General features: G+C 34.5%; 2 pseudogenes; both read left to right on the forward strand.

Moving 5' to 3' along the window:
- The first annotated feature begins 21,883 nt into the window (after positions 1 to 21,883).
- Positions 21,884 to 67,266, forward strand: LOC149540782 (arogenate dehydrogenase 2, chloroplastic-like; annotated as a pseudogene).
- Positions 67,267 to 73,352: 6,086 nt separating this feature from the next.
- LOC149540783 (COP9 signalosome complex subunit 1 pseudogene) lies at positions 73,353 to 183,801 on the forward strand (annotated as a pseudogene).
- Positions 183,802 to 288,358: the final 104,557 nt, after the last annotated feature.

A 288,358-nucleotide genomic window follows, 5' to 3' on the forward strand; every position in this document is an offset into this window, starting at 1 on the left:
GTGTGTAGAAGATTCCTATGTTGTAGACAACATGTGCTTAAAGAGGTGTGGACCCATGTGATGTCATCATGACAACTCACAAGAGTGCACATACTCCTAGGTGACTATTAAAGAAATAATAATAAAATTCATTAACCTAAGTAAAATTAAGAAGGTGTAAATAGTAAATACTTATTTACACCAACACCCCCCTTAAGTGTAACTTAGGGGAATGCACTCAAGCTTATGACTACTAGGATGCAATACAAGATGGGTCCCGACTACTAGGCCATTTTAGGTACCCATGTACAAATGAAATGTAAATGCAAATGCACATCTCCCATAAAGCAAGGAAAGAGGGAAAACCATGTGAGAGAAAACCCTCCCCCAAAAAGAGAAATGAAAGAGGATGCATGGATGGATGGAGTAATCAAGATACCCCCATTACGACATACATCAATGTATATACAAGAGAAAATGGAGAAGGACAAAACCTCCTATGAGGAAAAAGTCCCCTCAAAAAGCAGAAGAAGGAGACGAGGTAGTCCCCCCCTTAAAAGTAGTGTGCTGAGCAGTGAAGAATGCCCCTATGTAGAAGCTAATCCATGACTTCTAGATGATGTTCCTCCCCTTTGGAAGAAACAAAGGCAAGGGTACCTGTGAGATGCATCCCTTGTATGGAGAAGAAATCTCTATGATGACCAGTGTCACTGAAACTTGTTCAAATGTCCCTATGTCAATATTGATGATGGCTTCCTCCAAAACTACTGAAGAGAAGAATAGATCAAACAAGGAAGGATATAGAACCTCCTTCAGGAAACCAATAGTCTTCTCAAATGTGAGAGGGACCTCCTGTAGATGCTGTAAGGAAGAATCAACAATCACGCCAATCTAGAAGGATTGATCATGTAGAGAATGGAGTTGGGGGTTAGAGTGGGCCCTCGCAAAAATCGTAGAAGACTCCTCAGCAAAGAGAAGTGAAAAATCATCATAAAAGTCTTCCATGTTTGCTGTGTGTGACTCCAAGAATAGAACTACAATGTCTAGGAAGAAATCATCACCTAGAAGACTATGAGCACCTTAGAATGATGAAGTACATGAATATGAGTACATGAACCAGTCAAAATGAATAAAGTAGACTTCTAATTTTCACTGTTGCAACTATTGCTTGAGGCGTAAGACTAAAACTAAGCAATATGATGTAGAAAAGGCCCTAGTTCTAAAAGTGAGATTTTTCTCCACACAACCCTAGTATCTAACTTTAGATCTAGAAAGTAGATGAAAAAATATGCCCTTTCAAAAAAAATAACTTGAAAAGGAGTCTAGATGAGCCTATATGAATCGTTTCAAGTTGTAAAATGTAGGATTATGTAGGTATAGTCACTAAAAGATGAAAATTATGACAAATCATTGCACCAAAACTAGAAAATAACACCACCACTAAAAAATTCAAGAAATTCTATGTAATTTCAAAAAAAATTGAACCTAAATCAGAGTCCAGATGTTTGAGATATGAGATCATGAAGTCAGGCTGCCAAATTGAAATGCAATTTGGAGAGAGGTCTAGGAAAAATTGGAAGTTTAAATTTGATGGTCAAATGGCCATCTCAATAGTTGTAAAATGCCCTATTTTAATGGTTAGATGGCTGTCAATTTTAAGATAGTGAAATGATGATGTCAGCAAAAATCCACCTATCTTGATGATGTGTTTGCTGACTGTGTCCATATGGTCAGATGATGTGGTGATTCATACAATGATGTGTCATAAAAGTATAGTGAGATGGCACTGTGCAAGACCAATTTCCATGTGGCAGGCATGACAGTACTGACTAATGTGTCTATTGGCCATGTGTCAATGCGTTGAATCTGAGGTGGTGCTATTGGGCAATCTGGTCAAAAATCTATGTATGGGTGGGAAAAGTTTGGATTTTGTATGGATATTGAAAACCATAGGTTGTCAATACCATGGGTGGAAAACCACATGCTGAAAACCTTGCTGGAAACCACTATTATTGTTAGAATCTAGAATACCATGCCGGAAAGGCGAGCAGACATAGTAATATATATGTCTGAAATCTCCAATGAAAGCAACAGAAAAACATTAAACCCTACTTATATATCTTGCTAGAGATCTGCAAATGTGTTTTGGGAGACCAGAGTCTATGATTTTCCACCGACAAAGGGACTAATTAGTCCCACATTCACAATGTGAATATTTTGTAGGTCTTTAAAAGACCTTGACTGTAGTTAAACAAACAAATGAGTGGTCTGCTGGTATTTGGTATGCACTTTGTAGCCTCGGTGGGAGTGATGCCACCCGTAAATATTAAAAAAGATACTCACTGAATGAGTTGATCTGTGCGATACCTGATAAAAATGGTTTTCCAAAATCTACTTGTGTGAACCTGCAAGGCCTGGATCTGATAGCTCGATACTTGTAAAAAAAATTTCTCTGTCGGTTAGGGGCAAAATATTTTTGACCAATAATGACAAAATTATTAGAGAAATTAAAATACTGAAAAGACCATACTCGTAGTGCAAATTAGGACCTTCGAGATTCGGTTTGCAAAATTTTTTTACCTCACGATCAACTATGGCCGAATATAGGTGTATTTATAGCCAATTTTCACTAAATCAAAATTCTATATGTAATGGTGAGGTTAGATTTGATGCTGGACACTCCCAATTTCTATTATACTCTAGAGTCAGGCCGCGATAATGAAGCAAAATGAAGGTGTCAAACGGCTTGCGAAGAGGAATTCTCCAAGAGGTCTGATACCATGTAAGAATCTACCTTAGAGAAAGATTCACACAAGATCGTAAAACTCAACACAAGCACAAATTTAGACCAAAGAGTATGATCAAAATGAGAATATATTATCTCAATGATGTTCAATATGTACAAACACACTAGGAGTTCCTGTATATAAAGGCATCTCAGGAAGCACCTAGAAACAACTAGGAGATAAGATAAGGATTGACAACTAAGCACCTTATCCAACATTCTAGATGAATGGATAGAAATGATGAAGTGTCATGTGTGTAGAAGATTCCTATGTTGTAGACAACATGTGCTTAAAGAGGTGCGAACCCATGTGATGTCATCATGACAACTCACAAGAGTGCATATACTCCTAGGTGACTAATAAATAAATAATAATAAAATGAATTTACCTAAGTAAAATTAAGTAAGTATAAATAGTAAATACTTATTTATACCAATAGACCTTAAGAAAGAGTACAACATCTTCTTTTATAGTATATGCATAACTTAGATAGCTTCCACCCTAAGACAAAATTCAACCACTGCATTCAAATTTACAGAGAATAATTACTGCAAAAAATGGAAAAGATTTGATAATAGTACAAATCTAGACATGAGAAGATCACTTGTCCACCAAAAAATCTTTGGGAGGACAAGAACAATGGCCATTAACCTTCTAACTAAGTAGATGGATCAACAGGTAGTTATGGAGTATTATTTTGCATTTATCAGGCTTGGGGAATGATGAAAGTGGTTATAAGAGATTGAAAAGATCATATCTATCATCAAAGAGTTGCTTCCTCAGTCATAAACTTGCCAAATTAGATGAAAAACATAGGTCAACTATATTCAATTGTCATTCTGTACATTTCTTGCTACCAGATTGGTTGGGAGTTCCTCTTTATCTAGCTTGGTGGGTGAACTCTTTAAATGTTTTGGTGAATACTAAACTAATGATCCTATGAGGAACACTTATGGTCAAAACATTTTATATCACCTTTTGTTCATAACCCTAACTTTTACAATCTTATGATCAGTAATACCTCATAGCATCAAGCCCATCCTTCATTCTCTTTATGATCCTTTAATAGTAATAAGATCCTATGATCTCATTATAGAATGGGCACCCTAAACACACTTGGCATAAGGCCATGGTACCATTATTATCCCCTTGTGATGTCATGGGCATGGTTGATTTGACCTTTATGATCTTACAATCATAGTCCATTTTGATACTAGTAGTTGTGGAAATAACCCTTGCAATCCTATGATCATAATTTGACTATCTTTTGTCATGACCTTAGGAGGCATTCTTTCTTGTGCTTGTGACTGTATGAATCTAAAATCATACAACCAACCTTTCCCTTCACAACATCAACAACTTGGGAAGTCAACCTCATGATCCTACAATCATTGACCCTTATGGCATTGGGGCACATCCTTGTCACACCTATGATCTTGTGATCATTTACTATTGTAACATTAGGCTAGACCTTTCTTTGGCTTATGATCTCTCAACTATCTACAATGTCATGACAACCTGGTCATTTAACCAATAGGAGCCTAACAACATCTTATCACTGCTTGATTTTCCCAACAATCCTATGATACATGAGCTATCATAAGATTAGGACCATACCATCTTGTCAGACTCTAAAATTTAAAATATAATATGAAATTGAATCTTGTGACCATTGGGTGGGTTTAAATGTTTTGAAATCAATCCTTGGAAGGAGGGAACTTTTTGCCAATAATAATAGCTTGGTGAATATGTCTACAATATATTCTTTTGTATTCACATACTCCAATTTTACTTCCTTGTCTTGCACCAATTCTCTCAAGAAATGATACTTAATTGTAATGTACTTGGTTTTGGTATACATCACAATATTCTTGGAAATGTTAATTGCATTGGCCTTATCACAAAAAATAATGAATGGATCCTTGATCTCTTCCTTCATACCTACTAGCAAGTGTTTGAACCAAATAATATTTTAACAGTTGATTACTATAACATATTCTACTTCTACTATTGAATGAGAGATACAATTCTTCTTCTTTCTTGTCCAAGATACTAGCCTCTTTCCAAGAAAGAATGCTCCATTATTAGTGCTCTTTCTATCATCAATGTTTCTTGCCCAATCAACATCAGTGAATGCTTTAAATTCAAATTTTCCTCTTTTATTATACCACAATCCATAATCTTCAATACCCTTTAGATACCTCATGATTCTTTTTATTTCCATCATGTTCTTTTCTTTTGGATTAGTAGAAATCTTACCACCATTCCAACTGCTAATGCTACATTAGGTCTTGTATGCACCACATACTGAAGTTTACCAATAATTGATCTATATGTAGTCTGTCTACCTCTTTTGAATCATAATCTTTGGAAAGCTTATGTCTAGTAGACATACATAGTCCAACTGGTCTATAATCTTCCATTCCAAACTTCTTCAATATCTCCTTGATGTACTTTGATTGAGCAATATATATACCATCCTTTTTCTATTGGATCTGTAGGCCAACAAATAATTTGATTTCTCCAAACATTGACATCTAAAATTCATTAATCATTTCCTTTGAAAAAGATTTTCATAATTCATCATTTCTAGTAAATAATTTATCATCCATAAAAAATTATGCCAACACAATCTTCTTATCTAGTCCTTCTTTGATGTATAGGTTGCTTTTATCATTAGTTCTTCAAAAACCAATCTTTATGAGATTCTTATACAATCTCTCATACCAGGCTATTGGGGCTTGTTTGAGACCATACAAATCTGTCTGTGGTCTTTAAACTATGTACCTTTTGCTAGGATAAACAAAACCTTTTGGTTTATCAATATATACTTCCTCTTCTAAGATTCCATTCAGGAATCTAATTTTACATCCATCTAATGTACTTGTAATCCTTTGTGTATAGCATATGCAAGGAATGTTCTAACACCTTCAAGTCTAGCAACTAGAGAAAAAGTTTATCCATAGTTAATACCTTCCTCTTGAGCATAACCCTTGGAAACTAGCCTTGCCTTGTTCCTTGAGACTTCTCCATTCTCATTCAACTTATTTATGAATACCCATTTTGTGCCAATTACATTTTTATCCTTGGGTCTAAGAATAAGCATCCAAGTCTTATTCCTTTCTATTTGATCAATTTCTTCATTCACAACTTTAATCCAACTTTCATTTTCTAATGTATCTTTAACTATTTTAGGTTCAAATTTAGTAAGAAAATATGTACCTTTTAGTTTATTCCTTGTCATTGTACCAACTAACCTCTAATGATTTTATTAGGTGCATGATTCCTTATAATATATCCAACTAGTCTAGGCTCCTTCTTCTTGGATTCACTAGGTTCACTATGATCTTATAAATCATGATTGGGTCCCACTGAATTTGTCTTGAGTCTGTTAGACTGTGACTTGGTTTTTACTTGATGAAACTTGGTATTTTGACTATGAATTAGTTCCTTCTGATGACTTAGGTTGCACTTGCTACAACTCGGGCTAAACTAGAGATTTTGGGAACTTGGGTGGTGAATAATGTTGACTTCCAATTTTTTAATTTTAAGGTACATTATTAGGCTCATAGTAAACAAAGTTTCTATAGTATTCAAGTTCTCTTCTACTTTGTTCTTCACTCTTTTCTACAAACTAATTAATCTTCACATATGTACTTTCTATAACTTTATGAGTAGATAGATTCAAACATTTGTATGCTTTACTCCTATCAAAATATCCAATGAATATGCCTTAACCACTTTTCACATCAAATTTTCCTTTTCTTGACTCCTTTAGAATATAAAATTTACTTCAAAATACTTTGAAGTAACACACATTAGGTTTATAGCCATATCATAATTCAAAAGGTGTTTGATTTGAATCTTTTTTCAACTAAACTTAGTTGAAGGTATGAATTATAGTGCTGATTTCTTCCTTCCATTATTTGAGAGCAATGTTCTTTTTTATCATCAGGGCCCTTGCACATACCATGATTGATCTATTTCTTCTTTTAACTATGACATTCCAATGAGGTGTACCAAGTGCAAATAACCTATCTTTTAATTCCTCTTTCATTGTAGAATTCATTAGAAATGAATTATCCTCCTCTATCATGTTTTTTTTCTTCTTTTCTTTCTCTGTTTGGATAGCTTGTAGTAATGTGATCAACCTCTTTACAAGAAAAGAAGACCAAAGGAATTTTACCTTTGTACTTTCCTTTGCCCTTAGGAAATCTTCTTGCAATTAATGCTTTAATGACTTCAAGATCTTCATCAGAACCATCTTTATCCTCACTATTAGATCGCCTTTTAGATTGCATCTTTCTTTTTAAGTGATAGCTTGACTTGAAATTAGACCCAAGGTTGCTAGATTTAGGAACATAATTGTCATACTTGTCTAACTCAAATGCTGTCAACCTTCCCATTACTGTATCTAATGTTATATCATTCTTTGGATTGCATCTCATCTCTTGAATTTCTAAAACTCTAATTATATATATAGGAAGAAGTGTTTTGAGAAACTTACTTACCACTATCTCATCTTCTACGTTTCCTCTTGAGGCTTTGATTGCACACACTGGCTTTGATTCTATCACTATATTTTACAATATTCTCATCTTCTCTCATCCTCATTTGATCAAATTGTCCTATGAACCTTTCTACCTTGGATCTTCTAACATTATCATCTGCTCCATAGATGGATTTCATCTAGATCCACATCTCATAAGCAGTATTGTAGTTTGATTTCATCAAATTTAGCATAGTTGAGAGTTAAAGCAATATCAATCATCATGAAGTTATGATTCTTCTTTTCTGTAATTTATTCAATAGTCCTAGTTCTAGTAGGTACAACATACTTGGTGTTGAGATAGTTTAGACCTGAATCACCAATTTTTTACAAATAAAATTTCATAAGTTCTTGCCATGCATTGAAGTTATCTCTATTAAGATTAGGAATCTCCCTTCTATAAGACATCTCAATCTTTAGCGTAGGTCATTAAAACCTTCTCTACAAGCACCAAAAGCTCCAATACAAATTGTTGGAAATATAAGAGGAGTAATTGAGAGGGGAGGGGTAAATCAGTTACCAAAAAATAAATTCTAAATCCCTTAGATGTCAATGCAAACAAAACCAAACTCTACTAAAATTGAAAATACTGCTATAACTTGGTTAGTACTGAATCACTCAACAAACACTAAGAATTATTGTAACTTAGTAAGCAATGAAATATTACTTTTAAGACTGTTTAATGTGATTAAGGTTAATTAGCTTAGTTGCAAAAACATAAAACTAATAACATGAACACATATGACACCATGATTTAACATGGAAACCCAATTTGGAAAAAACCACCAAGTGTAACTAGTTACTATTTTTAACTCTTTTGAAGTGAGCATTGTTAGGAGACAATCTTTTTAAAAGGTTATAGAAAACACTATTAGGTGTGATCCTATTAAAGGATTTAATCACCCTATTAGAAGTGGCCTTGGTAGAGGTCTTAGACACTTCAATTAGAAATGCCACCTTGTTAGAAGATTTGGAAAATAGATGTTAGGATAACTCTATTAAGAGATTTGATACAATGCTACAATTGTTAGAGAGTAACAATGATATGACCTGATTGCTGATGCAACTATATTGCTGATCTTAGATCTTTGTTCTAGCTCAAATACTTGATCCTCCTTGATCAAAATGTTAAATGTAGCTTGGTAAACTTAGGATACTCTTCCAATTTGCTTCCTTGGTTTATCTTTTCATTCCCATACCTCTCTCTTTCAAATCCATATCTTGACCTTGTATCTTTTTCCTTGTCAAGTTAGCTTGAATATACCTTCAAATATTCAATATTCATCCCTTAATTTGGCTATACTTTCCAAATAAATCCATCAAACTAAATATGATGATTCAATAAAGTCCTTCATTAATTGACCCATCTCAGTCAACACTAATTTAGAAAAGACTTTATTTATACTTCCTTTGGTAACTGAGTGAGTTTTGTGATGTGAATATCAGGATTTAACTGTGTGATTTTGAGTCAAACTCGATGACCCATGTTTCATGAGTAGTGATTCAACATGAATCCATCTCTCATGAGAATAAATGGAACACTTAGCACTCATTGGATCTAGGTGATGCTCAGAGGGGTGAAGCACTGGGACTTCCCGGGAGGTCACCCATCCCAGTACTACTCCAGCCTGAGTGCGCTTAACTATGGAGTTTCCTCCACAGTTAAACCCAAAGCTTGCAACCCCATTTGCAAAACCTTCACCAAGTGTTGTGCCTTATGAACCATTCATTAGAAAGCCGCTTAAGCTCATCAATTGATAAGTAGGAGATGATTTCCATAGCTAGTCAAATTGTGATGTGAATATCAGGATTTAACTGTGTGATTTTGAGTCAAACTCGATGACCTATGTTTCATGAGTAGTGATTCAACATGAATCCGTCTCTCATGAGAATAAATGGAACACTTAGCACTCATTGGATCTAGGTGATGCTCACAGGGGTGAAGCACTGGGACTTCCCGGGAGGTCACCCATCCCAGTACTACTCCAGCCTGAGCGCGCTTAACTACAGAGTTTCCTCCACAGTTAAACCCAAAGCTTGTAACCCCATTTGCAAAACCTTCACCAAGTGTTGTGCCTTATGAACCATTCATTAGAAAGCCCCTTAAGCTCATCAATTGATAAGTAGGAGATGATTTCCACAGCTAGTCAAATTGTGATGTGAATATCAGGATTTAACCGTGTGATTTTGAGTCAAACTCGATGACCCATGTTTCATGAGTAGTGATTCAACATGAATCCGTCTCTCATGAGAATAAATGGAACACTTAGCACTCATTGGATCTAGGTGATGCTCACAGGGGTGAAGCACCGGGACTTCCCGGGAGGTCACCCATCCCAGTACTACTCCAGCCTGAGCGCGCTTAACTGTAGAGTTTCCTCCACAGTTAAACCCAAAGCTTGCAACCCCATTTGCAAAACCTTCACCAAGTGTTGTGTCTTATGAACCATTCATTAGAAAGCCCCTTAAGCTCATCAATTGATAAGTAGGAGATGATTTCCACAGCTAGTCAAATTGTGATGTGAATATTAGGATTTAACTGTGTAATTTTGAGTCAAACTTGATGACCCATGTTTCATGAGTAGTGATTCAACATGAATCCATCTCTCATGAGAATAAATGGAACACTTAGCACTCATTGGATCTAGGTGATGCTCACAGGGGTGAAGCACCGGGACTTCCCAGGAGGTCACCCATCCCAGTACTACTCCAGCCTGAGCGCGCTTAACTACAGAGTTTCCTCCACAGTTAAACCCAAAGCTTGCAACTCACCAAGTGTTGTGTCTTATGAACCATTCATTAGAAAGCCCCTTAAGCTCATCAATTGATAAGTAGGAGATGATTTCCACAGCTAGTCAAATTGTGATGTGAATATCAGGATTTAACCGTGTGATTTTGAGTCAAACTCGATGACCCATGTTTCATGAGTAGTGATTCAACATGAATTCGTCTCTCATGAGAATAAATGGAACACTTAGCACTCATTGGATCTAGGTGATGCTCACAAGGGTGAAGCACCAGGACTTCTCGGGAGGTCACCCATCCCAGTACTACTCCAGCCTGAGCGCACTTAACTACAGAGTTTCCTCCACAGTTAAACCCAAAGCTTGCAACCCCATTTGCAAAACCTTCACCAAGTGTTGTGCCTTATGAACCATTCATTAGAAAGCCCCTTAAGCTCATCAATTGATAAGTAGGAGATGATTTCCACAGCTAGTCAAATTGTGATGTGAATATCAGGATTTAATTGTGTGATTTTGAGTCAAACTCGATGACCCATGTTTCATGAGTAGTGATTCAACATGAATCCATATCTCATGAGAATAAACGGAACACTTAGCACTCATTGGATCTAGGTGATGCTCACAGGGGTGAAGCACCGAGACTTCCCAGGAGGTCACCCATCCCAGTACTACTCCAGCCTGAGCGCGCTTAACTACGGAGTTTCCTCCACAGTTAAACCCAAAGCTTGCAACCCCATTTGCAAAACCTTCACCAAGTGTTGTGCCTTATGAACCATTCATTAGAAAGCCCCTTAAGCTCATCAATTGATAAGTAGGAGATGATTTCCACAGCTAGTCAAATTGTGATGTGAATATCAGGATTTAACTGTGTGATTTTGAGTCAAACTCGATGACCCATGTTTCATGAGTAGTGATTCAACATGAATCCGTCTCTCATGAGAATAAATGGAACAATTAGCACTCATTGGATCTAGGTGATGCTCACAGGGGTGAAGCACCGAGACTTCCCGGGAGGTCACCCATCCCAGTACTACTCCAGCCTAAGCGCGCTTAACTACAGAGTTTCCTCCACAGTTAAACCCAAAGCTTGCAACCCCATTTGCAAAACCTTCACCAGGTGTTATGCCTTATGAAACATTCATTAGAAAGCCCCTTAAGCTCATCAATTGATAAGTAGGAGATGATTTCCACAGCTAGTCAAATTGTGATGTGAATATCAGGATTTAACTGTGTGATTTTGAGTCAAACTCGATGACCCATGTTTCATGAGTAGTGATTCAACATGAATCCGTCTCTCATGAGAATAAATGGAACACTTAGCACTCATTGGATCTAGGTGATGCTCACAGGGGTGAAGCACCGGGACTTTTCGGGAGGTCACCCATCCCAGTACTACTCCAGCCTGAGCGCGCTTAACTACAGAGTTTCCTCCATAGTTAAACCCAAAGCTTGCAACCCCATTTACAAAACCTTCACCAAGTGTTGTGCCTTATGAACCATTCATTAGAAAGCCCCTTAAGCCTGAGTGAGTTTTATTAACACTACATCCCAAACTAAATTCATTTGGTAACTAAGTGAGCCCAGTTAACATTGGTTCCATGCCAACTTCTCTTTGGTGCCTGAGTGAACTTAGTAGATACTATCTTCCTGATGCAGGAGCATCCTGGGTTGTCTTATTATCCTACTCATTTTATTCATCCTACAGTTGGTGCCGAGTTACTTTCTTCATGTACAGAGCATTCCTTCATGTATCGAGTGTTTCTTCATGTGCCGAGCATTCCTTCATGTGCAGAGTGTTTCTTCATATGTTGAGCATTTCTTCATGTGCCGAACATTCCTTCATGTGCCAAGTGTTTCTTCATGTGCCAAGCATTTCTTCATGTGCCAAACATTCCTTCATGTGCCAAGTGTTTCTTCATGTGCCAAGTATTTCTTCATGTGTCAAGTTAGTTGGTGCTGAGTTACTTAGTTGATTTCGAGCGATGCCGAGTGCTAGTTTCCTAGTGGGTGCTGAGTTATCTAGTGGGTGCTAAGTTATCTGTGTCTGGTTCCTATTTGGGCTAACTTGGCTCACATTTAATTTTGGTATAGGTAGTTATATTTTCTAAGAGCCGACTCGTGGCTTCTCTATGTTCTAGAATATTTTGTAAGTCATTTTGGCAAGTATAAATAGAGTGTTTAGGCTTAAGAGTTAAGTAAGATTTTGAGAGAGTTTAGAAAGAATAGAGTATGAGTCTGGAAATGCAAATTTGAAGCTAGATCGTGGATCTAGAAGTTGTATTCTATATCTAGCCATAACCCGAAATGCCTTACAGCTAGGCATGTATGCTATTTATTTGATGACTTAAATAAAGATATTTTGTTCTCCCTCCTTGGTGTTATGTTTGTGTTGTGTTTTCCACTGTGTTAACTCTTGTAGGGTGGTTTGGATAGCTGGGTGAGTCATTGGCCCTAGTTATTCGCCCTTTTGCCTATGTCAGTTGGTATTAGAGCTTGAGGTTCATCCTTATGGAGATTGGATCATGTAGAACCTTGATTTGGATTTGGCTGTAGGGTGGCAGATCTACAGATTTGACCTATGACTTGCAAAGGGATATGATCTTGCAGGAACTTGATTTGTGAAGATGGTTTGTGGTAGAGGAAATAATGTTGATAATTCTATATTGGATCAGTTGAGACAAATTGTAGCTAGATTAGGTGCTATGGAGATAGCCCAAAGGAGAGGAGCACATCTTGATGGTGTAAGTGATGATGAAGCAGCAACACCAAACCCTAATCAAGAACCTGAAGAAGACCAAGATGAAGCAAGATTGTTGAGAGTATTTTCTAGAGAGAATTCAAAGCCTACTGTAGAAGTTGTTCCTTATGATGGAAAATTGGACACCAATTCTGTGTTGGATTAGATCTCTAATATGGAGAAGTTCTTTGAGTATGAAAACACTCTTGATAATAGAAAGTTGAAGATTGCAGTCACTAGGTTGAAAGGTCATGCATCACTATGGTGGGAGCACTTGCAAACTGATAGACAAATGAGAGAAAAGAAGAAGATCTGAACTTGGCTAAAGATGGTGAACAAGGTAAAGAAAAAATTCCTTCCTGTTGATTACCAAGTTAGCTTGTTGAGAAAGATGCAAAATTTGAAGTGAAAAGACATGACTGTGAAAGAGTATAATGAGGAATTCTATAGACTGGATATTAGATCTAGACATGTGGATGGTAATGTTGAGAAAATTGCAAGGTACATTAATGGATTGAGATCTAGAATACAAGATGAAATAAGTTTTGTGAAGTTGGGAAGTGTAGAAGAAGCATACCAGTATGCCTTGAAGGCTAAAGAGATCTTGACAAATAAGGATGAACAAAGATAGAGAGGTAGAGGTAGTAGATTCCAGAGAGGCAGAGGTAGATCTTATGGAGAAAGTGGCAGATCTGACAGTTCTATGTAGGATAAAGGCAAATCTAAATGGAAGAATGATGAAAAAGGCAATATTGAATGGAAAAGTGGTAATTCTTACCAAGGAGGCACTAATTCTTATCGAGGAAGAGGTAATTCTTATTCTAGAGCTAGATTTCATGGTAATTGTTTTAGATGTGGCAAAGAAGGGCATATATCCTTTGAATGTAGATCTTCTGAAGGTGGGCAAAATAATAGAAATGCTATGATTCAAGAAGATGATGAGGGTTCACCAAGTGGACCTGAGGCTGGAGAAAATTTGATGGTGAGAAGAACCTTATGTAATAAGGAAGGTGATGAGGAACCTATTTAAAGGAGAAGTCTTTTCAAGAAAAGATGTAAGATGGCTAGAAAATGTTGTAAAGTGATCATTGATAGTGAAAGTTCTACAAGTCTGGCATCAGAAGAGCTAGTTACAAAGTTACAGTTGCAGAGGCTAAAACATCCCAAACCTTGTCATGTTTCATGGATCAAAGATGAACATAAGATATTGGTAGGTGAGCAATGCCTTGTGAAGTTCAAAATTGGACATTAATTTGATGAAGTTTTGTGTGATATTATGCCCATGGATTGTAGTCATATTTTGTTGGGTAGACCTTGGCAATATGATAGATATGTTGTACATGATGGAAGATTGAATCAATATACTCTTTGGGTAAATGGGAAGAAACAAACATTGTTGCCTTTGATCAAAAGTCTAGATGAGGTTAATTGTACTGCTATAAAAATTTGCATGGTTAATGGGAAACAATTTGAAAAAGAAGTGAAGAAGAATTAGGTTTGTTTTGCTATAATTCCAAGAAAATAGAGTTTCATCAATGAAGATCAAGTACCAGGAGAAATTGCAGAGTTGCTGAATGAGTATAAAGGTATTATTGCTGAAGATATTCTTGATGGTTTACCTCCTATAAGAAGTATTAGTCATTGTATGGATCTGATCCCTTGAGCTAGTTTGCCAAACAAAGCACCATATAGATTGACACCTATAGAGAATGAAGAACTTAATAGACAAGTGCATGAGTTGTTGTAGAAAGGTTTGATCAGAAAAAGCTTGAGTCCATGTACTGTACCTACTATATTGGCACCTAAAAAGAATGGAGAATGGAGAATGTGTATTGATTCTAGAGCAATTAACAAGATAACAGTGAAATATAGGTTTCCTATGCTGAGGATGGATGACATAAGGGATTGTTTGAGTGGAGCAAACTATTTTACCAAGATTGATTTGAAGAGTGGCTATCATCAGATTAGAATCAGAGAAGGTGATGAATGGAAGACTGCTTTCAAGACAAAAGATGGTTTGTATGAATGGTTGGTTATGCCTTTTGGTTTGACTAATGCACCTAGTACTTTCATTAGGTTGATGAATGAAGTTTTGAAAAGATTCTTGGGTGAATTTGTGATTGTTTATTTGGATGATATTTTGATATTCAACAAGACTAAGGAAGAACATCTTGAGCATATTTGACAAGTATTGCAGAGGTTGAAAGAGGAAAAGTTGTTGATCAATCTGAAAAAGTGTTCTTTTATGCAAGAGGAGATTGTGTATCTAGGATTTGTGATTTTAGTTGATAGATTGAGGATGGATCCTAAGAAGGTTAAAGCAATTTTGGAATGGCCTACACCTAGGAATGTGAGTGAGGTAAGATCATTTCATGGTTTGGCTAGTTTTTATAGAAAGTTTATAAAGAATTTTAGTGCTATTTGTAATGCTATGACTGAAACAATGAGGGGAGATAAAAAGGAATTCAAGTGGACACATGGAGTTGATAAGAGTTTTGAGACTTTGAAACAAAAGGTTGCTGAATTACCTGTATTGGCTTTACCTGATTTCAACAAAGTATTTCAAGTTGAATGTGATGCAAGTGGTAATGCAATAGGAGCTGTATTAAGTCAAGATGGTAAGCCTGTTGCTTTTTTTAGTGAAAATTTGAATGATGCTAAAAGGAAATATTCTATGTATGATCAAGAATTTTATGGCATTGTTAAAGCATTGAAGAAATGGAGACATTATTTGATGCCTAAGGAGTTTGTGTTGTATACTAATCATAAAGCTTTACAATACTTGGGAAGTCAACATAAATTGAATCAATGACATATGAAGTGGGTTGAGTATTTGCAGAGTTTTACATTTGTGATCAAGCATAAGAGTGGAGTTGCTAACAAAGTTGCTGATGCATTGAGTAGAAGACATTCTTTGTTGATTGAAATGAAAGTTGAAGTTCTCCATTTTGATGAGATGAAAGAGTTATATGATGCTGATCTTGATTTTTTTGAGGCATGGAGAGAGTGCAGAGCACCAAATCTAACAGATCACATAAGTAAGTATGATGAGTATTTCATTCAAGAAGGTATGTTGTACAAAGGTATTCAATTGTGTATTCCTAGAAGTTCTATGAGGTTGAATATGATTAAAGAAAAGCATAGTGGTGGATTAGCTGGACATTTTGGAATTGATAAGACATTGAGTTTTCTGAAAGAGAAGTATTATTAGCCACAAATGTATAAGGATGTTCAAAAATTTATAAAGAGTTGTGGAGTTTGTCAAGTCGCAAAGGGAGTGAGTCAAAATACTACTTTGTATACACCTATTACTATTCCTGAGAAACCTTGGATTGACATCAGTATGGATTTTGTTCTTGGATTGCCTAAAATAGTGAAAGGGTATGATTTCATATTTGTTGTAGTGGATAGATTTTCTAAGATGGCTCATTTTATACCATGTAAGAAGACATTAGATGTTGAGCATGTTGCTAAACTTTTCTTTAAAGAGATTGTGAGATTGCATGGAATACCAAGAAGCATTATTTTAGAAAGAGACAGTAAGTTTGTTGGTTATTTTTGGAAGACTTTGTGGAAGAAGATGGGTACTGAATTGAAGTTTAGTTCTACATTCCATCCACAAATAGATAGATAGTCAGAGGTTGTGAATACAAGCTTGGGTAATTTGTTGAGATGTTTAGTTGGGAATAAGCCAAGTAATTGGGAGATGGTATTGGCACAAGCTAAATTTGCATATAACAATTTCGTGAATAGGAGTACAGGGAAGACACCTTTTGAGATTGTTACCAAAATGCATCCTAGAGGTATATCAAATTTGAAAGATGTTGCTGGTGAAGAAAATGAAAGTGCTGTAAGAGAAGAATTTGTTGATTTCATGGAATCATTACATAAGGAAGTGAAGTTGAGGCTGGAACAAAGTAATCAGAAGTATAAGGAGAATGCTGATCAGTCTCGAAGATGATTTTCAAGTTGTAGATGAGGTGATGGTTCATCTTGTAAGAAATGATAATGTTGAGCAAGGAACGAGAAACAATCCAAGTAAGTTAAGTGTGAAACAATGTTACCATAAGATAAGCAACTCCAAGAGCATACACCAAGATGGTTCAACAATGGAGACAAGGATTTATAAGGGGAAAGAAAAGAAAACCCCTTGTGAGTATTATGAATGAAGGCAAATGCCTAGAGAAGAGAGAGAGAGAGTGTTGGAGCAAAAGTAGCTCAATACAATAACATCAAGTGCTTAGAGTGGTGTTGTAGTTGTTGTGAAGAAAGAAGGAGGAGCATATCTTATATAGAGATGAGAGAGGAGTTGCATTTGTAACTCCCATTTCTATGAATGCCACATTCATAATAGGTGTGTGCAAAGTGTCACAATCCTCTTAAGGAGGATAAACTAAATAAAGAAATAAACAAGAGTTGTCCTTACATGTGGAATAAAGGACAAACAATGACATGTCCTCCACATGTGTACAAGTGGACAAACTACATGTAGGGACCCTTGGAATATCCCAATTAAAATATATCCAAGGAAAGATTAACCTTTCTAACACCCCCCCTTAATCTTTACTTGGGGAGTTTACTTCAACGGGTTGTAAACCCAAATTTTTACAATGGAACTGAAATCTCTCTTTAGAAAGTGGTTTGGTTAAAATATCAGCCACTTGATCTTCTCCTTTACAATAAAGAAGAATAATTTGATTGTCTTCAACTTGTTCTCGAATGAAGTGATGTTGAAGTGAAATATGTTTGGTGCGGGCATGATACACTGGATTCTTTGCCAAGGCAATAGCACTTTGATTGTCACAATGTATAGGTGTAGGTAATTGTTGAGGTAGACCCAAATCATCAAGAAGTCTTCGAATCCACAAAGCTTCCTTAGCTACATTGGTACAACCTTTGTATTCAGCTTTAGTTGAGCATAGGGAAATAGAGTGTTCCTTTTTGCTTTTCCAAGAAATTGGACCTGAACCAACAAAGAAAAAATAACCACAAGTGGATTTCCCATCATTGGGATCTCCACCTAGATCAGAATCAGTATAGCCATGTAAAATAAATTCAGAGTTTGGATCATAAAATAAGCCTATATTAATAGTTCCTTTAATATACCTTAAGATGCGTTTAGCAACTTGAAAATGAGTTTGTTGAGGTTTAGACATAAAGCGAGAAACTAATCCAACACTATAAGCAATATCAGGTCTAGTAAGAGTTAAATAATTTAAACTTTCTACTAACTATCTATACAAAGTTTCATCAACAAAAGGAGTATTCATATCATTCATTAATTTAGTTCCTAATTCACATGGAATTGAAACATGGTTAGAGTTATTCATCTTAAATTTTTCTAAAAGATCATAAGCATACTTGCTTTGAGAAACAAAGATACCATTAGGAGTTTGAAAAATTTGCATACCTAAGAAGTAATGTAAGATACCTAAGTCTGTCATTTGAAATTTTTGTTTAAGTTGGAATTTAATATCAGAAATCAAAATGTCTAAACTAGAAGTGAGAATTAAATCATCTACATAAACAATAACAATGATAATATCATCGTTAGTATGTTTAATATACAAATTAGGATCATTTTTGCTTCTAGTAAAACCTTGAGAAATGAAGAAAGAATTAATTTTAGAATACCATTCTCTAGGTGATTGTTTAAGACCATAAATAGATTTGTTCAATTTGCAAACTAGATTTTCACTACCTTTCTTAACAAATCCAGGAGGTTGAGCCATATAGATTTCTTCATGTAACTCACCATTTAAGAAGGCACTTTTAACATCCATTTGATGAATGGGCCAATTCATTTTAGATGCTAAAGCAAGAACTAATTTGATAGTAGGCATTTTAGCAACAGGTGCAAAGGTTTCATTATAGTCTAAGCCTTCAATTTGGGAAAAACCTCTAGCAACTAGTCTAGCTTTAAATTTACTAATTTCATTATTAGTATTCAATTTTGTTTTATATAACCATTTACACGAAACTAGATTTTTTCTAGGAGGTAATGTGACTAAGTCCCAAGTGTGATTAGCAAGTAACGAATCATATTCCTCTTGCATGGCTTTCTGCCAATGAGGTTGAGAGTTAGCTTGATCAAAGGACTTAGGATCATTAGAATTCATAATAGTAGTCATCAAAGCATAATTACAATAATTAATCCTTCTATGTTTAATTCCACCAGATTTGGAAATATAATCATCAGCTTCATTGATGAGGTTTTGAGCCCATTTAGGTTTATGTTTAGTTGTAATGGAGTTATCACTAGAGGAAGAATTATGAGTAAGAAAAGTATCATTAGTATCTATTTGAGTATCATGAGATGTAGGAGCAGAAATAATCGGTGGTACTTGATTAAGAGAAAGAGTAGGGTTAAGAGAAGGAGGTTGGTCCTCCACCAGCACAATTTTAGTGCCACTGAATTCTTCATCCGTTGTAGTAGAGCAATCATGAATGCCATTTTCTGCAATGCAAACATCTCTAGCAACTTGAACTTTGTTAGTAGTGGAATCATAAACACGATAACCCTTAGTGTTTTCATCATAGCCAACAAACATATAAGGAGATGACTTAGCATCTAATTTATGCCTTTTCTATTTAGGTGTATGAACATAAGCAATAGAACCAAATATCCGTAAATGATGTAAATTCGGTTTCCTACCAGACCAAGCCTCTTCTGGAGTGATAGCCTTGAGAGCTTTGGTAGGAGTCCGATTAAGAATATAAGTTGCACAAAACATGGCTTCAGCCCAAAATTTATAATGCAAATTCTTAGCATGCAACATGCTTCTAGCCATTTCAACAATGGTCCGATGCTTTCTTTCCGCTACACCATTTTGTTGTGGTGTATAAGGAATAGTAATCTCGTGCTTAATTCCACATGATTTCAAATAAGAATGAAAAGCATTATTCACATATTCCTTCCCATTATCAGTTCTAAGAATTTTAAGTTTATACCCAGATTGCCTTTCAACATATAACTGAAATTCAATAAATATATCAAGAACTTGATCCTTGCTATGCAAAAAATAGATCCAAGTTCGTCTAGAAAAATCATCAACAAAGGTAAGTGCATACCGAGAACCTTGGATGGAGGTATTCTCCATGGGGCCCAAAAGATCACTATGGACAAGATGCAACTTATGAGTTACTCGCCATGATTTTCCACTTGGAAAGGGCTCCCTATGCATCTTACCACTCATACAACCTGTACAGGCAATCTTGGAAGGAATAATGTGAGGCAAGCCATCAACCATATTATGCTTTTGCATGAAAGTAATATAATCAGAATTTAAATGACCAAGTCTTTCATGCCATATATTGAAATCAATAGAAGTATGTAAAGAATATCATGAACTAGAAAATTCATGGAATTTAAACAAATTGTCATTATCCATTTTAGCATGAGCAATCACTTTGAGAGTTTGAGGATCTATGATATAACATGTATCTTTGTAGAATTCTACTTTATAGTTCTGACATAACTGTGAAATAGAAAGTAGATTAGTTTTCAAGTCAGGTACATATAAAACATAATGTAATTTACCATTAGGAATAGTAACATCACCTAGTCCTTCAACTTTACAAGTCTAATTATTAGCTAACTGAGTAGGAATGTTAGCAATATCAGGTTGTAAAGAATCAAAAATTTCTTTATGAGAAGTGACATGTTGTGAAGCACCGCTATCAACAATCCATTCTAAAGGTCTACAAAGATTAAAGCTACAAGTAAAAGCATGACGAGGATTAGAACTAGTCGAATTACCTTTTTTATGGTTTGAGGTTTGATGATTGCTACTATGATTCATAGGTTTTTTATCATTTTGTTTTTTAAAACAATTATTGACAAGGTGACCGTCTTTGCCACAATAAGAACAATGAGGTTTGGAATTGAAATGGTTCCTTTGATTATTAGTATTACGAGTATTATTAGGATGATTGGTATTATTATTATATTTGGGATAAAATTTATTGTTTGTGTTATTTGAATTTGAATTAGATTGTTTATAATTATTATTATTGGAACGAAAATTATTAGTTGAATTTCTAGACACAAATGCATGTTCAGTTGATTTGAGGGTACCAAATTGAATTAGCTTAGCTTCTTCCTGTCTTAATAAAGTTTGAAAAATAACATAAGTTAACTGAGAAGTTAAAGTAGGAATAGCAAGCTGTGCATGAATATTAGTTATAAACTGTTGAAACTGTCTAGGAAGACATTTTTTAAGAATAAGATGAATTAAACGAATGTCCTCTAATTGAACACCTAAAGCCATAATTTGACTTTTAAGAGAATCAAATTTTAAGAGGAATTCATCCATACCTTTAAAATCTGCATACCTGAGATCTTCGAGTTGATCTTGCAATTGTATTTTGCGGTATTCATCGCCACTGTCATACTTGGTTTTCAAGATGGACCATGCATCATGAGTTTTAGAACAGTGAGCAATTAAGACATATAAATCTAGAATAATAGAAATACCAATGAACCCTAAAGCTTCTTCGTTTTTAGCTTTCCAAGTATCTTTCTCGTCTTGAGTAGCCGCTGAACCGGGCTCAAGAGAAGGGTCAGTGGCTATTTCGAAGAGATGTTTAAAACGAAAAATAAATGAGATATGAGTTTTCCAAGAATGATAATTAGAATAATTAAGTTTGATTTCTGGAATTAATGTTGAAAATTAGATTAATTCCCTTAATTTGAAAATCAGATTAATTGAAAAAAAATGTTGTTAAATGAGAGAAAAAAAATTTAATTTGATTAATTGAAAAAATTGTTTATTTTTTTGTTTATAAGATTAAGAATATTTTTTATTTTAATTTCAACTATTTGTGTGAGAGAAAATTAAAAAATTGATTTGTTAAACAAATAAAAACATTAATATAAAACAGGTTTTATTAGTTTGATTTAAAATAAAATTTGAAAAAGGTGGACAAAGAGGGGGAAAATTTTAAAAAATTAGAAGGGGGAGCGGAGCTCGTTGGTGGCTGCCGCGTGGCCAAAGGAGTGGCCGTGGTCGGTGGTTAAAAAAATTTTAAAAAAAACTTGGCGGAGGAGGATGCGGGCACTGCAGGCAGCGGTTTCCGCGTGTTCGGGATGCGGGCCGCGAAAAGGTTTACGCGCGGAGTTATGGGGATGGCGGAAGCGGTGGTCAGGGGTTATTGTGCGCAGAGTTGCAGAGGTGGGGCAGACATGCAGAGGGCGGCGGTGCGCAGCGGCGCAACCGGTTCGCAGCGTCGATCGGGTGTCGTGCGACGGTTGCGCGCGGCGGCATTTGGGGATAAAGCGAACTTCTTTGTTCGATCCAAATCTTGTGCCCTGCGACCAGATCTCAGCTTCCCACTGACGGTGGCATTTGTGCGCGGCGGCACGGGGTCTGTACCGTCGGAGGTGTTTGCGCGCGACGGCGCGGGGGTGGCGCGCGGGTGGCGCGGCCGCCCAACAAAATGCAACAATTATATTTTTATAAAATGAAGCTTTTCACTATTTGTATAAAAACACAATATAGTGAAATATTTATTTTTTAAGAGTAAAATTTTTTTTTTTATAAATGAAGTAAGAAAAAGTAGAGAGTTTTGTAAAGTTAGAAAGCTTTACTAATGTAATATTTTTTTGTTTTGGCGGCATGCCGTCCAAAACAAACCAAAAAAAATTGAAATTTACTAAGAAAACCCTTTGGCAGCAAGCCTTCCAAAGAGGGTTAGTAAAAAAATATGAAGCTTTACAAGAAAACCCTTTGGCGGCAAGCCTTCCAAAGAGGGTTAGTAAAAAATATGAAGCTTTACATGAAAACCCTTTGGCGGCAAGCCTTCCAAAGAGGGTTAGTAAAAAATATGAAGCTTTACAAGAAAACCCTTTGGCGGCAAGCCTTCCAAAGAGGGTTAGTAAAAAAAATATGAAGCTTGCATGCACAAGATTAGTTAAAAAGAGCTAAAATCACAACACAAACTTCTTCTCTCAATAACGTCTCCAAATAAGGTGTGCTCCAATGAATGGCAACCTTCACCACAAAACTTAAAACAAGGATTAGATAACCAAGCTCTGATACCATGTAAGAAATGATAATGTTGAGCAAGGAACTAGAAACAATCTAAGTAAGTTAAGTGTGAAACAATGTTACCATAAGATAAGCAACTCCAAGAGCATACACCAAGATGGTTCAACAATGGAGACAAGGATTTATAAGGGGAAAGAAAAGAAAACCCCTTGTGAGTATTATGAATGAAGGCAAATGCCTAGAGAAGAGAGAGAGAGAGTGTTGGAGCAAAAGTAGCTCAATACAATAACATCAAGTGCTTAGAGTGGTGTTGTAGTTGTTGTGAAGAAAGAAGGAGGAGCATCTCTTATATAGAGATGAGAGAGGAGTTGCATTTGTAACTCCCATTTCTATGAATGCCACATTCATAATAGGTGTGTGCAAAGTGTCACAATCCTCTTAAGGAGGATAAACTAAATAAAGAAATAAACAAGAGTTGTCCTTACATGTGGAATAAAGGACAAACAATGACATGTCCTCCACATGTGTACAAGTGGACAAACTACATGTAGGGACCCTTGGAATATCCCAATTAAAATATATCCAAGGAAAGATTAACCTTTCTAACACATCTAAAGAAAGGAAGATTCCTAGTTGGAACATACAATAAGTTGAAGATGAAGAAATTTGGACCTTGTAAGATCTTAAAGAAGTTTGATAGTGGTAATACTTATGAAGTTGAGTTACTTGATGAGATAGATATATCTCCTATATTGAATATTTCTGATTTATATAAGTATCATGAGTTAGAAGATGAAGTTGTTATACCAGATGATTATCCTTAGAAATAGATTGAGGAAGTTGAATAGATATTGGATCAGAGAGTTGGCAAGAGTACAAGAGGAAAAGATTACTATGAATATTTGGTGAAGTGGAACAATAAACCTATTGAAGATGCTTCATGGATTTCTTAGTTTGAGTTGTATTCAGCTCAAGTTTGAACATCTCAATGATTCAAGAGAATCATTTCTTTCAACCCCGGTTGTCTGATGTAGGAGCATCTTGGGTTGCCTTATTACCCTATCATTTTATTCATCCTACAGTTGGTGCTGAGTTACTTAGTTGGTGTCGAGTTACTTTCTTCATGTGCCGAGTATTCCTTCATGTACCAAGTGTTTCTTCATGTGCCGAGTGTTTATTCATGTGTCGAGCATTCCTTCATGTGTCGAGTGTTTCTTCATGTGCTGAGTGTTTCTTCATGTGTCGAGTTACTTAGTTGGTGCTGAGTTACTTAGTTGATGCTGAGTGCCAGTTTTTAGTTCATGCCAAGTGCCAGTTTTCTAGTGGGTGCCGAGTTATCTAATGGGTGCTAAGTTATCTATGTCTAGTTCCTATTTGGGCTGACTTGGCTCACATTTAATTTTGGTATAGGTAGTTATATTTGCTGAGAGCCAACTCGTGGCTTCTCTATGTTCTAGAATGTTTTGTAAGTCATTTTGGCAAGTATAAATAGAGTGTTTAGGCTTAAGAGTTAAGTAAGATTTTGGGAGAGTTTAGAAAGAATAGAGTATGAGTTTGGAAATGCGAATTTGAAGCTGGATTGTGGATCTGGAAGTTGTATTTTGTATCTGGCCATAACCCAGAAGGCCTTACAGTTGGGCATGTATGCTATTTACTTGATGAATTAAATAAAGATATCTTGTTCTCCCTCCTTGGTGCTGTGTTTGTGTTGTGTTTTTTTCTATGTTAACTCTTGTAGGGTGGTTTGGATAGTTGGGTGAGCCTTTGGCCCTAGTTATTCACCCTTTTGCCTGTGTCACTTCCTAATTTTTTTTTTTTTTGCTTGAGTGAAAGTCAACACATACTATCTCTAAACTTGGTTTACTCTAGAATTATCAACAGACACTAGAAACTATCTTCATCACCCGAGTGAGCTCGACAAAAAATGACTAGCAAAGATTTGACATTTTGTGTAATAGACACTGGCTAGCAAAGACTTGACATTTTGTGTAACTTAAACAAATCAATTTTCCACAATCCATCATGTATAGAAAAATTTTATGGAAGATATTGTACTAGAGTTTTTGTGTCAATTTTTTGGATCACACTTTGTGATCCCTCATTAGGACAAAAGAGAGCTAAAGGATAAGTAAGAATAGATTGCAGACCATGGTGGGGGTGAAAGGGTCAAAAAGAAGGGGGATGACCAAGGGTTCAAAAATCAAGGCCAAGGAGGGAGGAGAGGACAAAAATGATAGAGAAAATAGATCTAAAGTACCAAAGACAATATACATTTGAAAAATTGTTTTCAACAATCTCATAGGGAAATATCCTTGAAAAATTCACAATGAAAAATAAAAACTACACTACAATAATGTTGTTGGGGAATAATCTCATAATGTTCTTTTATTAATAGTCAGAAGATGCTCTAAAGAATTCTTTCTTATGTTAAGTCACAAAATCAAGACAATACTACAATATTCAAGAAATTGTGAGATCACATTGTTAAAAAATGATGAGCTTTGAAATTACGAAATCAAACAAGTGAAACTATGTTTGATGTGGAATCAGAAAGCTAACATTTGATACTTAGGAAAATTGTCAAATTGGTCAAGCATGATTATTTCACTTCTAAAATTGCAAAATTAGAACCTCTATTTTACCACTTGTCTAATACTCTAAATTTTTGGATCTTTGTTATCTTACAAATTTCTCTTATTTGAAACAACAAAAAAGCATTAAATCAAAACTCTACCTATTCCAAATATTTGAAAATGAGAAATGGCTTATTTTGAAGAATATTTTTTTTGAATGTCCAGCATAGGGAACATGAAGAAGAAGCCAAAGACTTGGTGCAAGAAAAATAACTTCTCACCAGGACCCTTTCAAACATGAGAGTTGGGAAAGTGGACATGACCTATAGGTATATGATAGATGACATAGGCTACTACATAGTCCTCTTGAGTAGCATCATGGGGCTCTTGATGGAAAGACATTTGGAAACTTGGAGGGTCCACTTTATAGAGACTATTAAGAAGAGGGGCCTATAGATTGACTGGGGCACCATTATTAACAAATCCATGTATGATAAAATTATCTCAATGAAATTAGACACCCAATTCCACATGACCTCCTATGTGGTCTAGTTTTTGGTAGCTTGGAAAAAAATATATCTAGGATTAGAAAAGAGGGGATATCCTATGTGGTGTACCCCTAGCTAGTACGAAAGAAGATTCTTGATAAGTGCCTAGAATATAGAATGGTAAATGATACTTTTATTTTCACCATAATCTAGTTCTTAAAAGGGGATTATTCCAAGAGAATATCAGTGGAGGCTACCTCCGCAATAAAATATATGGGTGCATACTTTATTTAGTTCAACACAATAACAAATTATCAAGTAGGTGGGACCCTTTTGTACCTGAAGAATCTTCCACCGTATTTGTTGGATATACTTATATTTTTGGAGATTGCCAGACAATTGGCTTGAACCTATGATTATGTACATAAGATACACAAGAAGACATGGGTATGGCCCATCACATAGGGCCCTTTGAGGTGAAGAGAAAAAAAGACATTGCCACCTACAAAATTGAATGAGACCAATACCCTTAAGATGATTATCTGATGCCCCACCCATACTTTAACAACATTGGGATGATCCAAAATTTTGTGGGAAAGGAGTTAATTCTTGATGTAACTATTAAAGATCATTGGAACAACTATGTAGATGACTATGATGTTCGAATCAAGAACTATAGTAGGATGAGTTTGTCACCAATAGAAAGGGCACTCAACTTGATTATACCCTTAAAGGTATGGGATAAAGAAAGATCTAATGTACTAGACCCCCTTGTTGGTGTAAATAAGTACTTACTATTTATACTTACTTAAGTTTACTTAGGTTAATGCGTATATTTTATTATTTATTACTCACCTAGGAGTATGCGTACTCTTGTGAGTTGTCATGTTGACAACACAAGAGTTTGCACTCTAATTATGCACATGTTGTCTATACTTAGGATTAGCACATTATTTGAGCACATAGTGTCTACAACATTCTAGACAACTCATCATGCTTATCTTCTTATTCTGGAAGATATTTTCTTAGTTGTCATGCTGATCTCCTAGTTCCTTCTAGACACATTTTAGATGCATCTTAGAGGCCTTTATATATAGGCTCTCCTAGTGTGTATGTACATTCTTATATTCTTCTGATAATAGTGAGCATTATCATATTGATCATACTCTTTGGTCTACTATGTGCTTGTGCTTGTGCTTCTTGATCATTGGTGAATTTTTCTCTGAGGTAAATTCTTACATGGTATCAGAGCTTGGGGAGATTATCATCACTAGTCGTTTGATACCATAGTTTCTTTCACACCTGGACCTAAATCTGAAGAATCTACAAAAATTAGGAGCATCTAGAGCTAGATCTAGCCTCACCATTACATTCAAAATGTCGATTCGGTGAGGATTGACTATAAATTTGCCTATGCTAGGCTAAAGTTGATTGTGAGGCAATTTGTTTTTTTGCAAACTGGCACCCTCAGATATGATATAATTTGATCTACAAATTTATTTCATATCTCAATTTAATTTTCTCTCTACAATTTATTTTTTGAATTGGGTATTTTCAGATTTTGTTTCCCAGTTAGGAATTTTTTTTTTTTGCAGAATTGGGCTATCAGATCCTAGCCCTACAATTTGGGTGAATATATTTCCATGGGCTATGTACAAAATTTAGGTAACTTTTCAGTCAAGGTCAACATCATAAACTGATAGCATGAATTATTGGTGAGTACACCAATCCACTAGTAGGTAGCTCACTCATCGGCGAGCTCTCTTTTGGTTTATAGCAAGTAGGAGTTTATTTTTAAATAGCACTTGAAGTGCTCACCCCATGCATGTAGGATTTTATTTGTAAAAAATGGCATCATCAAAAAGGATTTTGGCTGCACTATCAAAGTCTAGCACTTGAATTTTTTTTACCAGCAGCAATTGATAAAATTTTTTTGGCACATGCAAAGTCTTGCATGGAAAATATAAATTCTTGCTCGCTGTTTCTCTTTGGCATCACAGTTAAGAGTTTTTTTGGCTATGTGACAAATCTCTAATCCAATGCAGTACTTTTGGTCACATGCTTTTACATTTCAAAAAACCTCCGACAGTCACTACAACTCATTTATGTAGCAATAACTCCCAGACATGTGGTTAGATACCCACCTCCACATGACTAAATTCAATGACAACACGTGGACAAAGTCTGTGTCAGTCAGCATAGCTGTACTCCCTACTATCAACAATGTCAGATCCAACATCAACCCTAAATAGTTAGCACCATATCAAACACATAGGCAGACACATATTTTTTACCATACCTATCCATACATTTTGGTAGTACAATTCCATACTGATGACATCATCACAGGCTTGGAGGATGCTGATGTCATCATTTTACATGCCTAAATTTGATGGCCATTTGACCATCATTCCAAGAAAAACTTGAACTATTGTCATGGCTGTATGACTGTCAAATTTAACCCCATCTTTTGCTGATGCAACCGCTCTCTAGATTGATTTTGGTTTTTGCAGTCTGACTTTGGGAGCCCATATCTTAGTCATCCAGACACCAAATTGGGTGCAATTTTTTTAAATTTTGGCTAGAATTTCTCAAAATTTGTAGTGGTACAACTTTTTTCTAGTTTTGGTGCATGAATTTGTTAGAAATTGCATCTTTTGGTGACTAAACCTATCTAATCCTACATTTTGCAACTTTAATTGCTCAGTATGGGTACATCTGGACTTGAAATCAGGTTCTTTTTTTTTTAAAGTGCATTATTTTTTGTCTACTTTCTAGATCTGCAACTATATTGTAGGGTTTTTTTGGACAAAAGTGTCACTTTCACAAATAGGGCATTTATTTTCTTTGTATTGCTTTAGAATTGTAGCTCATTGTAAAGTTCCAGAATTTTAATCTTTCAAGAAATTGTAACAAGCAAAATGAAAAGTCCAAGAAGGCCAAAATTGTCAAGTGGCCATTATAATCACACTACTTATAAAGTGCCAAAAGCATCTCTTTTGGGGGAGGGGGTTCTTGATTTAGTGAAAAGAGGGGATGTTCTTGGTGTTGTGTTTCTTCTTTTCTGCATCATGGAGAATTTTAAGTTTCCTAAATTACTCCACATAACTATGCTACATGGTCCATGAAAATGTGGTATCATTTAGTGCACAATGAAGTTTCTCAATATGTAGATGGTACCCATCCTAAACCAATAGGTGCTAATGTATTAGCAAGTGAAATTTTAGATTGGGTGACTATGGATAGGAAAGCCCTAGGTGATATATGTTTGGGGGTTGATGAAAAGATCATGTATCAAATCAAGAAGTCGTCTACATCCAAGGAAGCTTGGGATACCCTTAAGAACCTATATGATAAAGTGTTTGGAGAGGATATTTTCAAAATTGAAGATGAGCTTATCTCCTTAGATCCTAAGTCATTTTATTCTTTACAAGATTTCATCATCAAGGTGAATGAACTAAGGACAAAGCTTACTGATTGTGGAAATCCTATCAAAGATGACAGGTTGATCTATATGATTCATAATAAGCTACCATTAGAGTATTTCACATTTGTTTCTTCTTATAAAAACTCAAAGACTACATTAGGGTCTACCTATTAGAAAGTCTCCTTTGATCGCTATGCTATACTATTGGATGATGAAGAAAAGAAGTTGAAATCAATGGGGATTCTCTCTTCACCTAAGTCTAAAGCATTGATGGCCAATAATGAGGGTTTTTCAAATTCAACTAGTCAGTCTTCGAACAAAGGAAAGGGTAAGAATCAGAAGTGGAAGAAGAACAAATTAGAGGATGTAGAAAAGACAACACCACAATCTAATCAATAAGGCAAGCCTTCCTCAAATTCCAACAAGAAGGGGGACCGTAATAAGGAGATGAAAAAGTGTGCCTATTGTAAGAAATCGGGTCATGAAGAACATGAGTGTTATCTTAAAAAGATTGATGAGTTGAACAACATCATGAATAAACATAATGTTCCATTACCTAATTTTTATAAGGATAAATGGTCCTCTTCAGATTCAAAGGGAAAAGGGAAGTACTCATGGCTAATTAAAATTTTTCTAAGGAATGGATACTTGATTTAGGTGCCTCATATCACATGGGTTCTTCAAGAGAGGATTTTTATTCATTGAACTAGTCAAAGGTACCACACATCTTCATAGGAGATAATACCAAAATGGAAGGTTAAGGAAAAGGAAATATTTAAATAGAAAATGGAGAGTTCCAAGATTTTCTCTATATTCCAAACCTAAGTTCTACTCTCCTTTCAATCTAATAAATCACTCACCTTAGAGATGGACATAGAGTTGAGTTCCTTCTAGACTCAGTACAAGTGCATAGTCTAAAATATGACTCCTTGGTTGTAGTGGGTAAATTGAATGATGACAAAAGGTTTTACTCTTTCTCCCATTTTGTGCCCAAGTCTTCTTGAAAGGCATTCTTATCACAATCCAATTCCAACATCAAATTATGGCATGAGCAATATGGACATCTTTTCTTCTACTACCTTTAGAAACTTAGTACAAGTAGAATGGTCAAAGGTCTACCCCAAATCAACTTTTCCCATGGTGAATGTTCAATAGTTATAGTGGATATGCATCAAAACAGAAGTTACAAAAAGGGAAGTCTTCAATAGAACCAATTGTTCTACAAATGGTTCACATGGTATTAGCAAGACCTTTTGGTGTTACAATAGTCAGCCAGGGTCGCTACATACTTGATTTCATTGATGAATTTTCTAGATACACTTCGGTCTATATTCTACATCATAAGAATGAAGTGTTGGACATGTTTCTAGCCTTCAAGACTCATGTAGAATAGAAATCCTAGAAATCCATCAAAGTTCTCCACATGGATAATGAGAGCAGATATGTGAATAGAAGACTAAAAGACTTTTGTAGACTCAAGGGCATTAATCTTCATAATCCAACACCATTCAATCTCATAAGATAGATGTTGCAAATTTGAGGATTCACACTCTTAAGTCTATGGCAAGTTGCATGATAAAGGCCAAGTCTCTAGATCCATCATTAGAAGTCGAAGCAATCTTTAGTGCCACTCACATTCTTAATCAATCTCCACATCTAGCCTTAGATGGAAAGACTCCTTTTGAGGCATGGTGTGGTAGAAAACCAAATGTGACACACTTTAGAGTCTTTGGTTGTCTTGCATGGGAAAACATATCTTTCAATGGATGCAAGGCACACTCATTAGCCTTGTACTTTCATTGGTTATGAAGATAGTGTGAAGGCATATAGACTAATGGATCCCAAGACACATTAGATTTTTATGGAGAAGGATGTGTACTTTGAGGAAAATTCACCCAGCTTGTCCTCTAATCCTCTCCGCACATCATATCATGTGGAAACTAATCGTGACACTAGTGATTGTGCCTCAAGACACATGGGGTTCTATTGAAAATTAGAGCAAGAGGTCACTCCATCAGTATTCTCCACATGCATATATTGCCATGGTGATAGGTCTAGCATAGAAGGGTACATCTAGTCTTCTAGGTCTAGTTTTAGTGACAAATTTGGGGAATAGTATTGATGATCTTCCTCTTCCTGATGCAACAACACCTTCTTTAGTTGTAACAAGGGCCCTATTTGACCCTCTTGTTCATTCTCTACATGATCAATCATCACAAGTTGAACTGAGTGTGGATGCTTATGATCAATAGTTGTAGAAGGCTTCTTCATCAGTTGCAGAGATAGATAGCTCTTTGAGATAGGTTCTTCAACTAGTGGAGTAGGTTTCAGAGACATCACTTATCCATGAGATTCTTTCCATGCACAAAAGAAGTGTCTCATTTGTACCTTTGGCATTGTTTCTTCGTAAGGGGAGGAACACTATTCTATAGTATTAGATCAACTTATTCATCAGAGCAGTCATTGGTTGACATTCTTCTTTGGGCAGAGCCTTTCCTATTTCTCTTCCTCTTCTTATCATTCTCTTATGTATATACTAGATGTGTGTTGTAATGGGGGGTTCTTGATTGATCCATCCATCCATACATCATGTGTGTTTCATCTTTCTTTTTTGGGGGAGGGTTTTTCCCATGAGGTTTTCCCTCTTTCTCCACTTTATGAGAGATTTGCATTTGCATTATGTACATGGGTACCGAACATGGCCTAGTAGCTGAGACCAATTTTGCATTTCATCTTAGATCATGTAAGCTTAAGGGCATTCCCCTAAGTTGCACTTGGGGGGGGGAGGGGGATGTTGGGGTGTGTTGGTGTAAATAAGAATTTACTATTTACACTTTTTAAAGTTTACTTAGGTTAATACATATATTTTATTATTTATTACTCACCTAGTAGTATGCGTACTCTTGTGAGTTGTCATGTTGACAACATAGGATTTTGCACTCTAATTATGCACATGTTGTCTACACTTAGGAGTTAGTACATTATTTGTGCAAATGGTGTTTACAACACTCTAGACACCTCATCATGCTTTTCTTCTTACTGTGGAAGATATGTGCTTAGTTGTCATGCTTATCTCCTACTTCCTTCTAGACACATTCTAGATGCATCTTAGAGGTCTTTATATATAGGCTCTCCTAGTGTGTATGTACATGCTTATATGCTTCTGATAATAGTGAGAATTATTATATTGATCATACTCTTTGGTCTACTGTGTGCTTGTGCTTGTGCTCCTTTATCTTGGGTTAATTTTACTCTAAGGCAAATTATTACACCCCTTTACAATAGGGATAGGATCTTTGAGCACCCCATAATGAATGAAAAGATTGGTAGATGAGAGAATGATGAGATCCAACATCATGTAAGGCATTTTATTTAGCTTACAAAAGACTAGATTAAGATGACTTTCTACTAGGAGCTAGTACCCAATGTGCTAACTCTTTTGACACCTACGAGGACCAAGAAAGAAAAAGGGACCAAGGTCATAGTCTCCATCTACTCAAAGAACTCCTAGGTTAGGATGGATGTAATGCCCTACTTGAAGATCCTTGGAACAAGGATTCAATACAAGCCAATATTTTTTTAAAACAAGTATGGATGTACATGACACACAGCATATGAGGATCACAAGGATGGCAATGGAAGACAACCACAATCTTGGGAAGCAATGAATCTCCAAACCCTACTACCAATTTAACACACACAAATGGAAACAAAGACCAAATATGATAATTGAACAAAGAATCTTAGATCTGTCAAAACATGGAAAATTAAGCAAACCCAAAGGGTACTTAAAAGAAAAAATTGCATTTCTCAAAAACTAGTATAGATGCCTCCTATTTTTCATGCGAGGACAAGAAATGACATAATTTTTCCTAAGGAAGTACAATGCACCACATGAGAATCCACCTTTCATGCAAGGACATGCACCAAACAGTGCAAGGAAGTACTTGGCTTAGTATACCAAACACCCATAACTAGTGTGGAGTTTCACATAAGGAAGTATTAAGAACTACATAAGAAAACTCAGCATGCCATGTGTAATTTTGCATTCTAATGTGAGAAAGTAAAATTTTGTGCAAGAATACAAATTTGCAAGCCAAAAAAAATTAAGGTAAAAAGGTAGGAAATGAATTTCATCCACATTGGGGAGTACCAGATCCACAAATCAAGGTTTAGACACTCAAATAACTTAGCTACAAGATGAAAACTACATCTTACCATTTGAAACATAGTATTAAAAGAACATAATCAAAGAAAAATCATAATGTACATAAGCAAAATCATAATGTACAAGAATAAAAAAAACTCATGCATGATTCCTCCCAATCATAATAGCATCATGAGACCTTGAAGTTCCTAGCCATCCCCTGTGCATTACATCCCAAACTTTTGACTAGATTTTTGGAGCTATCTTATGAGGACATCACTACTAAAACATATTGCATCATAAGAATAAGGAAACTTATCATGGTAAAAAGTAAAGCATTAGATATTCCAACTAATCAAACTCATCATCAAATCATATGCTAAACATCATAATAATAGAATGCATCAAATAAAATAACATCATCTAAACATGATATCTAATCATTCCAATGAAAGCATAAATCACAAGATAACATAGTCCAAAACCCAAAGTACTAAGTGAAACAACAAGCAATGGTAATATTGGGATAATAGACCTCTGTACACCAATTCTTAGTAGTGCTGAAGGTAGTAATGCCTCCCAACCACATGGAACTTGTAGATCCACTCCTAAAATGCCGATGGAGATAATGATCTAAAAACAAACACAAAAAAAGAAAATGTCCATGGCTAACACTCATGCTAGACAATAATGATGATTGAAACCAAGAATATGAGAGAATGCAAGTACAATAGGTCCTAGTCAGATAGCTTATGGGTAACTATGTAGGGACTCTAGTAGAGAGGTGGTGAACATGCTAACAAACCATACCCTTTAGTACTCTCTTGGGAGGCTAACATGTTGTCTCCTCAACTAAACTACAAGGACTATGAATCATTGACCATACCCCTTGACATGAATTTATTATCTTATTTAATTTTTTATTAATTAATTAAGATATCACTAATTAGAAACTCTTTAATGCCGACTTGGCCTAGGAAACCATGGTTGCAAGAGAAGCTCCTCCACCTACCTTACCTTACATACCCATACTCATCACACGATGAGTGCCCATAGGAATATGTATTTCCAACCCAACCCCACATGAACATAACTCCACCAAAATAGAAATGGGAGATCGGGGCTCACAAGTCACTTGAAAATGCACAAGTACATGCTCATGTGTGGTGCACCACCATCACATAGATCAAACACAATGGCTGGATGAGAACATAATGCAAAGAAACCGCTCAACCAAAAATAGACTTGGGAGGAAAGATGTGAAACACATCCTAATGCAACATAAAGTGAAACACTAATCTGATGTAGATCCCTTAGATGATCCAAGTCCATATCAATAACATGCCAAGAAAACCTAAGAAAATTGGATGACACAAAAATTGAGGTAAAAAATCCAAAGCTCAAAAACATGAAAAATAAAACCCATTTGGTCTTTACACACAAAAGCCATGAAAATCAAACAAAATTTAAATTCAGACACTATATGTAAAAATGTCCAGCATAACGGTGCAAAACCCAAACCTTCATCTCAAAAATAATGAAAATGTTCATACCTGACTAACTGGGTAGAACCAACAAACAGAAATAGAGAGGAACACTAGTTCTCAGCCTCCTAACAAACAACTACTAGAAACATAACTAGAAACTGAGCTAAAACATGAAAATGGGAGAGCCCTACTTGACAAAAAAAGGGGCAGATATAGGAAACAACACAATAAAATAAATAACCTATAGAAGATGCAAAATCACAACACAATAAGGTCTCCCTGAGGTGGATCCAACAAGACTAACTTCATGACAATCCCACACTCATAGCTCTTACAAAAAACAAAAATGTAATCCTTAGGAAGAGGATTTGGAAAAAGCTCTAAAATTCTCAATTTTCAAAAGTGAGAAGTGAGGAATTAATTTCCTCTTTCAATACTTATTTATTTTTTGAGTGAATAATCAATTAGGTCAAATAAAAAGAAGGACTAGTTAGACCCTGAATCAACCCCAAAAAAAAAAGGCTATTGCTTGTAATAGGAATTCATCTATAGAAAAGCTACCAAAAATTAAAAATCAAAACAATTAAAGCCCAAAAACCCAAAAACCATAGAATTTCCTCAACAAGCTTCATGACAATGCAAACCTCTAAATGCACAGATACACTCATGAGTCTAGTCACATAATGAAAATGATTTTGGATCTAATAAAATGACTAGAAGGTTTAATTAAATAATTAAATAAAATACATTGACCATACAAGGATGACATTGGTAAAACATGAACAACTAAATCACTATCTCCAGGTGCCATTACTAGGGATATAAGTCCTCCACACTAAAACACATGATCAAGTGTAATTACATATAATAACATAGCGAAAACAATAAATGAATTAAATACCCTATTTAACCATTTATTCAATTCTACTAAAATAATCCATTTACATCACTCACATTCGCATAAAGCATAGTGAAGAAAAAATGAGTAAATAACCATAGCATTAAATCCAACACAACAAACATAATTAGAGATATGTCCAAATAATATATAACCATGTATCATCCTAAAATATGCTATCATCTCAAAATGGAATCAACATGCAAACATGATCAATTGCACAACATAGCAGTCTAGCATCTATGATAGTAAATTCAAAGTATATCATTCGACCATCAAGTCATCTCAAAATATAAATAACATGAGTACAAGTATCTCTCAGATCAAAATAAACAAGCTATAGCTATAAACATGAGAGACACTATAATCAAGATTGTATACAACAATAAGCAAGAGGTGGCCTACTTATGCAGTGATAGGGTAAAGGGGAAGAAGAAACAAAAGTTTACAGAGGAAGATGAGGCTTAGCCTAAAGAGGCCCCAATACAAAATGAGGCATCCCCATTAGTGTCAAAGAAGGCTAGAACTAAAATGGTAGTGGTGTGGGTGATGAGGTTGAAACCAAGGAAGAAAAGTACTCCTTCACCGTAGATTATAGAGACCATACATGAGGAAGAGAATGAAGAGTAGGAGGGGTGGACATAGTCCATAAAAGGGGATAGTTAAGATGTGTTTGATCTTTTAGAGTTTGATTTCATGTTTGTAGGGAAAAATTTGGAGGGAGGGGTAGTAAAATATACAATGCATTACAAATCATTGGGAAAGGATTCGAATCAACTACCTCCACTACCACAAGGTCCATTAGGCATACCTCCTCAACCTTTGATGAATCTTTCATCATAGAATCCTCCACTAGAGCAAGATGACACTAAAATTCCTCCTTTGATCATAGAGTCAGCTATCCAAATAGTAGAAGGGGATAAGATTGTGAAACTACATATGGATGAAGTTTTAGAGGAAGGGAGATTTTTTGGAGAAAGAGAGAAGATACCACCAATGGCAAAGTTAGAGCCTTTCCTCCAAGAAACACAACAACCACCCCAATAGTGAAATGACTATGAGTAAAAAATACCCCAAAGAGAAGAGATAAGGGTAAAGGATGAATTCTAGACATGACCTTGTCATTTGGTCCATATGTGTCTCCTATGGGTACTACTTTGACATGGCTGAATTGAGAAGTATTGACTCATTGGAGTAGGTATGTTGAATATAGCAAAGATGATGGATTGAGAGCATTGATCAAGGTAGGAAGATCACCAAATCTATCCAAAAAAATCCTAAGCATGTGACCTTTATCATGAAGGATAAAAATGATGATTTTATAATGCATATTAACATCCCTCCTCCACTACAAAATATATAATAAATCACTACCAAAGATTACTAAATGCAAGATGTGGTATTGGGGAAGGCCATGAAAGACACAACTAATGTTTTGACTAGCACTAGACTCACGCAAGTATTTCAATACTTGGATTAGGATAAAGTAGAAATTTTGAAATTGAGGAAATAGAATGATCTATTATAAGAGTAAATAAATGAGATAGTATGTCCTATTGATGCTGATCATCTTAAGACCACCTTAGCAGCTACCCTCAAGAAATAAGCTCTAGCCCTAACATAAAGTGATTCATTTTTGGATGCATGAAAGAGATGATGTCATAGTTTTGAGGTTAGGGGTGTGTATATAATTGAGGAAAATATTAACCTACAACACATTATACTTAAGAATCATGATAGGTTAGTTACTATGGTTGACCAAGATTTTGGGTTAATGGATAGAGTGGCCACTTGGACCAATGACTTGGAAGCATTACATACCAATAAGGGTCAGAGACACTATATGTTTTTAGATATATATAATGAAAAGTTATTAGCTAAAATAGATGATTGGATATAAAAGATAAAACTAGCCATAGGGTCATGATCAAAGTTTATGATGATATTAAGGATACGAGGAAGAGGAATCTCAACCATTTTTTGGAAGCAAACAAATATTACAGCACCACTAAATTGGATATTTTTGGAGGCTATTCTAGGTTGCAATTTTGCTTAGCTCAAATGGTTGTGTGCCAATTTTGAGAAATATTTGAAGCAATGTCCTCTGAAGATGATATTAGACACATCTTTATGATTGAGGAGACACTAAAAGAGTTGGACTCCAAGCTAGAAGATTTTGCAAAAATTAGGCAAGAGGTTAGTGAGTACCACCAAGAAGTAAGGACTAAATATGAGTCTTTATATTTTCTAGATACTTAAGAGATTAAGGCCATTATTTAAATGTTGAAAGCAAAACATCTAGACATAATTTTGGTAGAAGGGCTAGAAAGCCCAAATGCTAGAAAATGAGATTTTGAGGCTTAGACAAATTTTGCCAATGTTGGTCCTATCACCTATAAAGGTGCATAGGTGTACTAGGTGTGTAGTTTTTACAGTGTACACGTGTGTTGATAGTTTTGGGATAGTTGTGCTAGCATCAACAATTAATTACCAGTTTCATTTTTTAGTTTTAAAAGTACTAAAAATATATTTTAGTGGTAGTTTAACTAGTAGAGACACATAGTGAAGCTCAAGATTGTATCTAAAGAAGTTTTAGAGACTCCTAAATAATCCCAAGTCTTCTCTTCTTCTTATTTGGGAGTTTCTAAGTCATATAAAGGTTCATGAACCATGTAATTAATAAAATAAAGAATGCAGGCCTACTTAGCATGTAGTTAGGAGTATGTTTGTACCTAATTTTCTTAAAATTATGTTTTTAGCATGCTTTTTGCAAGGAAAGATACCAAGATCCAAAAATTTCATTAAGGATGGGGTTTTATATAATAGATAGATGTAATATTTATTCAATGTCAATATTTTGATTCAATAAATACTATTGGTGCTCTCACTTTGTGTGTAGTGTTTCTTGCTAGAATGTGTGTTTCATTTATGAATTTTATGTTCATGGGTAGCAGTGGAGCTAATGGTTTTATTGTTTTTTGGTTCTTGTATTATTTATTAGTTCTGGTGTTTGTCATATTTTCTACAATTTCCTCTATTATGGAAAATTGGAGAAAGGTGTTGGAAACTACAATTGAAATAATTGTTATGTTGTCATTGATGTCAAACCTTATTGGTGAGACATTTTTCTATTTGATCTAAGTGTCATATCTATATAATTGATGAAGAGAATTTTAGAAGTTGGTCATAATAAAAATATCTAGAGGAAAGGTTGAGTTATGAAGTGGAAACTATAAATTTACACTTGATTAGTTGGACTTTGACAAGATAAAGTAATTGTCTAAATCATGTTTCAAGTAGAGAAGACAATTACACTAAAGCCTTGAAGAAGAGATCAAAGATAGACCAAATGCATAGGCATGACCAAGAAAAAAAGTATAAGATTAAGGAACTTTAAGTATATGCTGAGTGATGCTAGTATCGACTGAGCCACAATAAGTTGTGACAAAAAATAGTGTTGAACGAGCATTAATATTGACCTAGTGAGAATATATGTGCTAAGAAAGAAATCTAGTTACAACCAAGCAACCTAGTAATGACCAAGTGTTGTAACATAGTGTTGGTCAATGAACAACATTTTGACAATTTATGAGAAATCATAATTTCTAGTTGACAGAGTTGATTTCTTGGAATATAGAAAGAATGTTGAAGATAAGGATGGATGATCGAGAACAACAAATTCAAGGGAAACTTTGTTTGCACATTTCTAAAGGATTCAAGGAGATTTTTCTAGAATAGAAAGAAGAAATAGAATGATGCAAGGACTTGATGAATCTAACCTCAACCTAAGATCTATGGTGGCATCTAAGTGGCAAAAGATCAGAACTACCTATTTAAGGAGGTACAAGGGCTAACTTTAAATAGGGTTAAAGGTTGGAGTAGTAGTTGATGCTATTGTCTAGTGAACTTAACTAGAAGGTTGAGAATAGTTGAGAAGAGGAGAAGTGTGATTTCTTAAAGGGTTGCAAAGTGAATTGGAGACTAAGATGACAATGAAGGCTAGATAGTGAATCAACTTGTGAGACAAACTGAGATCTATATTTGTAAAGTGAGTTATACTTGACAAATGAAAACTTGCTATTTCTTTCTTTACATTGTATCAGTATTTGAAATCATTTAGTCAAGGTTGATCTAATAGTCATATGTAAATCCTTTAGTCAAGGTGTAATTCTAGTGGAATGTTCTGAAGTCCTCTAACAAGGCCCCTCCTAATAGGGTGATTAAATCCTTTAACAAGGTCACATTTAACAATGTATTTTGTATTGAACAAGCTTTCCCACTCTAACCCACTCTACAACTTTCCCACTCCCTCCTTGATTTGATCTTTGAACTCCTATGGCCCTAGAGTGCCCATTCACTCTTAATGCCTTGGTGTGCTCAAACCTACACATGGTGCTAGATCTTTGTAGAGAAGATTTTCCTGCATTGTTTGTAGCAATTGTTTAGGCATCCACCTCTAAACCCCCCTTATTAGGTTCTAGAGTTGACTCTACTCATATTGATACTGGGTCCATCAAGTCTATTCCTCCACCAAAGATGGTGGAAGAATGTCCTTATGGAGGAATGGGTGGGAAACACCAAGATTGAAGCTTCCAAGGTCACCTATAGAGCTACAAGACCAAAAATCACTTTCCTAGACAATGTTGTAGACAATGCTACTACCTCCCTCAAACATTGTATTATGGGTAGGTATATATCCTTTAGGCCTTCGGTTGAGACAATGAGGAATTGGGTCATCCAAAAATGGAAGGTCAAGGAAAGTGTTAGCATTTTGGCAATGCCCAATGATCTCTTTTACTTTCATTTCACTTCTTTGGAGGACTTGGTGGTCATCCTGTGTAGGACCTAGTATTATGGTAAACACTAGTTGGCACTAGAAAAATGGCACCCTGGCTTTGATGTCACTTAGAAGCTGTAGAGCTTGGCCTTTTTTTGGGTCCACCTACTTGGACTACCACTAGAGTTCTAAAATGAAAAGATCCTAAGATATATTGGAAACACTTTTGGACATTTTGTCACTATTGACCAGGTAACTCTTCTTAACTTTAGATTTGTTTTTTCTAGATTAAGTGTGAATGTCACCATTAATCTGACTCTCTTGACCATAGCCACATTGTTCACTAAATGAAGGAAAAGGGTCCAATTGATAGAATATGAGAGTGCAAGATTATATTGCCAAGATTGTGGTTGCTTTGGACACATGCTGTCAGCTTGCTCTTCCATTTATTTAAAGGATAAACAAAAGGTGGATTCACCAAGCATTGTTGAGGACTTTATCTTGGTTGGGGAACCTTTTTCCTCCCCTAAGAAAGTAGAAGTCAAAATTATCGAAGCTTTTCCTGGTAGTAAGAAAGTTGAGGAGGACAAGAGGGAAGGTAAGGTGGAAGAAACTATTAAGATGCCTGAGGTGATGACTGTGGAAGCTAAGGAAGGAGTAGAGATGGAGGAATATCCATTTAGGAGAGAGATTGATAACCTTTTGAAATCCATAGTAGTGGGAGAAGTTAACACTAACTAGGCACTAGAGGAGGGTGAAATTGGTCTCCTTAAGTGGCCACCTAGGGAGTGATACCTTTAGGTAAGGATTGTTGAGAAGGGCAAGTGATTTCAATAGTGATACTATTGGTGTGCTCAAGCTCAACCTCTAGGAGATGGACCATGGTGTTGGTAAGACTTGTAAATAACTCAATACTAGATATAAGGGTAGGGGAAGTTCTAAAATAGAGAAACCTAATAAGCTAAGTCAATGGGGGATGTTTACCCTGAAGAGGCTAAAATTGAGGTCACTAGAGGAGGTTGTAGCCAAGGCCATGAAAAGCTTTGAGGAGGTTGAGGGAAGTTTGGCCCTCTTGGCTCCTTCCCTCAAATGAGTGTTATGGGAGAATGAGAGTACCCCAAGAGGAAAACTAGGGGGACAAGAAACTAGATGTGGGTGTGACAACTATCAAAGGCTACCCAAACAATAGAACAAATAGGACTAAATAGGAAACAAGGGAAGTGGGTAGTGGAAGATAACTTACACTAGAGACAATCAAGAAAGGTAAAAAATAAAATTCCTTTCATGGAAGTTTAGGGGGCTAAACAATGCCTAGAAATAGTAAAATGATTGACTGTATCCTCATCTAGGAAACAAAGATGACAAACCAAAATTTTACTAAGGTGGCTTAGAAGCTCTAGCTTGGGGTGAGTTTCTTCCATTTAGAAGTTGATGGGGCCTCGAGGTGCCTTGCAATCATGTGGAACCCCAATGTCCTAATGGGTAGGAAAGTTCTTAAAGAGAAGAAATTCATGATTTTTGAGTTTAGTAATGATAGAATGGTGCAAAATCTTGTAAATATTTATGCCTTGATTACTAGGGTAGAAAGAGGTGAACTATGTGATAGGATTGGAAGAGAGATGAGAGTCCTAAATAATAAAAAGTATTATGTAAATGGGAGACTTTAACACCCCCTTATACCCCTCAAAAAAGCTTGGGGGATAACCAAATTCTCAAAAAATATGTAGGAACTCTTGGTGTTCATAAACACTAATGACCTCCTAGATGTGGATCTACAAGGAAATTATTTTACTTGGTCCAATAATAGGAAGGGTTAGGACTTGATTTAGGTTAGGTTGGGCTAGCTACTTGTCTTGGGAGCCCCCACATCATCTTGTCCTCCTTAATGAATCTCTTAAGGACTATTTTAGACCACTGTCTGATCTTGTTCAATTGTGTGAATGATCTAGTGAGTGGACCTAAACACTTTAGGTATGAAATTATGTGACAATCTCACCTAGACTTCAAAAATGAAGTGGAAGAAAGGTGGAATATAAGAGTGTATGGGATAGCTATGTTCTAACTAATGTAGAAACTAGAGAATGTAAGAAAGAATGCTAGGGAATGAGATAAAAGATCCTTTCAGGATGTGTATAAAATAAAGTAGGATGTTGAGGAGGATCTTTAAAGGTTGTAAACTATCATGGCAGTAGGGGATGAAACTAAAGCAACCATACTGGAGGAAGAGATCTATAGAAGGAAGTGGAAGGAAACTAATCTCAAGGAGGAGAGTTTTTGGAAGCAAAGGTCCCATATTGATTGGTTGAATGAAGGTGACATAAAAACCTCTTTTTTTCCATAGATGTACTTGAAAACATAAAAAATGCAACACTATTACCTCCCTGGTGGAGGATGGTATAAAGACTTTGTCAGAGTAGGAGGAAATGGGTAGGCTTGCTATGGACTTCTTCACGAATGTTTATAAAAAAGAGGAAAAAAGGTGCAACAATGTAATAAGGAGAAGTATGCTCAATAATATCCCAAAAGTGTTGGGGATGGAGAAAAATTATAAGTTGAAGGAGAAGGTATCAAAAGGAGAAGAATGTAGTTTTCTCTATGAAATCCTTCAAGGCCTCAATCTTCGATGGATTCCTACCAATCTTCTTCCAGAATTTTTGGGAAGTGATAAAAAATGAGCTAATTTGGACCACTAGAGACATCATTAGAACTAAAAAATTGCTAAAAAGGATCAATAAAACCTTCTTAGTTCTTGTGCCTAAAATTAAATCCCCCAAAACTTAAAGTGATTTTAGGCCGATCAACCTATGCAATACCATTTATAAAGTGTTTTCCAAGGTGCTGGTCAACATAATTAAATCCTTCTTGGATAAGGTTATTAGTAGCCCTTAGAAGGGTTTCATCCTAGGTTGAAAAATTATGGATGCTATGATTTCCACCCATGAGATCATCCACTCTATAGGGAAAAGTAAAATTAAAATTGGACATATCTAAAGCTTATGAAAGAGTCAATTGGATCTTCCTTTATGAATTTTTGGAACAAGTTGGGTTCAGAAGGGATATTTTTAACCTAATAAAAACTATGGTGGAAACCACTCAATTCGAGGTTTTGCTCAATGGGATCCCCTGGAAAAACTTTGAGGCAAGTAGAGGTTTAAGAGAGGGAGGCCCTCTTTCCCCTTACCTCTTTATCATGGTGGTTGAAGTGTTAGGGAGAGCAGTCTATAGATTAGATGTGTTCGGTGACTTAAAAGATATTCAACTTGCTACCACACTAATGCGTGAGGTTATCCAACAATTTGTGGATGATACATTCCTCTTCAGTGAGTCCTCAGTATAGGAAGCTAAAGCATGGAGGAACCTCCTCTCCAACTATGAGAATTAGTTAGATTAGAAAAATTAGTCTAGCTAAAAGAAAGATATATATTTTTTAACAACCCTGAGGTTTTGTAGGTGAAGATAAAAAAATATTCTTGGTTTTCAATTAGAGAACCTCCTAGGCACATACCTTGGGATCCCTGTAACCATGAAAGAGGTCTAAACAAATTATAAAACACTATCCTTGAGAGAATGCATAAGAAGATTGTTGGGTGGAAGGGAAATTTACTTAGCAATTCGAGAAAATTACTAATCCTAGGTGCAACATGTTGGTGTTTGAAAATGTTACCAATTTTCAATTACCCTGATGAGAAAAAAACACATCTAGGGGTAGCTAACTCCCATTCTCAACATGCCCATTCAGACACCAAACCAACTATAAGGCTTGACCCTTCTTCTTCTTTAGGCTCTACAAAACCTAGGCAGGTGGACCTATAGATTCTTTATATGGTACCAATTATCAAAGCATACACTGAATCTAATATGAAGCAGATAAAACCCTTATTTATCCTAATAACTCATGAAATAATCATCAATCTATAGTAGCTAAATGTAGATCTAGGAATTTCATAAGTTGAGTGAGGGCATTCTATTATAGCTCTTCAATATGAAAGGGAAAAGCATTTGATTATTGATGTTGATTTTCAACAAATCCTCAAACATGCAACAATATAATAAAGGATCCTATAACTGATCAATGCCTAATCCATTGGGAAATTCCATGAATTCAATACATACATATATGATATCAGGATAATATTACATATACCTACACATCAGATCTATCTAATCACCTTGTGATTCAAACATCGGTGTTCATTAAGACCTCATTCTTATGAAATATCCTTCTCAAGATAACCAACAACCCTGTCAAACACACAGAGCATTTACTCGGCACTTTGTTCCAACAACAAGATATACCAGACATACAACCTGAAGGGGAATCAAATGGATCTTAGCTCTTTGTTCCAAGACCACATAAGACTACAGATTACTAAGACAGGAGACGAGAACTATAATGAAACTAGTGAAATGCTTGCTCATATGTATTCATTTTCTTTGAAAATATACATAACCATATGCATGAAATCAAAACATGAAACAAACTAACATCTTAGAACTATCTGTATTATCTTTACACTCTCGTCAAGTAAGTTGAAAACATCTCTTCCATCAATTTCACCAATCAGATTAGCACTTTGAAGCAAAACACTTGGCACAATTGAATTCACACTTTCATTCTCATAATGCATACATATATCAGAATTACCCTTTACTTGATGCTCATTATGAGAGAATAAATCAACATGCACATAATTATACAAACTGGGCTGAGAATCAAAATCCAACAATGATTCATGCATGCTGATCGGAAACACAAAGACTTCATATTCTACATCATTCACCAAGTTGCATGTATTAAAGGCTTGCAACTCACATTGTGCCTCCGGCTTCAAAAAATACAATGGATTTGAATCAACTTCATGTATCATGTCATCACATATTGAATCAAATCTAAAACTTATTGAAAAATTATCATCATAGTCTTCAAACAAAGGTTCATCAGACACATGAAAAGAATCTTCATTAAAATTCTCATCAGCAGGAAGTCTACTGGCATTAATATTCTTATCAAAGAAATTTCTAGAGATACTTGTGAATGTGTAAAACTCATTAGCATAAGACTCACCAACTTGTAGAGAAGATTTAATTATAGATTCATGTGTACCATTTTCGATATTCACTTTATTGCATGAATCATCAAATCTCATCTCAAGTAATTGTAGATTACTATCATATACTCCATCTGGATCAGATAAAAAACCAACTGATTTCTCATCATCATTAGTAATATCAATCATAGGAATTTCTTCATTAAATGTTAAATTAGAATCAAAAGATATCAATAACCTCTCGTTATCATCTCTATAACATAGACCTGATTTAACATCACTCATGACAGTAGTAAATGCATCTCTATTGGTCTTCATTTCTTCAAACAAATCTTCATGCTTATGCTGAAAGTCTTCAAAAGAATAATAATGTTGATATGTAGGAGAACCAATATAGGGGTATACATCATACTGTACATCATCCTTACAAGATGCACACAACAATAAAGGTTGTAACAAGGTTGATACCTCATTAGTATTCAATAGATCTCTTTCACAAACTTATTCATCTTGATTGCAATTATTTCCCAGATAATCTGAAGAAATTATAACAGTAAAACCATTAGTCATACAATCTGAACAATTAGTAGTACTTTCACAATACATATCCTCTTCCCTACACCAAATCTAGACATTAGATGCATCACTACATTCAATTTCATTGCAGGAAGATACTTCAAGACTACTATTATAACCCTTTTCATTCTCAAACATATTGTCATAGGACTCATCACTTTCACTATGACTATCAACATTTTCAATTTCAACAATACAGTAACCATTCTTTTCTAAATAGCCTTCACATTCTCTAAATACTCTCTCAAAGTATTGGATCTTTTCAAATCTTGCTTTCACTATCTAATGTACTGAATTAGGCATGAAGACTAATAAAAACACAAAAGCCCATGATAATTCACTGGGTCTTGCTAAAGTGGGAAGCTCTAATATTTCCAACTTGAATTGCATGTAAATCTGAATTGCATCTAAGTCATCTACACTTCCCACATTCTTTCAGATAGAAGAAATGACTTGACTATGAAGGTTTCCATACAACATAAACAAATTTTCATGTACCTCTTCATAGCTTGACAGAGTATTATCAGATCTACAATCTGAATCCATTTTGAGAATGAAATTTCTACCTCTTTATCCTAGTGCTAAAAATCATTGAATAGAGGCAACCCTTTTAAACACTTGACCTTCATGAAAAGAAGCATGAAAATCAAAATACCTCAAGTGTTGATGCTAAACTTCGATCTGCTAATCTAGCACAGGTGCAAGACTGAGAATCCTTTTACACCACTGGTCAAAACTTTGTAGAGCTGCCACCTCCTTATAAGAGGATAAAGAGATCACTACTATGATTCACTCTTTTACAACTAACTTTCTTATAACAGAAGATTACAACAACACTTTAAAAACTCATCAAGAATTTAAAATTCCTTTTCAAGAAACTATCAAAAACTTTAGGCCTACCCCTACAACTAAAAGTCCTTCAAAATTTTGCAATGGTATCAACTAGGAACAAATTGGTATAGATATTTGAGAGTCGCCACTCACACTTTGTGAGAAATAAAACATATTTTGTCACTTGACAAATCTAAACCAGACCTTCAATGTTGGAGAAACTTGCAGATCATTATTATCTTGAAAAGAAAATATACTTTATAAATGGATTCCTGACTCTGAAACTTTCTCAACAGCACTTGCAAAACTGAACTGATTAGAGATAGACCTATGACAGTCATAGAACACAATTTTCATCCAGTTTTACAACATACTGATGTCATGAATAAAGCTCAACTGGGGAACATGAAACTTTAGTAAGAAAACAAGGAACACATCTTGCTATTGATATGCTATATCTAATATATTTCACATCAGAGACTCCTATTCTTTTTTAACAAAATGGATTACCGTCTTTTCTCCCCAGCAGAGTCACCATTTTGTTGGTGTTTGAAAACATTACCAGTTTTCAATTACCCTGATGAGAACAAAAAACATCTAGGGGCAGCTAACTCCCATTTTCAACATGCCCATTTAGACACCAGGCCAACTATAAGGCTTGACCCTTCTTCTTCTTCAAGTTCTACAAAACCTAGGTGGGTGGACCTATAGATTCTTTCTAGGGGTTCTAGTTCTTTGGAGAAAATTGGCACATTACTGTGATACCAAGGTTTTGGACCCAGTTGTGGTTGCATTCCCATGACCATGACACCATTTTCTTTTAGAAAATTCTTCTTGTATGAATAGCAATAGGAGGATTATCATAGATAGTTTAGATCTATTAGGTTGTTTCATGTTTTTCATTTCATTCATATGATTGTATAATTTCAAGGAAATAATACAAAGAGTAGTAGATGATTGAGATTCAGTTGAATCCTGTCTCCTTTATCAGATAATTTTCAATGTTTTACAGTCTTTGAAATAGTGCTTAGGTTGTATTTGTAGTCCCTTAAGGCTATATGTTATTCATTATTGCTTATGACCCAAGGGGTTGTGTAAATGCTTCAGGGAATCAACAGGGTTGCAGGTTTACTGATGAGGATATCATGTAAGAATGGGATTTAATTTGAGCATTGATAGATTAGACATTTGAAGATGCATATATGTCTCAGATATTCATATGTATGTTTGTGATTCATGGGACTACCCAATTGTTAAGGCACTGATCAATTATAGGATCATTAGGTCTTATTACTACATACCTGAGGTTTTGTTAAAATTCAACATTATTAAATTAGACGATCTTTACATTATGTGTTGAAGAGCTATAATAGAATGCCCTCACTCAGCTTGTGAATATTCTAGATCTACATTTAGCTACCATAGATCTATGTCATTTCATGAGCCTTTAGGAGATAAAAGGGGTTTCAATCTACTTAATAGATTCAGGGATATGTTTTTGCATTGGTATGGTATCAATTGAATCTGAGGTCTACCCGCCTAGGTTTTGTAGAGCCTAAAGAAGAAGAAGGGTCATGCCTTATGGTTGGCCCTATGTTTGAAATGATATGTTGATAATGGGAGTTAGCTGCCCCTAGATGTGTCATATTCTCATGGGGATAATTGAAAACCCTCCAGCATTTTCAAACACCAACACAACACTCTAGGGAATTCCCATCTACTTTCTCTCAATTTTCAAGATCAACCAACACATGGTGGACAAACTTGAAAGAGTGTAAAGGAATTTCCTTTAGTATGGCATAAAGGAGAAGTATAAATGGAGTCTAGTGAATTGTGAGAATATGTGCAAACCAAAGGATAAAGTGGGACTGAGTATAAGAAGAAAAATTGATATGAACTAGGCTATACTCACAAAAGTTGGGTGAAGACTGGTAAAAAATGAAAATGGTTGGGGAAGAATTATGAAGGCTAAGTACCTTGCCAACACTCACTTTAGATGTAATCTCCTTAATAATGATCTGCCTAGGGGATCTAAGATCTAGAATACCATCCTCAAAAATAGGGCCCTTCTGAGAAAAGGTGTGAGATGGCTGGTTGGGAATGGGAAAAGAATCAGATTCTAGGAAGATAACTAGACTGACCTTTAGGAACCTCTAAAAAGAATGATGGGTATGAGGTTGGTGGACTATATTAATGATCATGGGAAATGAAAAGATCATGGGAAATGGAAAGACTTATCCACTTTGGATATACCAAATAGTGAGGACTCCCTAATCAAAGAGCTGGAGGACTTGATTTGCCACTATGTACTTCCTATGCATGATTAAAAGGATTAGTTGGTGTGGGATAGGTGGATGCATGGTTGGTTCTTAGTCAAGTCTTCCTACCAGTTCAACTTCAAAAATGATCAGACCATGATGAATTGGAGAAAGATTTGGATTAGTTAGTTACTACCAAAAGTAAACTTCTTTTGGTGGATGGCGATGCATGGAAAAAACCTCAAAACTAATAACCTTCAAAGGAAAGGCTTACCAATCACCAACATATGTTATCTATGCAAGAAGGAAGAGGAATGCATAATTCACTTCTTTCTAGAATGCCCCTATATCCTTACGGTTTGCCCCTATATCCTTACGGTTTGGTCCTACAATTGGAAAAATTCTTGATTGTTTGGGTGATGAATAGAGGATTGAAGCAATTTATGGAGAACTAGAGTTGCCCATTCTACCATCCTCACCTTAGAATCCTTTGGATTATCCCCCCCCCCATATGTTTGCTAGGACATTTGGAAGGATAGAAACAACTAGGTCTTTTGTGAGGAGGAAAGGTGTAAGGAGATTGTCAGAGAGATTTTGGGAAAGCTCATTACTGAGAATGTTATTGCAACTAAAGTCAAATTGCCACAAGAACCCCTGAGTAAGAAAGATGAGGATATTGCTAAGAGATGGAATATTCTTCCCAATTTCCATAAATTTGACAACTCAAAGGTGGTTGCTAAAATAAATAAATATTGGAACCCCCCACTGGACCCACTTTCAAACTAAATTTTGATGGGGCAATGTGTAAGGGACTTGTGGTAATAGGTGGTGTGCTACAAGACAAAAAAGGTGATATGCTAGTTGCCTACTTAGGAATTTTGTGTCAAGGAACCAACAATGTGGCAACAGCCACCACCTTACTTTAGGGGCTAAAAATTGTAGTGGAAATGAAAGTCAAAAGACTTTCCATTGAGGGGGACTCTAAAATCATCATTGATTTGGTTTAGGGCCAATCTCAACTTGGTTGGACACTAAGGCATGTCTTGGGGACATATGGCATTATCTTACAAAACTGGATTATTATGATTTAAAAAACACTTATAGGGAAGGCAATGTGGTGGAAGATGCCTTGGCAAGGTGTGGTTTTGATTTGATTAACAATAAAATTTGGAGGAATACATAATCGCTACCCAAGAATGTGAATTCCCTCATTTGTATGGAAAAGACCCTACTAAATTAGGTTAAATGACTATCCAACATTGGAAAATGGACATTTTCTATAGGATTTCTATTATTATGATAACTAAGGTTGCCATAATGGTGATAAGATATCTCACAAAGGGAAATAATACTGTTTACATCATGAAAAGGCATGAAAAAGGTGAATTAATAAACAATATGTGCTTTAAAATTAATACCATTATTGAGTGGTGTTATGTCATGATTAAGGGGAAAGATCACATTAATACCAAGACCAAATCATTATAGTATTAAATGTAGAATCCTCACTCTCCCCATAAGGACACCACTAACTAGCCTATACATTGTATCCATAGGCTTGTGAAGAACAAAAAATGAAAGCTTTTATCCACCAGCTATTCTATGTTTAGGCCTACCTTGGCAATTTTCTAGGTACAAATGAGAATTATTGTGATTCAAGAAGGAGATTTGGTTCAGGAGAAAGCTGTTGGAGGACTTTCAAAGAGGTAGGCCACTTGGATTATGCTTTAAAAAGGAGGGTTTGTCCCCTACATGTAGGCCATGGTGTGGTATGATGAAAATTGTTTGCAACAGTTTGTCACAACTTGGAAGGATAGGTGGGTAACCATTAATGAAATTTATTTTTAGTTGAACAAAGAATCTATTACTATGGAAATAGGTTTAGAGATGAAGGGTAGAAAATGGTAGAAAATCATGAAGGTGGTGGATGACATGAGCCTATCCAGTTTCTTTAGAGAGAATGAGGCTCCTAACTGGTACAAGGGAGGATTTAAGAGAGAAAAACTTTTGAAGCCCTAGGATGATGTCTATTTGATGATAATGAAGTATTTGACACTAGAGGGTAGACACTATGTGTATTACTTTAATAATTTCCCTCTACTTAACCATTTTCACAATAGGGAATTTGCTAGTAATCCTTTCTTCCTATTACATACCCTTGAGGACACTATCATTGAGGTTAGAGAAAAGAGGAAAAAAGGGGCCAATTTCACCATTCTCCACCAAGGGTTCATGTTCCACCTCTTCCAATTTCACTTGGCCCTCTTCCCTCCCCTCTAGGCCCCCGCATGTTTGGAATTTACTAGTGGTATCCAAGGCCCCACTCCTCAGCCCTCTCCTAGCCAAACACCTGCTAAGAGAAGAAATTTTTTTTTTTGACCATTGAGTCAGAGCCTAATAAAAGAGTTAAAATGGACAAGAGGGTGGAGGTTGAAATTGGTGACTCAGATGAGGAAATTTGTGGGAGTAGAAGAAGGTCAAGAAGAGTTACTAAGACCTAGGGTCGATACAAACAAATGGCCAGTCACTCTCAAGAAGAGGAGGAGGAGGATACCAACTATGAGGACTAACAAGAATTTGGGGGATTGTATGGATAAGGGGAAAGATGAGACAAATAAAGATGTTGAGAAATGGGATGATACCCTTGATGGTACCTAGGACTTTAAGGAAGACAATACTATTAAGGACCCCTCCCCTGACTCTACACATGTCTCTGCTACTATCACCCTACCTTCCACTATCAACAAGGAGCACTCTAATACCACCAATGCCTCCCTCGACATTATTTCCTCCTCAACTAGTAAAGAGGGCCTGGAGAACCTAAAAGGCCATGATAACATTTTTATGTGCAAATTAAGTAGAACCCCTTGGAGAATTGTGTTGTGATATGGAGCCTAATTTGAATAAGAGGTTTATTTGGTGTAGTTTCCCTCTAGATTATTTCTATGAGAGTTTGGGGGCAGCACCCCCAAGATGGGGTCAAGGGGCAACACACTTGTGGGGGATTTTGGGGGCAGCCCCCTAAAGCCAAAAATGACCTTATATTGTAAAAGACATCAGCTACTATTTTTTTATTATTCTAGCCCTAATTTTGTAAGTGACAAAAAGCTTGTATAAAAAGGATTAGGGTTAGGGATTTTCATAATGTGTGTTGAAAATATTGGTTCTTGTGGCAGTATTGAAATATAAGGAATTATTGATTGTAATCATGAGATAATAATAATATTGGAATTTTTTTTGGTTGAAATAGCCCAAGGATTAGGCGAACCACGTTAAATCTTGGTGTCTTGTTTTCTCTTTTGTGCAATCTATTATTTTCTTATATTGGTTATCTTTGCGTATAACTATCATTTCTATCTAAGATTAACCCTAAAAAGTGGTATCAAAGCCAGACGATAGTCATTTTATTTATTTATTTTATTTTTAATTTTTTTAGCGAGACCATCATCATTTTTTAGTGATCCTCTATAGGAGGGTCTCATAGTTAAGTGGGAGTCTCACAATTAAGTGGGAGAAATGGTAGACAAGAATAAGCTGAGGGTTCCAAAGTTTAATGGGTAGAACTTTTAGTTATGGAAGATGAAAATAGAGGACTATCTCTATCAGAAGGATTTATGGAAGCCATTGGAAGGAAAAAATAAAATCTAGGGAACTATGAAAAATGAGGAATGGAAGATTTTAGATAGAAAGACACTTGGAGCCATTCGATTATGGTTTGCACCATGAGTGACATTTAACATTATAAAAGTGAAGACAATGGAAGAGTTGATGGAAAACCTAGAGAAATTATATGAAAATCCCTCTGCTTCAAATAAGGTATTTCTCATGAAGTGTTTATTTAGTATGAAAATGATAGAAGATGGATCTATTGTAGATCATTTAGATGAGTTTAATATTGTTACTAGTCAGTTGTCTTCTGTGGGTATTAATTTTGATGAAGAAATTAGGGCTCTCTTGATTTTGTGTTCTTTGCCTAAAATCTAGAATGAGTTGGTAATGACTATGAGTAATTCTCTTTCTAGATCTAATACCCTAAAATATGATTATGTGATTGGTGTTATTTTGAGAGAGGAAACTCTTAGGAAATCCTTAGGTGAATCTACATCAAGAAGTGATTTGAATGCATAAAGAAAAGATAGAATGACCAAGAGAGGAAATAATTCTAGAAATCATAGAAAATCAAGAGGAAAGTCAAAGGGGAAGAGGTCTCAATCCAGAGGACTAACATATTGTTAGTACTCTAGTAAAATAGGGCATAAAGAGAAAGATTACCAGACTCGAAAGAAAAATGAAGGAGATAAACTAGAAGGGAACAAAGAGGTGAATGTGGTAAGTAAAAAATTTAAAGAGGATGCTTTGCTTCTATCTTTAGAAAGTATTGATGATTCATGGGTTTTAGGTTCTGGTGCTTAATTTCATGCTACACATCATAGAGGTTAATTTTAATGATTATGTCTAGGGGATTTTGGGCTTGTTTATTTGGGGGATAATGACACCTGTCAAATTGTTGGAAAAGTAAAAGTTAAGATTAAGTTGTAGAATGAGAATTATAGGATACTACATGAGGTAAGACATGTTCCAAGGATGAGCAAGAATTTAATTTTAGTAGGGAAACTTAGTGATGAGGGTTGTGTAATTAATTTTAATGATAAAAATTGGAAGGTTTCAAAAGGTTCCCTTGTAGTAGAAAAATGTATGAAAATAGTCACTTTATATCTTTGTACAGGTCATATTTTTTCTTCTACTTTGATTGTTTCATAGGAAAGTGAATGTTCAAGAACAATTACTATAGTTGAGTAGGGAGAACAAATAGTTGCTATAGATTTTGATATAGCACTATGGCACAAGAGACTTGGGCACATGAGTGAAAAAGGTATAAAAGTACTTCATTCAAAGAAAGTTTTACCAAGCTTGAAATGTGTCAATATGGATTTTTGTGAAATTTGGGTGTATAGAAAACAAAATAAAGTGAGCTTTGTGAAGATTGGGAAGGAGAATAAAAGTGAGAAATTAGATCTTGTGCATACAAATATATGGTGACCAGATCAGATATCTTCCCTTGGTGGCTCTCATTATTATGTTGCATTTATTGATGATGTAACTAGAAAAGTATGGGTTTATTTCCTTAGATAGAAATTTTATGTATTTCAAACTTTTAAAAATGGAAATGCTTGGTTGATAGTGAGACTAGAAGGAAATTAAAATATCTCAAATCTAATAATGGTGGTGAGTATTGCAATCATGAATTTGATGATTATTGCTCCACTAATAGTATTCATAGATAGAAACCCATTTCAAGGACTATACAGGAAAATGGAGTGGCTAAACACATGAACATGACTATAATGGAGCATGCAAGAAGCATGAGGTTGCATGCAAGGTTGCCCTTAAACATGTGGGTAGAGGCTATCAATACTAATATATATATTTGATTAATAGAGGTCCCTCTATTACTTTGAGCTATGGTATTCTAGAGGAAGCATGGACTGGTAAGAAGGTGAGTTATTCTTTTCTCAAAACTTTTGATTGTGAAGAATTTGCTCATATAGATTTTGAAAATAGAACCAAGCTAGAAGCTAAGTCAAAGAAATGTGTATTCTTTGGATAAGATATTAATGAATTTGGTTATAAGCTTTGGGATTTTAAAAATCATAAAATAATACGAAGCATGGATGTCATATTCAAAGAATTTTTTTACAAAGATCTGTTGTAGCAACATGAGAAGAAAGAAGATGATTATGTAGTCCTGGATGATACTCCAAAGTCTGATGTTCTAATAATTCCTCATGATTTGCAACAACCACAAAAATAAATACCACACATCCCAATGAATATTAGATGGTCAATAAGGATAAGTAGACCTCTAGAAATATTTTCTCCTTCCCTTTATTCTATTTTACTTATTAATGCTGGTGAACCTGAATGTTATGATGAAGCTATGTAGGTGGATACTAATATTCAGTTGGAGTCTGCAATGAAATATGAAATGGACTCTTTGTTTAAAAATAAGACTTGGGATTTATGTAAGTTTCTTGCAAGTAAAAGGGCTTTACAAAATAAGTGGCTTTATAGGTTGAAAGAAGAGGATGGATCTAAGATTAGATTTAAATCTAGGTTAGTGGTAAAAGGATTTGTACAAGAAAAAGGCATTGATTTTGATGAGATATTTTTTTCTATTGTTAAAATGACTTCTATTCAAACTATTTTAAGTATTGTGGGTACTGAATATTTACATTTGGAGTAGCTTGATATTAAAACAACCTTCTTTCATAGTGATTTGGATGAAGGGATATATATGGCACAACCATAGATATTTGAGGCCAAAGTAAGGAGAATTTAGTGTGCAAATTAAAGAAAAGTTTATATGGCTTGAAGCAAGCACCTCGATTATGGTATTTGAAATTTGATACATTTATGCATGAGCATGGATATAGTAGGTTTCACTTAGATCATTCTGTTTATTTTAAGAGGTTGGGTGATGACAAGTAAATTATTTTATGTTTAAATGTTGATGATATGGTTGTAGTTGGGTCTAACATGAATTAGATTAAGGGGCTACAATTCTAGTTAGAACATGCATTTGCTATGAAGAATTTGGGGGTAGTAAAAAAAATCCTTTGTATGAATATTTGTAGAGATAGGAAGAACAAGAAATTGACTTTATCTCAGGCTAATTATATTGAGAAGCTGTTGCAACTTCTCTATGGAGAATGCTAAAGTTGTCAGTATAGCTTTACCTGGTCATTTAAATTTGACTAAGGAGATGTTTCCAAAGACACAAGAAGAGGATGATAAGATTTCTAAGGTACCTTATGCTTCAATTGTAGGAAGCTTGATGTATGCTATGGTATGTACAAGGCCAGATAATGCACATGCAATGGGAGTCATTAGCAAGTATATGAGTAATCCAAGAATTAAGCATTGAATGCAGTTAAATGGATTATTAGATATTTGAGAGGAGCATCTAGTAAGTATTTACACTTTGGGGGCTTCTCTACTAATTTATAGAGAATTGTTGAGGCAGGGCTTATCAATACTAGGTGGAATACTATAGGTTATGTATTTATTGTTGGTGGGTCAACAACGAGCTAGGTTTCTAGGTTGCATAAGGTTAATTTTTTATCCACTATAGATGCAGAGTATGCTGCTACTATAGAGGCAGCCAATGAGATGATATGGTTATTAGTTCTTCATAGAAGAGTTGCGATACCCATAGAGGGATAATTATATGTTTATAGATAGCCAAAGTGCTACTCATCTTGCAAAGAATTGAACTCTATATTCAAATTTGTGATACTATTTCATTCGGTCAATTTTGGATGATGGATAGTTAAAGCTACACAAGATACATACAAATGATGATCTAGCAGATATGTTTACTAAGGTAGTAATAAAAGAGAAGTTGAAATCCTCTTTAGCTTTGGTTGATCTTTTAGACTAAATAGAATAAATGCACAGTAGTGTCTAGGGTGGTTTGATATATTCTAGTGAGAGCTATAGGTTTAGTGGTGCTATGATTTGTCTCCAAGTGGGAGGTTATTATTGTGAGTCTGATTAGTCTCCAAGTGGGAGATTTTTGTGATGTAAAGCCTAATTAGACTCAAAGGTTTATTCATTATAGTTTCCCTCTAGATTATTTTTATAGGTGTATGGGGGCAGCATCCCCGAGATGAGGTCAAGGGGCAATCGCCCGTAGGGGTTTTCCTAATGTAACGCTCAACCAAGGGATCCAAAAGAATTAACTTAAAGTTTTACTAAGTTTGCCAAACATTTTTTTTTAGACAAGAAATATAAATCATACACATCAAATACATAGTAGTGAAAGCAATAACATAGGATTAACTATAAGCATACATAACAGGTTACATTTCTTAAAAATTTCAAGATGTTTAATCACATTTAAATTTAATTAATACTAAGTCTAACAAATACCACATCCACATGAAAGAATAATTAAAAGTTAAAAGTCCATTTAAATAATATATATTTTTTCTAAATTCCTCTTAGCAAATGAAATTTGAAATGCTCAATCATCCAATGTATATGTCATAGGGTATGGAAGGCTAAAAGAATATACATATATAAAATAGAATTACATCAACCTCCTTAGATCCATGATACAAGTACAAAAAAATAAATAAAAGCATCTAGCATAAAAGATATAAACATCTATCATAAAATATAACCATCAATCATAATGATACATAGATAGAATGAAAGGAAATGCAGACAAGGAAGCTCCAGCCATAGTATCAATGGATGGATCTCAATGGTAAGAGTGAAAAAAAACACTACCACCCAATCGCATGGAACCTAAATGGCCCACTCCTACCATGCTAAGGAGATAGTCTCAAGTTTCAAATAGGATATCAAATTACATAATTTTTTTTTTCTCTAAGTCTAGGAAATCCTTAAAGTATACTAACTCAAAGGTTTCAAAATAGATCGACATCTAGACCCAGAGGCACACAAAGACACATGGGAAATCTACTATATAAGTGGGCAAGTGTCATCACATGAATCACACTTGGAGTTGCTCAAGCAACCACTTAAGACCTTTGGGTCCTTAGTGATTCCTATGTAGCCACTAGTATCCTCTTGTACTGACAAGGCATACTATAGAATGCAAGGTTGCAACCAAGCATTCTCTCTACTCCCATCCTAGTCTGTACTAGCACTTGAGGCATCAGCGAGAACATACAAGACTATTATTAGGTTTATTTTAATCCTATTTAGTGTAATATTTTCACTTATTAAACAACTTTCAATGAGTTACCCTAGGAACCACTTAGGGCCCCAACCTCCATTGCAAGCCACTTCCCAACACTACATATAGGCAACCTACCCTAAGCTCAATAAAAGCACAAATCAATAATCATATAAAGATCACCTCAGTCATACACAAGTGACTAGAATGCATCAAAAGATAATTCAAAATAATTGCATTAGTTCTCTATGAGCTACTGGAAAGCATCCCAAGATAAATCACAATATCCATTAGTTCTCAATGAGCAACCAGAAAGTATCCCAATAATACTGATCAATGAATCATAATGGTTAAGTCAAACATGTTACAACATGACATCACCAAGATCAAAGAAAAAAATTCAATCCCATCAAGGAAACTAGAAAGTAACTCAAGTATAAATGATTGAGACTCAAAAATGGTTAAGTTAGGTATCTCATAAACATACACCTCAACTTCACACAAGGAAAGTGGAAAACAATAACAAACAATATATACATCCCATCATAGAGAATACTTAATCACATTACCATGGTTGGGTTTAAAAAGATTGAGATTAAACATTATAATATCACAATCACATAATGATGCAAGGGCATCCAAGGGTCAAGGCTATTGACTCAGATGTGGGTTTTGGTCAAGATTTACTTCTAGGGTTCATAACTTTTGACTCAGATGTGGGTTTTAGCTGAAATTTTATAGGTAGTTGTAGTAGAAAGAGTTATTTGGATTACTGATCAAGCTTGACTCGATAGGTAGCCATTTTGACATTTTTTTGGGAGCCTAAACTCATCTTGACCTCTGAAATTAGCTATTAGTGGTTTTTCCATTTTTTTAGAATTCTATTTTTGTAATAAATCCAAAATCATATCTTTGATTTTGGCAATTTGTCTTGCCTTAGTTGGGGGCTTTCCTCAAAAAAATTAGGATCCATAGGATGAGTTTTAAAAATTACCAAAAATGGAAATTTTCATTTTCTTAAAAATCTACCAAATATGGTGCTTTTTAGAATTGTAATAAGTAGGTGTTTATTTTGATTGTAGTGGTAGAGTAGAGTTGCAGAATGTTAATGAAGAATTGATATTATTCTGAAACAATTTCTTTGTGTCAAATTTTGAATTTCTTTAATGATATTGGGGTTACATCATTTGGTATTAGAGTAGTAAGATGGCTAGGAGGAAGAGGAAGAGGAAGAGGAAGAGGAGGCATCATACTAATGTAAAGATTGATACTAGATATGCAAAGGGAGATTGAACGACTCAATGAGCAGCCAGATAATCAAGAAATACAAAGAGGAAATGAATCTAATGAAGAGGGAGAAAATGAAGATGAGAGACTGGGGAAAATGAACTACAAAGATAGAGTTCTTAGAGCTTTAGAAGGAAGGAGTGAAGAAATAAAAATTGATGTTTTAGACTATGCTAGTAGTCTTAAGCTAGAAGAACTAATAGACTAGTTGAATGAGATGGGAATTTTTTTTGAATGGAAGCCCATGATAGAAGAAAAGAAGATGAAGTTTGCATGCATAAAGCTAAAAGGGCATGCAATGATATGGTGGAATCACCTCCACAAGTAACAAGTTAGAAATAACAAGGAGAAGATTAAGACATGGATCAAGATGGAGAAAAAGTTGAGAGGAAAATTCTTACCCATGGATTATTCACAAACCATCTTTTGCAGATTCCAAAATTTAAAGCAAAACTTGTCTTCAGTGCAAGACTATACAAATGAGTTCTACAAGCTATCCATGTGCATAGAGCATCAAGAAAGTAATGAGTAGATGGATACTAGATATGTTAATGGCTTGAAATTATCTATTCAAGATGAATTGAGCATGTATCATGTTAATAGTATGGAGGAAGCCTACCAATTAGCTCTAAAGGCTGAAGACACTAGTAGAATTTTGGCAAATAAATGACTACGTGACTAAAATATTTAATCACAAGACTAAAATTTTTAGTCACATGACTAAGAGTGATCAAATTCTTGTAATATTTTGTAATTTATAAGTATAAGTGACTAAATAAATGACTAATTTGGTCACTGGGTAAAATCAAAAGGATGAAAAGAGATAAGTGATTAAATAAATGATCAAATAAATGACTAGATAATTGTTCACTAATAATTAGTCACCCAAAAAAATTATTAAATGAATGATTGATGATTTGTTTTATTATATTAATACATTCTTTAATCATTTTTATAACTTTTACTACTCACCAATGGAGTTATTGTCCTATCAATACATCATTCTTAGTTAACTTCCTCTTATATCCTCTCAACTAATATTGACCTAGAAATAAATTCAAAATCACCCCAGTCTCCACTCAAACTTGTTGAAAACAACCCTCCATGCACTCAAAAGAAAACTCCAAGTCTCTCTTTGAATATTAAAATGATTAATTATTAGTTAAGTATTTTACTATCTCAATAAATAATTTCTATTAATCATATTAGCATAATGTAATAACTATCTTTATAATAGGCCTTTTCTTAAGATGATCAGTTAGAGGGAACACACGATTTTAAAGTTCTCCATCTTTGATCCACAAACCTTAGTTGTGGCATGCCACCGACTTGTTTTCAAGTTCATACATATTCATATTCTTGAATTTTTCTAATTTGAGTTGAGTTTTTCTTAACATTTTGTAATAAATTAAAAATGTTCTATCACTAAAACAATTTTTTATCTTGTGATTCTTCTTGCTCAACTCTCTCATGATGGCTCAAGACATTCAATTTTATTGTGTTTCATTAAATATTTTTTGTGAACAACCTCTAATTATTTTATTATATGTTATATATACTAATACAAATATTTTAGAATAAATTTAATTATGTATTATTTTATTAATATTTTAAGTAATATATGTAATATATAAATTTAAAAAAATTGCCTAAAATATTAAGAAAATTTATTTAAAATAATCTAATATATATATACACATAAACCAATAAGGGTGCTCCCCTTAATACCACAAACACATAACAAAAATAAATAAACAAGAACAATTTGCAAGAATAAGATATGGGCTTCTTATTATTGTCGCAAATGCAAAATTACAAAAATTTGAAATACAATATACAAACCCATGTGGGTGCCTTACAATAATCTACAAGTCAAAGCTGCAAACTATCACCCAATGTTGTCTTAGATAATATATGAGCCTTTCTCATATAGGCATTTTTACACATCCCTGAAAGTTTCTAGACATCAAACCCTAACACTTGAGACTAACTAACCTTAAAATTACATATACAGTTGGCTAAAATCAATTATGACAATTATTTTGGAAATTTTGGTTGCCTTAACTTTAGAATGCCATAACTTGCAAACTATTGGCCCAATTGACTATCATAACCCCATTCCAAAATCCTCATCTTTTGATCTACAAGGCCAAGCTTACGCAAGCTCTAGTTAACCCCATTTTAGAGCTCATCTGGGGCCTCTAAGGCCTTCAAAACTAAGCCTAAAGTTTTTATATAGAAATTGTACACCAAAAATATGTAATAACTTCAAAAATACTCATGATACGACATTGGGCCTCAACTGGAAGGCTGATATATCCAAGATGAACATCCACCTTTGAAATTAGGATTTTTGAGGTCGTATGAGTAACTAAGTAAAGCAACAAGGCTTTACAAACAACAACTCTACACTCAAACAACGCTTATTCAATAAACATATATTTTTGGGTGATGCAAGATTTCTCTTCACCCACGATTCTCCTACATCACAAACTATTTTAGGCACAAAACACACACACGCACACATACACACACGCATGCACACACACACACACACACACGCATGTGCGCGTGCATGCGCGCGCGCACACACACACACAATTTAGAATTAAAAAGGTCAGAGTATATAATCAACTTATCTTTATAGAATGGAAAAATATGCATCACTATATTAAAGTAACAAGAAAAACATTTTGGACCATTGAACTATTCAAACCTAACACTTTTTGGAGTGACCCACATCAATGAGATACATGTTATCACAATAACCACTTACTAAAGTAGAATTTTTACTTTTTAGAGGGAAAGTGTATTTTCTTTAATTGGGTTGCATATTCCAGAGTTATAACTTATAATTTAAATATTTAGGTATCTGTTATATGCACATATTAATTGTAAATATGAGTTTAATAGTTTACGTTATTTCATTTGATTAAAATATTTGAATGATTTGAGTTCTATTAATTAGTATTATTAAGATTGTATGACAATGATAGAATATCATATTCTTTAACAATCAATCAACAATAACTTTTCCTTTGATTCATTTTGAAAATGATAACCAATTATCTTAATTTTGTAGTTAGCTATTTGTGTGTGTGCGCGCCTAAGAGAGAGATTTACATTCACTACAAAATTTATTGACCACTCTTTTACGTATGACCAATCATTTAAAACTATACAAAATAAAGAATATTCCTCCAACTTTCATAGCTGGTCTACTTGGACTTTATCTCTTAAGTAATTGTTACTAAAATTAAAAATATTTCATTTCATTAGTATGACTTAATCTCATTTCACTACTTTCCAAACACGATAAAATATATAAAATTGTGTTAATATATAGCACTGATGGCTCTCTTTATTAGCAACCAATTAGAGGCACATAAGTAATGCCTAATCATTTACTTCACAAGTCCTAAAATTCTTTTGTTTTATGCTGCAATCACTCAAGTAACGTGTTGCAATAGTCATAATATTATTAAATTATTTTTAAATATAATTAAGTTATTTTTAGATTTTAATATAATCAAATATAATGACAAATAATCAATTATTATTATTATTAAATATTATAATCTTTCAAGATAATAGATGAAAAAAATCTAAGTCATGCAAAAATGAATTATATGATAAATAATTTATTTTATTTTTTTAAAGATGATTTGTAGTTTATTAAAATATATTTAATTTTTTTTGGAACTCTTTATCTACTATTTTATATATTATACTATTCAATAATATTTGATCATTTACTTTTCATTATATTCTATTATATTAAAATCTAAGAATAACTCAATTATCTAAAAACATAACTGTATCAAAATTGCTATATCCATTTCTTCTTGGAAAAAAATAGTAAAAATTGGAAGCGGGTGTAGTTCAATGTCATCACCTCCCCCAACCTACTCTGTATATTTCCAGGTAACCTATTTTCACATTCAAACCCTATTTTCTTCTCTAGGCTTCTCTAAGAATATATGACATAGATCCTTTTGTAACACTGGAGGCAGTGTCCAGTAAACCTATAGTATCAAATTGGAAATTTTTAGTGTTAAGGTAAGATTTGTTTCTCCCTGCTAGATTTTCTAATTTTTGTTGCTTCATATGTGTTACTTATTTCTCAAATTGAATTATAACCGATATGATTTTGTTCTATTGTTTACGATCATAGAAAAATACCCAAGCTTTGCTCTAGTTCAAAACCCTAAATCATAGCAATTCTTCTTGGTGCTAGACATTTGATAAGGTGCCTTGTTAGCTCTGGTTTACTATGAGGTTTGAGCTTATCTAGTTACCAAGTCTATGGAGGGATTTAAAACTTTCATGGTGTATTTTGTCTCAAGATCCCAATTCAAAAAGCACTAAATTTTTTGGTCTAGCTTAAACACATGGAAAATCCTCCTTTCTTCAAATTTTGTCCACCACTTTGATTTTGCAAGGTTCTTTGTAATGAAGTCTATGGCCAACGATACCACTAAACCCCTCTATTTTGAAGATTGAACTTGTATCATTTGGGAAATTTGGGCAATATCTGGCCAAGAGAATGAGCAGGCAGGGCCATTCCCTTATTGCTACTTCACGCTTGGGCTTCTATGATGTTTATCAGGCTTTGGGAGTCAATTTTTTTATGGATCCTTAAGAGGTCTACAAAGAGCACTTGGATGTTATATTGATATGCATGACCATTCTGGTGATAGAATCCACTCTACATTCTCTTACATTCTAGGACTTTAACACTTCTAATACCTTCTTTGTAGAGGTTCCCAAGAAATCTATTTTCAAAGGTTTTGTCTAAGAAATAGAATCCTATACACTCATCCAATATTTGGACCAAAGAGTGGGAAAGATAGTTGGGCGGGTCTTCCCTTTGTCTAAGATAAAGTCCATGTTAGCAAAGAGAGGAACTATGCACAAAGGTGTAATGATTTTCTCTCAATAGTTGAATATGATGGATGTAAAATGGTGGAGATTTCATGCTTAGAACATGACCATTATGTTTCTGAAACCTACTCTGTTACCACTGACAAAGGTATGCTCTGATACCACTGATGAAGGGCCACACCACCTGTACCAACTCACAACCAAAAAATACAACAAGATGGAGACAAGAGAGATAACAAAAATGCTTCATAAAGTATCCATTAATACTTGAAATTTGTTACAATATTCTCCAAATGAAAGGACTCCAAATTCTTACAATATAAGAGAGATTTCTCACTAAGAGCTTCTACAAGAAGAGCCTATCCTTCAAGAGGTTATACTCGAAGAGCTTCTACAAGAACTTTCACTTGAAGAGCTTGATTACAAATGAACATAAGCCTTCCTTAAATAGGCACTTACCACCCAATGCATGATTTATCCACAACATTCTAGAATATCCACAACCTTCTACAATATCTACAACCTTCTAGAATTTCCAACTAAATACAACTAAGCACCACCATGTGGCCCAATTAGAAAATTACATTTCCTTTATGGATCACAACAAATATTAAATGCATGATTTAAGGAACTTTCCACAAACTTCTAAGATGCCACCTACTCACCTCGATTAATGGAATAACAACTATTTTAATTATTTTTCTATTTATGCCACCCATGCACCTTGAAAATAGAAATTCCTCTTTTCTACTTTTTTCCTATTTTTCATTTTAAAAAAATTTTCTTTCTAGTTTCCTCACTTTCTCTCTCCTCCACAATTTTTTTAAAATTTTTTATATTTTTCTAATAATTTAATTTTCTCATGCAAGATGCTCCTACATCAGACTCCCTTGGTAGATAGAAAAGTGTGTCCCACACTTTGACGCCAAAAGAAAGATATAGAACCATCTTCATCTTGACCACAAACAAGCTTTCACCTTTTTTTTTTTTTCCTGATGCATGATGCTCCTGCATCTGACTCCCATGGTAGGAAATTTTTTTTGAATATGGATTCACAAAATGAAGTAGCCACTGTTGACATATATATATATATATATATATATATATATATATATATATTCTCTTCCTCTAACACATAGCTGGAACAAGTATCTGGTGCTAATATATTTCCTTCTTTCTTCTTTTCCAACACCTGGCAGGAACAATTGTTTGCTGCTGAAATTTCTCCTTTGCAATGAACTTTGTCCAAGTATAAATCTCATCCTCCTTCAATCTTGTTGAATTAATCACACCTGTAATAAACCTAGCAACACCATACCAATCTTTCTTTGCATGCCACAGATCACTAACAAGATTCTCATGCAAACCATTATCAATATATTTCAAATTCATCTCAAAGACAACATCCCATGATTCATAAAATTTTACCTGTTTGACATCTTCATCTTCACTTGCCTCTTTCATGTTGTCAATAATGCATGTAACTACTCTACTTGCTTGATCTCCAACTAAGGCACTATAATTTTCCTCCATTGCTACAATCTTCAAATCATCTTGATCTATTTCAAGTTCATAAATCTTGCCATCTTCATGCTCTTCCTCCTCTCTTTCATCTTCTTCAACTTCTGGTTCACAAATAAATTCATCTTCATCCTCTTTCTCTTCTTTTTTATCACATGTTTGATACTCCACTGGATCTTCTATCTTTTCCGCATCCAAGGAATTATCAACATCCTTTTTCTGGTGACATGTTCTTCATTTTTGCAACTCAGCTTCTAATTCTTTCACTTGCTTTTGCAAATCAACTAGCAATGATTGTTGATTTCTTGCTCTAAATTTCTCAAGTCGAGGAATACTTAGAATCCATCCAATCACAAAAGTCATCTTCTTCTTTCTCTTCTCCATAATCAAGTCTTTAGAAGACAAATCTAGTGTAACACAAGAACCTTGTGCAAACTACCTCACAGTCAGTGATCTATCTACACAATCAAGAACTTCTTGACAAACTTCACCCAACTCAAGGTCCTAGTGCAAACTACCTCATGTTCGGTGCTCTATCTACACACTCAGGAAAACCTGCTCTGATACCACTGATGAAGTATGGCTCTGCTACCACTGACAAAGGTATACTCTGATACCATTGATGAATGGCTGAACCACTCGTACCAACTCACAACCAAAAAATACAACAAGATGGAGACAAGAGAGATGACAAAAATGCTTCATAAAGTATCCATTAATACTTGAAATTCATTACAATATTCTCCAAATGAAAGGACTCCAAATTCTTACAATATAAGAGAGATTTCTCACTAAGAGCTTCTACAAGAAGAGTCTATCCTTCAAGAGGTTATACTTGAAGAGCTTCTACAAGAACTTTCACTTGAAGAGCTTGATTACAAATGAATATAAGCCCTACTTAAATAGGCACTTACCACCCAATGCATGATTTATCCACAACATTCTAGAATATCCACAACCTTCTACAATATCTACAACTTTTTAGAATTTCTACCTAAATACAACTAAGCACCACCATGTGGCCCAATTAGAAAATTACATTTCCTTTATGGATCACAACAAATATTAAATGCATGATTTAAGGAACTTTCCACAAACTTCTAAGATGCCACCTACACACCTCGATTAATGGAATAACAACTATTTTTATTATTTTTCTATTTATGCCACCCATGCACCTTGAAAATAGAAATTCCTCTTTTCTCCTTTTTTCCTATTTTTCATTTTAAAAAATTTTCTTTCTATTTTCGTCACTTTCTCTCTCCTCCATAACTTTTTTTTTTTTTTTTTCTAATAATTTAATTTTTCCATGCAAGATGCTCCTACATCAAAAACTTAGAATTTGACCCATATTGTGGGAATGATATTGTCACATATGAACTTGGAGCCCACAGTCATTGGTACAAAAAGCTAAAAGACACTCAAGAAATTGAATGAGACTATGTCTGGGCATAGCATGGATCTTTACAATGAATTATTTCTATGCGATGCTAATAGGAAGGAGCAAATAGAGAAACTTAAGAAAGACTTATCTCTTATAGATAAGTCCCAATTTCTGTCCCAGTTTCCATAAGTACATATATGTCATCCAGTCAAAAAGACATTGACTATTTTTAGACAGAAAGAAAGCCAACTTTGAATTTTATTGACTATTGTCAAATAAGAAATGCTACAAGCAATTTTTTATCACAACTACTTTGCCTTGAAATAAACCCTATTCTATTATTGGAAAACCTATTGAAATATTAGTTTGCACCTTCTATATGAGGCTATTAAAATTAATATATGCAATTATATTAGAGTTGTTGCAACATACCCTTATTCTTCACCAACTACCAAACTATTACAAAGTGCTTCTACAAAAGCTATGTGATTGATATGTGTTAGTACCCAAGGTGGTCATAGTTTTAAAACTTCTAATTCATAGCTTCGAATCACTTTGAACCTCGATTCAAAGTAGTTTGAAGTGGTTCAATGGTTCAGTTGAGCTGTCCCACAGGTTCAATAGAAACAAAGTTCAAACTCTCAGTTCGAAATTGCAGATTTGTAATTTAGAAAGGTTCAGACTTCATCGGTTCAATGGCTCTATAGTTTCATTAGTTTAAAGTGACATAGCAAACATTTTTAGAGAATAGTTATCAAAAATGAAGGGTTCAATGAATTTGATAGTTCAAAGGTTCAGTAATTCAAAGTTTGAGTTTAAAGAGAAGCATAGAGACTCTGCTATGATATCATTGGTTTCATCTAATTCAATTGATGCAGTTGATTTACATAAAACACCATCACATTCATTTTAATTTCAAGTTTAGGATGATGTGCGAGTTGGTAAAAAGTTAATATTCAAAAATGTGGATTCTGAGCTTGCAATTGAAAATTTAGGGTCAATAAGTTTTTGGACTTTGAAAATTTATCATATGATTCTTGTACCAAAAAGAGTTTTCTTTGTTGAAATATTGAGCACTTTGATTTAGGGGTAGATATTTATACCCTATTTTTTGAAGAAGGTTTAAAGACTCCAAATGTAGGAACTCACAAGAAACCTGAATTCTCCTTTACTTCAGTCTGATGCACAATATTTTGCAGTGAATTCTTAGCTAAAACCAAATATCATCATTTCAATTGATTATGAATCCTTGCAAGCTCTTTCAAAGAAAATTCGATGAGTTTAAAGGTTCACAGTGGCACATCATCAAATGCTTAGAATTTGATATGAATATTAACAGTGTGAAGGTTTCAATTTGCATGGGCTATCAATGTTGCAACAGTGATACAAGATGGAATCATATTTTTATAGGCCTAGTCTTGCTTGTGATGGTTGAGTTTCTTCAATACTCCAACACACGTTCATGTGCAATGGAGATAAATACCAAGCCATTTGCAAACAGACACCATATATAGCAAAAAGGTAAAATCTATGTGCAACGTCACTCATTGTCAATGAGTAAAATTAGAAGACTTGATTACACTCTTAGTTGGGTGATATGCATAGGATGTATGGAGGGAAACCATAAATTGCACTATGAAATGATTGATTAACTAAAGGAAATCTGAGCACCAGTAGTGAGAAACTAGTGCACATGTAGATTTTAAGATCCAACACTTACTTAGAAGTTGCAAACCCGAGTGCCATGTATGTGGTGGTTAATCACTGCTTGATAATGCATAGTAGAAAGCAGCGGTGATAAAGAAAGCTCACAGGCTTAGTAATAAAGCTATATGGAAAATGTTAAGAGCCCACTTAGGGAAAATGGGGTCGGCTTAAATAAAACATAGGATAACCCTTATGATTGTTATTCTTCTTGAATTCATCTCGCCTGTGAAAGACTCAGATATTTCTCATGTTAAAAATTGCAAGTTGATCATGGCTTGAATGTATGATTCAACAAAAATATTGACTTTGAAATATATGTAATGCAAATGCATAAAGCTACGAGCCAATTGAATCTCGGACCACATCAAGCCTCATATCAAGCTTGAGATCCCTATTTTGATTCAGGATTAAAATCTTTATATTCATATAGAGTCCCGTGTACATGTACAAGCTATTTCATGTGAACACAATGAAGACAATGATTTTCATCACTAAAACCAATGAGGAAGGTTTCCTAGTCACGACATCCACACAGATAAGGGAATAATTCACAACAAATTCATGCCATCAAAACACCCATGTCAACATCATTTAATGATAAATCCACCAATGTGAATTGTAGAGAAGGTGTTATGAATTTAGAGTAACCCCCGAGTGGTGAATACTTGGTGTGAACAAAAGCCAGAGCCTCAGGTGATGCATTCAATCCCAAAGCTACATAGTTTTAACATAAACTACCTTCAATACAATTGGGCTATGTTAACAGGATGGTCATTGCAAGTGGATTAGCAGAATTGTATCAAGGTATGAAGGCAGTAGTCATGTATTTACAGTTTGCAATTCAAGACACATCAAAGCCAAAGCTACAATCCTTGGTCACATGGTATCTCCAAGTACAGGGTGAACCAAAAGTATCTGGCAGCAAGGAGCCTACAGTCAATTTGGGATGACTAAAGAAAAACAATGATTCATTCACTAACATGTGGCTGGACAAAATTAGATCAATTTTTCTCAAGAAAAGTGTGGTCTATCATAATCCAATACGATGCTAAAGGGATTTGTAATAAAGTGTTTTATTATAAATTAAACCTTATGCACGTATGAAAGGGTAAGGGAAAAGAAAGAGGGAAGCGAAAAAGATTTCCAAGAATTAGTTATAGAAACTGAACAGTTTACAACCAAATTCTATAAATGGTGAAAGCATCAATCAAAAAAGGGTTCCACTTCTTTTTTGTAGGGGAGACTTTGGTGCTGCAGTATAGGAGAGTTTGGGGCTGAGAGTTTTTCTTTTCCCTTACAGGAGATTTTATGCTGCTACAAAGGGGAGGGTAGAATAGTTAGAGTTTTAGATAGGTAGATATTGTAATGACAATAATTGGTAGATATGATATGGGTATTTTAGTTTTTGCATGACTTTGTGCATACAAAATTTTAATATCTGTATATGTATTATCTTGAATTATAGTTTAGACACTTTGTGTTCAGGCATGACTAATCAGTATTACTTTGTGAATCCTGGTTCATCAGTTCAATATATTTGGTTACTATCCTTTCTGCAAATTCACGGTGTTATCCATTCCTATAGATTAGTTAAATGTCTTTTGGTTATTAGAAATAATCTATACCTCACGATCTAAGAATCTGTGAGAGACCCTTTCCTACTTTCAAGTAAAAGTGCAAAAGATTTAATTCATTGAATATTTCATACGGGGAGATGTACTTGATAAAATTCAGAGCAAGGTTATCAACCCAGTGATAACCTGTCCAACTGTTGGTGCTAGTTTGTCCTTTCATTTGGGCATTCGGGGTCAGAATTGCATACATTTTCTCGAAGGACAATCTGTTCACTAATAGATTTTTTGTGACTCTGCTAGGGAAGAAGTGAAGATTTAAGTGCCTAACAATGACTTCCTCAATTTTTTGATTATCTCTATGTGCAAGAGATTGGCGACTCTATATTTTGAACCTGTTGAATCTTTGTTGTTGGAATTCCAATGTGTGTTATGGCAGCAATTGTAATACAGCCATGGGGGGCTCAGATTGGACCATTTTCCCTGGCCTGTTATTCAGCCTTACCTAAAATGTCATGGGAATATCTTCCCAAGTTTGATGGAGACAAAGCACAAGATCCGACAGATCACATCAAAGCGGTTATTGTTGCATGCGAGATTCTTGGTGTGCAGGATGAAGATGTATTCATCAGGTTATTTGTTTAAAGCCTCATGGGAAAAGTAGTGGAATGGTTTCAGCATTTGCAAGATGGATGTATTACAACTTGGGATGATCTTAAGTAGAGATTTCTAGAAAGATTTCAGCCCACAATTAATTCCCATCAATTATTGGTGAACCTTCTTCAAATTCAGATGAAAGATGATGAATCTGTAAGGGAGTTCATTGATAGGTTTAATTAGACTGTTGGTAAAATTCCTCTAGCTAACCAACCAAATGAAATAAATTAGGTATGCTTCTTTATTGATGCTATGGATGTTGAAGTCAAGTTTTGGTTACAATTCTTTGGAATGCAAAATCTAGTAAATTTGCAGAAAGAAGCAACCAGATTAGATGATGCTTTAATTCTTAGTGGTATGAAATCTATAAGGACTCCCCTAACGAAAGAATACCATTGTGGACAGTGACAATGCCTTGATGAAAAGGCTACAAAAAAGAAGCACATTCTAAAAGAAGACAATCCTACTCCCAAGATGTTAGGATTCTACTGCGTCCATTTTGAAAATGATGAGGAGGAACAAAGCAATGCTAAAAGGCTTGTAAATTCAGGTAACGAGGATTCACTGCAATCTTTCTTTAGCCCAGAGACTAGATCTCCCAAATCCACAGGTACGAAACATTATCTAGTTTCAAATGGTCCAGATGATAAATATTTTCAGAATGGCATTCAGGAGTTTAGTCACACTGAAAGAATGAATATTGATGATTCTTTACATTTTGAAAATTGTAGTCAACAAGTTAAAGAATCTGTCATATATGATAATGAAGCCATATCATATTCTCCTTTGGGAATTTGTGCTGATAGTAAGGTGACATATGCTGATAAGAATTTATCTTACTCTGAAAATTCATTTTACCATGATGAAGTAAGATGGGCGAACGAGAATACTTAAGCTGAAAATGAGAATCCTAGCACCAATGATCCAAAAGGTGAAGAAAAATCTGAAGATCAAGAGAGTAAAATATTCTAGAGTGACCTTAATCCACTTTTCATGCCAATGGGGTTTGATGAGAATACTGCTATTAAAGAAAATTCTCTTTTCCAGCCTCAAGTTTCACAATTAAATAATGAAAACTTGTCCAATTCTTCCATATTAAAAAATTCTAAAATTCTGATGGAAGAAGGAAAGGTTGGGGTTAGTCCCCAACTAGTTAAAAACTTTGTTGAAACATCATGTGAAAACCTCATCTATGAGGAAGAGGAAATCACAGACACATTCCTATCATCACTCAAGCTGGATGATTTCTTTGATGATGAAACAAATATTTGTTCAAATTAGATTAAGGATGAAGCATCTATTGGAAACTTTTCTTTTCATCCATCTATGCATAACGTTGTTGATTTGGATTGTAAGAAAAATGTTGAGATATGTGTTGACAGCTGGTTCCTTGAAAGAGGTGAAGGAGATATATATCTGAGGGCTGAGCCTATGCTAAAGAAGGCATAATCATGGCTACAAACTAATCATGACCATGCATAGGAGTTGAATTTGCATGACAATATTTCTTAGGATCGCACATCATCTTTGGATGAGGCTTGTTTATTTCATGTTTTTCAGCTTGAGGTAGAATCAAATCATACCCATGTGAGAAATCAATTCTTAAGTGAAGAAGGGTGCTATGACAAGTTGTGGGTGTTTGAAAAAGAATATTGGATTAGCAGATGCATGCATGCTATCAGTTTGAAGCTTGGCATTGAAGGAGTCATCATCGAACAAGGGTTTGGAGCTATTCCATTGAGGTACACTTTGCTGTTTCGAAAAGGCTCCTATTTCTCTCAATCAGTAAATGGATTCACTTCTTATTTCTTCTGATCATTATGGTAGGTTCTTTTCCTACCTTTGTGAATATTGTAGATAAGTTTTTGTTGTGCGTAGTGTAGTCTGAATAATGTGCAAGCCTCGTGCTTGCTAGTAGTTTAAGTGTTGGTTGTTAGTTTTGTTTGCTGGTTTTTCCCTACTCCCCTCCACCCTCTCTACAAGAAGCTCCCGATCTTCTCTTGTTGATTCTATTTTCCCAATGGATAAGGCACTGTTCTTTCCTAGAGATTGCTGGAGTTCTCTAATTTTGCATCAAAATTAGTCCTGCAGTTAGAGTCCCTGTTAGTACCCAAGGTGGTCATAGTTTTAAAACTTTTAATTCATAGCTTCAAATCACTTTGAACCTTGGTTCAAAGTAGTTCAAAGTGGTTCAATGGCTCAGTTGAGCTATCCCACAAGTTCAATAGAAACAAAGTTTAGACTCTCAATTCGAAATTACAGATTTTTAATTTAGAAAGGTTCAGACTTCATTGGTTCAATGGCTCTATAGTTTCATCAGTTTAAAGTGACATAGCAAACATGTTCAGAGAATCGTTATCAGAAATGAAGGGTTCAATGAATTTGATAGTTCAAAGGTTTGATAATTCAAAGTTTGAGTTTAAAGGTAAGTATAAAGACTCTACTCTAATATCATTGGTTTCATCTGATTCAATTGATGCAGTTGATTTACATAAAACACCATCACATTCATTTTAATTTCAAGTTCAGGATGATGTGTGAGTTGGTAAAAAGTTAATATTCAAAAATGTGGATTTTGAGCTTGCAATTGAAAATTCAGGGTCAATAAGTTTTTGGACTTTGAACATTTATCATATGATGCTTGCACCAAAAAGAGTTTTCTTTGTTGAAATATTGAGCACTTTGATTTAGGGTGATGCAGGAGCATCCAGAGGTATAAGGGCAATCCTGTGTCACCCAAAAAAAAATGTACTTAGACTTAGTTTCTGTTTCACGTGTTTTCATTTTTGGATACCCATTTGGGTCAAATAAAGGTTCCAACTCTCACAGTTCCACTATCAGTGTGTTTGAAAATCCCAAAAAATTAGGAGCATGTAATTGGGCCATCATTTTGGTAAACTAGAAGGTGTGAATTGGCTAGATGAGTGTAATCATGATTTAGAGCATTCCAGAAAAAGAATCAGGTCAAAAGTCCCCACAGTTTGAAAGTTATTGCAATTTTTTGGGTTTCGGAGACCTCCTAAGAATGCTTCAAAGTCAGGTTAGGGGCATTAAATGACCTCAAAAAGGGTTAAAAAATGGGGGATGAGTGAAGCTTCTCCATAGGGCTATAGAGCGCTCCAAGAGCTTTTCAAAAATGTAAACAGTTCGTCAATCAGAGCTACAGTTCAAAAGTTATGCCTCCCAAAAGTTTAGTTACCGTTTCTGGATTCTTCTAGATTTGTGCCAACTTCCATCGCAATTTTTCAGAACTTTCTATTTGGTCGATGGGTGCTTACTAGCACTTTCTAGAATGTACTCTTAGTCCTTAACCCTCTAGGGTCTATTTAAGGAGATTTTTGGCATTCTAAGAGGCAGTTCGGAGTGGAGTTTGAGAGGAGGTACTAAAAGGAGAAATTATCTCCAGATTTATGCTATTGTAATCCCTTAGGGCATGTTTTGAAGTTTATTTTCTCTGTACTATTTGTACTAGCTTATTTTCTCAGTTAATATAATTTCCTCTTTTCTGTTGTGTCCATTCTGTGCTTGGGTTGTGTCCCCATCAAGTGGTATCAGAGCTAGTTTTCTTGAGTTTGGAGATAGAGCATCGATTGTGAGGCAGTTTACACTAGGACTATGTGGTTGTGGGTTCAAGTTAGAAGATGCCTCCATGAAGAGAGCATGGCGGAAGGGCTAGAGCTATTAATCTTGAGGGGGTTAGAGCCCTCCAAAGGCAGGTACAGGCATTGCAAGAGGAGCTCTGTAGAGGAGCAAATGTTGCCGCAGGTGACAATAGTGAGGATGACAATGAAGAAGAAGTAATGGGAACAGAAGAGGAATTTGATGGGAAAGTTCTGAATCATGTACAGGAAAGGCTTTTTAGGGCCATTACTAAGTTTGAGAAAAGACCTACAATTGAAGTGGGTGTATTTTTAGGAAATCTAAAACCAGATGAGTTGATCGATTGGATCAATGAATTGGAAGAATACTTTGAGTATGATGATATCGGGGACCCAGATAGGGTTAAGTTTGCAAAGGCCAAATTGAAAGGCCATGCCAAAATCTAGTGGCAAGAGGTTCAATTGGAAAGAAACAGAAGAGGAAAGGAGAAGATCACGAGATGGGATTGCATGGTGGACAAATTGAAGAAGCAGTTCATTCTTGTGGACTACGAGCTTGATTTGTTTAAGAAGATGCATGGGTTAAAGCAAGCAGGAAGATCAGTCCAATAATATACAGAGGAATTTTACCAGCTCTTGATTAGAGCGGGACATGCAGAAGCAAATAAGGAGAAGGTTGCTCATTATATCAGTGGGTTGTGACCTAGCATCCAGGAGGAATTAAGTCTGGTAAGAATGTCCAGTGTTGAAGAGAAGTTGAATAAAAGGTTTGAAGGAAGACAAAGAGGGCGCAGTCAAGGAGGAAGGGGAAGCGATAGATCATCTGGAGGCTGCAATGAAACCAAAAAGAAAAATGAAGATGTGGGTACTAGTAGGAACCAGAGGAATGAGGGTTTCAACTGCTCCCATGATCAAGACTTTGGAAATCAAAGAGGAAGAGGTAGAGGATGTGGACAAGGAAGAGGAGGCTTCTATGGTACCTGTTTCCATTGCAATAAAGAAGGTCATCATGCCTTTGAATGCCCTCAATGAAAAAGAATGACAAATAGGAGAACTGAGGGCCAAGCTAGGGTTGCTCATGTGGATGAGGATGCACAATCATCACATTCAAAGGATGCAGAAAGAGGAGAGACCTTGGTAAATGAAAGAGTCCTACTAAGAGGTGAGATTGAACAAGGACAACGAAGGAGTTTGTTCTGTACCAGATGTAAGTGTGAGGATAAATGTTTTGATGTGATCATTGATGGTGGTAGCACTGATAATTTGGTATCAGAAGAGATGGTCTCTAAGCTAAAGCTCAAGAGGGAGAAACATCCCCAGCCCTATCTAATTGGTTGGGTAAAAGATGATCATAAGGTCCTAGTAAGTGAACAATGTTTAGTGAAATTTAAAATTGGGAGTTACAATGATGAAGTTCTTTGTGATGTTATTTCGATGGATGTTTGCCATCTATTGTTGTGTAGACCATGGCAGTTTGATAGACATGCAGTACATGATGGACATGCAAACACATACTCTCTGACAAAGGATGGAGTTCGCCACAAATTGAAGCCCATGAAAAAGGAAGATGAAAAGGTATGTAGCAGTACTAGGATTTGTCTTGTTGATGGAAGGAAGTTTTTAGATGGCATGAAACATCAGCATATGTGCTATGCTTTGATTCCTAGGAAAGATAAAGAAGGTAGTAGTGAAATACCAATTGAAGTTTCAGATTTACTAGGGGAGTTTGGAGATATTATCTCTGATAATGTTCCAGATGGATTGCCACCAATAAGGCAAATCAATCATTAGATAGATCTAATTCCAGGAGCTAGTTTGCCTAACAAGGCTGCTCACAGGATGACTCCTACTAAAATAGAGGAGCTAAATAGACAGGTTCAGGAGCTATTGAGGAAGGGCTTGATTCGAGAGAGCCTGAGTCCATGTGTAGTAACTATAGTACTTGCACCAAAGAAGTATGGAGAGTGGAGGATGTGTACAGATTCTTGAGCTATAAATAGGATAACCATCAAGTACCAGTTTCCTTTGCCAAGGATGGATGATCTTATGGACTGCTTGAGTGGAGCTCAGTACTTCACAAAGATAGATCTGAAGAGTGGTTATCACCAGATATGAATTTGAGAAGGAGATGAGTGGAAAACAACCTTCAAGACAAAGGAGGGTCTTTATGAGTGGTTAGTCATGCCCTTTGGATTGACGAATGCCCCAAGCACCTTCATGTGGCTCATGAATGAGGTACTTAAGAAGTTCTTGGGAAAATTTGTTATTGTCTATTTGGATGATATTTTAATTTTCAGCAAGATTTTGGAAGAACATTAACTGCATATTCATAGTGTCCTTGAAAGGCTAAGGGAAGAGAAACTGTTAATTAATCTAAAGAAGTGTATCTTTGCAAAAAGGGAGTTAGTCTATTTGGGGTTTGTTATATCACTTGAAGGTCTCAAAATGGATCCAAAGAAGGTAAAAGCCATCTTGGAATGGCCTACTCTGAGGTCTGCTACTGAGGTAAGATCATTTCATGTTCTGGTTAGTTTTTACAGGAAGTTTATTAAGAATTTTAGTGGCATGTGTGCACCCCTAAGTGATACAATAAGAGGGGATAGAAAAGAATTCAAATGGACTACAACAGCTACGAGAAGTTTTGAATTGCTGAAGAAGAAGTTGACAGAACAACCTGTGTTAGCACTTCCAGATTTTAGAAAAGTGTTCCAGGTGGATTTTGATGCTAGTGGCAGTGCTATTGGGGCTGTATTAAGCCAAGAAGGTAAGCCTATTGCATATTTTAGTGAAAAATTGAATGATGCAAAGAAGAAGTATTCTGTTTATGATCAAGAGTTCTATGCAATAGTTCAGGCCTTAAAGAAATGGAGGCATTATTTATTTCCAAAGGAATTTGTTTTGTATATTGATCATCAGGCATTACAGTACCTAAATAGCCAAGGTAAATTGAATCAGAGGCATATGAAGTGGGTAGAGTTCTTGTAGAGCTATACATTTGTGTTGAAGCATAGAAGTGGAAAATCTAATAGGGTTGCAGATGCACTAAGTAGGAGACAGTTGTTACTTACAGTAATGCAAGTTGAAGTAGTTGGGTTTGATAAACTCAAGAATTTGTACCCTAAGGATCCTGATTTTGCTGAAGCATGGAAAGCTTGTAAAGAACCTGTTGCTATAGATAGAACCAAGTGGTTAGACTATTTGATTTAGGATGGCATGTTGTTCAAGGGTAGTTAATTGTGCATTCCAAAAAGTTCCATGAGGGAAAATCTGATGAAGAAGAAACATAGTGGAGGGATGTTAGAACATTTTGGTTGAGATAAGACCATTGCCATTCTTAGAGAACATTATTTTTGGCCTCAAATTTCATAGGATGTGAAGAAGTTTGTACAAAGTTGCTAGGTTTGTCAAGTTGCCAAGGGGTTTAGTCATAATACTGGCCTATATCAGCCATTGCCTGTTCCATCAAGGCTATAGGAGGACATAAGTATGGATTTTGTTCTTGGATTGCCAAGGACACAAAGGGGTAATGACTCAATATTCGTGGTGGTTGATAGGTTCTCCAAAATGGCACATTTCATTCCATGCCACAAAAATCATGATGCTATCCATATTGAAAACTTGTTTTTCAGAGAGGTGGTGAGACAACATGGTCTCCCAAGGAGTATAGTTTCTGATAGAGATACTAAATTTGTGGGGTATTCTGGAGGACATTGTGGAAGAAGTTGAGAACAGACCTAAAATTCAGTTCCACACATCACCCACAAACTGATGGCCAAACATAAGTGGTAAATAGAAGTCTGGGCAATTTGCTAAGATGTTTAGTTGGGGATAAGCCCAAGGGGTGGGATTTGATTCTACCACAAGAAGAGTTTTCTTATAATAACTCTGTAAATAGGAGTACTAGAAAATCACCATTCCAAATTGTATATGGGAGTAGCCCAAGGACTACACCAGAGCTGAGGAAGATAGAGCAAGGGGAGAGGACAAGTGCTGAAGCTGAGGAATTTTTTGAACATATCAAGTGTCTACATGAGGAGGTTCAGGCACACATTACCAAGATGAATGAAGAGTATAAAGCTAGGGCTGATCAAAGGAGAAGACATAAGGAATTCCAAGTAGGGGATCTAGTCATGGTGCACTTACGAAAAGAAATATTTCCAGCCAGTACTTACAACAAACTAAAAATGAAGAAATTTGGCCCCTACAAAATTTTGAAGAAACATGACTCAGGAAACGCATATGAGGTGGAGCTGCCAGATGGTATTCACATTTCTCCCATCTTCAACATTGCAGATTTAATAGAGTATCATGATGATGGTGCAGATGAGGTGTTAGAGCCATGTCCAATTCCTACTTCTAAGAAGGAGGAGATAGAAGACATTCTAGATCATTGTGTGGGTAGGAGTACCAAAAATATGTAGTATGAAGAGTATTTGGTCAAATGGAAAGGACAAATGATTGAGGACTCAACTTGGATTTTAGTAGCTGAGGTTTCCCATTTGGGATTTCCTCTACCATTCATAAAGTGACAGGGTCACTTTTCAATCTACCCTGGGTGTCTGATGTAGGAGCATCCAAAGGTATAAGGGCAATCCTGTGTCACCCAAAAAAAAATGTACTTAGACTTAGTTTCTGTTTCATGTGTTTTCATTTTTGGATACCCATTTGGGTCAAATAAAGGTTCCAACTCTCACAGTTCCACTATCAGTGTGTTTGAAAATCTTGAAAAAATAGAAGCATGTAATTAGGCCATCATTTTGGTAAACTAGAAGGTTTGAATTGGCCAAATGAATGTAATTGTGATTTAGAGCATTCCAAAAAAAGAATCAGGTCAAAAGGCCCCACGGTTTGAAAGTTATTACAATTTTTTGGGTTTTAGAGACCTCCTAAGAAAGCTTAAAAGTTAGGTTAGGGACATTAAATGACCTCAAAAAGGGTCAAAAAATGGGGGACGAGTGAATCTTGTCCATAGGGCTATAGAGCACTTCAAGAGCTTTTCAAAAATGTAAACGGTTCGTCAATCGGAGCTACAGTTCAAAAGTTATGCCTCCCAGAAGTTTGGTTACCATTTCTGGATTCTTGTAGATTTGTGGTAACTTCCACCATAGCTTTCGGAACCTTCTATTTGGTTGGTGGGTGCCTACTAGCACTTTCTAGAATGTACTCCTAGTCCTTAACCCTCTAGGGTCTATTTAAGGAGATTTTTGGCATTGTAAGAGGCAGTTCAAAGTGGAGTTTGAGAGGAGGTACTGAAAGGAGAAATTATCTCCAGATTTATGCTATTTTAAGCCCTTAGGGCATGTTTTGAAGTTTATTTTCTCTATACTATTTGTACTAGCTTATTTTCTCAGTTAATATAATTTCCCCTTTTCTTTTGTGTCCATTCCGTGCTTGGGTTGTGTCCCCATCATAGGGGTAGATATTTATACCCTGTTCACCGAAGAAGGTTTAAAGACTCTAAATACAGGAACTCACAAGAAACCCAAATTCCCCTTTACTTCAGTCTAATGCACAATATTTTGTAGTGAATTCTTAGCTAAAATAAAATATCATCATTTCAATTGATTATGAATCCTTACAGGCTCTTTCAAAGAAAATTCAATGAGTTCAAAGGTTCACAGTGGCACATCGTCAAATGCTCAGAATTTGATATGAATATTAACAGTGTGAAGGTTTCAATTTGGATGGGCTATCAATGTTGTGATAGTGATGCAAGATGGAATCATATTTTTATAGGCCTGGCTGTGCTTGTGATGGTTGAGTTTCTTCAATACTCCAACACTCATTCATGTGCAATGGAGATATGCATAGTCACTCATTGTCAATCTATGTGCAAAGTCATTTGCAAATAGACACCATATACAACAGAAAGGTAAAATCTATGTGCAAAGTCACTCATTGTCAATGAGTAAAATTAGAAGACTTGATTACACTCTCAGTTGGGTGATATGCATAGGATGTATGGAGGGAAACCATAAATTGCACTACAAAATGATTGATTAACTAAATGAAATCTGAGCACCAGTAATGAGAAACTAGTGCACATGTAGATTTTAAGATCTGACACTTACTTAGAAGTTGCAAACCTGAGTGCCATGTATGTGGTGGTTAATCACTACTTGATAACGCATAGTAGAAAGTAGTGGTGATAAAGAAAGCTCACGGGCTTAGTAATAAAGCTGTATGGAAATTGTTAAGAGCCCACTTAGAGAAAATGGCGTCGGCTTAAATAAAACATAGGATAACCCTTACGATTGTTATTCTTCTTAAATTCATCTCACCTATGAAAGACTCAGATATTTCTCATGTTAAAAATTGAAAGTTGATCACGACTTGAATGTCTGATTCAACAAAAATATTGACTTTGAAATATATGCAATGCAAATGCATAAAGGTGTGAGCCAATTGAATCTCAAACCACATCAAACCTCATATCGAGCTTGAGATCCCTATTTTGATTTGGGATTAAAATCTTTAGATTCATCCAGAGTCCTGTGTACACCTACAAGCTGTTTCATGTGAACACAATGAAGACAGTGATTTTCATTACTAAAACCACTGAGGAAGGTTTCCTAGTCATGACATCAACACAGATAAGGGAATAATTCACAAAAAATTCATGCCATCAAAACACCCATGTCAATGTCATTCAATGATAAATCCACTAGTGTGAATTGCAGAGAAGGTGTTATGAATTCAGAGTAACCCTTGAGTGGTGAATACTTGGTGTGAGCAAAAGCCAGAGCCTCAGGTGATACATTCAATCCCAAAGCTACATAGTTTGAACATAAGCTACCTTCAATACAATTGGGCTATGTTAATAGGATGGTCATTGCAAGTGGATTAGTAGAATTGTATCAAGGTATGAAGGTAGTAGTCATGTATTTATAGTTTGCAATTTGAGACACATCAAAGTCAGAGCTACAATCCTTAGTCACACGGTATCTCCAAGTATGGGGTGAACCGAAAGTATTCAACAACAAGGAGCCTATAGTCAATTTGGGATGACTAAAGAAAAACAATGATTCATTCACTAACATGTGGGTGGACAAAATTAGATCAATTTTTCTGAAGTAAATTATGGTCTATCATAATCCAATACGATGCTAAAGGGATTTGTAATAAAGTGTTTTATTATAAATTAAACCTTATGCATGTATGAAAGGGTAAGGGAAAAGAAAGGGGGAAGCAAAAAAGATTTCTAAGAATTAGTTATAGAAACTAAATAGTTTGCCACCAAATTCTATAAATGGTGAAAGCATCAATCAAAAAAGGGTTCCACTTCTTTTCTATAGGGGAGACTTTGATGCTGTAGTACAGGAGAGTTTGGGGCTGAGAGTTTTGCTTTTTCCTTATAGGAGATTTTATGCTCCTGCAATGGGGAGGGTAGAATGGTTAGAGTTTTAGATAGGTAGATATTGTAATGATAGTAATCGATAGATATGATATGGGTATTTTAGTTTTTGCATGACTTTGTGCATACATAATTTTAATATCTGTATATGTATTATCTTGAATTACAGTTTAGAAACTTTGTGTTTAGGCATGATTAATCAGTATTACTTTGTGAATCCTGGTTCATCAGTTCAAGATATTTGGTTACTGTCCTTTCTACAAATTCATGGTGTTATCCATTCCTATAGATTAGTTAAATGTCTTTTGGTTATTAGAAATAATCTATACCTCATGATCTAAGAATTTGTGAGAGACCCTTTCATACTTTCAGGTAAAAGTGCAGAAGATTTAAATTCATTGAATATTTCATATGGGGAGCTGTACTTGATAAAATTTAGAGAAAGGTTATCAACCCAATGATAACCTATCCAACTTTTGGTGCTAGTTTGTCCTTTCATTTGGGCATTCAGGGTTAGAATTGCATACATTTTCTCGAAGGACAATCTGTTCACTAACAATATGAAACAACTTCTATAGCATCTGTGTGATTATTGAACACCTTTTGCAATAATTACTTGACTATCTATATTTATGCAACCACTAATTTATAATATTAATTAAAAATATAATTCTTAGCAAATGTAAATGGTGAGACTCATCTAAAGCCTTAGATAAGATCAATTAGGTATAATGGAGATTTGTTTTGCATAGTTATGTTTCTATGGTTTAATATGCATATTAGCTAAAATTCGCTAAATGTTAGATTTAATAGATCATACCCTGATAGGAAAACATGAGAAAGCTTTAGGGTCATATCCTATTTATAGGTATGAAGGCATTATAAAATTTTAATATAACTAAAAGGTGAAAGATCAAAATGTTTACTCTTATTATTAGTTCCTACAATAGCAGAGAACTATTGCCTAGGGACCAACCTTAAACTTTGATTAATATTTATTTCCTCTCCCAATAAAAAATGGACTTTCATTCTTATTACTATAAATTTCAAAGTAGAGCAATACAAAGTTGCTCGCTAGATAACGAAAAAGAAATATGTTATTCTTTTATTGACTTCTAAGAATATGTAGGAGGCAGTGGCTGTCCCCAGTGCAAGAGAAGGTGGGCATTTCCAAGTTTTAAATTAATGTTCTCTACAATGTTAGGAGCTTGATATTTTTCTAGCCATTTAACAATTATATTTTATTTCATTACATCACACATCTGGCACATGGAGTGGAATGTGGCATTTCAAGAAAATTAGCATGCATTCACCTCAACACAATGATATTAGTGTGTTCTCTTATGTTGGAGACTGAATACCTGCACACCTTATTTAATTCTAATTGCATTTTGCAAGAAAGCTTGGTATTAATATTTGGGGTAGAAAATGTGCAATTCAAGCTTATGCACATTGTATAAAAGGAAAAATTAAAATATAATTAAATTCTAATGGGTTGATTGTAATGTAGATTCATCATCTATTGTACTTGCACAAGGAAAGCAACAACCCTATCACACAAATTTTGAGACGAATAGTGACTCAATTTCCCCTCATACCCCATTACAACCATTTTATTATTAACCCAACAACTCTACCTCAAAATTACAAATCCATAGATTGGAAAACACATGGTCTTGCCAGAACTGTAGAAATATGTTGGAGGTGAAGAGGAACAATTATTATCTATGAAATCATTTGTTTTGCATGCTAATAGAGAGGTGAATTTATGTTTCAAGACTAAATGAAAGATTTGAGGGAATAGTCCACGTGCCTTGTTTGTCTTTCTACATTATGAATGTATTATGGACTGAGTCATTATGAAGATAACAAGATAATAGTCAAGATTAAATTTCCATAATCTTACTATAAAATTTTCCCACCACAAAATCCCTCTCTTTAGGCAAGGTTTTATTGATAAGTATGAGATAATTTCTATAGAAAGTCAAATTGTGATATTACTATCAAGTTAATTTCCACATCAATGTTGTATTGTTTTGCAATATTGATGATAGTATTGATTATTTCTGTGTATTTCCCACAATCCTTAAGTGATTGAAAAGAATATATAATCTCACTTTGCTATTTCATATGCTTATACAATCCAACATCCTCTACTAGAGGTGTTAAGTAAGTAATGATCTTCGCATAGCTCTGATATTTTTTCTATGGTAGCCTTAGAGGGCTTGTTGGAAGCATAGTAGTAATGGTCTTATCATGAATTGCATCTTCAATAAGTAATTCATGACAATCTGGCAAGTCTTTTGCATTCTAACCATCTTTCTATAGATCCCATATAACATAGAAAATTGAAGAGAACACATTGATATAAGTTGTAGTGCCTACATTTCCTTTATCACATGGAAAGATGAATAAGTTGATAGCAACTTTATTTTCCTCTTGTAAACATGTAATAATTCATGAGATCCATTTAGGCTTCCATATGAACCAAGAAAGCACTAGACCTATTCTGAGCAATTATGGTAAAATGATTTCCCATCATTAAATATAACTAGCACTTGTATCCTATAGGTCCAAGGGTCAAGCCAATTGTCAAACCAAAAATCCAATAACTTTTAAATTTTTCATCATAAGGATAATTATAGTTTAACTAATTTTACTGAGATACTGAATGTCTTTCTCTTCTAGCCTCTGTAGGGGTTAAGATTGTAACTGTTGCAAATGGAAAAAAAGACATATGTGGTGTTAAAATCAATATAAAGAGTGGTCAAAAAAATTCATTTCAATCAAGCTCAAAGGATTACTAACTTTTCAGCTCCACATGTGTTTCTAGTGATCTCTCATTTTTCCTTAATGTTAGAAGAGACTCTATAAGATATGAAGGCCATGTATCTAATGATATAAGAGTCAACAAAAGTTCCTCATTTTTAAATAACTATAAACCAAGAAATATATCAGAGTTATCCAACAATAATGTTCAAATGAATAAACTATAAATGTATCATGTTGAAATATCTAAATCTGTACAACATATACTATTTTAACAGTAAACAATCCCTCACTTCTTTCAAGACTGATTAGTCTCATTTATGGGTTTGCCTATGTGAATAAACCTTTCCCAATTTCTACAAATGTTTTTAGGGTTTCCTTCATGACTAAATTATTCCCAACAACTACATAGATCACCTAACATGCATCCTTATCAACTAAAATCAACTTAGAATTCTTATGATTTGAAGAGTATTTGTATACAAATGAAGAAAAAAGATCTCATTTGAGAGATTAAATCTTCTTTTAGTTCCATGCATATTTATTTAGTATTCATCTATGCATTAAGATATTGTTTTTGGGTTCATGTACGTACCAAAACTTTATAAAAAAAGTTGAGTAGATTCTATAGAAGAGTAATGTGTCATTAAAAATCAGTTTTAGAATGCAATTCCATATTAAGAAGAGAAACAAGTTAAATTGGTAAATGCACTACTTAATTCTAAGCCTTACATCAAATTCAAGTTATTTCAAACTTGTGTCACTTGATTGTTAACTTAAGATTTCTTCCTTAGACTTATTTATTCTTATTCATTGCTACATGACTTGCAATCCATTTTGTTCATGATAAGAGTTTCTTATTGAGGTGGTGCTATGAAAATGTTTTCAATTTTTTGTTGTAAGTTAAATAGATCTAATTTGATGTCATTTTCCTCTTGAATGTTGATTTCTATTCTTTCAATGAGTGCTTATGTAGATTGATTCGATCTAGATGTTTGATTGCTGAAGAGTAATACCAATGGATTATTATCCTTCTTTTTCTTCTATGCTTTATCTCTGTCCAACATATTGATTAGACATTTTATGTCCAAGGGCTTAGAATATTGGTAAAGAAAATATTTTAAGTTTAAGCTATTAGAAGAAAAGAAAAATATTTCTTCCTTTTTGTTGCTTGGAGAATGGAGATAGAGAGTGGAATAAAAATTGATTCTCTTAGCAAGAATTTTCAGAGTAGAGATGGTAGAGTTCCTTTGTCTCTTGTAGAAACTGCTGGTAAAGTCATCACTTGCAACAATAAGATATCATCTTTCATTTTGAAATTCATATTTCTTGTCAATTTTCATGCCTCAAGATTCATGGGTTTTCTAACGAATTAGTCCCATTGTTGCTCTTTCTCTAGATTGTTTAGTTGCGGTAGGATGGAGGGATAATTATCATTTGGTAATACAAGATGTTCAGGCTAACACCTTTTTAATTGTCCCTAATATTTTTATTAGGCTAATAATGTTTTAACCAAGGTTTTGAATGTTGTCTTGGAAAATCTTACATTTCCTGTACCTCTTTTTGTCATTTTGTTTTTTAATGAACCCTATTTACTCCTAACTATGTTGAATAGAATTCAAGATTTGGTTCATATAGAGTGTAAATATGATGTTAATATTTTATTTTCTTGATTATATTTTCTATTCTACCACATATAGTTCCAATGTCTTTGAAAAAATTAATTGAGCCAAAGGTTCAATAGATGTTATTCAACACATTCACATCTCGACTATTGTAATGGGTTTGGACTTGTCTAACAATGGAATTGCAGGGACAAGAAATTTGGTTGCATTTTCATTCTTGGATTTGAAGCATGTTGGATCAATTTTTTTGGTAGTAATTTGTTTTTTCCTCAGAAATGTTTCATCCCAAAAAATAATCTCTTCAATCATGGCAAGAATTGGCATAGTTCAATGTGTCCTCTATATATCCATCGTATGTGGCTTTTGCATACTCTAGACATTGGTATTATTATGGTGATTACATTTCGTCATTACAACAAGTGACTCTATTTTTACAATGCATGCAAGTTAGTGTCAATTATTGCAAAGACTATGAAAAGAAAAAAAAAAGATGGTTTGATGTGATTTTTTAATGGGGTTTGATGTTTTTATATAAAGCAAAGGTCTATTTTCTTGACATAAATTGCATAATCATTTGTATATTTTTCTGAGAAGTTAGCACAAGAAACAATACTTGTGTGTGGCCAAAGTGCTCTAAATTATATTTTATAAGAGTCTATCATTACAATAATTCAGAGAAGTGTAATTAACATGAAATATAATTTTAAAATGCTTGAACAAAAGAATTTAAAATTGTCGAATTCTTATTGATAAAGATTTAGATTATTGTTTATCATAATAACTAAAATTTGTGCTCTTTGAGAAGAGTATATATTGTTACAGTGACCATGATCATGGTAGATCTAATGTTGGGAAGATAACTTTGTCAAATTTTTGGATTATTCTTTAAAGGGTACTAGCTCAATGGAAGAGCACCTACTTTATAAGTAGGAGGATGGTGGTTCAATTCCATCGTGCCCTAATATGAGTAAATTAATGATTAAATAAACTACCAAATATAGTACCATATATACTACCAAATATATTACCAAATATACTACCAAATAAACTACCCAAAAAATACCAAGTATACTACCAAATATACTACCAAATAAACTACCAAAACTACCAAATAAACTACTAAACTACCAAGTAGCAAAAATAAATGACTAAATCAATGATTAAAATAGTTTAGTCATAAATTTGGTTGTGAGATAAATGTTTGGCAATAAACTACCATTGGTCATGTGATCAAAATCAGTCACATATCTATAATTTTTAGTAGTTTATTTAGTAATATATTGTCATTTTTGTACTAGTGAGAAAAGTAGAATAGGCAATATAACCAAAGGAATAGAGGTGGTCAAAGGGATACATCAACTCCATTTCGGGGAGGTTCTAATAATGGTTGGAGAGAGAGTTTTCAAGGCTCTAAATTTTTTTATAGATGCTAGGAAAGATCCTCCAAATCAAGAAAGAGGAAGGGGGTTTAAGTGGGCTCGAGGCAAACAAAGTGGAAGAGGTTGGGAAAACTAGAGAAGGCCTTTTACTTATTTTAGGTGTAGAGAAGAAGGCCACAGGGCTTTTGAGTGTTCTAATTTCAACATGAAATATAGAAATCAAGAAAGGCTATCCAGAGTGAGCCTAGCCTAGGCTGACAATGAATCTGAACAAGAAACACCTCCAGATATGGGAGAAAGTCTCATGATGAGAAGGAAAATGATTATTCTGGCCAAGGAGGATGTAGAGGAGAAGGGCATCGACGATTCATGGCTCAAGACCAACATATTTTAGACAAGGTGTACCTTAGGGGAAAAGGTATGTCAAGCAATTGTTGATGGAGGTAGTTGTGAGAATATGGTTTCTAAGAAATGGTAGATAAACTAAATCTCTAGTGTGAAAAGCACCCTCATCCTTATCGGGTTGCATAGTTAAAAAAGGGAAGTGAAGTCATAGCAAATAAGAGATGCCTTTTTGAATTTTCCATAGGGAAGGTCTATAAGGATGAGCTATGGTGTGATGTGATTCCAATGGATGCATGCCATCTCCTCTTGGGTCATCCTTGGAAATATGACTAGAAGGTTGTTTATAATGGGGAAAATAATACTTACACCGTCTGGAAGGATGGATCTAAGGTAGTCTTATTACCTCTCAAGCGTGATGGAAAAATAGAAAATATGTTGTCTAAAAAGGAACTTTTCAAGGAGATGAAAGTGATAGAGTTTTGTCATGCATTTGTAGTACAAAAGGGGAGACTTGACTATACCACTAGAAGTAGTTACAGTAGTGGAAGAATATTCAGATGTCATTCTAGAGGAGCTACTTGATGGAATTTCCCCAAAATGAGATATCTAGCATCATATTGATCTTATTCTAGGATCAAGTCTCCCCAATCAAGTGACATATAGAATGAGTCCCACACAACATGTGGAACTAGACAAACAAGTGACTAAGCTCATACAAAAGGGCTTAGGACAAGAAAGTGTGAGCCCCTATGCTATCCCAACATTATTAACTCCAAAGAAAGATGGAACATGGAGGATGTGCACAGATAGTAGAGCCATCAATAAAATAGTCATTAGGTATTGTCTTCCTATCCCACTTTTGGATGAAATGCTAGATGTTCTTGCTAAAGTGAAGTATTTCTCTAAGATTGATCTATGAAGTGGGTACCATCAGATCCACATCTGAGAGGGGGATAAGTGGAAAATAGCTTTCAAGACTAGGGATGGTTTGTATGAATGGAAGGTTATGCCTTTTGGTTTACCCAACACACCTAGTACTTTTATGAGACTCATGAACACTGTGTTATGTCCCTACATTGGTAAGTTTGTAGTAGTTTATTTTGATGACATACTAATTTTTAGTAAGGGAAGGGAAGAACATCTGCAATAGTTGAGGATAATATTGGGGGTATTAAGGAGAGAAAAAATCTATGCTAATTTAAAGAAGTGTAGGTTCATGCAAGAAAGCTCAGTTTTTTTAGGATTTGTCATTTCTGTAGATGGTGTCAAGATGGATCTAGAGAAAGTTCAAGCCTTTCTTGAATGGCCTAGTCTACGTAGTACCATTAAGGTGAGAAGTTTCCATGAGTTGGCTACTTTCTATAGAAATTTCATTTTTAATTTTAGTAGCATTGTAGCACCTATGATAGATTGCACAAAGGGTCGAGAGTTCTCATGGGCCAAAGAGGCTGAAGAGAGTTTCCAATACCTAAAAGAAGAAGGTCACTGAAGCTCCATTACTAGCACTACCAAATTTTGACAATGTGTTTGAAGTGGACTGTGATGTCTCACATGTGGGCATCAGTGTTGTACTTAGCCAAGAAGGTAAACCCATTGCATTTTTTAGTGAAAAATTAAACAATGTGTGGAAGAAGTATTCTACATATGATATAGAATTCTATGCAATTGTGCAAGCTTTGAGGAACTTGAAGCATTATCTAGTACCCAAAGAATTTGTGTTGTTTATAGACCATATTGCTCTAAAATACTTGAACACACAAAATAAATTAAACACTAGACATAAAAAGTGGGTCTCTTTCCTACAAGGGTATACCTTTTTTCTAAAGCATAAATCAGGGAAACAAAATCAAGTTGTAGATTCCTTAAGCAACAAGTTGTTCTTATGAATATCATGGAAATAGAGGTGGTTGGATTTGTTGCAATCAAAGACTTGTATGAATTTGATAATGACTTTTGGGAAGTTGTTGATCAGTTGAAGAATCCAGTACCTTGACATGCAGATACTATTCAAGGTGATTATCTTATGCAAGATGGTTACTTATTCAAGACAAAGAAGCTATGTGTTCCTATAGGCTTAATGTGGGAAAATATTATTCAGGAATTTCATAGTAGTGGTATGGTTGGGCATTTTGGGAAGGATAAAATAATAGATTTGGTGGAAGATAAGTACTATTGGCCAAAGATGATGCGAGATATCACCAAGTTTGTGGAGAGGTGTTGAATTTGTCAAGTAGCCAAAGGCCACCCCCAGAACATTGGATTGCACATGCCATTGCCAGTACCAATTAGATCATGGATATAATTGAGTATGGATTTTGTATTGGGATTGCCACATACACAGTGAGGTAATGACTCTATTTTTTTAGTTGTGGATAGATTCTCAAAAATGGTTCATTTCATCACTTGTAAGAAAATTAGTGATGCTACAAGGGTGGTTGAGTTATTCTTTTCTAAAATAGCCAGATTGCATGGGGTTCCAAAAATAATCACCTCTGACAGGGATACTAAGTTCTTGAGTCATTTTTGGTAGATGTTATGGAAGAAAATGGGAACAAAATTACAATTTAGTAGTGCTTACCATCCATAAATAGGTGGACAAACAGAAGTTGTCAATCATAGTTTGGGTAATCTGTTGCGATGTATTGTTGGAGAGAAGCCCAAAAAATGGGATTTGGCATTGCCTCAAGTAGAATTTTCTTATAATAGCTTAGTGAACAAGTCAACTGGTAAGTCACCATTTCAAGTTGTTTATGGACATAACCCTTAGGGTGTTCTTGATTTGGTGCAGCTTCCTTTGGGTGACAGAGTTAGTGATGAGGGAAAAGCCTTTGCAGAGAATCTCCACTAGTTGTAAGAAAATATAAGAAAAAATTTGGAGGACAACAATGAGCAATACAAAGCTTCTATAGATGCTACTCGAAGGTATTAGGTTTTTAATGCAAGGGATCTAGTGATGGTTTATCTCAGAAAGGAGAGGTTTCCTTCTAGGACTTGTAATAAATTGAAATATAAGAAAATCATTCCTTGCAAGATTTTGAAGAAAATTAATGATAATACGTATGAGGTAGAGCTCCCAAGTGGTCTTGATATATCTCCTATGTTTAATATTTTAGATTTGTATACTTTCCATGGTGATGATACCTCTATTGAAAAAGAGGATGAGGTAGATTGGACACACACCATACCCATTGAAAAGAGAGAAAAGGTTGCATAGATTCTAGACAAGAAGACTGTTTAGACTCGCCAAAGTGACTAAAATAGATATCTTGTGCAGTGGGAAGGGTTGGCACCAACTGATACCACTTGGATTACAGAATGGGAGTTACAGAAGGTGGATGAGCATAAAAGGAAGCAGTTTGAGGACTAGAACTCGTAGGAGCTTCACTCTTTTCAAGTAGTAGAGAATGATGTAGGGGCATTTGAGGGTCAAGGTTGTTGACTCAAATGTGGGTTTTGGTCAAGATTTACTTCTGGGGGTCATAACTTTTGTCTTGGATGTGAGTTTTGGCTAAAATTTTATAGGTAGTTGTAGTAGAAGGATTTGTTTGGATTGCCAATAGAGCTCAACTCAATGGGTGGCTATTTCAACATTTTTTTGGGAGCCTAAAAACTCTTCTTGACCTCTGAAATTGGCTTTTAGTGTTTTTTCCAATTTTTTTAGAAATTTGTTTTTGTAATAAATCCAAAATTGTATATTTGATTTCATTGATTAGTTGGCAATTCATCTTGCCTTAGCTAGGGGATTTTCTTGGGAAAAATCAAGATTCATAGAATGAGTTTTAAACATTACCAAAAATGGAAATTTCTATTTTTCTTGAAAATCTACCAAATATGGTAATTTTCAAAATTGTAATAAGTAGGTGTTTATTTTCATTGTAGAGGCAGAGTAGAGTTGCAGAATGTTAATGAATAATTGATATTATTCTGAAATAGTTTCCTTGTGTCAAATTCTTTCTTTAATGATATTGGGGTTACATCACATAACTCCCAAGCCTCTAGTAAACATCCTAAATTGGTCAACAATCTAGTCAACCCAAACCCCAAAACACAAACAATATACAAAAAATTGTGTTGGTGGTATTTTGGTTTAATCTGGAATACAAATAGTGTCAGTTCACAGTAAAGTTCAAATTTTCATTTCAGTGTGAGTTTTCAAATTTAAAGGGGTACATCTTACTCCATATAGTTTAACCCACTTTCCATATTTGAAATAAAAGTCCAATTACCCAACTTGATTTAAATCAATTTTCTAAAATGATCTAAAGGCAAGTTACTTATTAAAATAAATAAGTAATTCCAATCTAAAGAATATTATTAAAATAAATCTATAATTTTCATTTAACTACATTCATCATTAATTAAATTTAATTAAACTATTTAAAAAAATTAAATTAATTAATGATTATTAAACTAAAAACTTATATTAATATCTCAACAATTATTAGTTATTATTAATAATTAATAAAATTATCAATAATTTTATTAATTAAAATTTAACTATATTTAAATACATTATTAATTAAATTAATAAATAATAATAAAACTTATCAATATTATTAAATAATAATAAAGTTTACATTATAAGACTTATTAATAAAATATTATTAAATAATATTAAATTGAATATTAAAATCTATTAATTATACTATTAATAAAATTACCAATACTATTAAACTTTTAAATAAATATTAAAAATAATAATTAAAAATTAATTTATATATAAAATAAACTATTAACAAATTTTAATAATTTAAAAACTTTAAAAACTTTGAATCATACACTTATATATTAATAGGCCATCGACTTTGTAATTCTGTTGTGTGGCCCACTGGCCCCACAACCCCCATTGCAGTACACTGCGAATACGCAGCACAGGCATGCCGATCGATACAAGTAAGTGAGGGGGGGGGGGGGGGGTTCAAACCCCCTCCCCAGACTATTATATCATTTTAAAATTTAAAAAAAAAAAATTGTTTGTGTAAATAAAATTAAATGTTGTTTTAAAATTTTATTTATTGTTTATTAAAAACTTTACAACAATCCTTTTAAATTATACAGATATATTTTATTTTATTTCTAATAAAATTTATCTTTCCAAGTCAATTTCTCTCCTTCCACTAACAAAGTTTATATATATATATATATATAACAATTGTCAATTAATCTGATAGAAAAATTATAACCAACCACTTGAATTTTCAACCTAGATTTTTTTTTTCAATTTCAAATCTTTCCCAAATTATTTGATAGGAAGATTCAATTAACATTCAAATTTTTAAATTAATTTTTCTTTTAAATCTCAAACCCTTCCCATTTGAATTACAATTTCCTTTTATCTACAGACGAGGGTTTCAAATTGAGTTTTCGCTTGATCTGTTTGCACACAAAAGAAATCAACATGCATATTAGGATTTTTCAAAAATTACAAGATCAAAGGATTCGTTGCAATGATATACAAACACTTAGATTCATAGTCATGAAGAAGATATATTTATTTAAATAACATAATTAACTGTGCAATTTAAATCATAAGAATCTACTTGGATTCTGATGATAAAATCGCAATGCCCAGGAGATTAATGAGAGAATTAGCTTCTATCCAAGAACTTTTCTTAAATTTTTTCTAGAATTTCCCCTTCCAAAATTCGCTTCCAAAATTTACTTCCAAAATTTGCATCCAAATTCTCATCCCTCTCGAAAATGAACCCCCAATTGGTGATAAGGAATTTTCTCCTCAAATCAAGGCACTAATTGTGTGTTCACTTGAGACGACTCCTTGCTCACAAGACTCAACTTTAAATTAACTTTTCTTAATCTTTTTAAAATCTTTTCCATGCATGTCAAATGAATTATTAAATAACTTTATTTAATTTCCACTTGACTTTGCTTTTTAATTAATTTATTAAATGAAATCCCATGCCCACTTTATGCAATTAAAATATCTTTATTAAATTCTATTGTTTTATCTTTTTAATTAATTTCTTACATTTTAATCTCATGTATACATCATGCAAACTTAAAATTTTTATTAAATTAATATCTTTTTCACTTTTTATATATTTTTGAAACTTAACTAATAAAATATTTATTAACTTAAATAATAATATTATTTAACATTTATTTAAAAATGAACTCTAAATATATTATTATTAAATTAAATAAACATTATCATGTTTTAAATTTATATTTGTAACTTTTATCTTCAAATTTAATTATTTTTATTTAATACAATTAAATATTAAAATATCATAATAATTTTCTATTAAATTAAATCATTAATTTAATCTTTTAATTTGATTTAATTAATAGAAAATTCACCAAAGACTCACAAAACAAAATATGAAAATCCATCATAGAAAAACACTACAAAATCAAACTAAAGGGTTATAATCACGAATTAATGTCATTCAACGCATTCAAAGGGTACACAACTCCGATACTTATCCTAATTTTCTAGGACAAATGGCTTAAAGGTTTAGGATTTGGACTTAAGAATTTATCTTCCCTCTCTTACAATTGAGATAATGCGATAGGGTACGCTCATCTTGGCAATTCAGAGAAGTCGATACCTAGTACCTACAATTTGCATAAAATCTATGCATGTATAGACACAATATTCTAAGCTAAATAGGCAATGGCAGGAAGTGGTGCATTATGTAGATCTCGACGAGTAGGTCACTACAACTCCCTTCCTTAAACTACCATACATAAAGAAAACAAACACACACACCATACACATGTAGTATGAGGTAAGTATCCATAAGAAAACACATATGATAATCCATCTAACTAATCATCATCAATCACTAAAAAGCACTATAATAATCATCATGCATACATGAAATATAGAGTACCAAGTAATCTCATCATAAAATTAACTAAATCTGAAATAATAACTGATAATCTCAAAATAACACTACTAATCATCAACATAAAACTAGCCTAAAAGAGTATGGAAATGATAGAAAAAATGCAACTTAGGGGCAGACACTACATCCACTCCCCAGACTTAAGCTTACTCCTGGATGCCTACAAGAATGACAACACTAAAGGATTCACTGTATGGGTCTCATTGGACCCTTCCCCTCTTTAGGAAGATATGACTCCACTGAGAACACTACATCAATAATATCCAAGATAACTAGGTGCTATAATGACCATAAAACATACTACTTTCAGTCACTTAGAGCAATATGATTCTAGTTTAATAGTTAACTAAAAACCATATTGATCCAAAATTCATTCTTTTAACAAATACTAAAATAGATCCCCTAAAAGATTTTGAACAAAGGATCAACATGCCTAATCCATCGGAACACATACAAGATGCTATAATAACCATACAACATACTACTGTAAAGCATAGATAAAAGACACATGTATTGAAAACAACATAAGTTTACTTTTCAATTTTACCTATATTTAGGTTTACTTATAGTTTTAGTTTTGAAGTCTAAGTGTTGAAGTATGATAAATATACAACTAAAAGTTTAAGTTCTATTTCAGTTTTAACTAGTTCAAGTTTTAGTTTGAAAGAGATACATAATAGTTTAAAGTTTTCATTTTTTTCAACTAGTTAACACTAGTGGCATTCCAATATACCCAAAGCTCCCAATGTAAAAACTTGGGCTCTGATACCAGATGTAATGCCTCGCCAAGGGATCCAAAACAATTAACCTAAAGTTTTACTAAGTTTGCTAAACATTTTTTATTTTTAAGTAAGAAATATAAATCATACACATCAAACACATAGTAGTGGAAGCAATACCATATGATCAACTATAAGCATACATAACATGTTACATTTCTTAAGGATCTCAAGACATTGAGTCACATTTGAATTTAATTAATACCAAGTCTAAAAAATACTACATCCACATGAAAGAATAATTAAAAGTCCAAAGTTCATTTAAATAATATACATTTGTTCTGAATGCATTTTGGCAAATGAAATTCAGAATGCTCAATCATCCACTGTACAAGTCACAAGGTATGAAAGGCTAAAAGAATATACATATATAAAATAAAATTACATTGGCCTCCTCAAATCCATGATACAAGTACAACACAAAAATAAAATCATCCACCATAAAAGATATAATCATCCATCATAAAATATAACCATCCATCATAATGATACATAGATAGAATGAAAGGAAATGTAGACAAGGAAGCTCTAACCACGGTATCAATGGATGGATCTCAAAGGTAAGAGTGAAAAAAAAGCACTACCAATTGATTGCATGGAACCTAAATGGCCACTCCCACCATGCTGAGGAGATAGTCTCAAGTTTCAAATAGGATATCAAATCACATAACACAAATACTCTCTAAGTCCAGGAAATCCTAAAAGTATACTAACTCAAAGGTTCGAAAATAGATCGACATCTAGACCCAGAGGCACACAAAGACACGTAGGAAACCTAATATGTAAGCGAGCAAGTGTCATTGCACAAATGATGCTTGGAGTTAGCTGAGCAATCTCTTAAGACCCCTAGGTCCCTAGTGATTCCTATGTGGCCACTAGTATCCTCTTGTACTAACAAGAGATACTATGGAATGCAAGGTCACAAGAAAGTGTTCTCTCTATTCCTATCCTAGTCTGTACTAGCACTCGAGGCATGGACAAGAACATATAAAACTCTTATTAGGTTCATTTGAACCCCATTTAGTGTAATGTTTTCACTTATTAAACAACTTATAATGAGTTACCTTGAGAACCACTTAGGGCCTCGGCCCCCATTACAAGCCACTTCCCAACACTACGTATAGATAACCTACCCTAAGCTCAATAAAAGCACAAATCAATAATCATATAAAGATCACCTCAGTCATACACAAGTGACTAGAAAGCATCAAAAGATAATTCACAATAATCACATCAATTCTCTATGAGCAACTGGAAAGCATCCCAAGATAAATCACAATATCTATCAGTTCTCAATGAGCAACTGTAAAGTATCCCAATAATACTGATCAACGACTCATAATGATTAAGTCAAACATGTCACAACATGACATCACCAAGATCAAAGGAAACACTTCAGTCCTATTAAGGCGACTAGAAAGTAACCCAAGTATAACTAATTGAGACTGAAAAATGGTTAATTTAGGTATCTCATAAGCATACACCTCAACTTCATACAAGGAAACTAGAAAGCAATAACAAACAATAAATATATTCCATCATAGAGCATACTTAATCACATTACCATGGTTGAGTTTAAAAAGATTGAGATCAAACATTATAACATCACAATCACATAACTCCCAAGCCTTTAAAAATGTCCTAAACTGGTCAACAATCTAGTCAACCCAAACCCTAAAACACAAACAATATACAAACTACTATTTTGGTCATATTTTGGTTTAGTCTTGAATACACATAGTGTCAGTTCACAGTAAAGTTCTAATTTTCTTTTCAGTGTGAGTTTTCAAATTTAAAGGGGTACATCTTATTCCATATAGTTTAACCCATTTTCCATATTTAAATAAAAGTCTAATTACCCAACTCGATTTAAATCAATTTTCTAAAATGATCTAAAGGCAAGTTATTAAAATAAATAAGTAATCTAAACAATATTATTAAAATAATATTAAAATAAACTATAATTTTCATTTAACCATATTTATCATTAATTAAATTTAATTAAACTATTTTTTAAATTAAATTAATTAATGATTATCAAAATAAAAACTTATATTAATATCTCAACAATTATTAGTTATTAATAATTAATAAAATTATCAATAATTTTATTAATTAAAATTTAACTATATTTAAATACATTATTATTTAAATTAATAAATAATAATAAAACTTATCAATATTATTAGATAATAATAAAGTTTACATTATAAGACTTATTAATAAAATATTATTAAATAATATTAAAATCTATTAATTATATTATTAATAAAAATTACCAATTATATTAAACTTTTTAATAAATATTAAAAATAATAATTAAAAATTAATTTATATATAAAAATAACTATTAACAATTTTTAGTAATTTAAAAACTTAAAAAACTTTAAATCATACACCTATATATTAATAGGCTGCCGGCTTTATAATTCAGCCGTGTAGCCCATTAGCTCCCCCACCCTCATCATAGCACACTGCGAATATGCAACACAGGCACACCGATATAAACAGGTAAGTGGGGGGGTGGGTTAAACACCCTCCCCAAACTATTATATATTTTTATTTTTAAATTTTTTTTGATTAAATAAAATTAAATTTTGTTTTAAAATTTTATTTATTGTTTATTAAAAACTTTAAAACAATCCTTTTAAATAATAAAAATATATTTTAATTTTATTTTAAATTCTATTTCTAATAAAATTTATCTTTCCAAGTCAATTTCTTTCATTCCACTAACAAAGTTAAGATATATATATATATATATAAAATTTTTAAAACAATTGCCATTTGATAGAAAAATTATAACCAACCACTCGAATTTTCAACATAGAATTTTTTTTTTTTTTTTTTTCAATTTCAAATCTTTGCCAAATTATCTGATAGGAAGATTTAATTAACATTCGAATTTCTACATTAAATTTTCTTTTAAATCTCAAACCCTTCCCGTTTTAATTACAATTTCCTTTTACCTATGGACAAGGGTTTCAAATTGAGCTTTCCCTTGATCTCTTTGCATACAGAAGGAATCAACATTCATATCAGGATTTTCCAAAAATTACAAGATTGAAAGATTCATTGCAATGATATACAAACACTCAAATTCACAGTCACAAAGAAGAAATAATAATTTAAATAACGTAATTTACTGTGCAATTTAAATCATAAGAAACTACCTGGATTCTTATGCTAAAATTGGAATGCCCAAGAGATTCATGAGAGAATTCGCTTCTATCCAAGAACTTGGCTCTAAATTTTTTTCAAAATTTCCCCTTCCGAAATTCACTTCCAAAATTTACTTTGAAAATTTGCGTCCAAATTCTTGTCCCTCTCAAAAATAAACCCTTTATTGGTGATAAGGAGTTCTCTCCTCAAATTGGGGCACTAACTGTGCATTCACTTGAGAGGACTCCTTGCTCACAAGACTCAACTTTAAATTAACTTTTCTTAATCTTTCTTTTATCTTTTCCATGCATGTCAAATGAATTATTAAATAACTTTATTTAATTTCTACTTAACTTCACCTTTTAATTAATTTATTAAATTAAATCCCATGCACACTTTATGCAATTAAAATGTCTTTATTAAATTTACTTGTTTTATCTTTTAATTAATTTCTTATATTTTAATCTCATGCATACATCATGCAAACTTAAAACTTTTATTAAATTAATATCTTTTTCACTTTTTATATATTTTTGAAACTTAATTGATAAAATATTTATTAACTTAAATAATAATATTATTTAGCATTTATTTTAAAATGAATTCTAAATACATTATTATTAAATTAAATAAATATTATCACATTCTAAATTTATACTTTTAACATTTATCTTCAAATTTATTTCTTTTTATTTAATATAATTAAACATTAAAATATCATAATAATTTTCTATTAAATTAAATCATTAATTTAATTTTTTAATCTTAATTAATAGAAAACTCACCAAAGACTCATAAAACAAAATATGAAAACCCATCATAGAAAAACACATACAAAATCAAACTAAAGGGTCATAATCACGAATTAACATCATTTGATGCATTTAGAGGGTACACAACTTGGATACTTGTACTAATTTTCTAGGACAAATGGCTTAAAGATTTAGGATTTGGATTTAAGAATTTATTTCCCCCCTCTTACCATTAATATAATGCAATGGGGTATGTTCATCCTGGCAATTCAAGGAAGTCAATATTGGTACTTGCAACCTGCATAAAATCCACATATGTACAAACATAATATTTTAAGCTAAATAGGCAATGGTAGGAAGTGGTGCATCATGTAGATCCTGACTAGTAGGTGACTATGACTCCCTTCCTTAACCACATCAGAAACACCATACATAAAGAAAACAAACATGCACACTATACACATGTAGTATGGGGTAAGTATCCATAAGAAAACACATATGATAATCCATCTAACTAATCATCATGAATCATTGAAAAAGATTGTAATAATCACCACACATACATGAAACATAGAGTGACAAGTAATCTTATCATAAAATCAATTGAATTTGCAATGATAAATGATAATCTCAAAACAACACTACTAATCATCAACATAAAACTGGACTAAAGGAGTTCGACAATGATAACAAAAATGCAACTTAGGGGCAAGCACTACACCTGAAGCCAAAAATGACCTTATATTGTAAAAGATGTCAACTATTATTTTTCTATTATTCTAGCCCTAGTTTTGTAAGTGGCAAAAAACTTGCATAAAAAGGTTTGGTGTTAGGGATTTTCATAATGTGTGTTGTTAAAATTGGTTCTTGTAGTGGTATTGAGTTGTGACATAGGAGCATCCAGAGGTATAAGGGCAATATTGTGTCACCCAAAAAATGTACTTAGACATAGTTTTTGTTTCATGTGTTTTCATTTTTGGATACCCATTTGGGTCAGATAAAGGTTCCATCTCTCATAGTTCCACTTTTAGTGTTCTAGGTTAGAGTTTTTTAGAGTTTTTAAGCACCTTGGGATACGTGTAAATGCCAAAAAAAGAGAGTATGTAATTGAGCCATAATTTTGGTGAATTAGAGGGTGTAAATTGGTCAGATGATTTTAATTATAATTTAGAGCATTCCAGAAAAAGAATCAAGTCAAAGGGCCCCATGGTTTGAAAGTTATTACAGTTTTTCAGCTTCTGGGGGTCCTCCTAAGAATTCTTCAAAGTCAGGTTAGGGGCATTAAATGACCTCGAACAGGGCTAAAAAATGGGGGATGAGTGAAGCTCGTCCATTGGGCTATAGATCACTTTGAGAGCTTTCCAAAAATGTAAAGGGTTTGTCAATCGGAGCTACGGTTCAAAAGTTATGCCTTTCGAAAGTTCGGATACCATTTTTGGATTCTTCTAATTTTGCGCCAACTTTTGGAGCCTTCTATTTGGACAGTGGGTGCCAACGAGCACTTTCTAGAATGTATTCCTAATCCTTAACCCTTCGGAGTCTATTTAAGAACATTTCTGGCATTGTAAAAGGCAGTTCGAAGTGGAGTTTGAGAGGAGGTACTAAAAAGAGAAATTATCTCCAAATTTATACTATTGTAAGCCCTTAGGGGCATGTTTTGAAGTCTATTATCTCTATACTGAATGTATTAGCATTTTTACATAGTTAATAAAATTTTTCCTTTCTTGTTGTGTCCATTTTGTTATTTGGCTTGACCCCATCAAGTTGTAAGGGATTACAAATTGTAATCAGATTGCAATCAATGGATTAATATTGGATTGCTATTGGTGAATATAGCTAGGGATTGGGTGGACCATTTTAAATCTTTGTGTCTTGTGTTCTCTTATGTGCTATCTATTATTTTGTTATGTTGGTTATATTTGAATGTAACTATTATTTCTGTCTAAGGTTAACCTTAAGAAATTGTAGTAGGACTCTAAAGATGGAAACCAAAGAGAATGAACCTATTACCCATAAGGAACACAAGGAGCTAATGGACATGTGCATGGTAGTGGAAGAGGGATTCAACCTTTCCTCCAAGTTCACTCTCAAAGTGATGCACATGAAAACTACCACTCTTTAGCTATTGGCTAATAAATTGGAGGAGGAGACCTTGGAAAGGAGGACATGGAGCTTTTTTTTATAGCTTCCTCGTTGATGACTAGGAAAGGTTCTCATGGATGGGAAGGGAAAGAAAAATGAGGCTAGTTAATGGCTTTATGGTTTTTGTTATTTTTTGATACTCTTCTAGTCTCTTCCCATCTACTATTGATGGTTTTGTTTTCAAGATGAACTTCTTTATAGGATGTAGGTGGTGTAATGCAATGACAACCTACATGTAGTTTTTTAACTTATTAAACTCTAATGGTTTTAAAAGTAGGAATACTAGTAACTCTATAAACTAGTATACTATTTATGTTATTTTTGATATGAACCATTAGGATTACTATTTGGTTGTGTGCTGGTAGCTAGCTAGTTTTATGCTAGTTTCCAACATGTTCTTGATGGTTGTTCCACCATGTTAGATTATGGTGATTGATCAGGAAAGTACTGTACATACTTCATAATTAGTGAGGTTTCAAAATTTTTTTTGGGTACTATTCTTAGATTCACCATTCATAGATTTGCTACTAAAGTTATGGCTAATTTATGGTTGACATGTTATAACTCTAAAGTGGTTTAATACTTGTATAAAAGGGTTTAGGGTTGGGTATTTTTCATTATGTTGTGATGTGGAATTTCTTCTTATGGTGGTATTGAGTTGTAAGGGATTATGGACTGTAATCAGGTTGTAATCACTGTATTGTAATAAGATCAGACTTGCTATTTAGTGGATGTAGCCCAGGGATTGGGTGAACCATGTTAAATATTAGTGCCTTGTGTTCATTTCTATGTGATCGATTATTTTCTGTTATTGGTTATATTTGCATGTAGTTTTTATTTCTGTCCGTGGTTTATCCTAACAAGTGGTATCAGAGCGAGGTTTTCTTTCAGTTATCCTCTGCAGAAAAGTCTCACAGTTAAGTGGGAGTTTCACAGTTGAGTGAGAGCGATGGCAAATGAGGGTAAGCTAAGGGTTCATCAGTTTAATGGGTAGAACTTCCAGTTATGGAAGATGCAAATGGAAGATTATCTTTATTAGAAGGTGATGCAGGAGCATCCAGAGGTATAAGGGCAATCCTGTATCACCCAAAAAAAATGTACTTAGACTTAGTTTCTGTTTCACGTCTTTACATTTTTGGATACCCATTTGGGTCAAATAAGGGTTCCAACTCTCACAGGTCCACTATCAGTGTGTTTGAAAATCTTGAAAAAATAGGAGCATGCAATTTGGCCATCATTTTGGTGACCTAGAAGGTGTGAAATGGTCAGATGAATGTAATTGTGATTTAGAGCATTCTAGAAAAAGAATCAGGTCAAAAGGCCCCACGGTTTGAAAGTTATTGCAATTTTTCAGGTTTTGGAGACCTCCTAAGAATGCTTCAAAGTCAGGTTTGGAGCATTAAATGACCTCAAAAAGGGTCAAAAAATGGGGAATGAGTGAATCTTGTCCATAGGGCTATAGAGCACTTTGAGAGCTTTCCGAAAATGTAAACAGTTCATCAATTGGAGCTACGGTTCAAAAGTTATGCCTCCCAGAAGTTCGGCTACCGTTTTTGGATTCTTCTAGATTTGCATCGACTTCTAATGTAGCTTCTAGAACCTTCTATTTTGTTGGTGGATGCCTACTAGAACTTTCTAGAATGTACTCCTAGTCCTTAACCCTCTGGGGTCTATTTCAGGAGATTTCTGGCATTGTAAAAGGCAGTTCGGAGTGGAGTTTGAGAGGAGGTGCTAAAAGGAGAAATATTCTCCAGATTTATCCTATTGTAAGCCCTTAGGGCATGTTCTAAAGTTTATTTTCTCTGTACTATTTGTACTAGCTTATTTTCTCAGTTAATATAATTTTCCCTTTCTGTTGGTTCCATTCTGTTCTTGGGTTGTGTCCCCATCAAGTGGTATCAGAGCGGGTTTTCTTGAGTGTGTAGATAGAGTGCCGACTGTGAGGCAGTTTGCACCAGGACTGTGTGGTTGTGGGTTCGAGTTAGAAGATGCCTCCATGAAGAGAACATGGTGAAAGGGCCAGAGCTATTGATCCTAAGGAGGTTAGAGCCCTCCAGAGGTAGGTACAAGCATTGCAAGAGGAGCTTCGTAGAGGAGCAAATGTTGTTGCAGGTGACAATAGTGAGGATGACAATGAAGAGGAAGTAATGAGACCAGAAGAGGAAGTTGATAGGGAAGTTCTGAATCCTGTAGAGGAAAGGCTTTTTAGGGCCATTACTAAGTTTCGGAAAAGACCTACAATTGAAGTGGGTATATTTTTAGGAAATCTGAAATCAGATGAGTTGATCGATTGGATCAATGAACTGGAAGAATACTTTGAGTATGAGGATATAAGGGACCCAGATAGGGTTAAGTTTGCAAAGGACAAACTGAAAGGCCATGCCAAAATCTGGTGGCAAGAGGTTCAAATGGAAAGACTTAGAAGAGGAAAGGAGAAGATCACAAGATGGGATCGCATGGTGGACAAATTGAAGAAGCAGTTCATTCCTGTGGACTACAAGCTTGATCTGTTTAAGAAGATGCATGGGTTAAATCAAGCAGGAAGATCAGTCCAAGAATATACAGAAGAGTTTTATCAACTCTTGATTAGAGTGGGGCATGCAGAAGCAAATAAGGAGAAGGTTGCTCGTTATATCAGTGGGTTGTGACCTAGTATCGAGGAGGAATTAAGTCTGGTAAGAATGACCAGCGTTGAAGAAGCATACCAGTTTTCCCCACGAGTTGAAGAGAAGCTGAGTAAAAGGTTTGAAGGAAGACAAAGAGGGTGTGGTCAAGGAGGAAGGGGAAGCAATAGATCATCTGGAGGCTGCAATGAAACCAAAAAGAAAAATGAAGATGTGGTTACTAGCAGAAACCAGAGGAATGAGGGTTTCAACCGCTCCCATGATCAAGACTTTGGAAATCAAAGAGGAAGAAGTAGAGGACGTGGACAAAAAAGAGAGGAGGCTTCCGTGGTACTTATTTCCATTGCAATGAAGAAGGTCATCGTGCCTTTGAATGCCCTCAATGACAAGGAAGGACAGATAGGAGAGCTGAGGGCCAAGCTAGGGTTTCTCATGTGGATGAGGATGCACAATCATCACATTCAGAGGATGCAGAAAGAGGAGAGACCTTGGTAAATGAAAGAGTCCTACTAAGTGGTGAGAATGAACTAGGACAACGGAGGAGTTTGTTCCGTACCAGATGCAAGTGTGAGGATAAATTTTGTGATGTGATCATTGATGGTGGTAGCACTGATAACTTGGTATCAAAAGAGATGGTCTCTAAGATGAAGCTGAAGAGGGAGAAACATCCATAGCTCTATCGGATTGCTTGGATAAAAGATGATCATAAGGTCTTGGTAAGTGAACAATGTTTAGTAAAATTCAAAATTGGGAGTTACCATGATGAAGTTCGCTGTGATGTTATTTCAATGGATGTTTGCCATCTATTGTTGGGTAGACCATGGCAGTTTGATAGACATGCAGTGCATGATGGACATGCAAACACATACTCTCTCACAAAGGATGGAGTTTGCCATAAATTGAAGCCATGAAAAAGGAAGATGAAAAGGTATGTAGCAGTGCTAGGATTTGTCTTGTTGATGGAAGGAAGTTTTTAGATGGCATGATTCCTAGGAAAGATAAAGAAGGTAGTAGTGAAATACCATTTGAAGTTTCAGATTTACTAGGGGAATTTGGAGATATTATCTCTCATAATGTTCCAGATGGATTGCCACCAGTAAGGCAAATCAGTTATTAGATAGATCTGATTCCAGGAGCTAGTTTTCCTAACAAGGCTGCTCACAGGATGACTCCTACTGAAACAGAGGAGCTAAATAGACAGGTTCAGGAGCTGTTGAGGAAGGGTTTGATTCGAGAGAGCCTGAGTCCATCTGTAGTACCTGTAGTACTTGCACTAAAGAAGGATGGAGAATGGAGGATGTGTACAGATTCTCGAGCTATAAATAGGATCACCATCAAGTACCAATTTCCTTTGCCAAGGATGGATGATATTATGGACTGCTTGAGTGGAGCTCAGTACTTCACAAAGATAGATCTAAAGAGTGGTGATCATCAGATATGGATTTGAGAAGGAGATGAGTGGAAAATAGCCTTCAAGACCAAGGAGGGTCTTTATGAGTGGTTAGTCATGCCCTTTGGATTGATGAATGCCCCAAGCACCTTCATGCGGCTCATGAATGAGGTACTTAAGAAGTTCTTGGGAAAATTTGTTATTGTCTATTTGGATGATATTTTAATTTTCAGCAAGACTTTGGAAGAACATTTACTGCATATTTGTAGTGTCCTTGAAAGGCTAAGGGAAGAGAAACTGTTAATTAATCTAAAGAAGTGTATCTTTGCAAAAAGGGAGTTAGTCTATTTGGGATTTGTTATATCACCTGAAGGTCTCAAAATGGATCCACAGAAGGTAAAAGCCATCTTGAAATGGCCTACTCCAAGGACTACTATTGAGGTAAGATCACTTCATGGTCTGGTTAGTTTTTACAAGAAGTTTATTAAGAATTTCAGTGGCATATGTGCACCCCTAACTGATACAATAAGAGGGGATAGAAAAGAGTTCAAATGGACTACAACAGCTACGAGAAGTTTTGAATTGCTGAAGAAGAAGGTGATAGAACAGCCTGTGTTGGCACTTCCAGATTTTAGAAAAGTGTTCTAGGTGGATTGTGATGCTAGTGGTAGCACTATTGGGGCTATATTAAGCCAAGAAGGTAAGCCTATTGCATATTTTAGTGAAAAATTGAATGATGCAAAGAAGAAGTATTTTGTTTATGATCAAGAGTTCTATGCAATAGTTCAGGCCTTAAAGAAATGGAGGCATTATTTATTTCCAAAGGAATTTGTTTTGTATACTGATCATCAGGCATTACAGTACTTGAATAGCCAAGGTAAATTGAATCAGAGGCATATGAAGTGGGTAGAGTTCTTGTAGAGCTATACATTTGTGTTGAAGCATAGAAGTGGAAAATCTAATAGGGTTGCAGATGCACTAAGTAGGAGACAGTCACTGCTTACAGTAATGCAGGTTGAAGTAGTTGGGTTTGATGAACTCAAGAATTTGTACCCCAAGGATCCTGATTTTGATGAAGCATGGAAAGCTTGTAAAGAGCCTATTGCTATAGATAGAACCAAGTGGTTAGACTATTTGATTCAGGATGGCATGTTGTTCAAAGGTAGTCAATTGTGCATTCCAAGGAGTTCCATGAGGGAAAATCTGATTAAGGAGAAACACAGTGGAGGGATGGCAGGACATTTTGGTCGAGATAAGACCATTGCCATTCTTAGAGAACATTATTTTTGTCTCAAATTTCACAAGATGTGAAGAATTTCGTACAAAGTTGATAGGTTTGTCAAGTTGCCAAGGGGTTTAGTCACAATACTAGTCTATATCAGCCATTGCCTGTTCCATCAAGGCCATGGGAGGACATAAGTATGGATTTTGTTCTTGGATTGCCAAGGAAACAAAGGGGTAATGACTTAGTATTCATGGTGGTTGATAGGTTCTCCAAAATGGCACATTTTATTCCATGCCACAAAACTCATGATGCTGTCCATATTGCAGACTTTTTTTTCAAAGAGGTGGTAAGACTACATGGTCTTCCAAGGAGTATAGTTTCTGACAGAGATACTAAATTTGTGGGGTATTTCTGGAGGACATTGTGGAAGAAGTTGAGAACAGACCTAAAATTCAGTTCCACACATCACCCATAAACTGATGGTCAAACAGAAGTGGTAAATAGAAGTTTGGACAATTTGCTGAGATGTTTAGTTGGGGATAAGCCCAAGGGATGGGATTTGATTCTACCATAGGTAGAGTTTGCTTATAATAACTCTGTAAATAGGAGTACTAGAAAATCACCATTTCAAATTGTATATGGGAATAGCCCAAGGACTACACCAGAATTGAGGAATATAGAACAAGGGGAGAGGACAAGTACTGAAGCTGAGGAATTTGCTGAACATATCAAGCGTCTACATGAGGAGGTTTAGGCACACATAACCAAGATGAATCAAGAGTATAAAGCTAGGGCTGATCAAAGGAGAAGACATAAGGAATTCCAAGTAGGAGATTTAGTCATGGTACACTTACGAAAAGAAATATTTCCAGCCGGTACTTACAACAAGCTAAAAATGAAGAAATTTGGCCCTTGCAAAATTTTGGAGAAACATGACTCAAGAAATGCATATGAAGTGGAGCTGCCAGATGGTATTCAGATTTCTCCCATTTTCAACATTGTAGATTTAACAGAGTATCATGATGATGGTGCAGATGAGGAGCTAGTTTTAGAGCCATGTCCAATTCTTGCTTCTAAGAAGGAGGAGATAGAAGACATTCTAGATCATCATGTGGGTAGGAGTACCAGAAATAGGCAGTATTAAGAGTATTTGGTCAAATGGAAAGGATGACCAATCGAGGACTCAACTTGGATTTCAGCAACTGAGGTTTCCCATTTGGGATTTCCTCTACCATCCATAAATTGACAGGGTCACTTTTCAATCTACCCTGGGTGTCTGATACAGGAGCATCCAAAGGTATAAGGGTAATCCTGTGTCACCCAAAAAAAAAAAGTACTTAGACTTAGTTTCTATTTCATGTCTTTACATTTTTGGATACCCATTTGGGTCAAATAAAGGTTCCAACTCTCACAGGTCCACTATCAGTGTGTTTAAAAATCTTGAAAAAATAGGAGCATGCAATTTGGCCATCATTTTGGTGACCTAGAAGGTGTGAATTGGCTAGATGAATGTAATTGTGATTTAGAGTATTCCAGAAAAAGAATCAGGTCAAAAGGCCCCACGGTTTGAAAGTTATTGCAGTTTTTCAGGTTTTGGAGACCTCCTAAGAATGCTTCAAAGTCAAGTTTGGGGCATTAAATGACCTCAAAAAGGTTCAAAAAATGGGGAACGAGCGAAGCTTGTCCACAAAGCTATAGAGCGCTTTGAGAGCTTTTCAAAAATGTAAACTATTCGTCAATCGGAGCTACGGTTCAAAAGTTATGCCTCCCGGAAGTTCAGCTACCGTTTTTGGATTCTTCTAGATTTGCACCGACTTCTAATGCAGCTTCTGGAACCTTCTATTTTGTCGGTGGATGCCTACTAGCACTTTCTAGAATGTACTCCTAGTCCTTAACCCTCCGAGGTCTATTTAAGGAGATTTCTGGCATTGTAAAAGGCAGTTCGGAGTGGAGTTTGAGAGGAGGTGCTAAAAGGAGAAATATTATCCAGATTTATGCTATTGTAAGCATGTTTTGAAGTTTATTTTATTTATACTATTTGTACTAGCTTATTTTCTCAGTTAATATAATTTTCCCTTTCTGTTGGTTCCATTCTATTTGTGGGCTGTGTCTCCATCAGAAGGATTTATGGAAGTCGTTGGAAGGCAAAGCCAAGAATTAGGGAACTATGTTAGAGGCTGAATGGGATCTTTTGACAGAAAGGCACTTGGAAGCATTCAGTTATGCCTGGCACCATTAGTGGCATTTAATATTACAAAAGTAAAGATGACATAAGAGTTGATGAAAACCCTAGCAACATTGTGTGAAAAGACCTCCGCTTCAAACAAGGTATTTCTCATGAAGCATTTATTTAATATGAAAATGACAGAAGGTGGATCTGTTGCAGATCATTTAAATGAGTTTAATACTATGACTAGTTAGTTATCTTCTATGGGTATCAATTTTGATGAAGAAATTAGGGCTCTCTTGATTTTGTGTTCTTTGCTTGAAAGTTGGAATGGCTTGGTAATGGTTGTGAGTAATTATGTTCTTGGATCTAATACCCTAAAATATGATGATGTGATCAGTGTTGTTTTGAGTGAGAAAACTCGTAGGAAATCCTCAGGTGGATCTACATCAGGAAGTACTTTGAATGCACAAAGTAGGGGCAGAACGACTGAGAGAGGACATAACTCTAGAAATCATGGGAAATCAAGAGGAAATTCAAAGGGGAAGAGGTCTTAATCGAGAGGACCAAACGATTGCTAGTACTATGGAAAACCAGGGCACAAAAAGAAAGATTGCTAGAATCAAAAGAAAAATGAAGGAGATAAATCAGATGGAGACAAGGAGGCAAATGTGGTAAGTAACAAAATCTAAAGAAGATGTTTTGCTTCTATTTTTAGAAAGTATTGATGATTCATGGGTTTTAGATTCTGGTGCTTCATTTCATGCTACACCTCATAGAGGTTATTTCATTGATTATGTCCAAGGAGATTTTGGGCTTGTTTATTTGGGGGATAATGAACCCTGTTAGATTGTTGGAAAGGGAAAAATTAAGATTGACTTACAAAATGGGAATCACAGGCTACTACATGAGGTAAGACATGTTCCAAGGCTAAGTAGGAATTTAATTTCAGCAGGGCAACTCGGTGATGAGGGTTGTGTAGTTACTTTTAATGATAAAAATTGAAAGGTTTCAAAAGGTTCCCTTGTAGTAGCAAGAGGTGTGAAAGTAGGCACTTTATATATTTGTATAGGTCATATTTTTCCTTCTACTTTGATTATTTCAGAGAAAAATAAATATTCAAGAACAATTGTTGTAGTTGAGCAGGGAGGACAAATAGCTGCTGTAGATTCTGATACAACATTGTGGCACAACAGACTTGGAAACATGAGTGAGAAAGGTATGAAAGTAATTCATTCAAAGAAAGTTTAACCAGATCTGAAATGTGTTAATATGGATTTCTATGAAAGTTGTGTGTATGAAAAACAAAAGAGAGTGAGTTTTGTAAAGATTGGGAAGGAAAACAAAAAGGAGAAATTAGAGCTTGTGCATACAAATGTATGGGGGCCAACTCAGGTATCTTCCCTTGGTGGCTCTCATTATTATGTTACATTTATTGATGATGCAACTAGAAAAGCATGGGTTTATTTCTTTAGACAGAAATCTGATGTATTTCAAACTTTTAAAAAATGGAAATGCTTGGTTGAAAATGAGACTGGTAAGAAATTAAAATGTCTCAGATCTGATAATGGTGGTGAGTATTGCAGTCATGAATTTGAAGATTATTTCTCCACTAATGGTATTCATAGAAAAAAAACTATTCCAAAGACTCCATAGAAAAATGGAGTGGCTGAATGCATGAACAGAACTATAATAGAGCGCACAAGAAGCATGAGGTTGCATGCTGGGTTGGCCTTACACATGTGGGTGGAGGCTATCAATACTGCAGTATATTTGATTAATAGAGGTCCCTCTACTCCTTTGGGCTATGGTATTCCAGAGGAAGCATGAATTGGTAAGAAGGTGAGTTATTCTTTTCTCAAGACCTTCGGTTGTGAAGCATTTGCTCATATAGACTCTAAAAATAGAACCAAGCTAGAAGCTAAAGAAATGTGTCTTTATTAGATATGGCATTAATGAATTTGGTTATAGCCTTTGGGATTTTGAAAATCATAAAATTTTTAGAAGTTGAGATGTCATATTCAATGAGAAAGTGTTGTACAAAGATCTATTGCAGCAACATGATAAGAAAGAAGATGATTATGTAGTGTTGGATGATACTCCAAAAGCTGATGTTCCAGCCATTCCTCATGATGTGCAACAAACGCAACAACAAATACCACACACACCAGTGAATGTTAGATGGTCAATGAGGAAAATTAGACCTCCACAAAGATTTTCTCCCTCTTTGTATTCTATTTTACTTACTGATGCTGGTGAACCTGAAAGTTATGATGAAGTTGTGCAGGTGAATACTAAGATTCAGTGGGAGTCTGGAATGAATGATGAAATGGACTCTTTGCTAAAGAATAATACATGGGATTTGTGCAAGTTGACTGCAGGTAAAGAGGCTTTACAGAATAAGTGGGTTTATAGGTTGAAATAAGAGGAAGACAGTAAGAAAATATTTAAGGCTAGGTTAATTGTAAAAGGATTTGCACAGAAAAAGGGAATTGATTTTGGTGAGATATTTTCTCATGTTGTTAAAATGACTTCTATCCGTACTATTTCAAGTCTTGTGGCTACTAAAGATTTTCATTTAGAGCAACTGGATGTTAAAAAAACCTTCCTTCATGGTGATTTGGATGAAGAAATCTATATGGCTCAGCCACGGGGATTTGAGGTCAAAGGTAAGGAGAACTTAGTGTGCAAATTGAAGAAAAGTTTATATGGCCTGAAGCAAGCACCTCAGAAATTGTATCCAAAATTTGATAGGTTTATGCATGAGCATGGTTATAATAGGTGTCATTCAGATTATTGTGTTTATTTTAAGAGGTTGGATGATGATAGCTACATTATTTTATGTTTATATGTTGATGATATGCTTGTAGTTGGGTCTAACATGGATCATATTAAGGGGCTGAAATGCCAGTTAGCACATGCATTTGCTATGAAGGATTTGGGGGCAGAAAAACTAATCCTTGGTATGAAGATTTGCAGAGATAGGAAGAACAAAATATTAATGCTATCTCAGGCTGATTATGTTGAGAAGGTGTTGCAACATTTCTCTATGGAGAATGCTAAAGCTGTCAGCACACCTTTACCTGGTCATTTGAAGTTGACTAAGGAGATGTGTCCTAAGACATGAGAAGAGGTGGATAAGATGTCCAAGGTACCCTATGCTTCAATTGTAGCAAGCTTGATGTATGCTATGGTATGTGCTAGGCCAGATATTACACATGCAGTGGGAGTCATTAGCAGGTATATGAGTCATCCTGGATTTGAGCATTGGAATGCTTTCAAGTGGATTCTCAAATATTTGAGAGGAACATCAAATAAGTGTTTACACTTTGGGGGCTCTACTACTAATTTGCAGGGTTATGTTGACTTTGATTTGGCAGGGGATATTGATACCAGGAAGAGTACTACATGTTATGTCTTTACTGTTGGTGGGGCAGCCATGAGCTAGGTTTCTAGGTTACAGAAGATTAATGCTCTATCCACTATAGAGGCAGAGTCTGTTGCTGCTACAGAGGCAGCCAAGGAGATGATATGGCTTTAGTTCTTCTTGGAAGAATTGGGACATCCTTAGAAGGATAATTATTTGTTCACAAATAGTCAGAGTGTCATTCATCTTGCCAAGAATTTAGCTATGCATTCTAAGACCAAACACATACAGTTGCGGTACCATTTCATTCGGTCAATTTTGGAGGATGGACAATTAAAGCTAGAGAAGATACATACCAATAACAATCCAGCAAATATGTTGACAAAGGTTGTAACAAGGGAGAAGCTAAACTCCTCTTTAGTTTTAGTTGGTCTTTTAGACTGAACATGAATAAATGAACAACAGAGTCTAGGGTGGTTTGATCCTCATGTGGTAGTGGTATTGCTACAAGATCAGTCTCCAAGTGGGAGATTGTTGTTTAGTGTGGAGCTTGATCAATCCCCAAGTGGGAGATTGTTAGATTATGGTGACTAATCAGGAAAGTACTGTACATACTTCATAATTAGTAGGGTTCGGGGCATTGCCCTAATTTTTTTTTGGGTACTATTCATAGATTCACCGTTTGTAGATTCGCTACTAAAATTATGGCTAATTTATGGCCGACATGTTATAACCCTAAAGCGGTTTAATATTTGTATAAAAGGGTTTAGGGTTGGGTATTTTTCATTATGTTGTGATGTGAAATTGCTTCTTACATCGGTATTGAGCGGTAAGGGATTACATACTGTAATCAGGTTGTAATCACTGGATTGTAATAAGATCGGACTTGCTGTTTGGTGGACGTAGCCCAAGGATTGGGTGAACCATGTTAAATCTTGGTGCCTTGTTTTCATTTTTGTGTGATCTATTATTTTCTATTATTTCTTATATTTGCATTTAGTTTTTATTTTTGTTCATGGTTTATCCTAACACACCACTATTGCAAAGGGCCAACCCCCTAGTTTGTGGCTACTTTTTAATCAAAAAAATGTGTTTTTTAACCTTTAACAAGGTTTTCTCCTAATAGATCTCACTTCAGAAGAGTGAAAAATTAGTGACATGTTATTGGTATTTTTTTCCAAATTGGGTTTCTACATTAAATCCTAGTGTCAAACTTGTGTGGGTGTTATTTGTGATGATTTACTATTAATGTTTATATTCTACAAGTCTGTTATGTTTAGGATAGTGAACTGCTAGCTGATGTTACTAAGAGTTGAATACAAAGATTGAGATATGAAATGTTAAGATCTAAATTTGTTTAAGTGTTTTTTTTCAATTGGTACATCTAGATCTCGAATAACTAATTCACCCCTCTCTCAGTTATTCTATACATTATAACAAAAGGATCAACTTTAAGATCTTGTCTAAGAATTTGTCTCATGTGCATGCACTTTTTGTCACTACATGATTTGAAATTTTTTAAAAGATCCTTCAATTTTCATCACTTCATTTGATGATTTCATCAATGGAGTTGAGGGCACACTTATTGTAATTTCATTAGTTTATTCTTGACCTCTTTCTAAAATTTAGTTCAAAAATGCATTGTGGCTATCACTTATGTGTTGAAGTTGATGTAATCTCAACACCTCAATTCTAAAGAATCACCTACATGCAAACACCTGTCACAAAAAGAGAAGAAAAAATCTATAGAGGCAAGAATTGTCAGATCCATAGATGAGAGACTCTTAATGAGAAAAAAGAAAGATTTCTATTATCAAAAGGAATCAATAAATTACAAAGAGATCAATCCTTATCAAAGGAGATCGAAACCCAAAAAGGGTAACCTAAAGCCTAGAAAAGCTAGGTTGCACATTATAATTAATATAAAATATTGATTATATGCACCTAAGAGATAGCTTATGAAAACTAGAGTAATAGGAAACTTATTTAATTAAATCAAAGTGATTTAATTAATAAGTGTAAAAAAATAATTACTCTAACACCCCCCCGCCTTAAGCAAAGCTCAGGAGGTAAGGTAACCTAGCACAACTATGAAAGCAAAAAAATGGGTCCCGACAACAAGGCCTGATGAGTTACCCAATCACAACAAAATATCTATGAAACAGAGAAATAGAGAAAACCACATGAAAAAAACCCTACTCCAAAAGGAGATAGCAAAGAATGTTCCAGAAGATAGGAACAAAGATTGACCATGAAGAGAAACATTAAAGCATGAAGAAGCCACAAACTCTATCAAAAAGAAGCTGCTGATCTATAGAACCTCAAAGTAGGAATGAAAATAAGAGTGTCTATATGGTAGATGATCCATCTCACTGAAATGCATAGGTATCCAACTACTACAATCGCCTAGTACATAGGATCAAATATTGAATACAATACTCACTCCAATGAACCAAGGAAGCATTATAAACAATAGAATAACCCCCCCTAATGAAGATAAGGGTAAGGTGATAGGAAACTAAGAAAGTGGGCCAAAAGCTCCTACAACATAGGAACTAGGCACATCGAGAGTGAGGTACAAACACCTATAAAGGCACGTGTCACTGACACATCATGGGGCTAATGTCATGGAAGGGACACTCACTTGACAAAGGAAGAGGGTGCTAAAAGAAAATCAACTATCCCCCCATGGCACTTTATAATATAGTGTGAGTACAATAAATCACAATGATGAAAAGGATCTCGAAACACATGGGGTTACACTTTATCTCAATGCATTTGCATAAAAATGCTTACAAATGATATCAACAATGATCAAAAGAGGCATAAGACTGGTACAATAGAAAGTAAAAGTCACGACGAATCATCTAAAATAACAAAATTGATCCTTAGCTCTAATACCATGTTGAAGTTGATGAAATCTCAACACCACAACTCCCAAGAATCACCTGCATGCAAACACCTTTCTCATCTATGGATATGGCAATTCTTGCCTCCGTAGCTTTTTGCTTCTCTTTCTATGACAAGTGTTTGCATGTAAGTGATTCTTGAGAATTTCAATTTTAGTTATTTCTTTTAATTTTTTTTGTTACCCTAACTCTGTTATTTTCTTTTGAACGCATGGTTAGAATAGGAATTCATATAGTTGCATTGTAGAACTTCTATTCATTAATAAATCTAAAAATACAAAAATACATCAAGTTTGTGATCAACTTCTTTCAATTTTTTTTTAGATTTTATAGATACCAATAAAGGCCTTCTTGTGAACATTCACATGTATCTTCAATTGAGCTACCCAATAGGTTGAAAAACAACTATCTAGAACCTTGGAGTTTCTTAATTTGATCACCTTTTCAAGAGATAAATTTGTATGGATGTGTGCCATTGTTGCCATGTAAAAAAAATGCTCAAGTGAAGTGACACTATAAGGAGGATTAAATTCTATAATTTTTAAAACTCTCAAGTTTTGTTGCCTTTGTATAGGTGCGCTAGTGTGCCATGCTCTAGGTGCACAAGTGCACAACACTAGAGTTGTACAAAATGGAAAATATTGATCCATCATCTCCCTTTCAATAAGCATTGAGGTTCTAGCCCAACTCACATGAATTATTGGAACTTGACCATTTTTGCAATCTTTGTAGTGACAAATGGATACAAAAGCTCCTCCCATTGATGCCAAAAAATCCATCATCATCATTTTCCATGACACACCCTATTACTTCCATTCACACCATTTATAAAACTCCTTACAACCACAAAGTCAAACACCACCACTTCCACCCATGGATTTCTTTGTAAATACTCAAGATTTATCAATAAAGTTGCTAGCTCCATTTCTAAGAACTCTTGTTTAAAGATCATCTATGGTTAGATGTGAACAAAAAAATATTGCATCAAAGTTTTTAATAAAATATGAAATAGAAATAAAATTCAACATGAAGATGTGGTCATCAATATACTCCCATACACTTTGGGAGAAGTTGTATTCAATTGGTACATGAATTTATTGCTGGTGTCCATTCAAAATTGGGAATTTTTTGAGAAGTTATTCTCAAATTAGTTCAAGACATTCATCAACTTGGCTATTTTACATGACCAATTCTTGTTGACAAAAGGGATCTAGTAGAAATTATCTCCCAATTGAACCATTATTTTCATATTTCGTACTAAAGATTAGAATCTCCTTATACATGTGACTAGAAGCTACAATATAGATCTATTTGAATTATATAGATCAACTAACCTTCATCTTGCTAAGAATACTCCTTGCTATAAATATTGACACTTTGGAAAAGGTCTTTGAAGAAGAGGTTACATTCACTAAATAAGCTAATCCTAATGGTAGAGGAAGTATGATGGTTCTAGGTAGCATTTCCATAATGGTTTCACCTTATCGAATAGGGGTGCTAATAATACCTAACCAAATTTCCCCTTTTAATCTAGTATCAATACAATAGGTACCTAATGTTTTGATCCCCACCATAACTTATTCAATGTATGAGCCTTTGAAAGGAATAATTTTTGAATAAAAGGTTGCACCAACTATTGAGATAGAGAACAACATAAAAACAAAATTGGAATAGATGAGGCAGATGATATCCTAGTTAACGAGCCTACTTATCTTTGATATCACTTGGGAAAAACACAAATTTCCAATGATTCAATGTAGCCCCAAACAATAATAGTTATGGGAACAATCGATAAAAGAATTTTAATTCATATGGGATTAATGTTGTGGGAAAGAGTTTCAACCAATCAATTCACAATAATGAGCTTTCCAGTTATTGAGTGTTCATTTTGTACGATGCCAATGACATAAATCCTTACACATTTCTCTCTTTAAAAGCTGATTAATTTAACCAAATCCAAGGTTTCATATGGTTGTTTACCAACCCACTGGGTAGCTCAATTGAAGATAAATGTGAATGTTTACGAGGAGGCCTTTATTGGTATCTTTAATCTACAAAAATATCTAAAGACATGAAACCACAAGCTAATGTATTTTTTCTATTTTTCTAACCTTAATGATCAATGCAAATTTTATCTATGCAACTATATGAATGCCTATTTAACCATGTGTTCAAAAGAAAATAAAAGAGTTAGGGTAGTGAGAAGTTAAAGTAAATTTCTAAAAATGAAATTTCTCATGGACATAAGTCATAGCCACAACACATCTGCAAATTAAATCTTTGAAAGAGATCAATAATAAAACCAATGAAATTAGGAGCAACACATCCTCAACTCCACTGATGTAATCATCAAAGGGAACAATGAAAATTGTAGGATGTTGCACTTTCATCAAATTTTATAGCCATGAAAGTGTGCATACATGAGACAAATCACTATGCAAGAACTTGAAGGTGATCCTTTCTCTATTTCATCACAAAAAAAGAAGTTGTTAGAAAATGAAAAACACCATAACTAATTGATTGTAAAATCATTTACATATAATAAAAAATTTGGCTCCATTATTGTTCATGAAAACATAATTCATCAAGGAAACATTCATTCTAGTAAGAAACACTACACACAGAATGAGAGCACCAATAACATACTTTATTGCATCAAAATACAGACCTTGAGTACATATTACATCCTTTTCTTTATACAAAATCCCACCTTTAATTAAATTTTAAAATCTAGGACTTTTTCCTTTCAAAAAGCATGCTAAAATCAATGATTTTAAGAAAGTTATGTACAAATAGACTATTAACTAGGTGCTTTGTAGGGAAACATTCTTTATTTTATTAATTACATAGTCCATGGACCTTTAGATGTCTCAAAAAATAATAAAGAAGGAGAAGATAAGAAGAAATGATAATGTAGATGATCTGGGAGTCTCTGGTAGTTCTTTAGATGCAAACTCAGACTCAACTATGTGCCTCTATAAGTTAAATTGCCACCAAAATCCATTTTTAGTGCATGAAACAATAAAAAAATGGAACTGGAAGTAACTGTTGACACCAATGCAATTAATCCAAAAGTATTGGCACACCTTGCCAAAATGGCCCACCTTTTCACTAATGCACATGTGCATTAGCCCACATTTAGAGGTAACAAGATCAAAACTGGCAAAATTTGTCTAACTCACCAAATTTCAATTTCCAACATTTAGGTTTTGTCACCCTTCTACCAAAATGATGTCTAGATGTGCCACCTTAAAATTTTTGATGATGGTAGTGATTTCTTAGGTATTGAAAAAGCTTAAGGACTCATACTCTTTTCTCACCTCCTGGTAATATTCACTGAATTTGTGCCTGATCCTTATAAAATCCTCTAGTTTGGAATCTAACTCTTTAAGTTCCTTATTAGTCCTAAAAATGCACCTCATTCCATCTTTTGAGGATGTTGTTCTAAATAAATTTCAAAATTGTTACACACTTACTTCAACTAAGCACAATTTAGTCCTACGGTCATCTTCACAAATCTCAAAGTTGGCCTCACTATAATATTTTTTAGCTTCAAAAATTGATCAAGGGCCCTCTTCTTTACATCTTGGATACCTTCATATAGCCCAATAAAACCCTATTACTAATTTCTATCTTTTCTATCCAATTACCCACTTTATCCAACTCTTTTGTCAAATATATATCTAGTAGTATTCAATATTTTTGTTCCTTGATAGATCACCTCGCTTCTAAGTTGTTGGTCTAAGTGGAAACTTCATGCATTAGCCCAAAATATTGGTTCACTATTATAACCAATCTCTCAACATTATTTTATATACCTAGAAATGAGTTTATATTTGACTCAATAATGTTTACCCCTCTATCTTAAAAATTGTGATGCCATCTTTTGCATGCCTTCAAAAATGAGTCACCCTATTTCATGGTCAGAGCTTGTTTGTTGAGGGAAGCTGAAAAAATGATCTTTTAATGGTCTAGGTATAATGAGACAATTACCTCCTTCACATATCACCATAATAGATTGTTCTGTTTTCTCAATTCCAAAATTTTTGCCTCAGCTTGATCCAAGTGTTGAAACACTTGCTTGAGGCCCATAGTAGTCAAAAATTTGGTTGTATCTTAGGTGGCCTTTCCCAATACTACCTCCTTTACTTTATACTATTTTGGGGTAGTTTCATCCATATCTTTATGAGGAGGGGGAATAGCTATGTAGGCTATCAGTCATTTCTCTGATTCCTCATAATGAAGGCTCATTGTTAAGGATCACCCTGAATGGGTGTTGGTGTTCTCACTACCTTCATTAAGGCCTTCAATCCTTCTACCTCCATGTATTCCACATACCTCCTATAGAAAGTAAATATCTATCATTTCAACAATGATATATTAATAGTCATTAGAGACATGTATTGACCTAATGATGAAGTCATTTATAAAGCTAGCCCTTTGCCCCTATCACTCCTCTACTTGGTCTTCTCTATTTAGGGTGACTATAATAACATAGTAGTTTTTACAGACTTTGGGGTAGCGGATATTGATTCTTACACATGTGTTATTTTCTCTCTTTTTATGGCAATTTTTCCTTCTTCCAAGACCTCATTGATTTTGAATTTCTTGAAGTCATCCCCTCCTATTGTTTGGATTTTAAAATCCATGTTGGAAGGTAATTGTGGAGTGGCTTCCTATCTTGCTAGAGGAGGAGGGGGTGATTGTGGATTCGCGAGTGGCAAAAGAGGTATATCCACTAGACCTTGTGGAAGGAGGCAATTGGTTCCAATCTTCACCAATGAATATTTGCATGAAGTATCAATTATCACTCTTCCCTCTAGATGAGTCCTTGAGGGCATGAAATCAAAATCTAAGAGATCAAAGACATTAGAGCCATCTTGCTCCATAGACTTTCTTATTCCTAGTCTATAGACTCTTCAAACTAAATTGGTTGTCTTTGGGTGTTTGAGCATGTTTGCATCATGCTCCTTTGACTCTCTCCTTTTTTGAACCTTGCTAACTGGGTCCTCTTATTCAAAGAGATATATTCAATCACTTGTCCTTCCTCTTCCTCCTCCCCCTTGGGTATGGTTTCTAGAATTTGAGGAGACATAGTGCCCTTCTTCTTGAACTTATTCCTTTTTACTCCTACCACCACCATTTTGGTTCTAGCCTTCTGCAACATTGATGTTGAGGCTTCTGTTTGAGCCTGAGCTTCCTCAGTCTAAGCCTCTTCTGGCTAGACTTCTTCCTCTTCTTCTCTTGATCCTATCACTATGGAAGTATGCAAATTTATTTTGATGTGTGTTCACTAACCCTCTCAAAATTAGAAATATGATCATCTCTAATCTTTGTCTTGGCTTGTTGTAGAGGACCAACAACATACTCCAGTCTATTAGAAGATTATGAGAAGATTGAAAATACATTTACTAATGCAATGAGATTTGTGAGAAATTGAAAAAAAAACAAGAAATACAAAAATTGACTCTAAAATAATTTTAGCACACCAGTGCACCTTGCACACCTAGCACACCTACATAGGTGCACAAGGCGCTCATGGTACATCTTAAGGTTTGAAAAAGATTTACCTTACACACAAGTGCATATTTGCTTCCTCCAATACACAACTAGGATAAATGATGCCTTGTGTTATATGGGAATACAAGTAGTGCACATGCCACACCATATGTACCTATGAGGGTTCCCATGGGTGCATGTGTACCCCAAGCTTACCCTGGTTGCTCGAGCATAATGAGTATAGGTTATCAGGTGTAGAGGTGTGACACTCTAGGGGACAATACAAATGAATGGAAGAAGGGGATTCCCCCCCCCCCATTTATAAGTGCTAGTTCAAAATTATGCACCTAGTGCACCATGATAAGGTGTGCTAGTGTGATAGTGCACCTATGCACATAATGGACCTATGTTAGGCTGAGCACATTTTGCACATCCTAGAATGGTGTGAATGTGTGCCTAGTACACATGTACAAAATTTGACCCTTAAAGATAAAGCATAACTTCTAACCACTTGATTCTAGGAAACATAAAATAACTTGACTCTAACAAAGAACTATAGGGTGGATCACTATCTAAGGCATCTAGAAGGATACCCTATTTTGAAGAAAAAATTCCCCTACCCCAAAAGTAAAAAAATGGGGGTCCAAATTTTTGAATTGAAAATAAGATCTGTGTTGTGAAGCCACAACACTAGGAAAAATTGGTAATGGAACACTCAACCAAACAATGAAAGAATCCTCCTTGATACCAAAAATAGTGTTCAGTTTTCTAAAATCAATTATGTAGAGATGATCTAGAATGTTCCAATTGACAATATCATTTTTTTTAGGAAATTAAGGCTGAGTCAACATTCACATGATGCTAACAATGCACCTCCCCACTAGTTCAATAGGATCTTATCATAATCCTATAGTACCCCAATGTATGCAGAGATGGAAGATCTTTCCAATGTAGAATTTGTGTTCCCATCCAACTAAGAGGTTGAGCTTGAATTTTCTGAAATATTTTCTTTTACAATGATAGTTAGAACACTTACAATATGCATAGTTGAAAGGAATAAATGACTGATGGAATTCCTCTAGGATTGCAACCTACTCCTCCCAATCCATAAGAAAGAAATAATTTTATGTGTACATGTACACTTATTTAGACATATCATTCCTAGTCACAAGGAACTATTCCCACCTTAAAAAAAATCCCACTTGATCAACCAATAAGTATAGTGCAATAGAAGAGAAAAAAATGATGAAGTTAAATATCTTGATGTACACATAGCATAAAGTTATCCTAGCTAAAGAGAATCCCTTCTAAAGATACCAATTGTGATATTAACACCACTAAAGAAAGACCCACCATGTTCAAACAAAAGACATAAGTTACTTCCTTTCTACTAGGTATCTAAATCTCCATAAAAACTATTCATAACTACCTCATTGATTGAGGCACTTCATGCAATGCGACACCGCTTTCAATATCTCAAAGTTTTGGAGTCACTGCACAACACACTAATATAATGATCAAACTTGATAACATAGAAGTAAAAATCATCATAGTGATTAAAGATGTACGCATTTAGTTGACCATAGATCCTAGGATCTAGGACATCATTGATATCCATGTAGTAGAAATCCCCAAGAAATACAACATGCTCCTAAGAAGAGAATGAACCAGATGCATTAGAGGGTAGTTCTCCAAAGGTTTCACCCAACTATGGTTACCATGGAAAGGAGTGAAAAACCAAGTCAAGATCGACGTTGAGCCTAAGATAAAGAAGATGATCACAAAATACAATGCCCCTAATGAAGTATTGTTCCTTTAGTCAGACTTGGGATCCTATAGAGTGATGATACATGATGCTCTTTAGACATAAAGAATTGATGACAACCCTACCATAGGATTGCAAGAGTGTCCCCCACCATATGAAATTATCACTCAATTTAACAAAAACTTGATTTCTAAATTATAGTTCCTTGGAGAAGATAACGATCCAAATACCTTACTCCTTAGATTTTGTAGATTGCATTGTGCAAGCCATTCTTAGTTCAAGTGTTTGAGTTGCCAAGATACTGTTGCCCAAGTATTGACTCACCTATTTTAGTCAAAAAATATAAAGTTAGGTTAAAAATCAATAATAGATGACCAAGTGACAAATGGTATCTAGTTAAATATTATAAATGAAAAAAATGGTGATGTTCTTCAAGAGAAGACTACTGCTATAGATGACATCCTTGCCAAAGAAAGTGAAGAGGATCTTGATGGTTCATATAGTGATACATCCTCAGATTACAAAGCCCTAGAATATCCTCCTAAGGGGTTAGTCATGGTATATAAAAGGTGAGTCTTTATAAAAGGTCAAGGTTAAGTTAGAATAGTTGTGCATCTTGAATCCCAAACTTCTAAGATCACTGAATTGATTGAAGAAATTCATGAGAAAAAAAGGGAAAAGTTTGTCCCATGTTAGATGTAACTACTAGAAATGGACCAACTCAAGGAAAGATGAAATGGATCCCCAATAAGAGGTCGTTAAAATACCAAGTGAAAGAAAAGGTTAGGAAAAATAAACAAAAGTCCAAATCCTTAAGGAAGAAGCATTTTTGGACTCTCAGGTTTGATCACTACAAGTGTAAGCAATGAGATGAAACTATAATCAAGTTAATTAATCCCAATGGAAATAATTCTACAATGTGTATCCCTATATATCATATTCACCAAAAAAATGGAAGAGTATGAGTTCTAGTGTGAGGACTCCTAAATGCCCTTGAAAATAATGTCAAAGCCCTTGTAGTGGAGGGACATTCTCAACTGGTAATTTGACAAGTCAAGGCAATCTATTACTACAATGAAAAGAGGTTGATGGCATATCACAAGTGAGTTTGGGAATTGATGGAGGAATTCAATGTAGTGAATGTAAAATCTACTCCTAGAAGGAGGAAGATAGTTGCTAATGCATTAGCTATATTGGCTAGTCTATTGCCACATATTAAAAAAACAAACCTCAAAAGATTTTTTGTCAAACTTGTGGTTACCCCTTCAATCCTTGATAATATCAAAAAATTCAAAGTCTTACATGATGATAAACACATCCTTGAGTTTATCATGTGCAATGGTTTATTTAAAGGACAAATAATTGATGACAAATTTGAAGGAGATCCAAAAGACCAAGAAGAAGGAGAAGATCAAGATGACATCCTGAACTTGAAAACTAACACAGTCCCCAAAGGGATGGTGGAGTTTGAACATATATTTGATCATGATGAATAATTACACTAGAAGAGAATCCTTGAGGAGAAGGGAAATGAAAATTGTAACTCTCGTAACTTGGGCACCAAGGACAACCGTAAAATGATCAACATTCAAAAAACATGTATCATCAAGGAAAGAGATGAAATGTTATGCCTTCTCACTGTGTACATGGATGTCATATATTAGAGTTATGAGGAGCTCAAAACTTATGATCCCAATATAATTACACATAATATCCCTCCAAATCCTAATGCTAAACATTTTTTCAAAAGGAAAAGGCTAATGAACCACTAAAAATGAAAGAGGTCCAAAAATTGTTGGATGCCAAGATTATTTTCTTAGTTTGATAGTCCACTTGGTTTTCCAATCCAGCACTCATAAGAAAGAAGTGAAGAAATTAGGTTGTGTGGAAATCTAAATTGAGTATCCTAGAAAAATAATTACTCATTGATCTCACTTAATGAAGCATTATAGATTGTGAATGGATGCAAGATGATTTCATTCTTGGATGGGTACTTTGGATACAACCAAGTGATGATGGATGAGGAGGATACACTGAAGACAACATTCATGACTGAATAGGGAGCATTCACATACAGGTAGATGCTCTTGGACCTCATCAATGTATAGGCCACATTTCAAAGAGCCATGCATGAAGCCTTCAAAATCATGCTAGTGTCTATCTAGGAATCAAACATACAAATCTTACTAAGGATCATTAAAAGAAAAAAAGAAGTCTTTTCTTGGTAAGATTTAGATTATTGATGACTAGATAAACCTTCCTAAAACTTCTTCATTGATACAACTCATGGTTAAATAGAATACAAGTGCATAATCATTTACATGTATGATCTTATAATTTTCTCAAAAGAGAGAAGCAATCACATTGCTAACCTGAAATAGGTACTAAAATGATGCATAAAACATGACATCTCCCTCAATCCTAAGAAATGTTCATTTGGAGTTACAAAGGGAAAGTTCCTAGACACATAATTTATAAAGCTAGAATCTCCATTAACCTCAAGTGAGTGGAAGTGATACTCAAATTGTTGCCACCCAAAAACTATAAGGAGTTAAAGTATTTCTTTAGGAAGATTGAATTTGTGTGGAAGTTCATCACTAGTTTTGATAAAATCATACACCCTCTCAACAATTGACTTAAGAAAGGGATAATGAGCAAATGGACACATTAAGTCAAGAAATAGTTTGAAGAAATCAAGGTGGATATTTCTATTACCCCAGTGCTTTTCAGCCTAGACTATCAACAATAGTTCAAAGTCTACTCTTTTTCTTCAAATAATTCATACAAGGGAATTCTAATGCAAAAGAAGGATGGTGAAGATGAGAAGCCAATCATGTTCATGAGTTTCCCTATGAAGAACACATAACTGAATTATCCTAACCTAGATAAATAATTTTTTACATTGGTAAATAAATCAAGAAGTTCTACCATTATAAACTAAAAAGTAAGGTGTATTCCATGGCACTTGACCCCATAGTTAAGTTATTACTAATGTAGAATGAGCTAGGAGAAGGAGAGGGAAATGATAGATATCTTATAAGAATTTGACTTGGAAATTCAACCAATGAAGCCATTAAGATGACAAGGGTTAACCATGATGATGACCAACAGTAAAAGTAGGGCATAATATCTCATTTATACATAAAAAAAGGGGTCATAACAAATTCTTGGTATCAAGACATCATTTATTACCTCCTCTAGAACTAATTCACTCATGGAACAAATAGATCCCAATACAAAGGTTTAAAGATTAAATATAATTCCTATATGATCGAGGATGAAAAGATCTACAAGAGGAAATATGAAAGAATATACCTAAGATATCTAAGCCATAAGAAAGCCAAATAAGTGTTAGAGTAGTATCATGATAGATATGGCATAGCATGAGGTTATATATCATTATATTTTGAGGTCCAAATATTATTGACCCTAAAATAGCTTTGGCATACCAGTGTACCTTGTACACTTAACACACAAATGTAGCTTCACAATGTGTGCATAATGTACCTCAAGGTCTAGAAGAGGTTTATCCTACACACATGGACATGTGCACTTCCTTCTAGGATACACAACTAGGATAGAGGATGCCTTGTTTAATACATAGTACACATCTCACACCATGCACACCTATGAGGGTCCCCATGTGCATATGTGCACCCCAATATTACCTTGGTTGGTAAAGAAGAGGAAGCACATGTTATTGGGTGCAAAGGTTTAGTACTATAGGGGTAAATGCAAATGACTAGGATAAGGGTGGTCTACCCCTTATTTATAAGTGTTGGTTCCAAATTGAGCACCTAGTGTACCTTGATAGGGTGTGCTAGTGTGGTAGTGAACCTATGCACATAATGAACATATGTTGGTCCAAACACATTTGACACACCCTAGAATGGTGTACATGTATTCCTATTATGTATGTGCACATTTTATACACTTAACGATAAAACACAACTTCTGACCACTGCAGTGGAGCACTCACTCAAACAATGGAACAATCCCTCTTGTTACCAAAAATAATGCTCAATTTTCTAAAATCAATCAAGTAGACATGAACCAAAATGTACCAATTGAAAACCATGCATTTTTTGGAGGAAATTAAGAATGAGTCAACATTCACATGATGGTAACAATGTGCCTCCCATCTAGTTCAATACAATGTTATCAGAATCCTATGGTACCCCAATGCATGCAAAGATGGAAGTTATTTCTAATGAAGAATTTTTGTTCCCATCCATCTAAGAGGTTGATCCTAAACCTACTAAAATGTTCTCTTTTAGAAATGATAATCACATTACAATCTATGTTGTTGAAAGGGACATAATAATTTGATGGAATTCCTCCAAGATTGTAGCCTACTCATCCCAATCCACAAGAAACCAATAATTCTATGTCTACATGCACACTTATTTAGACAACATTCTAAGGCCAAAGGAATTATTCCCACCTTATTGAAAATTCCTACTTGATCAACCAAGAAGTACAATGCAATTGAAGAGTTGAAAAGGATGAAGGAAAATACCTTGATCTATGACATGCTACAAAGTTATCCTAGCCAAAGAGAATCACTTCTGAAGACACTTGATCATAATAAGGCACCATCTAGTGTCACCACCTAGAAAGTGACCAATCTTGATATTAATGCCATTGAAGCTATGCCCATCATGTTCAAAGATAAGACATAAGTTCTTCCTTTTCTACTAAGTATCTTAATCTTTAGAAAGAATCTTTATAGCTACCTCATTGATTAAGGAACTTCATGCAATGTCATGCCACTTTTAGTATCCCAAAGGTTGGGAGTCACTCCATAATGCACTAATCAAGTGGTGATCCAACTTGATAAGACAAAAGAAAAAGTCATTAGAGTGTTGAAAGATGTATGCAATCAGTTGATCACTGATCCTAGGATCCAAGACATTATTGATATCCATGTAGCAAACACCCCCAAGACATACAAGATGCTCCTAAGAAGGAAATGGACAAGGAGTAAACAACTAGATCAAGATTGATGCTGAGCCTAAGCTAAAGAAGATGATCACATAATGATGATCAGACTTGGGATCGTATAGAGTGATGATGCTTAATGTGCTTTAGATAGAAATATCTAACAACAAACCTATCACATCATAAAAGATTCTCCCCCACCATATTAAATTATCACTCAATTTAATGATAGCATGATCACCAACTTACATTGATAAGGTTGACTGGCCTTTTCTTGGTTTGGTGCTCTAAGCCTTTAGTTTTGATCAAAAAGTTTGTAAGATTATCTCTCAGCTTGTTTCTACTTCTTCTCTTGCTATTTTGGTTAATGGTGATCCTTTATATTTTTTTTAAAACCTATGAGAGGCCTTATATAGGGAGATCCACTCTCACCTATTCTTTTCATTATCTTGGCCGAATGCATTAGAAGGTTATTTGAGAAAAATAATATGGAAGGAAGGCTTAAAGGGTTAAAATCTTCCTTTAAGTGTGATCCCTTTTTCCATCAACAATCTGTTGATTATACTATTATGGTGGGGGAGGCTTCTATTAAGGATGTATGAAGGAGATCCTTGATATGTATACAAGAGGGTCAGGGCAGCTTATAAATTAGGATAAGAGCTCGATCTTCTTTGTTAATACCCCAGAGGATAGACAAAGAAAAATTGCAAGGATCCTTGGTTGTGGAGTGGGAAAGCTTCATTCCACTTATCTTGGGCTCCCTTTGGGCTCTACACCTCCTGACTCCTTCTGAAATGCGATCATTGATGGGTTAAACAAAAAGCTGTTAGGTTGGAAAGGTGCTTCTCTTAGCCAAGCAAGTAAATGTCAAATGGTCAAATCTACTCTATAGAGCTTGCCTATGTATGCTTTGATTCTTTATGGGATTCTAGTTAATTTTCTAGAGAAAATGGAAAAAATTTAGAGGGACCTTTTAAGGACTAGTCTTGAAGGGAGAAAAAGGTATCCTCTTGTTGCTTGGGTAAATTTTTGTCTTTGAAAGAGCTATGGTGGCTTAGGTATAAGGAAATTAACCCATCTCAATAATGCTCTTCTAGCAAAGCAGACATGGCATATTTTTAATAGCACTAGAGAATGGAGAGATATCTTGGTTAATAAATAAATTAGAAGGTGTTCACTTCATTTTGTTCTTAATAATGAGGACATTCCTAAAGCGTCAGTCATATGAAATGGTATTCTAAAGGCCAGGGATCTGGCTAAGGCCAAAGTTACCTAGAAATTGGGTAATGAGAAGGAAATCCAATTCTGGTTTGATAATTGGTTATTTGAAGGTCCCCTAATTAACAACCCTATTTTTGAAGTTTGGGCTAATGTATGTATTAGACAATTTGGGTTGAAAGTAAGCAATTATAGGAATGGCTAGGGATGGAGAGATCTTTCTCTCATTTTTGAGAATCTCAAGCCGATTATGATAATGTTAAACTCTATGGTCTTAAGAAACAATAAAGATGTGGTGATTTTTTGGGATAATCCTAATGGTAGTTATTCTATTGCTTTGGGCTATAATTCTCTTTGGATTCTAAAGGAGAAATCCCTTTGGACAAAATCTTGGTTACCTGGTCTTATTCCTAAGATCAATATCTTTTATTGCTTAGCCCTTAAGATTAAAATTCTCACCAAGGATAACCTAATTAAAAGAGGGCATATGATGCCTAATAGATGTATATTATGTAAAAACCAGCTAGAATTTGGTAATCACTTGTTCATTCATTGTGCTTACTCAAGGGAGGTATGGGATTTATTAACTCAAGATTTACAGATTAGCTGGTGTGTGCCAGATAATATTCTAGAATTTTTTAGTCAATGGAAAATTATGTTTAAATCTTCTATTTTGTAGGAATTTAGCACCTAGATTTTTCCTCATTATTGCTGGAGTATTTGGAAGGAAAGGAACAACAGAATTTTTAGAGAAAGAGAGGATCCAACTATTGTTCTTGGGAAAAAGATTTATAAAAACATCAAGGAAAATTACCAAGTAAGGAAGGGGGGAATATTTAAGTTGGAGGCAAAAAGATGGAGAAGGATAAGGATAGGAGGATAAAAATATAGGAAGTTAAATGGCTTCTTCCCCTTGAGGGATGGCATAAAGCCAATTTTTATGGTGCCTCTAAGGGAAACCCAGGTGCATCAAGTTGTGGTGGAATCATAAGAAATAACTTTGGTGAAGGAGTGGCAGCTTTTTCTCTTCCTTTGGGATTCCAAACCAATCATTTTTTTGAAGTTAGTGTAGCATGCCAAGTGGTAAAGCTAGCCTTTGATTTGGGTATTACTAAACTTTGGTTAGAAGGGGGCTTCAATAATATAACTAATTCTATTAATCATATAACTTAATCTTCTTGGTTGATTTCCAATTTAGTTGAAGAAACCCATGCTATCCTTGCTAAATTTGAAAGTGTCCACATCACACATGCATTTAGGGAAGCTAACCCTATGGAAAATTAGTTTTCCAACAAAGGTGTGAGATCAGACAAGTTGTTGACATGGAAATTGGGAATATTTCTGTGGAAGACAAGAGTCTCATTGATTTGGAAAAAATCTAGGGGTGTACAGTAGAGATCTAATCACAATTATGTTTATTTATGGATATTGGGGTATGAGTATGAGTAATAAAGGCATTTTTGGAAAATGTAAGAAGCTAAGGTTATCAGTGTCTTTTTGACATGTTTTGTTGGTGTAGGACTAGAAAAACGGGCTAAAAGCATAACATACAATGAGAAAATCACAAACCCAATCAACATATGTTAGCACCCACTAGTCTACCATGAAAGCCAAACTAAACAAAAGAAAGCAAACATAATAAAAAAACTCCCTTTTCTGTTTGTAGCTCCCATGTCCTTCTTTCTTCTCCAAATGATTGTAGCTCCAAAGTTGGCTATAGTGCACACAAAATTGAAGCAAAAGCCTATGATAGTGATAATGTCATGAGAATACTTGAAGTGTGATTTTATATGAGAGAGAGAATGCAAAATGCAAATTAGTAGAGACTCAAAAACTCAAAGATTCAAGGACTCAAGACTTAAGCATTCTCCATTCAAGAGACCCCAAAATGAGAGAAGAGTGTTCATTTTATAATCAACACTCAAAGTGAGGGCATTGGATTTGTCACCCATAGATGTGTGATGTGGCAAGAGATTCCTATGACACATATGACAAAATATGCCAATTTTGAGATTCTATGACACATGCAAGTCAAATTTGGAAGAGAATCTATGACGTGTCATAAGATTCCTCAACCCACTTAAAGCCAAGAATCTATAATGAATAAGTCAAATAGGGACATGCGTAAGAGGTAATAATAATTCCTATGACGCATATGACAAAATATGCCAAATGTAAGATTCTATGACACATGAGAGTCAAATTTGGAAGAGAATCTATGATGCGTCATAAGATTCCTCAACCCACTTAAAGCCAAGAATCTATGATGAATAAGCCAAATAGGGACATGTGTAAGAGATAAGAATATTTGATTATAACAAATCTCAGGCAAGTGTCAAAGGAGAATCCATGAGGTGTCACATCCAAGTGTCATGATGATGAAATATTTTATGGAATATTTGAATTAAGAATCCTTTTATTCCACAAAATAAGAATTAGTAGAAAATGGAATTAATGATGGAAAATAGAACTTAGGAAATTGTAAATTTCCATGGTTTGCAGATGATAAACCAATTAATTAATTGAGGATGATAATTAGGAAGAATAATTAGATAGAATAGGATTAAATTATGGGCTATTTAATCCTATAGAGAAAATTAGCAGATGATTGGCCAAATTGATTAAATGAATGCAATCATATCCTTTGATAAAAATGTGATGATGATATAGATCAAATAAGATAATGACCAATAGATCAAAGACATGATCAGATTGATTGATTGAAGTTGATAACATGCCAAGGACACATGACATGAATTGGTTGATATGTAACATTTAACTGATATTGTAAATGCTATAGGATTGAAATTGATTGATAAGGTTTGATCATAATAACACTGACGGACACTGTCAATATTATTAAAATGGTTGATGATGCCATGATCTGACATTGAAAGCCTCAACAATGTCAAATATTGAATGACATGAATGATAGTTCAACCTAGTGCTGAGAGCCACGATAGTACTAAGGTCAAATTGATAAGATTGATAGGTTGATAGGTTTCCAAGACATTGAAAGCCACAACAATGCCTAGGAGAGGATAAATGATGATTGATTTGGGATGTTTGATATGTTTTGGGTTGATTAGGACTGATTTTGAGTGATTTTGAGTTGATTTGGGGTGATTTCGAGTTGATTTGATATGATTTCAAGTTGATTTGATATGATTTCGAGTTGATTTGATATGATTTCAAGTTTATATGAAATTGATGTGAAAGGGGATACAAATGAGGAAATATGGTCAATCTAGCCAAAAGATCAAAGTTTACTATAGAATGAGAAAATGGGACAAATTAGTATGAAGAAGTGATGAAATCGTAGATGCGAACCATTTTTGAGCGTCTACATTTTGCCCCTCTTTGATACAATGTGATTCAGTGCATTGTACCAAAGAATAACTGATGAGAAAGCCACAACATGCCCCAGTAGGGATGATATATATGGGTGCCCCCTTGAGAAATTCACTAAGATAAGAATTTGATAAGTCAATTTATCGACAACAAGAAGACATAACCATAGCAACTGATGGAATGAAAATCAGAGCCAAAATGATGGAAAGATGTCAGAGCATGAGGGAAATCATAAAAAATGGTAGTATTTGGTCAAAGATGATGAGACAAATGTCAAACTAAGGTTGAACCAGGTGGAAAGCCATAGAAAGTTGATTGACAGTGTAGGATGATGCAAGAATGCATGAATGCAAGATGAAGATGATTTGGTGAATTAGAAGACATGATCATGGTGATGGAGAATGAGATGAAGAAGAAAGATGAGATGAGGAGATGTTAGTATGATGGAAAGACTTTTGCTTCTATAAAGTGCACTATATGTCAAATGGAGCTTTATTTTAATATGGAAAATGGAATGCAACACATCATGGCATAAAGGGCTAGAGCGCAAATGCAAACCTTTTGCGTAAACAAGCACAATTCGAATAGAGAATGACCTTGTACTTTCTAAGGCATATTTACATGCCCCAAACTCTCAAAGGTACATTGTAATAGACAAAAATAGAAAAAGATGACCATGAACCATCCCGACCAGTCTCATAGATTAGTTTTATATCATCGAGTGGCATAGGAACATGATCAAAGAAAAACAAAGCAAAAAATAAATCACTCACTAAACAACGTGAGCCAACAGCTATCCTTGACCATTATTACTTTCTTTTTAGTGTTTTAGGTGTTTAGATGGTGTTTGACATGTTGATAATGTGATAGTTCTGGTTTTGGATTCAGTTGATAAGTTCATAGTGACATGTTGGATTGATTGTTGGTTCCTGTTGCTCAGATATTGGGATTGGCATTGAAGCATAGTGCTTTTATTTTCAGTCTTCAAAGTGCAAGTGTTTATGCAAAAGGGGCGGTTATCCATAGTGAAAATGTACAAGGTTTATTGCAAATTTTTGTTGAGTTTTGTGATTTTTAGGGTTTTTGGGAATATTTGATTTTTTTGTGTGACTGATTTCTTCAGGTCATTTTACAATTTTTAGGGTTTATCTCAGGACATTTTATGATTTTTAGGGATTTTTTCAGGATCGTATTTGAATTTTTTAAAGGATTTTTTTAGGACATTATGTATTTTTAGTGATTTTCTTAGGATCATATTCGAATTTTTAGGATTTTTTTCAGGACATTATATGATTTTTAGTGATTTTATCAGGACATTTTATGATTTTAAGGGATTTTTTTAGGACATTTTATGATTTTTAGGGATTTTTTTAGGACATTTATGTGATTTTTAGTGATTTTCTCAGGACATTTTATGATTTTTAGGGATTTTTTCAGGATCGTATAAGCATAAACAAGTGTTAGCTCCAATCCTTTATGCAATAGGTCTAATGGATAAAAAGAACTTAGAGATATGCCCCCAGTTCAAATTCAAACTCATGCACCATGTAGGTAATATGCCCCCAGACAAGACGCAAACTATGTACAAAGGCCAATGACAAAGTGTGTGTGCAGACTGGTGATGCTTAGGCAAGGTAACAAAGGACATTAACCAGTTCATGAGCCATGATAAGGGACCAAGGATGTCTTGTAATATGAAGGGTATGATCAAGGAATGATAGAGGGGGAAAAGTTCAGATGGAATCCTGATAGATGGAGGAGCAACATTGATTACACATGGTGCCTGTTTGCCAGGTTTTCACCATGGTACTTGCCCAAAGCGCCTATTTGCCAGGTTTTCACTTTTGGAAATTTTTTCTCTTGACTCAAATTTTTGTGCCAAGATGCCTGTTTGCCAAGTTTTCATCAAGGAATCCATTTTTTCATGACTTTTTTCACTTTTTTTCTTTTCTTTTTTCATGACTTTTTACTATTTTTTTGATATTTTTTTCAGCACATTTTGCAATTTTTTTTCATGACTTTTAGATGGAATCAAGAATGTCACTGACAAATGCTGAGAAGATATCTATTGTTGATGCTGCTAGCTGATGAGCTCTGAATCCATGACTGACCATAACTACATAGGATTTGTTTAGAGTCTGTAGCTAAAATCAAACCACCAGAAAGGCCTCAAGAGATACCATCATGTACCATATGTAAGAGAATGTCTATCTCTTGCAAATCAAGGCATTTGAGGATAATTGGGTCAATAGATGTATCATTTGGGATGTCACTAATGATGACATATGCAAAGGCTTGTTGGATAAAGGACTAATTTAGTTTATTGGACAAATTAGGTAGCTAGATTTGGGGATAAACAAAGGGATATAAGGGAGAGTTGAGACCAATGACCTTCCACATGAACACTGATTAAGAGAGCTCCAAATTGAATGTTGGAACATTGATATTCATGGCATCATCTTTTTCATCTTGTATCCTTGGGAGCTGCTTAGCTTTTCTGCCTTTCGATTTTCACCAAGAGACCTATGCTTGTTATTTCTTTCTCTTTTTTCTTTGTAAGTAGAAGGTGGAGTAGGCTCCCCAAAGTATGCCAATGTGTTCTCTTTAGGAGAAACTACTTCTTTATAATCTTCAGTCATAATGCCTTCAAAGTCTATTATAAGAGTGTCATCATTGTTGAATCGATTAAAAATTGGTGGTCCGCGATGGTCCCAATCCAAAGGTTCAGGATAACTTGAGGAGATGTCATCATTAGTGTTGAATGGGCTTTGGTTGAAGGTAGATATATGTGTATCTGATTCAACTGGGTCATTGGGGTTATGCTCAAAAGCTAGAGGATTGTTGGTTTTAGGTGGGATATCCTTAGATGCCTTTTCATCATTCAAAACATCCATAGTCTTACACGTAGGTACCATAGTACTAGGAGGACCTATTCGTAATGGTTTAAATCTAAGCCCCAAACTAGGAGGTTGTCCTTTTGTAGTAATGGGTTCAATGATTCCTTGTTTCTGAGATCCAAGACCACTATAGCCATCATAGCCTTGTTTTTGCATGATAGTAAACCCAAGTCCATACTTGTTAGGAGATATCAAAGTGGGTTCTTGTTCTGCTTTTGCTTTCTCAATACATACAGATGTATTCTCATTGATAGAAGTATCATTCTTTGTACTGAGCTCTGAATGTTGTGCTTGAAGTGGTTGTGATTTACCATGAGATTGGGGAGAAACTAGTGACTCCCTAATGTGAGAGACTTGAGACATAAAGTACTCTCCACACCCATTGTCTTCAATCTTCATATTTTCCTTGGCTTTACTAAGTAGTATATCAGCATCCACATACTTAGAGGAATTTGTGGGCTGTGCTTCATTGTTTGTTGGGATTTGGAATGCAGTAGCATCTCTTAGATTATCACAAAATTGAAAAGGATCTGGATCGCCAGGGATGGTAACCTCTACATTGTGATAGGAAAACTTCAGACATTGATGATATGTAGAAGGGACTGCTTTCATAGCATGAATCCAAGGGTGTCCTAGTATCATGTTATAATTCATTTCGATGTCTAGGACATGGAACAATGTGTCTTCAATAGCTAGACCAACTCTGACAGGTAATGTGATGATGCCCTTGGAATAGCGTTCACCATTATCATAAGCTTTTATTGTGATTCTTTGAGAGGGATCCACATCATCTTCAGAATAACCCAAATTGTTGACAACCTTAAGAGTACAGATGTTCAGTCCTGCTCCTCCATCTATTAAGACACGTGTGACTTTGGCATTATGGATGAAGACTTCAAGATAAAGGGGATCATTATGGTTAGGTTTGTCCTTAGGAATATCACAGGGTGAAAAAGTGATATGTTGTGATGTGGATAGGTTCCCAACCATGGCTTGGAATTGGGCAACATCAATGTTATCTGGGACTACTGACTCTTTAAGGGCTTGCTCCAAGATCTTTTGATGTTGGGGAGATGCAAGCAGGAGGTCCAAAATGGATATTTGTGTAGGGGTTTCTCCAAGTTGTTCAACAAGGCTATAATCAGATGAAGTAGGAGTAGTAGGTCTACTTGCAGGTGCAGGTCTAGTAGAAGTAGTAGGTCTAGATGGGGCTCCAGGTAGGGTGATCTTGCTACTACATGTAGTGACAACACAACGAGGATCTTTAGCCTTCAATGTGAATGTGGATATGTGGAAGTCGGACTCATTAAAGCAATTGATGGTGTAGTCATAGCCGGTGTGTGTGTAATTCACATTACCTTGTGAGTTTGAGTTTGAACTTGAGGGTTTCTCTTTGTCATGATTACCCAAAGGATCTTTGAAAATAGTATGATCAGAGTTGGATGCTAACAGTGATGGATCAACTGTGATTACACCATCATCAATAAGGTCTTGTATTGCATGTTTCAGTTGGAAGCATGATGAAGTTTTGTGTCCTTTGGTGCGATGGTAATCAAAATACTTTTTGTCATCACACCAATCAGCTTTAGTCCATGGTTCATCTTTGATTGGGGGTAATTGTAGGAAGTTATTACTTAGTAACTATTGTAATGCAGTCTCAAGTGGTATCCCCAATGGTGTGAATTTTCTATCCTTGGTTCTAGGATGTCTTTTGTCTTGTGTAAAAGTCTCAGTTTTCTATTGTGGAGTTGATTTTTGATTAGAGGTTTGTGAATTTGTAGGGTTTACACCTTTCAAAGTCAATTGAGGTTGTGCTATACTAATCGTGCGAGCAGCTACAATGCCATCATTAGTCACATTCTTATTTTTGGAGAAATTGTTTTCCTTGTCATTAGACGAGTTGGTGTTTGTGTTTTCTTTTTTTATCTTGAGGATTCCTTTATGGATAAGAGCATCTTCAATACTAGCCCCTTTTTTCATTAGTTTAGATATGGTGCTTGGACTCTTGATTTTGAGTTCATACATTAAGTCTGAGACTAAGTTTTCAATGCACAAGTTTACTTGTTGTTCTTCAGGAATGTCTAGTGAGCATTGACTAACTAAGCTTCTCCAACTCAATAAGAATGTGATGAATGATTCTCCTATCTTCTGTTTAGTTGAGCACAAATTAGAAAGTATCACCTCATTTGTAATGTTAAAGGAAAAGTGGGAGATAAACTTGTCTGCTAGCTCTGACCAAGATTTGATATTACCAAGAAGTTTGGAGTACCACTCAAGTGTAGGCCCACCTAGAGAATGAGAGAACAATCTCATAAGGTAAGTGGGTTCATCACTGAGTTCAGTACATGAAGCAAAAAATTCTTGGATGTGATCAATAGGGTTGCACTTTTCCTCGGTATTTTTCAAACCTTGGAGCTTCAAAGTGTTTTGGGAATGGAGGCATATACAAACTTTTATTGAATGGGTTAGGACGTAGATCCCTTTCTATATATAGAGCCTGTTTCTTTTGGACTCCCAATGCCTTGACTTGTTTGGAAAGTTGTTTGAATTTTTGTAATAGTTCTTCATTGGGGTTTTGCATGATGGTCTTTCCTTCAAGTCTTTTGTGTCTATGAGTAGATCGTTTGTTGTGGCGAGAACTATGTCTACTTGGTTTTGACATTTCTATGTCTGATGAGTCTGATGAAGTGTCACTAGGTGGTGGAGGTATGTTGGCACCTCAAAGATAGAAAGATCCCTATTTTTGGGGAACTTATTGTGGTATTTGATGTGGCATTTGTTGTGGGATTGATTGTGATTGTTGTACCATGTGTTGTTGTTGTGTCATGTGTTGTGGTTGTTGTTGGGATACCTCTGTTGGTTGTATGTGAGACCATGTGCATGCTTGTTGTTCTAGAGGTATCTATTGAGGTTGTTGTGGCACATGTTGTTGTTGTAAAAAATGTTGCTGGTATGTGATTTGTTGCTCAAGGTGTCTTTGGTATTCCAATTGTTGCTTGAGTTGCTCTTGTTGTTTAGCAAACATCATTTGTTGTTGTTGGAATTGTTTTTAATAAATTGTGTGTAACTCAAGTGGGTCCACATGGGATTGCGTGTTAGGAATTTTGGATGTTTACCCCACTTGTGGTTGTTGTTGTTGCGTTTGATGTTGTTGTTGATATGTGGGATGTGTGTCAAGTGGATGTAGACTTGGTTGTGCCTTGGAAGTGTTGAGTCATTGTACCATTGTAGTTTGTTGTTGTCGTGGGGGTTGACTAAGTCCTTGAGAATTGAACATCATGTTTGTATTTTTGTTTTGGTACCTTTGTGTTTTAGATGTTTCTGCTTGTGACATCATATTGACTTGACTATGAGGTGTGTCCCTGTTAGGAATGGGCGTAATGTCAATAAGACTTTTCCTTTGTGCATCTATAGAGATGGTTGCACTTGATGTTTCACATGTTGTATTTATGAGAGGCTCCATAGTGTTTGATGTCGTAGCACGGGGTAAAGTTAGAAGCAAAGGTGTGCTTTGTTGATTTGCCTCCCAAGAAGGTATGTCTAACATCCCTAGAGCACGGGTCCCTTTAGGTGCATCTTGTTGTTGCATCATGTGACTAAAATCAAGTCTTTATGTCCTTTTGGGGTGTTTAGGGATTGGTGGTATTTCATCAAACAAGGGGTTAACATTGATGTGTTCAAATGTACTTTGGAGGATTTCAATTGTTGGTTCTTGATGGGACCTTATAGGTGCCATTATTGTGTTTGAAAAATCGAAAGGTTGTTTTCCCTTGTCTAAGTCCAAATTTATCATGGGTTGGATGTTTTCAATTGTTGTGTTGGTTTGATTTTTGGACCTAGGACCTTCCAAGTTTGGGTTAAATTTGACAATTTCTTGAGCTGCCAAACATTTGAAGTTCTTGCAAAAACTTTTGTCTTGACATGCCCTAGCCATTTCTTCATCAGTGATGCCATAATCAGTGTCAGAGTCATCACTTAGGTGTACAATACTTTGTTGTATGTTTGATGTGTTAGGTTGGCTGAATTCAAATGAATGTGATTGTTCATCTTTAGGTGAGGTTGGTACACTTCCTTCTCTTGGTGGCATTGGCATGAATATAGGTTCAAAGTTAGGACTCCATTGAACCATCCCATGCATGGGGAAATTTTTTGGAGGAAATCTCATGATAGGTGCATTGTTCAAGGTTTTTTGTGCCATAGCTTGATTATGAGGATCTTGTGGATACATATTCAAAGGGTCTGATAGCAATGGTTGTGATGCCTCGATTTGATCTTCATCAAAGGTTTGTTGGATTTTCTTGCTCTTTATTTTTCTTGGATGAGATTTTGGTTGTGCTTGTGCCTTAGAAAACAAAGGTTGATAGAGTTCCTCTGGTCTCTGAGCTGCTTGTCTCCTAGTAAGTGCTGGCATGATACCTAAGAGTGCAAAGAGTGGTGGGTATGCAAGATATGAGTGTTTTTGGGATTTTTAATTGTTTAAGAATGTTATGCAATGTGAGGAAATGCTAAATGAATTATGGTTTTGATGTGCAAAGTGAAAATATCCTAGGGATGTTATGCAAATGCAAATGCAAGGTGATGTTTTGAAGTTTGACTAGAGGGGATGAAAATGATTCTAAGGTATGCAAAATGACAATTAGGATTATGTTTTGGACTTGTTAAGGGTACTAAAGGTTGATGTATACAAGGTATATCATGTAAAGGATGATTTTATAGGGTTCACAATGATGTTTGGAACATGCAAAATGAGGGTAAATGCTCAAGAAGGTAATTTGGTTGATGGAAAATTTGATAGGGATTGGTAGTGAAAATGATGTTAAGGATTTTGATAAATGCAATATGAAGGGGATATACTACTAGGGTAGGTCAAAATGAAATTTTGGGATGCTATGACAAGGGTATATGGACAGTTTTGAACTTAGATAAAACCTTTTGAAAGTATTTTGCCTAAGAGTTTAACCTTGTGATAAAGGACTTTGGATCTTGACCAAAAACTGATAAAAGATGAAAAGATCAAATTGATGAAAGATGAAAAGGTCAAATATATCAAGAAATAGATAAATTTTGACCAAAGAAAATGATAAGCAAAGATAAAAGGACTAGTCAAGATCCATTATCTGTCAACACTAGGAGATACTCTAAGACTTATACTTTTTCTAGATTTTTGACTAAATTCAAAGGTTTTGGGGGTTCAAAATAATGTTTTGAGGACTCAAAATGATGGTGATGCTGAGTGGATATATGATAAGGATAATTCCTATTATGAAAAGGTGATTTTTGGTGCAAGATGCGGTTTTGGGTCAAGTGCAGAATAGGGAGGTCTAGAGGCTCCTAGATGCAATTTTGGGGTCCTAAAGTGCAGTTTAGAGGCCCAAAATGGTCATGCATGTACCCAAGTGTGACCTAATAGTTCCAAGTGTTCCCTAACAGTACCAACTACATCATTGACACACTTGGAGCTAGTTTGGGCGTAGTTGGTAGTTTCTAGGCGCAGTTGGTAAGCTAAGAAGAATGTTTGCTGATTCTGAGGGGTATGGTTATCAAACTAACATGCCAGGAAGCCAAGATGCTGGGGTTGATGTTAGGATGGGTTGGGAGATGAAAAATTAAGGTTATGACATATAGAATGATGTATTAAGTGAAGGTGATGATGATTAGGTGCTGTAGAATGCAGATCTGGGCAAGCTAGTGCAAGGGGAGCTAACCAGGTACCTAAGGACACTGCTGAAGCCCGAAAATGTTATCTGGAACCCAAAACTGGACCTTAGGACCACCAAGTGTGCCCAAATAGTGTAGAATACATCAATGAAATAGTTGAGTACTTATTGGGTGCAGTTGGTAGTTTCTGGGTGCAGTTGGTAAGCTGGGCTGAAACTGAGGCAATTCTGGAAGCTATGGTTTCAGGATTGATGTCACAGAGAGGTAAATGGTAGAGGAAAGTGTTAGGGCTAGTTTTGATGCTAAAAATGATGATTAGGACACCCAAAATGATGGATAAAGTGGTCAAGATGATGAATAGGTATGCAAGGATGCAAGGCGGTGAATGCAAAGTGCCGATTCTGAGATGGGAATGCAAAAACTAAGGAATGTAAAACTGAGCCTAAATGGATGCAATATGAAAAGTAATAGATACTAAATGAGGACTAAAAGGTGGAATATGAAGTCTATATGATGCATGAATGAGGCCTATACTAGGGTGAATGTGAGTGAACTCTATCCAGGTGTGAGATCTACGTTTTGCCAAGCACATTTAAGAGCACAAGTCAACATGTTTTCCAAGGTTTGAGTGTGTTGAACCAAGTTTGCAAAGTTTGATAAAGGTTGAAATTTTTTGGCAATGTGTGATGTTTTGACAAGTTCAAATGATATTTAAGGTGTAAATTTAAAAGTTTGACTTTTATCTTGATTATGTTTTACACACACGCAAGACACATTAAGACAAGAATAGCTATTGTAAAAAGTTAACAAACACACCACAACCTAGGCTTTTAGGAATGTATCCACTGAATTTCTACTTGAACCAAAGTTCAGTCGTGCTTATCTAGAGTGGAAAACCTAGGATCTTGGCACCACAGGCTCCCCCTTACAGCGCACTCACTTCTCGGGGCTACCAAGATCCGCTTCCCAAGGGGCATGACTTCCCAGGAGACTGTTGCCTCTACTAAGGACCACAAGAATGTAGGATGTCTTCATGGGCATGGGTGACCCCTTGAGCCAGTGATAGAAATAATTTTGGCCACTAAAACATGGTTTTTAGTAAGGGCATTCCATTCAACAAGTTAATGATAAACTTTCGCAGAAGGTCTCCCAGCCCCGAGAACCGGGGTTTGACGCACCACAAGGGTACTGGAGGAGAGCTATCACGCAGCAATACCGCCAACATAGCTTTCACTATAATCAAGTTTTATATAGTGGCTAGAACATTGACCTGGCTTTGGCCCATTACCGCTTTGAGGTCGTCCCCTAGCATACCCAATATCGAGTATCTTGGTCCAAGGCAGGCCTCCTATAGAAGTTACACGAATTTCTCTTACACCCAAGATCCACGAATGGAGAGGGGAGAGGATACATCCAATGCAACTCCTAGGGATCTAACATTGTAGACATGCCAGGCAGAAAAAAAGGTTCTTTTTAAGCACCAAAAAAAATGTTATCTAATCTAGGAAATCCACACACATAGTTTTGAAAGACACACAAAGTCTTTGACAATGTCCTGCAAACAAAGCATTAGTAGTTTATGATCATGTCTTCATCCCATGATTGCCACATGCTGAAAATAGACCATCAGTAGCACAAAAATCACCTAATCTATGTCCTAGAGAGTGATAGGAAATTGAAATGCAGATTTTGATTGGTGCATGTGCTTACTGTGAACCTAGGTGTGCTCCGACAGTGCAAATTGCTCCCCAGAAGGCCAAAATGGCTCTGAACATCCCCAAGTGCACCCAAAAAGTGTAGACTATGTCAATGATGCAGTTGGGGCCCAGTTGGGCATAGTTGGTAGTTTTAGGGCGCAGCTGGGAAGTCAGGTGTAGGGTGTGGGGAAATGGGTGCCTAGTCAAGAACCAGAAATTGAAATTTTCAAAGCTACACTCCCAAGTGCGCCCAAATAGTGTAGACTACATCAATGACATAGTTGGGGCCTAGATGGGTGTAGTTGGTAAGTTAGAAACAACAAAAAGAGGCTTTGGTGTCTTTTGGGCTCCTAAAACTGCTCCTAGGGGTCCCAAGTGCGCCCTGATAGAGCAGAGTGCACCCTAGGACAGCAAGCTAACAGAATGTATAAAACAATAGGATATAAGCATTTTACTAGACCCCCTGATTAATCTATGTGTGAAAAGGAATAGCAGATAGTCGTTATACCCTTCCAAGTGAGCTCCTTCCTTGCACCTACAAGCACAAACAAGAAAGCCCAAGTTAGATATGCATGTTCATGGGCTAAAAGCATAACATACTATGAGAAAATCACAAACCCAATCAACATACGTTAGCACCCACTAGTCTACCATGAAAGCCAAACTAAACAAAAGAAAGCAAACATAATAAAAAAACTCCCTTTTCTGTTTGTAGCTCCCATGTCCTTCTTTCTTCTACAAATGATTGTAGCTCCAAAGTTGGCTATAGTGCACACAAAATTGAAGCAAAAGCCTATGATAGTGATAATGCCATGAGAATACTTGAAGTGTGATTTTATGTGAGAGACATAATGCAAAATGCAAATTAGTAGAGACTCAAAAACTCAAAGATTCAAGGACTCAAGACTTAAGCATTCTCCATTCAAGAGAACCCAAAATGAGAGAAGAGTGTTCATTTTATAATCAACACTAAAAGTGAGGGCATTGGTTTTGTCACCCATAGATGTGCGATGTGGAAAGAGATTCCTATGATGCATATGACAGAATATGCCAATTTTGAGATTCTATGACACATGCAAGTCAAATTTGGAAGAGAATCTATGACATGTCATAAGATTCCTCAACCCACTTAAAGCCAAGAATCTATGATGAATAAGCCAAATAGGGACATGCATAAGAGGTAATAATAATTCCTATGATGCATATGATAGAATATGCCAAAAGTAAGATTCTATGACACACGAGAGTCAAATTTGGAAGAGAATCTATGATGCGTCATAAGATTCCTCAACCCACTTAAAGCCAAGAATCTATGACGAATAAGCCAAATAGGGACATGCGTAAGAGATAAGAATATTTGATTATGAAAAATATCAGCCAAGTGTCAAAGGAGAATCCATGAGGTGTCACATCCAAGTGTCATGATGATGAAATATTTTATGAAATATTTGAATTTAAAATCCTTTTATTCCACAAAATAAGAATTAGTAGAAAATGGAATTAATGATGGAAAATAGAACTTAGGAAATTGTAAATTTCCATGGTTTGCAGATGATAAACCAATTAATTAATAAAATTAATTAATTGAGGATGATAATTAGGAAGAATAATTAGAAAGAATAGGATTAAATTATGGGTTATTTAATCCTATAGAGAAAATTAACAGATGATTGGCCAAATTGATTAAATGAATGCGATCGTATCCTTTGATAAAAATGTGATGATGACATAGATCGAATAAGATAATGACCAATAGATCAAAGCCATGATCAAATTGATTGATTGAAGTTGATAACATGCCAAGGACACATTACATGAATTGGTTGATATGTAACATTTAACTGATATTGTAAATGCTACAGGATTGAAATTGATTGATAAGGTTTGATCATAATAACACTGACGGACACTATCAATATTATTAAAATGGTTGATGATGCCATGATCTAACATAGAAAGCCTCAACAATTTCAAATATTGAATGACATGAATGATAGTTCGGCCTAGCACTGAGAGCCACGACAGTACTAAGGTCAAATTGATAAGATTGATAGGTTGATAGGTTTCCAAGACACTGAAAGCCACAAAAATGCCTAGGGGTAGATAAATGATGATTGATTTGGGATGTTTGATATGTTTTGGGTTGATTAGGACTGATTTTGAGTGATTATAAGTTGATTTGGGGTGATTCCAAGTTGATTTGATATGATTTCAAGTTGATTTGATATGATTCCGAGTTGATTTGATATGATTTTGAGTTGATATGAAATTGATGTGAAAGGGGATACAAATGAAAAAATATGGTCAATCTAGCCAAAAGATAAAAGTTAGTAGAATGAGAAAATGGGACAAATTAGTATGAAGAAGTGATGAAACGTAGATGCGAACCATTTTTGAGCGTCTGCAATTGGTCAAAATTTTCATAAGCTACTTTTTTTTTTGGTAAGGCAAATGAAATTGGCACTCATCATAGGAACAAAGCCCAAATTTTTCATACATTTGTGAAGGGGTTGTAGAGCTTGGAGTATATGAGAATTTTAGGAGAAGAGAGTGTACATATGTGGGAGTATGTAGTAGGAAGGAGCTAGTGGGGGAAGGAGATAAATGGAGAAACAAGGGAAAAGTATGGGAAAAATTGGAAAAGGGAGGAATTGCAAATTACATGGCAAAACTTCATGGGTTCAATCTAGAGGTCACTAATAGCATGGTGAATTCATGGAAGAATGGTAAGGTTAAGGTGAATGGTGTTACTGTTTTGGTCACTGAGGAGTTTGTCGCTACCATTTCTAAAATTTTGGTGGAGGGTTTTAAAGTTTTTAGAGACAAGAAATTTTCAACTAATCCTGCGAAGGATTTTGTGAAGAGTTTAGAAAAGATGAATGACCTAGTTAAATGTGAGATGTTCTATGAAATGGATTCCATCAAGAAACTTTGGAAGTATGTCTTACATGTTGTCATTGAATACATAAGTTTGGATTCTAGGTTCGATCGAGTAAGAACCCATTATTTTGTTATTTTAAATCATTTCTATCATGGAAGCAAAATTTATTTTCCTTACTATTTATTTACCTCTATGAGTAAGGAAATCTCTTTCTTTAAGAAGAAACCTACTATCAATCTTACTTTGCAGGAGGGATTGTTATTGCTAATACATGATCATTTCAAATCTTAGGTAATCAACAACAATCCCTCGCATGATGTAGATGCTGACAATGGTAGCATAACTATTCTTTTGATTTTGATGACATTCAGAGTATTAGCTTAGAGGTGGAGGGGAATACTTAATCTAGAAAGAAAATTAAAGGAAAGGAAATGAAGTTTCCCTCCTCTTTAACCCCTAGCAGAAAGAGTCCAAGGGGTTATGGTCAAAAAATTATTGGATAGGATGAAAAGGAGTATAATAAGGATGAGGAGGACATGGTTTCTGATGAAGAGGGTAAGGAGAAAAAGGAAGAAAAATTGGAATATCTTGCAAGGAAGAAATGAAAGAGGGAAATTGGTATGGATGTAGAGAGGGTTTTGAATTGGGGGCCAGATGTGTCTTCTCTTTGACTCTCCCCTATCCATCCCCAAATTCAACAAGAGGAGCAAGAAAAGGAGAATATTGGTGGTGATGGGGGGGATGTGGTTGTAAGGGAAAGGAGAAAAGATTGGAAGAATTTTAATGTTAGGATGGAAAAGATGGGGATTGTAAGAGAGATCATGAACCCCCATATTCTAGTTGTTAATCAAGATAAACCCCAATTTGAAGACCGCATTGACCCAACAATTGTGGCTATTATTGATAATTCAAGGGAGATGGGGATGAATTTATTGAATAATACTAATAACAACATGATCAATAAATTTAGATCAATCAAGTGGATCTATCATGAGCTAGAAGAGTTCAAGGAGAAGATAGGTTAGATGGAGAGTAATAAGAAAGATCTAGGTCAAGAGAACCGAAAGGACTAGGAGGATAGATTCAGCCTGGATGAGAAGAGAATTCAAAATTTGGAAAACTATAATCATAGCTTGGAGAACTAGTTGATATCTCTCCTCAATTCAACCAATGACAACATTTTTTCCTTGACAGGTGTGCTAAAAGTTAGAGGCCTATTCAATGAGGATGATGATAAGGACAAAGGTAGAGCTAGAACTGATGAGGATGTGGCTATTGATATCACCTTTACTGGTATGGATTAGGATGCATAGAAGAAGCATGAGTAGATGATAGAGGAGACCCACAAAGCATACAAAGCTACTTAGACCATGTAGGAGCTCGAGTAGAAGATTGAAGAGTAGTTCTCTTGTTCTATCTTTTTTTTATTATGCTATTTGCTATTTTTGTTGGCTTTTTCTAGTTCTAGTTTTCCCACTAGATGTTTTACTAGCCTTTCCTTTGGCCTTTGTTTTTGACTAGGCTTTATGCTTATTATTAGCTATGAGACCTATTTTTTTTGGCTGGACTTTAATTGCTTATTATCAGCCATGTTATTGTAGTTATTTTTGGGTTTTAGGGTCCCTATAAAACTTGTTTATCTTATCAAGAAGATGAGGATATAAATATATTACTCCTCCCTAGATTTTGTATATTGCATTGCACAAAGAATTCTAATTTTGAGTTTCTGAGTTGCCAAGATGTTGTTTCTCAAGTATTGACTCACCTATTTCATTCCACAAACAAAAAATTAGGTAAGCACTCTATAATTGATGACCAAGAAATAAATGGTTTTTAGTAAAATATTGCAAATGATAAAAATAGTGAGTTTCTTCAAGAGAAGCCTAATGCTATAGATAATGTCCTTGCCAAATAAAATGAAGAAGATCTTGATGGTTCATATAGTGATACATCCTCATATTATGGAGCTCTAGCCACTCCTTATGAGGGTATAGTCATGGTCTACAAAAGGTGACACTTTATGAAAGGTCAATGTCAGGTCTTAGTACTCATGCTTTGCAAACCCCAAGCTTCCAAGACCACCAAATTAATTGAATAAATTGAAGAGAAATAAATGGAAAAATTTGTTCCCATATCAAAGGTAACTACTAGAAATGGACCAAATCAAGGAAAGATGCAATGGGTCCCCAAGAAGAGGTCTTTCAAAGACCAAGTGGAAGAAAATGTCAAAACAAATAAACACAAGTCCAATGCACTCAAGGAAGAAACCATTTGGATTCTTAGGTTTAATGGCTACAAGTATAAAAAAGGAGCCAAAGATAGAATTGAGGTAGTTAGTCCTAAAGGAGAATATTTGTATTTTTCCTATCCCTATAGTTCATATGAAAAAACAAGATGGAAGAGTATGAGGTTCTAGTGTGAGGACTCCTTTTTACACTTGAAAATAATGTCAAAGCCCTTGTAATGGAGGGATATTCTCAACTTGTAATTTGAAAAGTCAAGGAAATCTATTCATGTAATGATAAGAGGTTGATGGCCTATAAAAAGTGAGTTTGGGACTTTATGGAGGACTTCAAAGTGTTGAACATAAAATTTATCCCCAGAAGGAGGAATACAATTTCTAATGCATTGGCTATCTCGACAAGTGCTTTGCAACCTATTTAAAAGAAAAAAATTGAAAGGTTTTTTTGTCAAACTTATAGATGTCCCTTCAATCCTTGATAATATCAAAAACTTCCATCTCTTCCATGATGATCAACACATCCTAAATTTCATCATGTGTAATGGTTTATTCAAATGAGAAATAATTGATGAAAAACCCAAAGATCCAAAAGATTAAGAAGAAAAAGAAGATCCAGATGACATCCTAAAATTGAAAACTAACACCATCCCCAAAGGGATGGTGGAATTGGGAAACATATTTGATCATGATGAATCAACACCCTATAAGACAATCCTTGTAGAGAAAAAAATTGGAAAATGTGAGTCTTACAACTTGGGCACCAATGAAACCCTCAAAATGATCAACATTGGAAAAAGATGTACCACTAAGGAAAGGGATGCAATGCTATGAATTCTCACTAAGTATGGGGATGCAATTTCTTAGAGCTATGAGGAGCTCTAAACTTATGATCCCAACATAATTACACATAATATCCCTCTAAATTCTGATGCTAAACCTTTCTATAAAAGGAAAAGACTAGTGAACCCAATCATTGAACCACTAAAAATGAAAGAGGTCCAAAGAATTTTGGATGCCAAGATCATTTTATCAGTTTGATACTCCACTTATTTTTCTAGTCTAGTACTCATAAGAAAGAAGCAGATAAATTTGGTTCTTCATTAACTTTAGAAGTATAAATTGAGCATCTTAGAAAGATAATTACTCATTGAATTCACTTGATGAAGTATTATAGATTATGAATCGGTGCAAGATGATGTCATTCTTGGATGAGTACTTTAGATACAACCAAGTGATGATGGATTAGGAGGATACACTAAAGACAAAATTCACTACCAAGTGTGGGGAACATCTACATATAAGTAGATGCCCTTTGGCCTCATCAATGCATTGACCAAATTTCAAAGAGCCATGGATGAAACCTTCAAAACTATACTAGCATCTATCCAAGCTTCAAACATTCAAATCTTACTGAGGATGAGTCTTTTCTTAGTATGAGTTAGATTATTGATGATAAGATAAACCTTCCTAACTCCTCTTCCTTGATACAACTAATGGTTGAATAGAGTACAAGTGCATCATCATTTACATGTATGATCTTATAGTTTTCTCAAAATATAGAAGCAATCATATTGCTAACATAAAATAGGTAGGCAACCAATGCACAAAACATGACATATCCCTCTATCCCAAGAAATGTTCATTTGGGGTTACAAAGGAGAAGCTCCTTGGCCACATCATTTCAGAAATTTTTTGGTTTGAAAAAAAGGTTTTACCCATGATCATACCAAGATCACTTGTTGGCATGTGAGTTTATCCAAAGTTCACTAAAAGAGAAACACATGAGACATCCAAAAGATGAGGGTTCAAGAAAGACTAAACACCACCTATTAGTTGCAGTGTCAAAACACAATCAAGAGGGTATAAAAGAAAGAAAAGAAAATGGTAAAATGAGAAACAATGTCACAAAGGGGACCCATCAAAAAATAAAGTAGGTCATACAAGGCTAGCACTACCTAATTGCTACCTTGCTAAAACAAAATTAAAGTTTAAGGAAGAATCAAGTGGAAACACACAAACTTTGAGAAGTTGACAAGAGATCAATGAAACCCAGAAGGGGAAAAAATGATGTTTCATTAAAAACCTTCTGAGAAAATTTTTAGATCTGGTTTATAGTCATTGGAAGTCTAATTATAGGAATTTTTTGAAACTCTTGTTAGTTAGTGAAGGCCTTCCCTAAAATTGCTAAATACCTATGGTGACAAGTGCTCAAGAAAGGTGACATAATTTAAGACACCAAAACACATACTGAGTGTGAAGGTTGAAGGTTTGATTTTTGAGCTAAGGTTTTTGAACAACCTCTTATTATACCAAGAAATAAGTCCTATTTTGTTGCATGTTTGAAGATTTATTTTTGATAAAGAAATTCCTTGGTCATTTCTTCCTTTCATTGGGGATATTTGTTGTGGCTTCACAATACATGCCCCATTTTTTGAGTAAAAAATGGGGACCCCCTCTTTTCTTTAGTATTGGGTAACCCACTCTCCATAATATGGAATATTTTTAAGTGTCTTGGAGAATAGGCTTCCTATAGTCTTATGTTAGAAGTCTAATCATTGAACATCATTCAAGATTAGGGGGTTGGAAATTAGTTTTTCTACTAAGGGCTGAAAAAGCACATAGACACACTAGGTGCACTTGCACACCCTGATAAGGTGCACTAGGTACACTAGATAATACATCTCCCTTTTGAGTGCATTGGAACACTAAGAAAACCTATGCACCCTAATAGGGTGTGCCAAGTGCACCCTTCCCATAGTAGCACCTATAAATAGATAACCCACCCTTTATTGCACTCATTCACACTCTTGTTTTCTTGATCACTACACTTCTACACTTAGGAATTTTCACTAATTTTATCCTTGCTACACCACACCAAGACAACCAAGGTAAACTAGATGTGCATATTCACACCTCCAAAGGTGTGCAAGGTGTGACATGCATGCCACCCATATTTTATACCACTTGGTCAAAGCAATAATAAACTCCATCTTGTACATGTTGTGCACCTCATGCATGTGTATAACTATGCCAATTACACACAACACCCATATTTCCCTCTTGTAAGTGGACTATTCATAGATCACCCACTTGCATAGGTTTACTTGGTGTGCTAGATGTTCTTGTATGCCAAAATTACTCCTTTTTCCAATTTTTTCTATTCTGTCAATTTGTTTTGCGTCAAACCTACTTGTTAAGTGTCTTTTTTGATCTCTTAGTTGCATTATAATGATGTTTTTCTTTTGTGTAGGTGAAAAATGATATCCTCATCATCATCCACAATAGAAGATATAATGCCCAAGCCATTTACCTTTAAATTTGAAGGTGCACCAAGGAAGTCCCAAATTGTTGACAAGTGTTTAGAAGTCTATGACACAAAATTTAGACACATAGATTGGAATGCATTCCTAGTCCTATGCAACAAGCTATAATAGAGATTACATATGATCCCATCATTGGTTCTTGGTGGGTTAGTAAATGCAGCCTCACATCGTATGAATCAACAATCCTCTAAGTTGATTATGGCACTAGCTCACTTCTACATACCCAAGGAGAAAGTTGAAAATAGTATTATTGGGGAAATTTTCCTCAATATTAGATCAAAAAATATTGAGAAGGTCTTTCACCTTCTAGTCATTGACGAGTATCAAAATATAACCTATGATATAGTAGACTGATGGTAGCAGGAATATGAATGAGAGGCCAAAGACTTGGTGGAAGAGAAATAACTTCTATCTAGGAACCCTCCTAACAAAAGAGATGAGAAAGAGGACATAAACCTATGGATATATGATATATGACATAGGCTACTACATAGTCCTTTTGAATAGAGTCATGGGGCTCTAGATAACAAGTCATTTGGAGATTTGGATGTTGTACTTTATAGAGACCCTTAAAAAGAGGGGCCTATAGATTGACTAGGGTACCATTATCAACAAATTCCTAGATGAACAACTCATCTCAGTGATATTAGACCCCTAGTTCTACATGAGCTCCTATGTGGTCTACTTGTTGTCAACCCACCCAAAAAAACTATCCAAGATTGTTGAAGAGGGTTAATATGCAAGATCCCAATGCATGACACTATGTGGTGTAACTCCTGATGGTATGAAAGAAGATTTTAGATAAGAGCCTAGAATAAAAAATGGTAAACAATGATTTAATTTTAACCATAGTATAATTCAAGCTTGAAGAGGATTATGAAAAGAAAATATCAGTGGAGGCTACCTCTAGAATAACATAGATGGGTGCATACTTCATTCACTTCAATAAAATCACATCCATCCAAGTATTTTGGATCCTCTTGTACCCAAAAAAGCTTCCACACTATCTATTAAATACACTTGTATTGTTGGAGATAACCATACAATTAGCTTCAACTTATGCTAGAGTGTGGAAGATGCATAAGAAGACATGGGTATAGACCATCACCATTGGGCTCTTCAAGATGAAACAAAAGCAAGACATTATCACCTACAAAATTAAATATGACCAATACTCTTTAGATGATTATCTAATGTAGTGCCCCTACTTTGAAAATATTGAGATGGTCTAGCATCTTGCAGGAAAGGAATTCATACTTGATGCAGCTATTGAAGATCATTAGATGAATTGCGTAGATGACTATGATGTTCAAATCAAGAAATATTGTAGGATGAGTATGTCACTAGTAAAAAGGGAACTCAACTTGAGTATACCCTTAAAGATATTAAATAAAGATATCTCTAATGTACTAGAACCATTTTAGAATAGGGATAGGATCTTTGAGTTCCCCATAATTAATGTAAAGATTGGTAGAGAAGAGAATGGTGAGAGTCAAAATTGGTCAAGGTATGTCATTCCAATTACAAAAAGGTTGATTAAGAAACCTTTCCACTTGGAGCTAGTACCTAATACACAAACCCTAAAAGAACCTGCTAGGCCCAACAAGGGAAAAGGGATCAAGGTTATAGTCTCCACATATCTGGAGAAGTCCCTAATTAAACTAGAGATTGTATACAAGGACACAAAAGAGGTGGCCTACTTGCATAGTGAAAGGGTAAAGGGGAAGAAGAAAATAAAGTCTAATGAGGAAGAGAGGGCTCAACTTGAAGAGGCCCCAATATAAGGAGAGGCATCCATGTCAGTGCCAAAGAAGGATAGAACCAAAATAGTGGTGGTTAGGGTGAAGAGGATAAAATCAAAGAAGAAAATAACTCCTTCACCCTAGATTGTGGATACGATACTCGAGGTAGAGAATGAAGAGAAGGAAAGGTGGATTGAGTCCATATAAGGGTATAGGTAAGAAGTGTCTGATCTTTTGGAGTTTGGCTTCATGCCCATAGAGAATCATTTGGAGGAAGACGTAATAAAGGATACACTATTTTAGGAACCTTTGAGCAACATTTGGAATCGATTGCCTTAACTTTCACAAGGGCCATTGAGCTATCTCCTCTACATTTGTGGGATTTTTTGTTTCCACCTCCACCTCCATTAGAGAAGGATGAAACTCCTTTCCCTCCTATATTCATAGAGTTTTAGATCCAAATAGTAGAAGGGGATGAATTTGTGCAATTGCATATAGATGAAGTATCAGAGGAAGGGAATATTGCTGGAGAAAGAGAACACACCACTTGCGCTAGAGTCAAGGCGTGTAATGACCACCCCAATAGTCGAAGAACCATGAGTACTAAAGACATGGGTACTACTCTAGCATGGTTGAAATGAGAAGTATTGACTTGCCAAATGAGATATGTGAAATATAGCAAAGAGGAGGGATTAAGAGAAATAACAAAGGTAGTAAGATCACCAAAGCTAATCCAAAGAGATCCCAAGAAACTAACCTTAATTATGAAGAATAAGAATGATGATTTGATTACACATATTTCCATCCCTTCTCTACTAACAAACATATAAGATATCTCTACCAAACATTACCAAATATAGGGTGTGGTATTAGGGAATATGACCAAAGACATGACCAAATTTTGGACCACAATAGGCCTTAAGAAAGTGTTTCAACACTTAGATCAGGATGATCTTGAAAATTTTAAATTGAGGAAACATAATAACCTATTAAAATAGTATATAAAGGAGATAGTAGCTCCTATTGACCCCTATCATCTTGAGACCAGCTTATAGTTGCTGTCAAGAAATGAGCTCTAACCTTGGCACAAAGTGATTCATTTTTTGACACATGCAAGAGATGGCATCATAGTTTTGAGGATAGGGGTGTGTAGATAATTGAAGAAAATATGAACCTAATACACAATATACTAAAGAATGCTAACAGGTTAGTTACAATGGTTGAACAATATTGTGGGTTGATGGATGAAGTTTCCACTTCAAAGCATTGCGGTCCATCAAGCATCATAGATACCAAATATTTTTAAATGTATGTACATGATTGGATAGAAAATATAACAGATGGACATAGGGTCATGATTGAAGTTCATAAGATATTTAGGTTATGACTAAGAGGACTCTCAACCAAATTTGGAAGCTGACAAATATTACAACATTGCTAGATTGGAGATTTTTGCAGATGATTCTAGGTTATAATTTTGCTAAATTGAAACAATTGTATAGTAGTTTTGAGCATCATTTAAAGAAATGTCTTCTAAAGATGACATTGGGATAATCTTCAAGATTAAGGAAACACTAAAGGAGTTGGGATCCAAGATAAAGGATTTTGCAAAAATTAGTCAAGAGGTTAGTGAATACTACCACGAAGGAAGGACTAAATACGAGTCTCTATATTTTTGAATACTCCAAAGATTATCATTGTTATCCAAAAGTTCAAAGTGACACATCAAGACATCATTTTGGTAGAAAGGAAAGAAAAGCCAAATGTTGGAAACTAAAATTTTAAGGCTTATAGAAATTTTAAAAATGTTAGTCCTATAGTGTCTAAAAGTGCATTGGTACCAAGTGCAAAGGGGTGCATGTGCATTGAAAATTTTGTGATAATTGTGGTAGTGTCTATTAGGGAAATTAGATATTTCCTAATTAACTCTTGTTTTCTTAAGCTAAACTTTAGGCATCAAATAATTAATACTTCTATTAATTGTTATGATGTAACCTAGGTTAGACCATTTTTGGTTACTGATCTCCTTTATAAGGATGATCTCTCTTTGTCATTATAAGTCAATTTATTTTTTATAATAGCAATTCTTCTTTTTACTCATCAATAATGTCTCATCTATGGATCTGACAATTCTAGCCTCCATAGCTTTTTGCTTCTCTCTTTATGTGATAGGTGTTTGCATGTAGGTGATTCTTGGAGTTGTGGGGTTAATCTTTCATCAACATAAACATCAACATGGTATCAAAGCTCTAAATATTCATGCTCTTGTTTTATTCTTGAGAGATTTGACATCAATTTTTAGATCTTTGGATTTTAGAGGATTTTACATTGGATTTGTTGGGAGGGGGGGATCTATTTGTTAGAACACTTTGATCCCAAATAGACATCATCGTTGAGCTCAGAGCACTCAAAAATCTCCATTTCCATATAAAATACATCTCACTTAGATGCTACTGAAATTTGAGGCAAAATATTTTTGCCCCAAGCCGTATTGACATGGCATGCAAATCGAAGAGATTATTATTTTTTAATTTATTTTACCAAAAATTATCACAATTTTTATTGGATTTGAAGTGCTTCTTATTTTTTTGGGTGGAGTGTCTCTTTATAGATCTATGTTGAAAGAATCAGAGCTGGAATTGAACCTTCGATTGGATTGGTTTTCATTGGGTGAAAATTAAGGGAAACCTTGTTCTTCCTTTGGGTAAGAAGGTTCTTTGTGTACCTATGAATTCACACTAATCAAAACTTGGTTCCATTCATGGGAGACATTTGGCAGTGAAATTTTAGAGAAGGTATTTTTTACTAGGCACACAACCCACCATGCCTTAGTAGTTGATTATACATTGCCTTCTTTTTGGACGTGACATTTCCAATATTTGGTTCTTTGTTTTGAGCCTAAATTATTTGGGACCATGTTTGATCATGTCTCTTATCCTCGGGTAAATTTTGGGTGTTTTGGAATTTTAAGGCCTAACCTTTTGGGTTTTCCTCCACCTTGGGGTTTGTATTCTCATTGTTTCTAGTTCTTGTTGGTCATGCACCCTTATGCCAATGGTCTTGATTTTTGACAACACTCTATTTTTTTGTAAATTAAGTGGATAGAGTGCATTAAGAAGAGCCCCCATTAAATTAAACCCCTATCATTGGGCCCTAGTGGGATCTAATAAAGGCTTATCATGTCGTGTGCTTGGGATCCAAGTTTTTGGCACTATTCTTTGGAGATGTAAGACTACTCAAGTTTATTTTTGGGTTCAACAATATTTTGTTGTTGTGTCATGTCAACACTCTTTGGAGGATACACAGACTATCCACTAAAGATTGTTCCTTAATAATGAGACCCACACCTATACACATTTCCTTTGCACTGGGCCTCTATGTTCACTTTCTTAGCATCTTTTTACATGCACCATGCTTGAGATTTTTCTTTTAGACACACATTGTTTGTGATTGTTCATCACTCCTAATGCACTTGGGACTCCCACACATGTTCCATGTCAATTGGAATTGATGCACTCAATTGGAATTTATGCCTATCTTCCCTCCACACAACTAGTGCATATTTTTGTGAGTTGAATTTTATTTTGGGAATGGTTTTTGTGGGTAGTTTTTGGGAGATTGGAGCCAACTATATAGTGGTGGCATGGATATGTCAGTGGCATTCTTTTTTGGAGTCTCATCCATGATTCACGGACCCCAAGTTGGTCAACACAACTGGTTTGGGCATTATACTATGGTTTAGATATTTATGATGTATGGCATTTATTTTATGTTTTCCATTGATATGTACGGTAATTTTCCTATAAGTAGGTTTGAATTATTTTCAAACAAAAGTTTATTTGGATTTGTTTTTCCAAACATGTTCATGCTTTTTCCACCAAATTTTTCATTTGGAACCAACTCTTTTACCGACATCATTTTTTTTCATATTTTGTCTTATTTTTGATGACTAATTATTTTTTCTGGCTGGGGTCATTTTATGGCTTTTCTTGCCTTGACAACCATTTGACCATCAAAATTTTTCTCCTCATTTTTTGACATCAACATTGCATCAGCAAACTTATCACCTATTTAGGCTTTGTTTGGACCTACCTTCACATTTTTTCTCATATCTCGAGCATATAGACTCTATTTTCCAAAAATAAGATACGACTAGAAAGATGGTTATGAGCCTATCATAGTAATATAGTTATTTTTTAGTTTTGATGCTTTTTAAATGGAATTTTCTATTATCAAAGTTAGAGGTATAATTTTGCACTCTAGGAGACATATCTTGAGCATTCAATCTCTGATTTGGGAATTCTTTATATCGTTGGTAAGGTAATTTTGAGCTCTTTTAAGTGACACTAGTTATTTTTCTAGACTCTACTCTAGGCATATTCTACTTAGTTTTTTTTGTTTTTTCATTCTAGTAGATATGTTGGTTATTTCAGGTCGTAGGATTTTCTTTCTTAAAATGATTCATCATGACTTACACTATCTATTATATTAGTCTTATGTCTCTTTTAGTCTATTAAGACATCATTTGCATGCATTCTTGAAAACACACTAAGATAAGGTGCCATATTCCATATGTATTTTCATTTTAGTTGTTATTTTCCTTTTTATCCTTCTGATTTGAGCAATGTCATCTAAGCACACTCATGCAAATTACTATATTCTTGGGAATCATCATATCTTGTGCTTTATTATACATGCACTACTGATGATTAAAGTGCCACGGGGGGTTGATATTTTTTCATTTTTTCCATCTTCCTTTGTCTAGTGAGCTTCCCTTATATGACATTAGCCTCATTATGTGTCTAAGATTGATCACCTTAATACACACATATGTATTCTTTTGTGCATCTTGATTGTGGTTCCTTGACATGATCATTTTTTTGAAACACTTTTCTATTTTCTTATCACCTCACCCTTGTTTGCATTAAGGGGTTCTTCTATTATTTTTCATGCTTTCTTGGTTCGATGGAGTGACCTATGTATTCAATTTTTGTTCCTATGTACTAGGCATATGAAGTGGATGAGTACCTATGCATTTTGGTGAGATGGATCATTTACCATATAGACACTCTTCTTCTTATTCCTACCTTGGATGCAACCTTCCATCTTCCATTGATCAACTCTTCAAGCTTTGGTGTTTCATGCCATTTGTATCTTTGAGTTTAGTTGTTTTCCTTTGTGTGCCTCCTAATTCAATGTAGATTATAGTCTTCTCTACTTAGTTAGGTTCTATTTTAGTGGAGGTTCTTTAGATTAATAGTTACTTTTGACAGAGCTTTGTATCTTCTACATGCTACAGTGGTGTTCTACATGATCATCTTTTGTTCCTATATTTTAGGACATTCCTTAGTTTGGAGGCTTCTTCAGTCCTTCACTAGTTTCATTCAACATTATTTCCATCTCTTTTTGGAGTAGGATTTTTCCCATGTGGTTTTCTCTATTTCTCTTCTTTTTTAGATATTTAGCAATGCTTGGGTACCTAATTAGGCCTTGTTTTCTAGGATCCAAATCTTCTTTCTGTAGTAGTTTCTAGGATTTTAGGTACTCCCTAAGTTTATCTTAAGGGGGTTGTTAGAGTAATTAGATATTTTCTAATTAACTCTAGTTTGCTTAAGCTAAACTTTAGGCATCTAATAATTAATTCTTTTATTCATTATTATGATGCAACCTAAGTTAGACCTTTTTCAGGTTTTGATCTCCTTAATAAGGATGATATCTATTTGTAAATATAAGACAATTCATTTCTGATAATAGAAATTTCTCTTTTTGCTCATCAAGAATGTCTCATCTATGGATCTGGAAATTCTAAGCTGCATAGCTTTATATGATAGGTGTTTGCATGCAAGTGATTCTTGGGAGTTGTGGGGTTGATCTTTCATCAACTTCAATAGTGCTAATAGTTAACTATTAGTTCTATTTTTTGAACATTTTGTGCACCTAAAATTCATTTTGTTGCCAAATTAACTGGTAGAGACACATAGTGAAACTCAAGGTCTTATCTAAAGAAATGTCAAAGACTCTCAAACCATCCCAAAAATTCTCTTCTTATTCTTTAAGAGTCATGTAAAGGTCCATGCACCATGCAATTATTAAAATAAAGAGTTTAGACATACTTAGCACCTAGTTAGGAGTCTTTTTGTACATAATTTTCTTAAAATTAGTGTTTTAGCATGCTTTTTGCAATGAAAAATCCCAAGATCCTAAAATTGCATTAAGGATGTGGTTTCCTATAAATACAACTATGTAATATGTATTCAAGGTAAATATTTTGATGTAATAAAGTATGTTATTGGTGCTTTCATTTTGTATGTAGTGTTTCTTCCAGAAGGTGCATTTCCTTTATAAATTTTGTGTATGAATACTAGTGGAGTGAATGGTTTTATTATGTTTTAATTCTTGTGTAATCTATTAGTTCTAATGTTTGTCATATTTTCTACAAATTCCCCTATTATGATGAATTGGAGAAAAAATTACCTTCAAGTTCTTTCATAACAACTAGTTGATCCAGGGGCCTCTTCACAACATTCCTAAATATGAAAGATGGGCTTGTATTTGTATCCAGAGGTATGGAATATATGTTAGTGATTACAGACATGGCCAGGGTTAGAGGGACCTTTCTTCATGATGCAAGAGAATAGAGTTTGGATTTTTGTGGAAATATTATTTTCATGGTTAGTAATGTGTTGGAATCACATTGGAGAACCTTTCCTCATGATTTCATAGAGATTTGATTGAATTGAAGTTTGAACAATTTTTACCTTGTTGCTAAAACTATATTTTTCTAGTTTCTGGGTGCCTATTGTAGAGTGCATAACTAATTATCCTTAATGCATGAGAGGCTAAAAACTTTATAAATTCAAGAGGGCCTAGATTAATTTCTTGTGTCAAGTTCACAAGTTCTAACTCTTTATAGGTTGGGAGATATGACAATTCTCCTACAATATCAATTTTTGGCAGACTGTGTGATAGTTATTTGTGGGTGAATTTTAGAGTAGATACACACTTTTTCTTAAGGAATCAACCTTTGCACATTTAAATGTTTGAAGAGGACCTAGATTAATATCTAAAATTTTAAGAGTGACATATAATTCAATTAAAGCTAGGATATTTTTCAATTTTACTCGGATATCAATTTTTGGACATTCAATTGTTGTTGTAGGCCAACCTGTGGCATTTAATTTATGTATTTGTAATTATTTGTGTTCTGGGCTAACCTGTGGCTTATAATGGCATAAGTAGGGGTCTTTTGGAGTCTTTTAGTCATTATGGAGTTTATTTGGAATGAAGGATAGATGAAAATTTGAAAAGTAGAGCTAGGGCTGCGGCTAGAAAATAAGGAGATTGGTCAGTAGGCTTGCAAGCACGAGTTTAGATTTCCTTGGTGGTTTTCTTCTAGATTGCTGTTATGTTACAGATTTGGACTAGGTGAGAGTGGATTTAAGTTGGATCTTGTAGAACTAGTTTTTAAATTTCTATTTTGTATTTGGACCTAACCTATAAGGCCTTACAACTAGGCATATTTCATGTAATCAGTTATATCTATGAATATATAATTATAATTTGGTATCAGATCTTGCATTATTGTTCCTTTCTATTGTGTTTTTGCTATGTGGTTGTATTGTTGGAGGCTAGGACATCTCCTTTGGGGATACTCCTACCTTGCATTGAATTAGATGGTATTAGAGCATAGTTGTTCCTAAGTGTGTAGAGAGATCACCGAAGCTGAGGTAGTTCACACCAGGACTTGGGTTGGAGAAATAGATCTGAACTAATCTTGATTTGATGGTTGATTTTCTTTCTGAAGTCCTAGATCACTTTGTTATGAGGTGGTAGATTATAGTTTTGACTTGAAATTATAGATGGCTTGTAGATGGATTAATGGATGCAAAGATGGAAGACTAATCTTGTTGAGACATGATTGTAGAGAGTTTGTGGATTGCAAACCAGTGGTCCTAGACTTGTGATATGGTTCCTAATTATTCATGTGAGGTGGCATGTTGTGATCCAACTTTCAAAAAATTTGGGTCTGTCACAAGGAGTGTGGGAAGGATTTGTTGTAGAGGCTTTGTGAAGATCTTGGAAGATGGCTCCAAGAGGATTGGACCTTGAGATGATTGCAAATATCCATGATGTGGTGGAGAGGAATTTTTCTAAGATGTCTGCTTGGTTTGAAGCTAGTTTTGTTGATTGAGTTAAGGATGGGGTAAGGAAAGAATTTAATAGATTTTTTTGGAGCTGGAGTATACTACTCCAAAAGAGAGTTGTTTGGTTAATTAAGAATCTTATTCATGAGAAAAGATGGCATAGCAAGGTCGAGGTGGAAGAGGTTGGTTTTGTTGATTAGTTTGTGGAGTCTGATACAAAACTTGTAGAGAAGCTGGAGGTTGTTGTTGAAGATATTTCTATCCTTATTGATGCTAAGATAGAGGTTGATTTTCATTATTAGTTAGTTGGATCTAACATGGGAATTGCAGAGCACTTGGTCATGGATGATTTTTTTGCTATTGGTGGTGAGTTGTATCTTGTAGAGCATCTTGTTGTGAGCAATGAGATTGCTGGTGTTGTGAGTTTGGCATGTGTTGATGGAGATATACATATTGCTACTGATATGGAGTTTTTTGCTTTTGATATGGAGTTTTTTTCTACTGATGTGGAGTTTTTTGTTGCTGATGTGAAGTTTTTTGTTGCTGGTATGGATTCACTAGTTTCTGATGTGGATGAGGATTTACTGATGAAGCATTATGTTCAATTTATTCTTAGTTTTGAGCATGTTGATTGGGTTGCAATTATGTATTTAATTATGATGTTTTAGTGGATGGAGAATAGATGGTTGATTTTCATATTTTTTCTATTGATTTTGAGGAAGTGGAAGCCTTTGGTAAAGATGAAATTAGTTGCAGATCTTGCTTTGGGCATCAAAGTATGGGACACACTTTTCTATTTACTTGGGGAGTTTGATCCAGGAGCATTGAGTTTGTATTTTTGTGGAGCTATGATTTTAATGGTAGGGATGTGTTGGAGACACATTTGGGAACCTTTCCTCATGATTTTATAGAGATTTGATGGATTGAATTGAAGTTTGAACAATTTTTATCTTGTTGCTAAGACTATGTTTTTTTGGTTTCTGGGTTCTTGTTGTAGAGTGCATAACTAATTATCCTTAATAAATGAGAGGATTCACACTTCAAGGTTATAAGAGGTCCTAGAGTAATTCTTTGATTCAAGTGCACAAATTCTAACTCTTTACAGGTTGGGAGATATGGCAATTCTCCTACAATATCAAATTTTGGTAGACTGCACGATAGTTTTCTATTGGTGACTTTCAGAGTGGATGCGCCCTTTTTCTTAAGTAATAAAATTTTGTACATTTTAGGGTTTGAAGAGGACCTAGAGTACTATCTATATTTTGAAGTGTGAGTTATAATTCAATTGGATTTAGGAGATATTGTTATTTTACTTGGATATCAATTTTTGGACATTCAATTGTTGTTGCAGGTTGACTTGTGGCATTTAATTTATGTATTTGTATTTATTTGTATTTTGGGCTAACTTGTGGCTTAGATTGGTATAAATAGGGGTCTTGTGGAGTCTTTTAGTCATTATGGATTTGAGATGGAATGAAGTGCAAATGCAAATTTGAAGAGTAGAGCTAGGGTTATGGCTGGAAAATAAGGAGATTGCTTGGTAGGCTTGGGAACACAAGTTTAGATTTCCTTGGTGGTTTTCTTCTAGATTGTTATTATGTTATAGATCTAGAATAGCAGAGATTGGTTGTAATTTGGATCTTGTAGAACTAGTTTTGTAATTAGAGGGGCAAAATGTAGACACCTAAAATTGTCCAAATCACGTTTCTTGACCAATTAAATAAATATTTATTATTTATTTAATACCCTTACCTTTAATTAAATAAAATTTACATTTATTTAATTATGTTCACCTTTTCTTGATTTAAATAAACTAAGGTTTATTTAAATCCTAACCTATTCCCCTTGCATCCGAACCCATTCCTTTTAATTAAGTACTTCATTTACTTAATTAATTCCTTGTCTAATCCCCCTTGGAATTAAATATTAAATTTAATCCTATTTGAGCACATGGCTCCTAAATTTTACCCTCACCTAACCTCACTTTCCTAACCTAAACCATCCTTCTAACCTAGGTCAATCCACTTATCCACTAATTAATCCTAGTTTCTCATCTAGTTACATCCTTAATCATTTGCACAATCCTAATCAAAGGATTAGCAAACCTTAGTCACATGTGACATGTGACTCTGACACACTTACACACTTGTCCCCCTTCACATGTGAACCAAATGTGTCTCACACATGTGTGAGGAAACATGATCTTCCACACCTCTTACACATGTCATTGACCCATCACTTTCAAAGGTATCTCACACGTGTGAGGAAACATGATCTTACACACCTCTTACACCTTCCATAGACATGTCACCATCAAAGGTTGCTCACACATGTGTGAGCATCTCTCCCCCTTTGAATGGTTAAAATCATTAATCCACTTGGACACCTCATCGATCCTAAGAAATCCTAGCCCTCCATCTTGCATTCAATCTTAGACATCCATTGCATCTCTCTTCCTATAAAATGAGAACTCTCTCCTCATTTCCACAAGCACTATCTACCCCTTTGTTATGCTACTAGATTTGTGACCAAACACATCCCATGAGCAAGGAAATCATCTACACTTGATGGTGTCATGAGGTTTGCATAGTGATATTTTGAATAGTTGTATGCTCTTTTTGTTTCATGTTGCTTATTTACATGTTAATCTTCCATATTTTGAGGTTTTCATAATCATGTAGGAAGATGCATTAGTTGCTTAGTGTTATTCTGTTATTACATTTTTATGCAATACAGGTTGTAACACAAAAGGCCTTATAGCCAGACATATTACATGTAATTAGTTATATCTATGAATATATTATTGTAATTCAGTATCAGATCTTGCATTATTGTTTATTTTTGTTGTGTTTCCACTGTGTGCTTGTATTGCTGGGGGCTAGGACATCTCCTTTGGGGATACTCCTTCCTTACATTGCATCACTTTAATATCTTTGGACCTAAAACCTTTGATGACTATTCTCCACTCTGTGGTTTTGAATGAGGATCAGGATCAACTTGTTTTGGAGAATACTTCTAATGGAATCTATTTGGTGGCTTTGGCATACCATGACATTATGAGGTAGGATTCAAGACCAAACTAGGAGAAGGCTTGCTTCCCTAGCCTTATTCCTAAAATTAACATTTTCTTCTAGTTTTTACTCTAGAACAAGATCCTAACTATAGACAATCTTAGTAAAAGTGGTCTTCAAATTCCTAATAGATGTGTCCTTTGCAAGAACCAAGCTGAGTCTATGGATCACGTATTTATACATTTCTCCTTCACTAGAGAGGTGTGGTCTATTTTTGATCAAGATTTTGGATGAGTTGGTGTGCTTCTATCTCGACCATTGAATTCTTCAAATAGTGGGATGCCTCTCAGAAGGGATCAGGGCTCCAAGCAATAAGTAAATGGGCTTTGCCTCATTTTGGATAGGCAATTTGGAAGGAATGCAATAATCATATCATTAGGGATGCTAGCCTTCTTGCCAATATTTTTTCTAGTAAAAGTCAAAATTCCCTTTTGTAAAATTATATGTTTAATAAGGGATCTAATTTGTTCATGGGTGAAATTTAAAGTAGTAATGATAGTCAAAAAAGAAGAAAGGAATGTCACTAGTCTTTACCCCCACAGGGTTGGTATAAAGCCAACTTTAATTGAGTAGCTAAAGGTAACCCAAGAGATATAGATAGTGGAGGGGTGATCAGAAACTACCATGGGTATGGTATAGTAGTGGTTACTTTCCCTCTTGGACACCGAACTAATCACTATGTTAAGGCTTGTGCAACCCTTCAAACAACCAAATTGGAAAAATAGGTAGGGGTTAAAAGTCTATGTCTTGAGGGGGATTCAAATAATATCATTAAATGCCTAAGGGGTGAACACCCCCCATCTTAGAGTATAAAGAATATGATGGAAGAAACTAAAAAATATTACTTGCCTTCGAGAGGGTCTATGTGACACATATTTACCATGAGGCTAATGCAATTGTAGACTACATGGCCAATGAGGTGGTTAGAAGGGAAATGTCACATGGATGGCCAAGTGGTGAGTGGATTTTGGTAGTTGCTAAAAGTTTAATTGAGATTAAAAGAATCTAGGGGAGGACAGGAAACATAAAGTGTAATAATGGAAGTTAATGTTGGCAATCTTTCTTTTAAAGTAATGATGGCTTGGCACAAACTGAAATAAAGTTATCATAATTAGGGGATTTTGTGGCATGCTTTCTAGGCGATTGGTAATTTTTTGATAATTTCTTTACTAAGGGAAAATGCAAGTACAATTTTTTTGAGAAAAACCAGTGTTCGGCTCTTCACACTTGGAGAACATAGAGTAGTTGTTCTAATTTCTACAATAGTATGGTGGGGGAAAGGCATCATAGAGAGTCAAAGGGTGAAATAGAGAAGTGGAAGAGGAGATCAAAGGTGTAGGAGAAGCTAAGGGAAGGAAACATCATGAGCTTCATAAAGAAGCTTCATGGCTAGGATCCTAAGATAACATACCTTATGGTAAAGTCATGGAAAGATGGGAAGGTAAAGATAGATGGTATTGATTTCTAGGTCAATGAAGGGGTCATAGAAGAGGTCATAGGTTCTCGTAATCAAGGCATAAAATTATTTAGGGATAAGAAAATATCCTTGGATTCTATGAAAGACTTTGCTAAGAATTCCAAGGAGATGAAGGAATTAGTGAAGACTAGTGCATACTCTAAACCTACATTAAAAAAAACCGTGGAGATTTATTTTAAGGTTGATTATCTCTTATATAATGCTTGATACTAGATATGATAGAATACCTATCTATCATTTTGTTATCCTAAACCACTTTAGGTATGGAACAAAAGTCTCCATCCTATTTTACCTTTTCTTCTCTGCAAACAAGAATGTCATGGGTTTTAAGAAGAAAGTTTATGCTAATCTAGCCTTCTATGAGGTATGTTTTTACTTATATATGAACATTTTAAGACTCAAACCCATAGAAGAGTTGTATCCCATAAGGTAAAGGCCTTAGAGGATACAAAAAGATCTTAGCTTCCTTTTGATATAGAGGATAGTGCAAGACTACATTTAGATGACAAAGAGGAGGTGGCCAAAATTATGAAGGACATGGGCAAGAAGAATAATAAGAAGACTAGGAAAGGACTAGAGGGAAGGATTAAGCTTGAGGCCAACTCAGTAAAGGATTGCAATGAAGAGGAAGAGGGGATGGAAATAAATGAGGAGGGTAATGTGAAAGAGGTGGGCACAAGTAAGGCATAGGAAAGCAGGAAGGAGACAAACCAAGCAAAAGGAGGATGGGTGGAGATAAGGAAGTAGAGAAGGCACATAGTAAGGGAAAGGATACCAATATCAAAGCTTAGGAGGATGGTAAAGAGAAGTATGGTTTGGAAAAAGCCACATGTATTCTTGGCACAAAGGGTAGGAAAACTACATGGAGGAACTTTGAAACAAACATAGTGAAAATGGGTCTGGTGAGAAAACATATCCATCTAGAGGTATTGGAGGGAGAGGATGTTAGAATTTAGTTGGAGGAACTCATCGACCTAAATTTGGTGATTCTTAGTGATAAACTGAGAAAAATGGGGATGAACCTCCTAAAAAATGCCCACAATAGTATGGTGGACAATTTTTGGTCTATTAAGTCAATTTTCCATAAAATAGAAGAGATAAAGATCAAAATGCAGGGGTAGGAAAGGATAGAAGGGGGGACAAGACCATCAGAATAAGAAAGATAGATGTGAGGGTTCTTGAGATAGAAAAAGGGATGGAAAGGATGGAAAGATCTCTCCATAGCTCAGATAACTAGAGCCTCAACATTATCAAAGGATTAAATGACAATATAATTCGAATACACATGATTTTGGAGGAAAGAAATAGGGGAAAGGAGGAAAAGGAAAAAGAGGAAATCAAGGTCATAGATGAAGATGACTTCCTATAGGATGAGAGCTTGAGAAAAAGATGGAGATTGGCCAAGAGAAAGAGGGAAAAGGAGGAGTCTCTGATGATATTCATTTGAAGACTATCATGGTAGAGACCATGGGAGATCTGGAGCTCAAGACTATGGATTTGGTCAAAGATACAGTGCCTTGATTGGTGTTCCTAGTTTTTTGTCTATACCCTAGCTTTTGGTGGTTTTTGTCTACCTGTTCCTCTTTGTGGCTATATTTTATTTTATTTAGTTCTACTAGCTTGGTTTGGCCTATTTTTTTATGTTGCTTTCTGCAAGCTTTGGACTTAAAGTAGTATTTTGTTGTTAATTGGTGGGTTTTAGGCATTGTTTTAAGAAACCTATTTTACTTAATCAAAAACATTTTTTGTTATGTGTGATTACATGAGGAAATAGATGTCTTTTTGACCCTTTTTGTGGACATTTGTTTATATTATGCCAAACTTTGTCACCCTTTTAGTATAGTATTTTGTACTTTTTGATATGAACATATAACATAGAAATGATAATCAAAGTTGTGTCTAAAAAAGGGGGTTCATCTTGTTGATAAAAATATTTCCTCATGAATCTTTGGCATGGGTAGATCTTTCTGCATCGAAAGAGATTGCATAGACTATTAATTGAACACTAATGCTTTCTCTTTATAAATTAATAAATATAAATTAATTTTTGTAAGAAGTCTTGTGTGCATTGAATGATGACTGTAGGTATCCAAGCCAAGTCATAATTGGTCAAAATAGCTCAAGTGAAGGACTAGCAATGTGTAATCATGAGCATTAAAGATGTGTCATGGCATCATTGCAGCTGAAAATGTAGCAACAAATCTAGAAGGGGCCTATTTAATGGAATAATAAGGGACTTGTTTAGTGGAATAGAAAGGGATCTGTTCCAATAGAATACAAGGGATTTGGTGAAGTGGTTGGGTGGGAAAGAAAGCATCTAGGTGATCAGTTAAACATACAAGGAATTGTTGCACGATGCCTAGATTCCTAGTAGTTATTAAAGTCAACAATAGAGCAGATCTAGTAGCTGCCAAGCTCTGTATTTACAGGAATTAAAGGAGATATCTAATGCCTTTATGTTGCATGTTTTGCATGAGTTTTGAGTTGTAATGAACTATCCTTTATGAGGAAGTCATGATTGTAGGAATCTATTAGTCCCTTCCTTTTTAAATAAGACCTTGTTTATATTTAAAAGGTCAAGTAGTAAGTAGATTACTAGAGTTATCAAACATTCTATTATTTCCAAGAAAGTGTAATATTATCTATTGAATAAATACACGAGGTTACTAAGTTTTCAAACCTCTATCTAAGTTAATATTTTCTTCATTCTTACGTGGGGGCCCACACAAAAGGTGGAGTTTACTTTAGCAATTAGAAGTTAGACTCAATTTTCTAAGTTAAGCTTAGAACTGCTATTCATGTAGCCACTAGGAATAGAACCAATCATTGTTCCTGCAGTAGTAGGTGCATAGATGTATGGTTAAGAAATTAGTATTTCTTTTCAAGAATTTTATATTTTTTATTCATTCTAATAAACTAGATTTCCTTAATGGTTATTTTATTCAAAGTAGTAGTGACTTTTAGTAGAGACTAGAGCATATAATTTGTGGACATCATCAAGTTCATGCTCCTGGATTGATACTTAATGAAGAACAACATAGTACCTTGGTATTAAAGGATGTCCAATCCTTCAACTAAAAAGGTGTTATATTGGCTCTACATTTTTTACACCATTTTTGGGGACGGTGTCAGTCTAGTGTTCACTATCGAGTCACCTAGTTAGTTTTATTCTTTAGTATTTTGCATACATAGGAGAAGAGACCACCTTGGAAGATTTCTTCCCAAATTCAATCAGGAAGATCCCTTTCATCCTGATCCTAAAGAAGAAGAAAGAGAAGAAGAAGAACTCTTTGAGAACGTGTTTGCAAGAGTACTTGATCAAGTATACTCACTAGCCACATCTTAAGAATCCCTTCATTTAAATGATCTTTTTGCTAAGCCATAATATCAAGATAATCCATTATCTCTAGTTATTTACCAACTACCATTAAGAAATCAACAAATGGCAGCTGCTCAGCCTACCTTTCCCTTTCTAATCCCCCTTAGTAGGGTAATCAAAATCTAAAAAATATACCCTCGGCTGCACTATCAAAGTTCTATGGCATTATTTTTGAAGACCCAAAAAATTTTCTTTTTGAGTTTGACATTCTTTACCAAAGTTATGATTACACCATAGATGTCCATGAAATGAAAGTATTCCCATCAACTCTCAAACAAGCTACCTTAAGATGGTTTATGAGTCTAGGTGCTAATGTTGTGGTATGAGTAATTTGTTCCTTAATAAATATAAGGAATATTGTAGGGGCAATGACTTAAAAGGGGATGACATTTTCAAAATATCAAAAAAGAAGGATGAAACCTTGGAGGACTATGCTACATGATTCATGTTCAACCTACAATGTAATATGCAAAATAAACTAAACAAGGAGTCTCAAAAAACATGGACTGAAATTCAAAATATTTGCTTGAATTATTCTAGAGCAACAATTTAAAAAATGAGGTGTGAGAGACTTACTCCAAACATATCATGGTGTAGGAGTATCCAAGATAGAGCTGTCAAACCTCTTATTAGACACCATGCAAGCATAAAGGAAGAAGGAGAATGTTGACATTATGTTAGCATAATATTTCTCTCACTATAGAGAGAAGAAAAGCAACTGCTAGTGTAAGCCCATTGCTAGTCTGGAGTCATAGTGCATGCCTACTGAATTCAAGGTAATTGATGAAGACAAACAAGTCCTCTATGTTGCTCAAGAAAGGCCTTGGGCTCCAAGATCAGGTATTTCTCAAGACCCACTTCATAATTATAGTGGTAATAGTCAATGGAAATAACAACAATATGATGGTTATAGTAATTATAATAATTGGCAACAACTCAGCAAGGATGGCAGCAGCCTAACTAGGGTTGGCAACAACCTCAACAAGGTTGGCACTAATCCCAAAATTGGCAATAGTAGTAACCCCAACAAGCCTTGATGCAACCCCCTCAACAACAAGCCTTAATGCCTCCTACAGCCAATATAACTCCTCCAACATAGCCACAATTTCCTATGCCCAGTCACAATAATGCAAAGCCTTCAACTTAGCAACAAAGCTATTCCATCACTCTAAATGACATTCATTTAAGGTTTGGGACAAAACTTACATCACCTTAGCAGCCCATTATAATCAGATTCAATGATACTTCTATTGAGTTAGTTTAAGATCTTGTGACCACTATCTCTCCTATAGCAAACAAACCACCATTTCCTAATAGGCTAACAGAGTAAGCTCTGCTAGTTGAAACCCAAGCTACACTTGAACAACTCAAGCAAATGACAGTAAAAATTCTATTGCTCGATGCAATAAGGGAAGTACTTGTATATACCAAAGCTATCAAAGAAGCTTGTACTAATTTCCTTGGCCATCTTTCCAACCTTATTATTGACAACCTTAAGATACCCAAGTATGTAGACCTTGGAGGTCTAGTAGTAACAAGTGCCATACAAGCAATACAAGTGCAAAATACCCTAGTAGACTTAGGAGCACCCATCAATGTAATGACTAGGGAAGTCATGTCCAAACTACATATCATTGGTCTCAAGGAAACACCAAAAATCTTGGAATTAATATATAGTTCAACCATCATTCCCAATGGTATGTTGGAAGATGTCACTATTACACTACATTCATGGGATTATCTAGTTGATTTTTTTGTACTCTCTCCAAAAACAAGTACTAGAGGATATCCTATCATTCTAGGGTGACCATGATTAGCCATAGAAAATGTTTATATTGCATGCCAAGTAGGGAAAATGACCATTTTAGATGGGATGAACACTAAAAAATTAACCTTGTATTCTCCTAGTCAACCTTCGCTGCAGGATGATCAAGTTGTTTGGCCAAATTTAGGTGATTCTAATATGGATATAAATTCTAATAAACAACTGATGATGATCTCAAGAGACTCATTTGTAAGCACTAAAGAAGTAGATGAAGTCATTTCTTCCATCATATTGAATGAGTATGGCATACAACCAGAGACATGTTTTGGAGAAGCCTGTATTTTAGAAAATATTCTGCCATTACCCTGTGAACTCCACTATTTTGAGTTTGCACAACTTTTACACTCACTTCTACCACATGAAATAGACTCATCACCAATTGCTCAAATTTCAATGGCTAAAAAAATAGATAAAATAGAAATTGTCCCAGGGAGAAAGTTAAACATGAGTAAATACTTATCTTAGGCACAACATAACGACATCTTGCAGCTGTTACAAAAAAACCAAGATGCTTTTTCTTGGGATTATATATATATATATATATATATATATATATATATATATATATATATATATATATATATATGAAAGGTTTGGATCCTGCACTTTGTACTCATAGGATCTATATATGTCCCAATTTCAAAATAATAAGACAACCTTAGCATAGGATAAACCCAACATTACAGGATATTGTCAAAAATGAACTCCAAAAGTTAGTCAATGCTGGCTTTATATATCCTATTTTAGAAAGTCAATGGGTTTCACCATTATTTATAATTCTAAAAAAAGGAGGAAAATGGTGAGTCTATATAGATTATAGAGAACTCAATTTAGCTACCAAGAAAGACCATTTTCCATTGCCATTTGTAGGTTAGGTTCTTGACAATCTTGCAGGAAAGAAGTTCTTTTCCTTCTAGGATTGGTTCAGTGGTCACAATCAAATCTAGATAGCACCAAAGGATCAAGACATGACCACATTCACATGTCCATGGGGAACATTTGCTTACTCTAGCCTACCATTTGGTTTTTGCAATGCACCTGCAACTTTCCAAAGAGTTGTTATTAGCATTTTTTCTAATATATCTGTAGACTATTTGGAGGTGTATATGGATGACTTCAGCACATATGGACAGACCTTTGAAGAAGCTAAAGAAAACTTGATTTTTTTTTTGCAAAGATGTAAAGACTATAACCTATCCTTAAATAGTGAAAAGTGTTTTATGATGATGTAGGAAGGTGTGGTATTAGGACACTTTGTTTCCCCCAAAGGAATTGAAGTAGATCCAGTGAAGATATAGGTCATATGTACATTGGTTGTGCCAGCTAAGTTGAAAGACATCACAATTTTTCTAGGACATGTAGGGTACTATCAAAATTTTATCAAGGACTTCAGTCAAATTGCAACTCATCTGTATAACCTACTTCAAAAAGATGTAGAGTTCATATAGAATTCTGATTACACAAAAGCCTTCCTACAATCTAAGGAAGCCCTCTCAACAACACTAGTTCTCCAAGGACCAAATTGGGAGCTACCTTTTCATATACATACTAATGCCTTAGATCATGCCATTGGAGTAGTGCTTAGCCAAAAATTATAATCAACAGAACATGAAATTTACTATATTAGTAAAAATATATAAAAGGAACTGAGTATAATTACACTGTGACAGAGAAATAATTTCTTGCTGTAATTTATGCTCTGAACAAATTTTGACATTATGTTACAAGTTACTAGATATTTGTACATATAGATCATTCCACCATCAAATATCTAATGAATAAAATAGCAATCTCTAGATGATTGGCTCAGTGGTTACTACTGATGCAAGAATTTGACATTACCATTGTCAAAAAACCAAGTAAGGCAAATGTTGTGGCTGATTTCTTATCTCATCTCCAAACACTTGATCATCCTGTAGCCATAGAAGATAGTTTTTCTAATGAGCATCTCTTTCTTTTGTTAGCACAAAACCCTTGGTATGCTAACATAGCCAACTACCTAACAACTGGTAAGACACCTACACATTTCTCTACAAAGGAAAGATGGTTGCTGGCAGAGAAGAGTTTCAACTTTTCATGGAGCTCTGGGTTCCTGTTTTATACTAGACTAGATCAGGTAACACAAAGATGTCTCAGAGAGGATGAAAATTATGATGTTCTTCATGCTTGTCATGATGAACCCTATGGTGGCCACTTTTCTCCCAAAAGGACTTTAATTAAGATCCTAAATATAGGCTACTACTGGTCCACACTTCACAAGGATGTAGCTCAATATACCAAGAGATGTGACAAATTCTAGAGAATGGGTTGACCAACAAAAATAAATAAAATGCCCCTGCAACCACAGATAGTGATAGCACCATTTGACAAATGGGGGATCAATTTTTTTGGCCCTATTGAGGCACCATCTAAAGGAAATAATTACATCTTGGTATGCACTAATTATATTAACAAATGGGAAGAAGAAAAACTAATGAAGCACCCTCATGATAATAATGTTGCAAAGTTCCTATACGAATTCATCTTTACAAGGTTTGGCATTCCAAGAGAATTACAATCAGACCAAGGTCCCCAGTTTACATCTAATTTGAAAGCTACTCTTATGGAGGAATACAAAATTAGGCATGAAAAATATTCCTTGTATCATCCACAAGCCAATGGACAGGTTGAGGTGACAAATAGAGAGCTAGAAAACATACTCACTAAAATAGTTTCCTTGCATAGGAAAGATTGGGTGGCTAGACTTCCTAAAGCCTTATGGGCATATAGAACATTATGGAAATCTACTACTAGGTTTACACCTTTTGAGATCCTATATGGGAAGAAAAATATTATGCCCATTAAATTTGAGCATAAAACTCTATGAATAGCTTTAGAACTTGGTATTACTCTTCTTACAACATAGCAGAATCACATTTTGCATCTTAATGAGTTGGATGAATGGTGAAAGTTAGCCCTTCACAATACAAAACTAATCCATAATAAGAGAAAGAAATGGCATGACAAATTCATCAAAGATAGAGAGTTCTCTGTTGGTGATTGGGCACTCTTATATGACTCCAAATATTAGCACCACCAAGGGAAATTTCAAACCAGATGGCTTGGTCCATATGAAATTGTAACATTTTTTAACAATGGACTAGTTCAACTAACAACAATTGATTTGATTAAGTTCAAACTCCTAGTTAATGGGCATTGCCTGAAGCAATATCACAAACCAACAACTCAGGAGGAATTTCTTCAACAATTCAATAGAACAAAACTATCAATTCCTGCAACCACTTTGTCTAAGTCTTCCACTCAGACGCCTGCAACCCCTTGAATTTATTTCAAGGCCTTCATAATAAAATTTTTCATTTTATGTGAAATCTATTTCTTTTCCACCTCACTCCATCTCATCTTCTTGTCTTTCCATTATCAATCCACTTCATTAATTTCTATAGTACGATACTACTTGGAGCACCCTTCCTATCATGTATCAGGTCAATTACACTTGACCTCTCTACATTTATTTAATTTATTATTTATTTAGAAAAATGTGTTATTTTGATTTTCAAAATTTGCAATCTCTAAGGTTTGGTGGGACCTAGTCTATGATAGGTTGGGGGAGGGAAAATTGAAATCATAAATTTTAATCAAAGTCAACCTTAATTTGGCATGTATGATGTATGGGGGAAAGGGCACCTCAGTAATGAGTTGGTGACCCTTTGTATTTCTAAAGTGTGTGGGAAATAATTAATAAATCTAGCCATTAAGCTATGTTTTCACAAAGTACATAACCCTTCATTCATATGACATCTATTTTGAGCATGATCTCTATTTTCATTATATTTTGATGATTAAAATGCCATCATGAAGTACTAGAGAATGTGATGTTCAGAAGTACTCATAAGTGTTTAAAACTTGTTTCCTTTCCCAAATGCCATTGTTAAACTAAAAACCCCTATAACTATTTTTGCTCAAACTTTCAATCACCTATGGTGAATTCATTAGTTATAGCATTTTTCAAAAGATAACATGGGTGAGAACCTCAGTGGCATGAACCAAACGATCAAAAAGTCCTACTGGAAAACCCAACAATAATTGTCAAAGGCATCTAAATAGAGTTTATAGAATAGGTGGTGGTAGAGTTTACTGGTCTATCTACAAATGGGGAATGATGGATAGAGTATATGGATGCACAAGCTACAAAGAAACAATTCACAGTACATGGAGACCCTCGACCGGAGGAAAACAAGAAGCAAGCTACATTATGGTTATCTCTTCCCCTTTAAATCATTCAACCTACTGAGTTTATCATAAGGTATTTTACCTATGAGGGGTGGTATTCCTATTTGCATGTTGTTCATTTCAAGATTTTGAGTGGTTTGCGGAATGGTGACTATCTTGTAAATCTCCCTAGTTTCCTTTATTATATTGTCAAAAGGCAAGCTACCTATGTGCAACAAGGTATAACCCAGTCAGTGTCCCACCATTGCCTAATAAGAGCCATAATTGAAAGAGAATTGACTAGGTAGCATTTAGGGACATGGGAGGATTTTGTAAAACTCAAAATAGTGGGACCCCAAAGAGGTGGACCTAAAGGGTAGGAAATGGGGACAAGAGAGAAAATTGCTATAGGAGTTAGAAAGGTAGTACATATAAAATAGTTCAAGAAGCTTTAGCTTCTGTGTCCTCACCAAAGACTACAAAAAGGAGAATTCCACCTTCAAAAGCCTCAACCTCTAAAAAGAGGAAATCACATGCAGCTATTATAGGGAAAGGTTCAGAGGAAGTATCTCCAGTGCCACAGGAAGTTGCACCTAACATTAATAAAGGGAAATCTATTGATAAGGGTAAACAAACAATCCCTACCCCACAACAAGTTACTAGACTATCTAGGGTGAATCTAAATACTAAATCTTCCATTCCACTTGTTGATTTAGAATCTCCAATGCATATGCTTGCACAATTCCCAAAGCACACAATCCATACTCTTGAACATAAAAATGTTCCTGAAGAAGTTTCCCCAAAGCCAAATATCCCTATTAACATTTATAGTGACATAGATTCCTCAGAGAAAATGATGTTTAGGTTTGAACAACAAGCACATGAAATGATAGTTTTTTACCAAAAGAATACCCATCATTTGCACAAGAAATAGTTCAAGAAATTATTGAGACATTTCAAACTAATATGGCTATTGTGCCCTATCCTGCAATCATTATGCTTTTAGAAAAAGTTGATAGTCCTGTTGTCCATCATCATTCTAAAGATGATAGCACTACTACTCATCAAAATGATAGCCCTATTACTCATCATCATTCTAAAGATAATAGCCTTGCTATTCATAATCACACACCACCAGAAATTTCTACTCCATTATTAGCCAGTCTTAGTTTATACCAATAGTTCCAATGGGAAAAGGCAAATTGGGACCAAGAGAGAAAACAGTTGCTCAGAATTATAAAATAAAAGGTACTACAAATCAAAGAAAAAGATAATGAAATCAAGGACCTATAGCAACATGTCACAAAGGTAACAAAGCTCATTCCAAAGCTGGTGAAATGCATGTCATCATCTCTAGTTTATACGCTATTCTTGAAGGAGAAAATGATTAATTTTCAATTGTCTCAAATTGCCTAGGGGTTGAACCCTTCTTTGCAAACTCCACAAGATTTTTATGTAGCATTCAAATTAGTCCTGTTGGCTCTATAAAATCTCCTCTATGAGCTATCTATTCATAACCTTGCTATTCCAGATGATAGGGATTGGAATTTGTTGTTATATGTGGAGGATGTATAGTTTAGAGCAATCATGTCATGGATGCAAAAGAGATCAATAGAGAATTAGGCTGACCCTTATAGGGAAAAAGAAATGTTGGAACCATTGTAAATTTAGCCTGAGATATAAATACTCATAGGGTATTCTTTGATTGGCTCTCTATTACTAATAATAAAAGTGGTGCTACTAAAATTTACCCTATCCAAGAGCAGGCATTTATAGATTGGGAACATCATTGCTCCATAATTGCTCCTAAATCCATAACGGCTTCTACTCAAGGATGGGTCCGATTGTCAAAAGGTCTGAAAATAAGGGAATTGCACTCTCCTCAAAATTTGGAGTTGGTTATTAGCAGGATGCCCAAGTATATGATGCTAGGTAGAAGTTAGAAGAATTATTGGGTTCCTCTTTGTTTCTAACCACCAATGCTTCTGCATCCTATGCTTGACAAGTATGATTATTTTGCTGATTATAATATGGCCATTGAAGATCAAAAGTGGGAAAGGCTAGAATAGAATCATGGATGATTTAATTACAAGGCTAATGAATTAGGTGAAAAGATTATCAATGATCTTAGGCTGTGGATGAGGATTATAAATTTATAAATGTTGAAGGGATCAAGATTAGGTTGGTTGAGGGAAAATGATGACATGAGGAAATAGATGTCTTTTTGACCCTTATTGTGGACATTTTTTTATATTATGTTGAACTTTTTCATCTTTTAAGTATAGTATTTTGTACTTTTTGATATGAACATATAGCATAGAAATTATAATAAGAGTTATGTCTAAAAAAGTGGGGGTTCATCTTGTTGATAAAAAACTTTCCTCATGAATGTTTGGCATGGGTAGATCTTCCTGTAGCCAAAGAGATTGCATAGACTATTAACTGAATACTAATTGTGTGCATTGGATGATGACCGTAGGTATCCAAGCCAAGTCAGAATCAGTCAAAACAACTCAAGTGAAGGACTAGCATTGTGAAATCACAAGAATTAATGATGTGTCATGGCACTATTGCAATAAAAAATGTAGCAAAAAATCCAGAAGGGACCTATTTAGTGCAATAATAAGGGACCTTTTTAGTGGTGTAGAAAGGGGACCTATTCCAATAGAATATGAGGGACTTGATGAAGTGGCTGAGCGAGAAAGCAAGCAACTAGGCAACCAGTTAGACATGCAAGGAATTGTTGCATAGTGCCTAGATTCCTAGTAGTTATTAAAGTCAACAACAAAGAAGATCTAGCATCCACCATGCTCTATATTTATGGGAATTTAAGGAGATATCTAATGTCTTTATGTTGCATGTTTTTCATGAGTTTTGGGTTGTAATGAACTATCCTTTATGAGGAAGTTGTGATTGTAGGAATTTTTTATTCCCTCCCTTTTTAAATAAGACCTTGTCTATATCTAAAAGGTCAAGTAATAAGTAGATTACTAGAGTTATTATACATTCTCTTATTTTCAAGCAAGTGTAATATTGTCTATTGAATGAATACATGAGTTTACTAAGTTTTCACACCTCTGTTTGAGTTGATATTTTCTTCATTCTTCCATGGGGGCCCATGCAAAAGTTGGAATTTACTTTAGCAATTAGGAGTTAGACTCAATTTTCGAAGTTAAGTTTAAAAATGTTGTTCCTATAGTCACTAGAAACAAAACTAGTCACTATGCTTGCAATAGTAGGTGCATAGATGTATGGTTAAGAAATTAGAGTTTCCTTCCAAGCATTTGATAGTTGTCTAAATCTTTTTGATAAACTAGATTTCCTTAATGGTTATTTTATTCAAAGTAGTAGTGACTTTTAGTAGAGACTAGAGCATATACTTTGCAAACATCATCTCAAGTTCACGCTCCCAGATTGATACTTAATAAAGAACAACACAGTACTTTGGTAGTAAAGGATGTCCAATCCTTCAACTAAAAAGGTGTTATATTGACTCTACAATGTGTCTGCACTTTCTATGGCTACATATTTTGATGAATTGTGAAACATCCTTCAATTTTAATCACTTTCTTTGAGGATTGCATTAGTGGAGCTTATGATGCAATGCTCCTAATTTCATTGGTTTATTCTTTATATCTTTCAAAATTTTAATTCAAATATGCATTGTTGCAATGACTTATGTCCATTAGGAATTTCATTTAAAGTAATTTCTTTAATTTCTTATTACCCTAAATCTATTATTTTCTTTTGAAACACTTGGTTAGAATAAGAATTCATAGAGTTACATTGATAGAACTTGCATTCATTAATAAATCTAAAAATACAAAGGTACATCAAGTTTGTGGTCATCTTCTTTCAGAATTTTTTATAGATTTTATAGATACTAGCAAAGGTTGATTGTGAACATTCACATTTATCTTCAATTGAGCTAACTATTATGTTGAAAAATAACCATCTGGAAACCTTGGAGTTGGTTAATTTGATCATATTTTCAATAGAGAAATTCATAAGGATTTACTCCATTGTCACCATGTAAAACAACCACTAACCAATGATGTAATAATGCCTCTTCTCGTTGCCTTTGAAGCTTGTCCATCTTTTTTTACTTTCTTCATAGGCATTGGACATCTAGCAACTATCTATCCTATCCTTTTTTAGTTGAAATATTTGAAAAGAAGTTTACCTTTTGTTAGTGAACGAGTTTTCTTCTAAAGAAATACATACAAATTGACCCTAAAACACTTAGATAAGAAGATAAATCAACACTAATAGTTGGGTCACTTCACTATTGGAATGTGCAAGTGCCCTCTAAATTATTTGGGTATAGCTCCTTGTTCAAGATTTAAAATGAATCAACTATATTATAATCAATAATACTTTTAACTTGAAAGAAAGAAAGGTTTACAAGCATCTATTCATAAACAAGACATAGATGCGAAGACATTAGCTAATTGAAAGGAAACAAATAGTAAATGACACCAAGATCATTGACCCAAATAATGCATGAATGTAAAAATGGAAACAAAAGCATATCACTCTTCTCAAAAACATGAGTAACTAGAGCACTAAATCCAAATTATAATCATGATGATGATCATATATAATAGGTACATGTTCAAAGAAAACCAATATCATTCCAAGATGAATATTAATTAGAAAATAAACATCTAAATTCAAAGTTTTAAAGTGTTGATATTTCCCTTCTCTGAATGCAAAAAAATGACAAAGATTTTACTTTTCATGTACATTGACCACTATCTAAGAAAAAAAATCCACTTCTCGCATTACATTCAGAATAAAAATGTAGCAGAAACTCCCCCTCTCATAGCACAAAGTTTTTTTAAAAAGAAGCCTCTGAAAATTGGAACCTTTTCTATAACACAAAGTATGTAGGTTGGGGGTAAAACTAAACACTTAATCTATCTTTATTTTACATATTTATCTCTGTCTTCTTTTGACAATTCTTTTCTATTTTTCATAAATGATTCTTGAAAGCAACCTTTCTTTTCCAATTGCCAACTGTCCCATATTTTCCTTTTCTTTTGAGATTTTTTATTGATAGATGTGTCATCTTTAGTTATGAAAAGTAAAGATTAATTAAACTTGAAATCAAATTTGATGTGTGATCATGTTTTCCCTAAGAAACACCTTGGATTATGCTGAAATATAGAAATCTCCATAGGAATTTTGACAATTGGACACTTATACTCCTTTCATTATTATAACTAGTTGGATAAACCTTGTTGGGTTGATTTAGAAGAGCTACATGGATTCATCATGTGTAGCTTCATTCATAACCATTCCTTCATCATTTGAAGCATCTTGTAGTTCCATTTTACCTTATTGAAACCATCCCAGCTTCTAGAGTAGTTGTCATCATTTTGCGACTATTCCAGGTAATTTTGACAGACTTGTACAAAATTATCTATATGTTGCAAACTAGATAGAATTTTGAAGATCACTCTGGTGAGAATTTAGATAGCTATGTTACATCAAACATATTTCAATTTTAGAAAGATCCAATAATGGAGTTCAGAGTTATGGCCCTTGCATTGAGACCAATTTTATTGCTTCAAAATTTTTGTAATTTTTAAATATTCCGATTCTTTTCATTTACACATGTGAAAATTCCTATTGTAGCCACTAATTATTAACCTCCTATCGTAAATAATTATTAAACTACCAAAAAAGTATTTCATTGCTAATATAAAAAATAACACAACTACAAATTCACCAATAAAATATAGAAAGAAATTAACAACACAAAAAAATTAATATTTTCATACAAATTATCCCTGGAAAAACCCCTAAGGGAAAAGTAGTTCTATGGATGAAAAATATATTAACTTTATCAAATCAAGATATATAAAATTCCTTGCTTCTCACTAATAAAATTTAGACAACCTCCTAATTTCTCCTACTAATATTCCCCACTTCTATCCCCAACGCTATGATTGTGCCCTTGTTGACACTGCAAGACTATTTGCTATCACTACAAACTCATTTTCTATCACTACAAATACTTCTACAACTTTTTATTCTCCAAATTCCTCCCTTGACCTTGTTTTATACTACCTAACCAAGAGGTTTCTAGTTGCTTCTTGATGAAAGATAACCTAACAAATTTTTTTCTAGTTGCTTCTCTATTAAAACAACCTAACTAATAGGTTACTAGTTGCTTCTATAAGGAGTCAATTAATTAACAAATATTTGTCTTAGCTCTAACCCATTAGTTAGTAAAACAATTATTTTCTAATTAATCACATAGGGATGGACAACTATCCAAGCTACCTAAACTAACAATCCCCCTTAGCGAGGAAGCTATTCTACATGGCACCCAACTTATCTCTAAAGAAGACAAATTTTTCCTTCCCCAATGTCTTAGTCAGAATGTCTACTACTTGCTCCTTTCTAGGTATGTACTATAGCTGAACAACCCCTCATTGTATAGAATCTTTGATGAAGTGATATGTGATGTCTATATGTTTAAATCTATCATGAAATACTAGATTCTTAGACAACTTGATGCAACTTTGATTATTGCAGTGTATCATAGTAGTCTCAACCTTCTAACACAAAAAGGCTACTAACAAATTTCAAATTCATATAGCTTCACATGTTGAATACTAGCTGCTATGTATTATGCTTCTACTAAACTAAGAGCCACAAACTTTTTCTTCTTGTTGAACCAAGATACAAATCCTAATACCAAGCTAAAGCAACACCCTGAAGTGCTTATTTTGTTTGTCATACTACCTGCCCATCAATCTAATATCTTCACCTTGAATATATATGATCCCATACTCAACTCTATCATGCAAGTATCACAATACATGCTTGGTCACTATCCAATGCATTCTCTTTGGTTCAACCATGAATTGACTAAGAAAGTTTATTGCAAATGCTATATCTGGCCTAGTGTTGACCAAATACACAAATGAACCAATCAATTGTCCATATAAAGTGGGATCTACCTCCTTCTCCTTAGATGTATCTACCTTCCTCCAATTTATGATCATGGGTGTAGGCATGGGTTTGCAATCCTCCATCCCAAATCTCTTCAAGATTTCAATACAATATTTCATTATATAAGGTGAAATAAATATGAAAATATTTATTGCTTGAGGACAAGAAAATTCAAGAGGGGTGGACTTGTCATGACCCCTCCTAAAGAGAATCCTATGATTATGGGATAAAATATAATAATAATTCATATACTATTCCTAAAGAAATAGTATTGATAAACTATAAATATTTATGATCTATTTTACTTAATTATTTATATGAATATAATGAAATTATTATTCATAATAATAATATCAATATATAAGGAATAAATGAAATCAATAAGACGATAATATATCTAATTATTATCACATTTAAATTATAATAAATAAGATAAATAATATTAAATATATGTGATATATATAGTATATATCTAAATACGTATAATAATATATCATTATTTAATATAATTATTTTAGGGTATGTTTAATAATTATATAGTTATAATTTATCATAATATCTAAGATTACATAATATTGTAATAGTCTTTACATAATTTATATAATATAGTTTATATAATAATATAGTTTAAAATCATTAAAAATAATATATAATTAATAAAATAATAAAATACCTTATTTATATAATTAATATTAATTTGAAAGGACATGACTCTATGAATATACTCATGTATATAATATATCAACGCATTGGAAAATACATCAGAAAAAAGATATGGAAAAAGGGGATACAAATTAAAGAAAAAGTCACAAACGAATGACCCCTAAAAAGTCATTACAAATGGAAGGACCCAGGAGAAAACATATTTATAATAAGAAACCCTAATGTCCCAAAAAGGGTCATTACTAATGGTATTAGAGCCTGGATCTTGCCATCCTGTGAACTACACAGCTGAACAAGCATAGGAGCTGAAGCGAACTTTAGTGAAATTTATAGATTCTACCTTGAAATCAGAAAGGGTTCATTACAAATGTTTGCATGGGTTCAAATTTTGTTGTGCTCATTTTTGGGATATAAGTTTGCAAAGACCATTCTCTTAGGGTAGTTAAGCAAACAATGAAGTCTGAAGAGAGACAACCTTGACATCAAAAAAATAGATTGGGAGGAAGACGTTGAAGGGAATGACGTTGGCAATGTAAATGGTGAGAGTGTAATGAGTAGTGAGAAAATGGACATGGAGGCATATGCCTCCCTTTACAGTGGGAGAACAAAGATAATGCGGTTGATGTTCATAGAAGACAGATGTGGAAATGAGAGCATGGGGTTGGAAACCCTGCAGATGGCTTATCATGAGGCTAAGAAGGGTGACAACACGATGCTGCTCAAGGATGTTTTGCACAATCTTGAGGCTAGGCTTGGCCCCTCTTCTCAATTCTGCATTGCCAATGAGCATGACTGGATTGATGCCGTCGAACGCCATGCTCAACTCTGCAAGGAAAAGATCAAGAATGAACTCAATGGGTATAAGACAAACCCAATAAAGGAGAGCATTCTGATGGGATACAATGATTTTGGGGACTTCTTCTATGCACATGGGATGCTGGGAGAAGCTTTTATGAACTATGTAAGGACTCATGATTCCTGTACCACTTCAAAGCATATAATCTAGATGTGCCTCAACATGATCCTGGTGAGCATCGAGATGGGGCAATTCATGCATGTCTCTAGCTACGTAACCAAAGCTAAGTAGACTCAAACACAAGCCCCTGATCTCCAAGATGATCTCCTCCTTGCAAAGCTCAAATGTGCTATTGGACTTGACCATCTCCATGCCTCCAAGTACAAGCTAGCTACTTGCAAGTTTGTGGAGACAAGCTTTGAACTTGGAAATAATTATACAGAGATTATTGCCCCACAAGATGTTGCGACATATGGAGCACTCTATGCACTCACATCATTTGATTGATCAAAACTTAAGCAATCAAGTGTGGAAGTTGGTAGATCAGAAATGACAATGAGCATAAAAAATCAAACCCTTCCAAAGTGAGTAATATATAATCAATGACTTGGTTAAATATTTATTGTTACTATTGATACTTCAAGGTTGTGAAGTTATTCAGAAGGAAATTCAATAATTTGGCAATGAGAAAATGCTGCTACAAGGAACTAAAAAGTAATAATGAAGGCATCAAAGGAGAGACTTTCAATTCAACATACAAATCCAGTTATAATGTGTTCTCAAACAATTACAATATTGAAAAGGGAAATATGTATCATGTACAATTGTTAAGTTTGAACCAAGATCACAAATTTAATATAAGTAATATTGGAAGAGATTAGGTGATTAGCAGCAAGTGATTTATAAACTCGAGTCATTGAGACAAACATTGAAGGTGGGGCCAAATCCCAAATAAGGTGGTTGAATCTATGAGGACCCTTAAGGTAGTTAAGAGTAAATAATGGATAAATATCCTATAATCACCACTTCAACACATAAGGGTAATGAGGTAAGATATATATTTTGTGCATATATTGCTATGAAATAATTGATAGTGTCTTTCTTACTACTGACACTTTTTTATTGTGAAGAATATTGAATAGTCTATCAATGGTTCTAGTTACAAAAAAATGAAATATAAATAAATGTTGAATTAAGGAAAACATAGTAATTAGAATACATTTCAATTATAGTACAAAGAGTCTATCGCTCATCTAAATTACATAATCTTAGGTAGGGAGTTGGTGGGGGGAAAGGCAAAGTAATTTCGAGCACTTGTCAGATACGCTTGGAGCTTGTTTCATGTGCCCTCTGCACTATCATTCTACCATCAAGATGATCATAACAAGGAGAGAGAAAGTTGTTTGTGTACTATAAGAAGAAATCTTTCAAATGAACTAAGTAAATTAAATTTAATACTCATCTTCTCATCCACATTATGATATCCTATGGTAGGGAGTTGGTGGAGGGAGAGACTGAGTAATTTCAAGCACTCGTTAGATATGCTTGGAGCTTGTTTCACGTGCCCTCTACATCGTAAATCTACCATCTTACATTGATTGTAATAAGGAAAGGGAGAAAGATTCCTTCCAAAGGATTATGTTAATAAGAAAAGGGAACCCTACCATTTTCCTATGGAGTTTGCAATCAGGAGAAAACACCCTATTGTAGTGCTAGTTAAGGGAAAGATAGTAATGGCTCCTTCTCACAAGAACATTTCTAGCCAAACAAGCAATCCACTAAGTAGACCACCTCATGTGGATGCCTAACACCTACCACCGGGGCCAAGGGGGCCAAAGTTCACTCTTGGACTTAGTATGGAATTGGCTTGGATTAACTTATTATTATTCAAATTTCTTTGAAGTTTATATATATTTATATGCATGCACTGATGCTTATTTTGTGGTTGCAGGGTTCATAAGCCTAATGAAGAAGTATAGTCATTGTGAATTGTTAATTTTAGGATCTAATCAAGGTTATGTATGATGTGTTTGCATCGTGTTTGCTCCATGTCTTCATCTGTCTACATCGTGTCTACTTCATGCCTTCATGCATCATCTATCTTCATCGTGTATGCTTTGTGTTTACATGTGTCTACTTCATGCATGCATCATGTTTGCTTTGTGTCTTCATACATTCATGCGTATACTTTGCATTAAGATGCATACTACATATGTGACTCTTTTATAGAATAAACGAAGTAATATTACAAGTAAAAATTTGAATACGATCTAGTAGTCAATTTCATTATATAAGGTGAAACAAATATGAAAATGTTTATTACTTGAGGACAAGAAAATTCAAGAGGGGCAGACTTGTCATGACTCCTCCTAAAGAGAATCCTATGATTATGGGATAAAATATAATAACAATTCATATACTATTCCTAAAGAAATAATATTGATAAACTATGAATATTTATGATCTATTTTACTTAATTATTTATATTATTCATATGAATATAATGAAATTATTATTCATAATAATAATATCAATATATATAAGGAATAAACCTTATAATTACAATGTAAATCAATAAGATGATAATATATCTAATTATTATCACATTTAAATTATAATAAATAAGATAAATAATATTAAATATACGTGATATATATATATATAGTATATATCTAAATATGTATAATAATATATCATTATTTAATATAATGATCTTAGGGTATGTTTAATAATTATATAGTTATAATTTATCATAATATCTAAGTTTACATAATATTGTAATAGTCTTTACATAATTTATATAATATAGTTTATAATCATTAAAAATAATATATAATTAATAAAATTGTAAGAATTTGGCTTAGGCCAGAATTCACCCAAGAACTAAAGAACTCAACACAAGCACATAGTAGACCAAAATAGACAAAGTATGATTAGAATGACGATATTCATTCAATAACTTGTTGAGAGTACACTAGGAGTGCCTGTATATAAAGGCTTCAGGAGAGCTTCTAGAATGCATAGAAGTCAACATCATGATATGTCATACAACTAGGCACATGTCCACCAGATATGGATTATCCTCCATTAAGCATGTGATTAAGTTCGATGATGTGAGGATAATCCTACAATGGTGTAGCATGCAAATCAGTGGAGTAGACAACATGTGCTAAATGAGGAGTGTTGATAATTGTGTTGTCATCATGAAAACTCAATGAATGATGTATACTCCTGTGTTGTAGACACCATGTGCATAATTAGAGTTGCATAACTCAATGAGAGTTCACAAAATCCTAAGTGTCTCACCTAAAATAATAATAAAATAATGCAAAATAATTAAATAATCCATTAACCTAAGTAAAACTTAAGTAAGTGTAATAAGTAAATACTTATTTACACCAACACCCCCCCTTAAGTGCAAGTTAGGGGACTTCCCTTAAGCTTACAAAATCTAGGATGAAATGCAGTATGGGTCCCAGCTACTAGGCCATGTTAGGTACCCATGTACATAATGATATGCAATCTACCATAAAGAGGGGAAAGAGGGAAAACCTCATGGGAAAAACCCTCCCCCAAAAAGAGAGATAAAGAAGGATGCATCGATGGATGGAGTAATCAAGACCCCCCCATTATGACATACATCCAATATATACATAAGAGAATGATGAGAAGAGGAAGAGAGACATGATAGGCTCCCCCCTCCAAAGAAGAATGCCTAATAGTGACTGCTCCGATGAAGAAGCTGATCCAAGACTGCATAATGGTGTTCCTCCCCTTAGGACAAAACAATGCCAAGGGTACAAATGAGACGCTTCTAATGTGTGTGGAAAGAAACCCATGGATAAGTGTTGTCTCTAAAACTTACTCATCTGGCTAAAGAACCTATCCCAAGAACTATCTATCCCTACAACTAATGAACCCTGCTGCAACTGCTGATCATAACTATCCACAATCACTTCAATCTATGAGGATTGATCATGTAGAGAATGAACAAAAGAGTCAGATGGAACCCTTGTGACAACTAAAGAAGGTAATTTTGCATCAAGAAGAAGAGGTAGATCATCAATATTGTCCCCCAAATCTGTCATTGAACCTATATTTGGAAGACTGTATGTACCCTGCTATTCTGGACCTATCACTATGGTGATGTATGCATGTGGATTGAATTGATGAAGTGACCTCTCACTGTATCTATTGATAGAACTCCATGTATCTGAAGCTGTTGAAGCACTATCGCTAGAATCACTATCGATATCCACACTGTATGATGTGTGAAGAGGAGTAGAGGACAAGCTTGGTGAACTTTCCTCAAAATGTACATCCTTCTCCACAAATATCTGATGTGTCTTAGGATCTAGAAGTCTATATGCCTTCACATCGTCTTCATAACCAATGAAGGTACAAGGCTGAGATGATTGTGCCTTGCATCCCCTGGAAGATCGCTTTGCCCATGCAGGACAACCAAAGACCTTGAAGTGTGTCACAATAGGTTTTCTACCGCACCATGCCTCAAAAGGAGTTTTTCCATCTAAGGCTAGATGAGGAGAACAATTACGAATGTGAGTGGTAGTGGAGATTTCTTTGACTTCAAATGATGGATCAAGAGACTTAGCATGAATCATGCAACTTTTCATAGACTTAAGAGTTCCAATCCTCAATGCTACAATATCTATCTTATGCAGACTAAATACTGGTGGAGTCTGAAGGTCAATGCCCTCATGTCTGCAAAAGTCCCTAAGTCTTCTATTCACATCCATGTTTCCATTGTCCATTCAGAGTACTTTGATAGCCTTTCTGGATTTTTTTTCTACATGAGCCTTGAAGGCTAGAAATATGTCCAACACTTCATTCTTTCTATGCAAAAAGTAGACCCAAGTGAACCTTGAAAAGTCATCAACAAAAGTGAGTATGTAGCGACCCTGGCTAAATGCAAAAGGACCTGCTAATACCATGTGAACCATTTGAAGAACACTTGTTTCTCTTGAAGACTTCCCTCTTTGTAACTTCCCCTCTGGATGCATATCAACTGAATCTGTTAAACACTCACCCTTAGAAAAGTTGATTTGAGGTAGACCTTTGACCATTCGGTATGTGCAAAGTTGCTAAAGATAGCGATAGTCAATATGACCATACCGCTCATGCCATAATTGCATGTTTGAATTTGATTGAGTTAACAAGGCTTTTGAAGAAGACTTGGGACAAAATGAGAGAAAGAGTACAACCTCTTGTGATCATTCACTTTCCCCATTGCAACTAAGGAATTATCTTTAAGACTATGCACTTTTATTGATTCTAGAAGGAACTCAACTCTATGTCCATCTCCAAGGTGAGTGATTTGGTAGATTGATAGGAGATTTGAACTTAGGTTTGGAACATAGAGAACCTCTTGAAACTCTCCATTTTCCATTTCCACATTTCCTTTTCCTTCAACTTCCATTTTTCTATCATTCCCCATGAAGATGTGCAGTACTGTTGAGTGATTCAATGAAGAAAAATCCTCCTTTGAAGAACCCATATGATATGAGGCACTTGAGTCAAATATCCATTCCTTTGAAGAGTTTTCATTTTCCATGAATGCTTACCCTTTGCCCTTTGAATCTGAAGATGATCCTTTATCCTTGTAAGCATTAGGCAATGGAACATTATGTTTCTTCATGGTGTTGGTTAATTCATCAATCTTTTTGATATAACACTCATGCTCTTCATGACCCAATTTCTTGCAATATGCACACTTCTTCTTCTCCTTATTATTGTCCCCTTTCTTGTTGGAATTTGATGACTTGCCTTGTTGATTGGATTGAGGTGTTGTCTTTTATGCATCCTCAGATTTACTCTTCCATTTCTTTTTACCCTTTCCTTTGTTTGAATATTGTCCAGCTGAATTTTGAGAACCCTCATTGGCCACCAATGCTTTGGACTGAGATGATTTGAGAATCCCCATTTTTTTCAACTTCTTTACTTCATCATCCAATAGTTTAGCATATTCATCAAAAGTGACTTTCTTGTAGGCAGACCCTAAGGTAGTCTTTGAGGTGTTAAAAGAAGATACAAATGTGGAATACTCTGATGGTAGCTTGTTATGTATAAGATAGATCAGTCTATCATCTTTGATAGAACTCCCACAATTAGTAAGCTTTGTCCTTAATTCATTCACCTTAATGATGAAGTCCTGTATTGAGTCATATGACTTAGGATCTAAGGATACAAGCTCATCTTCTATTTTGAACACATCCTCTTCAAACACTTTACCATAAAGGCTTTCGAGGGTATCCCAAGCTTCCTTGGATGTAAAACATTTCTTAATTTGATACATGATTTTATCATCTACCCCCAAATAGATATCTCCTAGGGCTTTCCTATCCATGGCTACCCAATTAGAAATTTCACTTATTGATACATTATCACCTACTGGTTTAGGAAGAGTACCATCTACATATTGTGAAACTCCATTATGCATTAAGTGATACAACATTTTGATTGACCACAAATTATAGTTATGAGGAGTTAATTTAGGAAACTTAAAGTTGCCCATAATGCAAAAAATAAAAGAAAATTGCAAAAAAGAGAGAACACAACACCAAGAACACCCCCCCTTTTCACTAAATCGAGAAACCCCCCCAAAATAGATGCTTTGGGCACTTTATTAGTAGTGCAATTATAATGGGCCACTTGCCAATTTTGGCCTTTGTGGACTTCTAATTTTGCTTGTTACAACCTCTTAATAGAGTATAAATCTGAATCTTTACAATGTGCTACAATACTGAAGCATTACAAAGCAAAGAAAGGCCCTATTTCTGAAAGTGACAATTTTGTCCACACAAAACTATAGTCTGATGCTAGATCTGGAAAGTAGACAAAAAAACATGCACTTTCAAAAAAAATGGAACTTGATTTTGACTCCAGATGTGCCCAAACGAAGCATTTAAATTTGCAAAATGCAGGATTATCCAAGTACAGTCACCAAAAAATAAAAATTCTAAACAATATGTGCACCAAAACTAGAAAATAGCTGTACCACTAAAAAATTTAGAAAATTTTACCAAATTTCAAAAAAAATTGCACCTGATTTGGAGTGCAGATGTGCGAGTTATGACCTCTTGAAGTCAGACTGCAAAAACCAAAATGAATTTGGAGAGGGGTTGCACCAGAAAAATATGGGGTTAAATTTGATAGTCATACTATTGTCACAATAGTTCAATATTGCCCTGAAATGATGTCTAGATGGGCATCAAATTTAGACTCATGGATTGATGACATCAACAAAATTTTGGTCACTCAATGATGTGGCAGATGATGTGTCCTGCCGTACTGTACAGATGTGTATGGAATGTATGGAATAGTCTGACTGGGCAAGGTGAGGGGGCAGAACATGTGTTGTTGACTGTGCAGAGGATTCGGTTGCTGGCATGGCACTTGTCTGCAACGTAGGCAGGCAAGTCGAATTTGACTGTGCAGAGATGAGGGTGGCATGCAGTGAATTACGTGTCACCACGTGTCCACGGTCTGCCATGTGTCTAAGGTGTGACTATCTGTGATGCAGGTGTTGGACACTTTTTGGCCACCTGAGTCTGTAAGCAGCAATTGCTAGATTTGACGTTGCTTGCTGGAATCTTTTCAGATGCCATCAAACATTTTAGAAATAATCCCACATGTGTGGGTGTAGAGGTTTGTGAACTATTTATATAGTAGTCTCTGTAGATGCCAAATAAAATGCCTACACATTTGTGGAACTCATTCACCGGTTGCATTTGATTTAGCCATGCCAGAAATCAATAATGTTGCCAGTTTCTATTGATTGGGTGTCTAATGATAGATTTTGATAAGCCAAAAATATTTATAGTGGTGGTGCATGGGTTTAGTTCAAACCGCCGGATTTGCAGGATATGACCCTCTAATTTATGAGGTAGAAAATTGAACAAACCCTGCACAATAATAAAAAAATATGCCACCAAATATGTAGGGTTGGGATGTGACTCCCTAACTCTACAAAAATTTCTTTTTCTATGATGGGAGAATTAATTCCGAAAATACTGTCAAAAAAATACTCGATAATAATAGAGAAAAGATGTAGATTTGAATAAAATAATTAATCAGATCGATAAAAAGATAATACCCAATTTTCAAATTGGTGCCTTCGGGTGCCAGTTTGCAAAAAAATTTTGCCTCACGATCAACTTTCACCCAAGATAGGAAAATTTATAGTTGATCTTCACCAAATTGATGCTTTGAATGCAACAGAGAGGTCAGATCTGGCTTAGATGCTCCCAATTTTTGCAGATCCTCCAGAATCATGTCGAGGTGCTGAAGCATGAACGGTCTCAAATGGCTACGTGATGAGAATCCTCCTCAGCTCTGATACCATGTAAGAATTTGGCTTAGGCCAAAATTCACCCAAGAACTAAAGAATTCAACACAAGCACATAGTAGACCAAAATAGACAGAGTATGATCAGAATGATGATATTCATTCAATAACTAGTTGAGAGTACACTAGGAGTGCCTGAATATAAAGGCCTCAGGAGAGCTTCTAGAATGCATAGAAGTCAACATCATGATATGTCATACAACCAAACACCTGTCCACCAGATATGAATTATCCTCTATTAAGCACAGGATTAAGTGCGATGATGTGAGGTTAAGCCTACAATGGTGTAGCACGCAAATCAGTGGAGTAGACAACATGTGCTAAATGAGGAGTGTTGATAACTGTATTGTCATCATGACAACTCAGTAAATGATGTATACTCCTGTGTTGTAGACACCATGTGCATAATTAGAGTTGTGTAACTCAATGAGAGTTCACAAACTCCTAAGTGTCTCACCTAAAATAATAATAAAATAATGCAAAATAATTAAATAATGCATTAACCTAAGTAAATCTTAAGTAAGCGTAATAAGTAAATACTTATTTACACCAACAAAAATAATAAAATACCTTATTTATATAATTAATATTAATTTTAAAGAGCACAACTCTATGAATATACTCATGTATGTAATATATCAATGCATTGGAAAATACATTAGAAAAAAGATATGGAAAAAGGGGATACAAATTAAAGAAAAAGTTACAAATGAATGACCCCTAAAAAGTCATTACAAATGGAAGGACCTGGGAGAAAACATATTTACAGTAAGAAACCTTAATGTCCCAAAAAGGGTCATTATAATCTTCATCCCATCTATGCTACGAATGAGATCACATCTCTTATATAAGTATACATGGTCACTGGAGTAAATGCCTCCTCATAGTTTATTCCCTCCTTATGAGAGAACCCCTTGGCCATGAACCTTGCCTTGTATTTCTCGATGCTACAACTTTTTGTTCTCCAATTACCTCCCTTGAACCCTTTTATTCTACCTAATCAAGAGGTTTCTAGTTGCTTCTTGATGAAAGATAACCTAACCAAGAAGTTTCTAGTTGATTCTTGATTAAACAACCTAACCAATAGGTTACTAGTTGCTTCTAGAAGGAGTCAAATTAATAATAAAATATTAGTCTTAGCTCTAACCCATTAGTTAGTAAAATAATTATTTTCTAATTAATCACATATGGATGAACAATTGCCCAAGCTACCTAAATTAACAACAAAATCATTCTATAATCTCCTCCATCTAATTCCAGTATTTCATTTTCTAAACCATTCAAAACTAGTCCTTTATGATTTCCATTGTTGAGGTTTGGGTATCACATCATACAATTTTGTATATATTGGCTATGCTTCCATGTGCACAAAAAGGTAGTGGATGCATCAAACTCCTTGTTGTTTACATCACTTGGAGGCATTTACAAAGGAAGAGTTTAAATACTTGGATTGAGAGATCCTTTTCTTTATTGGTGTGTAAATTATGGTTGCTTAATTTTGGAAAGAATAAAATCTTCCATTATCCATGCATGTTTCACATTTCTCTGAGATTAATATAAAGTTTTCACTTTGCTGCTCATAGAGTTGAAGGTTGCATCAAATTAGTCTCTATATATGTCACAGAGTCATTGAACATTTGAACCTCAAATTTGAACCCAAGTTATATATCATAACCAACTAATCTCTTTGTTTTATGTAGGCAGTCGTGAATACCATTCTAAATTTGAGCATTGAATTGCATTTAACTTACTAAAAAATATTGTCAATCACATTTCATTGAGACGGTCTTGAAAACATTTACACAAACCAATTTGAACCCTTTGAATAACCATGGAGTAAAAGCTATCATGCCCAAAATATAGGGCAAAAATACACATTATTTTTTATTCATTTTAAAATTAACAATAATAATTAAATTTACTAAGTTTGGTAAGATTATTCTCATAAATTTAAGAGTAGGTACAATGTAGATAGAAACAAGTTCTTCAATCAAGACCCTTGATATTCCATTTAGTTTTTAAATCAAAGTATGGGACAAGATCATTAAGTTAAAATTTCATTATCAAATCCATTTAGACACTTGTTTCATTTTATATTAATTTTAAAACAATAGATTTAAAATTATTCAAATAACAATATAATTAAAGATAAATTTAACTTTTATTACATAGTATGTTTCATCTCATACTAAATTAATATAATTAAAATAAATTTATAATCCTTTTGCTAACTACTAATCTTTATCTTAAATTTCATAACAAATTTAAACTCCACTTCTAAACAACGATATCAATTTTAACTCTATAATCTATTAAAGTCAAGACATATTAATTTTATTACTACCAAAAAATAAAACTATTAAAACTAATTAATATTTAAAACTACAGCTAACACTTAAAAAAACATTAAAATTAACTTAACATAAAGAAAACTAAAACAAAACATACTAATATATATATATATATATATATATATATATATATATATATATATATATATATATATAGTTTTTCTAAATATGATTCATTACTAAAACAATTCAACACTAAATGATAATGATAGTAACATATAATATAATAAAAATAAAATTAATTAAGATCTAATAACTCTACTTATACAAAAATCTAAAATTATCAAATACTAATACACATTAATTAAATTTCCAACAAACTAAAACTAACAACTATTTTATTAATACCAACTTCCATTAACTAATTAACTAACATAATATCAATATTTAAATAAACTAATATTTAAAAACATCATTTAAAAAAAAATACTAATTGAAACACACTAACTAAAACTAATTTTAAATAAAACTGAAATTGAAACTTTAAATAAAATATTACTACCCTAAAACCCACAACAAAGCACTTTCAAGAAGTATGGCGTGTTGTCCAAGGTAAGAAGGTATGCCAGGGATTTGGAAGAGTTCTAAAAATCTCAAATTTTAACATGCCACCCTCCCTATTTAATATACTACTTTGACTTTAATGCCTCTCCCAAATTTTCAACTGAAATGACATGTCACGTGGTGTAAGGAAGATGGAAAGGAAATTATAATTTAAAAAACAAATGTGTGCAAGGTTTGCTTAGCTGCCCAACTTTCTCCATTTAATATGGAAGGGAGAAAAAGTTAGGTAGAAACTTAGGATAGTAGATATATAGGATATTTATTTTCTGAATTAATTACTTCTTTTTGTGTTGTTTATTGAATTTTTTAATGACTTAAAAATATCTTCAAAGAGCATCTTAGAGGGAATATTCTCTATTACCTTAGGGATTTTAAAAAAAAATTTCTCATACAAAAACCAGCGAGCATTTTTGCTCTAGGAATACATTTTACTTTTTTTGAAAGTCATTTTTTTTGTCTAAGTATGGAATTTTTTTGAATGTAAATTAATTTTTTCCTAAGTGTGGTACTCAATCATTTAAAAAAAAAAAAAAATATTAAACCACTTGATTCAAGGCTCTATCGAGAAAGAACCAGTAAAAAAGTCCGACATCCTTGTCACTTCAACAAAAAATTTAAAAAATACATTTTTACACAGGATTTCAATCCCAAACATAATTGAACTACAATAACAATTTGAATTTTCCTCTTGGCCCTTAACAAGGGATCCATTTTGAATTTTACAAGGCATCATAGAGATCGTGGAGAGGACGAAAATTGACCAGGTAACAAACAAACATATCATAAAGGCAAAATCAAGCATTCACTCCCATCCCAATTTGCACAAAAGGTTCAACATTGAACTAGACTAGGAAGAAGGTGGATTTTTTCCAATAGGAGATGTTAGATACAACACCGTAATAGGTGCCCTTTCGGGACTATAAACTCAAGAACTTCTATTCTTTCAAAAATGCCCTTCGAGGCTAATATCACAAGGATTTCCATTCTTACATTCCAAAACTCATACATGGTTTGTGCTAATGAGTAGGGGCCCATAACACCCTACTCTTTCTCCCTCTTCTTGTCTTGAGAAGAGACTCTACACTATTGGAGTCCAACTAAAGCCCTTCCCTAGTACATGGCCACTTCTTCCCTATTCGACGGTGAGTAATGCCAACACAACCCATACAATCCCTTCAAAATTCAAAGCAAAACACAAAGGAAAGAAATTCAAGAAAATCTATTTCAATCACTATCTAACTCCACCTACAAAGCATCCCAATCTATAATATGAGACTTATCATAAATGTATCCTCTAAGTACTAAAATGTGAAACACATTGTGGATGCGCGACAGGCTAGGTGGCAAGGCTAAACAGTATGCAACTGGTCCTATCCTCTCTAGGATCTCGAATAGTCCAACAAATTGAGGTGCCAACTTTGAGCCCTTTCTGAATTGAATTGGACTCTTGTGTGGTTGCACCACCAAGAAAACTCTATCTCCAACCTAATACTCTTGATCTATCCTCTTTGCATTTGCATACTTCTTCTACCTATCATGTGCCTCTCTCAGTTCACTTGTTGCTCCATATCCTTTACTAACTGAGGACCAATAGATACTCAATCCTCAATCCTATCCCATATCAAAGGTTTCCTACATGGTCTTCCATACAAGGCTTCATAAGGTAGCATGCCTATGGAGGAATGGTGCCCATTGTTATAGAAAAACTCAACAAGATGTAGGTATTCCTCCCATTTGACCTAATGGTCCATCACATACATACATAACATGTCCTCCAAAACTTGATTCACTCACTTGATTTGATTGTCAGTCTGAGGATGGTACGCTGTATTGAAATAGTGCCCAATACTGCCTGCAACCCTTTCCAAAAACATGAAGTGAACAATGAGTCTCTATTTGAGATGATCTTACAGGGAATGCCATGAAGTCTGACAATGTCTCACAAAAGCACATAGGCTATGTTTCATGCTATGTATGTAGTACGCATGGGTGAGAAATGGGCAACCTTGGTCAACATGTCAACTATCACCAAAATGGCATCATGGTGGCAAGATGACATGGGGAGACCAACAATAAAATTCATAGATATAGCATCCCACTTCCACTTTGCAATCTCATGAGGCTAAAGAAGCCCACCGAGATGACAGTGCTTCACCTTCACCCTCTAACACTCGAGGCATCTCACAACTATGTTAACAATTTGTACTCTCATGCCTGGCCAATGATACAACTATCTCAGATCTGCATGTAACTTCTTAACACCGGGGTGCACTGCATAAGGTGCTCTATGAGCCTCAAGTATAATGAGCTCACAGAAACCCCCAATGGAAGGTACATACATACATCCTCTATGATGCAAGATTCCATAAAACTCCAAGGAATACTATGAATACTTCCCTTCCAAGGTTCTCTGAGAATGCACCAATTGCCTAACTTATGAATAAAACTCATCTGCTAGCAATTGTTGTAGGATCCACTCTCTCAAGTTAGTGCAAGTTGTCATAGATGAAAGCTCATGGCGCATTCTACTTAAGGAATCTACAACTACATTCTCCTTTCTCTTGATGTATTGAACATCAAAATCATACTCACAAAGGAACTCCATCCACCTTCTTTGCCTAGCATTAAGGTTCAGCTACGTAAATATGTATTGCAAGCTCTGGTGGTCAGAATGAAGCTTGAATCTATGACCTAGAAGGAAGTGTTGCTACCTCACTAGAGCATGAACCACTGCTACAAGCTCTAGGTCATGAGTAGGGTAATTGAGTTCATGAGTCTTCAACTTTCTAGACTCAAAGGATATAGGTCATCCCTCTTGCATAAGGACTGCCCCTATACCATCCAAAGATGTATTAATGCACACCACAAAATCCACAGTAGGATCTAGTACCAAAAGAATTAGTGCACTCGTGAGTGCTCTCTTGAGCTCTTGAAAAGCTCTATGACATTTCCCTATCCACTTGTACTTCTTCCCTTTCTTCTGAAGAGATGTGATTGGGTGTGCCAACCTAGAGAATCCTATAATGGAGCGTCAATAATATCCTACTAGTCCCATAAAGCTCCTCACTTCAGTGACACTGGTGGGTGTTGGAAAATCCATAATTGCCCTAATCTTTGATGGGTCTACTAAGACACCATCTCCTAAAATGACATGACCCAAATAATGTACCTAAGGTCTATAAAACACACACTTTGACAAGCTACCAAACAATTGATTCTCTCTCAACTTCTGCAATACTTGTCTTAGGTGCTCCTCATGCTCCTTCTCATCATGAGAATAAATCAAAATTTCATCAAGAAATATAACCACAAACTTATCTAAAAATTTATAGAATACTCCATTCATGAGGCTCATGAATACAGTTGAAGGATTCGTGAGGCCAAATGGTACCATGGTGAACTCGTAGTGACCATACCTTGTACAGAATGCAGTCTTGGGGATATCACTATCCACAATCCTCAACTGATGATAATCCAACTTCAGATCAATCTTTGAAAATAATCAGGCATCCTATAACTGATCAAAGAGATCATCAATTTTGGGAAGAGGATATTGGTTCTTGATGGTTACTTTGTTCAACTAACGATAATCAATACACAACCTAAGCGATCCATCCTTCTTCTTTACGAAGATCACTGGTGCATCCCAAGGTGACACACTAGGTTGAATATGCCCTTTCTCTAAGAGTTCTTCTAACTGAGTCTTTAGTTCACTAAGATCATGAGTAGTCATCCTATATGGTGCTCTCAAAGCTGGCTCAACTCTTGGCACAAGATCAATATAAAAATCCACTGCTCTAGGTGGAGGCATACTAGGGAACTTTGAAAGAAACACTTCTACAAACTCTAGTAGGATTGGAAAATCATTGAGGGATGGCTCTCCCTCTAAATCTTCCTCTCTATCACTAATGGTGATAGAAAAAAATTGATATCCCTTTTGCATGCACTGTCTAAGCTGCATACCAGAAATCATACGAAGGGATATGAGTCTCTTTACTTTGAAGATCACTCTAGAGATACCATCTTTATCCACACATTCCACCCTCTTCTGTCGATAATACATCTTGGCATTGTGGGCATAAAGACAATCCATGCCAAGGACAATATCATAAGAACCTAGAGGGGTGATGTGTAGATTAGAAATTGTGGACATGTCTCCAATCTGCATCTCACAATTATGCACCATGTAACTAAATAACACTCTGGCTCCTGAGGCTAACTCTACTTCCCAACTAACATCCTGTCTAACTACCACTAGCCCCCACCACTCGACTACATATGGAGATATAAAAGAGTCAGTACCGACCATACTACCCTGTATTATACCTGTAGCCTAATGCTTAGCTTGGTAGTTGTCAACTGCTACAAAAACTCTGTGGGATCTACCCATGTCACAAACTGTCGACTTTGAAAAAGCCCCTCTCTGCCCACCAGATGACTGTCCCTACAGACACTCTCTAGCTATATGACCCATGCCACCACAAGTGTAGCATGTTCCTTAGGTATAAGCCTATACACCCTATGGTCTAGAGTTTTGTGGGCCTCTTGTCCTACTAGATCCACTATATCCACCCTTGGAAGACTGTTGAGTCTTCACTAACCGTGATTGTGTGTAATGACCCCTTTTTTAAATCTTTAACCTATCATTAAAAATTTAATAATTTTATGATGTCATTCCAGTTAATAGCCTTAGATCCTTATTATTATTCAAAATAGAGGGATTGAGCAATAATTAATTAATTTAATTGATTTATAAAGTTTCACTAAATAGCACTAGGCAAGCTATTCTCTTAGGGTTATGACTATCTGGAGACGGTAGATTGACGGTGCATAGGGCATGTGAAACAAGCTACAAGCGGCTCCTTGGAGGATACCGTCAGGTGCTCAAATTTACTCCACCTCTCCCTCCACCCACTCCCTATCTGAAGATGCCATAACTCAGAAGAGAGCAAGCTTCCTGGACTATAGTTGGGAAAAATATATCTTTATTGGTAATCTTTAAGATTATATAATGTAACGATATCTCAATATTGTTGTATACATTATTATAATTTGAAATATTTTAACATTGCATATATATATATATATTGCAAATTCTTTAAAACATATAATATTCCTATTTAATTTAATGTACACATGATATTTATGCGAATTATTTTAATGGAGCTTAATAGTCAATCCTTCTTGATGAAAGGAATGATATAGGCAGTGGAATCTGTAAATGATTAATGCGTGTACTTATCTATTATTAATTGTTTGAAATAACTATCATGGTGGGTGTCTATATATATGTAATTCCTACATTTATATTGCTTTATAACATAAGTTGATTTTTTTACATTCAATATATATATTCAATATCGGTGAATGAAAAAAATGTTATATTCAATTAAGAGATTATTTAATACATATTACATAGAGCTCAGGAAATGCACCGTGCGTGTATCTAAAATGTGGTTATCTATGTTACCATATATCAACAATTATTTATGTTTTGGCCAATGTGATGCATAATTACGTAACTAAGTACTGATGGACGTACTTGAATTGTTGTACTAATTGCATAGATAGCTGTGTAGTACCCGCAGACGGAGGTTCTATTGTGTTTTGTAACAATGATGTCATTCAGGCGTCGAGAAATGGATTTGCGCACAGAGAGTGATATTATTATCTCTCCTTATTCTACCTCTTATTTGTTTATGCCTTATTCTCACCTCTTTTCTCCTTCTTTATTAAATCTTCTATCTGCTCGCACTTTTCTCATTTGTCTTAATGTATTAATATATTGTATCTCCTGTGCCTCCTTTACCTAACCCTAATCATGATATATTTATATATCATGTACAGTTGTGAATGAAAGGTCATGACTACCAAGCTTAATTTAGTTTTTCATAATTCAATTCTTATTTAATCTTATATCGATGTAGCAACTTTTATGCGATCATCATATTCTAGTAATTTTAGGGTTTACAATTTAAAAGAACATTTGTAGTAATGAGAGTTGATTTTAGGTAAAACATTTTGGAATAGTAAAATGAATATTTTGGAAAGTTGACAATATTAATACATCTAATAATAACAATAATATGTTTAATGTTTGTATGAGACTTCTCTATAATATTGATAATATTTATGACAACTTATGAGTCATTTGATTAAAACAATTATTTTTTTAAAATAAAATTTATTATATCAATAATTATCTGAACTTAATACATAACATTCTTGATAGAGTAAACACATTAATCCAGGTTCATTACAGTCCCCTCTTCCAGATTCTGCTTGTCCTCAAGCAGTGTTGTATGAGAAAGGGCTTCTTCTCCAACCCAAGTAGCATCTTCCTTGGGAAGATTTTTCCATCTTACTAAGTACTCTGGAATAGTCCTATTCCTTAATCTCTTCTGCCATTTTTCAAGAATAGTCTCAGGCTTTAGAACAAGCTTTCCTTCATTGTCTAGTGGTGGCAGATCAACACAGGGGTTTATATTCTTACCGAGGACCCTTTTCAGTCTAGATACATGGAATATGTTGTGGATCTTACTATTCTCAGGTAACTTTATCTCATATGCCACTTCTCCTATCCTTCTTAGGATCTGGTATGGTCCATAGAAATGGGGCTTTAATTTCTCTGCTCCACTGATCTTGAGTGAGGTTTGTTTGTAGGGTTGCAATCTTAGGAATACTAGATCTCTAACTTGGAATGGTCTTTCTACTCATCTCTGATTAGCATAACTCTTCTGTTGGTTTTGAGCATGGTGAAGATTATCTTTGAGAACTTCCATAATATTAGCACTTTGTTGAATGAAGTCCTTGGCTCTTGGTATCTTGCTTTCTTGGCTGATTAAATCTCCAAATGTAGTAGCTTCATATCCATACAATGCCTTAAATGGACTCATCCTGATTGACATATGATGGGTATTATTATAACAATATTCTCCCAAGTACAATCATTTGACCCAAGTATTTTGTTGTCCTGTCACATAATTTTTGAGATAACCTTTTATCCACTTATTGACAATTTTGGTCTGTCCATCTATTTGGGGATGATAGCTAGTGCTGGGGGTTAATTTAGTTCCTGCTAAACTAAATAGTTCTTTCTAGAATAGGCTAAGGAATTTGCTATCCCTATCACTTATGATATTTCTTGGTAATCCATGAAGTGTGAAGATCTCTTTAAAGAATAATTCTGCTATATGTGGTGCTTTATAATGTATGGATATGGGAAGGAAATATGAAAATTTTGTTAGCCTATCCACCACTACCAAGATGGAATCTTTTTCTTGCACTTTAGGTAAGCCTGTGATGAAATCCACAGAAATGCTCTCCCACTTTTGATTGGGAATGGGTAATGGTTGTAATAAACTAGTCTGGTAATGTTGTTTAGATTTATTTTTCTGACATATTATACATTCTTGGACATGCTTTATGATGTCCTTCTTCATACCTTTCCAGGAGTACCTTTCTCTAACCTTTCTGTAAGTTTTGTAAAATCTAGTGTGACTAGATAGGGGGTTATCATGATACTCCTTCATGATCTTTCCTTTAACTTTGGAATTTTTTGCTAGCAATATTCTTCCTTTGTATAGTATGAGCTCCTCCACAATTTTGATTTCCTCATTGGCTATATTTCCTTCCATGATCCCATTGGTTCTAGGATCTTTAGCATATTCTGCAATAATTTTATTTTTCCAATTATCTGTGATACTAGTATGAGTATTCAATTGTCCTTGCCTAGATAAAGCATTAGCTACCACATTATGAGTGCCTTTGACATACTCAATATCAAAGTTATATGCTTGGATTTTACTTATCCATTTCTGTTGACAATCATTAAGATCCTTTTGACTCATGAAGAATCTTAGGCTATTGTGATCTATTTTAATATTGAACCTTCCACACACTAGGTATTGCCTGAATTTTGCCAGTGCATTCATGATAGCTAACATTTCCTTATCATAAATTGAGAAGTGTCTTTCTGTCTTAGAAAGTTTCCAACTTTCAAAAGTAATAGGGTGTTTTCTTTGCATAAGCACAGCCCCAATTCCTTCACCAGAAGCATAACATTGTAATTTAAAAGGTTGTGTAAAATCTGGGACAGCTAAGACTGGGCATGAACTCATTCTTTCTTTTAATGCTTCAAAAGCCTCATGCGCCGCTTCATTCCATCTAAAATTTCCTTTCTTGGTCAAATATGTCAAAGGAGATGCTAATTTTGAAAAATTCTTCACAAACTATCTATAATAGCTGCAAAGGCCTAAGAACCCTCTGAGTTGAATAAGAGTTTTTGGTTTTGGCCATTCTCTTATTGCTTTAATCTTTTCCTCATCCACACTTACACCTTTGGCATTTATTTTATGACCGAGATATAAAATTTCTTCTAATCCAAATTCGCACTTTGATGCTTTTGCAAATAGGGATTCAGATTCCAATATACTCAGGACTTCATCAATGTGTTGGAGATGTTCTACCCATGTTTTGCTATAGATAAGGAGGTCATCAAAGAAAATAAGAAGGAATTTTCTGAGTTGTTTTTGGAATATATGATTCGTACATGATTGGAAGGTGGTTGGAGCATTAGTTAGGCCAAAGGGTAGAACTAGAAACTCAAAATGCTCATAATGACATCTAAGTGCCGTCTTGGGAACATCCTCTTTCCTCATCCTGATCTGATGGTATCCTAAACGTAAATCAATTTTAGAGAAATATTCTGATCCATGAAGTTCATCTATGAGTTCATCCACCCTACGAATGGGATAGCAATTTTTTATAGTCTTCTTATTTAGAGCTCGATAATCTATACACATCCTCATTGTCCCATCTTTCTTTTTCACAAGTACTACTAGTGATGCAAAGGGATTGGAGCTGGGTTGAATGTGTCCCATTACTAAGAGTTCTTGAATTTCCTTTTCAATTTCATCCTTATACTTTTGAGGATGTTGGTAAGGGGTGGTGATCACTGGTTTAACATCTTTTTCCAATTCTATAATGTGTTCAAATCCTCTCTTGGGAGGTAATCCTGGGGGAATCTCTTCAAATACTCTTTGATGTTTTTTAATGATAGGTTCAATGTCAATATGGATGACAGATTCTTGTGGAGTTGATTTATTTAGTACTAAACATTGTGCAATCCATTCTCCCTGATCATGTCGTAGTATTCTTTCTATTCTTTTGCAAGAAACCAATTTTGCAGAATCATCAGGTGTTCCTTCCAATGTTATTTCTTCCCCATTGTGCTCAAAATGGATTTTTAGGTTTGGAAGGTCGAACCTAAAACATCCCAAAGAAAATATCCATCGACTGCCCAAAATTATATCTAAGTCTAGTGGAACCACATGTAGGTCTTCTCTGATGGTGTGCTTTCTTCCTAAAGTGATTTCTTGTTGTGGAATTACCTTTGTGCAACGTACCAATTATCCTATGGCTTGAACAACAGTAAAGCCTTTAAAATTTTTTGTTTTTAATTTCATTCTATTAACCAATCTTTCATTAATGTAGTTATTGGATGCTCCACTATCCACTAGTGCAATGACTTTTTGGCCATTAAGGGTGCATCTAATTCTTAAGACCCTATTTTTGGAGGGTTGAGTCATAGTGCCTATTACTCCATATTCTTCCCCCTCTGCTTCTTCTTCATTTCCTTTGTCACATCTTGCCTTTTTGCTCACCCTTTCTTCCCCATCATCTTCTTCTATTCTTTGGATGCGGCCTTTTTTTCCACATCTGTGTCTGAGCACACAATCGATTCCACAATTTCTACAAGTGTTCTTTTTGCAACTATGGTCTGGCTCCCATGGTTCTTGGCATTTAAAGCATAAATTCCTTTTCTTTAATTCCTCTCGTTCCTTAGTTTGAATGAACTTTTTTTAGGATCTATTTTTTTGTGATTTTTAATAGTGGGCTTATTCCATGATTTCTTGCTCATGTTTGAGACTTCCAACCTCAATGCCATTTCAAAAGCATCATCTAAGGATGAAGGCTTTAAGGTACTTACTAGACCTTTTAGTGAATCTTTTAGCCCTTCTATGAACAAGTAGGTAAAGTGTTCATCATCTACTCCTGTGACTTGGATAGAGATTCTTTGGAATTCTTTAATATATTCTTCTATTGTTCTTTGTTGCCTTAATTGAGTTAATTTCTTAAAGTTTTCTTGAGGATGCTTCCTATCAAATCTCTTAATGAGTTTTTGAGAAAATTCTTCATAGGAAGTAATATTTTGGTGTCCTTGGGTGACAAGGCCATGATGCCACCAATCATGAGCTGTGTCTTCTAAGTGAAGGATTGCGAATTGAAGTGCATCTTCCTCTGTCATTGGACTTAGGGTGAGATAGGTGTTCAATTTTTGTAGCCATTCACGTGCTGTAAGTTTTTTTGATCCATCAAAATTTGGAAGTGTCACTTTATTTACTTTACTTCTAAAATCTTGATTCTGATGTCTTTTTTCTTTCCTATGACTTTCTTGCCTATTTTCTTCACAAAATTTCCTAAATGTTATTAACTCCCTGATTTTTGGTTCAAGATTGGCATAAGCTCTAGCATTTTCAATAGCAGTATTGGGTGTTTAACCTTATTCTTCCATTGAGGGGCCTACCCTGGGTAAGAAAGGAGGTTTGGGTACTTGAGATGGCATAGCTCCATTATTTTTTGAATGATTTGAACTTATGTCCCTTCCATTAGAATTATTATTTTAAAGATTGTTTATGGAATTTCCCATGTTTTGCAGTGCTTGAAGAAGTGCTTGATTTGATCTTTCTATTTGCTCTGCTAAGGTTTGGTTTGTCTATTCCATAACATTCCTAATTTCATTGGATAATTGCTCACTCATTTTTGCTCCTTTTTTCATTTACTATATTTTTAGCATGGAAGGATCAAGCTCTGATACCAATTGTAATGACCCCTTTTTTAAATCTTTAACCTGTCATTCAAAATTTAATAATTTTAGGATGTCATTCCAGTTAACAGCCTTAGATCCTTATTATTATTCAAAATAGAGGGATTGAGCAATAATTAATTAATTTAATTGATTTATAAAGTTTCACTAAATAGCACCAGGCAAGCTATTCTCTCAGGCTTATGACTATCTGGAGATAGTAGATTGACGGTGCAAAGGGCGTGTGAAACAAGCTACAAGTGGCTCCCTGGAGGATATCATCAGGTGCTCAAATTTACTCCGCCTCTCCCTCCACCCACTCCCTATCTGAAGATGCCATAACTCAAAAGAGAGCAAGCTTCCTAGACTATAGTTGGGAAAAATTTATCTTTCTTGGTAATCTTTAAGATTGTATAATGTAACGATATCTCAATATTGTTGTATACATTATTATAATTTGAAATATTTTAACATTGCATATCTATATATATATATATATATATTGAAAATTCTTTAAAACATATAATATTCCTATTTAATTTAATGTACACATAATATTTATGCAAATTATTTTAATGGAGCTTAATAGTCAATCCTTCTTGATGAAAGGAATGATATAAGTAGTGGAATTTGTAAATGATTAATGCATGTACTTATCTATTATTAATTGTTTGAAATAACTATCATGGTGGGTGTCTATACATATGTAATTCCTACATTTATATTGCTTTATAACATAAGTTGATTTTTTTACATTCAATATATATATATATATATATATATATATATATATATTCACATATCGATGAATGAAAAAAATGTTATATTCAATTAAGAGATTATGTAATACATATTACATAGAGCTCACAAAATGCACCAGGCATGTATCTAAAATGTGCTTATCTATGTTACCATATATCAATGATTATTTATGTTTTGGCCAATGTGATGCATAATTATGTAACTGAGTATTGATGGATGTACCTGAATTGCTGTACTAATTGCATAGATAGCAGTGTGGTACCCGCAGATAGAGGTTTTGTTGTGTTTTGTAACAATGATGTCGTTCATGCATCGAGCAATGGATTTGCATGTGGAGAGTGATATTATTATCTCTCCTTATTCTACCTCTTATTTGTTTATGCCTTATTCTCACCTCTTTTCTCCTTCTTTATTAAATCTTCTATCTGCTTGCACTTTTCTCATTTGTCTTAACGTATTAATATATTGTATCTCATGTGCCTCCTTTACCTAACCCTAATCATGATATATTTATATATCATGTACAGTTGTGAATGAAAGGTCGTGACTATCAAGCTTTATTTAGTTTTTCATAATTCGATTCTTATTTAATCTTATATCTATGTAGCAACTTTTATGCTATCATCATATTCTAGTAATTTTAGGGTTTACAATTTAAAAGAACATTTTTAGTAATGAGAGTTGATTTTAGGTAAAAAATTTTGGAATAGTAAAATGAATATTTTGGAAAGTTGACAATATTAATACATCTAATAATAACAATAATATGTTTAATGTTTGTACCAGACTTCTTTGTAATATTGATAATATTTATGACAAATTATGAGTCATTTGATTAAAACAAATTTTTTTTTAAAATAAAATTTATTATATCAATAATTATCTGAACTTAATACATAACATTCTTGATAGAGTAAACACATTAATCCAGGTTCATTACACTATGGCGCCTGTACCTTCTGATCCTGTTTGGGACCTTGTGACTGCCATTGCTTGGGCTTGGAGCCTTGATAACCCTATGAAGGTTTCTGCTACTATTACTATGGTTTTGGCTGTTGAGACTGTTGGCCCTTAGAGGACCTTACTATGTAGTTTAGATTCCCTTTCCAAGGGGGTTTCTACTGGGTAGAGTTTTGGTTCTGGGACCGATCCTATGACTCCTATCTACCCTAAGTATCCTCAGCAACTAGTGCTATCTCAACTACCTGTCTGAAGGTATTTTATCATCCTTCATGTATTCTACATAAGGAAGGAGCTCGAGAAACCTACTCTCTGAGACCCCTCTGATATAGAGAATGAAATTCCTCAACCTACTTCTATCTAAAGTGCTCAGATAGGTACCTCTCTCAAAATCTCTCCAAGAATGACTTCCATGTGAGGGTATTCATACTCACTCCTCCTATAGTCTCCTCTTGATGCTACTAATTGGAGGCATCTCCCCTTAGTAGATGAATTGCAAGATGTTCTTTTAGACTACTTCCATAAGGACATAATCCAAAGCACCATTGTAGGCTCTGTAACTAGGCCTCTACTATTGTCCCCTCTGTGGAACTCATATAGAATGGTGGTTCGAGTCATATCAACTCCCTAATATCATCTCCTATATGTCTAGGAGGTCTATCAAGTGGTGGTCCTCTTTGATGTATTGACTCACCCTCATGCTCTCCATGTCCCTCTACCTACCTTGATGGGGGACTCCTACTCCTCTCTCTATCTCTGGCCCCACCTCCTCTGGGATCATGTGCTTCCCCTTCAGGAATCTGCTTCCCTAGCTATACTATAGGTGGTAATCTCTGCTAGACTACACCAATCAATGTTTGAAGGGCATCCAAAATGTCTTGGTTCAGGTTCTGTGGTGGTGGTGGTGGAAGAGGTGGTGGTGGTCCATCCTCCTATTCCCCTCTACCACCTCTTGCCCAACGACCTCTATCTCGTCAGTTGCTTCGTGTAATGGGAGGCATCCTTCACAAGTTTTAAAGTTTAGATTAAGTTTCAGAAGCATAATGGTCTTAGGTTCCTAGTGTTGAAACACAGGCTTCGATACCAAAATGTCATGCCCAAAATATAGGGCAAAAACACACAATTTTTTTTTAAAATTAACAATAATAATTAAATTTACTAAGTTTGATAAGATTATTGTCTCATAAATGTAAGAGTGGGTACAACGTAGATAGAAATAGGTTCTTCAATCAAGACCCTTGATATTCCATTTAGTTTTAAAATCAAAGTGTGGGACAAGATCATTAAGTTAAAATTTCGTTATCAAATCGATTTAGACACTTGTTTCATTTTATATTAATTTTAAAACAATAGATTTAAAATTATTCAAATAACAATATAATTAAAGATAAATTTAACTTTTATTACATAGTATGTTTCATCTCATACTAAATTAATATAATTAAAATAAATTTATAATCCTTTTACTAACTACTAATCTTTATCTTAAATTTCATAACAAATTTAAACTCCATTTCTAAACAACGATATCAATTAACTCTATAATCTATTAAGGCCAAGACATATTAATTTTATTACTAACCAAAAAAAATAGTTAAAACTAATTAATATTTAAAACTACAACTAACACTTTAAAAAAAAATTATAACTAACTTAACATAAAGAAAACTAAAACAAAACATACTAATTTTTTTTTTTTCTAAATATGATTCATTACTAAAAAAATTCAACAGTAAATGATAATGATATTAACATATAATATTATAAAAATAAAACTAATTAAGATCTAATAAATCTACTTATACAAAAATCTAAAATTATCAAATACTAATACACATTAATTAAATTTCCAAAAAACTAAAACTAACAACCATTTTATTAATACTAACTTCCATTAACTAACTAACTAACATAATAACAATATTTAAATAAACTAATATTTAAAAACATCATTAAAAAAAAATACTAATTGAAACACACTAACTAAAAATAATTTTAAATAAAACTGAAATTGAAACTTTAAATAAAATATTACTTCCCTAAAACCCAGAACCAAGCACTTTGAAGAAGTACGGTGTGCTGTCCAAGGTAAGAAGGTACGCCAGTGATTTGGAAGAGTTTTAAAAATCTCAAACTCTAACATGCCACCCTCCCTATTTAATATGCCACTTTGACTTTAATGCCTCTCCTAAATTTTCAACTCAAATGACATGTCACGTATGTAAGGAAGATGGAAAGGAAATTATAATTTTAAAAACAAATGTGTGCAGATAAGTAGGAGATAATTTCCACAGCAAGTCAAATTGTGATACCACTATCAGGATTCAACTATGTGATTTTTGAGTCAAACTCATTGAACCACATTTCATGAGTAGTGATTCAACATGAATCCATTTCTCATGAGAATAAATGGAACACTTAGCAATCATTGGATCTAGGTGATGCTCATAGGGGTGAAGCACCAAGACTTCCCGAGAGGTCACCCATCCCAGTATTACTCCAGCCTGAGTGCACTTAACTATGGAGTTTCCTCCATGGTTAAACCCAAAGCTTGCAACCCCATTTGCAAAACCTTCACCAAGTGTTGTGCCTTATGAACCATTCATTAGAAAGCCCCTTAAGCTCATCAATTGATAAGTAGGAGATAATTTCCACAACAAGTCAAATTGTGATACTGCTATCAGGATTCAACTATGTGATTTTTGAGTCAAACTCATTGACCCAAATTTCATGAGTAATGATTCAACATGAATCCATCTCTCATGAGAATAAATGGAACACTTAGCACTCATTGGATCTAGGTGATGCTCATAGGGGTGAAGCACTAAGACTTTTTGGGAGGTCACCCATCCCAGTATTACTCCAGCCTAAGTGCACTTAACTATAGAGTTTCCTCCATGGTTAAACCTAAAGCTTGAAAAACCATTTGAAAAACCTTCACCAAGTGTTGTGCCTTATGAACCATTCATTAGAAAGCCCATTAATCTCATCAATTGATAAGTAGGAGACAATTTCCACAACAAGTCAAATTGTGATACTGCTATTAGGATTCAACTGTGTCATTTTTGAGTCAAACTCATTAACCCACATTTCATGAGTAGTGATTCAACATGAATTCATCTCTCATGAGAATAAATGGAACACTTAACACTCATTGGATCTAGGTGATTCTCATAGGGATGAAGCATTGGGACTTCCATTTTGACTTGCTGTGGAAATTATCTCCTACTTATCAATTGATGAGCTTAAGGGGCTTTCTAATGAATGGTTCATAAGGCACAACACTTGGTGAAGGTTTTGCAAATGGGGTTGCAAGCTTTAGGTTTAACCATGGAGGAAAATCCATTGTTAAGTACACTCATGCTGGAGTAGTACTAGGATGGTGTCATGCCCTAAATATATATGGCATGAACATACTAACAATTTTTATTTTTATTTATTTATTTTTTTGTGATAATTAGATTAAATATAACACATAAGTATCTGAATAGAATGACTTAACTTCCTCACACTCATGTATAATTATGAAATTTAAGTACAAATCAAATGAATAGGATAACAAAACATACAAATGTCATAGGAAGAGTGAAACATCATCTTTTTATCCATTTTCAAATAAACATATGTAAAGAATTGAAATATTGAAAGGCTTAATGCAAGAATATTACTCAATCTTTTCTCTTCTATTAATCAACTTGGTTCAAGGCTCCATCAAGAAAGAACCAATAAGAAAACCTGATGTCTTTGCCAATACATCAAAATTCAAAAACATTTTACATAATATTACAATTCAAATGAAATCTCTTCAAAATCCTGCCCAAGTACTCTCTTCCAATACCTTCAAACTACAAGTAAATACAAGGAGAAGACAAGAGCTGACCCAGGGTGAACATCACAACATCAAGAGCAATTCAAGCATGCACCCTAACCCAGTTTTGCACAATAGTTCCAAACATAGAACCTAACTAGGGGGGAGGTGGATTTTCCCAATGGGAGACGTCAATCACCATGCCATAACATAGCCCTTTTGAGGCTAAAACTTCAAGAACTTTAGTTCTTCTACATGGCCCTTTCGAGGCTAATACCACAAGGATTTTCATTCCTTTTCATATTCAAGAATTCACAATATCAAACAAGGCATGTGATGACAAGTAGGGGCCCATACACCCTACCCTCTTTCCCTCCTCTCACCATGAGAGGAGAATCTACACCATTGAGGTCCAACTAAGGCCCTACCCCTGTACATGGCCACTTCTTCCCTATCCAAGGGTGAGTAATGCCAAAACAATCCCCATGAAATCTGCTCAAAAAAATCATCAAGACAAGCATAAGAATGCATCAAAAACAAACAAAAAATCCGTCCAACTCCATCCCAACAAACAAGCAAGAAAAAACAAGAACAACACAATAATTTTTGGAAGATTCAAGCATGGAAAACATGAAGAACAAAGCCAAAAGAGTGAAGAACTCCTACCTTCACAAAATGTTATGGCAAAATGGTAAGTTGAGAAGAGCTTTTCCCTTTTCTTCCTTCAATCTTCCAACTTTCTCTAAGACTAGAGATTGGGTAAAAACCCCAAAACTACTCCCAAAATCCTCTAAGTATGATCCTTAACTCAACTAGACTTCAAGCAAGCTCAAGATGGAGTTTGAGTCACCAACTCATGTAGATGACAATCAATTTTCGCAATCCATCAAAAATAGGGCTTTTGAGTGACCCTAAAAGTCAAACTAAGAGGCTAAGGGGGTGGAAAGTACTCCCCACCCATACCCCTACCCCTAGGGCACTTAAATTAATGATTTTAAGCCTTAAAGACTTAATAGGAACAATAAAATCTAGGAGAATAATAAAATCAAATAACAACCTTTTAAAGATAGACAATGCAAGGATAGAACATTTAAACAAGGGGTTCAATTCTATCTTTCCTTTAGGTTTCCTGGCTACATGTCCTGCACACTCATTGCACACATGAGTAGGTTCAAGAAACTGCATGCATTATGTAATTTACGTATCAAAAAAATCATATAAATTGAAAAATCCATTTTTCTAATGATCAATTATTTATCTAATTCTACTCATATTTTTGACCATTAGAATTGCATAATCAAAGTGTTAGTTTTGCATTCATTTACTTTATCATCATACATGTTCGTAAAGCATTAAATGATGACACCAAATATCTAGAAGTAAAACATCACACACATGAAAAACATAATATGTTTAGTGTATTTGATAGTGTCTTGACATATCAAGTCATAAGTATCAAAATAATAATGTATCAACTATTCCATGATGGGTTAGGGCGAGGCCTCATATTTAATCATTAGAAATCACAAAATAAATATATCATAACTTATCCATTAATTTAGATTAACATACTAGAATAATCATCATTAGGCATGCATATACCTGTCTTCATAAACATCACCAAATAAAGAATATTGAACTATCTGAAAGCATAAAACCTAATTATCGAGGTTCCAAAATCAACACCCTTATTATCAGGCAAAAATTTCTTGTATCTTCATTAGTGAAATTTTAATATTTAAACAATCAAGAAAATTTATTAGTTCTCAAATCACTAAAAATATAAACATGGATGTATCAACTACTCTTAATTTAATAGAGAAATTCATATTTAATAAGTACATGCCAAGAGGGACCTTATAGATGGGTGACCTCTCAGGAAGTCTCGGTGCTTCACCCCTGTGAGCATCACCTAGATCCAATGAGTGCTAAGTGTTCCATTTATTCTCATGAGAGATGGATTCATGTTGAATCACTACTCATGAAATGTGGGTCAATGAGTTTGACTTAAAAATCACACAGTTGAATCCTAATAGCAGTATCACAATTTGACTTGCTATGGAAATTATCTCCTACTTATAAATTGATGAGCTTAAGGGGCTTTCTAATGAATGGTTCATAAGGCACAACACTTGGTGAAGGTTTTGCAAATGGGGTTGCAAGCTTTGGGTTTAAACATGGAGGAAACTCTGTAGTTAAGTGTGCTTAGGCTGGAGTAGTACTGGGATGGGTGACCTCCCAAGAAGTCTTGGTGCTTCATCCCTATGATCATCACCTAGATCTAATGAGTTCTAAGTGTTCCATTTATTCTCATGAGAGATGGATTCATGTTGAATCACTACTCATGAAATGTGGGTCAATGAGTTTGACTCAAAAATCACATAGTTGAATCCTAATAGCAGTATCACAAAATGTGTACAGGTTTGCCCAACCGCCCAAGTTTCTCCATTTAATATGGAAGGGAGAAATCACAAAATGTGTGTAGGTTTTCCCAACCACCCAAGTTTATCCATTTAATATGGAAGGGAGAAAATGTTAGTTAGGTAGAAACTTAGGATAGTAGATATTTAGGATATTTATTTTATGAATTAATTACTTCTTTTTGTGTTGTTTATTTAATTTTTCTATGACTTAAAAAGATTTTCAAAGACATCTTAGAGGGAACATTCTCTATTACCTTAGGGATTTTTTTAAAATTTTCTCATACAAAAACTAGTGGACCATTTTGCTCTAGGAATACTTTTTTTTTTTTTTTAAAGTCATTTTTGTTGTCTAAGTATGGAATTTTTTTGAATGTAAATTTTTTCCTAAGTGTGTGTGGTTTTTTTTTTTTCTTTTAAATTATAAATATTAAACCACCTAATTCAAGGCTCTGTTGGGAAAGAACCAGTAAGAAAACCCAACATCCTTGCCACTTCAACAAAAACTTTAAAAAATACATTTTTACACAGGATTTCAATCTCGAACATAACTAAACTACAATAAGAATTCAAATTTTCCTCTTGGCCCTTAACAAGGGATCCATTTCAAATTCTACAAGGCATCACAGAGATCATGGAGAGGATGAAAACTAACCAGGTGAAAAACAAACATATCATGAAGGCAAAATAAAGCATTGAATCCCATCCCAATTTGCACAATAGGTTCAACATTAAACTAGACTAGGGAGAAGGTGGATTTTTTCCAACAGGAGATGTCGAACACAACACCATAACAGGTGCCCTTTCGGGGCTATGAACTCAAAAACTTCCATTCTTCCAAAAATGCCCTTTCAAGGCTAATATCACAAGGATTTTCATTCTTACATTCCAAAACTCATACATGGTTTTTGTTGATGAGTAGAGGCCCATAACACCCTACCTTTTCTCCCTCTTCTCATCTTGAGAAGAGACTCTACACTATTTGGAGTCCAACTAAAGCCCTTTCCCCATACATGGCCATTTCTTCCCTATCTAAAGGTGAGTAATGTGAACACAACTCATACAGTCCCTTTGAAATTCAAAGCAAAACACGAAGGAAAGACATTCAAGAAAACCTATTTCAATCCCTCCCAAAACATACTTAACACACATACAACATAAAATTGCAAACACAATATCTTAAGCATGAAAAAAACATAAACAACATGAGGTGAAATATTCCTATCTTCAAAATTGGGTTATGGAAAATGAAAAAGTTTGAGAAGAGCATTGCTTCCTTCTCCTTATCCTTCAATCCTAGATTCCACTCTGAAACTAGAGGTTGGTTGAACATTCAAACCCTCTAAAAAATGCCTCTAAAAAGATCAAAACTCAACTACCTCTAAAATACAATAACTCCCCCCCACTTGCCTAAAGTTCTAGAGGCTTCTAACTCAACTAAACCTAATGCTAACCTCAAGGTGGAGTTAAAGCCATTCAACCCATGGTGAAATCATTCAATTTTTGCACTAAAAAAAAATGGACTTTTTGAGTGACCATAAAAGTTAGTAAAAGGGGCTAAGGGGGTGAAAAATGTCTCCAACCCATACCCATACCCCTTGGGTACTTACATTACATGATTTTAGGCCTTAGGATTAACTAGGGATCTATCAAAAGCTAGGAAAAAGTTTAGGACTTACTAACAACCTTCTAAAATGTAGATTACTCACTAATCATGATTTGGGTAATTAACCTCAATTACTCACTGATTAGCGAAAGGGTCACTAACCTGGTTTGACTTAGATCTTTAGGTTATTTAGTTAACCCTAACTATCATGTTGGAATGCATATACAATTCATGAGTGTCAAGCGACACTATAAAAAGACTGTTACGAAACATTAACATTTAAAGATCACAAAATGATACATTCATTCAATCCACAATACAAATAAAATATGAACAATGGGGTTTTCATCCTTCATTAGATTCAATCCTGGTTTCTACAAATTGGTACATAGGGTTTAGTTTCATTTCTACATCAGATTTCTTGGCTAAAATATCCTACACACTCATTGCACACATTAGTAGCTCAAGAAAATCACACACACACACACACACACACACACACACACACACACATAATGTATCAGGGAAAATCACATAATTTGAAACATTCATCTTTAAAAAATAAAATTAGTTGTTTATCTTGTTTTACTCATTTTCTCAATCATTAAATTTGCATAAGCAAAGTGTTAATTCTGCATTCATTTACTTCATCACTATACATGTTCATAAAGCATTACATGACAAAATCAAATATCTAAAAGTAAAACATCACACAACATGAAATAACATAATTTGTTTAGTGTATCTGATAGTGTCTCAACATATCAAGTCATGAGTATCAAAAAATAATAATGTATCAACTATGCTACGATGGGTTGGGGTGAGGCCTCACAAAAGCACAAACCTGTGTCACCTTTTATAAAGGAAAAGTGATATTAGAATTTAAACTCTTCAACTTTAACGACATAAAAGTGGCATTTGTGTTTAGAATTTGAAGATGATGTAAAATAATAAAATGTGTAGAATTGGATGAAGTTTATGTCTGAAATTTTTTTAAAAAAATTGAGTGAAAATTTTATTTATTTTTGAATTTTTTAAAGTTTATTTTTAAATTTCTTTTAAAATGCTAAAAATATAGAGTTTTTTTCCTGTCAAAAAAAAAATACAAATATTCATATTTTGGTCTAATTATGGAATATGTTAGAATTGACATGTATATCTAGTGCATCAAAAAAGAAAAATTGAAATTTAGCTAATATTTTTCAAGTTATAACTAGTCAAAGTTATCAAAAATTGATAATTTTTTTCTCCCGTCAAAATTTTTCCATCAAATCTACATTGCTTTTAAAACAAATTACATATTCTCTAAGAAGACTCTCTCCTCTAGTGCAACATTAAAAAAAAATAATTTTTGAACATGATTTACTATTTTTTTGCTATTTTTGAACAGACATCTTTATGAATCTTAAAATACCTACTTGTAATATTTTCAATTATAACATACTATCCTTAATCAAAATAAATTTTTTTTTATGATGATCATAATCTTGACTCCGAGACCTATAGAAGTATATTTTTAGGTTTTAAAAAAACTTCAATTTAGTAGGTCAAGTTGGCCTTCAAAGTGAGATGTTTACAAAAGTTCTTATTTTTTCTTGTGTGGCTACCACCTCGGATACCACATAGATAGTTACAACTGAAACCCTTTCAGCCAAAACACTTTTGGCCAAAAGTGTTTTGGTCATAACCCCTGTTAGCCTATCAAACTGCTAGTGGTTAATTTGACTATTTCATATAAAATGAAATTTATTTTTTCTTTTATTTAATAAATATAGAAAATAGAAAAAAATAAAAGAGCATTTTTGGAGGACAATGATTTTTAAAGCCATTTTCAATGACTATTTCACAAATTTAATCAGAATTGCAAAGGATCAAATATTTTTAAGGTGTTTTTTTTACTATCTACCTATTTTTATTTTTATGTATTCTATATTGAAGCATTAGTTGGTATTTAGTAAAATCTAAATAATTAATTTTGTTTCTATAGATTAAAGTATTCAATGGGCAGTAAAAGGAAAAGATCAAGGAAATATGATAGAATAAGAGATGAAAAAATGAAAGGTCATATAAAATGTAACCAAAACCAACCTATTAAAATTATTGAATAGAATGAGATTCATGAAGAGAATGAAAGTAATGAAGAGGAAGAAATTGGCAGTTCTACCGATAGAAACAAATTAGAAGATAGAAAATTTGATGGATTTGGATGAGGAACTACTTTTTAACCAAATTCCATCTAAAGATATGATAAATGATAACAATATTAGAAAGCATTGTTAGAAAATGCGGGATGAATATTTCAAAGATAAAAGTATATTTGGACATGCACAATTATTTGTCAAGTTATTTAGGAGAAAAGATATGAGACCTGTTTTGGAGTTACTGGGTGTTGATAACAAGAAAAACCATGTGCATAATATTAATATAACAATAATTGAAAACTTGCAAAATGCTTATGAAAAAATCGACAACACAACTCGAGGAGGTGGTTTGAGGAATGCAAGTACAACATTGATGACTATTATATCTAGTAGAAAATTGATATAAAAAATAGGTACGTGTAATTTTTTACGTACTACATATATCTAGAAGAACTATTCAAAGATACATCAAGAGGAGAAATATGGTAGATGATAACATTGAGAATAACTGGGTGAATATTTGTAAAGTTTGTAGAAAAGACAATTTTTTTGAAGACGTAAAAAGACAAGTTATTGAATTTTGGACCACACATTCTTAGGTTTCTTCCAATAGATGTGATACTATAAAAATTAAAGATCAAGAGATAGGGGCCAAAATTGAACATCCAAAACATTTCATAGATATAACTCAAAGTGAATTATTTCAAATATTCAAGCAAGAATTTTTAGATGTAAAAATATGTCAAAGAATGTTTGAGAGTTTGTGTCCTTCCTTTAGACGCATAAATAAGATGTGTGAAACTTGTTATTGTCAAAATAATGTTGAATTTTTCCTACACTTGCAATCATATAAAAAAGTTATGGTAGTACTTGATCCATTTGGTCATCCCTAGCAGTACAATACAATATATGAAGTCCATATTATATGATAAACTAGAAGATCTAGATGAGTTCAAAGTGCAATGCATCAAAAATTAGTGTGAAGATTGTAGAGATTTACACAAATTTTCAATGCAAATTGAGAATATTAATTAATCGATACCAATTTCATGGATGAGATATGAATATGAGACATATCAAAATAAGATAGGAGATGAATCCAAAAAAAGTGTATTTGTGAGGCCTCGCCCCGACCCTTTGTAACCTTAGTTATTACTTTATCATTTTGATACTCACAACTCGGGATGTCAAGACATTATCAGATACTTGAACATATTATATTATTTCATGCTGTATGATGTTACTTCTAGATATTTTATGTTCATCATTTAAGGTTTTAGGTATATGTATGTTGATGAATTAAGTAAAATGTAGGATTAACACATTGATTTTGGAATCTTTATGATTAAGGATATAAGTAGGATGAAAGAAACCCTGATTGATGTATGTTTCAATTTATGTGAATTTTTGATACGTATATATACATATGTACATGTGATTTTTAGGACTACTGATGTGCTGAGAAAACCAATGGAGGAACAAAATTGGTCCCTATGTGCTCATTGTGGAAACCTTGTTGTTCGTAATTAAATTAAGATGTATGTATGTATCCTTATGTGATCAGTAAATGTTAATGTTCGTAACTATGTTTCTTTAGTGTCGCTTGACACTCGTGATTTGTTTGTGCTCTCTAGTGTGCTAGTTAGGGTTAGCTGTGTAACCCAGGGACCTAAGTTGGATTAAGTTAGTATCTTTTACTAATTTGGTTCTTAATCGAGTTTAGTCATCCTTAATCTGGATTAGAGCTTAATCTGCATTTTAGAGTTGTTAGTTGGTCCTATTTTTTTTTAGCTTTTGTTTGGCTCTAAACCTATTCCTAAGGCTTTAAATCATGAAATAATTATACCCAAGGGGTATGGGTATGGGTTGGGGGTCTTTTCCAACCCCTAAGCCCCTTTTGTTGACTTATGAGATCACTCAGAAAGTCTCATTTTACCTTTGTGCGAAAATTGCAAGTGGTTACCATGAGTTGCCTTACCTCTCCTCCACTTAGTGGTTAACCATAGTATGGGTTGAGTTAGGAGCTTCTAGATTTGTAGGTGGTTGGGAGAAGTTATTGATCCCTTTGGTGGTTGAGTTTGAGGCTTATTTAGAGGCCCTTCTTGGACTAGTTGAGGTTGTTACCAAATCTCTACATTTAGAGAGGAGTTTTGGAAGATTGAAGCAAGGAAGAGAAAAGCTCTACTCAAACTTGTTCTTTTGCCATTACCTCTTTGTGAAGGTAGAAATTCTCATCTCCCTTGTTCAGATTTCATGTTTGTTTCATGCTTATGCTACCTTGTTGTTGTTTGAATGTCTGTATGTTTGTGGGTATGTTGGCAAGCTTTGAAAACCATGTTATTTTGAATGATTTTCTTTCATATTTTTGTTGAATTTTGAGATGTTCTTGCATGGGTGTTTTGGCATTACTCACCCTTGGAGAGGGCAGAAGTGGCCAATTTTGGGAAAGGGCATTTTAGTTGGACTCCAACAATGTAGAGTCTCTTCTCAGGATGAGAAGAGAGAGAGAGGGTAGGGTGTTATGGGCCCCTACCTGTCAGCACAAACCACATATGAGTTTTGGCATGTAAGAATGGAAGAATGGAAGTTCTTGATTTATAGCCCCGATTGGGCACCTGGTTTGGTGTTGTGTCTGACATCTCCTATTGGAAAAATCCACCTTTCCCTAGTTTTGATTCATTATGAATCCTATTGTGAAAACCTTATATGAATATGCATGTTTGATTTGTTTCTTGGTCATGCTTGTTGTCACCTGATCAGATTTTGTTCCTTCCATGGTTCTTGAAATGTATTGAAGAAATTGTTATGAATCCCTTGATGAGGGTCATGAAGAAAATTCAATTAAATTGATGTAATTTAGGATTGAAATCCTATGTAATTTTTATCTCAAAACCTTGTTGTAATGGCAACGATGCCGGCTTTTCTTCCTGGTTCTTTCCCCGCTGAGCCTTTGAATCAGGTTTGTCAATAAAAGTGGTGATTGAGTACAATTGGTTATCATGTGATTTAATAATGATTTAAATTTAGATGGTTGCACATCAAAAATAGGATGGAATTGATGATGTTCAATTTGGTAAAATTTCAAGTTTTCTTTTATGTTGAAAATGAAAATTATGATCTTGGATGTAGATTCAGTTTGCATGATTATTTGAATCAAACAATTCTTGCATTATTGATTTAAAATGGATAATTCATATTCTTGGTATATAAGTTGTAACAAGTCCTTATATATTTTCTTTGAAAAGAAAAATTTAATTCCCCCTTGATTAATAATCAACTAAAAAACTTAATACTTAGAAAATTTAGACCAAAAATATATATATATATATATTTGCATTGCCTTGTAATTCTATACTTAGAAAATTTTCAAAAAAAAATGTTGCAAGAGAGTAAAAACTCTCTGTCTTTTGTATGGGATAAGAATTGTTACCTTTTTTGTAACAAAGAATCTAAAGATTCCCTCTTTATACCTTTTTCTTTATTGTTAATTAGATTTAAAATTAAAAACAATATTAAAATATCCATCAAAAAAAAAAACAAAGAAAGGAAAAATATAACTAAATATCCTAGTCTTACCTAATAAACTTTATAACTTAATGCTTACCCTCCCCTTAGTCTTATTCTACCCTTGCTCCTCCCTAGGTGTTGACTTGTAAAGTGTCATCATGTTGCTAATGATGTCACCTATCCCCATCTTCATCCTCAAAAAAAGGGCGCTCAATCTTGAAGGGGGAAAGTATTAAGTTTGGGTTTATGCAATGTATACCCAACATAAGGAGAAGCTTTTATTTCTCCCTATTGTCCATGGGTTTCCTCAGTCCAGGAGGTCAGCGTACCTTATCCCCCCAACTTGGACAGCATGCTAGACCTTGGGAAGCGCAAGGGGGGGAGTAGGGTGTAGGGTAGGTGTTGTAGGGGAGCTTGGTGCAGGAGCACCTAGGCTAACCTCTACTAGTTAGTCAATTTTGGCTTGTACTTGACTCTAGCCAAGTCAAGAAGTTAGTGTAATTTGGTTGAGGACCTTAGAAGGTCTTTTTTTATGTTGGCTAGGTGAATTAGTCACTAAGACTAAGGTCACACAAATAGCCTTTGTTAGTTGTTATTTAAATTCTTAATGTTAGGGGTTAGGGAGATTGAGTCATTAATATGTCTTAGGCCTAAGAATGGTTAATAGTTATTAAATAAATATGATGATCATGAATGATCTTGGATCCTCAAAATATGTGAGGATAAGAAGCCTATAATATAGGATTAAGGCATCTATCAAAGTTGCCTAGTGTTGTAAGAATGTTGTCATAACAACATTTTGCACTTATTGCAAATATTCCATGCAACATGGATAGCCTTGGATTCCTTTGATTGTGGGAGGTTATTTTCCACAAAATAGGCCCTATAATGGTGGAGAAGACACCTAATGGATTGATGTCTTGAATCTCCAAGCATTGGTTGCATATTGTAAAAAAGTTTGAGTTAATGAAGTGGCTGGAAAACTCTATTTTTGAAGTGATATTTCGGTTTTTGAAGGAATATTCATACTTGAAGCCAAAAAGGTGTTGATGCAGTGGTTAAGAAATTTTCTATAGTCATTTTGAAGACTTTTTCATTTTATGTGTTAAGGGTTTAGAGTAGTTTTATCATAGTTTTCAAGTTGTTTTAGTTCAGGACTTTCTTTTGGTCACACTGTGACAGATTTTGTAAAAATGGCTCCCACATGAGTTTCAACCATGGAAACACTAAATAAGTGGTTGAATCTTCAAGTGGGGCATTTGTACATATTTTATCTAAATTTAGGAGGCATCATGAGAAAGGAAGCTAGCTTTATGATCAGGCCCTAGGCGAGTTTAACATACCCAGTTAGAGGCTTGACAATGAGAAATCAAATCATTTCATGTGGGGAATGGGAAGTACAGAACATCCCTAGGAATTTTTATGGTATTTTTTCATGTTAGTTATCCATCCTAAGCATTGGGAAGTCATACCAGTCCATTAGGATAGGTTTTGAGCATTTTTCATCAATCCTAGACAAGCTGTCCTGGAAACTAGGCCTCTTAGCCCTGTTTCTCCTTGATATTAGGAAGGAGGTGTACGGTCAATTTGAGACCCAGAAACCTTAATAAAAGTTTTAAAACTTCCAAAAGGGTATCCAAATCAGGTTTTATTTTTCTGAGTTGTTTGGGAAAATATTTCTAAAAAGGGGAAAAACTGACTGGTGAAGGCTACTAGAAATAAGTCTATTTTTAAGATATCTTTTGGATGAAATATTGAATATGATAAACCTAAGAGCCAAGAACCTTCCAAAATCAGTAAAATGGGATGGAATATGAATGAATTAAATGTGAAGAAGGTCCCCACAATGAAGTTTGAAATTTGTGATGTTTTAGTGGATTTGGCACTTAGATCCATCTAAGTGAAAGTGAGAAAGAGAACCAAAATTAAAGTGTGGATCATCCAAGGTGGAGTTTTCAAGGTGTGACTCTTGTAGTAAAGAGTGAATAGGATTTAGTTAATGATCTAATCCTATTAGGAGATCCTATAGAAGCATAGGATACTAGGAGATAAGAGAAATCTCTTGGTGGAAGTGGAAAACTAAGCCTAGGAGTTTTATCTTACACCATATTGGTATCAGAGCTTGGTTGATCAAGCTTGTGGTCAATGCATCAATATTCTAAATCGATAGGAGAGAATACACTAGCCCAAGCCATGGTGACTAATTCTAAACTAGCAAAGAAGGTTGAGGAACAATAAGAGGATAACAATTTGTTAAGACAAAGAATAGCTCAAATGGAGCAGCTCTTGGGTGAAGTTCAAGACAAAGCTGATAGGGTCAAAGAGAAGATTGACCTTAAAGAAGAAGCTAAAGCAAAAGAGAAGGAATTAGAGTTGGAGGAAGAAGCACCAACTCCTGATCCAATTCTTCTTGAAGAGCCATTCTTGAAAGCATTGAAGCCATTGAGTGGCAAGGCTTTAGAAGGTGTTCCACTTTTTAGTGGACAAATGGATCCAAATTTAGTTGTGGATTGGATAAACAGCATTGAGAACCATTTTGACTGTGATGGTATCTCTAAAGCACAAAAGGTAATGGTGGCCAAGTCTAGACTAAGAGGTTCAGCCCTTACTTGGTGGAAGTTTGTGCAAACTGAGAGGGAAAAGGATGGTAAAGGTCCTATTGTGACATGGAAGGGTATGGTATCCAAAGTCAAGCAAACATATATTCCTGATGACTATGAAGTCCAAATGCATAGAAGGAGACAAAATCTTAGGCAAAAAGATTTCGATGTCCAAGCATATATCGAGGAGTTTCAAAAACTGTGTTTGAGGTCCAAGGTAGTTGAGGATGAGAACATCAAGCTAGCAAGGTATTTGAATGGTCTCAAATGGTATATTCAAGAAGAGTTGAGCCTAGTGAACTTTAAATCCATTAGATAATGCTATCAAATGGCCTTGAAGATAGAGGATAAGAGCAAGAGAAAGCAAGATAGCTCCAAAGGTAAAGGCAAAGGAAAAGATACAAAAGGTCAAAGAGGTGGCTATGGTGGAAGAAGTTCTGATTCTAGAGCTCAAGGTGAGGTAAAATTCAATGAGCAACAAGAAGGAAGCTCAAGTAGAGGTGGTAGAGGAAGGAATTCTAACTCTAACTTTAGAGGAATAAGTGGTGGTTCTTCACAAAGAGGAAGAGGTAATTATTTTGCCAATATGAAGTGCTACCATTGCAATCAAATGGGGCACCCTGCCTATAGATGCCCTGAGAAAGGTGGCTCATCACAAGGAGGTGATAAGAGATCTAACCTTGTTCATGAAGACACTAATGCAGCAGTTAAACATTTTGAGATTCCATTAAATTCAGAGGAAGGGGAGAACCTCATGATGAGGAGAACTCTAATCAAGGAACTAGTGAAGGAGGAGCCAAGCCAAAGAATATCTTTGTTTAGAATCAAATGCAAGATAATGGGAAAAGTATGTAGGGTCATTATTGATTCAAGCTCTACTGATAATATAGTGTCAGAAGAAGTAGTCAGCAAGCTCAAATTGAAAAGGATATCCCATACCAATCCTTACAAGGTTACTTGGCTCAATAAGGGTCAACATGTGTTAGTAAATGAACAAGCATGGGTGGATTTCTCCATTGGAAGGTACAAAGACAAAGTTTTATGTGATGTGTTGCCTATAGATGCATGCCATTTGCTTCTAGGTAGACCTTGGCAATTTGACCGTCAAGCCATACATGATGGAGGAAAGAATTCTTATTCTTTCAAGAAGGATAATACTACCTTCAAAATTCAGTCATTGTTGGAGGATGCTGAAGTAAAGACAGCAGGTCCAAATGTTCTTATGGTAGGTGAAATAGAGTTCCTACAAACCATGGAAGAAGGTGAAGGCATAGGGTATGCATTGATGTTGAAACCAAGAGAAGGAGATGAAGACAAGGTGACTAAGAAGACTGAATTACCAAAGGAGATTCAAGGTATGTTGCAGACTTACCAAGGCATTGTAAGTGATGGTCAACCTTCAACCTTGGCCCCTCAAAGAGCCATAAGTCATAGGATAGACCTTATCCTAGGAGCTACCCTACCTAACAAAGCAACCTATAAGATGACCCCTCAACAAAATGAGGAAATAGCAAGGCAAATACAAGAGCTCTTAGACCAAGGCCTAATTAGAAAGAGTATTAGTCCATGTGTTGTACCCACCATACTTGCACCTAAGAAGGGAGGAAATTGGAGGTTGTGTACTGATTCAAGGGCTATCAATAGGATAACCATATGGTATAGGTTCCCTATCTCTAGGATTGAAGACTTAATGGATTGTTTAAGTGAAGCAAAGTACTATAGCAAGATAGAATTGAAGAGTGGCTATCACCAAATAAGAATCCATGAAGGAGATGAGTGGAAGACAACCTTCAAGACTAATTAAGGACTGTATGAATGGCTTGTCATGCCATTTGGATTGTCAAATGCCCCCTCTACATTCATGAGGCTCATGAATGAAGTACTCAAGGACTACATAGGCAAGTTTGTAGTTGTATATCTAGATGATATACTGATTTTTAGCAAGACAAAGAGTGAGCATTTGAAACATCTTGATATTGTCTTCAAGAAGCTGCATGAAGAGAAGTTGATGATCAATTTGAAGAAGTGTGAGTTCATCAAATCAGAACTGATATATCTTGGGTTTGTTTTATCTCATGGCAATCTGAAAATGGATAAGAGCAAGGTAGACGCTATCATGAATTGGCCTACTCCAAGGTCAGCAATTGAGGTAAGGAGTTTTCATGGTCTTGCACAATACTATAGGAAGTTTATAAGAAAATTTAGTGCAATTTGTGCTCCTATGTTGGATACTATCAGAGGAGGAATGAAAACCAAGTTTGTGTGGAATGAAGATGCTAACAAGAGCTTTGAGTTGTTGAAGGAAAGAATAGCTACCCAACCTATTTTGGTGCTGCCAAGCTTTGAGAAGCTATTCACCATTGAATATGATGCTAGCAATGTAGCAATTGGGGTTGTTCTAAGCCAAGAGGGTAGACCGGTGGCTTTCCATTCTGAGAAGTTAAGTGAGGCTAAGAGGAAGTACTCCTCATATGACTTAGAGATGTATGCATTGGTCCAAGCTCTAAGAAAATGGAGGCACTACTTGCTTCCCAAGGAGTTCATTGTGTATTTAGAAAATCAAGCACTTAGCTTCCTGAATTCATAAGAGAAGTTGAGTCAAAAGCACATGAAGTGGGTTGAGTACCTACAAGCCTACACCTTCCATATCAAGCACAAGAAGGGTGTACTAAACAAGGTGGTTGATGCATTGTCAAGAAGAAACCTCACACTACAAGAAATCCAGTTGAAAAGCATGGGGATAGATCATTTCAAGGATCTATATGTAGATGATGAGGACTTTGCTAACATCTATAAGGTATGTGCTAAATACAAGAATCATTTTCATAGAAAATATGCTGATTATACTTTGCAAAGTGATCTCTTGTTCAAAGGGAATCAATTATGTGTTCCTAGAGGTTCTATTAGAGAGAATTTAATTCAAGAAAAGCATAATGGTGCTTTGAGTGGTCACTTTGGGATCACTAAGAATCAAGACCTTATTTCAAGGTTTTACTTTTGGCCTAGAATGAATCTTTATGTTAGGAGGTATGTGGAGAGTTGTCTAGTATGTCAAAAAGCCAAGGGCACTTCAACAAATGCTGGTCTTTACCAACCACTATCTATTCCTACTAGGCCATGGGAATGCTTAAGCATGGATTTTGTAGTTGGGTTACCCAAGACAAGACAAGTAATGGATAGTGTGTATCTGGTTGTGGATAGATTCAGCAAGATGGCTCACTTTGTGCCATGCAAGACTACACATGATGCAAGTCAAATAACTTCTCTATTCTTCAAAGAGATAGTGAGAATACATGGACTACCAATCAAACTCTTTGGCAAAGATTGGGAACTAACTTATCCTTTGGCTCAGCCTACCATCCCCAAACTGATGGTCAAACTGAGATTGTTAATAGAAGTCTTGGAAACCTTCTAATATGCCTAACTAAGGAGTATGGACAGCAATGGGATCAGTTTATTGGGTAAGCTGAATATGCCTATAATGACACCATAAATAGATCAACTAGGAAGAGTCCATTTGAAATTGTATATGGCCTACATCCTAGAGGTTTCTATGAGTTGAGATATTTAAAAGATGGAGTCAAGGCAAGTGCATATGCTGATGACTTTGCATTTGCTATGCAAGAAGTTCATGAAACAATGAGGAAAACATTAACAGAGAACACTATAAAACATAAAGCCAAAGTGGATGAAAGTAGAAGGACAGTTGCTTTTGATGTTGGTGACTTGGTTATGGTGCATCTCAACAAGTCAAGACTACAAAAAGGAGTCCCATACAAGCTACAAATGAGAAGGATAGGACCCTGTCCTATATTGGCTAAATATGGTGACAATGCATTCAAGGTTGAACTACCGGAAGACAGTGGATTGCCACCCATTTTTAATATTGCTGACTTAGTCCATTATAAAGGACCACAAAAAGAAATGGATCAGACTCTTCATGAAGTGATCAAAGATGTGGAGGATCTCCAATTACGTACTACTACAGTCATAGGCCCATACATCATACTAGATACAAGAGTCTATAAAAGGACAAGGACTAAAGAGTACAAGGAGCATCTCATTAAAAGGCATGGACAAAATGATGCTGATGCTGTTTGGATAAAAGAATAAGAGTTCAAAAATATGGGAGTTGATCCTACCATCATCAATCCAAGGGTGGATTGAACTTCTTATTTTGGGGAGGATGGTGCAGGAGCACCTAGGCTAACCTCTACTAGTTAGTCAATTTTGGCTTGTACTTGACTCTAGCCAAGTCAAGAAGTTAGTGTAATTTGGTTGAGGACCTTAGAAGGTCTTGTTTTATGCTGGCTAGGTGAATTAGTCACTAAGACTAAGGTCACACAAATAGCCTTTGTTAGTTGTTATTTAAATTCTTAATGTTAGGGGTTAGGGAGATTGAGTCATTAATATGTCTTAGGCATAAGAATGATTAATGGTTATTAAATAAATATGATGATCATGAATGATCTTGGATCATCAAAATATGTGAGGATAAGAAGCCTATAATATAGGATTTGTAAGGAAACTTGGCAATAAAGAATATAACCATTTCCACATAACCCATAATAAATCTGAAATAAACATGGAATTAAAATCCACATGCAAGAGAATAGAAAACATACCCACAAAATTGTGACACAAGATATACCATGGGAAACCCTCATTGAGGGAAAAGCCTAGCCTCCAAAAGCATCCATCATCATGTATTATTCAGCAAAAATACCATTGCCATACAACCATGGAAGCCTTCATGGCCATAGCCACAACCGAGAAAACTATGTGAACAAGCATGAATCCACACATCCCATGCCATGCTTCCAACCTTCACAAATGCTCCCTTGGCTAACCTGTCAAGCCTTGTCCCGCTCGACTCTTGCCTTTTGTCTTCTCCTTGTCACTCTTTATACAACAACTACCCTTGTGGATGCTTATATAGTAGCAAGTCCCACGAAACCACTAAGTGGTATTACATAAACCATGTACTAAAACCATGTGCTACCTAACCCACTGACCCCACATTTAATATTGGGCATTTAATTCTTTTCCCCAATATTAAATAATTACATAAAATATTATCACAATGTTACAATACAACTCATCAAGAATATTCCATGGGAATCTTTACATGTTGCACGTCCATCTAGACACAACATTACATAATAAAATAAAATAATAAAATAACAATATTATGCAATGTGTGCAACACCCATTATCTCAACAATCTCCCACTTGTATACATTGCATAGGGTCAATCCATAGCCACATAAATGAACAAGGGAACAATCCCTCCTAGCACATCCACCATCATGGATCAAAATAAACCAAGTGCTCCATCCTGGTACCCACAACAAAATCAAAGTATCTAGCATCTCAAACATGAATGATCTCACCTCCTATTATGCCATTCCCATTGGACATACATAGAAGCCATCCAAAGAGAAAACCACCCAACCTGTCGCATTAGAAGATCATAAAATCCTATACCAACTAAAATTCCAAGCACAAATAACCTGATCCAAAGGTAATCACATGTATCCGTAGTTGTCAAAATATCCATAGCTGAAATAGCACCCACAGCAAGTGCCAAACCCATCCAACTATCCATACCTCAAAGGTATAACAAGTGAATCTCATATCACCGACATATCCAATCTGCAACCTGCAATCACAAGCCTCAAGAGCAATACCTGCCACATATATACTAAGAAGCTCCCACTGCAAAAGATAATGTCAAATCTATAACCAATCCACTCACAACATCTCAAAGAAGTGAATCCATGTAGTATCAAGGACATCCACAATACATAAACTAATATCTTGCAAGAATAACTCTCATAACAAGTTTCCAATGCTCTCCCAAGTTCACCACAACCAACAAAGGAAAGAGAAAGAAATAACCATGTCATCTCTCACATGACATACATGAGCACAAACCAGTGATCACAATCTCTAACCAATCTCAAATCCAATGTAAGCAAAACTGAACATCCAGGAAGATAACCAAGACCAGAGAAACCATGCAAATCATAACCTGTATCATGTCCTTCTACACACACCTCTAGATGTAAACTGTGCAAGTATGATCTCCTCCGTAAAACCCCAACAAGAAGCCTCAACAACACCCAAACCATATCTTATAACTAATCATGGATGTAAGCCTCTCACAAGAAGATCAAACTCAATAAAACCATTCCTAAACCAAGGAATAACCATTCCTAATCCAAGGAAAATGCCCAATATAAAACCATCTCCCAAACTCAACCAGCATAACAACATATGCACATGGAGATAACCAATGCTAAACCATCTCTCAAATGAACCCTCCAAAACTAACTCATGTACCATAGCTCAAGATCCATATCCATGAAAGACAAGCATAAATATAATTCAACTGAGAGAAAAAATGGGCTATACCTCTCAAGTAGCAAACCGTCGAGTAGACCAAGAGTGGGAAATGAGAATGCTCATCAAGATACCCAAGTCTCCAACAAAGACTCATCTAAGAACAATCTCCTCTCAAGTCCATATCAGGTGACTGCCCCTCAGACTTCCTGCTAAAACCATCAACCGTCCCAACAAATACTTCTCTAATCCAAGAGAAATTAGCATCACCACCGTCTCTAAGTATCCATGAGCACCTGTAACCAATCAATCCATGCCAACTCCAAATGCAACATAGCAATATCATGAAGTATCCAGCTTATGATCAGTGTACTCAATACCAAGAAACTAAACCAAGATCAATGTCAAAGTTCCAACCATGGCCTTAGAAACATAAACATGACAACATGATCTTACCATCTCAACTAAAGAGATAACATGCTCCATATGAACACACCATAACATGTCACAACTCTAAATGCGTATCAAGAGTATACCATGACATAATAATGAAACCATCCTCACACCAAGGATAACATGCCAAATAAAAGCATAAACCACACCTTTGCCAAGAACCCTGTGAGAGCTCAATATGCAACCATCTCCATACACCATGAAGAAAACCATCTCCACATACCAGGAAGAACCATCTCCACATACCATGAAGATAACCAAGAACTCCATGAGTCCTCAAGATCTAACCATCTTCAAACACCATGAAGATAACAAGTGCACCATGCAAATGTCAAAGACGCTTCTGCAGCAATGAGATCTAAGATAAACCTCCAACATCTGCAAACACTTAATAAATATATCAATGCCAACAACTCCCACTCAACCGTGGTACCAAGTCACCTATGGCATCATAAAATCCATCTCCTATATGAAGATCCAAATCAAACCAGGAATTAATCTTGCATTGTCACCCCATCACTGTCACAAGCTCCCACTAAACCGTGTATCCAAGCTATCCATGACATAATGATGAAAACTCATCCTCTAACCATGAGAATCAACCAAGGCATCAAACCATCAAAGAACTCAAAGTGCACATCATGAGCTCCTCAAAAGAAACTAAATAACTATGATCCTCAACCAAGAAGATATACCACCATAACCAAATCAGAAAATCCAAGCTAATAAACATCAAGGATGTACCTGTATGACCAATCATGTCATGCCAAAATCCATGACACCATGATCACATCCATGAACTGAGAATCTGATTCTCAAAGTGTCTAACCTGTGAGCATAAAATAGTCAACCACAATCCTCCACTATGACTATCCCTGGTAACAACATCTCATCCCTTCTACATGAAAAAATCAACAAATCATGTGACTTAGGGCATAGACAACCCAAATCCAAGCCACCAATCTGAATATGCATCAATAATGAAAGATCAATGGGCAAAGACAACCCATAACCAAGCTATAATTGCAACCTATAAGTATAGACCGCTTACAACACTGCACAACTTGTAGATCCAACAAGTCATCATGCATATCCAAACCAAACACTGATAACCATATCATCATGAGACCAATCTGAAATATGAACTGAGTATACAATGACATCAAATCTTAAATCTCCAATGCCATAAATTCACAATGTTACCATAGTCAAAATATACCTATAAATTGTTCAAATCAATATTTCAACAAATAAATCATGCCAAACCTGCACCAAATCTAAACCAATGTGTAGAGCTCTCCAAGAGCTTTCTGTTGACTACTTGACGTCCAAAATCCGACTCCGTATGCCTAAGTTATGCCCTAATCCATGCTCAAAATAAACAACATCTGACTTTAGGGCTCTTAAAACTTGACAAAATTTCAAAATCATAGAACCAAACCTACCCCATATTGTAGTTCTCTAAATTAGCTTTCCAACGCCTATAAGAACTCTAAAATCTGATATTCTGAGAGAAAGTTATGGCCATTTTACTAAGATAGTCTTTTTACCATTTTCAGTACGATTTTTTATTTTTAATTTTTTCAGTGACGAAAATTCTGACGGGATTAAATTTGATGGCCATCATAAGCTGAAACCAAAAAACTCTTTCATTTCCTCTTAACATGGCCAAACTAGGGCATATTATATATCAAATTTTATGGAAATGTCGATCCGGATCTAATGGTGAGGTCTGTTTTTACCCAGGAGGTCATTTTTGCAAGCTACCCCCCAAAACCCTCATTTAAATGAAACATCCAAAAAAATCTTCTTGTCCAACAATTTCACATGCCCAAATCTTTTAACATCCCATCATAATAGCAAATCCAAAGTCCTCAGACCTGCAATAAATCATTCATATATCTTGCCCTTTCTTTTATCCTCTCATGTATTCTCATGGATTCAATCTAGGGTTACAATAATAAAACCATAGCTCTGATACCACTTGTAAGGAAACTTGGCAATAAAGAATATAACCGTTTCCACATAATCCATAATAGATCTAAAATAAATACGGAATTAAAATCCACATGCAAGAGAATAGGAAACATACCCACAAAATTGTGACACAAGATATACCTTGGGAAACCCTCAGTGAGGGAAAAACCCAGCCTCCAAAAGCATCTATCATCATGTATTATTCAACAAAAATACCATTGCCATACAACCATGCAAGCCTTCATGTCCATAGCCACAACCGAGAAAACTATGTGAACAAGCATGAATCCACACATCCCATGCCATGCTTCCAACCTTCACAAATGCTCCCTTGGCTAACCTGTCAAGCCTTGTCCCACTCGACTCTTGCCTTTTATCTTCTCCTTATCACTCTTTATACAACAACTACCCTTGTGGCTGCTTATATAGTAGCAAGTCTCACAAAACCACTAAGTGGTATTACATAAACCATGTGCTAAAACCATGTGCTACCTAACCCACTGACCCCACATTTAATATTGGGCATTTAATTCTTTTTCCCAATATTAAATAATTACATAAAATATTATCACAATGTTACAATACAACTCATCAAGAATATTCCATGGGAATCTTTACATGTTGCATGTCCATCTAGGCACAACATTACCTAATAAAATAAAATAATAAAATAACAATATTATGCAATGCGTGCAACACCCATTATCTCAACAGGATTAAGGCATCTATCAAAGTTGCCAAGTGTTGTAACAATGTTGTCATAACAACATTTTGCACTTATTGCAAATATTCCATGCAACATGGATAGCCTTGGATTCCTTTGATTGTGGGAGGTTATTTTCAACCAAATAGGCCCTAGAATGGTGGAGAAGACACCTAATGGAGTGATGTCTTGAATCTCCAAACATTGGTTGCATATTGTAAAAAAGTTTGAGTTAATGAAGTGGCTGGAAAACTCTATTTTTGAAGTGATATTTTGGTTTTTGAAGGAGTAGTCATACTTGAAGCCAAAAATGTGTTGATACAGTGGTTGAGACGTGTTCTATAGTCATTTTGAAGACTTTTTCATTTTATGTGTTAAGGTTTTAGAGTAGTTTTATCATAGTTTTCAAGTTGTTTTAGTTCAGGACTTTCTTTTGGTCACACTGTGACAGATTTTGTAAAAATGGCTCCCACATGAGTTTCAACCATGGAAACACTAAAGAAGTGGTTGAATCTTCAAGTGGGGCCTTTTTACATATTTTATCTAAATTTGAGAAGCATCATGAGAAAGGAAGCTAGCTTTATGATCAGGCCCTAGGCGAGTTTGACATACCCGATTAGAGGCTTGACAGTGAGAAATCAAATCATTTCATGTGGGGAATGGGAATTCAAGCATGTCCCCAAGAATTTTTATGGTATTTTTTCATGTTAGTTATCCATCCTAAGCTTTGGGAAGTCGTACCAATCCATTAGGATAGGTTTTGAGCATTTTTCATCAATCCTAGGCAAGCTGTCCTGGAAACTAGGCCTCTTAGCCTTGTTTCTCCTTGATATTAGGAAGGAGGTGTACGGTCACTTTGAGACCCAGAAATCTTAATGAAAGTTTTAAAAATTCCAAAAGGTTATCAAAATCAAGTTTTAGTTTTCTGATTTGTTTGGGAAAATATTTCTAAAAAGGGGAAAAACTGACCGGTGAAGACTACTAGAAATAGACCTATTTTTAAGATCTCTTTTGGATGAAATCTTGAATATGATAAACCTAAGAGCCAAGAACCTTCCCAAATTAGTAAAATGGGATGGAATATGAATGAATTCAATGTGAAGAAGGTCCCCACAATGAAGTTTGAAATTTGTGATGTTTTAGTGGATTTGGCACTTAGATCCATCTAAGTGAAAGTGAGAAAGAGAACCAAAATTAAGGTGTGGATCATCCAAGGTGGAGTTTTCAAGGTGTGACTCTTGTAGTAAAGAGTGAATAGGATTTAGTTAATGATCTAATCCTATTAGGAGATCCTATAGAAGCATAGGATACTAGGAGATAAGAGAAATCTCTTGGTGGAAGTGGAAAACTAAGCCTAGGAGTTTTATCTTACACCAAAGCTTAGGGTGGGAGGAGGTTAAGTGTTAGGTTAGATGTTAGGTGTTAGTAATAGGGTTAGTGTTAGATTATTTTATTTTGTTAGTTAAGTTAAGATAGATTTAAGTTAGTTTTTATTATGTTGTTAGATTTAGTTAATATGTTATTTTAGTTTAGTTTTTAGATTATTATTATTTTTTTGTTAATAATTTTAGTTAAGTTTTAGTTTATTTTGTTTTGTCATTTGTTAATAGTGTTAGTTTTTAAGTTGTTATTTTAAGTCAGTTTATTATTAAGTTTCTGATTGATAGTTTAGTTTAGTTTAGTTATAGTCTTTTTAAAGAAAAGTTTGAGAATAGGTTATGTTATGATTTGAATAGTTGTCATTTTAATATAGTTTTGTAACAATAAGTTTAGTTAATTTTTATATTATATTAATTTAGTTGTTTAATTAATTTAGAAAGCTTTAAATTAGTTAAAAGTTAGTTAATTGTTAATTGATTTTTAGTAGAGTTTTGATAGTTAATTATTATGTTAAAGTAGTCGAAATATTTAAAATTAATAAATTATATATATATTTTTTGTTTTAATTCTAGTTAATTGTTTTTCTTAAAGTGAATTTTCAATATTGATTATTTTGTCAATCGATAATTGTCTAAGCGATTTATAATTGAACTTGATCTAGTTGAACTTGATTAAAATTCTTTTTTTATAATGTTAACTTTATATGAGATGAAAGATGCTATGTAATAAATGTTAAATCTATCTTTAATTATATTGTTATAGAGGAAATTTAAATCTATTATTTTAAGATTAATATCGAACAAAATAAACATCGATATTATTTTCATAACGATAGCTTCTGTTTAACAATGTATTCCTCCACAAGAGTTTATAAACTTATGATGTAATGAAGAGAATCTTTTCTTGAAATGTGATCACAACTTATCAACGTGAGCATTATAATAATTATTAATTTTTAAAAAAAAAATTTGTGTTTTTGCCTCATAGTTTGGGCATGACAGTATTGAAGGAGAGTGAATTGCATTATGATGAGTTTATGACCAAGTTCTATCCATTGATATATCCACATATCCAACATTGGCATGGTGCACGATGACAAGCTAAATAGTTTCTTGATTCCAAAAATTGTTTTCCACCTAGTTGTATTTTTTTTTTTGAGAATTATACATTTTCACCTCAAATAGAGCTTCAAAAGCAATATTATCATTTTGAACAAGTTGCAATGTTTGTGCAAGTTACCTATAGACATGCACAAAATGAGGTGGATGAGATAGAAAGGTTGGATGAAAATGAATGCATCATCATCAAAGAGGTTCATTTCTATAGTAGTGATGATAGAGTTCATGATAGGAGTTATGTGTCTCATTGTTTTGCAATGTCCTTTGAAGATCTTAAAAATCATGCAATAAATGTTTTAGAGCATTGGATTTGGTTTGATGGATGTGCAGGTTAGTATACATGAACTTACACATTTATTTAACTTTATTTTAACTTATATTTATTTGTACATGCCTATTTCAATTTGATACATGTATGTACACAGATAATTGTTTCTACTTATCATGTTTCATATTCACCAGACAATTCAAATCAACAAAAGCATTTAATTGGTTAGCAATGCAACATGCTAGAACCAATGTTAGGTTTTTATGGAATTTTTTTGAAAGTGGACATAGAAAAGGAGAGCATGATGGAGTAGGAGCATGTATAAAGCATGTGCTTCGACAACATGAACTTGTAGGTAAATATGCACTTAGTGTGCATTTTTAATACTAGTAGCATATATTTTAAATTATATATATACATGTTGTATGTACATACAGGGAATAGGATAAAGAAAGCATATCAAATTGTTGAATGGTGCAAAGTTCATTTTGCTACTCGAGATACTGAATATAATAAGTGTTACTTTTGGGAAGTGAAAGGTGAACTTTATAATTATTTTTAATGTATTTTTCAAATTCTTGAGTTTTTTTATTAAATATTTATTTTGAAATATGAAAATTCCTTTTTGTATTTGTAACATATTGATGAAGGTACACTCTAATACCACTGATGAAGGTACAATTTGATACCACTGATGGAGGGCCTCACCACCCTTACCAACTCACAACCAATATCACAACAATATAGAGATAGAGAGAGATGACAAAATGCTTCATAAGGCTTCCATTAATACTTGAAATTCATTACAAGAAGAGATTATACTTGAAGAGCTTACACTTCAAGAACTTCTACTTCCAGAACTTGATTACAAATGATAATAAGCCTTGCTTACATAGGCACTTCTAACCCAAGACATTACAAACACAACCAATGTGGGATAAAAGGTAAATATAACTACCTTTAAATAAATATTAAATTCCCACCCAAATACAACTAAGCACCACCACATAGCCCAATTAGAAAATTACATTTCCTTTTTGAATAACAACAAATATTAAATGCATGATTTAAGGAACTTTTCACAAACTTCTAAGATGCCACCTACACACCTCGATAAATGGAATGCCAACTATTTTTTAATTTTTTATTCACATCACCTATGGACCTTGAAAATAGGAATTTCTCTTTTTCTCATTTTTTTTCTATTTTTTATTTTAAATTATTTTTCTTCCTATTTTCATCACTTTCTCTCTCCTCCACATTTAAAAAAAAAAAAAAAAAAAACTTGAAGATGCCCACTTTTTTTTCTCTTTTTTTCTGATGCATGATGCTCCTACATCCGACTCCCATTGTAGAAATTTTTTTGTGAATATGGATTCACAAAATGAAGTAGCCACTATTGATATAATTTTTTTCTCTTCCTCCAACACCTAGCTGGAACAAGTATCTGATGCCAATATATTTCTTTCTTTCTTCTTTTCCAACACCTAGCTGGAACAAGTGCCTGCTACTAAAAATACTCCTTTGCAATTAACTCTATCCAAGTATCATCTTCATCCAGTCTTGTTGAATTAATCACACTTGTAATAAGCCTAGCAACACAATAACAATCTTCCTTTGCATACCACACATGACTAACAAGATCCTCATGCAAACCATCATCATATTTCAAATTCATATTAAAGGCAACATCCCATGATTCATAAGAAATTACCTCTTTGACATATTCATCTTTGCTTGCCTCTTTCACGTCATCAATAATGCATGCAACTACTTCACTTGCTTGATCTCCAATTAAGGCACTATACTTTTCCTCCATTGTTGCAATCTTCAAATCATCTTGATCTACTTTAGGTTCATAAATCTTTTCATCTTCATGCTCTTCCTCTTCTCTTTCATCTTCTTCAACTTCTAGTTCACAAATGTTTTCCTCTTGCTCTTCTTTTGTACCACATGTATGATACTCCACTGGATCTTCTTTCTTTTTTGCATCCAAGGAATTATCAATATCTCTTTTTTGCTGATGTGCTCTTTATTTCCACAACTTAGCTTCTAATTTATTCACTTTATTTTGCAAATCAACTCAGAAATCCTCTTGATTTCTTGCTCTAATTTTTTGAAGTCAAGGAATCCTCAGAATCCATCCAATCACAAAAGTCATCTTCTTCTTTCTCTTCTCCATGCTCAAGTCTTTAGAAGACAAATCTTGTGCAACACAAGAACCTTGTGCAAACTACCTCACAGTCGACAATTTGTCTACACACTTAGGAAAACCTACTCTGACACCACTGATAAAGTTATGCTCTAATACTAATGATGAAGGTATGCTCTGATACCACTAATGGAGGGCCTCCTCATCCTTACCAACTCACAACCAATATCACAACAATATGAAGACAGAGAGAGATGACAAAATACTTCATAAAGCTTCCATTAATACTTGAAATTCATTACAAGAAGAGCTTACACTTCAAGAACTTCTACTTCCAAAACTTGATTACAAATGATAATAAGCCTTGCTTACATAGACACTTCTAACCCAAGACATTACAAACACAACCAATGTGGGATAAAAGGTAAATACAACTACCTTTAAATAAATATTAAATTCCCACCCAAATACAACTAATTGCCACCATGTAGCCCAATTAGAAAATTACATTTCCTTTGTGGATAACAACAAATATTAAATGCATGATTTAAGGAACTTTCCACAAACTTCTAAGATGCCACCTATACACCTCCAAATATTAAATACATGATTTATCCAGAACCTTCTAGAATTCCACCTACCCACCTCAATAAATGGAATGCCAACTATTTTTTATTTATTTATTCATGCCACCTATGTACCTTGAAAATAGGAATTTCTCTTTTTCTCATTTTTTTCTATTTTTTATTTTTAATTATTTTTCTTCCTATTTTCATCACTTTCTCTCTACTCCACAATTTTTTTTTTAGCTTTGAAGATGCCCACTTTTTTTTTTTTTTTTGCAAGAGCATCATGCATCACCGATATAGATCAATATAATCCTTATAATTGTCAAATGATTCATGGTATTAGAATTTTACATCAAGTGATGACTACAGAAAACCATAAATCTCCAGTAATTAAAGTAAGAGAGAAAACATGTTTCTGTGATGATTGCATTAAGGACAATCCAGTGAGTGTATGTGAAAATATTGTGAATGGATATGTTTCACATTGGAATTTGAAGGAGATAGTTAGAAAGCCTCTTTTTGAAGATGCTAACATTGACATTGACATTCATGATCCTGTATATTCAGCTGATTATGAGTGCATTTCTGATTTAGTTATGGCAGGTTTGTGTGCATATATATATATATATATATATATATATATATATATATATATATATATATATATATATATATATATATATATATATATATATATATATATATATATATATATATATATATATATATATATATATATATATATATATATATATATATATATATATATATATATATATATATATATACATGTATATCAATTTTAAAATTAATTTATATTTATCTATTTTTATATACATGCAGGAGATATTTTTGTAGTTTACGCCTTACTAGATAATGTGGAAAATGTGGACTATTATCTTTTAAGATGTACAAAATCAAAACACAAGTTGCTAGAAGGAACTATAGATGCTAATGAACAATTATATCCAATTGTATCAGTTGTTATTGAAGGAACATATTATCAAAAAACAAGGGTAACTGATAGTGGTATTAAATTTATTGAATACAAGTCTAGAGGACAAGTTTTACATTATAGTAACCATATTATATCAACAAAGTTATAATTTGAAGCAGTACAAAGAAGAGGACATCGTGGAAATCAAAAGTGGAAATTGTATATTGAAGAACATGAAAATATTCTAGAGATAGTAAAAACTAGAGAGGATCCTAACAATACAATGTTTGTGGAGCTCTAGATTACCTATATACTTATTTTGGAGCTCTAGTTTAGCTATGTCTACATAGCTCTTATACTTTCACATTTAATGTTGACAAGATATTTGTTATATAAATTTGTATACATTGGATCATTTATCAAGTGGATATGCAAAATTAAAAATGTTTTGTTATTTTTATTTAAATTAGACATGGATATCTCATTTAAGACAACCTCTTAGGACCCCCCCTTAAGACAACCTTTTAAGACCTCCCCTTAGGACTACCTATTGCCTAACCTCCCCTTAAGACCACCTATTAGGACATCCCCTTAGTACCACCTTTTAGGACCTCTCCTTAAGACAACCCCTTTATTAAATCTGTATGTATTTATTTACATTGTTTATGTTTTCTTATGATTGTTAATGCCCTTATGTATTTATGTATACAATCTTTCTATTCTTATATGATACATTCTTTATGTTTTTATATAATCTTTATGTTCTTATATATATTAACTTTTATTAATTAAATGTTGTAAGATGCATTTTTTAGGTCATGCTCTTTATATGTTCTTATGCACATGTATATGTTATATTCTTAGTTGTGCATTAATCTACATTCTTATAACATATTAAATTTAGGATCTCCCCTTAAGACCTATCATTAAATATAGTTAATTATACTTAGATTAAGGCATTAAAAACAATAACATATACATAAACACGAATATTGAAAACATACATGTCTACATTTAACATGAACATATTTACATACATCTATGAAATAAAATATACATTAATATACATTCTTATGTATAATTTAGGATCTCCCCTTAAGACATGTCATTAAATATAGTCAATTACACTTACATAAAGACATTAAAATCAATAAAATATACATAAAAATGTGAATATTGAAAACATACATGTCTACTTTTAACATGAACATATATACATACATCTATGAAATAAAAAATACATTTTAATCTATCTCCCCTTAAGTCATGTCATTAAATATAGTTAATTACACTTAGATTAAGGCATTAAGATGGATAACATATATAGAAACATGAATAACACATATGTAAACATAAAAGATTAAGACATTAAAAGATCAATAACATGTACATAAACATTAATAAAAATATGAATATTGAAAACATGCATGCACATTCAACATGAACATATGTACATATACATCTATGAAATAACATCTGAGACATGTACATATATATAATAAAATATATCTGGAGAATAATGTACCCATATCAAATGTATAAAAATATCATGTATCAAATGTCTCCAAATAAAATATATAAAACATCAAAGTCTCCATATAAACATGTATCCAAATAACATATAAAACATCAAAGTGTCCATATAAACATGTAAATCCAAAATACTATATCAAATGTCTCCAAAATAAGATATAAAATAAAGGGCCATGATCTAATCATCTACATCCCCCTCCTAATCCATGTCCTCAAAAGGGTCTATCAACTATGTTTGAACCCTGTATCAAATAATAGTGTCAAATTATGTATAGAAAAATTATATCATACATATAAATCAAATATATATTTAAATTGTAACATACCTAAGACTCATGATGTGTAGGATCTATCAGTGTCTGTAGATCACCAAAATGTAACATACTATCACTCAGACCCTATAACACATACACAAACACACATATATATGTACACACAAGTTAGATTTTATCAAGAATATACATGTTTCTTCCTATATGTTTAATTGTAAATTTTACCATAATTAAAATAAATTTAAACATATAGACATATTTACTGTAGCATCATTTAATTCTCTACCAATCTAACTGAATTCTAAATCATGCAATGATAAAACATTATCAGCGTCCAAGTCAATAGTGCCATCTGAAAGCATAGAGGTAAATAGTCTAGGCTATCTAGCAATGGAATCGTAAGTAGGGGGGATGTTGTAGGGTCCTGAGTAGCTAGGATTGGTGTTGTAGGGGCTTGTTTAGTAGCAGGTGTAGTAGAAGGTGTAGGAATAGTATAGGCTATGTTAACATTAGAGGGTTTTTGCTGAAATAGTACAAGCCACATCAGCACGTGAAATTACCACATTTGTATAGCCAGAACCTGTTCGGCCAAAATTGGTACTACCAAAAGCATTTCAGCTGTAACCCTCTTGGATATCACAAAGGGTGACATAGCTTTGTACTTTCACCCCATGAATTTGATTTCACATGTACTAAGTTGAACTATCTTGAACCATTATACATAGGCATCAGGTTAGAACCTTCAAACCACTAAACCCAAACTATGAACTTTAAACTTCACCCAAAAAACAACAACCAGATTTGATCCATCATGAACATTTTTAAAATTGAATTAGTCACTCATAGTCTTTGAACCCACTTGAAAAAACTGAAACACATTGAACCTCTTTGAACTACATGAATCTAGTTTGAAGGGATTCAAAACCTTAGATGATCTAAAATATAAAGCTGAAGTATGGAGAGGGATGGAGAAAGTTCACATTGTAATTTTTTTTAAATGGGGCATGTATGGGTACCAACACCTTTATATTTCTCTTTACCTCTTGATAGCCTTTTTCTAAACATTGATTCTATCTCTTCTTATTTGACTTCTTCAGTGTAGAGATTCTTAAGGTCTCTTTAATATTTAGAGGTGTCTTCCAACTCCTTTCTTTTCTAAGGTACAAAAGGTGCAATTGAAGCTTTGAATGCAACTTCACCCATTGGTTGACTATTTTAATAATTTCTCAAATCAAACAATATCCTATCAAGGCATTGAGAGTTACCTTGACCTTCTCCATCAATCTTAGTTCTTGAATGGATGAGACCCTTATACTTTTGTATAAAAGATCTCAACATATTACTCAAAAAATTATCTTCTAGTAGTGTTCCTCCAACATCTTTGATAACAAGCATCACACCTTTTACCCTCTTTCCATATTGTTCAATGTCTTTTCCTTCTTGCATTCTCATTTCATCATAATTTCCTCTTAGACTATCATCTTTAGCCTTTTAGATGTTCTTATCTCCACCATAGACAATCTTAAGTTTTTACCACATCTCATATGACATCTCCACATCAACATATTCAACATAATATAGAGTTATTGTAAGAGCATCCTATTTAGTTGTGTGAATCTCTTTTTCCCTTGCTTGTGTATACTAACTAGGGAAATAGTTTCCATATATTTTATCTCTAAAAAAATCTAAGATGCATCTCCAAAGGTTTTTAGATGCATCCTCATGTTTGTACACCAGAGGTTTTATATTTCTTTTGATAAATTTTGTGCTTCTCTTTTCAACATCTTAATCTTTCACCTCAAGTTGTTAGACTCCTTTCTTCAAAGGTCCTATTTTTTTATACCAGTTTTTGGTCTATGCAAAGGTGACTATACTTTGGGGGGTGGGGGGTTGAGTTAGTATATTGTAGATAACTTCAAATTATTTTACCTTTCTTTTCTTTCACACCAGTCTACTATTAGCGATGACTATAACTCAATTGGTTAAGATTAAGAAAAAATAAATAAGACAAAGATAACATTACATAACATAGGTATTTATCTCATGGAAATATAATGAGGGAAAAAACCATGGTGCATGAGATAATCCTCACAATGTTTGTACTCTCCTGAAGTGCACTCAGTCAAGAGTTTATCTCTATTAAAAGATTACAAAGAAATTATCAAGTTCTACTCGATTAAGGGATTTAGTAAAAACCTATAAGATTCTTACCCAATTACAAGAATCCTAGTTAAAGTACTTTGGAACATAAACTAATATATCACTTTGTTAGGGGATTTAATACAAAGAACTTGTTAAATTCTACCCTCAATTAGATTTTCTTTTGTAGTGGTTAGAGAATAACAAAGAGGTTGACCTAAATAGAATAGGTTCTAAACTTAGCTTGATATAGATCACTTTGATGCTCCTTGGACCTACCTAAAATTTGATTCTCTCCCCCTCTCCCTCCTCTCTATCTCTCATTTGTGCAACTCAACCACAATTTCTATGTGCTTAGCTTTGCTAGCTACAACACATTTCATCAGTGTGTTTATGGGCACAATAGCTCTTGTCAACACATTGTTGGTTACTAGTTTGTCCCTCTTGCTAACTTGGCTTTACCTTGACTCTAGAAGCCCAAAATGTGAGGAAACAAAAGAATTTCACCAACAAAAGGGTTAGTGTATGTGTTATATCAATGCCCTTTGAATTATAAGGTATAACTCCCTTATATGCAAGATATGTAATGAATTGTGTCTTTAATAGATAATTAAGATGGTGATATTCTCTTTAACATGAGAGTAGAAGAGGATAAACTAGGATGTTAATAACTAGAAACACCCCATGTAGAAATAGATTTGTGAACATAAAACTCCTAGTGGAATGACTATCACAAGTTATCTTAAAGCCCTTATAATACTACTACTCTAATCTAAATGCAAATTAGTCTTACTAAAATGCAATCCAGGGAGACAGTATAGATGCACATGAAAGATGAAATGGAATCCACCTTGACTAATAATCCTTTATCAAAATGAAGTCTAACAAAAAATTAACAACTCCAAATGCATTAGAATCTCCATATCATAGGTTGAAAGATCAATTGCCCTTGGAGATGGATTCCTAACTGTTAGGTGAGGATCAGATCAAAGGTTTTCACAACATCACAACCTATATTCCATATGATGAAAGATAAGTCATGAAGTTATGAAGATCCAACCATAAAAGTTAAGGTTGGAGCAATCACAAGGAGTTAAGGCTTACTTCTAGTTAAGTTGTGAATTTGTGAAAGGATAATCATGAATAGTTAAGGCTTAATTAGATGTAACATTTGACATAGTTAATACTAACCTAGAGTTAATACAACAAAGCTGAGAAATCCATTGATCACATTGTCACAAGTGGTTAAAGATGACTTGATGTTAGTGTTGCAATAGAGTGAAAACATGAATTCACATCTTTTCAAGGAGTTAAAAGTAAACTACGGTCAAGACAATGAAGCAAAAAAATCTTATCATCATAGCATAGCATGGAGTTAAGACTAGCTTGGGATCAATGTTGCAAAGGTGCAGAAAGAAAACATGGCAAGAATTCTCAGGTTTTTTTAAGCTTGTAAGAGATCAAATAAACTCTAGTTTTCAAGTTCTAAAGGTGTGAGAAATAAGGTAGTAGTCAACTCTAAATAGTTATTGAATCATCATAGGTAATCATATAGTCAAAAGTTTTGAGGTTATGAAATTGCAAAAGCTAAGATCGCATGATCACAACTCAATTTTGGTCTAAAGAGATTCAGGTTATGATGGTGCAAAGGGTTAACATGATAGTTAAAGTTTGAACTACTACACTATCATATATGGTAATGTAGTTAAGGTATTTTAAGTTACAAAGCTACAAAGTGAAGAAACTATCAATCAAAATAATGATCACAATATCGCAAGACATAAAGATATTAAGTGATTAATAGTTGTGAAGAAATGATGTGGTTTGATTTGAGATTTTTTGCTAATTTGTAGGTTTGAAATGACAATTAGTTTTAACATTATGAAGGTGTGAACATGATCAGTATGTAGTCATCACTACTTCACTATAGTTAATAAAAGGAGGCAGTGAGAAGTTACAAAATGGCAAATAAAAGGAATCACAAGTTCACATGCATAAAAGAATCCAAGATATTACAAGCTATGAAAAGATGGAAAACATTTGACAGTTAAAGAAATAAGTTTTTGCACTATCATATTGTTAAGCCATAAACAAAGATGTTAGGCTATGAAATAAAATAATAATTAGTCAATCACATCATCATATTGGGAAAAGGTATCATGTGAATGATAGTTGTAAAGGAGCATCATGGATTAAGATGAAAGGGATGCCATATTTATATCACTATAGTTGATAATAGATCAACACCAAAGATTCAAACTTGCTGTGACTATTACCATATGAAATACAAGTGTTGGTGCCAAAGTGACTATTATAGATCAGATAAGAATATGAACCATTTTGAGGGTTTCTAACCATTTTTGCTTTCTTTCTTTGATGTATTGAATGGTGATCAATGATTGCTATATTTTTGAATGATTCAAGTGCTCTATTAATGTAATTAATGAATCTACGACTAGCCAAGAACCCTAAGAGGGGGTCCATATATGTAATTTTCTAAGTTAATAGAAATGATTGACAATTTTGTCCAACTTCCCCCCCCTGCAATTATAGATGTTGAGTGAGAATTAAAGAGTTAGATGGAATGAAGGATTTGTATGATCTTTTTAATTAGGAAATGGGGTTTTCTGATTCCATTTAGGACTAGCATGCCTAGGTTCCTTTTGTTATCTCCTTCAGTTGAGATAACCTTGCATCTTAGAATAGTTTCTATGGGATTGTAGGACATATGTATTTGAAACTAGCAATATCTTACTAGATTCCATTTTAGTGGAGGGTTATCAATCATGGTGGATTCCATTTCATCTTTCATATACATCTCTTCTCTCTCCCAAGATTACATTTCAATATGACTAATCTTAATTCATATTAGAGTAGGAGTAGTATTACAATGGTTTCAAGGTATCTTGTGATATCTATTCCAATGGCTACCATAGGTTACCCAAATCTTATCCTACCTAGGTTATTTGTATTTGTAAAAAATCTAGTTTATCCTCTTCTACTATCAAGTTAAGAGCATACCCCCATCCCAATGATCTATTAAAGACATAATTCATTATCTTGCATATAAGGGAGCTATACCTTATAATTTAGGGGACAGTGATATCATACATATACTGACCCATTTGTTGGTGACATCCTTTTGTTTCATCACATTTTGGGCTTCTAGAGTCAAGGTAAAGCCAAGTTAGCAAGAGGGACAAACTAGTAACCAAAACACACTTCCCCTTAACTCTTTTCAATTATCTCTTCCTCTTTTCCTTCTCCTTAAAATTATTCTTAGCTTAGCTTGCTGACATCTTGCTTATTAATCTACATTCTGGTTGTTCTTTTAGAAATGAACGTCTTATATATGATCCTTACACACTCTATTGTATATCTTAATATTAGAATTCAAAATTTAAATTCTCTAGCCTATATCCAACTTGAACTCCTTTCACGATCTTGCACTCTTCTTAGTAGATGTACCTTGTACAAACATAAGTCACATATGGTCTATGAATTCAATAAATTTCTAGCCTATATCCAACTTGAAATCCTTTCACAATCTTGCACTCTTCTTATTAGATGTACCTTGTACAAACATAAGTCACATATGGTCTATGACCTCAATAAATTTCTCTATTAGAAAGAATTTAAATTTGAATTATTTTGTCTATCCTTGATGTGACAATACCAATTATATTAAATAAAAAGTTAGGTGTGATCCATCTACTTTGTGAGATAACAATAACATATAACTTTCCTTTTCACTTCATCCTACTAGTATGGCTTAACCTCTCTCCATGTTAACTAATTAGACTAGCTAGTCTTCTTGCTTGACAATATCCTTCATATCTATATGTACTTAGCATGATTTTGTCCAAGTGTGATTTCTCTTGTCATTACCTCATCTTGGATTTTCCTTTCTCCTTGTTTATCTAGTTGTACTTGTGAACTTGAGTTGCACTCATGTGCTCACAAATATTTATGAGTCTTGAATACATACTAGTCAATGCTTTGTCTCAACCTTAACATCAATGAAAAAAAGATCATATCTGGTCACACTGGTACCTTTATTGGTCTAGTCCCTTAGACTTTTGACAAACCAAAAGATCACCCTTACCATTATAAGTATCAAGGCAAGGCACATCAAATTTCTAAGGGGAAACAATATAGATAATTTCTAAGGACAAAGGGCTACCTATGTTACATGTAGGCACATTAAAATTGGGATGAGTTAAGGAAATAATTTGTTGCTAGGAGGAAGATATAGTTTGAGTAAGGCTAATGATGGTGGAATAATTAGATGAAGTGGTTGGCAATGACACATTTGACACACTAGGAAAATTTCATAAATTATCTTGCATCAAAGGTTCTATAGCTGGGACACTAGGAACCATAGTAGTAAGAGGATTAGGATAAGTGTAACGAACACTATTGTATGAAGGTTGTGAGGTATACAATAAAGAAGGTGGAATACTCACATGAAGAGAAGGAATATGAAGACTCATAATAGGAGGATTGGATTTTTGAATAGATGTAACCATAATAGGCAGATCATACATAGGAATGCTAGATATAGGAGAGGAAATAGGAAAGGAAGAATTAACACTAGTGATGGATGGAACCATTCCTATTTCAAATGAATCTTGAGAAAAAGGCTTAACATGTGAATGAAAAGGTGAGTAAGACTAGACAAAATATTAACACCATGTTCATCATTATGTATCACTTTCTTAAGAGAATAAAAATACACAATAGTATCAATATTATGATTCTCTTGAGTAAGCCAATCATGCACTTTGTCAATCTCAATAGAAATATTATGAAATTTCTTGGGAGAATATCTACAAGCCTCATCTTCATCATGAGATAAATGGGAATAATCATTCTCCATGGAAGGATTAGAATATGGGAAAGCAAAGTGTCACTATGGTTTCTAAAGATGGGGAAGAAGATTCTAGATCAAAGGGATTCATGAGACTGCAATTTTTTTTTTAACTTGAATGATATAGGTAGGGAAATCTCATTCAAAAAGAAAGGCAAGAGGAAGGTCAAATAAAGGGAATCTAACCTTGAAGTATGAACTAGATGAAAAATCACACAATATAGTCTAATGAAAGTAAATACATACTACATGTAAATCACACATTTTTATTTAATAAGATAACACAATATAACACCAAAATCAATAGAAGGGGGAAAGAAAATGGGTTCATCAAAATGTGTAGGGTGAAATGTGGAGTAGTCATAAAAGGGATCAATTAATCCACATTTTGTGATTAACCTTTCAATGGCCAAGAAAGTGGGTTCATAAAAATGTATTGGGCAAAATGTGGAGCAATGAAAAAGGGCATACTTAATGCACATTTTGGGATTAACCTTACACCTCAAAGGGAAGTTAAGGATATTGATCCTATAAATTCTAAATCTAAGGTAATTAGCTAAGAAGACTAGTGCAAACCAAATGATGAAGGATCACTAATCAAGAAAAGATCTAATGATTATAGAATTAGAAAAAGAATGCAATATCCTTAAAACCCTAATGTAGAAAGAGAAATAAAACTCAATTATAATTATAGATATGGAAAGTGGATGTGCTGAAATGAAAAAGGAAATTTAATGAATCACCATGAAAAATGAGATGGAATATTGAATCTAGTTTTCTAATTTCTATACAACTCTAAATAATGAAAAAAATTTGAGTTTAAACTAAAAGAATGAAATCTATGATACCCAATAGTCTTTAGGATTTATGTTAGGTTCAATCTATATGAGAAGGGTCAACTTAGAGAAGAAAGGTCAATATGGAAATGCCATACTACATCTGTACTTGGTAGTATCTAAGCATGAAATATTTTATGAAACTATGAAATTCGCCAAAAAAGTGTATTTGAATTCATGCTTTTTTTGCCTTCTGAAATCTACAATCTACATTAAATAAGGAATTTATTTTATTTATGGGAGGTTTTCATTGTGTTAGCACACATACAGACCTTGATTTAAAAATTGAAAATGTGGATGTTCCCCATCTCAATCCTTGATCTTTTATCTTAGTTCCTATGGGGATTTGAACCTCATTGAACTAAGTCCAAAATGGTTCAATTGGTTCAAAATAGTTCATATGGGTCAATAGGTTTGTACAAGTGCACATGTGCTTTAGATGGTACAAGCAACTACATGCAGATATAAATGAGTCTAATATGGTTCTTATTGGTTTATAATAGTTCATATTAGTTTGGTTTAAAATAGTTTCTAGAGGTTTAACCCAAATCAAAGTTCAAGCTCATGGATTTCATAGGTACAATTTCATCAATTCATAAATATAAATTTGAGTTTAAAACATATTTTCATTGGCCCAACATTTAATTCTAGTGATTCAAAATTACATTATCAAAGATCCAAATTTCAAGCAATTCATAGCTCCAACATCATAAAATTCAAATAATTTGAGGTTCCAAAGTCAAGATTCAAATGGAAAGTTCAAAAATCCATTCCCCTATTCACAATCTAGAATTCATAGTTAATTCTTCAATAAAACCATAAGGCTAATGAGAAAAATTTTGGCCACAAACATGGAATGGTTTAGTTGATATCAAGATGCTTCATCTTCTACATGTTTCATTAGCATCCACTCTAGCCAAAATAGAGAATGGGTGCAAGTTATTTGATAAAATGCTTGATTTACATTGGCTTGAAATATAAAAGATGCAAATGTAGAATTGATGTCCCTTCTAATAAACATTAACCTCATTTTCTATAGATGTTCCCATTTTCACTCTCGCATAGAGCATGATGAAGATATCTACATAGTTAAATTATAGAGAAAAAATAATAATGTGCATGGCAACCCTGAGCCAACACTTTCTAAATAATTGGAGGATGAATATGGTGATTAGGTTCCAACTCCCCCAATATCAACTTCCTTGCTTTGAAAATGTGTCTAATATAGAGTTGAACACCTTCTTTTGTAAAAAAGCTCAAATAAAATACAAGATCTGAGAGACTTTTCATTATTATGTGTTGAATTGAAACATTCATTTCCACAATAGATATATGAGGTCAATATTTAAAAGTTTCATGTACAATGAATGATCCCAAGCCAAACATTTTGATGACTAGGAAAGAAAATCATAGTGAAGATACATTGAAATATCATCAAGCATGGTTTTTGTATAATCCCACGATACATCATTAGGTGTTCATCCCAAATTACATTCTTCTAAATACCAGATGATGTTCTTGGGAACCATCAAATGTAAGGCAATGATGGTATACATCATGTCAAAGTAGAGTGAATTATTTGAAATGTTTGATGCTACTTAGAAATGAACTTGAGTCTGACTCTCCCATTCTAGAAGAGATTAAAGGATGGAAATCAAATTATTTGAAAATATGTTAGTGAGTACTTACTCTCAAAATCAACATTGAGCCTAAATAATTTGAACCTCTTGTATGCCATTTATTTCATAAGTATGCCCTTCCATATGTGAAAGGATTTAAATGAAAAATAATAATAGAATACACAAAACAAATAGACAAAATATGGTACACCAGATTTATCCTGGTTCACCATGACAATAGTGGCCACATCCATACTATAGAGTATTAGATTAATATATAAAATTTATTTACAAATGAGAAGGAGAAGAAAATATATGGGCTCCAATATTATTACCTAATGAAGAGTCTTAAAATATGAAGAGTCACAATTGGAGGCAAGAAATATTATGTCTATTGGCCTTAACTTCTCAGCAAACTCCCACCTGAAGGACAACCAATGCTGCAATTGATCACCCAATCCTCTAATGAAAATATGATTTATCTTTTCTTCACAAGACCAAGAGAAGTTCTAGCACATTCAAACTTCTCTTTGGTGACAACCTTCATTAATATATTAGTCAAATTGATCTTGGTGTCAATCTTGAGAACTTTCACCTTGCCCTCTTTGAGTACATTAAAAAAAAAAGTGAGCATGTGTGTCAATGTTCTTGGAGTGATGTTGTGATGAGAAATGATGTGCCATGAATATCATACTATGGCTATCACAAAATAGATTATATTCACTTTGATGAACTTTTGTTCACCAAGTAACCATTGAAGCCAAATCATTTCCCTTTCACCTTTAAAAAGAGCTAAGTATTTAGCCTCAGCTAAAGAAAGAGCAATGCAATGTTGCAACCATGGAGCCCAACTAATCACAACTCCAACAAGCATGAAGTTATAACAAGTGGTAGACCTTCTTTTTTCCAATTCTCTTGTAAGATTAGAATTAGTGTAACCTTGTAGCTGAAGCTCATTTCCTCCAAAACATAAGGCATAATCTAAAGTGCCTTTTAGATACCTTAGTATCCATTTGATGGCTTCATAATGAGATTTTCTAGGATTTCTCATGAACCTACTCACAACTCCCACTTTTTATTTGTAAGGAATTTTCTTCATGAATTCCTTTTCTTCTTGTGTTTTTGGGCACAATTCAAAACTTAACCAAAAATGACTAGCAAGAGGAATAGGAGCTAATTTTGCATCAGCCATGCTAAATCTCTCAATAACTTTTTCAATGTACTATTTTTGAGACAGAGTGATTTCCCTCTTTTTCCTATCCCTTGTGATTGTCATGCCAAGAATATTTTTTTCTGGCCCTAAGTCTTTCATTGTATATTTTCTTGCAAATTTCTCCTTTAACTCATTAACTATTCTTTTATTTGTGTTAGCTATTAACATGTCATCAACATAAAAAAAAATAATGAAAAATTCACCACTAGGAAGTTTCTTGAAGTAGACACATGGGTCTAATTCACATCTTGTGAAATTGTGTTCAACCATGAAGTGATCAAATTTTATATACCACTATCTTGAGGCTTGCTTGACACCATACACATTTTGATTTAACCTACAATAAAGATGCTCTGGTCCCTTCTTAATGAATCCTTATATAACTCCTCTTCTACATCACCATGTAGGAGTGCAGTCTTGATATCAAGCTATTCCAACTCAAGATCCCACATTGCTGCTATTCCCAAAATAATTTGGATAGTTGTCATCTTGACAATTGGTGAGAAGATTGCATTGAAATCTATCCCCTTTTCTTGATCAAATCCCTTCACCACCAATCTAGACTTGAAGCATTTTTTTCCTTCCACTTCCTCTTTCAGTTGGTATACCCACTTGTTCCTAACTAGTCTTCAGTTTGGTAGAAGAGATACCAAATCCCAAGTTCATTCTTGAGTAAAGAATTCATCTCTTCATGCATTGCAACTTCCCATTTGTCATTGTTTGAATCTTTAACAGTGGATTTATATGTAGATGGTTCTACAAATTTTGAAACTAAAATGGAAGCTTCCTCTTGGACAAAGAGAAGCTTATACTCTAAAAATTTATCTGGAAATTTTCTTTCTTTATTGGAACTCCTTAATTGAGGCTCTGAAATTTGCACTCCAATTTTTTTATTGAGATCACTGTTCTATTTGTATAGTTTTTTGTCACTGCAATTTTCTCCATGAGTGTATTCTTCATAGGCTCCACCATGAGGACTTCTTCTCAAGGATGATGCTCTATTGTGTACATTACTATTAGCAAGCTATGGTTTTGATTGCAAGCCAATAGTGCTATCTCATTGATTCTCATCAAAACTAACATGCATATCAATTTTGGGTGGATTAGCAGTGTGATTTTGAACTCCAATGAGTATCCCATGATGGAATATATCATTGAGTAGATGCGTTGGTTGGGGATGAGACTATGCTTGGAATGCTTTGTGTAAGTTTTGTAAGGAGCCTTCTTGTCATGGACTGTCCTTGGTGGATAGAGCACCATGTAGATTTACTTCTACAACCTCCATGTGAGTTTTAGATAGAGTGTCAAAGAAAGTTTTGTATTTGGAATAGTCTTCATAGCTAGTGCTATGGCCTATGTCGTTGAAGGGTGAACATTCACCAAGCTAGATGTTTGAATTGTGCATGGTATTATGTGTCACCTGTGTGCCTAAACAAGAAGTCTTCATGATAGGACTATTGATTAATACAATCAATGAATTTTTTTCCACCAATCATAGGAAATGTTGAACTATTATTGTTGATATCCTATTCCCTTGGCTTCCCTCAATACCATGGAAATGAACAAAATCTTGATTCCTGTCAACTATCTTTAGGCTATGGTAAATGCTATGCTCAAGTTCATTAAAAAGAGGATAGTCATGCTCTATGTAATTAGTCACAAGGCCTTGTGTTAGTTGTAATTTCCAACATCCTCATCATGGAAGGAAGTGTAATGTCTTTGAAAATATTCATAATTATGACTACTAGTGTTAGTAGCTTCACCTTATTGTGATAATGAATGAATTGGAGCTAAGACAGAGGTAGGACTATAAGAAATGGTAGTAGAAATTGATTTTCAATTTTTTCCAATGTGTCTTTGAGAAGAGATTAGCACATACTCTTTTTTTGATAATTCTTGAGTTTGTAGAGCTGGAAATGTTTTCTTATTGAAAAAAAATCTTCACTTCAAAAGGCCTTATTCTTTGCTAGATCCCAAATTATGAATCCAAATTGGTCTTCTCCATAACTAGTGAAGATTTTCTTTTTTTTATTTAAAATCTAACTTTCTTCTCTTTTCTTTGGGCACATGTACATATGCTTCACACCTAAAGACCTGAAGATGAGAGTATGAAATTCATCTTCCTTGCCATTCCTCTTCTAGAATTATAAAGTTTAGCCTTGATGAAGGGCTTTGATTGATTAGATAGACCATTGTATTACACACCTTAGCCAAAAACTATATCCCCAAACCTTCATTTGAAAGCATACACCTAGATTTCTCAAGTATAGTTCTATTGAGTCTTTTGACTACCTTATTTTATTGAGGGGTGTAGGAAAAAACTTTCACCCTTTGAATGCCATTATCTACATAATAATTATCAAATTCCAATGAACAAAACTCTCCTCCATTATCCATTTTCAAACATTTAATCTTGTGACCTCTTTGGTTTTCAACAAGAGCTTTGAAAACTTTGAACTAAGAAAATACCTCAAATTTATTTGCCATCATGTATAGCCAAAATTCCTAGTATAATCATTAAGGAAAGTAACAAAACATTTAGTATCTCCTAAGGAACTTACCTTTCTAGGACCAAATAAATCTATGTGCATGAGTTCCAATAGTTTTTCCTTCATGTTATGACCATCTTTCAAGAAGCTGACCCACTTTTTCTTGCCATAAAGGCAATGTTCACAAAAATCCAAGTTTGCTAATTGGAGGCTTGGTAGTTGATCGCTTTTGATCATTACCTTAAGGAATTTTTTTCACATGTGGCCTAGTATTTGATGCCAAAGTGCCACATCGCTGCCCACGAATGTCATAAAAATGCCTACTTCAGTAGGCTTTTCAAAGAGATAAAGACTACCAGCTTTATTGCCATTGTAAATGATCCTTGAAACCTTTGTGACTTTCCAAGTATCTGGGTGTAATGATGGATGATATCCTTGTGTAAAAAGTAGACTAATAGAAATCAAAATTTTCCTTGACTTGGGAACATGATGAACATCTTTTAACAACCATTGTCCTCCATCTTTGAGCTGTAACAAAATGTCACCTTTGACAACTATTTTGCAAGATTTGTTGTCTCCAAGAAATACTCTCCAAATTTTCCTTTATGGTAATTTGTGAAAGAATCCATACATGAAGTGGCATGGAAGGAGGCTCTAGAATCTATCACCCAAGAATCTGATTTTGAGTCCTTTGGAGAAAGAATTAAAACAATTTCATCTTTCTCATAGGCTATATTTTCTTGAATACTTATCACTTTTTCTTCTGCTTTCTTGTAAGCCCAACAATTTTTCTTTGTGTGACCAAACTTACCACAAAACCATCACTCTCCATTCCTACCTCTTGACCTTGATCAGTTGAGTGATCTACATTTCCTTTGATTGTAATGGTTATTACCTCTATGATGACTTCTTCCCTTTTTTCTCAGTGTTGACCATGGTGAGAACATCAATAGATGAGGAGCCTTTGTTACTTTTTCTCATGTATTCACTTAATAAGGTGGAAACAACTTCATTATAGGCCAACTTTTTCTTTGTGGAGTTTGAAGTACTTATTGCTATAACTACAAGATCCCAACTATCAGGTAAGGAACATACCAAGATGATGGCTTTGGCTTTGTCATCTTGAGTCATACCAATTGAGGTTGCTTGACATAGTAGAGTGTTCAAATAATTAATTTATAGAGCTTCTTCATGATGAAAATTTTGTTTGTAGTTGACACTGTTTGATACATACTTTGAAGTTTGTCTCAAACTTCTTTAATTGTCTTTTCACTCAAGACATTGAACAAGACATTTTGCAATAGTGAGAGAAAAAATGATGCCATTACCTTCTCATCATTATTTTCCCAATCTTCATTTGACATTACAGCTAGTTTATTAATCTTTCCTTCGTTTGTGACTGATAAGACTTGGTTTGTTGGAAATGACTGAAAAGATCATGAATGAAGAATAATGGAACTGGTAAAGAATGTTTTCAATCATTTTTTTGTCATTGATGTCAAACTTGCTACTTGCAAGAATGAAAATTGCTTAAGTGATCCAAATACTATCAATTGGTTGATTGACAAGGAGGTGGCAATCAATAAGATGTAACTAGAGTACCTAGAGAAAGGTTGAAGTTATGATGTTGTAATGAAGTATAAGGATCAGCTAAGCCATTGATGAAATTGTTTATTGATGACATAATCTAAGAGGATGGACACACTAAGACACAAAAAAGATGTAAGGTTTAACTAAGTCATTTGTAAAGCCTAACTAATTTCATTGGAGAGAGTCAAGCAAGCTAGTTAGAGCTGAGTAGATTCTCAGTTGAAGCCAAGCAAGTTCAACTTTAGTGTGTGCCGAGCAATCCTTCAACTGCTGAGCAAAGTAGAAATGCTATAGGTGCTAAGAAATCCTTCAAGTGTCACACAAAGCAGAAATGCTATAGGTGCCGAGCAATCCTTCAAGTGCTGAGCAAAGCAAAAATGCTATAGGTGCCGAGCAATCCTTCAAGTGCTGAGAAAAGCAAACCAAGCACCAGTAAAATAAAAATAGAAGCTGAGTAACATAGAAGGAGTCAAGCATCAGTAAACAAATGATGTCGAGTTGCTGCATTATTTGTTAAGTCAAAGATTTGCCAGATCAGTAGCGATAAGTTTGTTACATCAAATTTTGTGAATTAGTTGGATGATAAGGATGATGAGTAGATGTCACAAAATTTTATGTAAACCATGCAAACTAATTCAAGGTGAATGCTAATGGATTTATCCTAAGTTTCTAGAAGAAGCAATTTGGAGGGAAAACAATATTATTTTCTCAGATCAAATTAATATTTGAGTGGGAAGTGAAGAACAAGACTTCTATATAAGGAGTCATAGGTCAGAGATCAAGAGAGGATAGACAAGTGTGTGTGAAAAGGGGGAGTTGGTCTCAAGTGTGGTTGAAGCCAAGAGGAGGCTAATGTGAAGGAGGACACAATGAGGAGTAAGTACAAAGCATCAAGACTTTGAGTTGATCAAGTGATCATGGAGTGAATTGGCATAAAAAGTGGAAGAACTCAAGGAGATAGATCTTGAATGGTGAACAAGTTGTCAACACTGCAAGGGAGGAAAGCCAAGCAAAGAATAGGATTGAAGAGGGATCTAAAATCTGTAAGGTTGAAGTTGCAATCTGTATCAAGTCAAAATCTTTCTAATACTCTCTTACCATTGTATTAGATATTGAAATCCTACATTGCTAGGTTAGCTTAATAGCTAGGTGGATAAGCCTCAAGAAAAGGATAAAGAGATCCTTAGGAGAAGGATAAGAGATCCTTAGGAGGGATGAAAGATTCTTTTGAGAAGGTGACTGTAAATCCTATGGACTTGGGTGAGCCTAACAACTCTATGTAAATCCTTTAACAGGGTAACATTCTAAGTTGAATGTTCTTAAGTCCTCTAACAAGGCACACTCCTAATATGGTGTAGAAATCCTTTAATAGGGTCACATCTGACAGTGTGTAAAGTCTTTAATAGGGAAAACCATTTGAAGTGGTTGAAATCAATTGCACAATTATTTTGTGGGTATCATCCCCACTCTAGTTTTACCTTCTTATTCCTAGAGGGTTTCTGGGTCATCAAAATCCTTTGTGTTATGATGTGATGCATGTTTACTTTTCATAATTGTTTAATGTTTAATTTCATGCATGACAATTTAAGTTATATGTCATCAAAGATTTGAAGAAAAAGTTGTATTGGACATCATTGGACCTTGGATAACTAATTCACCCCCCCTCTCACTTATTCTTAAAGAATTCTAACATGGTTAACTATAAAAGAGTGCATCTGCACTTTCCATAGGCTAAAGTTCTTGCCTATGAATTTATCCACATTCGAATCTTCCATCTTTTTAGAAATTCAACATGATTTATGCTATGCACACCTTGTGCTCTGATACCAATTGAAAGGATTTAAATGCAAAAGAATAATAGTAGACACAAAACAAATAGACAAAATATGCTACACTAGATTTATCCTAGTTCACCATAATAGTGCCTACGTCTAAATTGTAGAGTATTAGATTAATGCATAAAAGTTATTTACAAATGAGAAGGAGCAACAAATATATAGGATCCAATATGATTACATAATGAAGAGTCTTTGAAAATGAAGAGTCACAATTAGAGGGAAGAAATATTATGTTTGTTGACCTTCACTCCTAAACAATATGGCCCAAAAAATCCAAAATGATGGTTCAACAACAAACCCCCATTAACTTAAACTATGGAAGATGAAGCAATAATTAAGGATCATTTACCATCCTCGTAGTAGTTAATTTGGAGCACAATATATTTATTTGTATTGATGGTGCATGAGATGCCACAAAGATATTATGGCAATAATTATTGGGCTGCATTTAAGAATTAAATCTTTGTTTGAAAACCACACAGGTGTTTGGAAATTAAGGAGGAAAATATTTTGTACTATCATTATAAAAATACATATTTTCATTTCCCAGTGCAGAAGGAACTATATTTTTGGCATAATCAATTATAAGTTTCTAATATAGGAGCATAAATATATATAAAAGGAACATGAGATAAAATGATTCGAATGAAATGATGTGACAATATGATCTGGTGGTGGAGATTATGTACTTTCCAAAAATAACAATATGAAGTGGAAACTATTTTGATGGCCATTTGTCACCATATAATATAATAGGGAGGCATGGCAAAGAAAGAGAGGTATCTTTACCCACTTGTCACAAAATAAAAAATCACTTAGGAATTAGAAAGATAGGAAGAGGGGGATTTATTAGTAATTTCTCCCAAGACTTAGTTATTAAAACTGAATGGGGGTTTCCTATGACTACTTATTCTAGAAGACTAGAGGAGATAAGGGTTCTTTTTAAGTGGTATTTTATCTTCTATTTTCTTTTAATGAGGAGGGAATATTTTATTTTCTCAGTCTATGTGCTTATATATTTTGGTATTGTTCCATTTGATTCATGTTGAGATTTGTCTTAAATGTAATTGTATTTAATACAATTGTCAATAGATATTTGGCTGATTTTGGAACTTAGTATTTAGACTAAGATAATTGATGAAATGGATACATACTCTTTACATCTTCTCATTCAAACCTAGTTTGTGAATGTTAGATAGTGACTTGTATGTTAGTTTCTTGTGTTCATTCATCTTTGTTCTTGAGTCTTTCACATCTACTCCATGTGTATGGATAGATGTTAGTGTGCCTTAATTTATTTTTGGTCAAAATAATCTATATTTCTAAATGAGCGAGTTCATTGAAAATATCACACAAGGAGCTATACCTATAAAATGCAAAGGAATATTATCAATATCATGATAATCTATCCAACTATTAGTAATGATTACTGATGAAGGGTGCTCCCCTTAATACCATATACTCATAAAAAAATAAAAAAAAAGCAACAAAAAATGAGAGAAAAAATATGGAATTATTATTATCACTGCAAATGTGGAATTATAGAATTCATAGTTACAATATGCTACCCCACATGGGCACCTTCATTATAGTATCTACAAGGCAAGCTACAAACTATCATCTAGAGCTGTTGTAGACAATGTTCAAGCTTTTTTTAAATAGAAAATTTTGTGCCACCCAGGAAGATTCTATAAATTGAAACTTAATAGCTAGGTCCGACAGACCCTAAGAATACATATAGAGTCTGTAAAATACATCTTTGACAATTATTTTATAAATTTTAGGAAGCCCAACTTTGGAAGGCCATAACTCTCAAACCATTTCTCTGATTGGCTATTATAACCACTTTTCAAAAATTTCAGCTCATGATCTACAAGCTCAAAATCATGCAAGTGCCTTTCCATCGAGTTTTCAAACCTCATATCGACACTCTAAGGCCTCCAATGGTGAGGCTCAAGATTTTTCTCCTAAATTTTCCACTAGAAATAAATTCTTTAATACTTAAGCCAGAGTAATGAGATTTTTATGGTGGGCTTATAATTCTAAAACAAACCTTCATGTAGAAAATGAGAACATTTTGAGATTGTATGATAAAATTACTAAAAATAGAAAGATTCCATAAATAGTAACCACCCTATCTACTAGTCCTTATTAAAATAGAAAAGACTGAAAAGAAAATATTTTTGGGTGATGAAAGATTTCCCTCACACCTAGGATGCTCCCGCATCAGGTACCTGGGGTAATTTGAGAAGCGATTTCATCACGTCTTAAGTGTTCAGAGGAAAACCAAGAAGGTTAACCTCCTCCCTTTCTAGCCATGATGAATCCTCTATAAACCTCCCTTTTCATTTGACTAGGTATTCCTCATAAGTTCTATTCCTTGTACTTATTCCAACATGATTGTACAATATCTCCCTAGTCTCCTTTGTAGCTAAACTAGCTACTGGAATACTCCACTGTGCCTCTGCAACTTCAACTCCATCATCTCCTTCATAATACTCTGTCAAATCTAAAATATTAAATATTGGTGAAATATTCAATTCAGCAGGCAACTTCACTTCATAAGGATTTCCAGAATTAAATTTTTTCACTATCTTGTGCAGTCCAAACTTCTTCATCTTCAACTTATTATATGTACCCACTGGAAAACACTCCTTTCACAAATGGAACATGACTTCATCTCCAATTTGAAATTCTTTATACTCCATTTCACAACTACTATAGCCTCGTACTATGTATTCATATTTATGATGTGCTTCCTCACCTCCTCATGGATGTTCTTTAAATTTTTTGGGTCAAGGTCAACCTACCTTCAAAGGGACAAAATTTTTCTAGGTTTTCTCCATCTTAACATTTTTAGTCTAGAACATGTTGCAGAATTTCCTAAAACTATACACAGACATCAAAAACTAGCATTTTCTAGATTTTCTCTACTTTGAGGTTAGTATGTGTCTTCTATTCATTCCAGATTTCAAGAACATACTTTTCCATATAAAAGGTTATAGGATCTCCTCCTTTCTTCATATTTTCCATTGCTTGACCCATTTGTGCATTGTTCACTTGTGGTTACTCAATTTGGATAATTCCTTTTGAGAATTTAGGTTGGGTATAGGTCCTATTTTCTTTCTATTCATTTTGTTGAACACAACATGCTTATCCTCTTTTCTTTTGTGGAATTAGATTCCCTATTATATTTTACAGTGTTATATTTCATTTCATATTTTGTTAGGTCTTTTCTTGCATTAAAATTATATTTATTTTATGCTCTTATATTTTAAATTCAAAATTACAAAACAAAAAAATTGTAAAATCTCTTTCAAAATATAAAAATATTTATGCTTTATGTTTTCTTGGTTTAGTTCTTTTGCATTGCATTGGTTTATGAGTGTTATTACTTCTAGTCCTACTTCTAATCTTCCAGTTAGATGAAGTCATAGACTTATGGGTATCTTTGAGCCTAAGTCTTCTTCTCCTTTCCTTAAGATCTTGGATGAAAATTTGATTCTTCTTGATTCTAATCCTCTTATGGAGAAAAAATCTTCTCACTCATCTCATAATGAGGATGATGCTTTAAGAGTTCCTCCTGAACAAGATCAAAAACTTTCAACTAAACTTGATCAAGTGGGTAATTGGCTTATTCAAGAAAACCATAATCAATATTCAATTCAATCTATAGAGGCTCTTTAAAAAGTTCTTCATGATAGTGACCAAGGTTTTAACCTCTCACGTGGTATTACTCACCTTGTACATTCTAATGTTAAACCTTTAGCTCAAGAAGCTCAAAATTTAGGGTTGTTTCCTCCTGTCGCTAGTGTTGAACCTTCTTCTATTCCTTTACCTGGTGTTCCTACCTATACTCCTTCTTTGGTGACTATGGTAGTTCCCTCTATGAGTGTTCTTTCTATGTCCCTTCCTATATCACAACCTTCTTATCATAATGTGCCTTTTACTTATTCCAATCCTCTACCAATTGTAGTTCCTAGTGTTCCTCCTATTATGTCTTCTATTCCTGTAGCTTCATACACTTTACCTAGTGTTTCTAATGTTGCTAGTTCTCCTATTTCTTCTAATGATTCAACAATTGTTAGTTTGGCTCAAACTGTGTCATCTTTACAACAACAACTTGCTACCTTGACTCAAAACAAGTTTAGTATTCCTACTCATGACATGGGAAGTCATGTGTCTCAAGATATCATTCGTACTCATGTTCCTCAATAATTTGATATGCCTCATCTTGAGAATTACAATGGTAAGGGAGACCATGTTCATCATGTTAAAACATTTCAAATCCTTTTTAGTGATTATGTTGATCGTAGGATTTTAGCCAAGTTGTTTGCTCAAAATTTTCATGACAAGGCCTTACAATAATTTTGTTCCTTGACTCCTTATTAAATTAATTCATTTCTAAAAATTGCTAATGCTTTTATTCAATAATTTCAAAACAACATTGGCCCACAAGTGTCTTTGAGTGATTTGATGCATTGTTAAAAAAATTCTACAAAAAAATTGATTAAATTTATTGGTAGATTTAAGCATTTACATGCTCAAATTTCCTATCTTGTTCCTAATATTGATATTCAATGTATGCTTGTTTCAAATTTCCAAAAGGATATTAGAGATAAAATTCTTCTTACTGAATTTACCTCTTTTCAATAACTTTGTATAACACTTCATCATTATCAGTTACAAGTGAGTCAATTTGAGAGAAACACTCCAATAGCTCTTGTTCCTGTTGATAAAAGTAATGCTACTCCTAGTCCAAATAAATTAAAAAAATTCAACAACTATGTCAAGATAAATAAACAAGAAAATGCAGTTATTGATCAAGTTGTTGTTGCATCTCACAATGCAACTTATCCATCTACTACTTTTTTGTTAAATTTTAGGTTTACTCCTCTTTCCAAGTCTTTACATTCTATTAGAAATAGGTTTTTAACTACTGATATGATTACTTTACCTCATATATGACCTCTTTTACCTAATATGATGGTGTCTAAATCTTTTTGTCAATATCATTGTCATAATTATCATGATACTAAGAAATTTTATTCTTTAAAGCATAAGGTTTAGGATTTAATTGATTCTAATGCTTTATCTATTGATAATTTTGATGGTAGAGGGAATAAGTCTATTTATCCTCCTAATCAAAATCTACAAATTTATATGAATCCTTTACCTCAACATGATACTAATATTATTGCTCAGTCATCTTCTATGGATATTGTGTATGACTCAATGATGAATGATCTTAGTTATGTTTTTAATCAAGTGGAGCATGTGGCTCAATCTATATCTCCACCTCAATCTCAAACTCCACTTCAATCTCAAGTTTTAGCTCAATCTTAACTAAAACTTAAGCCTAAATTGAAGCCTCAACCTAAGCCTCAACAACAAAATAAGAAAAAATAACCTCATGAACTTTTGAATACGTTTGATGATTCTGAGACTATTAAAGCTCCTGATGGTTCCCTTTATATTTATGCTAAGATGTCTTAGATACCCACTCATGGTTGTCTTGTTGATCCTACCTCCTTAGTCAATGTTATTACAAAAGAAAATATTTTTATGAAAGGATTGCAATGTGATTTTTATGATACATCAGATGTGTGGATTCAAACTTGTAATGGTTTTATTTATCCATCATTAGTTTCTATTGATTTACTAGTTGAACTTTGTGGAAAAATTGTGAACATTACCTTTTTTGTTGTTCCCACTTCTAATCAGTTTCAAGCTTGGTTTGTCATGGTTAAATGCCATGCATGTTATTTCTTCACCTCATCATAAATGTCTTAATTTTTTTTATGATGAAAAAGTGAAGCTGATTAACCATTGTTTATATCATACTTCTATGCTTGGGGATTGTGCTACACTTGACCTCTTTTTGTTGGGCCCATTTACCGTTGCACCAAAAGCCATGACTATTAGTGAACATGGAACACCACATAATTAACCACCTGTGGGTAGGGGAGCGTGTCGTATCACCCAACAATCTCCCCCTAGACGTGCATACCAGGTGCTTATGCGGGTCGAGAAGGCACCGGGGAGATTTGAACCCATGACCAGGCCAAAACCAAGCTCTGATACCAATTGTTAGGATAAACCACGGACAGAAATAAAAACTACATGCAAATATAACCAATAACAAACATAATAGAACACACAGAAATGAACATAAGGCACCAAGATTTAACGTGGTTCACCCAATCCCTGGGCTACGTCCACCAAACAGCAAGTCTGATCTTATTACAATCCAGTGATTACAACCTGATTACAATCCGTAATCCCTTACATCTCAATACCGCCGCAAGAACCAATTTCGTATCACCACACATAAAAATACCCAACCCTAAGCCCTTTTTATACAAGTATTAAACCGCTTTAGGGTTATAACATGTCGGCCATATGTCGGCCATAATATGTCGACTACCATGTTGGCTACTTCCAAAAAAAAATTTTGATGCCCCGAACCCCACTATTTATGAAGTATGTATAGTACTTTCCTGATCAGTCACCACAATCTAACAATAGTCCAGCAATCTTTCTTTTTGTGCCCTGGTTTCCCACAGTACCAAAAATCATTTGGTCCTCTCGATTGAGACCTCCTCCCCTTTGACTTTCCTCTTGATTTCCCACAATTTCCAGAGTTACTTCCTCTTTCAGTCGTTCTGCCCCTGCTTTGTGCATTTAAAGCACTTCCTGATGTAGATCCACCTAAGGATTTTCTATGAGTTTCCTCACTTAAAATAACACCGATCACATCATCATATTTTAGGGTACTTGATCCAGGAACAGAATTACTCACCGCCATTACCAAGCCATTCCAGCTTTCAGGCAAAGAACACAAAATCAAGAGAGCCCTAATTTCTTCATCAAAATTGATACCCACAGAAGATAATTTACTAGTAATAGTATTAAACTCATTTAAATGATCTGCAATAGATCCACCTTCTACCATTTTCATATTAAATAAACGCTTCATGAGAAATACCTTATTTGAAGCGGAGGGCTTTTCATACAGTGTCGCTAGGGTTTTCATCAAATCTTCTGCCATCCTTGCTTTTGTAATATTAAATGCCACCAATGGTGCCAAGCATAACCAAATGCTTCCGAGTGCCTTTCTGTCCAAAAGATCCCATTCAGCCTCTGACATAGTTCCCTAATTCTTGGCTTTTCCTTCCAACGGCTTCCATAAATCCTTCTGATATAAATAGTCTTCCATTTGCATCTTCCATAACTAGAAGTTCTGCCCATTAAACCTATCAACCCTCAGCTTACCATCATCTGCCATTTCTCCCACTCAACCGTGAGACTCCCACTTAACCATGAGACTTTCCTGCAGAGGATAACTGAGAAACAACTAGGCTCTGATACCACTTGTTGGGCCCATTTACCGTTGCACCAAAATCCATGACTATTAGTGAACATGGAACACCACATAATTAACCACCTGTGGGTAGGGGAGCGCGTCGCATCACCCAACAATCTCCCCCTCGACGCGCATACCAAGTGCTTATGCGGGTCAGGAAGGCACCAGGGAGATTTGAACCCATGACCAGGCCAAAACCAAGCTCTGATACCACTTGTTAGGATAAACCACGGATAGGAATAAAAAATACATGCAAATATAACCAATAACAAAAATAATAGAACACACAGAAATGAACACAAGGCACCAAGATTTAACGTGGTTCACCCAATCCCTGGGCTATGTCCACCAAATAGCAAGTCCGATCTTATTACAATCCAGTGATTACAACCTGATTACAATCCATAATCCCTTACAGCTCAATACCGCCACAAGAACCAATTTCGTATCACCACACATAAAAATACCCAACCCTAAGCCCTTTTTATACAAGTATTAAACCACTTTAGGGTTATAACATGTCGGCCATATGTTGGCCATAATATGTCGGCTACCATGTTGGCTACTTCCAAAAAAAAAAAATTTCGGGCCGATGCCCCGAACCCCACTATTTATGAAGTATGTATAGTACTTTCCTGATCAGTCACCACAATCTAACAATAGTCCAGCAATCTTTCTTTTTTTGCCTTGGTTTCCCATAGTACCAACAATCATTTGGTCCTCTCGATTGAGACCTCCTCCCCTTTGACTTTCCTCTTGATTTCCCACGATTTCCAGAGTTACTTCCTCTTTCAGTCGTTCTGCCCCTGCTTTGTGCATTTAAAGCACTTCCTGATGTAGATCCACCTGAGGATTTTCTATGAGTTTCCTCACTTAAAATAACACCGATCACATCATCATATTTTAGGGTACTTGATCCAAGAATAGAATTACTCACCGCCATTACCAAGCCATTCCAGCTTTCAGGCAAAGAACACAAAATCAAGAGAGCCCTAATTTCTTCATCAAAATTGATACCCACAGAAGATAATTGACTAGTAATAGTATTAAACTCATTTAAATGATCTGCAACAGATCCACCTTCTACCATTTTCATATTAAATAAACGCTTAATGAGAAATACCTTATTTGAAGCGGAGGGCTTTTCATACAGTGTCGCTAGGGTTTTCATCAAATCTTCTGCCATCCTTGCTTTTGTAATATTAAATGCCACCGATGGTGCCAAGCATAACCAAATGCTTCTGAGTGCCTTTCTGTCCAAAAGATCCCATTCAGCCTCTGACATAGTTCCCTAATTCTTGGCTTTTCCTTCCAACGGCTTCCATAAATCCTTCTGATATAAATAGTCTTCCATTTGCATCTTCCATAACTAGAAGTTCTGCCCATTAAACCTATCAACCCTCAGCTTACCATCATCTGCCATTGCTCCCACTCAACCGTGAGACTCCCACTTAACCGTGAGACTTTCCTGCAGAGGATAACTAAGAAACAACTAGGCTCTGATACCACTTGTTGGGCCCATTTACCGTTGCACCAAAAGCCATGACTATTAGTGAACATGGAAAACCACATAATTAACCACCTATGGGTAGGGGAGCACGTCGCATCACCCAAAAATCTCCCCCTCGACGCGCATACCAGGTGCTTATGCGGGTCGGGAAGGCACCGGGGAGATTTGAACCCTTGACTAGGCCAAAACCAAGCTCTGATACCACTTGTTAGGATAAACCACGGACAGAAATAAAAAATACATGCAAATATAACCAATAAAAAAAATAATAGAACACACAGAAATGAACACAAGGCACCAAGATTTAACGTGGTTCACCCAATCCCTGGGCTACGTCCACCAAACAGCAAGTCCGATCTTATTACAATCCAGTGATTACAACCTGATTACAATCCGTAATCCCTTACAGCTCAATACTGCCGCAAGAACCAATTTCGTATCACCACACATAAAAATACCCAACCCTAAGCCCTTTTTATACAAGTATTAAACCGCTTTAGGGTTATAACATGTCGGCCATATGTCGGCCATAATATGTCGGCTACCATGTTGGCTACTTCCAAAAAAAAAATTTTCGGGCCGATGCCCCGAACCCCACTATTTATGAAGTATGTATAGTACGTTCCTGATCAGTCACCACAATCTAACAATAGTCCAGCAATCTTTCTTTTTGTGCCCTGGTTTCCCACAGTACCAACAATCATTTGGTCCTCTTGATTGAGACCTCCTCCCCTTTGACTTTCCTCTTGATTTGCCACGATTTCCAGAGTTACTTCCTCTTTCAGTCGTTCTGCCCCTGCTTTGTGCATTTAAAGCACTTCCTGATGTAGATCCACCTGAGGATTTTCTATGAGTTTCCTCACTTAAAATAACATCGATCACATCATCATATTTTAGGGTACTTGATCCAGGAACAGAATTACTCACCGCCATTACCAAGCCATTCCAGCTTTCAGGCAAAGAACACAAAATCAAGAGAGCCCTAATTTCTTCATCAAAATTGATACCCACAGAAGATAATTGACTAGTAATAGTATTAAACTCATTTAAATGATCTGCAACAGATCCACCTTCTGCCATTTTCATATTAAATAAACGCTTCATGAGAAATACCTTATTTGAAGCGGAGGGCTTTTCATATAGTGTCGCTAGGGTTTTCATCAAATCTTCTGCCATCCTTGCATCTTCCATAACTAGAAGTTCTGCCCATTAAACCTATCAACCCTCAGCTTACCATCATCTGCCATTTCTCCCACTCAACCGTGAGACTCCCACTTAACTGTGAGACTTTCCTGCAGAGGATAACTAAGAAACAACTAGGGTCTGATACCACTTGTTGGGCCCATTTACCGTTGCACCAAAAGCCATGACTATTAGTGAACATGGAACACCACATAATTAACCACCTATGGGTTGGGGAGCGCGTCGCATCACCCAACAATCTCCCCCTCAACGTGCATACCAGGTGCTTATGCGGGTCGGGAAGGCACCGGGGAGATTTGAACCCATGACCAAACCAAAACCAAGCTCTGATACCACTTGTTAGGATAAACCACGGACAGAAATAAAAAATACATGCAAATATAACCAATAACAAAAATAATAGAACACACAGAAATGAACACAAGGCACCAAGATTTAACGTGGTTCACCCAATCCCTGGGCTACGTCCACCAAACAGCAAGTCCGATCTTATTACAATCCAGTGATTACAGCCTGATTACAATCCGTAATCCCTTACAGCTCAATACCGCCGCAAGAACCAATTTCGTATCACCACACATAAAAATACCCAACCCTAAGCCCTTTTTATACAAGTATTAAACCACTTTAGGGTTATAACATGTCGGCCATATGTCGGCCATAATATGTCGGCTACCATGTCGGCTACTTCTAAAAAAAATTTTGATGCCCCGAACCCCACTATTTATGAAGTATGTACAGTACTTTCCTGATCAGTCACCACAATCTAACACTTTTGGCCTTCGTCACCTAATTCATTTCCTTCTCGACCTAATCATATTTTTTTCTCATATCAAGCCTATAAGAATTATAAGATTCTCTAGTTAAGTTTACCTCCTATGGATCTTAATTGTGGTCTTTTTCCTACACCTTACATACCTCCTTTATCTATGGCTTCTACATCTATTAATCAAGCTCTTCTTGTGGCTTTTCAATCTACTGATATTCATCCTGTAGGACCTATAAAGGATGATATAGTAATTGTTTCTCCTAGTTCTTAGCATATTTCAAGCAAGAAAAAACATAATTGATCTACTAATGAACATCATAAGAGCCATCATGCTCAAGCTAAGTCTCATAATTCTATACTTCAAAAATCTTTACCTTCTTTGGATACAACTATGCATGATGTGTTAGAAGAAATTGTTGGTAATAATGATGTTAAGTTGTATGATTCTGATGATTGTATTTGTATCTTAGATCCTATTTTTCTTGATCTATATTTAGAAGATACTATCTTTGATATTGATGATGTTAATGATGAATATGAAATTATTGACATTGACATTGATTTACCTAATATGCATTCCTCAAAATTAATACTTACACCTAGTATTGAACATTGTGATTCTCAAGAGGATCCTTGTTTGGAACAAGCTATAATTCCTACTATGTTGGATATAGTCCCTCTTGTGAGTTACCCTCCTTCCCTAAATGATATAGAATGAGATAGGGAGAGTAGATGTCATGCCTGATTGGCTTATCCATCATGGAAGCCTCTTTTGTGTGTTTGTCTATTGAACTATGTTTCTACCATAATATGTTTGCTAAATGTTGTTAGATTCTTTTATACAATCCTTGTTGTTTCAAGGTACTAAAGGAATTGAAATTTTTGTACTATTCCTCTATATGTATCTCTACTCTTCCAAATGTTGTTTTATGTTATGTTGTACTTATTCTATTGTTACATATGTTTCCTTGTGTAATTTTCTTGGATTTGCAACTTGGCAACACTGATTCATCTTAGGCTCTAGGTCATGGTCTGAAAAGATTCTTCTTTATATCTCTTATGTGATATTTCCTCATTTTTTTTATTGTAGTTCTACTTTCTTTGGGGAATGATGTCAATTCATTTGTAATAATATCATATATATTAACTTATGATCATACTTACACTATAATAGGTAGGTCCCTTCTATGTTCTCTATATGTTTATGTGGTATTTCCCTTAATTTATCTTTATCTGGGGGCATCTCTAGTGAAAATATAATTAGTAGAGTTGTTTATGTTTTTCTTAAAGCCATTTCTCCTATTAAAATGGAAGCACTTCCATGGTAGGAGTGTTTATCCCTTTGAGTATGTAGTCTGGAGTCATGTTAAGCACCTTGATTCATGTCTTTGCATGGATATAGTTATTTCCCCCTATTATGCTCCTCTCTCTATTTCCAGCCTCTTTCTGACAACTTTCTCTATAAAATTGAGAACTTTGACTTTCTAGGTCAAGGATGGTCTCAACCTAGGTCAAGGATGACCTCAACCTTAACCTAGGGTAGGGTTGACCTCATGCCTGATCCCAAGTCCAATTTTTAATTTTTGGGAGTTTCAAGGTATTGGGCTTTGGAAAGTCTCATTTTCTCTCTTCTAGATTGATCATTTTGGGCATCAGAATGATAAAATCTTATATAACATTAAATATAGGTCCATTTCTAGGGGTTAATATTAATTGGGATTTAATTCTTCCAATTTGGCCTTCTCTAGAAGTTTGTGCCCTAGATCTCTATATAAGGAAGCCTTCTTCCCTCATTTTGACATCAACTATCTATGAGTAAAGTTATTATCTACTTTTCATGAGAGTTTCTACCTAATATGAAGTAAAGATCTACCATTCAAGTCTTCAAGCATTCAATTCATCAAGGATCTCCATTGTTAGCTACTGAAGGATTCAATCTCTATGGAGCCCTCTTGTTGAAGATTTTTCCATCTACATTCATCCAAGCCTTTTCCTATGTAAATATCCATTCAATATTGGTGTTTAAGATCTAATTTCATTGATTTGAGACATGTTGCATTCATTTCTACATTCATTTGTAGCATTCATACTTGTGGATTCAAGGATTCAAATCCTCCACAAGGATTTCAACATAAGCAAGGTGAATAGTTCCATTTACTTTGTTTATTCATATTGAAATCTCAATTGCATTTCAAGGTTGATTCCAAACTAGATTTTGACCAAGGAAAACCCCCTATCCAAACAAACAAACCATTTTCTTGTAGATACAGGTGTGGAATTGTGAATTAAAGTGCAGATTTGGATATCCTTTTCATCGAACTTGTAGGATCCATAAATAGAAATTTTGTCATAGTAGTGCAGGTCGAGGTCAACTTTTTGGGGCACAATTATTCCCTAGGGTAAGATTGTGCCCCTCTATCTGGGTCAAGATTGACCTACCTCCAAAAGGACAAGATTTTTATGGGTTTTCTCCATCTTGACATTTCTAGTCTAGAACAAGTTGCATAATTTCCTAAAACTATACACAGACATCAAATGCCTACATTTTGTAGATTTTTTCTACTTTGAGGTTAGTATTTGCCTTCTATTTATTCTAGATTTCAATTACATACTTATCCATATAAAATATTATAAGATCTTCTCCTTTCTTCATATTGTCCATTTCTTGACCCATTTGTGCATTGATCACTTCCTTGTGGTTAATCAATTTGTATAATTCCTTTTGAGAATTTGGGATAAGGATAGGTCTTATTTTCTTTTTATTCAAGTAGTATAAATTTGACAACAGTAATATGGAAATGTTCCTACAAATAGAAATCTTTTACTAGAAACTTGAACTTGACATTTCAAACTATTTATGTAGATCATTTTGGAATAAATGCACAACAATGTACATATATTTCATACAAACTGATGTTCTTGTGAAGAAAGGTAAAAAAAATATTTTGTTGCAGACACAAAATGTGTGTCCTCTAACTAAATTCTATTTTTTGAATGAAAATTCACAAGCTCTGGTGTAATAAATCAACACGAAAAATGTTTAGGTATATGTACCACTAGTTATGATGCATCTCTAATTCCCACTTTTGGAGAAACATGTCTACTTTCTATATCTATACATACATCTATTACCATGTGAATTCTCAAAATGGGTGCAACCTTTGGGTAAAATTAGAGATTTAGATAAATTCAATTCACAAATTAGAGCTAACACAATTGAGCAATTATGATGACTTATTCTATGTAGTAATTCACAAATAAGGAGCATATCCAATTAGACTAGATGTTTATTGAATGAAATGGTTCATTAAAAGTACTAAATAATCAGTACCAATTAAGGGAAAAATCAATTAGTTGTGATAAGAATCAATAATATAGGCAAGTGATTGATTATGTTCATTTGAGGAAGTAATAAAATACATAAACTAATCTATATAGATGCCATCATGAGGATTATTTGAAAAGTCAGAATATAAGAAGTGATGAGTATATAGTGAGTTCATAAATAAATGGAACTTTAGTGACAATTTTTCCCCCATCATGAACCAAGATCAGTATGATACCATTTCAAAGATTAAAAAACATGCACAATTAATTTAGGGAAGATATGATCATGCCTCTATATAGTATAGTATGGTATAGTTAGTATTATTAACACTACTACCGCCACTCTATGTAAATTTTATTATTAAATATACATAACAAATCTATGTATATACAAAATGAAATCTTACTAATTTTTTTGATAAAATTATGTATATACCTAAAATATATAGGGCCCAATAGTGAAGCACAAAATGTGTAGAAAGAGGAGTGCCAAAAGTATGTATTTTGTTAGATCTTTAATAACCAAATGATTGATCAAAAATAAGTTTTCAAAGGAAAATGTATTTATTGTTTACAGCTTGGAGCAATATTTTCAAACGAAAAAATTAACTATTGCTTTCACTTGAAAACTACCCATTTTTTATTGTAAGCCATGATGCAAATCTCTTTGTGTCCTACTTATGCCCCCTTTATGTTTTACAACCTTCATTTGTGAGCCTTGTCATGTTAATATAGAGATAATCATTACAAAGTGCAAAACAACATCTAAGACTATTGGAATCACAAAAAATAAAAATTTCTTAGAATGAATGTGTTATAATATAAAGTTCACCAATATAACTGAGAGGGGGTGGGGGGTAAATTAGTTATCCAATCACAATTATCAACCTTATTAATCCTTAACCATATAAGCAATATAATCAACAACCATAATACGATACTCATACACAATAACACCATATATGTTAAGTAGGGAAACCCTTGATCAGAGAGAAAACCCAAGTGGGGATGGTACCCACAAAATGATGTACTAGTATAAATATTCCTTGTTAGAGGATGAACCTTATTAGGAGTCTATGAAATACATTTAGTACATATTAGTCCCTATCAAGAAACTTTGAATCCTTATTAGGAGATTCCAACCCTATTAGGAGTTGTAGAAGGTAGATGGACCCACTGTCTAAATAGCTTCAGGGACAAGACCAATGAACCCACTATCCAAAATAACCTCTATATTATTTCTCATAGAATAATAGAATTGAATTATACTTGTGCTACCATATCAATCAGACTTCTCTTCTTCTTCTAATCTGGATACCAGATCACCAACTTTGCATCCAATAATCCCTTCAATTGCTTACTCACATCTACCTAACACTCTACTCTTGTTCACACTCCTTAATTACTACATGCTTTTCTCAAACAAGGAAAACATATTTCCTTTATACCATGTCCTCAAAATAATCCCTTTACTTAGCCTTTCGGCTTTTCCAATTGTTTATAATAAGACCATATTAAGATAATTAATTATTTCATAATCACATAATAGTGCCAACTCACATTATTTACAACTTCTCACATGTATGACTCTAGACTTTGTGCACTCACTAACATCATCATCAGATCATCTTCTATCACTATATAAATTCACATATTTTGATTCTATCTCTATTAGGAGATACAATCCAATCATCAAAAACCATGTATCAAGTACTCTATCTATGTATTTCTCTCTATAAATCACACATATTTTCTACATATCTTTGACTTAATTGATGCACACATAACCTCATTATTAGGATACAATATAGAAAATGTCCTTAACCATGCATCACCTAAACATCAAACCTCTATCTATATGACCATGATCTATGTTTGCTACTATGCCATTCTTCATAGAAACCTCACTATGTTGTCATCAATGACAAATACAATCATGAATACAACATGTCAATCATGCCACATGCTCACCAATGCTTAGGATACTCCCCCAAATGAATATTATCATCATTCATACTAAAAAAATGATACCAACAAAAAGATTCTAGAATTTTTAGTAAAATCAATAATGATCATAGTACTTTGTAACAATCTCAATTGAAGTTGGAGGAATTTCAACAATGAGTTCATCAATAGTGAAATCACACACAAATGTGTGCACCCCATCTCCTTTGAAATCTTTTTGTGCTTACAATAATTAATGGCAAGTGTTTAGGTGGAAGCTCATTCCCCCCTCGCCTAAAATATATGTTAGATGTTTACTTTTATTAATATAAAAAAAATAAAATACCAAATATATATACCTTGACCACTATGATGCACATCTGATCGAACAACTTCACCACATTTGGGTGGTGTACCAAGATTGCTTGCAGGTTGCATTCCAATGTTATGCACATTGTTATCATTATTTTCTAACATTAAAAAAATATAATCACTTTGTAATGCCCTGCCCGGAGATCCTTGGAAACAAGGATTCAAATCAAGCCAAGATATTTTTTTTTACAAGTATGAATGCACATGACAACATCATACAGGGATCACAACGATCGCAACAGAAGACTTCAACACAATCTCGGCAACCAACGAATCTCCAAACGCCACTACCAATAGACACACCCAAACAAAAGCCAACAACCACCACAACAAGATGAGGGCACAAGAAATGACCACTCATCAACAAAACACCAAGCTGGGGTAAAATGCAGAATCTTGAAATTTGGCTAAGCCTGAAATCCTGAAGCCCTGAAAATTGGCTAAGTCTGGATTTCTGAAGCCCTAAAATTTCCTAGAATCCATAACTTATCTCTGAGAGGTCTAAAACCTATCTCAAACGATTTGTCGCATATATTAAAATATATCTTAAGTATAAGAAATTAAATATATGTCAACTTATACTTCAACGATATATTTTAAACCCCTAGGAAATCTATTTTGAACCAGGAAGGTGTAAAAACCAAAAGGGTGTCCAAAACCAACTTTCAAACTTTCATCTGACAAGCCTAGATAGCCCCTATTTCTCGCACGAGAAAGAAAATTGGTCTAGAGTTTCACGCGAGATCTTTCACCGCTTCGCGCGAGAAAGTGTGCACTTCGTGCGAGGACTACTGAGCTTCACACGAGGATTCCTATGCGTCGCGCAAGATTTACATTCTCACGTGAAGTGCGCACTTTCTCGTGTGAAGCGGTGAAAGATCTCGCGCGAAACTCTAGACCAGTTTTCTTTCTCACGTGAGAAACAGGGGCTATCTAGGCTTGTCGGATGAAAGTTTGAAAGTTGGTTTTGGACACCCTTTTGGTTTTTACACCTTCCTAGTTCAAAATAGATTTCCTAGGGGTTTAAAATATATCGTTGAAGTATAAGTTGATGTATATTTAATTTCTTATACTTAAGATATATTTTAATATATGCGACAAATCATTTGAGATAGGTTTCAGACCTCTCGGAGATAAGTTATGGATTCTAGGAAATTTCAGGGCTTCAAAAATCCAGACTTAGCCAATTTTCAGGGCTTCAGGATTTCAGGCTTAGCCAAATTTTAGGATTCTGCATTTTACCCTAGCTTGGTGTTTTGTTGATGAGTGGTCATTTTTTGTGCCCTCATCTTGTTGTGGTGGTTGTTGGCTTTTGTTTGGGTGTGTCTGTTGGTAGTGGCGTTTGGAGATTCGTTGGTTGCCAGGATTGTGTTGAAGTCTTCTGTTGCGATCATTGTGATTCTTGTATGATGTTGTCATGTGCATTCATACTTGTAAAAAAAAAAATATCTTGGCTTGATTTGAATCCTTGTTTCCAAGGATCTCCGGGTAGGGCATTACATTTGGTATCAGAGCCCATGTTCAAACATTGGGATCTCTGTGTTATGTTGCTCTTGTAGTTGTTGCTGCGTTGGTTGAGTGCGAGTGTCTCGGTGAGAACTCGTGATATTTGTTTCTTTGGTATCTACTCATGATGGACTTGCTTGTCCAGTAGATGCAACTAGAGCAATGTGTGGAGAAGGAAGTGAGTCTTCTTGGCCTTGTAGGTGGGATCGATGTGCCTTGTTTGGTTGGTTGCTTGTGTGAACCTCTTTGGATGGAACCACTGATTGGTGTCCATGTGTTGGCTTTGAGAGCCTCTTTGTTTCTCCTTATGGAGTTAGGTGCATTGTTCCTTGCTTTCTCCTCATTGTGAGTTGATGAATGAATCTTATTTGTGATTCTTTATTTTGTTGTTATAATGATGAAATGGTTCCTTTTTATGAAAATGAGTGTTTATTGTGAATCACTGCAAAGTAATAGGTTTGCATTATATCCTTGGGTAAATGACTTAAGTCCCCAATCTAATTGTTTCTTAAGCTTATGTAAAACTGTATTAATTTGATGGATATTTAAATGTTGCATTGCATGGAAATTATTGCTTTCTACATATGCATCAGATTACTGATGGGATATTGCTCGATGTGTGTGAGTGTGTTCTCTAATGATGCTCAGATGATGTATTCCTTAGCATTGTGTATTGATTTATCCCTCTTGTGTGACTATACTCAGTCATCACCTGTAATGTGATTTGTTTGATGCCTTATTTTATTTGAGCTAGAGGTACTTTCCTCATGTTGTTGGGCTAGCATTGGTTTTTAGTATTTTTCTCTCTTGGAGTAGTCATTAAATTTTATCTATCACTCTCTTTGTGGCAGTTGTCACATTTGACTTATTGTTGAAATGAGCTCTTTTTGGTACTTACTGTTGGAATCAGCAATTCCCCCATTTGGGCTTTTGATTATGTTTCATGATGACTATTCTGGATGTGTTTTATTGCTGCCCAGTTGTGTGTTGTGACTCTATCATGTTCATCTCGAACCTCTGGTAGTACGTTCAAGGGATAATATCATGGAGAACATGCTAGTGTGTCTTTGTTAGATCTAAAGTTTTTATTGTAACTGAATGGTTCAAATGGTGATTAAACTTAATGATATTTTTGAAAGAAATTGAAAGGTATGTACTTGTTCTATAGTGACTCTTGGACCCTTACTTGAAAATCTTTCAGTTCATTATGCATTAGTGCTTATGTTATGCTTAAGTAATGAAATTATGAAAGAGGAGTATTGATAGTTTCAATGTGTGATTTACCTTTCATTCCATGCCTTATGTTGTTTTGGGCATGTGTGTTCTTGTGTGGATTTGGACATTTTGTCCATTGCTTGTCTTGGTGACCAAGGCAGTTGGTTTTGTCCTTGTTGTTTTGATTTGAGTGGTGGCTCAGATCATAGGTCTTGGTCTCTCTTAGCTTCTTCATGTTGTAGTCCTTGTCGATATCTTTTCGACGCTTTTCAAATGGATTCAATCTGAGTCCGACTGTGAGGCTATGGCTTTTGGAGTTGTTGATTGATGTTCTGAGTACCTTTTCGAGTAGAGGCCAATTCAATCATGACATATCGTATTTATGGCCATTGGAGAAGTTTAACTCTTCATGTTATTCATAACGGAAGAGTTATCTTGTCTTCATAATCTACTAGGTACTTGTTGGAGTTCGTGCTTGGGTTTTTGTGTTTCCTATTGCACTGAACCACCCTTGTGAGGTGTAGTGTGGTTTGTGAGCATTCCTTGCTCAAGGTTGATGTTGCCTTGTCTTTTGGGAGTGACTTAGTTCTTTGATGAGTCTAGATTCTCCTTTTTGGATGTTATCTTGGGCGCATCTCCATATTCTTTTCTCTCTTGTGAGAGTAGGCTAGTGTGGTTATGCCACTAGCTTAGTTAGTGTTTTTAGGTGAGTATGTGATGGTTGGTGAAATTGTGAGTTTCCTAATGCATCATGGACTGGTTAGTGTAGAGGTTGAGAGAGAGATTCCCTCTCACTCCTAATACTCTGTAGTATCCTTCTCCCTAAACTTATATCTTCATGTGGATTGTCTCAGTCAAGTTTTCTCATTAACCGTTGACTTGAGGCTAGAGATTGAGTTTAGCAGTAGATTAGGTGTAGTTTTCCTAGCATGGTGCTAGAGGGACATGGTATCGTTGGACACATGTTGCCATCTCATGAGTTGGTATGCAGACATTTGATGATTGTGTCCATTGATGAAAGTCTTTGAACCTTGTGAGAAGGTGATATCTTGTTTGGTTGGGTTGTGTTACCCTAGTTCCCAATGTTAGTTGAGCTTTTGTACCTTGGAGAGGTGTTATGCTCCTACACTTGGTGGTGAGTAGTCCTTTGGAGTGTGTCCTTTTGTTGGTAAAATTTTATCCTCTTGGTTCTAAGGGTGATTTTACGTGGATTCCAGAATGATCATGTGTGACATGATAGTATTCTTGGGAGTTTGGGATGGTTATTCCCCATGATTCCAACTTTTGTTGGAAGTGCTTAGTGTTTTGACCTGGTTTTGTGGTCATGTGGTTGGTGCATGTCATGGTTGGGCACCTGTTGACAAGGTAGAGTGGCTTGTTCCTTACCTTGTATTGTTGGAGTGATTTGGGTTTGACTTGTACAGAGTTCTTGAGTCATTCCTATTGCACGCTTTTGATTTGGTTCTTGTGTGTTTTGGTTTCTATTCTTGGATTGCAGGATTCCAGGAGTAAGCCTAGTCTTTGGGGGGGATGATGTAGTGCCTCTCCCATTTGACTTTTGTAAGTTGTCCTAATGGATGCAACCTTGATGATCTTTTTTTGTGATGGATCATGATTGTGACCCTGAGTGGTCTACACCATCGAGGTGTTCGGATTTATGTTTCTGTATCAGTTGCTTTGATTATGATTTTGAATGATCTTTGAGATTATGATGTGATTTTTGGTTCACTGAGGTTTGTGCCAGTGGTTACCAGGATGGATGTGGTATCGTGAGGTTGTTCTATAATTACCCTGAGATGTGTGTAGAGATTGCACTGTGTACTATTACCATGCTACACTAGACTAGGTTCCTATAGCAATGGTTAGTCATGTTTATGACTGTGTTTGTTTATGTGTTTTAAGTGCCTTATTAAATGCATTAATGATTAGAAATGGATTATTCTAGTTGGATTCTTTGGTTATGTGCTGTGGACATCTACCTTGTTATATTTATGATTAGAGAGATATTTGTTACTCATGTTATGTTTACATTTGAGATGACCCAAGGGTCAGATGTTATACTTTGATTTCAATATCATAGATTTTAGACTACTATGTTGTTCAGTTAATCATATTACATGATGATGCCATTTTGAGATGACAGTGTGTTTTATGATGATATCTGGTTATCTGGTATTTGGACATACCTCTGATTTTGTTATGTGATGGATTTAATGCTATGGTTATTTACTTCATTCCTACGTTGTTATGCTTTATGCGAATGTGAGTGATGTAAATAGATTATTTTAATATAATTAAATAAATGGTTAAATTAGGTGATTTAATGCATTTATTGCTTTGGCTATGTTATTATATGCAATTGCACTTGATCGTGTTATTTAGCGTGCATGATTATATCCCTGGCAGTGGCACATGGAGTTAGTGATTCAGCCATTCATATTTTACCAATTTCATCCTTATATGGTTGACGTATCCTTTATTAAAATGTTTAAATTAAACCTTTCAGTGATTATTAAATCTGAACTCATTTGCATTATGTGATTAGACCAGTAAGCGTGTTTGTGTATTTAGAGGTTCGCATTGTCGCGAAAGTTATTAAGGAGATTTATGTGTTTTTGAGTTTTCGGGCTTTTTAATTGTTTTATTTTAATTTCTGGCAGCTTTGCCATAGATGAATTCCTATTTATAGGAATAGCCTCTTTTCGTTTGGGTGGATTCAAGATTTAACTAGGTTGGCTGGTTATTTGCCCTAATCGATTATTCACCTGAAAAGTGAATAAGTATCCAAAGAGGAATTTAATTCCCCACTTCTCACTTTCAAATTGGAAAGTTGGAGAGTAAAACCCAAAATCCTCTTCATGAGGATTTACTATTTTGTTCGTTGTGGGAGCTACGGGCGTGGGATCGTCGCGAGGTTGGGCTCGTTGGATCCAGCTCGAGGAAACCTTGGATTGCCGCAATTTTTGCCTACTTCTGCGAGATATTTATTTTATGGTTCAGATTCCCATTTTTCCCTTTTGGCTGTGAGGTAGGGCTTTCCTGTTTTATTGTTTCTACTTCATTTCAGCTTCTGTTTTTGGTAGCTATTTGTTTGGAGGCTAAGAACTAGTGTTCCCCTCCGTTTCTGTATGTTAGTTCTACCCGGTTGGGCGGGTATGAACATTTCCCTATTTTTTGAGATGAGGGTTTAGGATTTTACGTCGTTATGCTAGCCGTTTTTGCATACAGTGTTCGATTCCATTTATTTTTGGATTTTTGGGATTTTTGAACCCAAAGGCCAAATGGGTTTTAATTTTGAAGTTTTTCCAAAATTTGGGATTTTTACCTCATTTTGTGTGCCGCCCTATTTTCTCGAGTTTTCTTGGCACAATGTGGGTCGTGGACTTGGATGATTCATTTGGATATCAGTTAGACCACTTTTGCACTTTTATGTTGCATTGAGATGTGTGTTGCATCCGTACCCCCGACGTGTTCGGTTGAGTGATTTTATACTCGTTATGGTTTTTTTTGGACCTTTGTCTTGTTTCATGGACATTGGGATTCATGTAGAATCCATACTCTCGGATTGAGGCCGGTTGAGTAAGTTCATGACTTTCGGTCTTGTTACATCATTGGGATTCGTGTAGAATCCATACTCTCGGATTGAGGCCGGTTGAGTGATTTCATGATGTATGATTTTATTGGCTTTGGGATTCCTGTAGAATCCGTCCTTCCTATGTTGATTTTAGTTGGGTGTTTTCTTTGCATTATGTTCTCATTCCTGTCCTTGTGTTATGATCTTTGTGATGGTGGTGCACCACACACAAGTACGTGCACGTACATTTGTTGGGTGACTTGCGAGGCTCGATCTTCCGTGAATTTGCCAGAAGTTATGATCATTGGAGTTGGGATGGGAGTATGCATGCCCACGGGCACTTGTCGTAGGATGAGCATGGGTAGGGTAGGGTAGCATATGGAGGGGGCTTCTATCTTGCATCCTGGTGACCTTAGTCCCATAGGGTTGGCAGAGGAAGTTTTAAATAAGTGATAATTAAAGAAAATGTGTGATTGATAATAAAACTTAAGATAATAAAATGTGTGTGCGGGGCCCTCCGTTGAGGAGTTGAAACGCACGATCTGAGCTTGGGCTTGTCGATGCCAAGCGACTCTCCATGATGTCAGCCCCTACTTAGTAGCCTTTTGAGTGTCTGACCAGGACCTTTACTCCTTGCATTGTCTTAGGTTCTTGGTTCAGCCATCATACTATTTGGCATGAGTGTTAGCCATGGATGTTCTTTTGTGTGTTTGTTTTTGGATCATTATCTCCATCACCATGGCGGGTGTGGACCTACGGGTGCCACGTGGTTGGGAGGCGTAGCTACCTTCACCACTGCTAGGGATCGGTGTACAGAGATGATCTTTTGTCCTAGTGCGACCATTGCTGGATGTCTTCACTTGGTACTTCAGGTTTTGGAGTATGCTTTCTTGTGATTTATGCTTTCATTGGGATGCTTGTATATCATGTTTAGATGATGTTAGTTTACTTGACGCATTCCCTTATCATGATGTTTAGCATATGATTATATGACGTTATTTGATTTAGTAGTATATCTGTTGCTTGCTACTGTTTAGCATGTGATAGGTGATGTTATCTACTGTAGGATTATCTTATGCGTTATCACTAGCATGTTAGATTTCCTTGTGCTTATATTGTTGCATGTTTTTAGTAGTGACGTCCCTATTACGAAAGTACCGATGATTTGGTCAGTGGCTTGGGATGTTACGCGCGGGGGATGGCTAGGACCCACGATGGTCTTATGATGCTATTGACGGTTGGGAGGAACCACGTACTTAGTTTGGTAGTGGTGTTTGGAGATTCATTAGTTGCCGGGATTGTGTTGAAGTCTTCTGTTGCGATCTTTGTGATCCCTGTATGATGTTGTCTTGTGCATTCATACTTGTAAAAAAAAAAAATTATCTTGGCTTGATTTGAATCCTTGTTTCCAAGGATCTCCGGGCGGGGCATTACACAATTTATGTTGAAAATTAACATAAAATAAAATAATTATTAAAGTTATATTCATTTTCAAATATTGAAATGGATCCATTAGTAAAATGTTGTGTACTCATTTCAGCTTGTAACCTTTGAGCCACGACTCCATAGCTATGTTTCTAAGTTAATTTATTGTCCTCTTCTAAGAGTTTTCTCTTCAAATTCATGCCCTACATTAGTCATTGGTATGGAGAAATTTTGTTGAATTATTTCATCAAAACCAAATTGATAGCAATTTATAAATATCTACATACTATTTTTCATATACTAATACTTATTACTCATATAACAAGTTTTGAGTAACCACCATAGTTAAGCTTGTGTTTCCCGTGCTTTTATTTTCTTGAATTGTTTTTTCCTTGGATGTATCAAGAATTATATAAAAAAGTTTGAAATTTATTAGATCATATAAAGAGAAAGAGAAATTAGTAGATATGTGATTACATTCAATATCACATATCTTCTTTCCTTGGGTGGTAGTCCATGTTCTTTAAGTATTTCAAATCTCTCCGCCCCATCCAATTTAAGATTCTCCCACTCTAAAACAAAAAAGTGGGGGGGGGCACTCATAGTTAGGGTTCTTTTCTAATGTGACCATGTAGTGGTCTCTAATATACCTCAAAATATTCCTTTCTTTCTCAAGTAGCCTAATTTCTAAAATGCTTGAGGGCCAAAATAGTTTATCATAATATCAATGAGAGCCTCCTTTGACTCTCAAGTTTGGGATAGTCACCTTCTAAGAAGAAGAAAAACTATTAGATTCATACATAAATGTATTCTAGGAAAGATATGAAATCTAAAAAGTGGATTGGGAATTTCAGATCAGGTAGAATGCTCCACCCTTCATGTATGGTGGATATGAATATATGTAACAACTCATCTTTAAATTTTTCATAGAAAAAATTATTCCCAAAAAAATAATCATGGGATCAATAATTAATGTCCTAGCTTCTCAAGTAGCCTAATTATGAGTATAAGGTTAAAAAAATGACCAGTCTTTAAAGTACATAGAACCTAGGAAACTATCAAGGGAAGTCCATCCTTATCACTCACAAGAAAGACAAAATCCTCCACTATTCTTATACATTTAATATGGGTACATCTAGGAAATTCCTTCTCATTTTGTGTGGAATCTCTTATTGTATAAAATAAATCCAATTTTTCAAAATGACCCCACAAAAGAACATATAGATTAAGTAAAATATACAGATGAAAAATGATAAAGGAAAAGAGGGATCTATGTACTCATTGGTGGTACAATACCATCTGTGGCCATGTCGCATGTTACAAACATTCCAGTCAGCAATAAATTTGGCATTTTATTCCTTATTGTAGGTGGCATCAACATGGATCATTAACAAGTGCTAAAGAATAATATTGTTGTAGCATAAAAAATTATGGATAAGATTGTTAGAGCATAATTATTTTTTGAGAAAAATATAATTAGAGGATAGAACATGTCATTTACTTGAACCACTTGAAGCACCCTCATCAAGGCCATGAGGTACATCACCAATTAGAAAAACCTATAAAAAAACATGTCAATATTTTAGTTAATGACATAAATAAAATATTATAATATATAAATTATTATTGATATCTTGTTACAGTTAAAAATTATATTTATAATTGATAAATTTTAGCTAGATGCATCAATTTAATCCCTCTCCTCATTGATTGAGGATACCGAGGATGCTAAGATCCTAATCACTACAATTCTAATGAAATTTTATGGAGGGCTTTTTGAACTGCAACCATAGGTTTAGGGGTTGATGTGAAATTAATAGTGAACATATCCTCCTCTATGGACTATGGAATCCTCCTTAAAGAATGACCCATGTTCCTTTCCATTACTCTGAGTAGTACTCATTTGTGAGAACAATATTATTAGTACTATATTTAAAATTACTCCAAAACAATAGTGAGGAAAAAAATAATAGAAAATACTAATGTGTTTTACTTGTCAAGAAGAAGAAGTGCCATGAGGATCATCATCATCATGTTTATGTGGTTTTTGATCGATAATTTAGATGACCTATATTTCAACAAAGATTCATTAAGACATGTTCAAACAAATCCAATTATTTATGAAAAAAATAGAGCTAATTATGCTCAATTAATTGAATAGTACCAATAGTTTACAACTAGAAAAAGACTAACATATAGTACCAATAGTTTACAACTAGAAAAATACTAACATATACTTTTAGAAAAGTTACCAAAAAAACTTAATAATTTTATGGTGTATTGGAGTCAATGATTAGAGGTTGATTTAAATGGTGCATAGTATGTACCACCTTGATCATGATAGAGGCTTTGTTTGTAAATGTGTGATTCAAGTTACAATCAATATGAATCTCTTCCCTTGCATGTATTAATTTTATTTCACATACAAATATGCAATTTCCCTCATGCACCTCAAATATGCAATCGGGTTACTTAATAGTTGACATATGTTGCATGCTATTTATAAAACTTGTAATATTCCCTTATGCTCTTGGCCTTTTGTCAATGTATAAAGTTTATCTTTTGATTTTTTTATTCTCTTTCTATTTTATATAATTTTTTGAGAGTGCATACCTACACATACTTTTTTATATCTAATAATTTGCATCCAACTACTATAATCATAACAAGGTCTGACATAATCCATCAATTTGACAACTTTGATTTAAGAGACCTTGATGCCATCCATGGAAAATAGGCTCAAACTATGTAATGAAAATGGTGCAATGTGATATATCCTCTCCCCAACACAAAAATCTATGTTTATTGGAGGAAGACCCTTTGAGACCTACTGTCTTTGTAGGTGTTGGTACCTAAAGAGCACCTTAGATTCACCTTTTCTCTCATCATCATAAGAACATGAGACCCCTTGAGCAAGGATATATTTCATGCATTTATTGATTTTATTTTTGATTTGTTGGCCTCTAGCTGATCTCCTTGATGTGGACATATTACATGTCTCACTTTCTTCTTCCATTCTTATATTATCCTCGCTTGAGGGAGATAGCTAGCAGTGAGAAAGATATCGTGTAAATGATAAAGACATTAACCTGATCTATAGGGCATATTGAGCTATGCTTGATGATCCATGAGACTATGTGGGATTCTTGTGAAAGTGGTTCAAGTTCCTATGTATGCAATTCAATTATGTTATGTTAGTTAAAAAAGATCATGATACATATACTAAATATTACAAAGTAGACAACATGGAGTGCAATATATGATCATCATAATCATTATGTACTTTTTGTATTCCTTACCTTTATTTTATGTTGTCAATAAAGGACTCTCAAGAGAAGTTGGGTTGAAAATGTTCGTAGTCCATTACTTCTTAATTTGACCAAGGGTGGTAGCATCACACAAAACATAAATATGAAATCAGCACCAACAGTAAGTCTGAACATATCACATTAACAATAAGCATCACATATAAATAAAAAATGTTAAAAGGTACATCACAAATTAGTCAGATTGAGTATTGATCACATAATTATACATTTCTATCAAGAAATCAATATTAAATAGCATAAGATTTGATCACATAACTATATATTTAATTCATGTCATTGATCATCTTCATCCATCTCATCATGATGATCATCATCTTTAGTGACATCATCATCATCATTATCATCATCATGATCATCATCATCTTTAGTAGCATCATCATTATCATTATCAACATCATGACCATCATCATCATTAGTAGTAGTAGGTGCAACATCATCTTCCTCATATTCTTCTTCAAGAAAATTTTCATTAGGAAGATCATGATCGACTAACTCTCAACCATGACCATCATCTACATCATCTTCTCCTTCTTCTTCCTCAATGTCTTCTTATTCCATCACATTATAATTTTTTAGCATTCCTCTTGGATCATGTATAACAACAAATGATCAACCTAGTTTATGTGGAACCTCCAAATAAAACACCTTCTTAGATTGCCTTGGAAGAACAAAAGGCTCATCCCTAATTAGCTCAAAAAATCTTGTATTAATAATTGGAAATCCATTTTCATGTTTAATAATAGCTCTATCAAGATTATTCTAATTAAGTCATAGCATGAAACATTTGATAACAAAGAGAACTAATTTGAAAGAATTAAAGTTACACTCAAGCATATCATCCAAGATGCCATAGTGTCAATTTTTTTAGACTCTCAAGGATGTAAGTCATTTCTAGAAGAAATATTAGCGACCTAAAATACTACACTTATCCTAGAATTACATGTTTTCTTTGTGTCATCCAAATTATTGATGCAAAATTTATAACCATTTCATAATATAGCCTTGTGGTATTTCACCTGCAATAATATGTCAAATTTCTTAAAATTATTGTATCATGAGTTGACAAACATGCAGGTGATTAACAAATTTCAACATACTAGGAGATCTCCTAAACCATTTGCTAAATCTATCTCCCTTTGTGTAACATTGGAATCTCCATTGTGATGATCTTATTTAACCAATGAAGATGAAGATTCTCATGTTAATGTATGACCAAATTGTTGACATTTTTCAATCCATATCATCATCCAATCTTGATTGTCTATAGTATACAAAGGTAGTGCATCCCACTTTCAAGTAGCTATAAAAAACTAAGTATATGACTTATGAATGATTTATCTAAAATATTAGGAAATAATTAACTACAATAAAATCTTGTAGTTTATTAGCTCTCACTTTCCTCAATTTACTAATCCCCAACAAGTACTCCCCTTGAAATTTCTTTATGGAATTGGGATCCCAAATGCAATCTATTTGGGGTTTTACTGCAAGATTGTGAAGATATTGAGTAACATACACCATAGTTTGGTATACCATATATCCCTCCACCATAAAATCTTTAGAATTTTCTCTTTGTCAAACCAACACATTCAAAAAATTTAAGTGTCGCTCAACCATCCATATTGACCTAGTTTATATAAGTCCACACAATTCAATCTTCTCAACTTGGTATATGGTATAAGTGTCTACCTACAACTTTTTCCAATCCACAAGAACACTATCTCATAAACCAATTGAGTAACATACACCATAGTTTGGTATACCATATATTCCTCCACCATAGAATCTTTAGAATGTTCTCTTTGTCAAACCAATGCCTTCAAAAATTTTAAGTGTCGATCAACCATCCACATTGACCTAGCTTATATAGGTCCACACAATTCAATCTCCTCAACTTGGTGTATGAGGTTATAGTGTTCTTGTGGAATGGAAAAATTTGTAGGTAGACACTTATCCATTCCACACATTAGTTGATAAATTCTTGTCTTCTAATATTTTATATCTTTATTTAATGATTTCCTTGGATGATAACCACCTATAATAGATTCAAGACATAGATATATGAATACTAGACAAAGCATGAATATAATAAATATCTAACAAAATGAATATACATCATTGGTTACCTCATGTATTTTCCAAGATCATATATCACTTGTTTGATGTTATTGTCAAAGTTCTCAGGGAGAGATAGGGGTAGCACATACTACATCAATTATCAACTAAAGATTTCATTATTTTCCAATAGAATACAATTGAAAGCACATGTGGTTTTGTTGTAATTAGAGAATAACATGACTTACCTTGATGAAGGTATGTCAATCATGCATTTTCAACCCTAACTCAAAATCACCTTTCTTTGATATGAGACTACTTATGTTTGTGGAAAATCCTATGATAAATTGAGATTTTGTATGAATTCTTTTATGGCATCACTTTTATGATTTGTTAATAATCGAGGAAGGGCACTTATATTAATCCAATCTTGATTTCTATTTGACCAAATGAAATTTTTTAGCACATGATTGGATTCATGAATGTCACTACAAATTTTGATAAAAAAAAAATTGTGATGCCTTCCATTCAATATTTTCCAAAATGTCTATTATATTTGTATAAAAAAAATGCATGATTTGTAGGTTTTGATAATAAGGAAACCTACTAAGTTCTAGATAACATTTTAGTCCCTTTAAAAGGTGCTCAGTGTTGCCTTGACAACCTTCACAGGCATCAAATACATTGTTAATAAACAAAAGACAATATCAAAATATAAATTTAAAAAAAAAAAACTATCATATGGAATGAAATTACCTCAACAATTTATTATATCATATTCTAAGTTCCATGGGTGAGGTGTCACTCTTTGTGGCTTTGATGTTGTCTCTTCTTTCCCATTGAAAATGTGTTTTCTAGTAGTTTGATACTTATGAATTTTGTGGAGGAAGTGCCTATACTCATCAAACACCTATTTTCTAATTATTCAAGATTGATGATAGCACAAAAAGATTAAGGTGAATTGGAGAGGTTATTCCAAGCATTTGTAGAGTGAATTCAACCATTGTTCAGAACCATTCATCAAATTTGTGAAGGTATTTATCGTGTGTCAAGCTATGTTGTTTAAATTTTTGCAAACCTTAGGTATCAAATATGGTGTCTAGTTCCTTTTCTTCCAAGGTTAAAGAGGAAAAGGAAATTTTGAATGTTCAATTAATTAGTAATGAGATCAGACAACTAAAATTTAAACCAATTTCTGACATTGCATACAAACAAGACCTGTCTAGTGCATTATCCATGATACCACCAATGTTTTAATGATTCAAGATGTAAGATTTTGTTACACATATAAGGTGGGTA

Source organism: Cupressus sempervirens, chromosome 9 (genome assembly GCF_028749045.1).
Source record: "Cupressus sempervirens isolate cs-2001-9-10 chromosome 9, ASM2874904v1, whole genome shotgun sequence".
Lineage (NCBI taxonomy): Eukaryota > Viridiplantae > Streptophyta > Pinopsida > Cupressales > Cupressaceae > Cupressus > Cupressus sempervirens.